Raw genomic sequence first — 288,358 nt, 5'->3', positions numbered from 1 at the left:
TGCACATACCATTGCATAGTGCAGAAAATACACGAGAGTTCAGGGGCCTCGCTTTAACAAAGTTAACCATTTTCACTGTAGTGTCCAAGACGTCTTTCAAACGTCTTTGGCAGCAAGAGCCTATTGGTGGATGCTGCAGTGTACCCAAGTGGCTTCGGGAGCAACTGCTTGCATACGCGCTACCACTCCACTATGTCTCCCTGTCATGGCTTTTGCGACAACAGTACAGATACCAACATGAGCAGCAGCTACGTTTGGCTACATAAAGACTGTTAGTGGAATGTGATTGTATGTTAATTATTTGACTAGGCTATCTGTATTTGACATTGTGTTGTTATTTCGCTGAACACTAGATGGTTTCATTTTAATTTTGGCAGTGAAACGAGGCTACTCAGGCAATGACAGGGTAGCCTAGTGGTTAGAGCATTGGGCTAGTAACCAAAAGGTTGAAAGTTCAAATACCCGAGCTGACAAGGTACAAATCTGTCATTCTACCCCTGAACAGGCAGTTAACCCACTGTTCCTAGGCCGTCATTGAAAGTAAGAATTTGTTCTTAACTGACTTGACTAGTTAAATAAAGGTAAAAAAGAAAAAAAACTCACCCAAATATATAGCCGCGTTGGAAAATATAAATGGACTGTTTGAAAATGTGAAGAATTTTATATTTTACATTTCTTTTAAAAATGTGAATCAGGGTCTCCCGGGTGGCGCAGTGGTCAAGGGCGCTGTACTGCAGTGCCAGCTGTGCCACCAGAGACCCTGGGTTCACGCCGAGGTTCTGTCGTGATCGGGAGGTCCATGCGCGCTGTGTTAAGAAGCAGTGCGGCTTGGTTGGGTTGTGTATCGGAGGACGCATGACCTTCATCCTGCGTCTCTCCCGTACAGGAGTTGTAGCGATGAGACAAGATAGTAGCTACTAAACAATTGGATACCATGAAATTGGGGTAAAAAAAAAAATTAAAATGTGAATCATACATTTATTTGACGTACCCCCAATGGCAATGGCATATCTGCCCTGGAGGAATTAGGCTTAAGTGTCTTCCTCAAGGGCACATCGACTGTATTTTTCACCGTTTCTGCTCAGCATTCGAACAAGCAACTTTTCGGTTACTAGAATAACTTTTCTTTCATTTTATTTCAGCAAAAGAAATGATGTGGCACTAACTCTCCCATGGATTGATGTTTCAAAATGATCTCAATGAAGAGTTTGGGGTTTGACGAACCACGTGCTACATACATGGACAGTTACAAGCCTAGCTCGAGCAGTAAGCAGTGTGTGCACAATTAATATCTACATTCATAACATGGATGAAGCTCGAGCTGGAATGATAAGCTAACTGAAGCAGCTATTGAAATAGAGAAAGCCTGAGTACATCTGGATAGATTCCTTTAATACCCCTCGGGACAATGTTCTAATACCCCTGGAACGTTGCAGCAGATAGAAATGCCATGAATAGAGCTAACACAATTCCTTATTCTACATGTCAGAGAGGCATGTTTGTTCTACATATTCCTGTCTGAATGTTCCACAAAGTTCTGCCTTCCTGAACATACCCACTACTTAATTTAAGCCTGCCCTGAATTCATTATATCACAGTCGGCCCAGCACGATGCTTGCCTTGGCCTGAGGAAACCTATACATTTGTCTGGATTGGTGGACATCTGCCATGTTTGAGTCACAGGCCAATGAGCTGTTATAGTAGATGATAAAACCACAGAAACCATCATTTACAACTATACAATACAGATATCTAAACGTGGCATCGTAAATGCTAGATTTCAATATTTGCCACAACCAAAAAATAAGACAAGTAGAGTAGAGCTTGGATACAGAATAACAGAATTGTGAATGTACTTGAAAGGAGCATTTCATTCAGCTTAACTAGTGTCACCAATTGAGAAAAAACACCCTTCCAGCATACTGTGATGTGTGTGTGTGTGTGTGTGTGTGTGTGTGTGTGTGTGTGTGTGTGTGTGTGTGTGTGTGTGTGTGTGTGTGTGTGTGTGTGTGTGTGTGTGTGTATGTGTGTGTGTGTGTGTGTGTGTGTGTGTGTGTGTGTGTGTGTGTGTGTGTGTGTGTGTGTGTTACAACTATGATATGTGGTTGTCTCATCCAGCTATCTTAATGCACTAATGATTCCACTAATTGTAAGTCGCTCTGGATACGAGTGTCTGTTAAATTACTCAAATGTAAATAACTAGGTACTTTTTTTTGTATCTTACAGTACCTTCGGAAAGTATTCAGACCCCGTGATTTTTCCACATTTTGTTACGTTAAAGCCATCTTCTAAAAGGTATTCTATTGTTTTTTCCCCTCATCAATCTACACACAATACCCAATAATGACAAAGCAAAAACTGTTTTCTAGATATTTTTGCAAATGTATTAAAATAAAAAACGGAAATATCACTTTTACATACTGTAAGTATTCAGACCCTTTACTCAATACTTTGTTGAAGCACCTTTGGCAGAGATTACAGCCTCAGTCTTCTTGATGACAGATTACAGTCTTCTTGAGTATGACGCTAAAAGCTTATTTGGGAAGTTTCTCTCATTTGTCTCTGCAGATCCTCTCAAGCTCTGTCAGGTTGGATGGGGAGTGTCACTGCACAGCTATTTTCAGGTCTCTCCAGAGATGTTCGATCAGGTTCAAATCCGGGCTCTGGCTGGGCCACTCAAAGACATTCAGAGACTTGTCCCGAAGCCACTCCCGCGTTGTCTTGGCGTACTTAAGGTTTTTGTCATGTTGTTAGGTGAACCTTCATCCCAGTCTGAGGTCCTAAGTGCTCTGGAGCAGGTTTTCATCAAGGATCTCTCTGTACTTTGCTCTGTTCATCTTTGCCTCGATCCTGACTAGTCTCCCAGTCCATGCCACTGAAAAACATCTCCACAGCATGATGCTGCCACCACCATGCCACCACCATGCTTCACAATAGGGATGGTGCCAGGTTTCCTCCAGATGTGATGCTTGGAATTCAGGCCAAAGAGCCTGAATGCCAACACACCGCACTAACATAGTAGACTTATACTTTTTAAAATGGGTCTGGCTAAAGGCCTACTGCAGAAATATTCTATGCAGCAAAGCGGTATGACATTGTTCTATTTTAGTTGTTTACTTAAACAGTTCTTTAAAAACATATAGTTTCGCCATACAAAAGCTGCTGCTCACGAAGTACTGTCAGCAGAAATAGGCATGCCCCAAGCAGCCTTGTAAAACAAGTACTTAAAATAATTTCCCACAACAATAAAACATTTCTGAGTTGGCTCGTAGCCATCCCACCAGAATTCTGCCTGTGGTTACTGAGCTAGAGAAGCAGGAACAAGGACATTGTAGAAGAAAAACAATAAAATACATATTTATAGGCTGATTTCTACCCCCATAAAATGTTTAAATGACAGCATGTTACAATGAACAAATATTAAAACAGATTTAATTCCTTTTATAGCACTCTTTCTGACTCAAAGTGTACAGTATATGAGACAGTTGAAATGCTTGAATGACTCTCTACAGTAATGAAGTAATGAAGACAAAGGCAGATGACTGTGGTCAAGACTCAATCCATCCATTATAAATCTTTATCTCCAAGCAGTCTCCTTTCACTACACAATGTAACCTACAAACTGCGTATACAGTATGTTCAATAATATGAATGGAACATACAGTTGAAGTCTGAAGTTTACGTACACCTCAGCCAAATACATTTAAACTCAGTTTTTCACAATTCCTGACATTTAATCCAAGTAAAAATTCCCTGTCTTAGTTCAGTTAGGATCACCAATTTATTTTAAGAATGTGAAATGTCAGAATAATAGTAGAGAGAATGATTTATTTCAGCTTTTATTTCTTTCATCACATTCCCAGTGGGTCAGACGTTTACATACACTCAATTAGAATTTGGTAGCATTGCCTTTAAATTGTTTAATTTGGGTCGAACGTTTTCCACAAGCTTCCCACAATAAATTGGGTGAATTTTGGCCGATTCCTCCTGACAGAGCTGGTGTAACTAAGTCAGGTTTGTAGGCCTCCTTGCTCACACACGCTTTATCAGTTCTGCCCACACCTTTTCTATAGGATTGAGGTCAGGGCTTTGTGATGGACACTCCAATACCTTGACTTTGTTGTCCTTAATCCATTTTGCCACAACTTTGGAAGTGTGCTTGGGGTCATTGTCCATTTGGAAGACCCATTTGCGACCAAGCTTTAACATCCTGACTGATGTCTTGAGATGTTGCTTCAATATATCCACATAATTGTCCTCCTCATGATCCCATCTATTTTGTGAAGTGCATCAGTCCCTCCTGCAGCAAAGCACCCCAACAACATGATGCTGCCACCCCCGTGCTTCACGGTTGGGATGGTGTTCTTCGGCTTGCAAGCCTCCCCCTTTTTCCTCCAAACATAACCATGGTCATTATGGCCAAACAGTTATATTTTTGTTTCATCAGACCAGAGGACATTTCTCCAAACAGTACGTTCTTTGTCCCCATGTGCAATTGCAAACCGTAGTCTGGCTTTTTAATGGCGGTTGTGGAGCAGTGGCTTCTTCCTTGCTGATTGGCCTTTCAGGTTATGTCGATATAGGACTAGTTTTACTGTGGATATAGATACCTTTGTACCCGTTTCCTCCAGCATCTTCACAAGGTCCTTTGCTGCTGTTCTGGGATTGATTTGCACTTTTCGCACCAAAGTACGTTCATCTCTAGGAGACAGAACGTGTCTCCTTCCTGAGCGGTATGACGGCTGTGTGGTCCAATGGTGTTTATACTTGGGTACTATTGTTTGTACAGATGAACGTGGTACCTTCAGGCATTTGGAAATTGCTCCCAAGGATGAACCAGAATTTTGTGGAGGTCTACAATTATTTTTCTGAAGTATTGGCTGATTTCTTTTGATTTTCCCATGATGTCAAGCAAAGAGGCACTGAGTTGGAAGGTAGGCCTTGAAATATATCCACAGGTACACCTCCAATTGACTCAAATTATGTAATTTGTCCTATAAGAAGCTTCTAAAGCCATGACATAATTTTCTGGAATTTCCCAAGCTGTTTAAAGGCACAGTCAACTTAGTGTATGTAAACTTCTGACCCACTGGAATTGTGATACAGGGAATTAGAAGTGAAATAATCTGTCTGTAAAAAATTGTTGGAAAAATTACTTGTGTCATGCACAAAGTAGATCCTAACCGACTTGCCAAAACTATGGTTTGTTAACAAGAAATTTGTGGAGTGGTTGAAAAACAAGTTTTAATAATGACTCCAATCTAAGTGTATGTAAACTTCCGATTTCAACTGTAAATTGGCTGAATTGATGCCTATCCTCTGAAGGGGAAAAGTCAATTGAGCATCTATTTCTCTAATGGCAGTTGTGTTAATTAAACACAAGATACACAAACAGAACTTAACCCATGAGATGAACCTACAGCCTCAGATGCCCTTGACGAGGAAAACTAACTGACATGTCACGGTTTAATACTGAACACCTAAAATGTGTTAATCTTTCATTTCCCCCCATTTGAACATTTGGATTACTGGGGTAGCCTAACTTGATCTGTCTTGCCTTGGACCCTGCGTTTGTTATTGTGACCAGGGGCAGGTGTAAGGGTCTATGCTGCGTCTAGAACAGGGCAGGACTGGGACTTTGTCCTGTGCAGCCAGGAGGAAATCTCTGCTTCCTCCAGGAGCCGATCAAACACTCTCCCCCAGCTCCTCCCTGTCCATTTCCCTCTGAGTTCTCCTCTGTCTCTGTTCCTGTCTGTCCCAGCCCTGTGGCCCTGCACTCCTGAAACGTTCCACAGATGTCTGCCACTCCACCTCCCTGAGTTGGCGTGCCCACTGCCTACTTTTCTTTCCACAATGCAGCGGTGCTGAGTTTACAACTACATACAAGGACATGTTGCTGGCTGGACCTGAACAATGAGCAGAAAACATCCTGTAACACACATGTGCGCGGGCGCGGGCACACACACACACACACACACACACACACACACACACACACACACACACACACACACACACACACACACACACACACACACACACACACACACACACACATACACACACACACACACACACACACACACACCAGCAGCATCTGTTTGACTGTCTCTCGTCTTTCATCGGCAGGGGCCTGAATAAAGTACACACACACACAGACACACACACAATGGCACACAAGGTCAGTTAGCCTCTGGACCCCAAAATACCCTCGCTCATTAAAGACCTTAAGGCCTCCCCTGTCGGCCATACCCCTTAGGAGACAGCCGGAACTTTATCTCCTGCAGGATATTGTTGACAAAGACAAGTCAAACTTTCAGACAGAAAGCAAACCGTTCAGAGCACACTGCCACTGCATAGGGAAGGAAAAACACAGATCTAAGTCATTAAACAAACATTCAGACAGAAAGCAAACCGTTCAGAGCACACTGCCGCTGCATAGGGAAGGAAAAACACAGATCTAAGTCATTAAACAAACATTCAGACTATTTCTGACTTTCACTCTTCACCTTTGTTCATATTGTTTAGGGTGTCCTCCAGGGAATCCAAATACCACCAGCTTAGCACTTCAGGCCCTCAACTGTTCAAGTCAAGCATCGAAGCTAGTAGTGTAGTTGTGAGCAGGACTGGCTACAATACTTGAGGGTTCAAATGTTAACCTATTCCCTACCTCCATCCCAGTTGATTAGATGGTAAAATGGCACCACTAACTCTGAACTGTTTACACGGTTACTTTTGGTAACCAAATTGTATTAGTCATATGTACGGATACGCATGGTATACAAGTATAATTCAGGAAGGCACAATTATAGTCCAATATTTACGTGTATTGGGGAAGGGGCAGTGTATAAACTGAGCAGTATAATAAGAGTCTGGTAGCAGCAGTTGTGATGTGTGTAACATGAATGTATCTGTGTGTGTGTATATCTGTGTGTGTGTATACCCCCCGATGGTAAGGAAGGCTGGGGTGTGTGTGGGGTCCTTGATGATACTGTGTGCCTTCCTTCTGTTTCGAGTAGATGTCCTGGACGGGTGGGAGCACGGTCCCAGTTATGTACTGGATGGGTGGGAGCACGGTCCCAGTGATGTACTGGACGGGTGGGAGCACGGTCCCAGTGATGTACTGGACGGGTGGGAGCACGGTCCCAGTGATGTACTGGACGGGTGGGAGCACGGTCCCAGTGATGTACTGGACGGGTGGGAGCACGGTCCCAGTGATGTACTGGACTGTCTTCACCGACCGCTGGTGGGCCTTACGGTCGTGGATGGAGCAATTCCTGTACCAAGACAAGTTTCACTGCACTTTACATAATTTGGAAGTGAATGTGATTTGACAATTATCATTATTGTAAAAAACATCTATTTAGCTACACTTACCAAATATCAACCATTATGATGGAACTCAGGCTCCTCAGGATATTGTAGAGAGAGGATCCCTCTGAGTCCTAATGAAAGAAGCGGGTGATCCAGTGATCCGTTACATGAGATGTTTTTTAAACACTGTGTGAACTGACCCCTGAAGCAGGGTCACTGCATGATGCCCTGATGTCCAGCGAGCATGGCTCCACACTGCTCCACCCTCTCTTCTCCTGTGAGCTGGGCAGTTGGATCCATCCACACAATAAGACAATTCATCTCCCTAATGAAGTTATGGGTAAAGCTGTGGGGGGGGGGGGGGGGCAGCCCTGGCCCCTGTCTCAGCTGTGCTGGGTCTCCTTTGTCCAGGCCTTAAATGAAGAAGGGGCTGAGGTTGGGGGTTTGGGTAGGGACAATGAATGGGGGATGGGGGTCCAGTCTGTGAGGCCAATGATGTCATCTTACTCTCCGCCAGCTAGGCTTTTTGTTGTGCTCTGGGAAAATGTTGCACACTGCGGAGAGCAGAGCACACTGGTGGACATCAGTTGATTGGAATGGAACAATCCCATATGAAATGCTGCTGCCGAAGGGGAGGTGGCGTCTGTTCTCTGCTCCAAGACAGTGAAGGGAGAGAGATGGGAAGTGAGAGTAGAAGTGGAGGAAAGAGAGAGGGAGAGAGAGACCAAAAAAATAATACTTGACACATTGGAAATAATTAACAAAATATCAGATAAAAATAGAATGCTATTTGGCCCAAAACAGAGAGTATACAGTGCCAGAATACCTGAGCACTGTGACTGACCCAAAATGAAGGAAAGCTTTAACTATGTACAGACTCAGTGAGCATAGCCTTGCTATTGAGAAAGGTGTCCGTAGGCAGACCTGGCTCTCAAGAGAAGACAGGCTATGTGCACACTGCCAAATGTATGACCATATTAGAGACACATATTTCCCTGAGATTGCACAGACCCACAAAGAATTAGAAAACAAATCCAATTTTGATAAACTCCCATATCTATGGGGTGGGAAAATGAAAGTGGCAGATATTGTTCTCTCTGGACTCTGCACTATCCTCAGTTAGCTTTTACCTGACATGGTAATATGACATGAATGGATTCACAATGTCAAGGACATTTCTAAAACCTCATGCTTATTGGACTCATTCCAGACATGGAGATCGTCCATCTCAAAAGACTAGAAATCTACAAGGATATTCTAAAGTAGATCTTAATGGAGTCCGCCTGGTTCTCTCTGAAGCAGTGATGCTGTCCAGCTCCTCCCAGCTGAGAAGAGGTGGGCCGGGTCAGGGCCGTACCAGGGGGCTCTAACCCTGCCAATCTCCCCCGCATGTTGAGAGACATCTGGACAGCATATGGGTCTCAACACCACCCTCCATGCTTTAACTCAACAGCCTTTACAATCACCTGTGAAAACACTGTGTGTGCCAGCTACTTACTTCACACTACAGTTACTTCACCCACTTAGTCTTATCAGAGTGAAGGCATCGCCATGCCTGTGGACCAGGATTATACAGGCAAGCTGTTGGATGGTTTCAATGAACCTCTTTACTAAAGCCCTGTTTCTAAGTAACTTGCTGTTACATTGACGTATTGTCATGCTGCGTTGTGGAAAACTCAATCCAAAGGTTAGTCAGAGACTCATTTAGAATTAGAATAGTGAATCTACACATAATCAGCTGCAAGGTAGATCCCTCTCTGATCGCAGTCAGGGAAGGAGCACGAAGAATAAACGGTTACATGTCCCTTATATAGTGGGAGGTAACAATACAATCATATTGTTACACAACAGTTATTTTATACAAGCATCAGTTCCAGAACACAATGGCCTTGTGTTAGAGTGCAGACACACCAGGAGTCTATCACATGCATAACGTCACAGTTCAACACAGAACAGAGCATACAGCTCACCCCAATTCTGCCACAACAATACTAAAGAAATGTAGCTTTACACCACCTACAGTGATTTACGGGAAGCTCTGGTCTAAATAGATTCAACAATGGTTTTCAATCTCAACTCTGATATTCCTTTCTCTTTGTACTGTAAACCAATTTGCTCTGTCTGTGCAAGAAGTGTTCATCTTAATGACAATTTCAAAATGTGTTTATATCCACCACATCATCACTAGCTGTTGGAAACTGTTGGTTTGATATCTGATATTCTTGACAGCCAGGTATTTACAGGTGTTTCATTTCATCTGTAGTATGTTTTATCTACCCTATCAACATTTATGCTTGATGTCCTGTGTAAACTGAAAGAACCATGACCTCCCAATGTTAGTGGAGCTTAATCCATGATTAAGAATGTTCTCTGCCCTCAGTACACATTTCCCCCTATCTGAAATCTGAGGAATGCTTTTTAAAACATTTGCAGAGCTTCAAAAATAAAATGAGACGAAAGAATTCAGCCAAGACGAAGAATGTAATGTATACAGTATAACGGACTCGAAAAACAAAATGGTGGGAGACAAAAATGCAAGAATACCATTGTATTTTGATGGCTTCTCATGGTGTATTTCATTACACAGGACAACCAGAACTTCCCAGGTTTCAAGTACAGAACAAACAGACAGACAGGCCTTCCCTATGATTCTTACGCATCCTATTCCCAGTATAATGCAATTTCTCTCAGCCTGCCTGTCTGCCTGTCGGACTGAACCTGCTGGTGGGGCTCGTCGGCGGTTTGTTTTCTCTTGGTCTCAGGTTTTTCCTCCTGGTTTCATAACAGTTTGAAGTTTTTCCCGTCAAGGGGTCAAGGAGGTAGTCCTAGTGCAGGGTCATAATTGGAAGCAGACCCAAAGAGCCCCAGCCCCAGCCAACGTGCCTCACCGGTGATGTCAGCGTTGGCTCTGCCGTGGAAAGAGGATGGAGGGATGAAGGGGAGGATAGAGGGGCGTGGCGGCGGGGGAAACGTGCGCTGGAATGTCTGAAAGGCTGCAGCAGGTCTCTAGTAGGCCACAGCCACAGCAGACGTAGCAGCACAACCTCCCCTCAGAGAGCTGTGGAAACGACAGCAAAAGGGGCAAACACAAACACACACACACACTGACACACACACAAACACTATCACGTCAGATACCTACAGAGAGAAAATTTTAAAAACGTCCCTCGTTCAGAACTCATAAAGAGGAACTGCAGATGTGTATCAAAGGTAATTACAGTGCAAGTCAATATTATGATTATACTGCTGCTCACAAGGTCATTGGGTCAGGCCTGCCTCATTCTCATGATGAAATATCCTCTCTTCCTGCTGATTCAGTTAAATAGAGGATGATTATAACAGGCCCTCTATTCATTTATGTTATATGTCAATGTGACAGCTAATTATCCATCGTTCTATTTATCTCATCAAAGCCAAGTCAGTTGTGTTTAGCCTTTGTGGAAACCCTTTGAGCACTAAGTAATAACAAGGCTGCCTTTTGTGTTGTGTTTTGTTTTTGAGGTCTCTACGATTTAAAATGTAAATGCTCCTCATTAAGCGCTTTGCTCCATCCTGGTAAAACACAAACTGCTCTGTACCACCCAGTGCTGTCATGACCCATTTCACTGCATGCAGGACATTTGCATGAAAGGACTGTGGAACTCGATGCCAAAATAAACATCAATTATAGCTGTCATCCACCACCAAAACAGCTGCAGCTTTGAACACCCCAGAGCAGCGGGCTTCAAACGCAGGCCGCCTTTAAAGGACTATTTCACATATACCAAAGGCCTGGCTGAAATTAGACCAGCATAGGTTAGAGCGAAAATCCCCCCTGCAAATGAACTCAGACACCATGGAAAATTCAACAAACTCCAACTGCAAATCCTTCCTTATAGCGACAGATCACCTTGTTTGTGATACGACAACTTGTACATTTCTTAAGAAACACAATTAACAAAGAAGGACCTATGGCTAGCTAATGGTGTTTTAGTGTAAATAACTGATGTGCTAACTGGTCTAGATTTCACACGTCAATGCAACTAGGAGCAGAAACTTCCCTCAGAGCAAATGAAAGGAAATATGTATTTTCTCTCTCAAGTTTTATCCCCCTAGAGAATTGAACCACTGGTCAAAAGTGTTTTTGGGGTCTGATAGTAATCCATTATGGCTTCTTTCCTTTCCTAATTTGCTCAAGCAGTGCCCAAACAGTGTTCCCATCTGCCCTGTCTCGTTACTGCTGCAGCCAGTTCAGAATTAGGCTGATACACTGTTCATATTTCACATTATGCATAAAGAAGGTGACCGAGGAGGGAATGGAATAAGTACAGGAGAGTTGTGTTTCTACAAGGACGTCATGAGAGAGAGCAGACAGAAAGAGGGAGGGAAGGAGAAAGTGTCTTAGACTGTTATCCGGTATCTGATATATCAAAAATGTCCGCCTATGGTTCAGTCCAATTAATTACAAAGGATCAATTATGAAGATGAGCTGTAAATGTGTTCGCACAAAATAACACAGTCTATGGCTTATTGCATATGTCAACTGAGCTCAAAGTATCTTCTGTTCAAGGGTGCTCAGGATGTGATGCATCAACAGAAGAGTAAAACATCAGGGCCCTGAACTGACCACCATATCAGCTCTCTGAGAGCAGGCAGCATACCTCTCTCAGTCTGGTCCTTCCTTTCACACATTAACACACACACACCATGAGTGGTGTTGAGTACATTCATATTCAAAAGACCAAAATAAACATTGGTTTTGTCGCTGTATTTCATTTGGAAAAGTAAAGCAGACTGGGCCCTGGAGTCTTTCTCCAAACACTGGAAGGTAAACACATTTCTTGCCTCGCTAGACACAAGGGAGATCGCCAACTAAATTATCAAATGAACACTGTCAGTAGAAAGTGGAAGAAGAAGGGGGTGAAATACTCCAGACGTTCTGCTTTGAAGCTGGTGTTCTTTGGGAGGGATCTTCTCTGCAAATGTTAATCTACCCTCCATATTGCAGATTAGCTTCCCCTCTCTTCAAAATTTGACTGTTCTCAGATGGTCAAGGTAATTCTGGCCCACTTAGGCAGCTTTAATCCAAAACCTCTTTTCACAGATCCTCCACACAAGAGTTCAAACTGATTTTATCATTGCCGACCACAGCCCTCCCTCTCACTAAGATTCAGACTAGAAGCTAAGCTCTTCCAAGCTGCCAAAGCTGCTGACAGCCAGCAGAGTTAAAAGCACTTTCTAATACTGACGATCAGTGTGGATGACGAGCCGCTAATGGGTTGCACTCACACCTTTCTCTCTCTCTCTCTCTCTCTCTCTCTCTCTCTCTCTCTCTCTCTCTCTCCCTCTCTCTAGGACCGGAGGAGTACTTTATTTCCTTTCAAGAAAATTATGAAGTTTGCAAATTATCTTGTTTGTTCTTGTATTCCTTTGGCTTTCTCAGGATGACAGCCACTTTTATGTGTTTTACCTTTCTCACTGCTCTGCTCTGAGCTGCAGGAGGATCGGGCTGAGACTCACAACAACAGTGCTTTTCAGTAGCTCTGTAGCCAATGACTAACGCAACTATTGGACAGCAACAAAGCAACGCAGAGTAGTCACTCTAATGGAGCGATGGCATAGGGAGGGATGGTGATTAAAGAACTGGATAACAAGACTAAACCACAATATAGAGAGTAAAGACTAGGCTGTCTATGCATCTCAAAAACAATCTCAACCCCACCACTTCTCTTTTCAGAAACCTGCTCCCTGTCATCGTGCTTCACTTAAAAATGTGCTACCAACACTGTCGACTTAATTCAGGAAATTGTTCCCACCCTGCCTCAGTTAACTTAAAGCCCTCTCAACTGATTGAAAACCTAACCGGAGAAACCTGTTCTGTTCTCACTCAGTCCATTTCACCTTGGTTACCTGTGACAACTTAGTCTGGTAAGGTTGTCCAGTTTATTTTCTCTATATTCAACTCCTGACTAAATAAACAATAGCAAAGTAAGTTATCCAAAAGGGATCTATCGTACTGGGAAAGTGTTGCTTTAATGAAGCCATTTGTCATCATCTAAATAACCCACACACCACAGCCTAAGTGCTGTTAGTTAATTGATTCATTCAACAGCTGTTGCACGGACAATTCTGTAGACTTCAAATTCTTTGGGCCCCCAGTTTGGCAGCTTATTTGACAAGAAAGAGCCCAGTAAGGCAGCAGGGTCAGTTCCCACAGTGTTGCCTTGCCTCTACCCTGGACCACGTCTGTCTATCCCTGAGAGAGGAATGTTCCCAGCTCCTCACTGAAGGAAGCGCTATGCTTTCAACTGCTTACAACTTCCACACAAATATGAAAGAAATCTGCAAAGAATTCATGATTGTCCTCTGGGTCACATTTGCACATTTATGGCTAATGAAACAATTTTCAACCGTGCTTTTCGCTTGGTCTTTGGAGTGCAGCCCTAATGGTAATTAATTGATTCCTAACACAACTGTATGGCAATTAAAACATTTCTGGGGAGAATTGAATGAACGAGGCAGCCAACATGTTCTGCATTTATAGCATAACCTTCATTTGAACAGATTGCTGAATTTGTGATGTCTCACCATAGAGATTTCTCATTAGCAGAAAATGTGTCGAGTTGTTATTAATTATGGCACATTTTCGGCCCTAATTTCCCTCATTCACCTGAATAACAAAAATGAAGACAAAAGACAGGCCACTTTATTTCACTTAAGTTGTTAATGGTAAAACTCCTTAGACATTTGTTTGGAGTGTAAATAAGTGTCCATTCAACATCGTTCTCTTTCCTTAGTTTTGGGAAGAAAAAAAATATTTTTTAACGTTAATGCTAATGTCTAGCTTAATTGGTATTAGAAACATTGCTCTGGCATGCTGAGGGGCTCTAAGATTAGCCAGAAGAGAAAGAACAAGATAAAGCCTTCAAAAGGCCCATTTCTGAGGAATTATGGTTTCCTTTGAACATCGTCCAAGTTTTAAATACATTAAAAGCCTGTTGGCATACATGTAAATTAAGCAGTACCAAAGCGTGCCAAAGAATTCATGGTGAATCAGGACCAAGGGTGCCGAGGACAAATGCAGGAGGAGAGCGGGCAGGAATCCTCTCTTTCTGTCCCTTTATACCCCGTCTGCTCTATCCCTTTCTCTACCTCTCTCTCCCTCTCCCACTCCATCCCTTCATCCATGGGCCAAGTGGCTTAGCATATGAAAAGAAGAACGGTTTTGTCTGGAGTTCCCTGGGCAGCAGAGAGAGCCGGCCCATCGTCCTGTTCGGTCTGTCCAAGCCCAGTGATGGAGCATAGCACCACACAAAGCCCAGTTTAGCACCACTGAGGGACCTGTGAGGTATACCCCTGATTGCTGAGGTCAGTGGTCCAAGCACAGAGGGACAGACCTGGTTATGCCAGTGGCATGTTGTCAATGTAAATTCAGCCAAAAAATAAACATCCCTTTTTCTTTACTCAAAGATAATTCATAAAAATCCAAATAACTTCACAGATCTTCATTGTAAAAGGTTTAAACACTGTTTCCCATGCTTGTTCAATGAACCATAAACAATTAATGAATATGCACATGTGGAACGGTCGTTAAGACACTAACAGCTTACAGACGGTAGGCAATTAAGGTCACAGTTTTGAAAACTTAGGACACTAAAGAGGCCTGTCTACTGACTCTGAAAAACACCAAAAGAAGATGCCCAGGGTCCCTGCTCATCGGCGCAAACATGCCTTAGGCATGCTGCAAGGAGGCATGAGTACTGCAGATGTGGCCAGGGCAATAAATTGCAATATCCATACTGTGAGACGCCTAAGAGAGCGCTACAGGGAGACAGGACGGACAGCTGATCGTCCTCACAGTGGCAGACCACGTGAAACAACGCCTGCACAGGATCAGTACATCCGAACATCACACCTGTGGGACAGGTATAGGATGGCAACAACAACTGCCCGAGTTACACCAGGAACGCACAATCCCTCCATCAGTGCTCAGACTGTCCACAATAGGCTGAGAGAGGCTGGACTGAGAGCACCAGACATCACCGGCAACAACGTCGCCTATGGGCACAAACCCACCGTCGCTGGACCAGACAGGACTGGCAAAAAGTGCTCTTCACTGACGAGTCACGGTTTTGTCTCACCAGGGTGATGGTCGGATTCGCGTTTATCGTCGAAGGAATGAGCGTTACATCGAGGACTGTACTCTGGAGCGGTATCGATTTGGAGGTGGAGGGTCCGTCATGGTCTGGGGCGGTGTGTCACAGCATCATCAGACTGTGATTGTTGTCTTTTCAGGCAAATTCAACGCTGTGCGTTACAGGGAAGACATCCTCCTCCCTCATATGGTACCCTTCCTGCAGGCTCATCCTGACATGACCCTCCAGCATGACAACGCTGTGCGTTACAGGGAAGACATCCTCCTCCCTCATGTGGTACCCTTCCTGCAGGCTCATCCTGACATGACCCTCCTGCATGACAACGCTGTGCGTTACAGGGAAGACATCCTCCTCCCTCATATGGTACCCTTCCTGCAGGCTCATCCTTACATGACCCTCCAGCATGACAACGCTGTGCGTTACAGGGAAGACATCCTCCTCCCTCATATGGTACCCTTCCTGCAGGCTCATCCTGACATGACCCTCCAGCATGACAACGCTGTGCGTTACAGGGAAGACATCCTCCTCCCTCATATGGTACCCTTCCTGCAGGCTCATCCTTACATGACCCTCCAGCGTGACAATGCCACCAGCCATACTGCTTGTTCTGTGCATGATTTCCTTTAAGACAGGAATGTCAGTGTTCTGCCATGGCCAGAGAAGAGCCCGGATCTCAATCCCATTGTCTGGGACCTGTTGGTTCAGAGGGTGAGGGCTAGGGCCATTCCCCCCAGAAATGTTCGGGGGTAACATCTCACAGCAAGAACCGGCAAATCTGGTGCAGTCCATGAGGAGGAGATGCACAGCAGTACTTAATGCAGCTAGTGGCCACACCAGATACTGACTGTTACTTTTGATTTTGACCCCCCCTTGTTCAGGGACACATTATTCAATTTCTGTTAGTCAGTCACATGTCTGTGGAACTTGTTCAGTTTATGTCTCAGTTGTTGAATCTTGTTATGTTCATACAAATATTTACACGCTGAAAATAAATGCAGTTGACAGTGAGAGGACGTTTCTTTTTTGCTGAGTTTAGTAGTAGCCTATGTAGGGGACAACATGTTATGCTTATTCTCACCACAGTTACTTCAATTATGAATTTCTGGGCATTCAGCCATTGGAAAACAGGATACATCTACTAAATGCAACACATTTACAGTAGGCCTATCATTAAAACAGCACATACTAGAGAGGAATGCGTGAATACCCCTGAATTACCTGCATGGCTTTGGTCCAGTTGAGTGTGATCAACAGAGATGCGTACTGTAGCAGCTCTCATGCCTGGAGGAACACACTACATACACACACACACACCAGCTGTTGGGTATAATCCAGAGACCCATATCTCCACATTCACACACAGGGCCATTCAAAACCTAAACTGAGGCTTTGTGGTGCTCCTGGATCCCGGTGTGAACATGCAGAGGAAAGACATCCATCAGTGTTGAACAGACCTGGGTTCAAATACAACTCAAAAGTATTTCAAATATGTTGTTATCTGGGCTTCACTGAGCTTCCCTGGCTCAATGGAACCAATAGAACAGTCGCAAGAAAGAAAACCCTGAACATCTTTCACTCCAGGCAGTATAGGTCAAAACCTACAAGTTTTTGAAATATTTCAAATAGTATTTGAACCCAGGTCTGGTGTCCTAGTATGTATTCCAATACTCTTCAGATTAAGCTGTGAGTGCTGATGTCATGGGGCGTGATATTGAGTTACCCTATCAGGGTGTGTACTCAAGAGCCAAAAATCCCTGTGGTATTCAGGGTACTCAGAACTTTGGTGGCTTTAACACTTAGGCCACCACAATACCACCTCCATGCTAATTTCGGCAAGATAATAGCAAACAGGCAAGTACAGTTGAAGTCAGAAGTTTACATACACCTTAGCCAAATACATTTAAACTCAGTTTTTCACAATTCCTGACATTTAATCCCAGTAAAAATTCCCTGTCTTAGGTCAGTTAGGATCACCACCTTATTTTAAGAATGTGAAATGTCAGAATAATGGTAGAGAGAGTGATTTATTTCAGCTTTTATTTCTTTCATCATATTCCCAGTGGGTTTACATACACTCCCAGAAGTTTACATTCACTCAATTAGTATTTGGTAGCATTGCCTTTCATTTTTTTTAAATTGGGTCAAACGTTTTGGGTAGCCTTCCACAAGCTTCCCACAATAATTTGGGTGAATTTTGGCCCATTCCTCCTGACAGAGCTGGTGTAACTGAGTCAGGTTTGTAGGCCTCCTTGCTCGCACACAAATGTTCTATAGGATTGAGGTCAGGGCTTTGTGATGGCCACTCTAATACCTTGACTTTGTTGTCCTTAAGCCATTTTGCCACAACTTTGGAAGTATGCTTGGGGTCTTTGTCCATTTGGAAGACACATTTGTGACCAAGCTTTACCTTCCTGACTGATGTCTTGAGATGTTGCTTCAATATATCCACATAATTTTAAATCCTCATGATGCCATCTATTTTGTGAAGTGCACCAGTCCCTCCTGCAGCAAAGCACCCCAACAACATAATGCTGCCACCCCCGTGCTTCAAGGTTGGGATGGTGTTCTTCGGCTTGCAAGCATCCCCCTTTTTCCTCCAATCATAACGATGGTCATTATGGCCAAACAGTTCTGTTTTTATTTCATCAGACCAGAGGACATTTCTCCAAAAAGTATGATCTTTGTCCCCATGTGCAGTTGCAAACCGTAGTCTGGCTTTTTTATGGTGGTTTTTGAGCAATGGCTTCTTCCTTGCTGAGCGACCTTTCAGGTTATGTCGATATAGGACTCGTTTTACTGTGGATTTAGATACTTTTGTACCTGTTCCCTCCAGCATCTTCACATGGTCCTTTGCTGTTGTTCTGGGATTGATTTGCACTTTTCGCACCAAAGAACGTTCGTCTCCTTCCTGAGAGGTATGACGGCTGTGTGGTCCCATGGTGTTTATACTTGCATACTATTGTTTGTACAGATGAACGTAGTACCTTCAGGCGTTTGGAAATCGCTCCCAAGGATGAATCAGACGTGTGGAGGTCTACAATTGTTTTTCTGAGGTCTTGGCTGATTTCTTTTGATTTTCCCATGATGTCAAGTAAAGAGGCACTGAGTTTCAAGGTAGGCCTTGAAATACATCCACAGATACACCTCCAATTGACTCAAATTATGTCAATTAGCCTATCAGAAGCTTCTAAAGCCATGACCACTTTTTCTGGAATTTTCCAGGCTGTTTAAAGGCACAGTCAACTTAGTGTATGTAAACTTCTGACCCACTGGAATTGTGATACAGTGAATTAGAAGTGAAATAATCTGTCTGTAAAAAATGGTTGGAAATATTACTTGTGTCATGCACGAAGTAGATGTCCTAACAGACTTTCCAAAACTATAGTTTGTTAACAAGTCATTTGTGGAGTTGAAAAATGAGTTTTAATGACTCCAACCTAAGTGTATGTAAACTTCCGACTTCAACTGTACATGAGTGGGGAGAAAGAAAGCATTCCCTAAGTGATTGGGTTGTTAGCTGAATTGTGTTGACTAATATTTTCCTCAGTAGGTGATTGGTTAACTTAATAGTCCATTAGTTACAGAAGTGTTGTGAATGGTTAAGTAGAGTGAGTTAGTCAAACATTATCTTCCCCTCTCACTTCCCAATGTCAAAGTTGTCGCAGGGAGATAAACTTATAAGTGACTTCTTCCTTCATTTAAAAAGACGAGGTCATGGCTAATAGTTGAATATGCTGATGACAGAGAGATTGAACGTCCACATTTATGTTCTCCACTGTGCTTGATCAAATGATCTATTTTCCGTCCGTCTCTAGACGAATAGTGACTTGAAAGCTCCAGAATCTTCAAGAGGCTGAAGGACTTCATTTAAAGTTAAGAAGATTTAGATCAAAAGGTTGGAGAAAAAACATTGAAACCCTCTGAAAAAACGTGGCCCTCACCAGTTTTAAGCTGTGCAAGTTCACAGCCATAGCAGGACACAGTCCATTCCTTCACAGCTTCAGGGAGATGAAAGGGGAGATTGTCCGCTGGCTGAGGACGCCAGGGCTCCTTTTGATTCCAGGCTAAGGCGCTGCGACGTCTAAAGAATGCCTGGCAAAGATTGTTTTCTGAAAAACCTCAGAGATGCTTTTTGAAGTCCCCCACCATTAGAAGCGAAGCGAGCCGAGAGAATTTGTACAATGTTAATTACTTTAGCTTGCTGTGATTCAGAGCTCAGAGCTGGGACCTCCATTGTGTTCGCTGAGCTGTTTGAGACGAGGCGAAAGGGGGATGATGACAGAGAAGCCTCGCTTTGTTGGAACACTTGATCAACAAGCGCCCTAAAAACTGTAAACACCACAATCCTCTCCTCCATGTGTATCTGAATGTGATAAGAGTGTATCCCACTCTACCAACTGGTGAGAGACAATAGAGGACCGACTGAGCCTCTCCTGGCATCCCTTGTGCGTCCCTCACCAAATTCTCATTTTGGTTACCGTCATAGCAACTCAGGAGCCGCATAGAAGAGAAAGTGTTCCTCTATTCTTGTGGTAAAGTGAGGTCACCTGTAAATTAGCCTACAGACAGTATTATAGAATATGTAGCAGTTGGATTATAGAACTCAGTCTGCAGATGATGGATATTGCTAAAGGTTCCCAAGAGACCTTTAATGATTAAGTTAGCCAGCTGTACAAACTGATGTCATGTGAAATGTGAGAGCCATATTAATGATCTGCAAGAAAAGGTAGTGCATGTGTACAGAGGGACATTTTGTAAAGAGGGACTGTAGCCTGCATTTGAGAGAACATTTTGCAAAGACTGGCTCTGGGAGAAATCTCACACTTCTAAAATTCCAAAGCTTTAGATCAGTTTGACACAGTATCTGTTTGAAATTAATCTGTCAAATAACTTTTCCACAAAAAAATGAAACCATGAGCTTCTATTGTACAGTCTTTCTGATGTGTGTTTCCATGGTGATTAGAGGGTCTCTTTTAAACTTGTGTGAACTAACTTCTTAGACATTTCCAAATAAACAATAACAGGAAACAACATTTTAATCACATGCTTGTGTTCATGACTACACATCAGAAAAGCCTGTAATTGTGATTGTTGCGGTTTATTTCAGCCGTACTTCAAATGCAGATCACTTTAATTGACAGTGTTTCATCTTCAAACTACCCTTGACAATCAGCCGATTCAAGAGTATAATAATGACATAAACAACACATTTGAAAGGCCTGTGCTGTGATTCTGTAGAATGTCTCAAACTCCATTATCAGAGAGTACACAGCTTCCCTGTGATCAGAGCACCCCCAGACTCAGGCCGTCTGCTGAGAAGGCAGGGGGTAAGATTATAGCAACGTGGCCTTTGAGCTTCCGGGCCGGCACTCTCCAACACAACATACACTTTTTCACAGAGCTAATTAACCAGGCAATCACTTAGAGACGTCTTTCGCCAGGTTGGCTTTGTAGTTGTGTGGAATTACAAACTCCGTCCCTAAGGAGACCGAGACCGGTTTCACAATAGATCTGTTCAGAGTTCAAAGTCGTGATGTTGTTAACTATAAACTGGATCAATCCCCAGATGCCTTCTGTTCCCAAAACAAAACAGGCACCAAATCTGGGAGGAACCAAGAATTATAGGAGACAGTGTCAGTGTTGAAGGAATGAGGAAGTTAGGCTACAGTGTGTTGTTCTGCATAGTCATCTGTCACCCCTTTTCCTCCCCGGAAAGGTTGTGTTGAAACGTTGGCGTGAATCTTGAAAGTCACGGAAGGGGTTGGGAGTGTCCTGTGGTGTTTTAACATGAGGAAGTTACTCCTCGACAGCACTGCTGTCTATCCTTACTCAGGATCCAACACTGCATGGGAACAGCAGTTAATGGCACTGGTGAACTACCTCCTCTCCTGGGCTCACTCTCTGCACTGGGTGTCACCCAATCCATGGACATACAGTACCTCTTCAAGCAGACACTGTGCTATCCTTTTACTATAATATAAAATGATGCTGCAGATTGCTGCATTTGACATCTCTCTCCCCTCTTTAATCTGTGAAATATGGTGTTACACAATCCCATTTGAAGTTGGCTCTATCACTGTGCGAGCTTGGAGTTCCTTCCTGGAACATGTTGACAGAAGAGGTACAGTGTTGATGGCCTTCCTATTCACCTCCACCACCCCTGGGCTCAACTCAGTCAGTAGAGACTGCAGCGTTGCATGTCGTATTACAGCACCCGGCAGCACCTGGCAGCACCCGGCAGTTTAGAGCCACACGCTTGTGCTAAGAGAGCTGAAACAGATCTGGGACTTAATCAAGGTGATGGCTGAGAAAAGGGACATCTGGAAGCATTCTGACAGGCTACCAATGTGGCAGAATGCATGGGGGGAGCTGATTACTGAAGCACTTTACTCAGGAACAGTGGCTGAACTCTATGGGGAGGAAGTTGTCACAGTCCTGCATGCACCACCAGGGCTGGGGAGTAACAGATTACATGTAAGGGGTTATTTAAAAAACTAACTGTAAATTGTTACGGTACTAGAAAAAAATATTGTAATCAGATTACAGATACTTTTGAAAAACTAGATGATTACTAGTAAGTTTGTTTATGTGTAACTCTGTGTGCTGTTTTTGTCGCACTGCTTTGCTTTATCTTGGCCAGGTCACAGTTGTAAATGAGAACTTGTTCTCAACTGGCCCACCTGGTTAAACCAAGGTGAAATTAGGATTACTTTTGAATTCAGAAAGGATGTTTGCGTAAAACATATTTGACACTTCTCTGTTTTCTCCATGACATTCAAATCAGCATTGAAAAAAGGCGGAAGTTTAAGTTTGTTCCAGCTGAGCGAGTCTGACCACAGGTCAGAGACCACTATGATGGACAGATCATGGGAAAAGAGCAGGAATAGGGTTTTGTAGGCTACAGTCCAAGCTATGTCTTCCAATGGTGCGACTGTTGTTGGCATCCAAAGATTATCCAACTTGAATAAACGCTTAGAGGTAAGATGACAGCAGTTGTGTAGTCTACGGAGATACGGACATCACTTGTTATTGATATCTACATGGTGCATTGATGTGAATCACACTGCTGCTCTCTCATTTAGCTATTTGTGCTTTATGGATTGTGGTTGTTGTGGATGGCTGTTTACAAATCTATATGTGTATTTGAACCCAATAACAGTTGAATTCAAGAAGTTTAAGCTGCATATCAATCATTGTTTTTGAAACCAGTGGACAGCCAGTGAAAAATGTGCTCTTGCAACAGCTGCATAGTGCAGATCCCAGCCTATGGAATAAAAGTGGGGCTTTCATTGCTCAATCTAATTCATGCTGATAAAAAATCCATAGGCCTAATGTACACATGCTCAAACTTTCGCTATTTTGATAGACTTAAAGGGGCAATCTGTAGTTGCTACATTTTGGACTTATAAATTGTATATATTAATATAAAGATATAATTTAATCATATTATTATATGTAGTAGAAAGCGATGGGTTAGAAGAAGCCTACATAACCAACACATAAAGTCAAATTTAACATCCATGTACGGCCAGCTATGTAAACTTTAACATTGATTTATCCTACAATAGATAATAGTAATAATAATAATAATAGTACATGGCCCCGTCCATCGTCCCTTTGATGCGGTGAAGTTGTCCTGTCCCCTTAGCAGAAAAACACCCCCAAAGCATAATGTTTCCACCTCCATGTTTAACGGTAGGGATGGTGTTGTTGGGGTCATAGGCAGCATTCCTCCTCCTCCAAACACGGTGAGTTGAGTTGATGCCAAAGAGCTCCATGTTGGTCTCATCTGACCACAACACTTTCACCCAGTTGTCCTCTGAATCATTCAGATGTTCATTGGCAAACTTCAGACGGACATGTATATGTGCTTTCTTGAGCAGGGGGACCTTGCGGGCGCTGCAGGATTTCAGTCCTTCATGGCGTAATGTGTTACCAATTGTTTTCTAGGTGACTATGGTCCCAGCTGCCTTGAGTTCATTGACAAGATCCTCTCGTGTAGTTCTGGGCTGATTCCTCACCGTTCTCATGATCATTGCAACTCCACCAGGTGAGATCTTGCATGGAGCCCCAGAACGAGGGAGATTGACAGTTCTTTTGTGTTTCTTCCATTTGCGAATAATCGCACCAACTGTTGTCACCTTCTCACCAAGCTGCTTTGCGATGGTCTTGTAGCCCATTCCAACCTTGTGTAGGTCTACAATCTTGTCCCTGACATCCTTGGAGAGCTCTTGGTCTTGGCCATGGTGGAGAGTTTGGAATCTGATTCATTGATTGCTTCTGTGGACAGGTGTCTTTTGTTTCAAATATTTTTTATTGAACACACACAAGAATGGTGTATAGGTATACAAGACAGGTATACAATTCTTATCTAAACATAAAAGAGCATTCAGGAACAACAAGACCCAGAGTTCAGGGTGCAAAACAAATAATACAAAACAAATAATACAAAACAAGGACACGTAGAAAGACAGGGGGTAGATGTAAACCCCCCCCCCTACTGCTACCGTCATGCTTCACCGTAGGGATGGTGCCAGGTTTCCTCCAGACGTGACGCTTGGCATTCGGGCCAAAGAGTTTCATCTTGGTTTCATCAGACCAGGGAATCTTGTTTCTCATGGTTTGAGAGTCTTTAGGTGCCTTTTGGCAAACTCCAAGCAGGCTGTCATGTGCTTTTTTATTGAGGAGTGGCCACTCTACCATGAAGGCCTGATTGGTGGAATGCTGCAGAGATGGTTGTCCTTCTGGAAGGTTCTCCCATCTCCACAGAGAAACTCTAGAGCTCTGTCAGAGGGACCATCGGGTTCTTTGTCACCTCCCTGACCAAGGCCCTTCTCCCCTGATTGCTCAGTTTGGCCGGGCGGCCAGCTCTTGGAAGAGTCTTGGTGGTTCCAAACTTCTTCCGTTTTAGAATGATGGAGGCTACTGTGTTCTTAGGGAACTTCAATGCTACAGAAAATGTTTAGTACCCTTCCCCAGATCTGTGCCTCTACACAATCCTGTCTCGGAGCTCTAAGGACAATTCCTTCGACCTCGTGGCTTGGTTTTTGCTCTGTCAACTGTGGGAGCTTATATAGACAGGTGTGTGCCTTTCCAAATAATGTCCAATCAATAGAATTTACTGCAGGTGGACTCCAATCGAGTTGTAGAAACATCTCAAGGATGATCATTGGAAACAGGATGCACCTGAGCTCGATTTCGAGTCTCATAGCAAAGGGTCTGAATACTTATGTAAATAAGGTATGTCGCTTTGTCATTATGGGGTATTGTGTGTAAATTGATGAGGAAAAACACTAATTTAATACATTTTAAAATAAGGCTGTAACCTAACAAAATGTGGAAAAAGTCAAGCGGTCTCAATACTTTCTGAAAGCATTGTATGTACATATCTACCTCAATGACCTCGTAACCCTGCACATCCTGACTCGGTACTGGTACTCCATGTATATAGCCAAGTTATTGTTACTCATTGTGTATTTATTCCTCGTGTTATTATTTTTCTATTATTTCTCTACATTGTTGGAATGGCCCGTAAGTAAGCATTTCACTGTTAGTCTACACCTGTTGTTTAAGAAGCATGTGTCAAATAAAATGGTATTTGATTTGTTCTCCAATCTCATGAAACATTAGATAAAAAGGATCAGTATGGTTATCCTGGCAAAGGGAGGGTTCTGGAGTATTGAAAACAGGGGATCCAATATTTATTACTTCTTAAACAAAATCTCTTTCTCTGAGCAATTGCATTAGTATAAAATAAAAAATTGCATATAATATAGCTCAGTATGTTTATTATTTATTTTATACAATATTTTTTGCTAATCTTTACAAGGGTTCTAATAATTCCGGACCCCACTGTATATTTGATCCCAGAGGATATATGTGGCCTTTTGTCGGGAACTCTGGGTGCAGTATGTAAGAGCTGGGACTTAAGGTGATCGCTGAGAAAATGCATGGGGGAGCTGATTATTGATTACTGAATCACTTTACTGAGGAACTGCATGGGGAGGAAGTTTTCCCAGTCCATTGCCCAAGCACCACATTCTTCTGTTTTACACTCTTATAAAAAGGTTTCTTAAAGGGTTCTTCAGCTGTCCCCATAGGTGAACCCTTTTTGGTCCCAGGTAGAACCATTTTGGGTTCCATGTAGGGGTTTTACATGGAAACCAAAAGGGTTTTACCTGGAACCAAAAGGGTTCTTCAAAAGGTTCTCCTATGGGAACAGCCAAAGAACCCATTAAGGTTCTAGATACCACCATCTTTGTTAAGAGTGTATGGTAGAGAGGATGGTAGAGAAGGATGGGCCAAGGTTATGAAATTAAGAACAATGGATTTATCGTATACAATGACGGTGGTGGTAGTGTGTTAAAGTCTACAGTATTTGTGATAACTTGTGTTTTTATCTGCCTATTTGCACAGGACATTGGCCAGCTCTGTCACATGGTGCATACATGGAGTGCTAAGGCGCACTGCCACAACATGAATAGGTACAGTAGAAAGAGCAGAAATATATTAAGCAAATTATTTAAACATTTGTTTGGTCCATGTCCCCCCCTCCCAAATAAAGTCCATCAAATCAATCAAACCAGAGACCTCCAGGGACCATCCTACTGGGAGTTGACTGAGGGCAGATGAGATGAGTTCTCCTCAACCTACCCACCCACCCAACCAGACACGCTCCAGCAGCCCTGCTCTTGTCTGTTGTTTTTACAGGAGAGACAGGGCTGCTATGACTCATTGTTGTCTGTTCAGGGTGACTACCCTGCAGTTTTAAAGTGCTTGCTTGGCTGGTTGATGGGTAGTTCAACCGCTCTCTCTCCCTCTGTGCTTGGCCTAGCTGTTGTTCTGCCCACTACATGCTTTTAGGATATGTGTAATGGGTTACAAGAATTACTCACCCCCTCCATGGTCTCCTGCTGCCTGTCCTGCTCCTCGCCATGTCAGAACTGGAACTGTCATGACTGCACAGCCAGGCACGACTCCCACATCATCATTAAATTAGCAGATGACACAACAACGAGACAGCCTATAAGGAGGAGGTCAAAGACCTGGCCGTGTGGTGCCAGGACAACAACTTCTCCCTCAACGTGATCAAGAAAAAGGAGATGATTGTGGACTACAGGAAAAAGAGGACCAAGCACGCCCCCATTCTCATCGACGGGGCTGTAGTGGAGCAGGTTGAGAGCTTCAAATTCCTTGATGTCCACATCACCAACAAACTAACATGGTCCAAGCACACCAAGACAGTCGTGAAGCGGGCACGACAAAACCTATTCCCCCTATTCCCCCTCTATTTGTCATGGGTCCTCAGATCCTCAAAAGGTTCTACAGCTGCACCATCGAGAGTACAAGGCACTACAGAGGGTAGTGCGAACGGCCCAGTACATCACTGGGGCCAAGCTTCCTGCCATCCAGGACCTCTATACCTGGCAGTGTCAGAGGAAGGCCCTAAAAATGGTCAAGCTATAAGACTCCTGAACATCTAGTCAAATGGCTACCCAGACTATTTGCATTGCCTCCACCCCTCTCCACACCACTGCCACTCTCTGTTGTCATCTAGTTATAGTCACTTTAATAACTCTACCTACATGTACATACTACCTCAAACTAACTGGTGCCCCCGCACACGGTTAGCTGGTGCCCCCGCCCCCTGTATATATTGACATTTTTTACTGCTGCTCTTTAATTACTTGTTACTTTCAAACTATTAGGCTACACCTTTCAAACCCAGATGTTTTTTCTCCAAATTTAGCATCCCACCAAACTTTTGCCGGCCTTTCTTTATATATGAAAATATATTTTCGGCGACAAAGCCTCTACCTTTATTTCCGCCAAACAGCCTAGTCAAGATTGCACTAAAGTTCTGCCTACGGCTTAGTATGTAATGTTGCCGTAATGCTGGCATTGGCACGCACTACGCTCTTAAACTCTTGAGAGTTGCTAGGCAGCTCCTGTTACTACTATCCACCTGGCAGTTCTAAACTTTGCGAGACATGTCACTTCACCCATCTCTTCGCATAGCCCACCACAGGCACTGTTTTCTGAACCACAACTGGATGGAGCCATAAAGAATTACTGTGGGAATAAATATCACTGAATGATGAAAATATTGGAATAAAGTAGGCTGATGCAATTGAAGTCATCAAATTGTTGCTTACTGAAACTCCCAAAGTCATCCAATTGTAATAATTGGCCTACATGTGTGGCAGGTAACCTATCGATTAAGAGCGTTGGGCTAGTAACCGAAATATCAATGGTTCGAATCCCCGAGCCGGCAAGGTGGAAGAATCTGCTGTTCTGCCCTTGAGCAAGGCAGTTAACCCCCAACAACAACTGCTCCCCGGCGCTGATGACATGGATGTTGATTAAGGCAGCCACCCGCACCTCTCTGATTCATTCAATGCAACTGACTAAGTATTTCCCTTCCAATCCCTTCCCCATTTAAAGCAATAACCTACCCGTGTGTGGTCAACTGTTTCGTGCTGCTTTGAGACAACAGTGGGCTCTGGATAAATCAATCAATATCTGATTTTTTTTTTCTGTGAATCTTTTTTTGGATATTGGTTGGGCTAAGTAGCGGAGCGTAGGTAAAATCACTGGGGAAGCCAAGTCAGAAGAAAAGCCATATTACAACCTATGTGATAGTTGCGTAGTTTGCCTCATATGCCTTGACACTGTGATATATAGGCCTAAGGTTGAGCCAATAAGAAGCACAGTGGCAGAATAAATTCAAACACAACTTTGTTTCATCACAAAACCAGAGCGCAACATCTGCCCAGTGGAGTCCACAAAGCATATTGCATGCAACAAACAGTTATATAACATACAGCATGGTCAGTCAAGTTAATGTTTCCATTATTTTTTACTACTAAACTACTATTGCTTTAGAATACAGAAGAGTTACAGCAAATCACAAAGAAAACAGGAGCTGGATCCAATATTCCAGCACCATTTCAATTTCAACATCATCAAATCACCTATGCATAGTCTTACACAGTAACAAATAAAAGATTCCAAAACAAATTAGTTCAATCAATATAAGATAAATACCATGCTGTCACTGTCCATGGTACTGATTTCTGTCTGTCTGTCTGTCTGTCTGTCTGTCTGTCTGTCTGTCTGTCTGTCTGTCTGTCTGTCTGCCTGCGTCTGTGCGTGCGTGCGTGTGCGTGCGTGCGTGCGTGCGTGCGTGCGTGCGTGCGTGCGTGCGTGCGTGCGTGCGTGCGTGTGCGTGTGTGCGCGTGTGTGCGCGTGCGTAGAAAAACATGTTGACTCAACCTACTAGAAGAGAAACGCCAATGCCATCCTCTCCTTTATGTTGCCGAAACAGTCTGACTGTCACATACAGTATACGCTTTTCGTTTATTTTGTCCTACACAACCTGCCTAAAATGCTTGCTCACTAGCCTAAATTCCTTTCATGGGCAACGATTAGCCAGCTAGTTAACATTAGCCTACTTCATCTAGCTACATATTGAACATCCATCCTCTCAGGCCTGAGGCACAATGTATGAATTCATGGTTGGATCAGAATCACTGTTGTAATCAAATCAAATTTTATTTGTCACATACACATGGTTAGCAGATGTTAATGCGAGTGTAGCGAAATGCTTGTGCTTCTAGTTCCGACAATGCAGTAATAACCAACGAGTAATCTAACCTAACAATTCCACAACTACTACCTTATAAACACAAGTGTAAAGGGATAAAGAATATGTACATGAAGATATATGAGTGATGGTACAGAACGGCATAGGCAAGATGCAGTAGATGGTATAGAGTACAGTATACACATATGAGATGAGTAATGTAGGGTATATTAACATAAAGTGGCATAGTTTAAAGTGGCATAGTGATACATGTATTACATAAAGATGGCAAGATGCAGTAGATGATATAGAGTACAGTATATACATATACATATGAGATGAGAAATGTAGGGTATGTAAACATTATATTAAGTGGCATTGTTTAAAGTGGCTAGTGATACATTTTTACATCAATTTCCATCCATTTCCATTATTAAAGTGGCTGGAGTTGAGTCAGTATGTTGGCAGCAGCCACTCAATGTTAGTGGTGGCTGTTTAACAGTCTGATGGCCTTGAGATAGAAGCTGTTTTTCAGTCTCTCGGTCCCTGCTTTCATGCACCTGTACTGACCTCGCCTTCTGGATGATAGCGGGGTGAACAGGCAGTGGCTCGGGTGGTTGCTGTCCTTGACGATCTTTATGGCCTTCCTGTGACATCGGGTGGTGTAGGTGTCCTGGAGAGCAGGTAGTTTGCCCCCGGTGATGCGTTGTGCAGACCTCACTACCCTCTGGACAGCCTTACGGTTGTGGGCGGAGCAGTTGCCGTACCAGGCGGTGATACAGCCCGACAGGATGCTCTCGATTGTGCATCTGTAGAAGTTTGTGAGTGCTTTTGGTGACAAGCCGAATTTCTTCAGCCTCCTGAGGTTGAAGAGGCGCTGCTGCGCCTTCTTCACAACTCTGTCTGTGTGGGTGGACCAATTCAGTTTGTCCGTGATGTGTACGCCGAGGAACTTAAAACTTACTACCATCTCCACTACTGTCCCGTCGATGTGGATAGGGGGGTGCTCCCTCTGTGGTTTCCTGAAGTCCACAATCATCTCCTTTGTTTTGTTGACGTTGAGTGTGAGGTTATTTTCCTGACAACAAACTCCGAGGGCCCTCACCTCCTCTCTGTAGGCCAGTACGGATAATTAAGTAAAACCATATGTCTGAATCCATATCTCCGTCCATGGCTAATTTAGGAAAGGAACCATTTTAGTTAGCTAGCTAGCCACCAGAGGAAAACTACACAACGAGATGCAACAATTCAAATTTTCTTCAGTCAATGACATTTGGCTTGATTTGATGTGATTGGTCTGAAGCCAAATCCAAACTGGCTTCCCTTTACACTTTTTTTGGTGCACCAGGACCATTCACAGTTGAGCTCACTCAGTTTAGCTCAACGCTGATTGGCTATTATTGTATAATTTTTTATCAAGGTAGGCCAAATGCTCACTGGCTTCCATTGCATTCAACGCTACGTGCAGCAACAATATCATTGTCTTTTTGACCAGACAGCATCAGATAGATGGACTACGCATACAGAGACAGAGGGGTGCTGTTTCTCTCGCTCAGATACTTTCTCTGGTGAGATACATTCATCCTCTTGTGAAATGAAGGAAAATTATGAACACAGAGAGACAAAAGACCAATGCATTTATGTTTGTTTCATTTATTGTTGGTAAATGTTTAGGGGAAGTCTGGCTTCGGTTGGCAGCCATGAATACACGTCACTGGTTAGGCTGCAATTACACTGTGGAAATGTTAGCTAAATTGAGGTGAGTGCTTCTCATGATCATCTAGTCTAGTTGGCTCATTTAAAAGCACTGACCAGAACATATTGCCCGCATGTTACGTAGTTGGTTAAATTAGGGTTCAATAAAAAAGTAAAAATAAATAGCTTAACAAGTGGATTAGCCTAATTTGCTCTTCACTCAATGTGATTTTGTTTAGCAGTGTTATTCAAACTTTTTCAGCCAGGACCACATTTTTTCGGACAGAATTTCTGGGGACCCCATTGTTTTCCCATGGATGTCTTGTGACCTGACCCCACCCTAAATCTAATTACATTCGTCTCATCAAAATAAAAAAAATTAACCAATAAATACATTTACTCAATAAAAATCTTTCAAACTATCTTTCTCAAAAACTTTTGTATATTGTTCCATACAATAATCCCTCCCTCCCACTGCAGTTCCCTTGCGCTAGGGTCACGACCCTGACTTTGATTACCACTGCCCTAAAGTATGTCTGTAAATTTATTTAGCCTTTATTTAACTAGGCGAGTCAGTTAAGAACACATTTGTATTTACAGTGATGGCCTACCCCAGCCAAACCCTAACCTGGACGACGCTGGGCCAATTGTGTGCCACCCTATGAGACTCCAAATCACGGCCGGGTGGTTATACAGCCTGGAATCAAACCAGGGTCTGTAAAGACGTCTCAAGCACTGCGATGCGGTGTAACTGCATTGTAATATAAAAGCAGTAAATGCAGTTACATAGGCATAATAGCATTTTTTTTTTAAAGTTGTGCCAATACATATACTCATGTGCTTTATAATTATATATTTACACAAGGAGGCTAGACTTCCCTTTTCAAGGAGTTATACAACAAAGTCCATTCTAGGTATTGTAACTTTGTATAATGAATCAAATGTCTACAAGCACTCATCCCTATGGGAACTGTTAATGACACATGGCCCCTCATTCCTCGTATGCACATTGCTGTTCTCTCTGTCTTCTCACATATTGAACACATCTGGAGAGCAGAGCGCTGCCAAGGCCAAACGGAATGAACAACAATTAGTCTTCTACGCATTGATGTCATTGTTTGAAGCCAGAGACAAAAAACAAAACCCCCTCAACCAAAAAAAGTGAACAAAGGACAAAAGATAAAATAAAGCAGATTTAGGTCCTTTTGCTATATTGATACAATCATTTATCATGTAGATAGGTGCTCAGGAATGTTTCCTTCTTTCAAGCTATTTTGTCGTGTCCAATGTTCTTACTATGATTATCTCGATAGCAAAGGGTTGACATTGATGATTGTGCAAATGTGCACTGTAGCCTCATCCACAGACAGACAGGTCTGCACGGCAAAACATTCCCCCTTTGTACTGCCGCCCGCATGCATGTATTCCCAGAGTGTCCCAAAGACTAAACCTGTGGCTATAAAGGATATTCCCAACAAATGCTTTACGATGTGTTGGGGGACACTATAAATGGTTTAGCCCTCTTTTGCATCAGTAAACTGATTTAAGCCATAGCAGGTGCCCCAGAGCACAGAGAGCACTGCCGAGTCACTGCACAAAGAGCGCTGCTGTCTCTGTCTGGGCTTTGTAGACAGGATATCCACAGATGTGGAGCCAGACCAGATGGCATGTACATCTGAGACAGAGCAGACCGCGGAGACACTGGAGACAGAGGGATAAAGAGACACAGAGATGGATGAGGGGACAAGGAGACAGAGAGAGTAGTGGGGGAAAGAGAGGGCCAGAGCTCAGGCCCAGACACATGTGTGAGCAGAGCGTTCCGAGTAGGCAGCCATGTGAGGGTGACATTTAACCAGCCCCTGACTCTCTCGCTCCCCATTGACTCACTCTGCATAGCCTGCAACATTCCTGCAGGCTATTGGGGACAATGGCTGCTTTCTCCTTTAGCCGGCATCAAAAGAACAGATGAATGTAGCCACACGATCGAGGGGCCCTCAAAAGTATAAAATACAAATGTAATATCTGAATTATGTCCCTGTGGTGTGCTCCAGCCCTGGACGTTATTCTCTAGTCTATACAGTACAAGCTGGCCTTGTTTTACCCGCCAAACAGACCCCTAATAATTTCAGTGGCATAATTTGTCTACAGAGAATGCAAGATAAGAGAAAAATAACATATTCATAAAATCAAAACGTTTTTTTCCCTTTGTACTGCAAGTGATGTCTTTTAGATCTGAACCGAGAACCCCTTGCAGTTGCACAACAATAGCACAAAGGGAATATCAGATGAAAGCATTAGCGATGTAAATAACTATTCTGCTGGTGAGAGCGAGAGAGCGAGCGAGAGAGAGAGCGAGAGAGAGAGCGAGAGAGAGCGAGCGAGAGAGAGAGAGAGAGCGAGAGAGCGAGAGAGAGAGCGAGAGAGAGCGAGAGAGAGCGAGAGAGAGAGAGAGAGAGAGAGAGAGAGAGAGAGAGAGAGAGAGAGAGAGAGAGAGAGAGAGAGAGAGAGAGAGAGAGAGAGAGAGAGAGAGAGAGAAGTCCAATTAAAGGTCCAACGCAGTCTGTGAGAGACAGCCAGACAGAGCCCATTGCCAAAATATAACCATCAGGTGAGGGACAAACAGCTCTAATCTGTCTGTAAGTAAATGGATATACTTGTCAGGACGGGATGGCAGGACAGGCACACACACGCACACACACAGACGGACAGGCAGGCATTCGGACAGGTCATCCCAAATAGACTCAGTAGGGAGAGGTGTACACAGCTGGCATTGGCAGATCTGAAGATGATGATGACAAGGCCGACAGACGCAGAGAGATAGAGACCCCTGACTCTATATGATAGGTAGGACGACTGTCCTCTCTTATATTTACCTAAGCTCTGCAAGTCATTCTGGGTGACAGTGTAGGGCTAAATAAAGATATAATATCAAGATGATACCATGAAGACATGAGAAAGAAGGGCAGACAGCCAGGATGAGATAAAGATCTGGCGCTGAGAGGAAAGACTCCAGTACTCTACACTCTGTTTGGGGTTTGGGGAACTCCTAATGTCACTTCCTATCTCGGTGTCCACTTTAAACAGAGTTCTGTTGAAAGGAAGATCCATTAAACATGGACTTTCATTCCAATTTCTCTTCAAAAGAGGGTAAAGGAGCTCATTATGTAGGTTCTGCTCTTCCTTGACTATTAGATTGGCTAAGAAAGAGAAGTTAGTAATGCCTGCTTATCTCACAACCTTATGAGCACAGGATTAAAAGATCAAAGGCCGGACTTGGTTTAATTTGATAGAAAATGTAAGCCCTTTATATACGCTTTTTAGACCAATGCTTTTTATCTACTTTCAATACTTGGATCAAAATAACCAAAACTTCATTTTCATTTCCATTGAATGTCCAATATGAAATTTACGTCCACACCGCTCTCTCATATATCCAGAGTGAGGAGCGAGGCAAGGCAGCAAGTGGCTACTGATGTATTTCAAAGAAGGAACCTTAAAGACCTTTAAGTCGGTTCACTGTTAATTTCACGCACTTCAAGATACATTTTAGGAAACATAGAACATAGAAACATGAGTTTAAAAGGGAAACTGGGTTGAAAGTGAAGCTGAACCATGCTATGCCATGGTTGGACTAGTCACTTGCGGTTGGCTATCCAAATTGTGAGTTAATTAAAAGATCCAGTAAGCACTCAATTACACACTTGATGGGGGACTGACACAAACACAATGACTTTCAAAGTGCTGGGAGATGGGAACTTTTTGTTCTCAGGGGCTGCGGGCCACTCTAACGAGGATGGATGTGCGTTCCTGGCACTCACTTCACAGAGCAAATCCAGCTTTGCAGTCTGTCTGACGGCCTCATGCTCATTATTCCACCAGGGGAATATGCTCCAGCTCCACAACAACAAAAAGGGGACACTGACTTTTGTGGCAGACAGTGAGTCTCTGTCTCTCACTGAGGCCAACTAGGGGTGACTACAGAGAGTTTTCAAACCAATGACACTACAGTGTAGTCTACCACTCAGCCTCAAACTTAATTTCCAGGAAGAAGACCTGGCTGGAACCGACGGCAAACAGCATTGCCATCTAAACAATGTGCTGCTACAACTTTGATGTAGTCATCTTTTAATCTGTTACAACGGCCGCTTGCCAAGGCTTGAACCTCCTCTGAAAATGGCCTGTTTGATGACTTCTGTAGAGCTTCGCTGGTGACATCAACAAGCCCTCATCCTTCAAAAGCCAGCAGCACAGACATTATGAAACACAGGGCCCAGTGAAATAAATAAGCCAACCCTGGGAGGTTGTTGGATGCTGGTCAATCCTAGGTTTATGTAACTAACTTTGAAAGTTAAAAGGATATCCTGCTTGTTAACACTACAGGCACTTCCTGCCATACTCAAAATAGCAGGCGTGAAAGACTCCCTGAAGATGGCCAATATTCAAGTAGGCAGGCTATTGAAATCAATGCCCAGAGGAGCTGTTCAGTTTGAACAACCAAGACAACTACTACAACAGGCTATGTCTATAATGAAACCTACTTCAGAGACAATACTTGAGTTTTGTTCGTATTATTTTTCTATGAAACCTAGTGTTGGTCTGAGTCTCTTGAATTGAGGTAGACTAGCATCAGCACCATCAGCTACAAGCATCAGCAGAACCCCTGTTGTCAGCTGTAGGGGATGCTGGTGCCACTCACTAGTATGTGACCCTCAGAATCATTTAGTGCTGATGTGACAGCTGTGCTGTTCTTAAGGTGAGTCATGCTGAGGCATTCAGGGCTGGATGTCACTCTGATTCCCTCTGCCATTTCCCCACGAAATAGCACATTTGAGCTGTAGGCTACAGTATGTACAATGCTATAAGCAACTGATTGGAAGGGCCTGAGAAAAGCTGTGTGTTAGCAGATGTAGGATCTTAATTGTATCACTATTTTGTTGCTGAGAATTTTCCTGCACAGCAGGAAATGCATACTTGTAGTGTATTTGAGTTTTAAAAAGGCTTCTAAAGATTGTCATTTCCACTTTGACATTTCAGACTTAAGGTGCCCTAATGAAAAATGTATCAGCCCCTACAAAAATGTCCATTAATTATAATCCACCTAATAATTCACATTTCCTGTTGCTGCAGGGTAATTTTCCTGCTGTAGCAAAATGGCTCAAATTAAGATCCTACATCTGTATGTTGAAGACGGGGCTTAAATGAAAAGCTCTCAGGGGCGTCCTCAGCTATGACGTTGTCAACGGCAACAACACACAGTGCAATACCCTGAAGAATGGATGACCTGACTGGTTATTTAAAGGATTTTCCTTTTAACGGTTTTGACGCTGGGCCACTGCACATCATTAATGGTTGAAAGGCTAGTGATTTGCACTTCACAGAGAGAGGGGTTATATGCAGACAGTACAGTCTCAGGCTCTTCACACAGTCAGACATCCCAGGCCTCCAGATCCTTGTGGCGTGTTGTGGTGTGTAGGGGGTCAGGCTCGTCTCTCTTTCTCCTTTCTCCTTAGGTAACGTCAACTCTGGCCCATCGAGATAAGAGGCCTGCTCTTAATTACCCAGGCTTTCAATCTCTCTCTCCAGCCGCCCTCCCTCTCACATCTGGCTTCAGCTCTCTGAGGATGGACAGGCCAATAAAAGCATGGGGGCACAAAGTAATGGAATAGGGGGCGTTGGCAGAGAGAGAGGGGGAGAGAAGCATGGCAGCAGTACACCTTGATCATATCAAAGCAGACATTCTCCAATGTTATTCCTGAAGCAGTATAAAAAGATCAATCGATCATTCTTACCATCTTCCTCAATACCCAATTTACAGTAACTCCTTTTCCATTAATCCCTTTCTCCTTCATGTGTGAGATAAGACTCATGTTTAAATCTGGCAGCGATCCTTAGACCAAAAAATCCTGTGAGATGGACAGACCTACCGATACAAGCTGTGAATTCTGTGGGCTCCCTGTGTTGATGCCTGCTCTGTTTGCCTTGGTGTAAGTATTGAGTAGGTCTTGGTGTAAGTGAGTATTGGTGTGAGTGAGTTGGAGGAGCACAGAACAGGAGATGGTCGGGGCTGTGGATCATTACAGCTCGTTAGTGTCCCTGCTGCCTGCCCAGAGGCCTGGCGTGGGGCCTCTGTTCTGCTCAGAGAACCTCTGCTGAGTTGGAGGGAGTGCGGAGAGGAAGGATGAGGGGAGGGATGGGGGGATGATGGGGGGAAGGGGTCCACGCCACTTACAGCAGCAGCCCCAGAGACATATCCAACAGATTTGTAGCTCAGCTCTCATTTCATCTGTGTCACCCCCACAGCCACTACACAGTTTAGCAGGGAAATGGCTGCTAAAATATACATCTGTCTTCATGTCAGCACATACCAAGCTCTCCTCAAATCCAATGCGTGCATACGCCCGCAGGTTTTGAACGATCAATTCAAAATTGAAAACATCAGTTGGTGGTGATGGGGCTTTTGATGTGAGCTTCATAACGAGCTCTGTAGTTCATGCTGCCTGGTGGAGAGGTGGATGGACAGAGGGATTGTTTACTCTCAGAGAATGAAAACAGTTGAAAATCGTCTGATGAGACGATTATGTTTGAACAACTACCACAAAAGGACTTCAACAAAATGTGCCGTTCAGCAACTTCAGCGCACTACTTCAGTACTTTTTTTCCTCATACTATAAAGAATTTCCACTGGAATCAAAGAAGAAACATGACGTGCATGCATGCATACAGTATCTACTGTTGGCATGGTCGCGTTCAAAAGATAAGTTTGCCATCAGTCTAGAACCTTATATGAGTTAAAAACTTGGAAAAACTCCACAGGTAACTGCAGGTAACTGCATTGTTATGTAAAGTTTAAAAAAGCAACCTTTTTACCCCTTTTCGTGATATTCAATTGGTAGTTACAGTCTTGTCCCATCGCTGCAAGTCCTGTGTGGACTTGGGAGAGGCGAAGGTCGAGAGCCATGCGCCCTTCGAAACATGACCCTGCCAAGCAGCACTGCTTCTTGACACACTGCTTGCTTAACCCGGAAGCCAACATTATCGGAGGGAACACCGTACAGCTGGCAACCGAGGTCAGCGTGTATGTGCCCGGCCGCCACAAGGAGTCGCTAGAGCGCAATGGGACAAGTGCATCCTAGCCGGCCAAACCCTCCCTTAACCAGGATGACGCTTAGCCAATTATGCGCCACCTCAGGGGTCTCCCGGTCGCAGCCGGCTGCAACACAGCCCGGGACTGAACCCAGATCTGTAGTGACGCCTCTAGCACCGCAATGCAGTGACTTAGACCGCTGCGCCACTCGGGGGGCAACTGCTGGTATTGTTAAGATAAGCAGATTATCTATAAATGCACATAGTTTATAGCCCTTTGAACCATGTTCTTATCCTTAAATCTTTAACAGTGTGCACTCTTCTGCCTCTTGTTTTGGAGTCATGAACCCTCATTGAATAGGAGGGGGCTACATGGGGCAGAGTGACTCTAGCTAGAAGTGTCATGTGCATGGTAGCGTGTGCACAATGGGGCCAACTGATGGGATTAGCATGTGAGAGCCCCATTCCCCCAAATGCACACATTCAACACGCAGCCCCCTGCAGCTATGCTGTTTTACACAGCACGACCCCTCACCTCTGGCAACTTAGCCCCTAAAACTGCCATTTTACAGAGAGGCGGTCGGTAGGGTGCACGTCTAGCCCCCAGTGTACCAGTGGATGCTCCTCAGTGGAGGAAGTGGAGGACCACCTCCTCAATGAATTTCATAAAAATGTAAATAGTGAAACAGTAAAAAAGCTATCATTTTTAGATAAAACTATACAAAATATATTCATGTCACCAAATAATTGATTAAAACACATTGTTTTGCAATAAAGGTCTACAGTAGCCTCAGCAGCACTCTGTAGGTTAGCACCATGGTGTAGACAGAGGACAGCTAGCATCTGTCCTACTCTGGGTACATTGACTTCAATACAAAACCTGGGAGGCTCTTGGTTCTTACCCCGTTCCAGAGACTTACACAGTAATTATGACAATTTCCAGAGTACGTCCTCCAACCTATCAGAGCTCTTGCAACATGAACTGACATGTTGTCCACCCAATCAAAGGATCAGATAATTAATATAGTACTGAAAGCAGAAGCTACAGCTTTCTAGCACTGCAGTGCATAAAATGTGGTGAGGAGTTGACTCAAAAAGAAAGACAATAGTTGAACCGTTTTGAACAAATTAATTTCTTCCAAAATTAAGGAGAAGCAAGAGAGAGTGAGAGAAACACAGTCGTGAAAAAGTAAGTACACCCCCTGGAAAGTTTTTTTAAACATATTTGTACAGATGGACATGTAATCTTCACTTCAACACAATTGACAGATAAAGGTAACCTAATTTAACAAATGACACTGAAAGATTATACTTTGCAATCATTTATTCATCAAAAGTCAACAGAAATGTAATTCCATAATGCGAAAAAATAAGTACACCCCTAGCTTCAATAGCTTGTGTTGCCCCCTTTGTCTGAAATTGAAACTGTCTATCAGTCTCTTACATTTACTGGGAGGAATTTTTGCCCACTCTTCTTTACAGTACTGCTTCAACTGTGTCATGTTTGAGGCTGTCTTGCATGCACGGCCCGCTTCAAGTCCCCCGACAGCATTTCGAAAGGATTGAGATCTGGGCTTTGACTCGGTCATTTCATAACCCTCCATTTCTTCTTTTTGAGACATTCTGTTGTAAATTTGCTTTTATGTTTTGGATCATTGTCCTGTTGCAAGATCCATGTTCGGTTCAGCTTCAGCTTTTTGACAAATGGCCTCACATTCTCCTCAAGAATTCTCTGGTACCATATAGAATTCATGGTTGACTCGATAATGGCAAGTTGGCCAGGCCCTGAGGCAGCAAAGCAGCCCCAAACCATATTGCCACCGCCTCCATGCTTTACGGTTGGTATGAGGTTCTTCTGTTCAAAGGCAGTGTTAAGTTTTCGCCAAACATGGCTTCTGGCATTGCGGCCAACCAACTCCACCTTTGACTCATCTGTCCAGGGCACATTGTTCCAGTAGTTTTGGTCTTTACCTAGGTGTTGTCTGACAAACGTCAGTTGTGTATTGATATTATTTTCTGAGAGCAGAGGCTTCTTCCATCCTGACCTCCCATATGTAGGCCAAGTTTGTGCACTCTTTCTGACAGTTGACTCATGCACTTCAACATTTATTGTGGCAAGAGAGTTGAATTTGGTGGGACGATCTGTCCTAGGTAGATTGCCAGTGGTCTGGAATCTTCTCCATTTGTAGATGAGCCGTCGGACAGTGGAATGATGTACTTTGAATTGCTTGGAAATGGATTGGTAACCCCTCCCAAACTCATGGGCATCAATAATCTTACTTCTGGGGGCCTTGAAGGTCTTTTGATCTTGATGTGTTACCACACACCCATAGGGTTAAGACCAAACCATTTCAAGTTTCTAATCTATGGAAGGCTTGACCCTCCTAAGTTTCTCACGTATGATTTTCTAATCATTTGCACCTGTTTTGGTGCACCTGATTCTAATTGTAGCCATTTTATGTGATGGTTAAGGTACGGGTGTACTAACTTTTTCCGCATAAGGAAAATAGATTTTTGTTTATTTTAATTGCATAACGTTTTCAAAGTAAACATTTTTGTGTGTGTGATTTGTTAATTGGGTTACCTTTATCAATGAATGTGTTGGGAATTTAGCTCAAATATCCATGTGTCCAAATATGTCAAAAAGAAATCAAAAGAATCGAGAGGGTGAACTTTTTCACATGACCGTATATATTTGGTTGGATTTTTTAAAACTTTCACTTTCACTTAGTTAGCTTCAGAACAGATTCTTATTCACAATTACGGCCTAGCAGTCATGATATGAAGGTTTAGCTTGGAAAGGTTTTTTCGCCTGGTCACAGACAGCTGATTTGTCCACAAGTGAAGGGAAAAGATGAGAGGAGGAGAGCGCGTAGATACAGTAGTTGTGAGAAGGAATTATATATACAAGGAGCAAAGTGATCATGCTGTTTTTATATGGCTGCTATGAGTATTCATTCTGCTGATTCTGTTGAAGAACGTTTCTTAACCTTTGTGCTGTCTTAAGTCAAACTATGTTTAACAGCAGAGAAAACCCCATAAATTATATTTTTTCAACTTGAAATTTGATGACTTTTCCTAGAGTGACTCCAACATTAGAAAAACTGAAACATCGCCTTTGTTCATATTTCCATGAAAGCTGTACACATCCAGGGTACAAAGACTGTCTTAGGTTATTTTTTGACCCAGCAGTTCGAAAATAATTTACACAGCACAAAAATCACAAAGACACACACACACACAACACAATGAGAAATGTAGATTATGTGTGCTACTGATTGTACTCAGACAAAACTAATACTTTCTTGTGCATGTGCAGCATCTCCCCTCCACGACCCCACACATGACTCAAGTTCACAGACAAAATTAACAACATTTGAAAGCATTGTTTACTACTGGGGAATGCAGTCAGAGGCCATAACTGTGCTGCAGATGACAGTCTCTCTTTGCTGAAGCCATGAGGACACGTTTCAGTGCCCAACAGGTCGTACATCAGATTTTTTCAGATATCCAGGAGGAACAAGAGAACAATAATTTAGAAGAGCGGGTATCTGAAGAAGAAGATGGGGAAGAATACAATCCAGAGCAGGATGCATCATCTTCAGATGACTAACAAATCCCCCAAGCTGAACGAGAGACATTTTTGTCAAACAACAGCTAAATAACATGGTCCTTGTCAACATATGACAACCAGGGCAGGACGGCAGCACAAAATGTCATAAAGATGACCCCAGGGCCCACAAGGCATGCAGTTGCCCATGCCCAGGACATCGCCTTAACATTCTACATGTTAATCACACCAGCCATTGAACAAATCATCCTGGAGAGTTTCCGTGAATATGGAGACAACTGGAAAAGGATGGATGAGATTGACCTGCATGCCTACATAGGGCTGCTAATCTTAGCGGGTGTGTATAGGTCCTGAGGCGAGGCTACATGTAGTCTCTGGGATGTAGAGAGTGGAAGAGCAATTGTCCGTGCCACGATGCCACTGAAAGTCTTTCACACTTTCTCAAGAATGCTACGATTTGATAAACGTGAGTCAAGACCTGCAAGATGTGTGAGAGACAAACTGGCAGCCATAAGAGAGGTCTGGGAGAAGTGGGTGTAGCATCTGCCATACCTCTACAACCCTGGGCCTGAAGTAACAGTGGATGAGCAACTGGTTCCATTCAGAGGTAAATAATGTACATTTTATTATAATTGAGATTTTATTATGTATTGCTGTAATATCATTGATTTATGTGACTGTTTTCTGTGACACTGATACTAATTACTGATAGTAATCTCTTTTGTCAAAAGGTCGCTGTCCTTTCCGGCAGTATATGCTCGGCAAGCCAGCAAAGTATGGCATCAAGATATGTGTGGCCTGTGACGCACAATCCAGCTACACTTGGAAGATGCAAGTCTACACAGGGAAGCCGACCAGAGGAGGCCCGGAGAAGAACCAGGGGATGCGGGTTGTGGTTGATGTGACAGATGGGCTGAGGGGGCACAATGTCACATGTGACAATTTCTTCACCTCTTATGAACTCAGCCAGCAGCTCCTGAAGAGGAAGTCATCATGGTTGGCACAGTTAGAAAGAACAAGCCTGAGTTCCCCCCTGCACTCGCAACAATGGAGAGAGAGGCCTTCTCATCAAAGTGCGCCTTCACCCCCACCACCATTCAAGTTTCGTACCTCCAAAAGAGGAACAAGAATGTGGTCCTCCTGAGCACACAGCACAACACGGCTGATATCAGTGATCGTGAGGACAGGAAGCCATCATCCTGGACTACAACCACAACAAAGGAGGTGTGGACAACCTGGACAAGGTTATTGGAACTTACAGACATTTACATTTACATTTAAGTCATTTAGCAGACGCTCTTATCCAGAGCGACTTACAAATTGGTGCGTTCACCTTAAGACATCCAGTGGAACAGCCACTTTACAATAGTGCATCTAAATCTTTTAAGGAGGGGGGTGAGAAGGATTACTTTATCCTATCCTAGGTATTCCTGAAAGAGGTGGGGTTTCAGGTGTCTCCGGAAGGTGGTGATTGACTCCGCTGTCCTGGCGTCGTGAGGGAGTTTGTTCCACCATTGGGGGGCCAGAGCAGTGAACAGTTTTGACTGGGCTGCGCGGGAACTGTACTTCCTCAGTGGTAGGGAGGCGAGCAGGCCAGAGGTGGATGAACGCAGTGCCCTTGTTTGGGTGTAGGGCCTGATCAGAGCCTGGAGGTACTGAGGTGCCGTTCCCCTCACAGCTCCGTAGGCAAGCACCATGGTCTTGTAGCGGATGCGAGCTTCAACTGGAAGCCAGTGGAGAGAGCGGAGGAGCGGGGTTACAGCTGCAGGAGGATGACTGCCCACTGGCCCATAGTCATCTTCCATAACATTATTGATGTGTCCTCATACAATGCCTTTGTGATATGGAACAAGATCAACCCTACCTGGATGCCTAGTATGCGGAACAAGAGGAGGGTGTTCCTGGAGCAGCTGGGAAAGGCACTTGTAACCCCACACATTCAAAGAAGGGAGAGCCTCCCCTGCACAGCAGGTGAATGGAATATGAATGACAGTCATCCAATATGCTGTAAAAGAAATAAGGCCATGCTCATAAAAAATTAAAAAATATCCTCTCTCATCTTAAACGGCACCGACCGCCACTGCTGCCTACAGTTAGCTACCATGTGGGTGGCTGCAAAATGGAGAAAAGGAGTAGAAACAGAGAGGGTGACCAAAACAGAGTGTTGTATAAAATAAAATTATATTTGTCACATACACCGTTTACATCAGGTATAAAATGTGCAGTGAAATGCTTGTGCACCAACTCCCTCAACATTGCAGTTGTCACGTTCTGACCTTTATTTCCTTTGTTTTGTATTTATTTAGTATGGTCAGGGCGTGAGTTGGGTGGGCAGTCTATGTTTGTTTTTCTATGATTTGGGTATTTCTATGTTTCGGCCTAGTATGGTTCTCAATCAGAGGCAGGTGTCATTAGTTGTCTCTGATTGAGAATCATACTTAGGTAGCCTGGGTTGCACTGTTTGTTTGTGGGTGATTGTCTATGTTGATGGCTTGTTTCAGCGCAGCTCACATTAGCGTCACGGTTGTTATTTTGTTTACTGTTTTGTATAGTGTTTCAGTGTTCAGTTCTTTCTTTAATTAAACATTCAACATGAACACATATCATGCTGCATATTGGTCCTCCGATCCTTCTCGCCTCTCCTCTTCAGATGAAGAGGAGGACGACCGTGACAGCAGTACAATAATCAATATCTGTGGCAGCCCACCCATTGGGGCGTTAGAAGCGACGCCCCACTTGTTTATTTATTTTACATTTTAAATTTTACCTTTATTTAACTAGGCAAGTCAGTTAGACCAAATTCTTATTTTCAATGACGGCCTTAGGAACAGTGGGTTAACTGCCTTGTGATTGGTAAAGGTGTGTTAAATATCTACATTTTCCTCAAATCTACATTTTCCTCAAAAATATACTGTTCAAAATAAGCTGTTCAGTTACTTACTACTCTGCCCCTCAGTGACTGCCAGCAGCAGAAGCTCCACTCCCATGAGCACAAAGGCATGCGAACATTGTTTGGATTGTTTTGCCAGCTATTTGATATGAGGGAGCACTGCTAGCACACTAGCTCTCATGGCGGATCTGGTAGGACAAAAAAGCATGACGGTGGCTTATTGTTTTCCCCCATGTTGTTTATCAGGTTCTACTGTAGCTAGGTGACAGGGTGACATGTTGTTTATCAGGTTCTACTGTAGCTAGGTGACAGGGCGACATGTTGTTTATCAGGTTCTACTGTAGCTAGGTGACAGGGCGACATGTTGTTTATCAGGTTCTACTGTAGCTAGGTGACAGGGCGACATGTTGTTTATCAGGTTCTACTGTAGCTAGGTGACAGGGCGACATGTTGTTTATCAGGTTCTACTGTAGCTAGGTGACAGGGCGACATGTTGTTTATCAGGTTCTACTGTAGCTAGGTGACAGGGCGACATGTTGTTTATCAGGTTCTACTGTAGCTAGGTGACAGGGCGACATGTTGTTTATCAGGTTCCACTGTAGCTAGGTGACAGGGCGACATGTTGTTTATCAGGTTCTACTGTAGCTAGGTGACAGGGCGACATGTTGTTTATCAGGTTCTACTGTAGCTAGGTGACAGGGCGACATGTTGTTTATCAGGTTCTACTGTAGCTAGGTGACAGGGCGACATGTTGTTTATCAGGTTCCACTGTAGCTAGGTGACAGGGCGACATGTTGTTTATCAGGTTCTACTGTAGCTAGGTGACAGGGCGACATGTTGTGAGGACTAAAACAGCGTAAAACCTGGTGTATCACAGAGCATGATCAAATGAATTAGCCAGATACAGTAATTTTGAGAAACAGTGAGAAATTGTTTGGTCGATTTTTTTTTGTTAAAGTTATCTACCTTTGATAAGCAGCTAGCTACTGTAGCCATAGCTAGCTGGTAGCTTGCTAGCTATTTATATCCCATGCCAATTTCAAGTCTTTCAAGACTAATGTCTGTCTGACTCAAAATGCAAAGTTAACTGGCTAGCACATCATGCTTTTTGACATTATGTTAGCTAGCTATCCCCAGTTAGATAATGTGTTTTCACTTATTGCATCTGCATGCTTGTTGCGTTCTCACTGGTGCACCCATTCAATTTTGACCTGGCTGCTCGTTCTAAATAGTATAATATAATCTGTTCAAAACAGTGGAAGCATGTGCAGCAGTGGTCATTAGTAAAATTTGTGTATTTATGCTTTTTTTCACATGCACAGATCGCATATACACACTAACATTCAAAAGTTTGGGGTCACTTAGAATTGTCCTTTTTTCTTAAGAAAAGCACATTTTTCATCCATTAAAATAGCATCAAATTGATCAGGAATACAGTGTAGACATTGTTAATGTTGTAAATGAATATTAAATCTGGAAACAGCTGATTTGTTATGGAATATCTACATAGGCGTACAGAGGCCCACTATCAGCAACCATCAGTCCTGTGTTCCAATGGCACGTTGTGTTTGCTAATCCAAGTTTATCATTTTAAAAGGTTAATTGATCATTAGAAAACCCTTTTGCAATTATTTTAGCACAGCTGAAACTGTTTTCCTGATTAAAGAAGCAATAAAACTGTCCTTCTTTAGACTAGTTGAGTATCTGGAGCATCAGCATTTGTGGGTTTGATTACAGGCTCAAAATGGCCAGAAACAAAGAACTTTCTTCTGAAACTCGTCAGTCAACAAGGACATTTCTAAGCAACCCCAAACTCCAAACGGTAGTGTATATTCTCAAAGACACTTCCGGTAGTTCGAAAACCTGGCATCATATTTCTGTCATGCTGCTTTGTTGACAACTCCAACCACCTTGCGCCCTGTGTATTCAGCCAACCAGCGGTCGCAACTGATCAATATCAATAATAAGAGTCAAAGCAAATAAAGTAAAAATAACACTAAAATTAACAAGACTGCAATGTTGGCTAGGAACAGGGAAACCATGTCTGTCAGAGCCATCTTTTCATCAATGTTTAGCAAAACATTTATAGGCCTACTGTGCAATGCTATTTGGAGGAATGTACCTGGCTGTACATATGGAAGTGGGGAAACAAAGACAGTCTACAAACATGATATACCAGAGGCCTGGAAAACATCAGTCAATACACAACCAGACAGATGTTTGGGCAACATTATACTGTAAACCCACCATCTGACAATCAAGCAATGAAATTACAGTTGAAAACAAGCTCATAAGCTTTCACTGTTGCACTCTCTCTCTAACCCCAAACCCACTCAACTGTTGCAATCTCTCTCTAACCCCAAACCCACTCAACTGTTGCACTCTCTCTCTAACCCCAAACCCACTCAACTGTTGCACTCTCTCTCTAACCCCAAACCCACTCAACTGTTGCAATCTCTCTAACCCCAAACCCACTCAACTGTTGCACTCTCTCTCTAACCCCAAACCCACTCAACTGTTGCACTCTCTCTCTAACCCCAAACCCACTCAACTGTTGCACTCTCTCTCTAACCCCAAACCCACTCAACTGTTGCACTCTCTCTCTAACCCCAAACCCACTCAACTGTTGCACTCTCTCTCTAACCCCAAACCCACTCAACTGTTGCACTCTCTCTCTAACCCCAAACCCACTCAACCCCCCCATTGTGAACACCCTATTTCTAGTCATCCACCAACCCTCTTTTCCCTCTTTACACTGTGATGCAGCACACGTCGCCTAGCTCTCTCCCTCTTCCAGGACGCTGGTGGAGAGGAGAGGGCGTGGGCCTCCGGAGCCCAGCGTTGTGCTGCGTCTCCCCCCAGCAGACTCTCTGCCTCTCTGTGGGCCTACCCTGGGGCAGAGGGAAGATTAAAACAAACAGGAGTTTAATCAGTAGGGCCCCCGCTCTCTCCTCCACTCAGCCGCCAACAGAAGAAACCCCTCTCCAGGAAGGCTGCCTCAAATCAAAGCTTCCTGCTCGCCACTCGCTGCTTTGCCGATCCGTATCACAACAACAAAACCAGCAGAAACAATTATTTATTCCTTTTGATGTGGGTTTTTGAAGTTACCCCATCTCCCCTCCTCCCTACCCTTACCGAGTCTGCTCCCCTCCTCCCCTCCTCCCTCTCTTTACCCTCCTCCTCTCTGCTCTCTCTCTCCTGTTTTTTGACTCCGAGGAAACAAGGTCACACAGAAAGCTTCTCAAGAGAAAGGAGGAGGCTTATGCTTCTTTTTAAAGAGGTAGAAAGTCAGGAATTATCATCCACCCACACATCTCTTCATGGAAAGAGCAGCTTTCTTGTTCGATCCAGTTCAATTAGAGAAAACATGTTTCTGTGCAATGCTCTTCCTTGTAATGGGGTATGAAGCAGGCTGATGGACTGCTTTATTCAGGCTGTCGTCTGCACACATCCTGCAGAGAAAGACTAGAGACAGTCAGACAGATGCTGCTGGGGTGCGTGTGTGTTTTTGGGGGGAGGGGGGGGGGGGGGTTGATATGCTTCTATGGATGTGCATGCCTGGGGGTGTAATTGTGTAAAAGTGTGCAGGAAAAGAGGGACCCAGTTATGGCTCAAAGCTTCAACCCAACCAACAGTAACGCCACCTGATAGTGATGACATTAATAAACAAACAAAAGATAGAAGAAAAAGGAATTGCAAACAATTGACCCTTTTATTACATAGTTGTACATAGTATGACAAAAAGTGATGTGAAAAAAATTTATACAGTTACATATCACAATATTAGTAGATACACACTGAGTGTACAAAACATTAAGAACACATTCCTAATTTTGAGTTGCACCCCGGGCATGGACACCACAAGATGTCGAAAGCGTTCCACAGGAATGCTGGCCCATGTTGACTCCAGTTGCGTCAAGTTGGCTGGATGTCCTTTTGGTGATGGACCATTCTTGATACACACAGGAAACTGTTTAGTGTGAAAAACCCAGCAGCGTTGCAGTTCCTGATACACCTACTACCATAACCCATTCAAATGCATTTAAATATTTTATCTTGCCCATTCACACTCTGAATGGCGCACACACAGTCCACGCCTCAATTATCTCAAGGCTTCATTTTATGTTTTACCTGTCTCCTCCCCTTCATTTACTCTGATTGAAGTTGATTTAACAAGTGACACAAGGGATCATAGCTTTCACCTGGATTTATCTGGTCAATCTATGTCATAATGTTTTGTCCACTCAGTGTATATATTGTTTTACAGTTGAGGTTAGAAGTTTATATACACCTTAGCCAAATACATTTAAACTCAGGTTTTCACAATGAAATTTAATCCTAGTAAAAATTCCCCGTCTTAGGTCAGTTAGGATCACCACTTTGTTTTAAGAATGTGAAATGTCAGAATAATAGTAGAGAGAATGATTTATTTCAGCTTTTATTTCTTTCATCACATTTGGACAGAAGTTTACATGCACTCAATTAGTATTTGATAGCATTGCCTTTAAATTGTTTAACTTGGGTCAAATATTCCAGGTAGCCTTCCACAAGCTTCCCACAATAAGTTCGGTGAATTTTGGCCCATTCCTCCTGACAGAGCTGGTGTAACTGAGTCAGGTTTGTAGACCTCCTTCCTCGCACACACTTTTTCTCAAATTTTCTATAGGATTGAGGTCAGGGCTTTGTGATGGCCACTCTAATACCTTGACTTTGTTGTCCTTAATCCATTTTCCACAACTTTGGAAGTATGCTTGGGGTCATTGTCCATTTTGAAGACACATTTGCGACCAAGCTTTAACTTCCTGACTGATGTCCTGAGATGTTGCTTCAATATATCCATATAATTTTCCATCCTCATGATGCCATCTATTTCGTGAAGTGCACCAGTCCCTCCTGCATTCAAAGCACCCCCATAGCATGATGCTGCCACCCCCGTGCTTCCCTCCGTTGCAATGGTGTTCTTCGGCTTGCAAGCATCCCCCTTTTTCCTCCAAACATAACGATGGTCATTATGGCCAAACAGTTCTATTCTATTCTTAATCCCAAAAGTACGATCTTTGTCCCCATGTGCAGTGGCAAACCGTAGTCTGGCTTTTTTTGTTTCAAATATTTTTTATTAAACACACAAGAATGGTGTATAGGTATACAAGACAGGTATACAATTCTTATCTAAACGTAAAAGAGCATTCAGGAACAACAAGACCCAGAACCCTGGGTGCAAAACAAATAATACAAAACACGACATACAAAACAAGGACACGTAGAAAGAAAGAGGGAAGATGTCCCCCTATCCCCCACTTATTCCCCCCCCCCTCCAACTGCTCGGGTGGCAGGGCCAGCACATGCTGCCCAAAGGTAGATTAAAATATTACAATTGAGAGTGCGTTAATAAGTACAAATTCACAGCGCCGACTCGTCCAAGTAGGAGAGGAAAGGCTGCCAGATTTGATCAAATGTTGATAATTTATTGTTCAGAATATATCTAATTCTTTCTAAGTGTACAGTGTTTGCCAATTCACTGAGCCATAATTTGGTAGAGGGCGCTTCCCTCCTTTTCCAAAACAACAAAATTAGTTTTTTTGCCGAAATGAGACCGTACGAGATTAGTTGTTTTTGGGGGTTGGTTAATCCGTTTAGGGACTCAGATACTCCCAGGATTATCAGAAGCGGGTCTGGATCTATTGAAGTCTCCAAAACTTCAGAGAGGATCCCAAAAATTCCACACCAATAACCATGCAAGCTAGAGCATAGGGCAAAGCAGTGGAGTAGTGTACCCTGCGCAGCCTGACATTTATCACATGTAGGGGATGTATCAGGAAATATCCTATGCAGTTTAGTTTTGGAATAGTGTAATCTGTGTAATACATTGAATTGTATGAGACAATGTCTGGAATTAATGGAGCATGTGTGGATATACTCCAAGCTCTCTTCCCAGTCTGCCACAGAAATGTCAGTCCCTAGTTCTTCCTCCCATTTTGCCTTGATGGCATCTGTAGAAGGTGTGCTAACAGATTGAAAAGCATCATAGACGCGATATCAATTTATCTGAGGTGGGGCATATTTTTATGCATCCGTCAAACATGGAAGGTTTAGCATTCCCAAATGTCGGGAGGTGTTTTCTAACGTAGTCTCTCATTTGTAGGTATCTGAAAAAATTACTTCTGGGAAGATTATAAGTTTCCCTCAGCAACTCAAAGGAAGCAAAGGTCCCTTCTATGTATAAATCCCCTATGGTACTTATCCCCAGCTCTCCCCATCGCTCAAAGGTGTTATCAAGGTTAGAAGGGGCAAAGGAGGGATTCCTGGCGACAGGGAGCATGAATGACATTGGTCTAAGCTCAAAGTGGACTTTAATTTGCTTCCAGATTCGGACTGTGCTATTTATAATAGGATTGTTACAATAAAGTGACATCTCCAGATTGGCAGGCGACAAAATCACAGCGCCAATAGAGAAGGGGTGACACTCCTCACGCTCCATAGTAAGCCAGCTGGATGCCGGAAGTGCGTCATCCAGCAGAAACGTAACAACGCGGAGGTTAGCGGCCCAGTAATAAAATATACAATTTGGGAGAGACAATCCTCCTTCCATCTTGGATTTACAGAGGTGTTTTTTACCTATCCTGTGTGTTTTATAATCCCAGATGAAGGAATTGATAATTGAGTCCAGTTGTTTATGAAAGGATTTAGGTATGAATACTGGGATGTTCTGATATAGGTAGAGCAGTTGTGGGAGGAAGACCATTTTAATGGCATTAATTCTTCCGAGCAGAGAAATTGGGAGAGTTCTCCAAAATAGTATGTTTGCTTTGAGTTTTTGTATCAGAGAGGGGAAATTCTCTTTAAATAGTAAGGAGTATTGTTTGGTAACTACAATTCCTAGGTAGGTAAATTTTTCTGAAGATAACTTAAATGGGAGAGGTTCTAGCCAGGAGGTGTTTTGCGACCGTGTGGGCATTAATTCACTCTTGTTCCAATTTATTCTGTATCCCGAGAAGGTACCAAACAAATTGATCACATCAAGAATAGCTGGGATACTAGCCTGGGGTTCTGTTACATAGAGGAGGATGTCATCTGCATATAGGGAAATCTTATTTAGAGTATCTTTAGTATTATAGCCGTGTATTGCTGCATGAGATCTAATCGTCTGAGCGAGGGGTTCGATAATTAGGGCGAAGAGCATAGGCGACAGCGCACAACCCTGCCTTGTCCCCCTGTTAAGGTTAAATCGGGGCGACAATGATTGGTTAGTGAGTATTCTGGCACAGGGGTTCCTATATAAAAGCTGGATCCAATTTATGAACTCATCTCCAATATTAAATTTCTGTAGGACCTTAAATAGATAGGGCCACTCAACTTGGTCAAAGGCCTTTTTGGCGTCAAGAGATATGACGGCAAGGTCCACATTGGGTAACCTCTGAGAATACATAATATTGAAGAGGCGCCTGAGATTGAAGAATGAGATTCTGTTCGGGATAAAGCCGATCTGATCCGAATGGACCAATTTGCCAATTAAAGTGCTAAGCCTGTTAGCCAGAGTTTTTGCTAAAATCTTTTGGTCTGTATTAAGGAGAGATATTGGTCTGTATGACCCTACCTCTTCTGGATCTTTACCCTTCTTATGTATAACTGTAATGAACGCTTCGTCCAAAGTAGAAGGGAGAGCTCCATCCTCATTGGCCTGAACCAACATTTTGTGCAGGTAGGGAGAGAGCATGTTGCTGAACGTTTTATAGAATTCACCAGGGTATCCATCTGGGCCCGGGGTCTTGCCACTCTTTAGAGAAGAAGTTGTCTGGCGATAATTTGTGTGGTTTGTCACCAAACTCAAAATATTTTTGCTTGGCATAGAGAAAAGATTTAGCCATTTTAGCTGAGAGAATCTGATTACATTCAAATTTTAAAGAGGTCATTTTTTTATGTTTCTCCATAGATGGGTGGCTAGCATTCTCCCTCTCCAGTAAGTGAATTTGTCCCTCCAGTTCTTCCAGTTTTCCTCTGTTTCGCCTACTCCTGGCAGCCTGAAAGGAGATGATACAGCCTCTCAGATAAGCCTTCAGTGTATCAAAGAAAAATGTAATTTGGTCTTTAAGATATTCACAGAATGTTGGTTCTGTGAGGAGCTGAGGATTCAACCTCCAGACCCTCTCATTTGGTACAATGTCACCCAATCTCAGGGAGAAGGTGAGTGGACTGTGGTCCGAGATTATAATATCATGATACCTCACATTACAGGTATAGGGGAGTAGTCTAGCATCCAACAAAAAGTAGTCAATTTGAGTATAAACATTGTGAACATGAGAGTAAACGGAGTATTCCCTACCCGTAGGGTTAGCGATCCTCCATATATCAAATAAGTTTCAATTTTTTATGTAGGTATTCAAGAATTTGCTTGAATAGGAGGTAGGGGTTCGCCGGGTAGAGGATCTATCCAAATACTGGTCTAGCACACAGTTAAGGTCCCCTCCAATGACCAGGTTAGTATGGGAGATATCTGGAATCAGGGCAAGGACTCTTTTGAAAAAAGAGGGGTTATCAATGTTTGGCCCATAGATATTTAGTAGAGTTACTGAGGTAGAGTGGATTTCTCCTATTACGATCACATACCGACCCTCTTTATCCGCAAGGGTGGTTTTATGTAGAAAGGGAATTCCTTTCCGTACCAGAATCGCTGTGCCTCTCGTTTTGGCAGAGAAGTTAGAGTGATACACTTGCCCCACCCACCTACACTTAAGTCTGCTATGAGAGTTATTCTTCAGATGGGTTTCTTGCAAAAATATAATATCAGACGAGAGTGCTTTCAGGTGGGCTAGGACCTTGCCCCTCTTAATTGGTTCGTTTAAACCCTTGACATTCCAGGAAGTGAATGTAAGCCCCGCCCTCCTCTCGTTTGTAGTTCCTATGGTGGCCTGCATACCATGTAACTTGATAAAAAGTTAAGAAATCGCACCAAACCATCACGATCAGCATATGTAGCACCTACACCCGAGCAGTATCCAACCCACCCCTCCCACCCTGCAAGCACCTTTACTTCCCACCCTGTTCCCTAATTTCCCCAACACTTACCCCCCCCCCATCAACCCACATTTAACAGGCATGTACAAACAGGAGAGAAAAAAAAGGAAAAATAAAAATAATAAACACATTGTCTGGCCGATGACAAAAAAGCACGGCGCGACCTCGAACAATAGGTAAAACAAAAATAAAATCCCAACTATACGTTCACCTCTCACTATCCTAGAACTTCTACTAACATATGAACTGAGGAGGCTCCCGCGAATTAAGTGTTCAGTTAGCATCTAATAAACCTAAATAAGTTGCAACTTAAACATATTGCGCATTTAAGTGTCATCCTGGGTCAATCCCAGAGATAAGCAAGATATAGCCTCAAGATTATATTGCTAAGCACTGCCGGTCAAAAAATAAACTATCCGCAACTGACAAAGTCAGCCGTACCTTTACATACTGTGGGTCAGGAGATCGGAACAAGGATTTGTTAAATTAAACGTTCCCCCCATTTAATTTTTTTTTTTTAATAAAAAATAAATACAAATATATACATATATATACATACACACACACACACACATATATACACACATACATATATATATATACATATATATACACATACATACACACATACACATATACATCAAATCAAATTTATTTATATAGCCCTTCGTACATCAGCTGATATCTCAAAGTGCTGTACAGAAACCCAGCCTAAAACCCCAAACAGCAAGCAATGCAGGTGTAAAAGCACCATCGGGCGCATACATACATACACACATCCATACACATATATATACATACATATATATATATGCATACACACATACATACACATATATACATACACACATACATACACACACACATACACATACATACATACATATGTATGTATACATACCCACACAAAAAAATCATATATACAAATATATATTTAAAGAACATGTATATACATCCATATACACATATACACATACAAACATTCATACCCCAGAATAACAATCTACACTGATTTAAAATATACACATACATACTACTAAAATGTTAAGAGAAAATAGTAATAAAGTACAAATAGTATTTATATGTACGCACACCTACACAGACATAAGCACTACAGAGGGCTGGTGGGACTCTAGTCGGGAGGGAGGCCCAAGGCCAGACAAAGGCAGAACGGCACAAAACATCAACTTGCTAACCAGGTGTCTGCCCCCTCCCAACCATCACCCCCAGTCCCCTGCAAGCAATAAATAAATGGTATGGTAGTAAGAATAATGTAAGGATTGTAAAATACATAACGAAACAAAACAAAAGTGGGGGAATATAAGTATATCCGTCTGAAGGTGTCAGTGATCAAACCTGGAAGTAAAAAATATCTAGAGGTATTAAATGGCTCTGCTGCCTCATCAAAAGGTTTAGCAACAACCTCTTCAAAACAGATGGTAATCATGTTTTTATCATTTTGCTAAGTTGTGATACACTAAATATAATTTATCTTTAGTTAGGCACTACACATCGCTGATTATAATCACAGCCGTATATATCCCCCCAAGCAGACACATCGAACGAACTTTATTTAACTCTTTTGCAAACTGAAACCATTTATCCGGAGGCTGCAATCAGGGATTTTAACAAACTAATCTGAGCACAGGATGAAAGTGAATTTAACGTTAAATGAGAGCTCTGACCGCCATCCATTGGTCTGCTCAGCGTCTTACATGTTCGGTAGCCGTTGTTGAGCCCGTATAATACGGTTTCACCCAATATGGTATAGTATGGATTCGAGTCCATGAGCAGACCCTAACACGCAATAACAAGGCACTCTAACCTGTACGAGGGATTGGTGTATATCCCCGGATAAACTTCTCTGCGTCCAAAACCGAGGAGAGCCAAATCTTCTCACCGGAAGGCGGGGTAATTCTTAGTCTTGCAGGGAAGAGCAAGGCTGGGCGAAGATGGAGTTTGTAGAGTTTGGTCATGACATCTCTATAGTCGGCGCGATGCTTTGCCACATCGGGCGCATAATCCTCATATACACGGAATGGATGCCCTTTATGTGACAGGTTGCCCCTCATTCGAGCTTCACGCAGGATATCATGACAATATCGTGAGGTCCCTGGCAATTCCCAGCCCTTATGACAAATGTGCACAGAGGGAGAGTTTGTATACGTATTGGCTTTAACAATGGATCTGTCACCCAGGTGTAAAAGAAAGCTGTTTTTCCAAGAGGATAAAAAGTTCTTAGATTTGCCTTTGCCAAAGTCTTCCCAGTTGAGTATACCACAACATCTGCTAGAGGTATTAAATGGCTCTGCTGCCTCATCAAAAGGTTTAGCAACAACCTCTTCAAAAAACAGATGGTAATCATGTTTTTATCATTTGCTGAAAGTTGTGATACACTAAATATAATTTGTCTTTAGTTAGGCACTACACAATTCAAACCTTAACAACTGTTTATCAAATTATTTTTTTTATGTCAGATTTTATTATGCCAGGAAGAAACATCATTCAATATTCTTACATTTAGACTGATATCCATATGGCAAATATTTTCATGGTGTCACACCCTGACCATAGAGAGCTATTGTTTCTCTCTGGTGTAGTAGGTCAGGGCGTGACTAGGGGGTGATCTAGTATATTTATGTCTATGTTGTGTTCTAGTTTATTTTTCTATGTCGGTGTTTTGTATGAATCCCAATTAGAAGCAGCTGGTAATCGTTGTCTCTAATTGGGGATCATATTTAAAGTAGTTATTTTTCCCACCTGTGTTTGTAGGTTCTTGTTTATGTGTAGATGCCTGTGAGCACGCAATTGTCGTCACGTTTTGTTAATTCTTTATTGTTTTTGTGCGGTTCAGTTAATAAACATGTGGAAACCATATCACGCTGCACCTTGGTCCGATAATTCTTACGACGAACGTGACACATGGTTGGGTGGATCGGTTTCATATTTAAACCACTTTTAATGAGTTGAGAGATTAGATTCAAATCAATTCTGATCTAAAACTGAGGGGAAACGGCCAAGATCTGCACGTTGACTGGCTCTGTGTTGCAGAACTGTACGTCTCTCTATTGAACGGGCCGCCATTCCTCAGAATTAATTCATAATTTTAGGTCCAATATCTATTTTCTTTTGTCAAATTATTAATTTCAAGAGATTTGGGCAGACTTGCCCTGTCTCAGGACACCAAAAACCAATCGCTACATATCTCTGAACGTATGCTCTCCAGTGGCGCCCAGCTCAGAGCCTGCCCAGTACATGGAGTGATGACAGGCCCACTTTATCTTTGACAGGAACCGGACCGGCTGTGGCCTGCTGGCCTCTCTCAACTGAGTTCCCGGAGCATGTTCATGCAACACTGCTGTTTGTCCAGTGAGCACTGAGTGCTAGTGCGCAGACATAGTAATCCCAGTAAGAACAATTGCAGGAACCTCGAAATGGCGTATGCGAACGTGAATAGATTACGTTGAAAACAACGGTCGGCCGTCTTGGACGCAGTCTCTAGTTCTTTCATACCCAGGGTGAAAGTAAGACGGTACAGTCGGGTATGGCGTCCTGGCAAAATAAATAGTGGGGGTATGCCGTACCGGTAAAACATGAGCCTATCGCAATAATTAAAACAAACTGTCAAGAAAACTGTAGGCAATTAGATCACTTGTTATCATTATTGCAAGTCAGAGGCATGTCAAATGTGCAAATAGATTTAGAAAACGGGTGGTATAATCTACGCTCCAAAATGCGATGTGGTTTCACAAGAACACTGACATTTTGCCAAGGCAGAGATGAGTGGCCAAAATGCTGACAGCAGTGGATGCATAAATTCTGGCTTAATGACTATCGCCAAATGTCATTACACTTGTTGGTGTTTTGTGTAACAGAAGTCTCTTTCCATTCACCACTCTTTGGAGGCTGGTAATAGGTTGTGAGTGGATGAACATGGGCAGGTAGCCTTGTAAAGGAGCCCTTAGAAGTGATTGTTTGACAATCAGATGAAAACATCATTACTGGTTTTGTTTATGCCACAATAAAAGGTAGTACACTTTAAAAGTTAAATGACAAATTACGACTAGGCCCACAGAGATCATATTGAATTAATAGGGATTCTACACTGTATTCTATGATTAGGCTGATAAAAAAAATGGTCCATGCTTGCACATTTAGGAGCTCCCATACCGCAAATAAATGAATTCTACTTTCACCCCTATTAATATAGCTCAATATTATAAATACCTAACAGCCATAGTGAGGATAGAGACTCATTGGAAACATGTACAGTGTGGATGTGAACCTGCACCCATGTGCCTTTTTTTCTGAATGGATGCTTGCTGGAGAGTGGGCTATTCATGAGTTAATGTAAGGATACAGTGTCTCGTAAAAACAAATTGCATTGCCGAAGTCAATTTTTATATATTTTTTTACATTTGCTTCGATTCAATTTATTTGACTTCTGTGTCAAAATTATTCTCACAGTAGGAGAAAGAAAGCTTTTGACATGTTATAAAATATTTTAGGTCTCATATTTTAAATATAGCATCAGTTTTATAACAGTGTAGTAACATGGAACCCACAAAACTGTAAACATTCTAACTGTAAAAACTGGCATTTAAATAATGTTGCTGAAGAGCGATATTGAGCTTGTTATTCTGTTTTATAAGCCTTTTTAATTTGCCTTTCAGTCTGCCCATTTCAAATTGGTCTTTAATTAAACTCTAGCTAATTACACACCTCTTGAATCTTTCAAAGGAAAGTATGTAGGGAGGGCCTGGGCCTGTATGTGTTGTTGCTGAAAGTGAAACACCAGCTGACACCCAGACATTTTCAGCTTCTACTTTCTTAACTCAGAGCCAGCTACTACAAGTGTGCCTCCCAAATGCCCCTCCCCGCCCTCAGAACAGCCTCAATTCATCGGGCATGGATGGACTATACAAGGCGTCAAAAGCGTTCCACAGGGATGCTGGCCCATGTTGACTCCAATGCTTCCCAGAGTTCTATCAAGTTGGCTGGATGTCCTTTGGGTGGTGGACCATTCTTGATACACACAGAAATTGTTGAGTGTGAAAAACCCAACATCATTGCAGTTCTTGGCACACCGGTGTGCCTGACCTGGCACCTACTACCATACCCTGTTCAAAGGTACTTAAATCTTTTGTCTTGCCCATTCCCACTCAATTGTCTCAAGATTTACAATTTATTATTTAACCTGTCTCCTCCCCTTCATCTAAACTATTTGAAGTGGATTTAACAAGTGATATCAACATGGGATCATAGCTTTCACCTGAATTCATCTGGTCAGTCTCATGGAAAGAGCAGGTGTTCTAAATGTTATGTACACTCAGTGTATAGTGCACTACTTTTGACCAGAGTCCTGGGCCCTTAGGGCTCTGGTCAAAAGTAGTGCACTATAGAGGGAACTGGTTGCCATTTGAGACACAGCCTCAAAAATATAGATGGAAAACAGATTTGTGAATATGGGATGAACTCTGGTCTTCACTTTATGACATTTTACATGTGTAGTTTATATAGTAATCAAATTCCCAAAGTGGTACTAGTGTGGTACAGTAGGACTCCACTGTCAATTTCAGGTGATACTATGTTAAAACGTAATTATATCTAAACCCACAAGGAAGACACTGTTGCCATTACTGTATCTTCATAATAATATATATGTAAGGGGTGTGAACTGGTGGCAGGGAAGTCAGACGCGGGAGAGAAATAACTGTGTTTCCAACGGCGCAGTTTATTAACAAAACCCACCGGGAAACAGAATAATAAAATAAATGGGTACATAAACCAACGCACACCAGGACAGACGTGCACAAGCATTTACAATAAACAATCACCCACAAGGACATGAGAGGAAACAGAGGGTTAAATACACAACATGTAATTGAACATGGTGTGATGGAAGACAAGACAAAACCAAAGGAAAATGAAAAGAGGATCAGCGATGGCTAGAAGGTCGGTGACTTCGACCGCCGAACGAACAAGGAGAGGGACCAACTTCGGCGGAAGTCGTGACATATTGTCACATTTCTTCACCTTTATTTAACCAGGTAGGCCAGTTGAAAACAACTTCTCATTTACAACTGCGACCTGGCCAAGATAAAGCAAAGCAGTGCGACACAAACAACAACACAGAGTTACACATGGAATAAACAAGCATACAGTCAATAATACAATAGAGAAAGTCTATATACAGTGTGTGCAAATATAGTAAGATTAGGGAGGTAAGGCAATAAATAGGCCATAGTGGCTAAATAATTACAATTTAGCAATTAGACACTGGAGTGATAGATGTGCAGAAGATTAATGTGCAAGTAGAGATACTGGGGTGCAAAGGAGCAAAAAATAAATAACAATATGGGGATGAGGTAGTTGGGTGGGCTATTTACAGATGGGCTGTGTACAGGTGCAATGATCGGTAAGCTGCTCTGACAGCTGATGCTTAAAGTTAGTGAGGGAGATATAAGACTCCAGCTTCAGTGATTTTTGCAATTCGTTCCTGTCATTGGCACCAGAGAACTGGAAGGAAAGGTTGCCAAATGAGGAGTTGGCTTTGGTGATGACCTGTGAAATATACCTGCTAGAGTGCATGCTACGGGTGGGTGCTGCTATGGTGACCATTGAGCTGAGATAAGGCGGGGCATTACCTAGCAAAGACTTATAGTTGACCTGGAGACAGTGGGTTTGGCGACGAATATGAAGCGAAGGCCAGCCAACGAGAGCCTACAGGTCGCAGTGGTGGGTAGTATATGGGGCTTTGGTGACTAAATGGATGGCACTGTGATAGACTGCATCCAATTAGCTGAGTAGAGTGTTGGAGGCTATGTTGTAAATGACATCGCTGAAGTCAAGGTTCGGTAGGATGGTCAGTTTTACGAGGGTATGTTTGGCAGAATTGGTGAAGTATGCTTTGTTGCGAAATAGGAAGCTGATTCTATATTTAATTTTGGATTGGAGATGCTTAATGTGAGTCTGGAAGGAGAGTTTACATTCTAACCAGACACCTAGGTATTTGTAGTTGTCCATATATTCTAAGTCAGAACCGTCCAGAGTAGTGATGCTGGACGGGCAGGCAGGTGAAGGGCAGCGATCGGTTGAAGAGCATGCATTTAGTTTTACTTGCATTTAAGAGCAGTTGGAGGCCACGGAAGGAGTGTTTGAAGTTCGTCTGGAGATTTGTTAACATAGTGTCCAAAGAAGGGCCAGAATATAAACAGGGGACGGTGGCTGAGGACCAACCACAGATGGTGGATGACTGCTTTAAACATTAAAGCATCCCAATGGGCACAGACGTCAGTTCAACATATAGTTTTGATTTACATTTGGTTGAGTTGTCAACTAATGTGTATTCAACGTAGGCATACAGAGGCCCATTATCAGCAACCATCACTCCTGTGTTCCAATGGCTGACCTTCTAGGCAGAGTTGCAAAGAAAAAGCCATATCTCAGACTGGCCAGTAAAAATAAAAGATTTAGATGGGCAAAATAACACAGACACTGGATAGAGGAACTGCATCCCGGAGTCGCCTCTTCACTGTTGACGTTGAGACTGGTGTTTTGCGGGTACTATTTAATGAAGCTGCCAGTTGAGGACTTGTGATGCGTCTGTTTCTCAAACTAGACACTCTAATCTACTTGTCCTCTTGCTCAGTTATGCACTGGGGCCTCCCACTCCTCTTTCTATTCTGGTTAGGGCCAGTTTGTGCTGTTCTGTGAAGGGAGTAGTACACAGTGTTGTACCAGATCTAAAGTTTCTTGGCAATTTCTCGCATAGAATAGCCTTCATTTCTCAGAACAAGAATAGACTGACGAGTTTCAGAAGAAAGTTATTTGTTTTTGGCCATTTTGAGACTGTAATCAAACCAACAAATGCTGATGCTCCAGATACTCAACTAGTCTAAAGAAGGCTAGTTTTATTGCTTCTTTAATTAGAACAACAGTTTTCAGCTGTGCTAATATAATTGCAAAAGGGTTTTCTAATGATCAATTAGCCTTTAAAAATTATAAACTTGAATTAGCTAACACTAAGTGCCATTGGAACACAGGAGTGATGGTTGTGAAATTGGGCCTCTGTAAACCTATGTAGATATTCCTTAACAAATCTGGTGTTTCCAGCTACAATAGTAATTTACAACATTAACAATATCTGCACTGTATGTCTGATCAATTTGATGTTATTTTAATGGACTACAAATGTTATTTTCTTTCAAAAACAAGGACATTTTTATGTGGCCCCAAACTTTTGAACGGTATTGTATATATTCTTATTACATTCCTTTACTTAGATTTGTGTGTATTAGGGAATTGTTAGATTACATGTTAGATATTGCTGCACTGTCGGAACTAGAAGCACAAGCATTTCGCCACACTGCTGACCATGTGTATGTGACCAATAACATTTGATTTGATTTGATGCTTTGCCTTTTTGATGGTTCGTCTGAGGGCATAGCAGGATTTCTTAATGCAAGAATTATGTACTGTATGTGACTGATGTTAAACTGAGAAAGTGAAAGGATGGATCCAGTGCTGCCAAGAGTAGTAATCTCTATCATGCGGGAAGTTGTACTGTATGAAGTACTGCTCGACTTTTGACACTCGTTAGGCCAAATAGCCCCCAAAATCCTTTAAATACATTGGGTTGCAAGGGTTTATGGTTTGGAACCAGCTCCATCTTCCATTATTCATCTTAAGGTGTACATTATACTGAAGCCTATCTGCACTACCGCCCTGAATAAGTGTGGTTCTTAACCCATGGAAGGATGGGGAATGAAACCTGAAAAATATATGTTTTGAAAGCTGGAACCATTAAGAGCTTTGACAGGCTGGCACAGCCCAGTTGCTTGTCAAGGTGATAGGGAAATCTGCACTGTAGGCCTACCATAGGAGTGGAGAATAGCTGCCCAGACAAATGGTAGCTAAGCTAAAAAATCCCCAGGCTCTGGAGCAGAGTGGGAGGCTGCAGACAATGACGGATCCATCCATGCGAATCTAGCCCCGCTGAGCAGCTCCAGCTTCATAGGCTAGCTGTTACCCCCAGTCTAGAGCTGGTCTCCTGGGACAGAGCTGTCTACTACATCCCCCATCACACCACGTCAAACATGTGGAACATTAGGGATCAAAAATAGTTTCAGAGAGAGGTGGAGAGGATCCTTGTTCCTGTATAAACCAATGAGATATACAGTGTAGCTAGTCTCACACGAAGACTATTAGCGCCAATGTGTATCTATAGCAATGCCTAAATGAATGCACCATCCATACAATTGCTATAATTATCAAATGTTCTCCAAGAATTTCGTCCCCTTCCAAATTAGGAGGAAGGTAGTCTTGCTTGTAAGACTCATGTAAGACTCGCTCCACAGCGGCTGTGGGGAAAGACTAGGGGAAGATAAAGTAGGTCTACATTTGACATTGTTCCCTTATAAATCATAATATCATGGTACAACCGGTGAGAAGGAAACTAAATTATACTACGCTGCGCCTTTGATATTGCTGGTATCATCAGGCACCAATGTGTCCCTGGAATAAGACATAAACCTGTAGTGAACTGGGAAGTCACTTTAAAGTCAGATGTAATTAGTCCAAATGAAGTGAGGGATCCACACAGTCGTCAGCAGGTGGCATATGAATACAACATGGAGGTGACAAAGACCTGAATTGCTGTCTGATTAGTACTGTGGTTGACAGCAGGCATCAGGCTTGACTGGCACATCAAAAGAAACTGCAACACTTGTAAGTAACCTGTGATATTCATCATGCTTCCTTCCACCACTGAGTTTACCCCATACCCCTACCTTGTGTCCATTTTTTCGACTGAATCAAGTCATTATTTGTTGTTCGCTGTGTTCATGTTTTTTGGGGGTGTAAAATAACTGACTTGATCATTTATCTGCAGATTCTTAAAAGAAAAAGAAAAGCGTGAAAGAAGAAGACTATCTTACCTCTCTACCTGATGTTCTTTTTGTGTGTGAGGCTTAGTCGGCCCTGGCTGCCTGCGCCTAGCGATCCCAACAATCCCTTTATCTGCCTTTCATTACGGTCTCACTCGCCCTCTTAGCAGAGCGGGTGTCTGGGAGAGACAGTCACTTTCTCCCAGCCTGTGATGTTCCTGCAGATTACAGAGGCGCTTTGAAGCCGCTGCACTCCTCGATGCCGGGGCCTCAGACAGACCCATGCCATCTGCCAGATTGACGCCGAAGCAGCAGAATGGGGCAGAGACGCCCTCTGTTGATCTAGGCCTCTTTTGTCTTTCATGTGTCACATTCGGATGTCGCACCAAAGCCACACCTATGCAATCTGAATCTGCAGCGGGGACCGCCTGCCCGAGAGACCAGCACACAAACACATAGACCAGATGTACGGACGGGATGGGGAGTAATGGGCCTCTGTAATTACTCTTACCTGTGGGCATCTGTCTAGAAATGAGACAATTACTGCGGTCTTCCCCACATGGTATTCTCCCTCCCTCTCTGCCAAGGCCTTGGAAATCACATTACCGTGGGCTATTTATCCCTTACCGGCAGATTGAATTTTATAACACCGTAAGAGCATTAGAGGACAGCATGCAGGCTCCTTTTCTAACAGTCCCGGTCAATACTGCAGAAAGGTATAGATGTTACTACCCTTAGGGCAGTTAGTATAGCAGATGGAAAGATACTGTTAAAGTTGTTGCCCTGGGGCAGTTTAATTGTTCACTCTGATAAAATAGGCCTTACAGCTTGTTTTGTTACAATTTGGGATGAGTCCATACCGCCTCTCATTATTGGGTGTCAAATTGGGAGTCACAACCTTTGATTGGAATGTCAGGTTACCACCCAAGTTGGAAGTTCTTTCCCCATAAAATGTGGAACATCAATGAGTGCACAGACAGTGTTACCCCCTCATACAGTACCAATCAGTGGGTCTGGATGGTGAACTCTCATTGTGTTTGCAGACTCAGAGACCATTTCCTAATGGCTGCTACACAGTTTATATGAACTATTCATACAGCTTAGGATCTGAAAGAGGACCATCACCAGGCTGTGAACACTGGTCCCCTGTATTCTCCCCACCCCAGGACCACTGTCTTCAGAGGCTTATGGAGAAAAAAGGCCAAGAGCGACATAAATCACTGGTTGCCCCCCCCCCTTCTTGAACGCACACACACACACCTCCTCCCCCTCCTTCTCTTTGTCATACAACACGCAGACACTGTCAACCCCCAACCAGACTCCCCCACAGTCACACATCAGAGAACTCTCCACTCAAACAAAAAATAACTTCCACATCCATTGAAATGGAGCTTTCAAAAACAGAATAATACATTAAAGCACCTTAAAGCACAAGACATTAAACTATAAAAACATGAAGTAAAGCCCAATAAAATATACATTACAGTAATTGGATCAGAGAAGACTAGGTCTGACGATGGGAAGCGGGAGGTGCTAATGACAACACATCAAATGACCTCATGCAGCACTTCAAACGTGGCTCTGCATTGATTCTCCTCTATCTGTAGCAGCACGAGGTACCCTGGCTGTTGAAACTAGTTTTACAATATGTTTGAGCAAATAATCAGGAAATGAATACAGTACAGACTACAGTAGATGATGATTTCATCACCATAGTGATGTACAGTGCTTCGCTCCAAGTTGGAACTTCTAACACAGAGCCAGGTCATATCCAGTGGCTCATGACTGTATTAGAGATATTGGGACATCTGCCATGGTGAACGTTGGGAGTAATACAGTCTTATAACAATCTAACAGAAAATAAAAGCTACACACAGACATCGTGAAGACCATAGATAGGAGGAGAGTTAAACGTCATTCTGTGATTGAGTGAGTGATGGAGTCTCAAAGCAGCCATCACAGTGACAGATTGGCAGCAGTCAGGACAGACAGGCAGGAGAGAAAGAATGATTGGCCTCGAATCTTTGATGTTTATATCTCTTTTATCTGATTGCTGGTTATACATCTTCAAACCCTGTTCGTTGTTGACAAGACATGGTGACCCTAAACCATCATCTCTGTCACATCTGAATAGGATTCAGCTTGCTTCCCTTTGAGTTTAAAGAAGAAAACGTTAATCTGCTTCGCAGTGTTTATCTCTGTCAGGGAACAACTGATGTGGCATTCATTCTGTGTACACGACCAATAACATTTTCTTTGATTTGATTACATGGTTTCAAGTCATTTAGAAATAATTATTATGTGCTGGAGATCCTGGATGATAGTGCATTGCAAAAGCTTATAGAGAATAACATAATATGACCATTTTCAATGGACAATAGCAGAAAACTGGGTTGTCCAAGGTCATAAAAAAGCACTACCAATGTCTGTACAAAAATGTTACAACACGGTTCTCTGGTATTCTAAAACTGTAGAAACTGGATTGTTCCACTGGTTTAAATTTCAAATGATGATAGTATTTTGGCCCTACAATGGCATATAAGCACTGTGCATATCTCGAGTGCTGATTGGTTGGTCAAACCCAAACCATGTGCAAGACAGATAAACCATTTCAAACCCTTTTTTGTGTCCCCTTGTTTGTGTTTTTGTTGTGAATGTATGGAGACCAAACATGTTCATTCCATACAGGCCACAGAGTGGGAAGCGGTTTCCCATGGTTCCATTAGGATGCTGCATGCTTTCATGTGGAAAAGACTCTCTGGGTCCCCTCAGCCCCTCTGTTGTGACAGGGGATAATGAATTTCACAACATCTGCCATTTGTTAGCCCTGTTCGGTATAACCGATCTCCTTTTAATCCCGAGACGTCCATGGACTTCCAAAGCGTGTGCAGAGCCACAGATGAAATGAAACAGATGGATCCCATGGCCTCTCTGGACTGGGAGTAGGAGTACAGAGTACAGACAGGCAAGCAGGCAGAGGATGGGGCTGGGAATAAGGGCTGGGGCTTGGAGTAGGGGTACAGAGTACAGACAGGCAAGCAGGCAGAGGATGGGGCTGGGAATAAGAGCTGGGGCTGGGAGTAGGGGTACAGAGTACAGACAGGCAAGCAGGCAGAGGATGGGGCTGGGAATAAGGGCTGGGGCTGGGAGTAGGGGTACAGAGTACAGACAGGCAAGCAGGCAGAGGATGGGGCTGGGAATAAGGGTACAGAGTACAGACAGGCAAGCAGGCAGAGGATGGGGCTGGGAATAAGAGCTGGGGCTGGGAGTAGGGGTACAGAGTACAGACAGGCAAGCAGGCAGAGGATGGGGCTGGGAATAAGAGCTGGGGCTGGGAGTAGGGGTACAGAGTACAGACAGGCAAGCAGGCAGAGGATGGGGCTGGGAATAAGAGCTGGGGCTGGGAGTAGGGGTACAGAGTACAGACAGGCAAGCAGGCAGAGGATGGGGCTGGGAATAAGAGCTGGGGCTGGGAGTAGGGGTACAGAGTACAGACAGGCAAGCAGGCAGAGGATGGGGCTGGGGCTGGGAGTAGGAGTACAGAGTACAGACAGGCAAGCAGGCAGAGGATGGGGCTGGGAATAAGAGCTGGGGCTGGGAGTAGGGGTACAGACAGGCAAACAGGCAGAGGATGGGGCTGGGAATAAGAGCTGGGGCTGGGAGTAGGGGTACAGACAGGCAAACAGGCAGAGGAGGGGACTGGGGCTGGAGTAGGGTACAGAGTACCGACAGGCAAACAGGCAGAGGATGAGGCTGGGAATAAGGGCTGGGGCTGGGAGTAGGAGTACAGAGTACCGACAGGCAAGCAGGCAGAGGAGGGGGCTGGGAATAAGAGCTGGGGCTGGGAGTAGGGGTACAGAGTACAGACAGGCAGAGGAGGGGGCTGGGAATAAGGGCTGGGGCTGGGAGTAGGGGTACAGAGTACAGACAGGCAAACAGGCAGAGGAGGGGGCTGGGAATAAGGGCTGGGGCTTGGAGTGGGAGTACAGAGTACAGACAGGCAAACAGGCAGAGGAGGGGGCTGGGAATAAGGGCTGGGGCTGGGAGTAGGGGTACAGAGTACAGACAGGCAAACAGGCAGAGGATGGGGCTGGGAATAAGAGCTGGGGCTGGGAGTAGGGGTACAGAGTACAGACAGGCAAACAGGCAGAGGAGGGGCTGGGAATAAGGGCTGGGGCTGGGAGTAGGGGTACAGACAGGCAAACAGGCAGAGGATGGGGCTGGGAATAAGAGCTGGGGCTGGGAGTAGGGGTACAGACAGGCAAACAGGCAGAGGAGGGGCTGGGGCTGGAGTAGGGGTACAGAGTACCGACAGGCAAACAGGCAGAGGATGAGGCTGGGAATAAGGGCTGGGGCTGGGAGTAGGAGTACAGAGTACCGACAGGCAAGCAGGCAGAGGAGGGGGCTGGGAATAAGAGCTGGGGCTGGGAGTAGGGGTACAGAGTACAGACAGGCAGAGGAGGGGGCTGGGAATAAGGGCTGGGGCTGGGAGTAGGGGTACAGAGTACAGACAGGCAAACAGGCAGAGGAGGGGGCTGGGAATAAGGGCTGGGGCTTGGAGTGGGAGTACAGAGTACAGACAGGCAAACAGGCAGAGGAGGGGGCTGGGAATAAGGGCTGGGGCTGGGAGTAGGGGTACAGAGTACAGACAGGCAAACAGGCAGAGGAGGGGCTGGGAATAAGGGCTGGGGCTGGGAGTAGGGGTACAGAGTACCAACAGGCAAGCAGGCAGAGGATGGGGCTGGGAATAAGAGCTGGGGCTGGGAGTAGGGGTACAGAGTACAGACAGGCAAGCAGGCAGAGGATGGGGCTGGGAATAAGGGCTGGGGCTGGGAGTAGGGGTACAGAGTACAGACAGGCAAGCAGGCAGAGGATGGGGCTGGGAATAAGGGCTGGGGCTGGGAGTAGGGGTACAGAGTACAGACAGACAAGCAGGCAGAGGATGGGGCTGGGAATAAGGGCTGGGGCTGGGAGTAGGAGTACAGAGTACCGACAGGCAAGCAGGCAGAGGAGGGGGCTGGGAATAAGAGCTGGGGCTGGGAGTAGGGGTACAGAGTACAGACAGGCAAACAGGCAGAGGATGGGGCTGGGAATAAGAGCTGGGGCTGGGAGTAGGAGTACAGAGTACAGACAGGCAAGCAGGCAGAGGATGGGGCTGGGAATAAGAGCTGGGGCTAAGAGTAGGGGTACAGACAGGCAAACAGGGTGAGGATGGGGCTGGGAATAAGAGCTGGGGCTGGGAGTAGGGGTACAGACAGGCAAACAGGCAGAGGAGGGGGCTGGGGCTGGAGTAGGGGTACAGAGTACCGACAGGCAAACAGGCAGAGGATGAGGCTGGGAATAAGGGCTGGGGCTGGGAGTAGGAGTACAGAGTACCGACAGGCAAGCAGGCAGAGGAGGGGCTGGGAATAAGAGCTGGGGCTGGGAGTAGGGGTACAGAGTACAGACAGGCAGAGGAGGGGCTGGGAATAAGGGCTGGGGCTGGGAGTAGGGGTACAGAGTACAGACAGGCAAACAGGCAGAGGAGGGGCTGGGAATAAGGGCTGGGGCTTGGAGTGGGAGTACAGAGTACAGACAGGCAAACAGGCAGAGGAGGGGGCTGGGAATAAGGGCTGGGGCTGGGAGTAGGGGTACAGAGTACAGACAGGCAAACAGGCAGAGGATGGGGCTGGGAATAAGAGCTGGGGCTGGGAGTAGGGGTACAGAGTACAGACAGGCAAACAGGCAGAGGAGGGGGCTGGGAATAAGGGCTGGGGCTGGGAGTAGGGGTACAGACAGGCAAACAGGCAGAGGATGGGGCTGGGAATAAGAGCTGGGGCTGGGAGTAGGGGTACAGACAGGCAAACAGGCAGAGGAGGGGCTGGGGCTGGAGTAGGGGTACAGAGTACCGACAGGCAAACAGGCAGAGGATGAGGCTGGGAATAAGGGCTGGGGCTGGGAGTAGGAGTACAGAGTACCGACAGGCAAGCAGGCAGAGGAGGGCTGGGAATAAGAGCTGGGGCTGGGAGTAGGGGTACAGAGTACAGACAGGCAGAGGAGGGGCTGGGAATAAGGGCTGGGGCTGGGAGTAGGGGTACAGAGTACAGACAGGCAAACAGGCAGAGGAGGGGCTGGGAATAAGGGCTGGGGCTTGGAGTGGGAGTACAGAGTACAGACAGGCAAACAGGCAGAGGAGGGGGCTGGGAATAAGGGCTGGGGCTGGGAGTAGGGGTACAGAGTACAGACAGGCAAACAGGCAGAGGAGGGGGCTGGGAATAAGGGCTGGGGCTGGGAGTAGGGGTACAGAGTACCAACAGGCAAGCAGGCAGAGGATGGGGCTGGGAATAAGAGCTGGGGCTGGGAGTAGGGGTACAGAGTACAGACAGGCAAGCAGGCAGAGGATGGGGCTGGGAATAAGGGCTGGGGCTGGGAGTAGGGGTACAGAGTACAGACAGGCAAGCAGGCAGAGGATGGGGCTGGGAATAAGGGCTGGGTCTGGGAGTAGGGGTACAGAGTACAGACAGACAAGCAGGCAGAGGATGGGGCTGGGAATAAGGGCTGGGGCTGGGAGTAGGAGTACAGAGTACCGACAGGCAAGCAGGCAGAGGAGGGGGCTGGGAATAAGAGCTGGGGCTGGGAGTAGGGGTACAGAGTACAGACAGGCAAACAGGCAGAGGATGGGGCTGGGAATAAGAGCTGGGGCTGGGAGTAGGAGTACAGAGTACAGACAGGCAAGCAGGCAGAGGATGGGGCTGGGAATAAGAGCTGGGGCTAAGAGTAGGGGTACAGACAGGCAAACAGGGTGAGGATGGGGCTGGGAATAAGAGCTGGGGCTGGGAGTAGGGGTACAGACAGGCAAACAGGCAGAGGAGGGGCTGGGGCTGGAGTAGGGGTACAGAGTACAGACAGGCAAGCAGGCAGAGGATGGGGCTGGGAATAAGAGCTGGGGCTGGGAGTAGGGGTACAGAGTACCGACAGGCAAGCAGGCAGAGGAGGGGCTGGGAATAAGGGCTGGGGCTGGGAGTAGGGGTACAGAGTACCGAAAGGCAAGCAGGCAGAGGATGAGGCTGGGAATAAGGGCTGGGGCTGGGAGTAGGAGTACAGAGTACCGACAGGCAAGCAGGCAGAGGAGGGGGCTGGGAATAAGAGCTGGGGCTGGGAGTAGGGGTACAGAGTACAGACAGGCAGAGGAGGGGGCTGGGAATAAGGGCTGGGGCTGGGAGTAGGGGTACAGAGTACAGACAGGCAAACAGGCAGAGGAGGGGCTGGGAATAAGGGCTGGGGCTTGGAGTAGGAGTACAGAGTACAGACAGGCAAACAGGCAGAGGAGGGGGCTGGGAATAAGGGCTGGGGCTGGGAGTAGGGGTACAGAGTACAGACAGGCAAACAGGCAGAGGATGGGGCTGGGAATAAGGGCTGGGGCTGGGAGTAGGGGTACAGAGTACAGACAGGCAAACAGGCAGATGATGGGGCTGGGAATAAGGGCTGGGGCTGGGAGTAGGGGTACAGAGTACAGACAGGCAAACAGGCAGAGGATGGGGCTGGGAATAAGGGCTGGGGCTGGGAGTAGGGGTACAGAGTACCGACAGGCAAGCAGGCAGAGGATGGGGCTGGGAATAAGGGCTGGGGCTGGGAGTAGGGGTACAGAGTACCGACAGGCAAGCAGGCAGAGGATGAGGCTGGGAATAAGGGCTGGGGCTGGGAGTAGGAGTACAGAGTACCGACAGGCAAGCAGGCAGAGGAGGGGGCTGGGAATAAGAGCTGGGGCTGGGAGTAGGGGTACAGAGTACAGACAGGCAGAGGAGGGGGCTGGGAATAAGGGCTGGGGCTGGGAGTAGGGGTACAGAGTACAGACAGGCAAACAGGCAGAGGAGGGGGCTGGGAATAAGGGCTGGGGCTGGGAGTAGGGGTACAGAGTACAGACAGGCAAACAGGCAGAGGAGGGGGCTGGGAATAAGGGCTGGGGCTTGGAGTAGGGGTACAGAGTACAGACAGGCAAACAGGCAGATGATGGGGCTGGGAATAAGGGCTGGGGCTGGGAGTAGGGGTACAGAGTACAGACAGGCAAGCAGGCAGAGGATGGGGCTGGGAATAAGGGCTGGGTCTGGGAGTAGGGGTACAGAGTACAGACAGACAAGCAGGCAGAGGATGGGGCTGGGAATAAGGGCTGGGGCTGGGAGTAGGAGTACAGAGTACCGACAGGCAAGCAGGCAGAGGAGGGGGCTGGGAATAAGAGCTGGGGCTGGGAGTAGGGGTACAGAGTACAGACAGGCAAACAGGCAGAGGATGGGGCTGGGAATAAGAGCTGGGGCTGGGAGTAGGAGTACAGAGTACAGACAGGCAAGCAGGCAGAGGATGGGGCTGGGAATAAGAGCTGGGGCTAAGAGTAGGGGTACAGACAGGCAAACAGGGTGAGGATGGGGCTGGGAATAAGAGCTGGGGCTGGGAGTAGGGGTACAGACAGGCAAACAGGCAGAGGAGGGGCTGGGGCTGGAGTAGGGGTACAGAGTACAGACAGGCAAGCAGGCAGAGGATGGGGCTGGGAATAAGAGCTGGGGCTGGGAGTAGGGGTACAGAGTACCGACAGGCAAGCAGGCAGAGGAGGGGCTGGGAATAAGGGCTGGGGCTGGGAGTAGGGGTACAGAGTACCGAAAGGCAAGCAGGCAGAGGATGAGGCTGGGAATAAGGGCTGGGGCTGGGAGTAGGAGTACAGAGTACCGACAGGCAAGCAGGCAGAGGAGGGGGCTGGGAATAAGAGCTGGGGCTGGGAGTAGGGGTACAGAGTACAGACAGGCAGAGGAGGGGGCTGGGAATAAGGGCTGGGGCTGGGAGTAGGGGTACAGAGTACAGACAGGCAAACAGGCAGAGGAGGGGGGTGGGAATAAGGGCTGGGGCTTGGAGTAGGAGTACAGAGTACAGACAGGCAAACAGGCAGAGGAGGGGGCTGGGAATAAGGGCTGGGGCTGGGAGTAGGGGTACAGAGTACAGACAGGCAAACAGGCAGAGGATGGGGCTGGGAATAAGGGCTGGGGCTGGGAGTAGGGGTACAGAGTACAGACAGGCAAACAGGCAGATGATGGGGCTGGGAATAAGGGCTGGGGCTGGGAGTAGGGGTACAGAGTACAGACAGGCAAACAGGCAGAGGATGGGGCTGGGAATAAGGGCTGGGGCTGGGAGTAGGGGTACAGAGTACCGACAGGCAAGCAGGCAGAGGATGGGGCTGGGAATAAGGGCTGGGGCTGGGAGTAGGGGTACAGAGTACCGACAGGCAAGCAGGCAGAGGATGAGGCTGGGAATAAGGGCTGGGGCTGGGAGTAGGAGTACAGAGTACCGACAGGCAAGCAGGCAGAGGAGGGGCTGGGAATAAGAGCTGGGGCTGGGAGTAGGGGTACAGAGTACAGACAGGCAGAGGAGGGGGCTGGGAATAAGGGCTGGGGCTGGGAGTAGGGGTACAGAGTACAGACAGGCAAACAGGCAGAGGAGGGGGCTGGGAATAAGGGCTGGGGCTTGGAGTAGGAGTACAGAGTACAGACAGGCAAACAGGCAGAGGAGGGGGCTGGGAATAAGGGCTGGGGCTGGGAGTAGGGGTACAGAGTACAGACAGGCAAACAGGCAGAGGATGGGGCTGGGAATAAGGGCTGGGGCTGGGAGTAGGGGTACAGAGTACAGACAGGCAAACAGGCAGAAGATGGGGCTGGGAATAAGGGCTGGGGCTGGGAGTAGGGGTACAGAGTACAGACAGGCAAACAGGCAGAGGATGGGGCTGGGAATAAGGGCTGGGGCTGGGAGTAGGGGTACAGAGTACCGACAGGCAAGCAGGCAGAGGATGGGGCTGGGAATAAGGGCTGGGGCTGGGAGTAGGGGTACAGAGTACCGACAGGCAAGCAGGCAGAGGATGGGGCTGGGAATAAGAGCTGGGGCTGGGAGTAGGGGTACAGAGTACCGACAGGCAAGCAGGCAGAGGATGGGGCTGGGAATAAGGGCTGGGGCTGGGAGTAGGGGTACAGAGTACCAACAGGCAAGCAGGCAGAGGATGAGGCTGGGAATAAGGGCTGGGGCTGGGAGTAGGAGTACAGAGTACCGACAGGCAAACAGGCAGAGGATGGGGCTGGGAATAAGGGCTGGGGCTGGGAGTAGGGGTACAGAGTACAGACAGGCAAGCAGGCAGAGGATGGGGCTGGGAATAAGGGTACAGAGTACAGACAGGCAAGCAGGCAGAGGATGGGGCTGGGAATAAGAGCTGGGGCTGGGAGTAGGGGTACAGAGTACAGACAGGCAAGCAGGCAGAGGATGGGGCTGGGAATAAGAGCTGGGGCTGGGAGTAGGGGTACAGAGTACAGACAGGCAAGCAGGCAGAGGATGGGGCTGGGAATAAGAGCTGGGGCTGGGAGTAGGGGTACAGAGTACAGACAGGCAAGCAGGCAGAGGATGGGGCTGGGAATAAGAGCTGGGGCTGGGAGTAGGGGTACAGAGTACAGACAGGCAAGCAGGCAGAGGATGGGGCTGGGGCTGGGAGTAGGAGTACAGAGTACAGACAGGCAAGCAGGCAGAGGATGGGGCTGGGAATAAGAGCTGGGGCTGGGAGTAGGGGTACAGACAGGCAAACAGGCAGAGGATGGGGCTGGGAATAAGAGCTGGGGCTGGGAGTAGGGGTACAGACAGGCAAACAGGCAGAGGAGGGGCTGGGGCTGGAGTAGGGGTACAGAGTACCGACAGGCAAACAGGCAGAGGATGAGGCTGGGAATAAGGGCTGGGGCTGGGAGTAGGAGTACAGAGTACCGACAGGCAAGCAGGCAGAGGAGGGGGCTGGGAATAAGAGCTGGGGCTGGGAGTAGGGGTACAGAGTACCGACAGGCAAGCAGGCAGAGGAGGGGGCTGGGAATAAGAGCTGGGGCTGGGAGTAGGGGTACAGAGTACAGACAGGCAGAGGAGGGGGCTGGGAATAAGGGCTGGGGCTGGGAGTAGGGGTACAGAGTACAGACAGGCAAACAGGCAGAGGGGGGCTGGGAATAAGAGCTGGGGCTGGGAGTAGGGGTACAGAGTACAGACAGGCAGAGGAGGGGCTGGGAATAAGGGCTGGGGCTGGGAGTAGGGGTACAGAGTACAGACAGGCAAACAGGCAGAGGAGGGGCTGGGAATAAGGGCTGGGGCTTGGAGTAGGAGTACAGAGTACAGACAGGCAAACAGGCAGAGGAGGGGGCTGGGAATAAGGGCTGGGGCTGGGAGTAGGGGTACAGAGTACAGACAGGCAAACAGGCAGAGGATGGGGCTGGGAATAAGGGCTGGGGCTGGGAGTAGGGGTACAGAGTACAGACAGGCAAACAGGCAGAAGATGGGGCTGGGAATAAGGGCTGGGGCTGGGAGTAGGGGTACAGAGTACAGACAGGCAAACAGGCAGAGGATGGGGCTGGGAATAAGGGCTGGGGCTGGGAGTAGGGGTACAGAGTACCGACAGGCAAGCAGGCAGAGGATGGGGCTGGGAATAAGGGCTGGGGCTGGGAGTAGGGGTACAGAGTACCGACAGGCAAGCAGGCAGAGGATGGGGCTGGGAATAAGAGCTGGGGCTGGGAGTAGGGGTACAGAGTACCGACAGGCAAGCAGGCAGAGGATGGGGCTGGGAATAAGGGCTGGGGCTGGGAGTAGGGGTACAGAGTACCAACAGGCAAGCAGGCAGAGGATGAGGCTGGGAATAAGGGCTGGGGCTGGGAGTAGGAGTACAGAGTACCGACAGGCAAACAGGCAGAGGATGGGGCTGGGAATAAGGGCTGGGGCTGGGAGTAGGGTACAGAGTACAGACAGGCAAGCAGGCAGAGGATGGGGCTGGGAATAAGGGTACAGAGTACAGACAGGCAAGCAGGCAGAGGATGGGGCTGGGAATAAGAGCTGGGGCTGGGAGTAGGGGTACAGAGTACAGACAGGCAAGCAGGCAGAGGATGGGGCTGGGAATAAGAGCTGGGGCTGGGAGTAGGGGTACAGAGTACAGACAGGCAAGCAGGCAGAGGATGGGGCTGGGAATAAGAGCTGGGGCTGGGAGTAGGGGTACAGAGTACAGACAGGCAAGCAGGCAGAGGATGGGGCTGGGAATAAGAGCTGGGGCTGGGAGTAGGGGTACAGAGTACAGACAGGCAAGCAGGCAGAGGATGGGGCTGGGGCTGGGAGTAGGAGTACAGAGTACAGACAGGCAAGCAGGCAGAGGATGGGGCTGGGAATAAGAGCTGGGGCTGGGAGTAGGGGTACAGACAGGCAAACAGGCAGAGGATGGGGCTGGGAATAAGAGCTGGGGCTGGGAGTAGGGGTACAGACAGGCAAACAGGCAGAGGAGGGGGCTGGGGCTGGAGTAGGGGTACAGAGTACCGACAGGCAAACAGGCAGAGGATGAGGCTGGGAATAAGGGCTGGGGCTGGGAGTAGGAGTACAGAGTACCGACAGGCAAGCAGGCAGAGGAGGGGGCTGGGAATAAGAGCTGGGGCTGGGAGTAGGGGTACAGAGTACAGACAGGCAGAGGAGGGGGCTGGGAATAAGGGCTGGGGCTGGGAGTAGGGGTACAGAGTACAGACAGGCAAACAGGCAGAGGAGGGGCTGGGAATAAGGGCTGGGGCTTGGAGTGGGAGTACAGAGTACAGACAGGCAAACAGGCAGAGGAGGGGGCTGGGAATAAGGGCTGGGGCTGGGAGTAGGGGTACAGAGTACAGACAGGCAAACAGGCAGAGGATGGGGCTGGGAATAAGAGCTGGGGCTGGGAGTAGGGGTACAGAGTACAGACAGGCAAACAGGCAGAGGAGGGGGCTGGGAATAAGGGCTGGGGCTGGGAGTAGGGGTACAGACAGGCAAACAGGCAGAGGATGGGGCTGGGAATAAGAGCTGGGGCTGGGAGTAGGGGTACAGACAGGCAAACAGGCAGAGGAGGGGGCTGGGGCTGGAGTAGGGGTACAGAGTACCGACAGGCAAACAGGCAGAGGATGAGGCTGGGAATAAGGGCTGGGGCTGGGAGTAGGAGTACAGAGTACCGACAGGCAAGCAGGCAGAGGAGGGGCTGGGAATAAGAGCTGGGGCTGGGAGTAGGAGTACAGAGTACAGACAGGCAAGCAGGCAGAGGATGGGGCTGGGAATAAGAGCTGGGGCTAAGAGTAGGGGTACAGACAGGCAAACAGGGTGAGGATGGGGCTGGGAATAAGAGCTGGGGCTGGGAGTAGGGGTACAGACAGGCAAACAGGCAGAGGAGGGGGCTGGGGCTGGAGTAGGGGTACAGAGTACAGACAGGCAAGCAGGCAGAGGATGGGGCTGGGAATAAGAGCTGGGGCTGGGAGTAGGGGTACAGAGTACCGACAGGCAAGCAGGCAGAGGAGGGGCTGGGAATAAGGGCTGGGGCTGGGAGTAGGGGTACAGAGTACCGAAAGGCAAGCAGGCAGAGGATGAGGCTGGGAATAAGGGCTGGGGCTGGGAGTAGGAGTACAGAGTACCGACAGGCAAGCAGGCAGAGGAGGGGGCTGGGAATAAGAGCTGGGGCTGGGAGTAGGGGTACAGAGTACAGACAGGCAGAGGAGGGGGCTGGGAATAAGGGCTGGGGCTGGGAGTAGGGGTACAGAGTACAGACAGGCAAACAGGCAGAGGAGGGGCTGGGAATAAGGGCTGGGGCTTGGAGTAGGAGTACAGAGTACAGACAGGCAAACAGGCAGAGGAGGGGCTGGGAATAAGGGCTGGGGCTTGGAGTAGGAGTACAGAGTACAGACAGGCAAACAGGCAGAGGAGGGGCTGGGAATAAGGGCTGGGGCTGGGAGTAGGGGTACAGAGTACAGACAGGCAAACAGGCAGAGGATGGGGCTGGGAATAAGGGCTGGGGCTGGGAGTAGGGGTACAGAGTACAGACAGGCAAACAGGCAGATGATGGGGCTGGGAATAAGGGCTGGGGCTGGGAGTAGGGGTACAGAGTACAGACAGGCAAACAGGCAGAGGATGGGGCTGGGAATAAGGGCTGGGGCTGGGAGTAGGGGTACAGAGTACCGACAGGCAAGCAGGCAGAGGATGGGGCTGGGAATAAGGGCTGGGGCTGGGAGTAGGGGTACAGAGTACCGACAGGCAAGCAGGCAGAGGATGAGGCTGGGAATAAGGGCTGGGGCTGGGAGTAGGAGTACAGAGTACCGACAGGCAAGCAGGCAGAGGAGGGGGCTGGGAATAAGAGCTGGGGCTGGGAGTAGGGGTACAGAGTACAGACAGGCAGAGGAGGGGGCTGGGAATAAGGGCTGGGGCTGGGAGTAGGGGTACAGAGTACAGACAGGCAAACAGGCAGAGGGGGGGCTGGGAATAAGGGCTGGGGCTTGGAGTAGGAGTACAGAGTACAGACAGGCAAACAGGCAGAGGAGGGGGCTGGGAATAAGGGCTGGGGCTGGGAGTAGGGGTACAGAGTACAGACAGGCAAACAGGCAGAGGATGGGGCTGGGAATAAGGGCTGGGGCTGGGAGTAGGGGTACAGAGTACAGACAGGCAAACAGGCAGATGATGGGGCTGGGAATAAGGGCTGGGGCTGGGAGTAGGGGTACAGAGTACAGACAGGCAAACAGGCAGAGGATGGGGCTGGGAATAAGGGCTGGGGCTGGGAGTAGGGGTACAGAGTACCGACAGGCAAGCAGGCAGAGGATGGGGCTGGGAATAAGGGCTGGGGCTGGGAGTAGGGGTACAGAGTACCGACAGGCAAGCAGGCAGAGGATGGGGCTGGGAATAAGAGCTGGGGCTGGGAGTAGGGGTACAGAGTACCGACAGGCAAGCAGGCAGAGGATGGGGCTGGGAATAAGGGCTGGGGCTGGGAGTAGGGGTACAGAGTACCAACAGGCAAGCAGGCAGAGGATGAGGCTGGGAATAAGGGCTGGGGCTGGGAGTAGGAGTACAGAGTACCGACAGGCAAACAGGCAGAGGAGGGGGCTGGGAATAAGGGCTGGGGAGTAGGGGTACAGGTTGGGACACACGCTATACAACTTTCTATTGAGTTACAGTACATCCCTTCAAATGCACTGAAAGTGTCGGACCTCTGTCATATGTCTATAGGTATTCAGTGTAATGGTAGTGTTTTTCAGCCATAATGTTAGCTTATTCAAGCTCTTTCCTCAAGAAAAGTGAAGATTTGACATGTCAGTGTTGAATGGTTTGAGCCTTATCTCAGTTTCAAGGGACTGGACAGTGATTCTCTCTCCCCAAGTCTTGTGAGGGATAGAGAGTGACAACACAGGCAGATAATAGTCAAGACTATTGATAAAGAAGCTGCGACACTGCTCCTCCCTTAGGCTTCTGTATCAGAACTCACCAGACAGTGACAGTATTAAGCCTGAGCTGAACCAGAGTGATGGGTTTTTAAATCAACTGACATGATTTACCTCACTGCTTAAAATGATTATCCTTAAGGCCAAAAGAAAAATTGTATTTGCTTGCGTGGGCCAGGCAGTGATAACGCTAAACTGCACAGCTGTACAGATAGAATACAACTAAAATCCTCAATGATCAACTTGAAATGTAAAAATATGATCACTTCACAAAAATGTAAAGTTGATATTCAGATAAATTATAATTCGTTGAGGATTATTTTGCCTAGCCATTGATGAAAAATTATACATTCATCAGAGCCTCAGAATCTCCTTTCCATCTGAAAGGAAGGTATGGTCGCAATGGCCGATTCTGTTTCTTTTCGTTTCCACCAATTCTGAATATGAGCAACTGGATTCTCGGCCCCCATCCTCTGCCTCTTCATAAAACCTGGAATGTGCTTCAAAGAATGCACACTATCTTCCCTCCATGAATAAAATATCTGTCATTCATCAGCCTGTAAAATATGTGGCGATTTAACAGAGCATAACAGCTCTGAAGGGGATAGAGGAGGCAGAGCAGAAGCCTGTGCAGTGTCCTAATAATAAGCCATGTACAAGAGTTAGCTTAGGCTATCTCTCCCTTTGGACAGTTCACAGTTTACTGGTCTTGGGCCCAGGCCAGGGAAAGTAAAACTACTATTTGTGATCCATAATGACAATAGGAGTTATTACATGATAGAGAAACAATCCAGTGTTTCAAGGCAGGTTCACGTTAGAGTATTATCATCTATCTGTTGTAGAGTGTGGGCATCCACACTAAGACAGTCCGACAGAGGACTACAGGCAGACTGGACTGGTGGAAATGTAAAGTAAACTATGTAGTGAATGGCCTTGGGGAGGCTGCCTCAGGGAAATCTAAACATACAGTAAAAATGTGTCCTGGATCGGTTGGCCTTTCGTGCTGGTCAAAGTGAAAAGTCACAGAGAAGGGGAATGGAAAGTGGGACAGGCAACCGCCATGAGGAAGTTAGTGGGTCAAAGTTACTGTCTCTGGACCTAATTTATTTCTATACATTTTCTCAGAGTAAATGAACTTATTCACTCCCTATCGTGTCTCCAAAGTGAGGCTCCATAAACAAATAGGTGAGAAACAGTGGTCTAGCTGTCTATCCTAGTTGGCTCCAGAGAGGGCACGGAGGGAAAGCCTGTTACTCACACATCAGAGGCTGCATTCACCCTCCGTTCCTCTCTGTTTGGGTACCCCCTCGGCACTGTCTGTTTTAACCAGTCTGCCTGACTATTCGGGCCAGGGGCATCTGATAACCTTGGGCTGCTTCACCTTCTAAAGCAAGTGCCCATTTATTACTATACACAATTACTCAGTAGGAGGATGTGATGACGTCAGAGGGAGATAGGACAATCACATCATTATGTACTATAGGCCTATACTGCTTTTGAATCTGCTGTCCAGTTTAAAAAATCTAGGAAAACCTTGAGACTAATACTGTGTTAATCACGCCCCCTACAGGTGACTAAAGTTGATACATTCTTATGTCCTTTAAAAAATATATATTTAACCTTTATTTAACTAGGCAAGTCAGTTCACAACAAATTCTTATTCACAATAACGGCCTACCGGCCGACCCGGACGAGACTGGGCCAATTGTGCACCGCCCTTCGGAAGATCCAATCACGGCCGGATGTGATACAGCCTGGGACCAATTCTGACACAATAAAAAACGTTTTTTTATTTTTATTAACTACAGTAAAAACATACAACATGGACACTGGACATGTTATGTAGGTCTGGCTTATGTACAAATAAACATTGCACATGGTTATAAAATAATGTGATTTTAACTCCAGCCGACACGCGGCGCTGCACGAAACAAGCACTCAATCGATTGCTATCCCTTCCAGGAGAGAAAACAAAGAACTTGGTTGTCAGCTAGCGTAAAGATTCAAACCAAATAAATAATGGGCAAGAAGCATAAAAAGCACAAGTCTGAAAAATATGAAGGTAAGAAACATTTAGATATCCAATGCGCTGGTATTGGTTGAATTCCTTGGGCCACTAAAAGGCTTGCGCTTCGGTTAGCTAACGCATAATCACCCATTTGAATTCACTGCAAGTTAGCTAGCTAACTTATCCAGCTAGCTTAGCCATATGTACCGAGCTCATTAACAGATGTTAAAATTAATAGATATCTAATTCGATTATTGCTGATAGCCTTATCATGTATCCTATATGCATTGAACCAAAGATTGAACTTTGAAATGGCTAGCAAGTTATTTACATATTTTACTCATTTACATATTTTAGCCGGTGGAGAGGTAACGTTAGCCAACTCGCCATGTTGGTGATCTGTTTGCAACATAGCTAGTTATGTTGGCTAACTAGTTGGCTACCTCACAGTTGAGCTAGCCGGCTAGCGAACTGTCAGTAGCAACTTGCGTTGGTTACAATCAAATATTTGGGAATATACACTGCTCAAAAAAGGGAACACTAAAATAACACATCCTAGATCTGAATGAATGAAATATTCTTATTAAATACTTTTTTCTTGACATAGTTGAATGTGCTGACAACAAAATCACACAAATTAAATGGAAATCAAATGTATCAACCCATGGAGGTCTGGATTTGGAGTCACACTCAATTAAAGTGGAAAACCACACTACAGGCTGATCCAACTTTGATGTAATGCCCTTAAAACAAGTCAAAATGAGGCTCAGTAGTGTGTGTGGCCTCCACGTGCCTGTATGACCTCCCTATAACGCCTGGGCATGCTCCTGATGAGGTGGCGGATGGTCTCCTGAAGGATCTCCTCCCAGACCTGGACTAAAGCATCCACCAACTCCTGGACAGTCTGTGGTGCAACGTGGTGTTGGTGGATGGAGCGAGACATGATGTCCCAGATGTGCTCAATTGGATTCAGGTCTGGGGAACGGGCGGGCCAGTCCATAGCATCAACGCCTTCCTCTTGCAGGAACTGCTGACACACTCCAGCAACATGAGGTCTAGCATTGTCTTGCATTAGGAGGAACCCAGGGCCAACCGCACCAGCACATGGTCTCACAAGGGGTCTGAGGATCTCATCTCGGTACCTAATGGCAGTCAGGCTACCTCTGGCGAGCACATGGAGGGCTGTGCGGCCCCCCAAAGAAATGCCACCCCACACCATGACTGACCCACCGCCAAACCGGTCATGCTGGAGGATGTTGCAGGCAGCAGAACGTTCTCCACGGCATCTCCAGACTCTGTCACATGTGCTCAGTGTGAACCTATTTTCATCTGTGAAGGGCGCCAGTGGCGAATTGGCCAATCTTGGTGTTCTCTGGCAAATGCCAAACGTCCTGCACGGTGTTGGGCTGTAAGCACAACCCTAACCTGTGGACGTCGGGCCCTCATACCATCCTCATGGAGTCTAATTGACCGTTTGAGCAGACACATGCACATTTGTGGCCTGCTGGAGGTCATTTTGCAGGGCTCCTTGCACAAAGGCGGAGGTAGCGGTCCTGCTGCTGGGTTGTTGCCCTCCTACGGCCTCCTCCACGTCTCCTGATGTACTGGCCTGTCTCCTGGTAGCGCCTCCATGCTCTGAACACTACGTTGACAGACACAGCAAACCTTCTTGCCACAGCTCGCATTGATGTTCCATCCTGGATGAGCTGCACTACCTGAGCCACTTGTGTGGGTTGTAGACTCCGTCTCATGCTACCACTAGAGTGAAAGCACCCCCAGCATTCAAAAGTGATCAAAACATCAGCCAGGAAGCATAGGAACTGAGAAGTGGTCTGTGGTCACCACCTGCAGAACCACTCCTTTATTGGGGGTGTCTTGCTAATTGCCTATAATTTCCACATGTTGTCTATTCCATTTGCACAACAGCATGTGAAATTTATTGTCAATCAGTGTTGCTTCCTAAGTGGACAGTTTGATTTCACAGAAGTGTGATTGACTTGGAGTTACATTGTGTTGTTTTAAGTGTTCCCTTTATTTTTTTGAGCAGTGTACTTAAAGCTAACCCAATGTGTCCCATCTACAGAGTACGGGGAGAGACCACTTAAATTGGTTCTGAAGGTTGCTGGAAATGAGGTGACGACTGGAAGCTCGAGCTTTGAAAACACATTTGACGAACATCCAGATTTAGAGAAACACAAGGACAAGAAAAAGAAGAAGAAAAAGGATAAGGAAAGGAACGATACCATGTCACCAGTTGATAAAAAGAAAAAGGTGAGTTTGGGAATCCATATTTTCATTACAGCCCCTGTTTACCTTTGTACTGTTTTTTTGAGGGAAATATCTAGGGGAAACCATGGCATGGGTGGTGCTAGCTGACTAAGCTCCACCTACAGTGCCTTGCAAAAGTATTCATCCCCCTTGGTTTTTTTCCTATTTTGTTGCATTACAACCTGTAATTTTAAATGGATTTATTTGGATTGCATGTAATGGACATACACAAAATAGTCCAAATTGGTGAAGTGAAATGAAAAAAAAAAAAATGAAAAAAAAAAATGGAAAAGTGGGATGTGCATATGTATTCACCCCCTTTGCTATGAAGCCCCTGAATAAGATCTGGTGCAACCAATTACCTTCAGAAGTCACATAATTAGTTAATTGCACACAGGTGGACTTGCTAAGTGTCACATGATCTCTGTAGTGTGTGTGTGTTCTGAAAGGGCCCAGAGTCTGCAACGCCACTAAGCAAGGGGCACCATAAAGACCAAGGAGCTCTCCAAACAGGTCAGGGACAAAGTTGTGGCGAAGGACAGATCAGGGTTGGGTAAAAAAAATCAGAAATATTGAACATCCCACAGAGCACCATTAAATCCATTATTAAGAAATTGAAAGAATGTCACCACAACAAACCTGCCAAGAGAGGGCCGCCCACCAACTCACGGTCCAGGCAAGGAGGGCATTAATCAGAGAGGCAACAAAGAGACCAAAAATCACCCTGAAGGAGCTGCAAAGCTCCACAGCGGAGATTGTAGTATCTGTCCATAGGACCACTTTAAGCTGTACACTCCACAGAGCTGGGCTTTACGGAAGAGTGGCCAGAAAAAAAGCCATTGCCTAAAGAAAAAAATAAGCTAACACATTGGTGTTCACCAAAGGGGATGTGGGAGACTCTCCAAACATATGGAAGCAGGTACTGTGGTCAGATGAGACTAAAATGTAGCTTTTTGGCCATCAAGGAAAACGCTGTGTCTGGCGCAAACCCAACACCTCTCATCACCCTGAGAACACCATCCCCCACAGTGAAGCATGGTGGTGGCATCATCATGCTATGTGGATGTTTTTCATCGGCGGGGTCTGGGAAACTGGTCAGAATTGAAGGAATGATGGATGGCGCTAAATACAGGGAAATTTGAGGGAAACCTGTTTGTCTTCCAGAGATTTCCAGGGACTAAGGTTCACCTCCCAGTAGGACAATGACCCTAACATACTGCTAAAGTAACACTCAAGTGGTTTAAGGGAAACCTTTAAATGTCTTGGAATGGCCTAGACAAAGCCCAGACCTCAATCCAATTGAGAATCTGTGGTATGACTTAGATTGCTGTACACCAGTGGAACCCATCCAACTTGAAGGAGCTGGAGCAGTTTTGCCTTGAATGGGCAGAAATCCCAGTGGCTAGATGTGCCAAGCTTATAGAGACATACCCCAAAAGAAAATAGTATTCACCCCTTGGCATTTTTACTTTCGCAAGCCACTATGTTTGATGAACTCCACCAACTGAGTGGAGCAGAGACCATCTTTTAGGGGAATTCAGCTCTGACCACATGGATTTGCCCAAGAGCCCAATACTTAAACTTAAGTTGCTTTTGATTTTCGGGAATTCAAATAGGGGTTTATTTGGCCCATAGACTGACGGACAGGTGATGTTTCAAAAATTAAAATTAAGTGTCAACAAACATGCTTATGGTGCATTTAGATGACAAAGAAGAAGAAGGGACAGGACGCTGATACAGACTGGGATGATAGGGAGGCGAGCAGGACCCCTATCCGTTCAGATCTGGCGTCCTCTTTGAATAAAGTGGAAGGTAAGTTACTTGCCAGTTTCTACAATGACTGCAACTTTTCCATAATCCTTTCTTTGCCTTTCATTTCTATTGATATATGAAGTAATTTTAACCATTATTTATCTTTCTTCCTCTCGCTCCCTCACTCTCTCGTGTGCTTTTTCCCTCTCTCATTCTCAGAGAAAGAACTGACCCCACTGCAGGAAGCATTGAGTCAGCTCATCAGACAGCTCCAAAGGTGAAGCTTGTTACTAAGAAATTTACAATGAATTGATTAGTCTGTTTCCTCTGGTCTATAAAAAAATATCCGGTTTTCGGGTTTTAACCGGGTGACCTGACTCTGTGGTCAAAGATCCCATGGCAATTATCATAGACTGCATCACCCAAACTCTTAAGGCACTGCATCTCAGTGCTAGAGGCGTCACTACAGACCCTGGTTTAATTCCAGGCTGTATCACAACTGGCCGTGATTAGGAGTCCCATAGGGCGGCTCACAATTGGCCCAGTGTTGTCCGGGTTTGGCCGTCATTGTAAATAAGAACTTGTTCTTAACCGACTTGCCTAGTTAAATAAAACATTTTTAAAAACCTGGTGTCCTAGCTAAATTCCCAATCTGGCCCTCACACCTAATAAACCCTAGCTTCCAATTGGCTCGTTCAACCCCCCTTCGTAACTATTCCCCAGGTTGTTGCTGTGAATGAGAATGTGTTCAGTCAACTTACCTGGTAAAATAAATGTTGCAATTGAGGCCTAACAAAGCAATAACTGACTTTCTCCTGTAGGAAAGACCCAAGTGCGTTTTTCTCGTTCCCTGTGACTGACCTTATCGCTCCTGGCTACTCCACGATCATCAAGCGGCCCATGGACTTTGGCGCAATGAAGGAGAAAGTCAAGAATGAGTATTACCAGTCACTAGAGGAGCTCAAGGTACACCTGTCAGCTGCTCTACCTTCTTGACAAATAACTTTCAGAATAGCTTTATTTTGTCGTCTCATTCTAAAGCAGTGGGTTGATTGACAATCAAGCCTGAGGTGTTGCTTTAAATAGAAACCCAACGTTAAACATATGCAGAGTCCAGTGACTGACTGCAGTGTGTCTCCATTGATACAGGTGGACTTCAGAATCATGTGTGAGAATGCCATGATCTACAACAAGCCAGAGACCATTTACCACAAAGCTGCCAGGAAGCTGCTCCACTCTGGCATGAAGATCCTCCGCCCGGTAAGGAGAGTGCGCCTACAGAAGGAAATTTGACACATACATCACACATGCATATGGGATTTTGTCCTGGATTGGGCTTCATCTGTGTCTAGGAAACTGGCCCTATATGTGTGCCTGAGTGAAATAATCGCTAGTTGCCACATATGAACAGCAGAGGGTGCCATATCCATACCCCTGAATGTTTAGATATGAATCTTCACCACAAAGTTTATTTTGTTTTATAATTGGAGCTCTAATCACAACACCCCTTGGTTGGAACAACAAGGGATTGTGGCGTAAATTGCGGTGAAACAAAGTCAACTCTCTCGCTGTCCCACAGGAGAGGCTTGAGAGCCTGAGGCAGAGTATTGAGTTCATGGCTGACCTAGAGAACCCAGCCAACCGGTCAAGTAAGACTGGAGAGGTGGGGAACTCAAGCATGGACCAGTGTAAAGACGGCCCCGGCCCCACAGATCCTAGCGAGACTACCCAGTCTGCACCAAACACTCCCAGGTACCGTGTAACTTTACCCTGCACATGAACACTGACAATGCTTTTAGGTATTAATTGCTTAGTTAACATGGATTTCGATCTCGGACACAATTTACATAACCCCTATCTGTAGTCTATATATTAGTTTAAGGTGCTTGTTCATAGCTTAGACTGTGAGAAGCTGTTCCCGGCCATTTGCCAGACACAGATCCCAACCAGGAAGCAAGCAAGCAGTATTACACACTAATGTTATTAAGTCATGGATAGTGTCCAAGTTCTGTGGGCTTGTTCTCCCAAGTGTTTGGTGGATCAGTTCTTTCCACAGACTGGCTGGAGGATGAGCGATAATGAAAGGAATGCCTCTGAGCGTGTCAGGTCTTGTGTTCAGTCAGCACTATGCAGCACGTTTCACACCAATCACTCTCTGAAACCTACGAGTTGTTGTCCTTGTAAACCCCACTGAGGTGTAATGAATAGAAAAGGGCTTCTTACTTTTAGGTGTTTTTTTTAAACTGCATTGTTGGTTAAGGGCTTGTAAGTAAGCATTTCACTGTAAGGTACCTGTTGTATTTGGCGCATGCAACAAATAATATTTGATTTGAATGCTTTCGCAAATAAGACTACAGCATGAGGACTTAAGATTTGATGTGAAGTTTGATTGAAAGTATACTGGCAGCATATTCATTGGGAACATGTACTGTAGCTATAGCATGAAATGTATTCTCTATTAGATTTAGATGTTATGACTGTTTCAAAATGTATTGTAATCACTAATGGCTGCCAGCAAAGGAGATTCATATTTTCTGCTGATCCTTTTTTTGGTATTGAACAATGATACCCTATGAATCAGTTAAGTTGAAAGTCTCCTACTCCTCTATAATCTGTTCTCCAATACTTCCAGGAAAGACAACGACTCCAAAGACGAAGTGTCCAAGGTCGTCAGTCAGGCAGAGAAGGAGCTTGAGGAGATCCGCAAGCTCATTGACGATTCAGGAGGCAAACTGTCCAACAGAGGGCTGGAGAGTGAGGTGAGAGCTACAGGCTATGGAATTGGCTTAAACTGTTTAGGCCAACCAAGCTCTCTTACCCCATCTACTATATAGGAAATGTATGGTCCAATTTAGTGAACGTATTCATTATGTTCACTAATGTAATAATACAACTATTGTTTTATTTGGTTATGTAGCTGGACTTTGAGAGGAGAAAGTCTGATGGTTCCACCACACTGGCAATCCTGAACCCAGTCGACCTTGTGGCTGGAGGTAGGTCCAGTCATAGTCACGCCCGCAATTAGCTCGTTGCGCTATATCCATATTCTATTTGTGCAACATGGGAAAACAGGAATCCATGATTGATTCCAACTTAACTATATCAAGTGTAATAAAATCAGATTTTAATTGTAAATGAGCCTCTCTTTCTCAATCTACTCTTATCTCTATAGATGTGGGCTACTGCCCTGTGAAGCTGGGCATGATGTCCAACCGGCTGCAGAGTGGCATCAACACCCTGCAGGGCTTTAAGGAGGACAAGAGGAACATGGTCACACCAGGTAAGCTGAAGGGGCCTTAGTGACAAGGTTTAATAATCAAAAGGCATTTCTTATATCGTCTCCCAAGAGGGGCTGAATAACCTCTTCATCTGAACCCAGAGCTTGTATAGAAGCGCATGTATAAAGCCAATGTTCAACCAACATACCAGTCTTAATGTATCCATTCATGGACAACATTGTTTTTCCCCTAAGGTCATGTAGCCATGTCAGATTGTGATTCTATAAAAATCTGTTTTTCATAGTCCTATAAATGTATCTCTGTGAGAGGCTGAGCTCTCAGCCTGTGGTCCTGTATCTCCATCAGTGTTTACGAGCTGTAATGTAACCCAACCTCAACTCTCACAGTATCGTACATGAACTATGGTCCGTACACCTCCTACGCGCCCGCCTACGACTCGAGCTTCGCCAACATCGGGAAAGAGGACTCTGACCTGATCTACTCCTTCTATGGAGAGGAAGCCAGCCTCCAGGGATCTGAGAGGTATGCATGTTGCTCCTCATCCTCCCCCCACATTACGGTGTAATATTATGGTCCGGATCTGACATTTACAATAACAAGAGCCTACTTTACAGTAAATAATTCCAAACAAACAAAGCTTTGAGCATTCCAGCATGCTCATAACAGTCCAGATGCCCCTGTATTTCATTGGGTTTGTATATGAGTAGGCATTTTATGGTTCTGTTGGCGTGGATGATATTCACTAATGTTGGAGGCTAAAACCACATGGTAAACCTGATATGACCCTACTGCTGCTTCTGAGAGGAGACCAAATGTAACTACCATACACACACACTGATGTAATGTGTTTGTCTTTGTGTCTGCAGCCTCTCGGAGTTCATGTCCAAATCGGAGGAGCACATGTACAAACTGGCAGACAACCTCCTGGACGCGTTGACTAACGGGGAGCACTCCAAAACCCTGAGAGAGGTAGAACCATTAAGCATGTATCTGCATGGGAATTATATGGCTACAGTTATTTTAACATTTCTTTGGACAATACTAACTTGATGTGTTCTTGCCTGTCAGACCCGTCCAGATGAGCAAGGGCCAACAGAAACCGCTGAGACTGGAGACAAGGACATGGAGGTAAGTCTCAGATACACTAAACCTGGACAACCTCAGCAGATAAAGGAGAGACGCCACACCCTAGGTCTCAACTACACCCTCCTGAAGTGAACCCCAGCTATCCTGCTCTACCCCCACACAACCCAACTCCTTGACATATTGCCCGCTTAACCCGGAAGCCAGCCTCACCAATGTGTCGGAGGAAACACTGTGCACCTGGTGACCGTGTCAGAGTGCATTGCGCCCGGCCTGCCATAGGAGTTGCTGATGGGACAAGGACATCCCTGCCGGCCTAACCCGGACGACGCTGGGCCAATTGTGCACCACCCCATGGGTCTCCCGGTCGCGGCAGAACCTGGATTCGAATCAGGATCTCTAGTGGCACAGTTAGCAACAGCGATGCAGTGCCTTAGACCACTGCGCCACTCGGGAGGCCCAGTGTTAAATCATATTAAAAGCTTCTGCACATGCCATAGCTGTTCTGTTCCAGCTGTGTCAACATGGCAAGCTCATTAGCTAGCTGCCATGATCCAACACATGGAAAGAACATTTCCCCTTCAAAACACCGCCTCTCTCCACCAGCCCCTGACACCAGGTCTGTTCACACACTGTCAGGGATGTGGAAATGTCTGTTTTATTTCTGCGCCTCCTTCGTTGGGTGGCTGAATGGCTCCTCAGTCACAGCAGCGTAGAGGCTGGAGGAAAGGAAAGCATCAGGTGTCTCAAGCACACAGCAGCTCTCTGTACCTGGCTGTTTACTGTGCTTGGCCAGTGTCCAGTTTATCCTCATTCCCTGGTTGGGTGTTGCTGCTGCTCTTTATTTTATTGGAAAGGGCTTGGCAGAGGTATCGACTGGAGCTACCAGAAAAGAGCTTTCAGGAATGCAATTTTAAAGATTCACTGACTGCAGCACTGGGTGACTTGGAATCCAAACAAAAATGCGTTTTACTAACCTTCATCCTTCTGTTTTTCCCACAGGTGGTTGATCCGGAGGCCAGCAAGCAGACTGAAAGCAGATTAGCCTCCCTGGGCTCTGTGGTCGGCTTGGACCTCCAGACTCCACCGGACCTCTTCTCTGAGGGTAAAGATCAGCTCTAACTGAGCAAACCGACAGCATGCCAGTTAATTCTCTAAAACTACTGAGAGCCCAAGCGTTACATTTTAAATCCCCTAGGCTTAAACCTTTCCTCAAGGTAATTGAGGCGTTTCTGACTCCTGCAGCCTCCCTGGGCTGTTGTAGGCCCTATGCAGTCCCAGTTGAATGTAGTCTATGAAGATAAGAGGGCGGATTCAAGAAAGAGAACACATTGTAGATGATCCTGCACAGGTCAATGCAAGCTTCCTTAGGATATTTAAGTGTGTGTATATGTCTCTGTGCATCAGAGGCCCAACACTTCCAGCAGAAGTTGGATGAGACTACAAAGCTCCTCCACGAGCTGCAGGAAGCGCAGAGGGAACGCTTGAGTGTCAAGCAGCCCCCCAACATCATCTGCCTGCTAGCCCCAACCACCAAGGAGCTGCAACTGGGTAACGCTTCCTTTTTTTTCTTTTTAAAGGAGAATGGAATTCCACTGTATTTTATGGGGGGGGGGGGCTCTGATTCAAAGGGTTGAGGAAGACATTTCATTGTTGTGCAGCTGACTAGATATCACCTTTCCCCTGTAAAAAAAAATAGTGCAACCAGAAACGACTAAACATGAATTTCTGTCAGAGCTATTTCCTTTTGACTATGTTAATTCCAGTGGAAGAAATTCCTGGGCCATCCATTTTTCAGCTACACCACTAGCAGTGATCTTTATTTGGACTCCACCTTTGGCTTGAAGTTGGACTCTAATATAATTTCCCATTTGTCTCCCTGTAGCGGAGAAGGTGACTGGTAACCTGGCCCAACTGACCAGTCAGGTGGCTCCAGGAGATGTGAGCAGTGTGTACGGGATCAGGAGGGCCATGGGCATCGCTATACCCCTAGAGGCAGATGAACCACTCATAGACCTCACCACAGGTAGGCTTAAACCACCCGGCATCTGTTTCCCTGGTTATTTAGGTCATGGGTAGTAAACATTCTAACCATATACTGGTTGATTTTGTGAAGATGTTCAGTGAAGTAGTAAGCCTACTTGCAAAACTGACTTACCTTCTTAATTGCCCCTGAGGTGGTAAAGTTGTATTGAATTGGTGTTAAGGTGTATAAAATGTTATGGCTACATATGAATTGAAATTTCAAAGCTATTCCCGTTATCTTGATTCCAGTGGATGCTGAGCCGATGGATACCGTGCCTGAAGTTCAGCAGATTCCAGTCATCGCAGTATAATGGAATTTCACAGCAACCATCCTCCTGAGAACATCCCATCTCTGTTGTAGTGTTCAAAAAGGTTCTTTGTTTGCATTTCTTTTAAACCTTTTTATATAGAAAGCCATTTGGCACCTTATCCATTCTGATATTCCATGTCTTCGTAAATCAAGTTGGGATTCAGCCTTTAAAAATATCAACTTGCGAAACAATTTATCGCTACTGTACAAAATGCAAACTCCCATTTAGTCCTCAGACAAGATGAAAGCAACACGACAGACGTTGAGTAAGGCCACAGGACAAGTCAGTGTTCCATATCTTAAACATCTGCCTTGGACCTTTTATGTATCAAATAATTTATGGGTAACAGTTAAGTATGTTACTGTGATTGTTTAATTAAACAATGCTCAAACCGCTTCTTTGCTAGGACTGTCAGTGGTGTGATTGGGGAGTGGAGAGCTGAAAACAAGCTGTTATTGGCCGAGAGGTTTGGAACTCTTATCGGTCTTTACTAATTTACTGCCTGGCCAAAACTCCATCCCACCAAACAGGCTGAGATTTCAGGTGGTCTTTTCTAAAGTGGCGCTTATACTAAAAGGACATTGTCATAGGTTAGAATGAAACTGTGTGTTTAGGTACACAAAAGACACCAAATAGAATATTAGTTTGACCAGCGATTCACAGACACTGCAGTTTGTTGGCTAGTCAATGCAATCTATACCTTTACAACTAATATGGCTGAAGCATACTGCACAGCACTGAGTTAGGCTCTGAAGATCATTTTGTTTCAGTGAAATTAAGCTTTTCATTAGTCACCAGAATGTTTTACTGTGCATATAGCACTTTGTCATTTATTTTTGAAAGACATCATACCATATAAACTGTCCATCGGTCTCAGCTGTTTCAGTAGGCAGGATATTTGGCTTCGATATTTACATTTAGTCCCATGGTACTACAAACCAAACAGAAAAATAAATTATTAGAGGGTGACTGTTCACTAAACAAACTGTTAAAGGTAGACTCAGCGATATGACGTAGATGCCCAAAGTAAACAGCATAGTGGGTCAATTTCCACAACTGCGCGTTAAAGCGCAAGTTTAAACTTCTCCGCTGTTTTGGTTCTGTTGCTACCACGCTGTAACAGCGTGAAGGGAACCCGTGCACAAGTCTTGCAGCTCATGACAATGTAATTTTGCTTAGTCTACCTTTAAGGTCTAGAAAACCATGGCAGCGAGTATGTACTGTACACTGTCACTCCACATGCAGCAGCACTCACTCCATTGTTTTAGTCACCATTTGCTTGATAAACAGCTCAGTTTTGAGCAGACTGAAGATGTTTTTGGTGCATCTCATGATTCCAGCGAGGTTCTAGGAGTATTAGGTGATAGAATTCAGTATGACGACGACCAGTGCTTGACGTAACCTCCATGTCAGTCTAATTGAATGCATACATTAGAACTGGATCGCAATTTTTTTTTTTTATATAAATCAGCAGCACTAAGCATTTATTTCCAATGAAGAATCTCCCAAAGGGATTCCTGGAAACACGAATAATCCAAAATATAACCTCTAGGACCACGTCTTCAAGTCTTGATCTAGTCCGGTCAGGATCATCGCTGACTGAAGCACTGGGATGGATTATATTTGTGTGCTCCGGTAGGTTTAGTCTAAGCATGTTAACTTATGTGCGTTCATGTAATTAGTCTGTGCTGAATGCTAGACTGTGTCCTGTAACCGACCCAGCACACGTATGCGCTACCAGACCCAGAGTCCACACACAGTAGTGTGCTCACCGTAGACCTCAGCTCAGGCCAATTCCCTGCTGCTTGCTCATGTCTGTGCACACAAAGAAGGTTGTCAGCTCGCCTTTTCCCTTGACGTTGATGAGGCCTCGGCACTCGCAGGAGTAGCCCAGCTTCTGGAGCACGTCCGACGTCTCCTCTGTGACCTGGAGCAGAAACAGACGAAGCAAGGAACAAGACAAACATTACTATGCTGAATGCATGCAGCCATGGTTTTTGTGTGGTTATAGTTCATCTCTCCAGCCAGACTAGCAAGGACAATACTGTATGACTGACAAGACTGGGTTGTTGTACTGAACCTGAATCTTGCCCAGCTCTCCAGTGCTCTCCATCCTACTGGCCACGTTGACGGTGTTGCCCCAGATGTCATACTGAGGTTTTCTGGCTCCAATCACCCCAGCAATAACAGGCCCATGGTTAATGCCTGTGAAAAGCAGGCAGACAGTGACACAGGGCACACATAACGAGATACCTGCTGGGAATAAACCAGTCACATACTGTAGAGTAGTCTACTAGAATGTGATGACCAAGACACTGACTATCAGCTAGACTGACCTAATTGTATGCCTGAGAAGAGCATGATGACACAGAAAACTGGAAATAAAATACAAATGACATGCTCAATTCAGTGATATACACTAACAGGGTCAAACAAGTGCCATCAGTATGTCTGGCTGAGTCAACCACAGGGAGCCAAAGCCATTTTACAATTCTGTTGTAGTCATTTAGCAGACACTTTTATCCAGAGCAACTTACATGAGCAATTGGGGTATCGCAAGGGCACCACGACAGAATTTTCACTTAGTCAGCTCGGTAAGTCGAACCAGCAACCTTTTGGTTACTGGCCCAACTCTTAACCGCTAGGCTACCTGCCACCACTGCCAGTTGTTCATGTTGGACTCTGCGTTTTAATAAAAAATGTCTTCCAGGGAGAATTATGTGGACTTCATTTGTTATTTAGATTTTTCTTGGGACACATGAATAAGTCCTTTCAATTTTATTTTCTTGTAATTCATGCCAGCTTTCTGTATTTGTATTAAAACCTTAATGTGTGCTTTTATCTCTCAAGTATTATAAAGGTTTTCCTAAAGCCTGGGGGATCTGCTCAGAATAAGCTGTCAGAACAGTCTCAACAGTACACAGGGAGACCAGCGGAATCATGGAGTCAATGTTAGCTATTGTGGGGACAGAAAGAATGTCCTACGTGGTTAGATAGACTGGGTATCACAGGGCCAGGAGTGTTTTGTTCTATAACTAGAGCTCACAATTTCTCCTGACCAGGTCAGGTGCAGGTGTTCAGGAAAAACTCTTAGCACTAGAATGAAACCCAAATAAAGATGGATGGAACTGAACGCATTGCAGACGTAATGGGTAGTTAATGAATATAGTTCATGTGCCCAAGCTTTACTCACCCACACGCAGTCTAAAACTGTTGAAGGAGTGTCTGTTGATGCCATCCAGCTTGCCAATGAGGGCAATGGCAAACTCTACCATGTTCCCCATCTGTGCCTGCTGCCTATCTCGGTCCTGAAACAACACAGTTCATCATGAAGTCCACACACAGGACACTACTACTTACAGTTAAAGTCGGAAGTTTACATACACTTAGGTTGGAATCATTAAAACTTGTTTTTCAACCACTCCACAAATTTCTTGTTAACAAACTATAGTTTTGGCAAGTCGGTTAGGACAAGCAATTTTCATAACAATTGTTTACGGACAGATTATAACACTTATAATTCACTGTATCACAATTCCAGTGGGTCAGAAATGTACATACACTAAGTTGACTGTGCCTTTAAACAGCTTAGAAAATTCCAGAAAATTATGTCATGGCTTAAGAAGCTTCTGATAGGCTAAGTGACATAATTTGAGTCAATTGGAGGTGCACCTGTGGATGTATTTCAAGGCCTACCTTCAAACTCAGTGCCTCTTGGTGACATGGGAAAATCAAAAGAAATCAGCCAAGACCTCAGAAAAAAAATTGTAAACCTCCACAAGTATGGTTCATGCTTGGGAGCAATTTCCAAACACCTGAAAGTACCATGTTCATCTGTACAAACAACAGTACGCAGGTATAAACACCATGGGACCACGCAGCCGTCATACCGCTCAGGAAGGAGATGCGTTCTGTCTCCTAGACATGAACGTACTTTGGTACGAAAAGTGCAAATCAATCCCAGAACAGCGAAGGACCTTGTGAAGATGCTGGGGGAAACAGGTACAAAAGTATCTATATCAACAGTAAAACGAGTTCTATATTGACATAACCTGAAAGGCCGCTCAGCAAGGAAGAAGCCACTGCTCCAAAACCACCATAAAAATGCCAGACTACGGTTTGCAACTGCACATGGGGACAAAGATCGTACTTTTTGGGAAAATGGTCTGATGAAACAAAAATATAACTGTTTGGCCATAATGACCATCGTTATGATTGGAGGAAAAAGGGGGAGGCTTGCAAGCAGAAGAACACCATCCCAACTGTGAAGCATGGGGGTGGCAGCATCATGTTGTGGGGGTGCTTTGCTGCAGGAGGGACTGGTGCACTTCACAAAATGGATGGCATCATGAGGATGGAAAATTATGTGGATATATTGAAGCAACATCTCAAGACATCAGTCAGGAAGTTAAAGCTTGGTCGCAAATGTGTCTTCAAAATGGACAATGACCCCAAGAATTACTCCAAAGTTGTGGAAAATGGCTTAAGGACAACAAAGTCAAGGTTTTGGAGTGGCCATCACAAAGCCCTCAATCCTATAGACATTTGTGGGCAGAACTGAAAAAGCGTGTGCGAGCAAAGAGGCCTACAAACCTGACTCAGTTACACCAGCTCTGTCTGGAGGGATAGGCCAAAATTCACCCAACTTATTGTGGGAAGCTTGTGGAAGGCTACCCAAGTCAAATTTATTTATATAGCCCTTCGTACATCAGCTGATATCTCAAAGTGCTGTACAGAAACCCAGCCTAAAACCCCAAACAGCAAGCAATGCAGGTATAGAAGCACGGTGGCTAGGAAAAACTCCCTAGAAAGGCCAAAACCTAGGAAGACACCTAGAGAGGAACCAGGCTATGAGGGGTGGCCAGTCCTCTTCTGGCTGTGCCGGGTAGAGATTATAACAGAACATGGCCAAGATGTTCAAATGTTCATAAATGACCAGCATGGTCAAATAATAATAATCACAGGCAGAACAGTTGAAACTGGAGCAGCAGCACGGCCAGGTGGACTGGGGACAGCAAGGAGTCATCATGCCAGGTAGTCAGGGAATTTTTACTAAGATTAAATGTCAGGAATAGTGAAAAACTGTGTTTAAATGTATTTGGCTAAGGTGTATGTAAACTTCTGACTTCAAATGTACATACACAACTTCATTCTATACTGTGTCATTAACCAGGTTTTATGGTAAAGTTCTATAGTATAGAAAATCAAAAGGTATGCACAGTTGCATGCTATGTAACCCCCCTCCCAGCCATAGGACCTGGGTCAAATAGTTAGTAGCTACCTGGTTATTCTCCTGCCCAGGGGTGCCACTCAGCCCTGCGGCTGCCATATAAGTGCTTCCGATGGTCTTGATCTTCTCAACTCCACTGAACTTGGGCTTGGACAGCAGCTGTGTGTGGGTAAACAAGTGGATGTGTGAGCCAGGGTTAGCTGTGTACTTATTTCTATTACTGGGACATGTGCAATTTTTGTTTGTTGATGGCTGCCAGCAGTTCTCTGACCTCATCAAAGTCTGCTATGATCTCATTGAGGAGCCTCAGACACTCCAGGCCTTCCTTGTTGATGTCACACTCCGTGTAGAACTCTTTGAAGTCCGGTACCGAGGCGAACATCACACACACACAGTCATACGACTTGTAGTACAGGTCCTGAGGAGGAAGGAGGTGTACAACTTAAGAGGCAATGCCATGTAGTAACACGAAGCAGAAGAACATAGACATACCTTCACAACAGAGATACAGGGAAGTTTCAGGTTCACACAAGAAATATTAGGAGACATTAGAGCACAGAGCCACATCTTTAAGAAAAAGCCAATTCAGAATGCTGAGAGAGACAGACACCACAACAGTTCCTTCAGTGCCAGACGTTCCTAACTGTTTTCACTGTGTTGACGTCTGGCAAGGAAATGGCCAGTGATTAGGCTGTACAAGAGGAGCCAATGTTAAACAGGGCCTCTAAAACCCATTCTCTGGTAGAGAGGGAGGCCATCGAAGTCCCATGCTTCTGCTCCTAGATGTCAAATCTCTGAGGAAAACTTCAAAGCATATTTATTCTTGTTTTTTTCCCTCATGCTTTTTGTTGTGTTGTTTGTTTGATTTGACAATGTGTCATCAATTGGGATTACTATTGCTAGGTATATGCAGTGTTCAAGCTAAGCTGATGAACACTAATCTTTAACTGAAGCAGCTTCAGTAGACTACTTCTCAGGCTGTAACCTACATGTCAAACACAAATAGCTGTTCTGTTGTGTTTGTGCTTCCAGAAAAACATGTCAAGAGTAAATAGTTCAACCAGATTTATACAAAGGCTGAATTATTTTCTCCGTCACTGACTTAAAGACCTTAGTCAAAGTGTGTCAGAGTGTCCGTGGTGATTTAGAGGTAACACGCTGGTCATAACACTTTGACTGGGCTGTGGAGGGCCGGAGTGAGGGTGACATCAGTGGAGGGGATGTCCATGGCCTTCAGCGGTAAATGTAGGCCAAGCACTGAATTTCTGCAAGTTTGTCATATCTTATGAAGTAAGACAAAAAATATATTACAGAGTATTGTCAAACTTGTTCAGAATAAATATTGTTAAATTATTTTAACTTTTATTAAGTGACCCTGCTTATCAGTGGTGTGTCTAGTGTGTTTATGTCTGTATCATGTGGACTATTTGAGAGTGGCTGAGGGTAGGGGTAGCAGAAGTTGAGGACGTTGATGTGGACTATTTGAGAGTGACTGAGTAGGGGCAGTAGGAGTTGAGGACAATGATGTGGAATATTTGAGAGTGACTGAGTAGGGGCAGTAGGAGTTGAGGACAATGATGTGGAATATTTGAGAGTGACTGAGTAGGGGCAGTAGGAGTTGAGGACAATGATGTGGAATATTTGAGAGTGACTGAGTAGGGGCAGTAGGAGTTGAGGACAATGATGTGGACTATTTGAGAGTGACTGAGTAGGGGTAGCAGGAGTTGAGGACGTTGATGTGGACTATTTGAGAGTGACTGTGAGTAGGGGCAGCAGGAGTTGAAGACGTTGATGTGGACTATTTGAGAGTGACTGAGTAGGGGCAGTAGGAGTTGAGGACAATGATGTGGAATATTTGAGAGTGACTGAGTAGGGGCAGTAGGAGTTGAGGACAATGATGTGGAATATTTGAGAGTGACTGAGTAGGGGCAGTAGGAGTTGAGGACAATGATGTGGAATATTTGAGAGTGACTGAGTAGGGGCAGTAGGAGTTGAGGACAATGATGAGGACTATTTGAGAGTGACTGAGTAGGGGTAGCAGGAGTTGAGGACGTTGATGTGGACTATTTGAGAGTGACTGTGAGTAGGGGCAGCACGAGTTGAGGACATTGAATGTGGACTATTTGAGAGTGACTGAGTAGGGGTAGCAGGAGTTGAGGACGTTGATGTGGACTATTTGAGAGTGACTGAGTAGGGGCAGTAGGAGTTGAGGACAATGATGTGGAATATTTGAGAGTGACTGAGTAGGGGCAGTAGGAGTTGAGGACAATGATGTGGAATATTTGAGAGTGACTGAGTAGGGGCAGTAGGAGTTGAGGACAATGATGTGGAATATTTGAGAGTGACTGAGTAGGGGCAGTAGGAGTTGAGGACAATGATGTGGAATATTTGAGAGTGACTGAGTAGGGGCAGTAGGAGTTGAGGACAATGATGTGGACTATTTGAGAGTGACTGAGTAGGGGTAGCAGGAGTTGAGGACGTTGATGTGGACTATTTGAGAGTGACTGTGAGTAGGGGCAGCAGGAGTTGAGGACATTGAATGTGGACTATTTGAGAGTGACTGAGTAGGGGTAGCAGGAGTTGAGGACGTTGATGTGGACTATTTGAGAGTGACTGTGAGTAGGGGTAGCAGGAGTTGAGGACGTTGATGTGGACTATTTGAGAGTGACTGTGAGTAGGGGCAGTAGGAGTTGAGGACAATGATGTGGACTATTTGAGAGTGGCTGTGAGTAGGGGCAGTAGGAGTTGAGGATGTTGCTGTAAGAATGCAGTGGCTCTGTCTCTACCATGCTGACACATATGACATCACAAATCACAATTCCGATGAAGGGGCTGATTCATGGAGCTGTGGGTTGGTAGGTGGGGTGAGACAGGCACTGATATACGGTACAATGATCCATAGAAGTGGGACTGTCCTTACCCTGGGGGTTCCATCCCTTAACCACACTACTGGAAATCATAATAAACCATTTACAGGTAAATCCAAACAATTCCACGACTAAGTGTTTCCCACTAAGCTTTAGTGGGTGCAGGCCAGTGGAGATGGGACCCCAGTGCAGATAGGAGGAGGAGGAGGGAAGGATGAGTTGGACTACCAGTCATCCATCCTGGACTCCTACCTTGTACTTCTCAGTAAGTAAAGTGTTTGTGAGGAATCCCACCTCGTTCTTTTTATTCTCCCCAACAAACAGCGCAGCCACATGGGCCGGCAGCACGTTCTCCAGGAGCAGGCGGTTCAGGTTCTCCCTGGTCTCGATCTCATCCTGCTCCGTACGGTTCTTGTTCTTCAGAAGGAAGTCCTGGCGGAAGCATGACTCATTCTACGGGACAGAAGTGATGTGGTCATTTAGTAGTAAAAGGAAAGAGGTAGTGGAAGAGGGGGGTAGGGCAAGAGGGGGGTAGGGAAGAGAGGGGGGTAGTTGAAAAGAGGGGTGTAGAGGAAAAGAGGGGTAGGGGAAGAGAGGGGTCAAGACAATGAGAGGAGAATAGAGGCCAACAAAGAAGAGGAACATGTCCTGACCTGTTGTGAGATGATGAGCATGGTGACCAGGAACAAGGTGATGTATATACAGCTCATCACCTCAGGGTGTTTGACCAGCCCCAACGCTCTCAGGATGGTCCCAGAGTCCTCAGTTCTGGAACATAGAGCTCAGGGGTTAGAGGTAATCTAAAGTAAAGCTCAGTATAAACCAGGTAGGATATAGTACCCGGTGTTTGATGCACAGTACAGAACAGTGTTGGGGTCAATTCAGTAAGTGGATTGAAATTCAAATAATGAATTGAAACGAACTTCATAGAAAACAAATCAGAAATGACTTAATAATATATAAATGTTACTGAATCACTTCTTGAATTGAAAACTGAATCTACCCTAGGCCTGGTACACAACACATGATATAGTACCTGTTTTCATTGAGTTGGTTGTAAAGCATTTGTCCATAGCAGCTGAAGAGACCAGCCTTGGCGCTGAGGATGATGATGTAGTAGGCTGTGGAGGCCAGGGTGAGGAAGACCACTTTAAGCTCAAAGCTCACCCTCAGGAACACTCCACAAGCTATGAGAGCCAGGATACAGCTGAACACAGAGTACTGAGAGAAAGATGGGGAGAGAGAGACCGAGAGAGAGAGCGAGAGATAATGGAGTGAGGAGACCATGAAAATCATCAATGGAAAGTGCCAGTTCTTCATTTCAATGTTTATTATTTCTCATTTATTATATTTATTTGAAATGGCAGAGTATATATTTGCAAACAATAAAAACACTGAAATGGAAAGTATAATTTCATAACTGTGTGTTGCAAGCGTGCCATGCTCTATCAACTGAGCTACAGAAGACCTGTTAGTGAGGGATATTGTAGGCATCACTCACTGGCAGGTAGTACAGGGTGTCTGGATGTTGCTCACTGGAGTTGTCAGATGGAATCAGATCAGGGTTACCATTGATATCACACGGTGACTTCGTCTGGATGAAGCACTAGAGGGAACAAGAAGATTTCATTGACAGTCAACCGCTAAGTGGGTCTGACTCCGAAAACAAAAAGGCTGTGAAGCATGTGTTATTGGCATGTCTGTTGATGACTTGATGTTCTTCTTACAATAAGAAGCTAATGCTCTTGTTGCTATAAAAAGTTTATGTAATTGCATGTACACGTGATGGCATTCTGTTCTATGTTTAATCAGTGAGATAGTGAGTTGTTTTTTATTTTTTATTTTATTTCACCTTTATTTAACCAGGTAGGCTAGTTGAGAACAACTGCAACCTGACCAAGATAAACGCAAAGTATTGTGACACAGACAACAACAGAGTTACACATGGAGTAAACAATAAACAAGCCAATAACACAATAAACAAGTCAATGACACAGTATTAAAAAGAAAGTCTATATACAGTGTGTGCAAAAGGCATGAGGAGGTAGGCAATAAATAGGCCATAGGAGCTAATAGTTACAATTTAGCAGATTAATACTGGAGTGATAAATGAGCAGATGATGATGTGCAAGTAGAGATACTGGTGTTTAAAAGAGCAGAAAAGTAAATAGAATAAAAACAGTATGGGGATGAGGTAGGTAGATTGGGTGGGCTATTTACAGATGGACTATGTACAGCTGCAGCGATCGGTTAGCTGCTCAGATAGCTGATGTTTAAAGTTGGTGAGGGAAATAAAAGTCTCCAACTTCAGCGATTTTGCAATTCGTTCCAGTCACTGGCAGCAGAGAACTGGAAGGAAAGGCGGCCAAATGAGGTGTTGGCTTTGGGGATGATCAGTAGATAAACCTGCTGAAACGTGTGCTACGGGTGGGTGTTGTTATCGTGACCAGTGAACTGAGATAAGACGGAGCTTTACCTAGCATAGACTTATAGATGACCTGGAGACAGTGGGTCTGGCGGCGAAAATGTAGCGAGGGCCAGCCGACTAGAGCATACAGGTCATACAGGTGGTGGGTGGTATAAGGTGATTTGGTAACAAAACGGATGGCACTGTGATAGCCTGCATCCAGTTTGCTGAGTAGAGTGTTGGAATCTATTATGTAGACGACATCGCCGAAGTCGAGGATCGGTAGGATTGTCAGTCTTACTAGGGTAAGTTTGGCGGTGTGAGTGAAGGAGGCTTTGTTGCGAAATAGAAAGCCGATTCTAGATTTGATTTTTGATTGGAGATGTTTAATATGAGTCTGGAAGGAGAGTTTACAGTCTAACCAGACACCTAGGTATTTATAGTTGTCCACATATTCTAGGTCGGAACCGTCCAGGGTGGTGATGCTAGTCGGGCGGGCGGGTGAGGGCAGCGAACGGTTGAAAAGCATGCATTTGGTTTTACTAGCGTTTAAGAGCAGTTGGAGGTCACGGAAGGAGTGTTGTATGGAATTGAAGCTCGTTTGGAGGTTAGTTAGCACAGTGTCCAAGGAAGGGCCAGAAGTATACAGAATGGTGTCGCCTGTGTAGAGGTGGATCAGGGAATCACCCGTAGCAAGAGCGACATCCTTGATATATACAGAGAAAATAGTCGGCCCGAGAATTGAACCCTGTGGTACCCCATAGAGACTGCCAGAGGTCCAGACAACATAACCTCCAACTTGACACACTGAACTCTGTCTGCAAAGTAGTTGGTGAACCAGGCGAGGCAGTCATTAGAAAAACCAAGGCGTTGGTTGCGTTAACATACCAGGTTGAAGACTGCTAGGATGATGATGACCGCAGTAGTGATAGTGACCAGAGGGAGGCGCACACACGGCCTCTTGACCACTGCCTCGGACACAGCAGGCAGCCACTGGCAGGACGACAACTTCTCCGGAAACAAGCGCTGAGGGGTGGGAGGAGCGAGGCATCCAGCCATGGGAGAGGAGGAGTGGATAGGAGGGGGAGAGGGGAAGGGATGAGTGTGTATATGGGGGGTGAAATGCATGGAAGAGACAATGTGTGACTTACTAACACAGCAGCACTGAATGTTCAGTCTATTTTCAGAAAGACAGGATAATACACTGAGTGTACAGAACATTAGGAACACCTGCTCTTTCCATGAAATAGACTGACCAAGTGAAAGCTATGATCCCTTATTGATGTCTCCTGTTAAATCCACTTTAAATTAGTGTAGATGAAGGGGAGGAGACCAGTTAAAGAAGGATTTTTAAGCCTTGAGACAATTGAGATATGGATTGTTTATGTGTCATTCCGAGGCTGAACGGTCAAGACAAATGATAAGTGCCTTTGAATGGGGTATGATAGTAGGAAGGTGTTCCTAATGTTTTGTACACTCTGTGTATCTCTGACTACTGAATGTAATAACTACACTGCCTGTCTGTCTGCACCATGGCGTTGAGATGGTATGCACCAGCTGTCAATGGCCACATAAAGTCAATGTACAACTTCACAGGAAAAGACCCGGGGATAGATGGAATTGCTTATGCATCCTAGCCAGAAAGCGAGTTTCCACTGTCACAGTAAGAAATACACACAGTACACACACAGTACCCCACCCCCACACACAGTCAACTAAGCCTTGCCCTGTCCAGAAATAGGGCTTGTTGTGACCTAAGCCTAAAACTCCCACTGACCTGCAGGTGACCTGCGAAACAGATGCCCAGGGTCAACAGGAGGACACAGGCCAGCACTCCAAACGACATTCCCAACATTTTGGAACTGAGGGATGAAGAAGGGAAAGATCCAACACTGAATCCCAAAAGTTCAAATAATGGTTGTTATGCCATTATTGTTTCCATGGTTTAAGAGGAACAACTATTTTTACTACCGGTTGAGAAATATGTTTCTTATAGCCACAAGGGAAAATCACTCACTCTTTTGTCACAAACATCTGAACCACAAAGATGCAGAAGAAGATGAAGGTGGCACAGCCGATGTAGTGCTTGAACATGGGCAGATCAATGGCTCGGTACTGTGGGGAGGAAAGAAGAAGATGAAGGTGGCACAGCCGATGTAGTGCTTGAACATGGGCAGATCAATGGCTCGGTACTGTGGGGAGGAAAGAAGAAGATGAAGGTGGCACAGCCGATGTAGTGCTTGAACATGGGCAGATCAATAGCTCGGTACTGTGGGGAGGACAGAAGAAGTCATGTTTGAACCTCTCACAAATACTAAGTACACAGTTTTTACAGTATGTATAGTGCATTCGGAAAGTATTCAGACCCCTTGACTTTTCCCACTTTTTGTTACGTTACAGCCTTATTCTAAAATTGATTTTTAAAAAGCATTTCCTTATCAATCGACACACAATACCCCATAATGACAAAGCAAAAACAGGTTTTTAGAAATGTTTGCAAGTTGATTAAAAACAAAATAAAAATATTGCATTTACATAAGTATTCAGACCCTTTACTCAGTACTTTGTTGAAGCACCATTGGCAGCGATTACAGATTTGAGTCTTCTTGGGTATGACGCTAAAAGCTTGGCACACCTGTATTGTGGGAGTTTCTCCCATTCTTCTCTGCAGATCCTCTCAAGCACTGTCAGGTTGGATGGGGAGTGTCTCTGCACAGCTATTTTCAGGTCTCTCCAGAGATGTTTGATCGGGTTCAAGTCCATGCTCTGGCTGGGCCACTCAAGGACATTCAGAGACTTGTCCCGAAGCCACTCCTACATTGTATTGGCTGTGTGCTTAGGGTTGTTCATCTTTCCCTTGATCCTGACTAGTCTCACAGTCCTTGCAGCTGAAAAACATCCATACAGCACGATGCTGCCACCACCATGCTTCACCGTAGGGATGGTGCCAGGTTTCCTCCAGACGTGACGCTTGGCATTCAGGTCAAAGAGTTCAATCTTGGTTTCATCAGACCAGAGAATCTTGTTTCTCATTTGCTAAAATTTCTAAAAACCTGTTTTTGCTTTGTCATTATGGAGTATTGTTTGTAGATTGATGAGGGGAACAAATGATTTAATCAATTTAAAATAAGGCTGTAACGTAACAAAATGTGGAAACAAGGAAAGGGGTCTGAATACTTTCTGAAAGCACTAAGAACAGGTGCGGTCTGTGTAGGCTAATCAGAAATATCAAGAGATTGAACCAAAGAAATAGATTCCGATATAACATTTAGCATGTTGTAAGGGTTAGGAACTAAAATGTCATGTATGAATGTTTTTCTTTATACTGTATCTTACATAAAGACATTGCCATTCTACAGATGTACATGTTGTATATTAGGACAGTATAAGGCTCCTTTCCACAGTGTATAGAGACCATAGAGTCTGTCAATTGATAGTTGCATGTAGTTATTCCAGAGACAACTGATATGTCTTAATATTGTATCTATAAGGTTCTAGAGATTTTCATTGTGGAGATGTAACTACTACAGTGTATACTAGGACAGCAATGCTCCTCTCAACAGTGTCTAGACAGCTCTGAGACAAACACTCACCTGTTTCTCCAGCTCTTTCTTAGGGAACCACACAGCCAGACTGCTAATCTCCTCAGACTTCACCCACTGTCTGGAGGTCACATGCGGAGAGAGTGTGAGGAAAAGTGTGTGAAAGAGTGAGTGGGTGTGTGTGAGTGAGTGAGTGCAAGCTCTCTATTTTTACAACTCAATATCTAAAATACATTTTCTGATGACTGACTCATCTTTGTCAATATTATTCCCAATTGGCTAAATAATACTTTTCTCAGGGGATATGTTGGTGGCTAGGAAGATTAGATAACATTAGACCCTTCATTCTGAGATTAGGTTTAAACTTGTATTCCTACCTAGTGACTATTCTCTGAATGTCTTGACTATTTAGTGACTATAGAGACTCACTTGCTGCTGAGCTCATCGATGGTGGTGGTCATCTCATTGTGCAGCTCCTCATCAAACTTGCTCTTCTGGGACTTGTTCCTGTAAAACACTCAGACATTAAGGAAGAGGTAGACTAGCAGACACACAGAGCCCAACAGACAGACGCAGACCGACCGACACGCAGGCAGACCGGCACGCAGGCAGACCGACAGACCGACCGACACGCAGGCAGACCGGCACGCAGGCAGACCGACAGACCGACCGACACGCAGGCAGACCGGCATGCAGGCAGACCGACCGACACGCAGGCAGACCGACACGCAGGCAGGCAGACCGACACGCAGGCAGGCAGAACGACAGACCGACCGACACACAGACCCGACCGACACGCAGACCCGACCGACACGCAGACCGACCGACAAGCAGACCAACCGACAGACACGCAGACCGACCGACACGCAGACCCGACCGACACGCAGAGACAGACTGACCAACACGCAGACCCGACCGACACGAAGGCTGACAAGCAGACCGACTGACATGCAGACCGAACGACACGCAGACCAACCGGCAGACCGTCAAGCAGACCGACACGCAGACACGCAGACCGACACGCAGACCGACCGACACGCTGACTGACCGACCGACAGACACTCAGACAGATCGACCGACCGACCGACACGCAGACCGGCCGACACGCAGAGACAGACCGACACGCAGACAGACTGACATGCAGACAGACCGACCGACACACAGACCGGCACGCAGACCAACCGGCACGCAGACCGACCGACACGCAGACCGGCACGCAGACAGACCGACCGACCGACACACAGACCGACCGACACGCAGACCGACCGACACGCAAACCGACCGACAAGCAAACCGACCGACCGACACGCAGACCGACCGACCAACCGACAGACACGCAGACCGACCGACAGACAGACACGCAGACCGACCGACAGACAGACACACAGACACGCAGACACACAGACAGACACGCAGACAGACCGAACGACACGCAGACAGACCGAACGACACGCAGACAGACCGAACGACACGCAGTTAGACCGAACGACACGCAGACAGACCGGCCCGACACATAGACAGACCGACCGACCGACACACACACAGACCGACCGACAAGCAGCCCGACCGACAGACCGACACGCAGACCGACCGACCAACCGACAGACACGCAGACCGACAGACAGACACGCAGACCGACCGACAGACAGACACACAGACACGCAGACACACAGACAGACACGCAGACAGACCGAACGACACGCAGACAGACCGAACGACACGCAGACAGACCGAACGACACGCAGACAGACCGAACGACACGCAGACAGACCGGCCCGACACATAGACAGACAGACCAACGCGCAGACAGACCGACCGGCAGACCGACCGACCGACAGACACGCAGACCGACCGACCGACAGACACGCAGACAGACTGACCGACAAGCAGACAGACCGACCGACAAGCAGACCGACAAGCAGACCGACAAGCAGACCGACCGACCGACACGCAGACCAACCGACAGACACGCAGACAGACAGACAGACACGCAGACAGACCGACAGACACGCAGACAGACCGACCGCCACGCAGACGGACCGACCGACCGCCACGCAGACGGACAGACCGACCGCCACGCAGACGGACCGATCGACCGCCACGCAGACGGACAGACCGACTGACAGGCAGGCAGACAGACAGACACGCAGACAGACAGACCGACTGGCACGCAGACAGACAGACACGCAGACAGACTGACACGCAGACAGACTGACACGCAGACAGACAGACAGAAGACAGATGGATGCTGGTAAACCAGCCAAGATCATGCAGGTTATTCAGTCCCAGTGTGCTGTGCAGGGAGGCAACTGGTTTAGGCCATTCTCAGCATTAGTGGAAACAGAGAGAAGGGGGGTGGGTGTGTGTCATTCATTCTATAATATGTGTGTGTGCAGGATGTTGTGTGTTAGTTGAACTTGGGTGACTGAACAGGAGTCTCCCAGCAGTACCCCTGCTCTGTGCCCCCTGCCCCACCAGGAAGGAAACATACACACAGACACACAAAGACAGACACACACACAGACAGAGAGGCACACACACAGTATTTATAACAGCACATAACTCCAGGAGGAAAACAAAAAGACACTTTAAACACTTAGTAGAGAGTGGTTACTATGCCCTGCTTGCTTTGTAAAGGTGTGGGAATCCCTGTGATGCCCTGTTACACAGAAGAGGGAGGCTGCTCTAGGCAGTATGGGGGGGGGGGGGGGGTGTTAACCCAGAAAGAAGGGTTGGAGGTTAATGGTGCTGTGAAACATCAAGATTCTCCTCCTCTACTCAGAAGGGAGCAGTTGCGTTGTGAGCCATGCTGGCTCCACTCACTTATAGGTGCTGAGCGGAGGGGCGGGTGAGGAGAAGGGCTCCTCTACAGACTCATCAAAGCTGTCAGGGACCAACAGTGAGAGATAGATACATTCAAGATGGTGACATTGTTGTCCCTGTATGGGACTGTTGTGTGTTGTATGTGAGGATTCATGTGTACTAAAACAACAAATGTCTGTCTCTGTAGAATGGATCAAATATTAATAAAGCTTGTATTGTAACTGAATAAAGAAACTATTTTGTTTTTATTAAACATTACATGAAGAGGGACTGTTCCTGACCAAATGAAAGAACATAGGAAGGGCCACCGACCACATCGGAAGGAACACAGCCGGTTCCTCTTAACCTCTTAAGTGTCCATTCACAGTATCGGTGTCCACTAGAACCACAGCTGAGACAAAAGGTCTTTCGGGGCAATTTTCTTATTTCCCTGTCCTGTCTACTGCACTCACGTGGTTCAGCTTTTGTCAGTAAGGAGGAAAAAGAGACAACTTCTAAGCCCTTTGCGACCAAACTTGATGACCTTGTAAAAAGTAAATGTGTTTGTGTTTTTATATACAATACGTGTAACATCCACAAGTGGACTTACAAATCGCTTAACATTTACTGTACAGTGACTGATCTGTTGTTTGCATTTGGTAATTCAAAAAAAATAACTGGCTTCCTAAATACACCTCCACAACCATAAACACCCACTTTATCAACAGACTGATGCATAGCAGGAGTACCAATCCAGTAAGGAGAGTCTGACGTCACCACTCTGACATGATGCCAGTTCAGGGCTCTTGTTAACATATAAACAAATGAACTCATCCTCTCCGTGTTCTCAGACTTGGCCTTCCTTACCTCTCAGTGATCTTCGAGTGAGTTGTGCGCAGAGGGATGTCCTAGATTTTTTTTTAAAACAACTGTTTGTTAGACACATCGTGCGTAAAACAGCAAGAAGTAAAGCAGCATTTAAATATGCCATCAACAGTCACAACAGTCTTCCACAGGAAATAGTGATGTTTGTAGCAATACATTTCAAACTGTTATGCTTGATTTGATGTGTAAAGTGGACTATTTCTGTTAGAGGAAGTATGTCTGGTAATCTTTTAATCAGTTATAATGCAGTGGCCCCCAGCCGTCACTCACCTTGCAGCGTGATTTTCCATTGACCATGGTGTCTGTGGTGTACCCCTCTCTGCTCTGAAGGTGGGCGAAGGGTTTTACGGCGCCCCAGGACTCCAGGTAACGGGTCATTCTCACTGACGCCCGCATCTTCAGCCCGTCATTCACACGCGGCTTGGGCATGCTGTGGCTGTTCAGAGCCTGGTTCTTAGACTGATGACACACACACGTTAACGAGGAGTACAGTCTCACATATACAGATAAGGCCCTTGTCAGGGATTCTGGAGGTAATACATTAAATGAAGTAGCTCACCCGAGGATCGATGACAAGGTATGTCTGTATGTTGAGCTCCTTCAGGTAGGCGTCTCTTAGCCCACCGTTCCCCTCCTCCACCTCATAGGCCTTGTTCAGGTGCTTCAGGGTGGCCTCAGTGATGTGGACACGCCTGATCAAGACAAAGATGGGGGTTACTATTAGTAAAATGGACTTACTAGAACTAGGTTACCACTAGTAACTTAATAATGAATGCGACCATTAGGATTAAAGATTTACCATACATGGTTAACTCAACTACTAACATACCCAGGTAAGCCTCCAGACTCCATATAATTGGCCAGGGTGACGTCATGTGACCAAACGTCAAACTGCCACTTGCGGAGGCCAATCACACCGCAGAGCACGTTGCCGGAGTGCACGCCCACTCTCATGTTGATGTCCACACCTGTGGCCTCGCGCACTCGTCTGAGGGGCAGGATCAGAAAATGTCATGTGTGTCATATGTGTGTGTGTGGGTTCATTTTGGTTTCCCTGGGATTCCTTCTTATTGCTTTGACATCAGAGCCAGCTGAACAAATCAACTATTTCCTTCTTGTCATAACATGCGCACACATGCATACTGACGCCACACATGCATACTGACGCCACACATACTCACCACATACGCTGCTGCTACGGTCTATTATCTATACTGTTGCCTAGTCACTTTACCCCTCCCTATATATACAGTACATAACTACCTCGATTACCTCGTACCCCTGCACATCGCCTCAGTGCTGGTACTTCCCGCACTTCATACTGGCCCTCGCTTCATACTCGTCGCCAAACCCACTGGCTCCATGTCATCTACAAGACCCTGCTAGGTAAAGTCCCCCCTTATCTCAGCTCGCTGTTCACCATAGCATCTCCCACCTGTAGCACACGCTCCAGCAGGTATATCTCTCTAGTCACCCCCAAAACCAATTCTTTCTTTGGCCGCCTCTCCTTCCAGTTCTCTGCTGCCAATGACTGGAACGAACTACAAAAATCTCTGAAACTGGAAACACTTATCTCCCTCACTAGCTTTAAGCACCAACTGTCAGAGCAGCTCACAGATTACTGCACCTGTACATAGCCCACCTATAATTTAGCCCAAACAACTACCTCTTTCCCAACTGTCTTTAATTAATTAATTTATTTTGCTCCTTTGCACCCCATTATTTTTATTTCTACTTTGCACATTCTTCCATTGCAAAACGACCATTCCAGTGTTTTACTTGCTATATTGTATTTACTTTGCCACCATGGCCTTTTTTGCCTTTACCTCCCTTCTCACCTCATTTGCTCACATTGTATATAGACTTGTTAAAACTGTATTATTGACTGTATGTTTGTTTTACTCCATGTGTAACTCTGTGTCGTTGTATCTGTCGAACTGCTTTGCTTTATCTTGGCCAGGTCGCAATTGTAAATGAGAACTTGTTCTCAACTTGCCTACCTGGTTAAATAAAGGTGAAATAAAAAATGTAAAAAATATATATATAGCCATGTTATTACCTCATACCCTGCACATCGACTCAGTACTGGTACTTCCCATATATAGCCATGTTATTACCTCGTACCCCTGCACATCGCCTCAGTACTGGTACTTCCCGTATATAGCCATGTTATTACCTCGTTCCCCTGCACATCGACTCAGTACTGGTACTTCCTGTATATAGCCATGTTATTACCTCGTATCCTGCACATCGACTCAGTACTGGTACTTCCCGTATATAGCCATGTTATTACCTCGTTCCCCTGCACATCGCCTCAGTACTGGTACTTCCTGTATATAGCCATGTTATTACCTCGTTCCCCTGCACATCGCCTCAGTACTGGTATTTCCCGTATATAGCCATGTTATTACATCGTACCCCTGCACATCGACTCAGTACTGGTACTTCCTGTATATAGCCATGTTATTACCTCGTACCCTGCACATCGACTCAGTACTGGTACTTCCCGTATATAGCCATGTTATCACCTCGTACCCCTGCACATCGCCTCAGTACTGGTACTTCCTGTATATAGCCATGTTATTACCTCGTACCCTGCACATCGCCTCAGTACTGGTACTTCCCGTATATAGCCATGTTATTACCTCGTTCCCCTGCACATCGACTCAGTACTGGTACTTCCCGTATATAGCCATGTTATTACCTCGTTTCCTGCACATCGACTCCGTACTGGTACTTCCCGTATATAGTCATGTTATTACCTCGTACCCTGCACATCGACTCAGTACTGGTACTTCCCGTATATAGCCATGTTATTACATCGTACCCCTGCACATCGACTCAGTACTGGTACTTCCTGTATATAGCCATGTTATTACCTCGTACACCTGCACATCGACTCAGTACTGGTACTTCCCGTATATAGCCATGTTATCACCTCGTACCCCTGCACATCGCCTCAGTACTGGTACTTCCTGTATATAGCCATGTTATTTTTATTTGTTATTGTTACTGACTGTGTATTTATTCCTTGTGTCACTTTCTATTTTGTATTTCATTTATCTTTAACTCTGCATTGTTGGAAAAGGAACCTTAGGTAAGCATTTCACTGTTAGTCTACACCTGTTGTTGTTTACGAAGCGTGTAACAAATTAAATGTGATTTGATTGTCCAACAGGGCCATGATAAAGCCTTCCTTTGACAGACCCTCCAGTCCTCCACAACACCTGATTATAGAACTAACTCACTCTCATAACCATCATTGACCCAGACAACTCATGTTAACACATACTACTTAGGCCAGAAGGTCCCCCTTGCGTTATACAATAACACTACCCTCCCTACCCGACTTTAACACATTTGATTTACTATACGCTATTTATCTCACAATCTAATGAGAATACATGTTGCTAAAGACCTGGAACTAACCAGAAGGATCACATGTTTTAGTAATTGTCTTCCCCCCAGAAGGCCTCCTCTGAACTCACTTGATGGCCTCACACATGTCCAGACCCATCTTCACACAGTTCTTGGCATGCATGGGCAGGGAGACAGGCAGGCCAGACACACAGTAGTAGCAGTCTCCCAAAATCTTGATTCTCATGCACTCGTTCTCCTGAAGAATAAAATAGAAAAATACCACAGACCATGAAGACCATCCAAGAAGCAGACATGTCAACTGGATTTGGCATGAACACAAACAAGGTTTCAGAAGTTCTCCTGAAGAACCAAACACACAACACATCCATACGTGTCCAGCCCAAGAACTACATGTACTTGTTTTTAACTATCTGAGGTTATTTGTATCATGAAATGCACTCTATAAAATAAATATATTATTAGAATTATTATGATGAAGCAAGCACTGATTAATGCCACATAACAAGTGGATTATGCATTACTCCACTGTCATGTTATCATAATAAGCGTAAAAGTGTAGCTAAATATGAAATACAAGGTGAAAAGTCAGTGTTAATTTAATTAAAGGTGCAAATCTTACAAATTATTAACTCACCTTTGCAATCTGGTCAAACTTCCCAAACAGCTCATTGAGCATGATGACCAGCTCCTTCGGAGAGCAGTCGCTGGCCAATCGGGTGAAGCCCACAATGTCAGCATACAGAATACTGCAAAAAGAGAAAAACCAAGGGTGTGTTCATTAAGACACACGGTTTCCAAAGAAAACAAGAAGTATTCATTATTGGACAAGTTTAGATGGTCCTTCCCTGTTGCACATAGTTTCCAAGCATTTTCTTGCGTTTCATGCTTACTGATCACGACCGACTCAGGACATATGGGGTCAAGACATCAGTGTCATAATGAAACCTGTTGTCTGCATGGATACGGCCGGGTTGGCCGCTACACTGATTAATCCCTCTGATGTTGTTGTATCACTAAACAAGGGTGTCATTGTCAGACAACGGTTGACTCCTGGGGTGTTGAAATTGGAGTGGGGATAACTGATTACAGCTGGAGGTCCTATCCTGGGTGAACAGTAATCCTATGGGGCTAGAGAGGAGGTGAAGACTGAGTTGAAGGGAGATCGTGCTAAGGGGTTTGGCTCAAAGACAAACTACAGCAGTGTTTTTCCTATATTCATTTAGCAGCACCGTTGCCTCCACTCCAAAATATATGATTAAAACACACAGTACCAGTCAAAAGTTTGTATACACCTGCTCAGTCCAAGGTTTCTTTATTTTTACTATTTTCTACATTGTAGAATAAGAGTGAAGACATCAAAACTATAAAATAACACATATGGAATCATGTAGTAACCAAAAGTTTTAAATTGCAGAGAACTAGCTTTAAAACTGTAAAATGTTCTCTCCGTCCATGGCAAAATGTGTAGAACAGCCACTAAAATGTGTAGAACAGCCACTAAAATGTTTGCCATTGGCCACGTCCAGTAACACGCCCCCCCACCACCACAATGCTAACTTTGCCACAGCTGCTGACAAAAAAATAATGGGGGAAGCACTGCACTGTACACTGATTGGAAGTGCTATAAGCGTATTTTTAACCCTATCCTCCACACAGAGCACCTGACCCAGGCCACCACACATTCAGCCGCCACAGCCTAATCACTGGCTCATTACCAGGGCTCAGAGGGCTAACTGCTGCCAAGGTCAGTCCTCATTAAAGTAGCTAACATTAGCCTGTTGCTTGCCAAGCAGCCCAGACCAGAGAACAATGGCCGCCCAGTAACTCTGACTGACAACAACCAGGTGTTTTCTTGGAAAGAACATGTCTAATGACAAGCATGTCTTGTGTCATTACAAGGATCAAATGTGGAAGTGGTTGGGCTATAATTCACAGTAACACCAAAGGGCTTAAATGAGAATTCATCACTAGCCGAGCCACAGCAGCACATGATACAGTCTGATCTTCACAAGGCCTTCTCAGATCAGACAGTTTTAATGTTCCTCCTTTTCTATCAAATCATATTAATTATGGGTCTAAACTTATCATCAAATCAACCAGGTAGTTACAAATGTCAGTTTGTTAGGCTACTGAGAAGATCGAAGAGTGTTACCGTGTTGACCTTAATTTGGACAACAAATGGGCTCCCTCTCTATCCAGGAAGGTAGAAGGTACAGTACAGTCTGTAAGCAATTACAGAGTCTAAAACTTAGGGAATCTATTGAGCCATCTGCCAAGGTTCACTGGATAGGCTACAAAGCCAATGTCTCTCCGCACTTTCTAAATGAATGCCCATAAAACAAAAGGCCTCATTTGGGTCAATGCTCAGCTAACACTGTCATGCTAAATTCCATGAGAACTGACTGGGCATTGTGAGTGTAAATAGACTGCCCAGAGCAGTGATGGGCAACTCCAGTCCTCGGGGTCAGAGGATGTTAGGGGAAATTAAATGAATACATTTAGAGAACACAAACTAACTATTCAAAGCACACATGCAACATATGTGTCACGTCCTGAACATAGAGAGCCCTTGTTTCTCGATGGTGGAGTAGGTCAGGGCGTGACTAGGAGCTAGTCTAGTTTAATATTTCTATGTGGGGTCTAGTTTAATTTTTCTATGTTGGTGATTTGTATGATTCCCAATTAGAGGCAGCTGGTAGTCATTGTCTCTAATTGGGAATCTTATTTAAGTAGTTGTTTTTCCCACCTGTGTTTGTGGGATATTATTTTGTGTTTTGTGCATGTGCACCACGTAGTCACGTTTCGTTGTTTCTTTATTGTTTTGTTGTGCGGTTCACTTACTTCAATAAATAAGATGTGGAACCCAGATCACGCTGCACGTTGGTCCGAGTATGCTTCCAACGAAGATCGTGACAATATGATTTAACCCAGTGTTCAGACTATTGTTTCCATCTTTGCGGGCCGGCACCGGGTCTCACTGGGCCATGAATCCGGCGGACCTGCTCTCACTTGGGGCCAAAGCCAGGCCACTGGTACTTTTCAGCTGGCATTTACATAACAATGGCTAACTGTGAACTTTAACACCTTCTCACAAAGCAACTGATTCTGCTCTTCTCAAGTCCCTAGCTATGGAAACACAATTTCAAAACCAAATCAAATCGTATTTGTCACATGCACCGAATAAACAGGTGTAGACCTTACAGTAAAATGCGTACTTACAAGCCCTTAACCAACCATGCAGATTTAAGAAAAAAAATCAAAGTAAGAGATAAGAATAACAAATAATTAAAGAGCAGCAGTAAATAACAATAACGGGACTATATACAGAGTCAAAGTACGGGGGCACCGGTGTCCAGGTAATATGTACATGTAGGTAGAGTTATTAAAGTGACTATGCAGAGATAATAGAAAATAGCAGCAGCGTAGAAGGGGGGAGGGGCAATGCAAAAATTCTGGGTAGCCATTTGATTAGCTGTTCAGGAGTCTTATCGCTTGGGTGTAGAAGCTGTTTAGAAGCCTATTGGATCTAGACTTGGCGCTCCGGTACCATTTGCAGTGCGGTAGCAGAGAGAACACCCTATGACTAGGGTGGCTGGAGTCTGACAATTTTTAGGGCCTTCCTCTGACACCACCTGGTATAGAGTTCTTGGATGGAAGAATGCTTGGCCCCGGTGATGTACTAGGCCGTTCCAGAAGCAGAAAAAGAGCCAAAATGTAAAAGCTAAAGCCAAAAGCGGAGTTTCGTTCAAGAGGACATTTGGGTTGGGTAAATATTTTCCATGTGTGTTATTTGGTAGACTGAAAACCGTGCTTAGTTTGACAGGCAATGAGTGACAGGCAAAGGATGGGATTCTACTGTGTTTCTTAGTAATTTTCTTAGAATATAACAGGTTATTTCAACATGCTGTATGCTTCTCAGTCATATTCTTAGTCCTTGACAGGCTATTGTTGTACTGTACCTGACGTTCTCGTGTCTCTTGACGTAGAGACTGTGGAAGTTGTTGTCTTTGACGAGTCGTTGCTGCTCTTCTTTGTCCTTGCAGTCTTGCAGACGCTCCATGATGGCCAGCTTCATCTTCATGGAGATGTAGACAGGTAGCACAGACTGCAGCAGGTTCTCCTACGCACACACACACACGTTAGCATCAACACACCACACCCACCCAACCACACACACTGTCCGATAGACGAAAGGTCATGAACCCAACCCAATCTGAGTATCAACCAGCTGTCAGAGTGTCTTGCTGATCTAGTAACTCCACTAACAAGGGCCCTATTCATTCAGATTACTGTTAAAAGCTTTATAATCATTGTGCTGCCAGTCTGGTTGTACAGCCAGTCAACAGAAAGATAGAACATTGCATTGAGAGCCTCTGGAATGGAATAGAGTCAGGTGAGATGAGAATCTAAGAAGTTAATAAGGAGATGTCTCAGGAAATCATTCTTCAATCCCCATTGACCCCATCATAATTCCTGTTCACCCGTATGATGCAATACTGAGGCACTGGACTACTATCTTTCCTCTCTCCACTGGTTTGGCTGCATCCATGGGGGGGTTGCCCCTAGGTATCAAATCCTAACTTTAACCATTAATGGAAGAAATGTAAAACTGACCTAAGACTAGTGTCACGGGGCAACTGGTTAGGCCTACATACTCTCCCAGATAGATTACCACCTGCTGGTTCAAATGACTGGAGCAGGTTTTCCAGTAAACCGTAAAGCATGGAAAATCATTCTGCACAAAGTGGCCTTGATTTGGTTCAGTCAGCTCAGCTCTGTGCTGTAATTGATCTGGCAGATTCTATCTGACTGGGTCTAGAGAACAATGCTCTGTGGGAGGGAGAGAGGGAGGGAATACTGTTCACCTCAGTGTTGAGACCCATTTCAAACCCTCCCTTCCCTCTTCTCTTTATTTATGGTGCCTGTGCTCTTTGGCTAACCCCTGTGGCACTGCTCCTTTTTTCGGGCTCAATACAACAGAGTAGAACAGAGCCGGTTCAAATGTTAACGATTATATCATTCCATTCTGTCCTGCTAGGCAACAGAGCAGCCAGCAGCCTCATCTCTCTCATGGTGTGTGGTGTCACTTCCTAAGCAACTATTATTCTAAATTAAAAACAATTATGGTTAAAAATCCATTTGAAACAGACACCCGTTTTTACTAACGGAGCACACACAGACATCTACTTAAAAAAATCATTAATTAAATTTTATTTGAAGGGGATTAGATCATCGTAATGAAAAATACAAGCCAGAAAACAACAAGGCTGCTGGTCTTAAATTAAGTAAAAATTAGCCAGTGCTATTATGACAACAAATATTTTAGCCTAACACTATTAACTTTTATTAGTCTTTCATACTTCCTGTATTCAGTCGGGTGTGCCTCTGTTCAGAAAGAGACACCCCTGGGAGATCGCCCTTGCCAAGTAGATTTCTATTCTCAAGGGTCTTTCCTTAAAGGTAAATAATTAAATCAAGAAGATAGCAGAGTGTCTGATAAGATGTTCTCACCTGTTGTCTCTTTTCTATCTCCAGCTTCATGCGGATGCCCAGACATCTGAGTGTATCCTGGAAGGTCTGTCTTAGTGCTCTCTCCATCAGGACCTTATGGAAGGCCCCCACCACACTGCCACACAGAAACACCACCGCATTGGACAGCAGCTGGGGGACAGAGGGACAGACATTACAACCTAAGACATTACAACAATAAGCATTGTCTGTTTTCACAGAAATGTGTCTTACGACCTTAAAAACTCCTTACAGGACATCAAAAACAACACTATAGCACACAATCTCGTTGAAACAAACATGACACATGAGTTATTAAAACACACACACACACAAACAGATACTTCCTGTTTATAGAAAACTATTTAAAGCACAACATTGTGAGCATACATAACGTTATGCATCACCAGGAGATCACGTAACACATGTATAATTGTTACTAACAGCATAACAAATAACACACCTGATTGGCCAGAAAGGGGCTGGGATCTTGGGTGTTGAAGACAGTGAGGCGTAGAGTGAGGACCATGATGTGAGAGAGTGAGGAGATCACACTGAGCACCACAGCATAGCACATCTGGAAAGGCAGCATGGTGTACACTGTGAAGATGATGAACAGGAAGAAGGGAACCTACAGGAGAAAAGGAGAGAGAGAGAGATAGGTCAGACTGATGTGACATGAAACACTGTGTGGGGAAAGAGTCTCGGATTGGCAGCACTATCCAAAGAACAAGTGGTTTTACTGGACAACTGTCACCTCAGTGTACTGGCAAGATATGCTATAACTAGACAAATATAACTTTTTGATGCTTCTGTTCATGTGTGTATATCATATATGTACACTCAGTGGCCAGTTTACTAGGTAGGCCACCCCGTTCTCAAAAATGGTTCGCTCTTACAGTGAGTCATGTAGTTGTGGCTTGCTATATAAAGCAGGCAGACAGGCATCAAGGCATTCAGTTACTGTTCGTTTGAACATTAGAATGGGCTAAATAAGTGACCTAAGCAACAGAGAGTGGCATGATCGTCGTTGCCCCTTGGCCTGCAGAACAGCCTGAATTCATCAGGGCATGGATTCTACAAGGTATGGCATTCAAAAGTTGCTCAATTGGTATCAAGGGATCTAACGTGTGCCAGAAAAACATTCCCTATACCATTACACCACTGCCAACTGATGTGAATTTCACATCAGAATTCACATCAGTTGGCAGTGCTGTAATGGTGTATTTTGCCCATTCTAACATTCAATCAAACAGTAACTGAATGACTTGATGTCTGTCTGCCTTCTTTATATAGCAAGCCACAGCTACATGACTCACTATCTGTAGGAGCGAACCATTTTCGTGAACGGGGTGGCCTACCTACCTAATAAACTGGCCACTGAGTGTTTTGTTTGTTATCACATGGAGAAGATTGCATGCTCTGTGGGGTAGATCTTAAATCAGATAACTTCTTCAGGGAAGGAACAGAAACTGTGTGAAACATAATTCTGCAATAATGACCAGAATAAGGATTTGGCGTAAGCAGCATGAGTCCATGGCCCCATCCTGCCTGGTGTTAACAGTACAGGTTGGTGGCGGTGGTGTAATGGTGTGGCTAATGTTTTCCTGGTACACGTTAGATCCCTTGATATCAATTGCACAATGCTTGAACGCTACACCTTGTAGAATCCATGCCTGAAGAATTCAGGCTGTTCTGGAGGTAAAGGGTGGTCCGACCTGGTACTAGATGGGTGTACCTAATAAACTGTCTGGTGCGAAGATGGAGGAAAAGAGTAAGAGGACAAAGGAAGTGGGTGTCATAGAAATACAACATTATGTTAATCACATTACTTTTATATTAGAATGTATTATTATATTAGTACATTCATACTGTTTTTCTTAGAGGCAACAGAATAGGGTTCTTTGAACTCTCATGTGTCTGTTAACGCTGACAGTAGATTTACCATGGCTTGGTGATAACCTAAAGACTGCATTCCATTCCATGATTAGTGTCTGTGTGCCTGTCTGTCGGTGCCAGGGGGACCCAATCTCCAGTTTATTTATCCCATATGGCAGATGGATACTGGACTCCATCATTCTGAGGGAAGGGCTTAGTATCCTATGTTGCATTAGTATTTCTGTATAAACAAGCAGTAAATGAACTAGAGACAGATATCTGTTGAATGAGAGCACAATGTACCTTTGTATAATTTCACGTATCTGTTCTTTGTCACAAGGACTCAGGAAGACTATGAATAGTTGTAAACAAATCCTGTTTATTTGGGCTTTAACTCCACACCATTGGGTGACCATTAACACTATTACTGCAGTAATTATTCATAAAGTTTGATGGTTTTGAAGAAATCTAAAAGTCTCTCCTTTGATTAGAATAATTACCACGACATGGGCTTCAAACATTTATTTTGAAAGCCAACAGGCTTTGTCGTGCAACCTTTATTTCGAGCGAGAGTGTATACCTGGTCCCAGGGCAGGATGAGGGGTCCGCTGAAGATGAAGGTGAATCCCATGGTGAGGTGAGTGGCCCAGACCACCAGACCCAGCAGTCTCCTCCAGCGCTGGGTCAGGGTCTCTGTACACACCAACACAAACACAGCCAGGAACACACACAGGCTGCAGCTCACCACGCTGACAAATGCACAGTGCTCCTCCGCACTCTGAAACGGAGAGGGAGAACATAACGCACACTGAATCACAGTCATGGCATTTACATTATACTCTGCATTGAGATATACACACAGTCATAGACACGGACGCCATATCAATCTACACACAGCCATACAGACAGACACACAATGCTCTACTGCTCTAATGAAAAGACAAGGATTAAAAAACAGGCTATAATATACATTCTGTCTGAGGAGAGGTTTTGAAATGTTATATAGGTCAGGTACAATGATATGTCGAAACAACATTCACTCAACTTCCCTTCAACATCATTCAAGTCCCTTTATTATGCCTATGTACGGTCTAGTCATGAGAGCGGCCCATATCTAATTCAGCATCGTGGCTTATTCAGGTTTATTGCACATCTGTCTCTGCGTCATGTCCTGTTGCTAGAGGCCACAGCATCTTCCTGATTAAATTACACTGAGAGGGAAGAGGAAGGCTCAGATATAGATTTCTGGTGTGTATGTGTGTGTATGTGTGTGTGTGTGTGTATGTGTGTGTGTGTGTGTATGTGTGTGTATACACTTGCGTCAACTTGCGTGCATGCCAGTTAGCGAAAAAGCGAGCGAGTGAGAGAAAGAGAGAATGGGAGAGAGTTAGATGCCAAGGAGAGCGGGAATGACTGCATAAAGGTCCCTGAGCAGAAGGCCATCTCGGCATTGTATATTGAGCATGCTGGTTTCCATGGTAGCAGAAGTGAAGGCTTTTACTAGCACGTTTAACTACGGCTACACCCACTAAATCAACCTATAGGAGACTTGTTCATTTCCTTTTCTTATTTATTTTCAGATGGAATGAAGTAGTAAACATCTATACAATTAGAGAACAGATTACTTCTCCTCTCCTCTTGAAATCTCATCTGAAAAGCAATGACCCAGGTGGGATCTGCTCAGTCTCAGCCTGCCATAAGTTAATGTTTTCATCTGTTGGGCATTGAAATTCACATCAGGTTTTGTTAGTTATCACATGGTGAAGATGGCCTGCTCTGTGGTGTAGATCTTAAATTAGATCACTTCTTTAGGGAAGGAAACAAATCGTGCAAAACGTAATTCTGCAATAATGACCAAAGTAAACCCACAAGAACATACACTCTCTCTAGTGTCTGTTGGCGGGTTAAGTTAACTTCTGTAAAATGAGGACCACTGTAAAATCATCCTCTCCGTGCTCTCTTTGACTCTCTTACACTCCCTGTACTCCGTTAGAATCTAGAGGACTTTACTCATCTAAAAACAACAGGGCTCTCAATAGGCACTTTGTTCAATCTGAGCCTCAACTATCCTGTTTAAGTACCACTTAGAAATAAATATATGTTGGAATGCCCTCCTCTCGCTCACTGGTGGGCTCATGGTCTCTAACAGGTAGTCTATCTATCCACAGTGGAGAGGGAAGTTATACAAGTTGAACACAGTGACTATATCACACTTGTACTCACAGGCCTGTGCACTTAACAATAGGTATTAGCCTACACATGCTAACTAACCTGTCACGAAAACCTTAGTGGTGGGTTTTACGCCATCAAAAGGAACATAACATTCAACATCCCAATTAGGATCTGGCAAAGAATACTTGAATCAGTTATTGCCCTCTATGTTTGTGAGGTCTAAGGTCCACTCACAAACCAAGAATTAAGATTGCATGCATCATTTTCCAAAAACATCCTCTGTGCACAACATAAAACACCAAATAATGCATGTAGAGCAGAATTCAGACAATATCTGATCATTATCAAAATCCAGAAAAGAGATGTTAAATTCTACAACCACTTAAAAATAAGTGATTCCCAAACCTTCCATAAGAAAGCAATCATCTACAGAGAGATTAACCTAGAGAACAGTCTCCTCAGCAAGCTGGTCCTGGCATTCTGTTCACAAACACAAACAGACCCCAGGACAGCAACACAATTAGACCCAACCAAATCATGAGAAAACAAAAAGACAATTACTTGACACATTACAAAGAACTAGCCAAAAAACTAAGCATACTGGACTGCTATTTGGCCCTAAACAGAGACTACAGTGGCAGAATACCTGAACACTGTGACTGACCCAAAAGTAAGGAAAACAGCATAGCCTTGCTATTGAGAGAGGCCGCCGTAGGCATAGCCCTCTCTCTCGCTCTCTCTCTCTCTCTGCCCACAAAATGTGGAAACTGAGCTGCATGTCCTTACCTCCTGCCAAATGTATGACCATACTAGACACATATTTCCTTCAGATTACACAGACCCACAAAGAATTTGAAAACAAATCCAATTTTGATAAACTCCCATATCTATCACGTGAATACCACAGTGTGCCAAAACAGCAGCAATATTTGTAACCTGTTTCCACAAGAAAAGGACAGTCAGTGAAGAAAACACCATTGTCAATACAAACTACACTGAACAAAACTATGAACGTAAGGTGTTGGTCCCTTTTTTCATGAGCTGAAATAAAAGATCCCAGAAATGTTCCAGGTGCACAAAAAGCGTATTTCTCAAATTTTGTGCACAAATATGTTAATATCCCTGTTAGTGAGCATTTCTCCTTTGTCGAGATAATCCATCCACCTGACAGGTGTGGCATATCAAGAAGATGATTAAACAGCATGATGATCACACAGGTGCACCTTGTGCTGGGGACAATAAAAGGTCTCTAAAATGTGGAGTTTTGTCACAACACTGCAGATGTCTCAAGATGAGGGAGCGTGCAATTGACATGCTGACTGCACGAATGTCCACCAGAGCTGTTGCCACTGAATTGAATGTTAACTTTTCTACCATAAGCCGCCTCTGTCGTTTTAGAGAATTTGGCAGTACTTCCAACTGGCCTCACAACCGGAGACCACGTGTAACACTCCAGCCCAAGACCTCCACATCCAGCTTCTTCACCTGCGGGATCATCTGAGACCAGCCACCTGGACAGCTGATAAAACTGTGGGTTTGCACAACTGAAGAATATCTGCAAACTGTCAGGAACAGTCTCAGGAAAGCTCATCAGCATGCTCGTCGTCCTCACCAGGATCTTGACCTGACTGCATCGCAACCGATTTCAGTGTGCAAATGCTCACCTTTGATGGCCGCTGACACGCTGGAGAAGTGTGCTCTTCATGGATGAATCCCAGTTTCAACTGTACCGGTCAGATGGCAGACAGCATTGTGTGGGGGAGCGGTTTGCTGATGTCAACATTGTGAACAGAGTACCCCATGATGACGGTACGGTGGGGTTATGGTATAGGCAGGTATAAGCTACGGACAACAAACCCAATTGCATTTTTTCGAGATACTGTGACGAGATCCTGAGGCCCATCATCGTGCCATTCATCTGCTGCCATCACCTCATGTTTCAGCATGATAATCACAGCCCCATGTTGCAAGGATCTGTATTCAAAGCTGAAAATGTCCCCGTTCTTCCATGGCCTGCATACTCACAAGACATGTCATCCATTGAGCATGTTTTGGTTTCTCTGGATCGACATGTACGACAGCATGTTCCTGTTCCCGCCAATATCCATTAACTTTGCACAGCCATTGAAGGAGTGGGAAAACATTCCAAAAGCCACAATCAACAGCCTGATCAGCTCTCATGCAGCGCGAGATGTGCCGCATTGCATGAGGCTAATGGTGACTGGTTTTCTGATCCACATCCCTACTTTTAAGGTATCAGTGACCAACAGATGCATATCTGTATTCACAGTCATGTGAAATCCATAGATTAGGGCCTAATTCATTTATTTCAATTGACTGATTTCCTTATATGAACTGTAACTTTCAACAAAAATGTCCCCCTCCTACCCCCTTCCTCCTCCTCCCTTCCCCATGGGCTAGGTCAATCTTCTGTGCGCAGCTCTGCAGCCCATCCCGTGCCCCCTGCCCTCGTTCCTTGAACCTTATGCGCCCACCGCTGTTTCAGTGGATACAGCTGGAGAACTGCAAGGCAATCCCATTGTGCGCCACTCGGGAGCCGTGACCAATATATATAGTCCTGCTAATAACAGGATTAATAATATATCTGTGAGAATATCCAAAGTGACATTTATATAATTCTAAATTAATAATACTAATCGTTTGATTTGTTTAAAAAATAACAATATTTTGGAGATTTAATTTTCAAATAACAAAATGTGTGAGAAAAAAGCCATTCTTGAACTTTGTTACTAATTTGTAAATAAAGCCAGTTTGTTATTTTGAATTCATTATTTCTGTTTTTAGAGGGAGAGAAATCAAAAACCTACAGTCATCTCATGGGTCTCCCAGTCAAGGCTGGCACAGGTATCGAAACAGCATCTGTAGCAACACACCTTTCACAGCTATGCAGTGTCTTAGACCACTGCACAACTCAAGCATTGTACCACATGACCAGTTGGGAGTGGGCTACAGTACTACAGTAAGAGCAAAATAATCACCATTTTTTTGTTTGTTTAAACTTTAGTGTAACAATAGTTTTAGTAAGTTATACTGATCGTGCACAATTATCAGTTTCTATTTAGGTTTATGCCGCCCATTCATTGTCAGTTAGACACAGTAGGACCCAAAAGCATAATCAGTGCTCTAACTCCTCCTTGAGCTGGTCTGGAGCAATGAAGTGGTGATGCAGGGTACCGTACTAAACCATAAATTACCTCTAAATCCCGCAGCATAATCGCAAAACGTTTAGTGGAGCAATCACTGTATGTAGATATTCCATTAAAATCAGCCGTTTCCAGCTACAATAGTCCTTTACAACATTAACAATGTCTACACTGTATTTCTGATCAATTTGATGTTATTTTAAAACTTTTCTTTCAAAAACAAGGAAATGAACCCAAACTTTTGAACGGTAGTGTAAGTGCTGCTTTACGTTTTATGCATCAGAGTGATTACCTACTGCTCTACACAGTGGTGTACATGTAACCTAAAATGTCTACTAAAACTCTAGACTAGTGACATTTACCTGCTACACAAATACAGTGATTACCTGCTTCTTAAACTCTGAAGTCTACACCAATAACATCATCTCTCGTGTATTGCTACGCCTTGACTGTTGTTTCGAGGAGACAAACAACGACCTCTAATATCTAGACACAATTATTCAATGTACTACAGAAAAATAACATACTTCGCCCTGCACCTGGTGAGTTTGTGTGTCTGTGGAATCCAGTCAGTTCTGAACAAATTCTTATTTACAATGACGGCCTTGTTCAGGTGCCGAACGACAGATTTTTACTTTGTCAGCTCAGGGATTCGATCCAGCAACCTTTCGGTTACTGGCCCAACGCTCTAACCACTAGGCTATCTGCCACCACACAATGGTGTCTTTAATGTGCTAATCTCCATCCATTATCGGTCAACTCATCCAGAGAGGACATCACACCCCCACAGGGGATATTACTAAGTCATTCAAAAAAGCTGGGCTCTGATGTGTAGCATACTGTCACTTCATACATGGGTAGGTGCACACACACTTCTAGGTCTCGGTAGATGACGTCACTTACACAACGGCCGCTAGCTAGCGATTCCACACACACACATGAACGAACAAACTCACCAAGTGCAGGGCGAAGAAGAGGATGATGAGGACTCCGCAGGACAGCATGGAGAGGCCTAGTAGCAGCACCAGAGGCTGGTACTGGCTGATACAGGAGAACTTCCTGTACAGGGCCTCATGTTTCAGCTCCTGGTCATTTAACAGGTACTTCCCTTTAGCCGGCATGGTGGTGGTGGTGACCTGTTCACTACTAAAACCCTGATAAAAGGTTACGGGCTGCTGGTTTTAACATAGAAGCATTTTTGTCAGCTTCCACTGTCCTCTAAGAGTTGCTGAATTTCCTCTCCACCACTCCTCACACAGGTATGGTAGGCAGGGAATAACGTTGAAAACACCACCCCACAGTGTAGGGCAGGGTAGGAGCCGTCTTCTGCTGTGACTGAGACAGACGTGTGTGTGTGTGTGTCTACAGATCCAGGTGGGCAGGTTTGCTGAGGCTTTCTAGCTCATACTACTCAAGTGCAGTTGTCGATGTTATCCCTCATGGGCATTTTTAATATGTTCCTCTCTTCTTTCACTCACAGGTTTTGAACTTTCTCTCACTCTTTTCTTTCGCTCTCTCTTTCTCCCTCTTATCTCCCTTTCTGCATTGGCAGTTAGACCCAGTTCATCCTTGCCAGCTACTGTGGTCCATTCTTCAGTGGGGTTGAGTAATGATCCCAGCGCTGAGAGAAGAGACCGGGGGAGGAGGAGAGTCTAAGGAAAGAGGAGAGGAGGAGAAAGAGGGTGGAGCCTGGGAGGGCGGAGAAGGAAAGAGGGGTCGTCAAGGATTCAGGATTCTGTCCCATCAGTGCTGAGCGGGTAGAGAGAGGGGCCCAATGTAGCTCCACCCACTGGAGCTGTCACAGTCAGAGGCCTGGGGATTAGACAACAGAGAGAGACTGGGTGAGCTTACTGGAACCACTTATCAAGACAGAAGTAGAATGAAATAGCAATCCACAACACTTGAGGGGCATGGCTCTTCAAAGCACTTTCTCTTGTTGACATGTCAGAAAATGTTGATGCACACTCACTAAGTGTGTTATGTTTCAATAAACAGATTACATTTTGATCTGGCAGTGAGAATTTAAAAAACAACAGTTTAGCGATATGATTTCAAACTACATTACTGTCTGCCAAACTGTACACAGTTAGAGTACAGTACAGTGAGTCCCTTCATATGACAAAGACAGACTGTCGTTTAGCCAAGGGTGTACATTTTCACAAGTGAGTGAATCTTCAAGCCTCATTCAACCAAAGCCCTGCAGTTGTTCCCACGATCAAGAAAGCCTGGTTTGTCTGTATTCAGTCCCAGTCCTCAGTCTCTGTCCTGGTTTGGCCACAGCTCCATAGAGAACTGCCATGATGACACCTAGACCTTCTAATGAATAAGCTCTCCATGGAGCACTTTACTCGAGAATACAGCGTCAAGGGAAGAACTCTTGCATCATGAAACAACACACGGGTCTCGACTTAATTTACTTATATCTTGTTCATTTTACTCTGACAAAACACATTCAGCATTGTGGAGTTTAAACGCTAGCCAAGAGTCTCAGTCTATGTCTGCCAAGAATTTTACCTTAGCAATCCATTATTCACAAGAGTTTAAGGAGATTGTCATTCATCGCTTTAATACGCAACACATTTAAAAGATGGACAAAAAGAACTGGTCCACTTTGAAAGAAGCATATTTTAAATCTCCGGCACTGGGGTATGTCCAAACCGTTCTTCTTTACGTGAAACTGCAGTCTTGCTAATGATTAAGGACATCAATGCAGCCCCTTAGAAGTTACATTAAATATCAATAAATCAAGGTGTATTAAGCTGTAGGAAAATAAAACAGGTCTATGTTTTGTTAGGATCTATTGGCTGGGCAGAGTATGTACTTTGCTCCACTCTTAATGAGCACAGACCAGAGGCCACTAAAGCCAGTCAGTATATGAGGAGTCTGAGTCCCCTTAGTCGGTCTGCCCTCGCTGGCTCCCTGTCATGCAGGAAGTTTGCTCAGTGAATCAGAGGCTACGTGGTATTTACAAAAAGGCTGAATGAAAAATACATTTGGGAGGCTCTCGTCTCAAGCACGCAGTAGGACGTACTAGGCATCCTTATCTGGTTGGTTTAAAGAGGGCCCAGCGGCTGGTCTTTGTCTCACCTGGTAATAAAATCACAGAACACAACAGCACAGCTACAATATGGGCGTGACCGTAAACCATTGGGCTCAGAGACTGATAATGATATCACTTCTCATTTTGTAGAAGAGATTACATTCTTGGCTTCATAAATAGGCTGGTGTGTTTGGGAGGCGCTAGATGTTGCTGGGTTGAAACTATATGAAATTAAGCTTGCATAAAGTTAGTTAATATAAACCTCATCTCAGCAGTTGCTAATAGTCTTGACTCCTGGACCTGTCCTAACAGTATGAAGCATTGTTGCCTGTTTGTCTTTTAGCATGGCAACTGCAACAGTTGCCATGTGCCATAAAATAGCAAAGGCTGATGAGGTTATGTACCTAAAGGCCAGAGAGGGAGAAACACCTGTTGGGCTGTGTGAATGGATATCCCAGCCAGCCAACCACTCAGGATGCTCCAGTCATAGTGACAACCTGCTCTGTCACAACAGGCCGTGTGTTGATGGAGGTCCGGTCAGCAATTTACAGCCTTGCTGTTTAACTGTTCCTTTTATTACTTTAACACTATTACTGCCAAACTACTAACAACCCTTTACCCAGCCCCTATCCTGTACTTACCCAGGCTATCCTGCAGTCTGACTAACAGACAGAGTTAGGGAGTTAAAGCAGAGGATGAGGTAAAGCACATACTGGTAAGGGATCCGTCTTCTCTATTAGAAAACAGCTGGGGCCTTGAGGTCAGGGCCCCTCAGATATATGATATACACACTGTTCATATGAAGGAAATTACTCCTTCAAAAAGAACACCTAAACAAAACACTATCATTTCTCTGATTTAGCTCCTTCAGACATTCAACCCACAGGCTAGATGTCTGCTCATGCATGCAACCAGAGTAAACAGTAGGGAGGGTGAATGGGAGGATAACCAGGCCCCAATGGCAGACAATAAAGGACCAAAGGTCCCATTTTGTCATGACTACTCATCTCCTGGATAATGCAGCACAGTAGGTTGGTGTGATCACCCTTAAACAGGGAGACTTAGAGAGTAAGTTATGAGTCAAATCAAATGTATTTATATAGCCCTTCTTACATCAGCTGATATCTCAAAGTGCTGTACAGAAACCCAGCCTAAAACCCCAAACAGCAAGCAATGCAGGTGTAGAAGCACAGTGGCTAGGAAAAACTCCCCTAGAAAGGCCAAAACCTAGGAAGAAACCTAGAGAGGAACCAGGCTATGAGGGGTGGCCAGTCCTCTTCTGGCTGTGCCGGGTGGAGATTATAACAGAACATGGCCAAGATGTTCAAATGTTCATAAATTATCAGCATGGTCAAATAATAATAATCACAGTAGTTGGCGAGGGTGCAGCAAGTCAGCACCTCAGGAGTAAATGTCAGTTGGCTTTTCATAGCCGATCATTAAGAGTATCTCTACCGCTCCTGCTGTCTCTAGAGAGTTGAAAACAGCAGGTCTGGGACAGGTAGCACATCCGGTGAACAGGTCAGGGTTCCATAGTCCACAGTGAGAGATCCAGAGGCAGAGATAGACAATGAGCCACAACTGTGAGGGAAGTCCAAATAGACCATTAAGGGTGGTACTGTTAGAGAATGGTTCTGGGACAAAGGGACGGTGAAACAGCACTGAGACAGTATATCTCAGAGAGCAGTCAGGGGAGACTTATCTAGAAGGCTCCAGGGAACTTCTGCTTATCAATGAATGAAACACAGGATGATGGTTCTCCTTCCCTGGGGCGGCAGGGTAGCCTAGTGGTTAGAGCGTTGGACTAGTAACCGAAAGGTTGCAAGTTCATATCCCCGAGCTGACAAGGTACAAATCTGTCGTTCTGCCCCTGAACAGGCAGTTAACCCACTGTTCCTTGAAAATAAGAATGTTCTTAATTTAACTGACTTGCCTAGTTAAATAAAGGTAAAAGAAATAAAAAATCTGCGCATCTTCCTGTTCACTTAAGCCAGGCAGCTCAGGGGGTGGTGATAAAACAGTTTCTATGCTTTTTCTTGCTTTTCAGTGACGTTGTAGCTTACTTTGTCTTACTCTGTGTGTTGGTTAAACTGGGATCACTTTCATTGTCTGACATACTGTCTGTGTGCATTCCAATGTTAGGAGGTCAGGACAGTGAGGAAATAATGAAGACATTTGGAGAGCAGCCTCGTACTGGGGCAGATGGCCCAGTTCCCCACGATGTTAACGATCAGTGAATAGGTTGGACAGTCGGACAGTAGGATACTAGTACTGATCATTCCAGGATGTTTTGTTCAGAGGCAGCCATTTAACACCGCCATAGAGCGCTTGTTTGTGAGACAACGGCTTGATATTACAGCTCCCAGCCCAACAACTGCTTTATGTTCCAATTCTAAAGTTGTCATGGCAAAGGACAGATGCAGCGGATCTCTGTCTGTCTCCGCCGCTGAGTGGAGTCGTGGGGAGCAGTGCTGGAATAGCGGCCTGGCTTGAATAGGCTGGAGTCTCTCAAGAACAGGATGAATAGCAGTAACTGCACTACATTGTCGGGGAGGCCTTTCTCTGAAAGAGCTGAGGCAAATCGAGGCATTCTCACAGAGGTCTTGCAAACTGGTGTCATTTGACTCCTGGAGCAGCACAAAACCACAGACGTCATCACCACCCAGAGTCCAGCCACCGAGATTGGGAACGCACATGGTTGCTGTCGAAAACTGGCAACGTGCATATATGCAAACTATATTTGAGCTGGTGGGATTGTGGTGCAGAAGACCACCTTTCATACTACATTTTTATGTGGCAGAGTAAGCCAGAGCTGGGCAATTCCATTATTTTTCACTTTTAAATGTACACTACCGTTCAAAGGTTTGGGGTAACTTAGAAAGGTTTTTTAAAAGAAAAGCAACATTTTTGTCCATTAAAATAGCATCAAATTGATCAGAAATACAGTGTAGACATTGTTAATGTTGTAAATGACTATTGTAGCTGGAAACAGCAGATTTCTTATGGAATATCTACATAGGTGTACCTAGTAGAGGTCGACCGATTAATCGGAATGGCCGATTAATTAGGGCCGATTTCAAGTTTTCATAACAATCGGAAATCGGTATTTTTTGGCGGCGATTTGCCGATTTAAAATAAATAAATAATAATTATACCTTTATTTAACTAGGCAAGTCAGTTAAGAACACATTGTTATTTTTAATGACTGCCTAGGAACGGTGGGTTAACTGCCTTGTTCAGGGGCAGAACGACAGATTTTCACCTTGTCAGCTCAGGGGATCCAATCTTGCAACATTACAGTTAACTAGTCCAACGCAATAATGACCTGCCTCTCTCTCGTTGCACTCCACAAGAAGACTGCCTGTTACGCGAATGTAGTAAGCCAAGGTAAATTGCTAGTTAGCATTAAACTTATCTTATAAAAAACAATCAATCATAATCACTAGTTAACTACACATGGTTGATGATATTACTAGATATTATCTAGCATATAATCTGACTGAGCATACAAGCATACAATTATCTAACTGAGCGGTGGTAGGCAGAAGCAGGCGCGTAAACATTCATTCAAACAGCACTTTCGTGCGTTTTGCCAGCAGCTCTTTGTTGTGCGTCTAGCATTGCGCTGTTTAGGACTTCAAGCTGATCAACTCCCGAGATGAGGCTGGTGTAACCGAAGTGAAATGGCTAGCTAGTTAGCGCGCTAATAGCGGTTCAAACGTCACTCGCTCTGAGCTTTCTAGTAGTTGTTCCCCTTGCTCTGCATGGGTAATGCTGCTTTGATGTTGGCTGTTGTCGTTGTGTTGCTGGTTCGAGCCCAGGGAGGAGCGAGGAGAGGGACGGAAGCCATACTGTTACACTGGCAATACTAAAGTGCCTATAAGAACATCAAATAGTTAAAGGTTAATGAAATACAAATGGTATAGAGGGAAATAGTCCTATAATTCCCATAATAACTACAACCTAAAACTTCTTACCTGGGAATATTGAAGACTCATGTTAAAAAGGAATCACCAGCTTTCATATGTTCTCATGTTCTGAGCAAGGAACTGAAACGTTAGCTTTCTTACAAAGCACATATTGCACTTTTACTTTCTTCTCCAACACTTTGTTTTTGCATTATTTAAACCAAATTGAACATGTTTCATTATTTACTTGAGGCTAAATTTATTTTATTGATGTATTATATTAAGTTAAAATAAGTGTTCATTCAGTATTGTTGTAAATTGTCATTATTACAAATAAATAAAAATCGGCATCGGCTTTTTTGGTCCTCCAATAAAATCGGTATCGGCGTTGAAAAATCATAATCGGTCGACCTCTAGTACAGAGGCCCATTATCAGCAACCATCACTCCTGTCTTCCAATGGCACGTTGTGTTAACTAATCTAAGTTTATAATTTTAAAAGGCTAATTGATCATTAGAACACACTTTTGCAATTATATTAGCACAGCTGAAAACTGTTATTCTGATTAAAAACTTCTTCAGGCTAGGGTCTATTTTTCTCCACTTCCTGTCTGACTGATGTGCCAAAAGTAAACTGCCTGTTACTCAGTTTGTAGAAATGTTAAAGTCATGTATGAGACTATAACACAATTGATATGGTAGGAGAAAAACCAACCGGAATATTTTGTTTTTTTGAGAGCCCTTCTCTTCCAACGAAACATATAGGGTCATATCCAAATCCAGCTCCCAGATTGCAATTCCAATGGCTTCCACTAGATGTCTCCAGTCTTTGTTTCAGGAAGAATTTTGAGTTTTAGTACTGGGAGTCAGAGTTGGAAATCAGTCTGTGCGTGCGCAACGAAGAGGACGCACAACTGCTAATTTTGCTTTTCTATTATACATACTTCTTTCCGTATGAAATTTAGTTTTATTACATTTTAGGATACCGGAGGATTAAATAGTAATATATTTTGACTTGTTTTAACAAAGTTTTGCGGTAGCTTTTTGGATTCCTTTCTCTGCATGTTGAATGAGTGGATTACTCAAATCGATGGCGCCAACTAAACAGACTTTTGGGGATATAAAGAAGGATTTTATCTAACAAAACGACCATGCATATTTTAGCTGGGACCCAAATCAGAGGAACATTTTCAAAAAGTGAATATTTAAAATCGGCATTTGTGATTTTATGAAGCTTGTGCTGGTTGAAAAAATATTTTTATGTGGGGCGCCGTCCTCAAACAATCGCATGGCATGCTTTCGCTGTAAAGCCTATTGTAAATCGGACAATGCAGTTAGATGAACAAGACTTTAAACTTTTAACTGATATAAGACACTTGTATGTACCTAAATGTGTAATATCCATAATTTGTATGATTATTTATTTGAATTGCATGCCCTCCAATTTCCCCCCAGAAGTTGGGCTTCTAGCTGCAACACTTAATGGCTGCAACACTTAACAAAGAGCTGCAGTTAGTTTCAGAATGGGTAGCAAGGAATATGTTAATCCTAAATATTTCCAAAACTAAAAGCACTGTATTTGGGGCAAATCATTCACTAAACCCTAAACCGCAACTACATCTCGTAATGAATAATGTGGAAGTTGAGCAAGTTGAGGTGACTAAACTGCTTGGAATAGCTGTGGATCAAAACATATTGATACAACAGTAGCTAAGATGGGGAGAAGTCTGTCCATAATAAAGTGCTGCTCTGCCTTCTTAACAACACTATCAACAAGGCAGGTCCTACAGGCCCTGGTTTTGTCACAACTGGACTACTGTTCAGTAGTGTGGTCAGGTGCCACAAAGACGGACTTGGGAAAATTGCAGTTGGCTAAGAACAGGACAGCACAGCTGGCCCTTAAAAGTACACGGAGAGCTAACATTAATTACAGGCATGTCAATCTCTCATGGCTCAAAGTGGAAGATAGATTGACTTCATCATTACTTGTTTTTGTAAAAGGTGTTGAGAAGCTGAAGGTACCGAGCTGTCTGTTTAAAATACTAGCACACAGCTCAGACACCCATGCATACCCCACAAGACATGCCACCAGAGGTCTCTTCACAGTCCAAGTCCAGAACAGACTATGGGAGGCGCACAGTACTACATAGATCCATGACTACATGGAACTCTATTCCACATCAGGTAACTGATGCAAATAGGTAAAAATACACCTTATGGAACAGCGGTGACTATGAAGTAACACAAACACACAATGCACACACATACACAGATTTTGCGTTGTAGATTTTGTAGTAGCGGAGTATGGGCCTGAGGGCACACACTTAGTGTGTTGTGAATTCTGTAATAAAAGTCTAAAAATTGTATAACTGCCTTGGCAGCAGCTAATGGGGATCCATAATAAATACAAATACCCATCTACCAAAAGGTTCCCTTCTTTGAAAGGCATTGGAAAACCTCTCTGGTCTTTGTGGTTGAATCTGTGTTTGAAATTCATTGATCGAATGAGGGACCTATAATTGTATGCTTGGGGTACTGAGATGAGGTAGTATTTCAAAAATTATGTTAAACACTATTATTGCACACTGAATGAGTCCATGCAACTTATTATGTGAATTGTTCAGCACATTTTTACTTCTTAACTTATTTAGGCTTACCATAACAAATGGTTGAACACTTAAGAGTCAAAACATTTCAGCTTTACATTTTTTATTCATTTGTTAAAATGTCTGAAAAAGATAATATCCCATAATGTCAGTGGATGTGTAGCCTAGTGACACAAAATCTCACTGTAATCCATTTTACATTCAGATTAACACAACAAAATGTGGAATAAGTCAAGGGGTGTAAATACTTTCTGAAGGCACTGTATATCAAGCAAATAAGTGCATTTCACTCAGGGCGCTGCATTCAGTCTCTTAACCAGGCTAACGGAGTCAACCAACTCACCACACAACAGGACCCTGTCTGCACTTCCTCATAGCTGACATATATGTACAGTAATGCACTGTCGTCAAATTAGATCTGCCTCCCATCTCCCCCTCCCCCCTCAACCCCAGTAGCATCATCCAGTGGTATTGGATTAGCTTTGTGCAGCAGGCAGAGCTGTCGAAAGATAATGACATTTACAGGATGTTATCGCAGGCTGTTTTCAGCTCTTTACTTTATCATAGCTTGTTTATGATAAACACAGGAAGTGTAGGCGAGAGCGAAAGCGTGGGTCGGAAGCCGGGCCCTTGTCACATACAAGTGTTTCACATTCACTTCCACAAATGCTGTGTCACATAACACAAGTGGAGCCATCCATTTTGTTACATGACACACACACACACACACACACACACACACACACACACAATGAATGGTCCCTGGACAGTGATATTCATAGAAATTTCATAATTAAAAGCCAATATCTAGGTTGAATCAATCAGACTGGGTAATGTTCTGTTCTCTCAAGATGTAGCTAATTATGGTCATGATGAGAACCACTGCTTGCACATTCAATATCATAAGTGTTCCTTCCTTCCCATTCTGAATAATCAATAGCTCCCTGTGCATGCGAGTAAAGCATTTTTCTAAAATGGAGACACAAAGAAAACACTGGAGGAGGAAAGAAAATGAAAAGGAAAGAAAGAAGAGAGCATTGTTTCCAGTCAGTGCAGCCAACCACATCCCTATTTCTGGTTTCATAACCCCTCTGTTAGCAGAGCCAGGCCAGGCTGAGGCGAGCTGGCTAAGTGCCCCAGCCCAGGACCTCCCAACCCACAGCAGCCTGCTAGGGTCTGGCTCTGGACCCCTCTCACGGCCCTCCCTGGCCCTGCCTCCACCACCACGGCACTGATCATGGAGCCATAATGACTACTCAGTACGCTAGCCAATGAACTACTGACACCGACTCATAGAAATCTCAGCAAGTACATCATAGAAATAGTATGATCTACACACTCAAAACCCTTAAATAATCCCAAGAGTGCAGTGCAGTGCAGTACAATACAGTAGATTATACAACAGGTAGGTCTAATCCTAGATGCTGATTGGTTAAAAATCACATTCCAGCCAGGGTCTATTCCACAAAATACCACTGGCTAAATAAATGATGCTGAAATGCCTATTTACTCTGTTCCATCTGACTGTGCAATCCAGTGTCTCATCAACCCAGCCAAGCAATTTATATATACAACATATACACTGTAAAAAAGCATCTAGACATTATCTTCCATTTCTTTTAGACTAGCATTGGGGTTTCAACAGTGGAGAATAGTAATAACCTTGGTCTGTCTCTCTGACATTCGCAACATTGTTTCAACATTGAAATTCGATCTCCAGCTGTCCTATGGTAATGAACATGTCCGGAGTCGGGACAAGACAGACAGGCAGCTTTTCTCAGCCATTCGAAATCATGAATCAGCATAATAATTTGTATGGGTATTTACAAAGAAATGTCAATAGAAAAACACAAAATGCAGTTAGTTTGCTGTCATTCCAGCTTCAGTCTGAAGTGATTGTGTTAGCTAGCTCTTCTGAACAGTGGCCTGGCGAGAGAGGGGAAATGTTCTATGTCAGCCCGACGAGCCGGCTGAGGCATGACGTGGGATAGGAGCCGAACGAGCCAACCGAGGCAAGGAAACCTGTCGAACCAGCTAAGGTGTGGAAGCCCCATGAGCCAGCCGAGACACTTCCAATGAGCACAGATGCGCGTAATGGTGGTGACAGGTGTGCGTAATGAAGGGCACCCTCAGGCGCCAGAGAGGGGAAACAGGAGCAGGCGTGACAGGCTGCACTGTTTGACGTGAATGTGTTAGCCAAAGCTGACTAGCTAGCAAGCAAGGGATAAGAACCTTGCCAGCCATCATGGTAATGGAACATTTAGAACAAACGACAAGAACAAAAATACTTAACTGGGTTGTGTCTCTGGCAACCGAACCGATAGAACGAACAAGCATAGTATAAATAAATCAAATTAATAAATTCATCAAAATAACGTTAATTAAAACATGTTAATAATGATTTGATTAGGTTGGTAACCCGTTGTATAAAAGTGATAATGCCCTCGAAGCCGGTGTTTGGAGGATATATTGGCATGGTGTGCAACAAAACCCATGCCAATATATCCTCCAAACACCGGCTTCGAGGGCATTATCACTTAAGTAGATTTGAAGTCTAAACAGTGTTGACCTCTCCTACTGAGATGTTGTAGGGAGAAAGGGGGGGAGACACCAGCTAGGCTTAATGAGGGTCATTTTCCATAGTGCCATACAGTTAAGGGTGTTGACATGGCCTTATGGCCCATGTTTTGAACACTAAGCTGTCATGACCTGGTTGTTGTAAATTATCCAATGACTCAAATGAGTCAGTCAGTTAGTGAACCAGTCACAACTCAACTCTCTTTTCCAGTGAACATTTAATATCCTATTTCCTCGGAGTCTAAATGATTGATGCCAAATACTGACAGTACATGAACAATCCTGACAATATACAGTGGCTTGCGAAAGTATTCACCCCCCTTGGCATTTTTCCTATTTTGTTGCCTTACAACCTGGAATTAAAATACATTTTTGGGGGGTGTTGTATCATTTAACTTACACACCATGCCTACCACTTTGAAGATCCAAAATATTTTCTCTTGTGAAACAAACAAGAGCCCGCATAACTATTCACCCCCCCCCCCCCCCCCCCCCAGGGTCATTGTCCTGCTGGAAGGTGAACTTCAGTCTCAAATCTCTGGAAGACTGAAACAGGTTTCCCTCGAATTTCCCTGTATTTAGAGCCATCCATCATTCCTTCAATTCTGACCAGTTTCCCAGTCCCTGCCGATGAAAAACATGGGATGGTGTTCTCGGGGTGATGAGAGGTGTTGGGTTTGCACCAGAAATAGCGTTTTCCTTGATGGCCAAAAAGCAACATTTTTGTCTCATCTGACCAGAGTACCTTCTTCCATATGTTTGGGGAGTCTCCAACATGCCCTTTGGTGAACACCAAACGTGTTTGCTTTTTTTTTCTTTAAGCAATGGCTTTTTTTCTGGCCACTCTTCTGTGAAACCCAGCTCTGTGGAATGTACGGCTTAAAGTGGTCCTATGGACAGATACTACCATCTCCACTGTAGAGCTTTGCAGCTCCTTCAGGGTTATCTTCGGTCTCTTTGTTGCCTCTCTGATTAATGCCCTCCTTGCCTGGTCCGTGAGTTTTGGTGGGCAGCCCTCTCTTGGCAGGTTTGTTGTGGTGCCATATTCTTTCCATTCTTTTATGATGGATTTAATGTGGCTCCGTGGGATGTTCAAAGTTTCTGATATTTTTTTTATAACCCAACCCTGATCTGTACTTCTCCACAAATTTGTCCCTGACCTGTTTGGAGAGCTCCTTGGTCTTCATGGTGCCGCTTGCTCTGTGGTGTTGCAGACTCTGGGGCCTTCAGAACAGGTGTGTATATATATGCTGAGATCATGTGACAGATCATGTGACACTTAAATAAACTAAAAGAGTTGACTTCTGAAGGTAATTGGTTGCACCAGATCTTATTTAGGGGCTTCATAGCAAAGGCAGTGAATACACATGCACGCACCACTTGTTTAAAAAAAAATCTTAAAAAAAAAAAAATCATTTGGACTATTTTGTGTATGTCCATTACATTAAATCCAAATTAAATTAAATGACAGGTTGTAATGCAACAAAATAGGAAAAACGCCAAGGGGGATGAATACTTTTGCAAGGCACTGTACCATTTTGTAATACAGTGTTGAATGACATATATGTCAGTATGTCAGTGAACCAGTCACAACTGAGCGTCCAGAGAGCAGAGCTGTATTTATTTCCTCCGAATTAAAATGATCTAACTATGAGTACATGAATGAATATACCGACATCAATATTATGCATACAGTATGTGCTTTCTACTGTATAGACTGTTTTTACACAGCTGCAAACTGGGCAGACATGCCTTTCCATAAGCATATAGGAGTCCACTGCATACTATAGCAGCAGCACCGTGCACTTATCATGGGCATTTGGCTGATATTGTTCATTATGATAAATAACCTATAGGGTCCTACTAGAGAAATGTGAGGTTTAGTGCATCCGGCGCCAACAGAAATGGCCGCTTCGCATTCTCAGGAAACTATGCAGTATTATGTTTTTTAATGTATTATTTCTTACATTGTTAACCCAGGAAATCTTAAGTTTCATCACATACAGCCGGGAGGAACTATTTTATATAAGAGCAACGTCAACTTACCAACATTACGACGAGGAATACGACTTTCCCGAAGCGGATCCACTGTTTGGACCACCACCCAGGACAATGGATCGGATCCCAGCCGGCGACCCAAAACAACGGCGCCGCTGGAGGGGCAGAAGAAGTGGTCTTCTGGTCAGGCTCTGTAGACAGGCACATCGAGCACCGCTCCCGAGTTTACTACTCGCCAACGTCCAGTCTCTTGAGAACAAGGTAGACGAAATCCGAGCAAGGGTTGCCTTCCAGAGAGACATCAGAGACTGTAATGTTCTTTGTTTCACGGAAACATGGCTCACCCGAGACACGCTATCGGAGTCTGTACAGCCACCTGGTTTCTTCACGCATCGCGCCGACAGAAACAAACATCTCTCTGGTAATAAGAAGGGCGGGTGAGTATGCCTTATGATTAACTAGACGTGGTGTGATCATAACAACATACAGGAACTCAAGTCCTTTTGCTCACCTGACCTAGAATTTCTTACAATCAAATGTCGACCGCATTACCTGCCAAGAGAATTCACTTCGACTATAAATCACAGCCGTATATATCCCCCCCAAGCAGATACATCGATGGCCCTGAATGAACTTCATTGGACTCTATGTAAACTGAAAACCACATATCCTGAGGCTGCATTCATTGTAGCTGGGGATTTTTACAAGGCTAATCTGAAAACAAGACTCCCTAAATTTTATCAGCATATCGAAAGCACTACCCGGACAGAAAAAAATCCTGGACCATCGTTACTCTAACTTCCGCAACGCATACAAAGCCCTGCCCCGCCCTCCCTTCGGAAAATCTGACGACGACTCCATTTTGTTGCTCCCAGCCTATAGAGAGAAACTAAAACAGGAAACGCCCATGCTCAGGTCTATTCAACACTGTTCCGACTAATCTGATTCCATGCTTCAAGATTGCTTCGATCACGTGGACTGGGACATGTTCCGCATAGCGTCGGACAACAACATTGATGAATACGCTGATTCGGTGAGCAAGTTTATTAGCAAGTGCATCGGTGATGTTGTACCCACAGCAACTATTAAAACCTTCCCCAACCAGAAACAGTGGATTGATGGCAGCATTCGTGCAAAACTGAAAGCGCGATCCACTGCTTTTAATCAGGGCAAGGCGACCGGTAACATGACCGAAAACAAACAGTGTAGCTATTCCCTCCGCAAGGCAATCAAACAAGCTAAGCGTCAGTATAGAGACAAAGTAGAGTCGCAATTCAACGGCTCAGACACGAGAGGTATGTGGCAGGGTCTACAGTCAATCACGGACAACAAAAAGAAAACCAGCCCCAACTTCTTTGCTCACTTTGAAGTTAATACAGTGCCAATGAAACGGCCCGCTACCAAAAACCTGCAAGCTCTGCTTCACCGCAGCCAACGTGAGTAAAGCATTTAAACGTGTTAACCCTCGCAAGACTGCCGGCCCAGACGGTGAGGGTGAAGTCAGTACAGGTGCATCCAAAGCTGGGACCGAGAGATTCTATCTCCAGGCCATCAGACCTGTTAAACAGCCATCACTAACATAGAGTGGCTGCTGCCAACATACAGACTCAAATCTCTGGCCACTTTAATGAATGTAATAAATGGATTTAATAAAAGGTATCACTAGTCACTTTAAATAATGCCACTTTAATAAGGTCTATATATCCTACATTACTCATTTCATATGTACAGTTGAAGTCGGAAGTTTACATACACCTTAGGCAAATATATTTAAACTCAGTTTTTCACAATTCCTGACATTTAATCCTAGTAAAAATTCCCTGTCTTAGGTCAGTTAGGATCAGCACTTTATTTTAAGAATGTGAAATGTCAGAATAATAGTAGAGAGAATTATTTATTTCAGCTTTTATTTCTTTCATCACATTCCCAGTGGGTCAGAAGTTTACATATACTAATTTAGTGTTTGGTAGCATTGCATTTAAATTGTTTAACTTGGGTCAAAAAGCTTTCCTTGGGCCACAAGCTTTCCACAATAAGTTGGGTGCATTTTGGCCCATTCCTCCTGACAGAGATGGTGTAACTGAGTCAGGTTTGTAGGCCTCCTTGCTCGCACCCACTTTTTCATTTCTTTCCACACATTTTCTATGGGCTTGAGGTCAGGGCTTTGGGATGGCCACTCCAATACCTTGACTTTGTTGTCCGTAAGCCATTTTGCCACAACTTTGGAAGTATGCTTGGGGTCATTGGCCATTGGGAAGACCCATTTGTGACCAAGATTTAACTTTCTGATTGATGTCTTGAGATGTTACTTCAATATATACACATCATTTTCCTACCTCATGATGCCATCTATTTTGTGAAGTGCACCAGTTCCTCCTGCAGCAAAACACCCCCACAACATGATGCTGCCACCCCCAGTGCTTCACGGTTGGTATGGTGTTCTTCGGCTTGCAAGCCTCCCCCTTTTTCCTCCAAACATAATGATGGTCATTATGGCCAAACAGTTATATTTTTGTTTCATCAGACCACAGGACATTTCTCCAAAAAGTATGATCTTTGTCCCCACGTGCAGTTGCAAACCATAGTCTGGCTTTTTTATGGCGGTTTTGGAGCAGTGGCTTCTTCCTTGTTGAGCGGCCTTTCAGGTTATGTCGATATAGGACTCTTTTTACTGTGGATATAGATACTTTTGTACCTGTTTCCTCCAGCATCTTCACAAGGTCCTCTGCTGCTGTTCTGGGATTGATTTGCACTTTTCGCACCAAAGTATGTTCATCTCAAACTATAGTTTGTTAACAAGAGATTTGTGGAGGGGTTGAAAAACAAGTTAATGACTCCAACCTAAGTATGTAAACTTCGTGCCTATGTCACACGGCCATCCATCATCCATATATTTATATGTACATATTCTTATTCATCCCTTTACATTTGTGTGTATAAGGTTGTCGTTGTGAATTTGTTAGATTACTTGTTAGATATTACTGCACTGTCGGAACTAGAAGCACAAGCATTTCGCTACACTCACATTAACATCTGCTGACCAATAAAATTTGATTTGGTCAGTCTTTACTGATTTTGATATTGGTGAGGGTCAATGGATGCTTTGTGTTAACTGTGTGTGGGTGTGTTACCAAGTGTTGCAATAGTAATCAAGGGCTCTTCAATTATTGCGTAACAAACCCTTTGTTAATGTGATAAAGAAATCACATCTGTGAAAGAATGCTGGCCTTAATTTGATATTGATTACAAACAGTCTCACCACCCTGCTCTACAAACACTATATCTAGGAGTGAGGTTATATAAAGAAATATAAATGGCCGCGGGAAGATGTGACATTTCTCCCAGCGCTGCTGACTGCTCTTTAAGTTCACTCTTACAGAAATAATGAAGTCTCAGAGATTCTTTTTTTTAAATACATGTTTTATTTAATTCTGATTTGTTGGGGTGCTGAGGCTACTTCCCACAGCTATGGCTGTTTTATTTCCGGCTGTGGGTTTTAGTAGAGCTGGGCAATATGGACAAAAATCCATATCCAGATAATTCAGTAAATTTATCATAACGGTAATATATTAGTATTTATATTAGTAGTTATTGCAACATTAGAAGTAGTAGAAATTTCATCTATCAATTGTCCCATTAACAGTCACTCATGTTAGGAAACTTATTTAATTTGAAATCACATCAAATTTTATTTGTCACATACACAAGGTTAGCAGATGTTAATGCAAGTGTAGCGAAATGCTTGTGCTTCTAGTTCCGACCATTCAGTAAGATCTAACAATTTCACAACAAATACCTAATACACACAAGTGTAAAGGAATTAATAAGAATATGTACATTAAAATATATATGGAGGAGCGATGGCCGAACGGCATAGGCAAGGTGCAGTAGATGGTATAGAGTACAGTATATACATTTGAGATGATTAGTGTAGGGTATGTAAACCATTATATAAAGTGGTATAGTTTAAAGTGACTAGTGATACATTTATTACATCCTATGTTTTTATTATTAAAAAGAGGCCAGAGATTGAGTCAGTATGTTGGCAGCAGCCACTCAATGTTAGTGATGATAGCAGGGTGAACAGGCAGTGGCTCGGGTGGTTGTTGTCCTTGATCTTTTTGGCCTTCCTGTGACATCGGGTGGTGTAGGTGTCCTGGAGGGCAGGTAGTTTGCCCCCGGTGATGCGTTGTGCAGACCTCACTACCCTCTGGAGAGCCTTGCGGTTGTGGGCGAGTCGTTGCTGTATCAGGCGGTGAGACAGCCCGACAGGATGCTCTCGATTGTGCATCTATAAAGGTTTGTGAGTGTTTTTGGTGACAAGCCAAATTTCTTCAGCCTCCTGAGGTTGAAGAGGAGCTGTTGCGCCTTCTTCACCACGCTGTCTGTGTGGGTGGACCATTTCAGTTTGTCTGTGATGTGTATGCCGAGATACTTAAAACTTTTCACCTTCTCCACTACTGTCCGGTCGATGTGGATAGGGGGGTGCTCCCTCTGCTGTTTCCTGAAGTCCACGATCATCTCCTTTGTTTTGTTGAAGTTGAGTGTGAGGTTATTTTCCTGACACCACACTCCGAGGGCCCTCACCTCCTCCCTGTAGGCCGTCTCATCGTTGTTGGTAATCAAGTCTACCACTGTAGTGTCGTCTGCAAACTTCATGATTGAGTTGGAGGCGTGCATGGCCACGCAGTCATGGGTGAACAGGGAGTACAGGAGAGGGCTGAGAAAGCACCCTTGTTGAGATCAGCAGGGTGGAGATGTTGTTTCCTACCCTCACCACCTGGGGGCGGCCCCTAAGAAAGTCCAGGACCCAGTTGCACAGGACGGGGTCGAGACCCAGGGTCTCAAGCTTAATGACAAGTTTGGTACTATGGTGTTAAATGCTGAGATGAAGTCAATGAACAGCATTCTTTATAGGTATTCCTCTTGTCCAGATGGGATAGGGCAGTGTGATGGCATTGCGCCATCTCTGGACCTATTGGGGCAATAAGGAAATTGGTGAGGGTTAGAGTATCAGGTAGGGTGGAGGTGATATAATCCTTGACTAGAGTCTCTCAAAGAACTTCATGATGACAGAAGTGAAAGCTACGGGGCGATAATGTAATGCTCCGGGTGTCGTGGGTGTGGAGTCAAATGCAGGAGACAGAGTTCAATGCTGTGCGTCTTTTACTAGCACCAACGCAACACAGGGTGCTCACAAAAGTAATGTTCCCAAACACAGGGGAAAAAGTACAATGGAAAAAATCACGACTAAGCACGTACCTCTTACAACAGAGCCGAAGGTTTACAATGAAATAATCCCGCACAACAACCAGGCTGTCTAATAAAGACAAACTAATTAAACATGAACAGGTGCTACCACTAAACATACAAGGAGGGGGAGGAAAAACAATCAGTGGCAGCTAATAGGCCGGTGATGACGACCGCCGAGCGCCACCCGCCCGGGAAGGGGAAACACCCTCGGTCGGACTCGTGACAGTACCCCCCCTCTGACGCGCGGCTCCCGCAGCGCGCCGACACCGGCCTAGAGGTCGCCCCGGAGGACGAGGTGCAGGGCGATCCGGATGGAGGCGATGGAAATCCCTCAACATGGATGGGTCCAAGATGTCCCTCACCGGTACCCAGCACCTCTCCTCCGGACCGTACCCCTCCCAGTCCACGAGGTACTGCAGGCCCCTCACCCGGCGTCTTGAGTCCAGAATGGCCCGGATCGTGTACGCTGGGGTCCCCTCGATGTCCAGAGGGGGGGGAGGGACCTCCGGTACCTCACTGTCCTGCAGGGGACCAGATACCACCGGCCTGAGGAGAGACACATGAAACGAGGGGTTAATACGATAATAGGAAGGGAGTTGTAATCGATAACACACCTCGTTTATTCTCCTCAGGACTTTAAAGGGCCCTACACACTGCGGACCCAGCTTCCGGCAGGGCAAGCGGAGAAGTAGGTTTCGGGTCGAGAGCCAGACCCTGTCCCCCGGTACAAACACGGGGGCCTCACTGCGGTGGCGGTCAGCACTCCTCTTCTGCCGTCCACTCGCTTGTCGTAGAGATTCCTGGACGGCCCTCCAGGTCTCCTTGGAGCGCTGTACCCATTCCTCCACCGCAGGAGCCTCGGTCTGGCTCGGATGCCATGGTGCCAGGACCGGCTGGTACCCCAACACACACTGAAAAGGGGACACGTTAGTAGAGGAGTGGCGTAGTGAGTTCTGAGCCATTTCAGCCCAAGGAATGTATCGTGCCCACTCCCTGGCCGATCCTGGCAATACGACCGCAGAAACCTACCCACCTCCTGGTTCATTCTCTCCACCTGCCCATTACTCTCGGGTGATAACCGGAGGTCAGGCTGACAGAGACCCCAAGCGTTCCATGAACGCTCTCCATACCCGAGACGTGAATTGGGGGCCCCGATCAGAAACGATGTCCTCCGGCACCCCGTAGTGCCGAAAGACATGGGTAAATAATGCCTCCGCAGTCTGCAGGGCTGTAGGGATACCGGGCAACGGGAGGAGACGGCAGGACTTAGAAAACCGATCCACAATCACTAGAACCGCGGTGTTCCCTGAGACAGCGGGAGATCGGTCAGGAAATCTATGGACAGATGTGACCATGGCCGCTGTGGAACGGGGAGGGGTTGTAGCTTCCCTCTAGGAAGGTGCCTAGGAGCCTTACTCTGAGCGCACACTGAGCAAGAGGAGACATAACCCTTAACGTCCTTAACCAACGTAGGCCACCAATACCTCCCCTGAAGGCTCCCCACTGTCCTCGTCACCCCAGGGTGACCCGAGGAGGGTAGGACATGAGCCCACCGAATCAGTTTGTCCCGAACACCAAGCGGCACGTACCTTCGCCCCGCTGGACACTGAGGAGGCGCGGGTTCAGCCCGTAACGCCCGCTCGATGTCCGAGTCCACCTCCCATACCACTGGGGCTACCAGCTTTGAGGCGGGAAGGATGGGAGTAGGTTCGGTGGACCCATCCTCGGTGTCATAAAGGCGGGACAGTGCGTCAGCCTTCACGTTCTGGGAGCCCGGTCTATAAGACAAAGTAAACCGGAACCGGGTGAAGAATATGGCCCACCTTGCCTGACGTGGGTTAAGTCTCCTAGCTGCCCGAATATACTCCAGATTCTGGTGGTCGGTCACATTTACATTTACATTTAAGTCATTTAGCAGACGCTCTTATCCAGAGCGACTTACAAATTGGTGCGTTCACCTTAAGACATCCAGTGGAACAGCCACTTTACAATAGTGCATCTAAATCTTTCAAGGGGGTGAGAAGGATTACTTTATCCTATCCTAGGTATTCCTGAAAGAGGTGGGGTTTCAGGTGTCTCCGGAAGGTGGTGATTGACTCCGCTGTCCTGGCGTCGTGAGGGAGTTTGTTCCACCATTGGGGGGCCAGAGCAGCGAACAGTTTTGACTGGGCTGCGCGGGAACTGTACTTCCTCAGTGGTAGGGAGGCGAGCAGGCCAGAGGTGGATGAACGCAGTGCCCTTGTTTGGGTGTAGGGCCTGATCAGAGCCTGGAGGTACTGAGGTGCCGTTCCCCTCACAGCTCCGTAGGCAAGCACCATGGTCTTGTAGCGGATGCAAGCTTCAACTGGAAGCCAGTGGAGAGAGCGGAGGAGCGGGGTGACGTGAGAGAACTTGGGAAGGTTGAACACCAGACGGGCTGCGGCGTTCTGGATGAGTTGTAGGGGTTTAATGGCACAGGCAGGGAGCCCAGCCAACAGCGAGTTGCAGTAATCCAGACGGGAGATGACAAGTGCCTGGATTAGGACCTGCGCTGCTTCCTGTGTGAGGCAGGGTCGTACTCTGCGGATGTTGTAGAGCATGAACCTACAAGAACGGGCCACCGCCTTGATGTTAGTTGAGAACGACAGGGTGTTGTCCAGGATCACGCCAAGGTTCTTAGCGCTCTGGGAGGAGGACACAATGGAGTTGTCAACCGTGATGGCGAGATCATGGAACGGGCAGTCCTTCCCGGGAGGAAGAGCAGCTCCGTCTTGCCGAGGTTCAGCTTGAGGTGGTGATCGGTCATCCACACTGATATGTCTGCCAGACATGCAGAGATGCGATTCGCCACCTGGTCATCAGAAGGGGGAAAGGAGAAGATTAATTGTGTGTCGTCTGCATAGCAATGATAGGAGAGACCATGTGAGGTTATGACAGAGCCGAGTGACTTGGTGTATAGCGAGAATAGGAGAGGGCCTAGAACAGAGCCCTGGGGACGCCAGTGGTGAGAGCGCGTGGTGAGGAGACAGATTCTCGCCACGCCACCTGGTAGGAGCGACCTGTCAGGTAGGACGCAATCCAAGCGTGGGCCGCGCCGGAGATGCCCAACTCGGAGAGGGTGGAGAGGAGGATCTGATGGTTCACAGTATCGAAGGCAGCCGATAGGTCTAGAAGGATGAGAGCAGAGGAGAGAGAGTTAGCTTTAGCAGTGCGGAGCGCCTCCGTGATACAGAGAAGAGCAGTCTCAGTTGAATGACTAGTCTTGAAACCTGACTGATTTGGATCAAGAAGGTCATTCTGAGAGAGATAGCGGGAGAGCTGGCCAAGGACGGCACGTTCAAGAGTTTTGGAGAGAAAAGAAAGAAGGGATACTGGTCTGTAGTTGTTGACATCGGAGGGATCGAGTGTAGGTTTTTTCAGAAGGGGTGCAACTCTCGCTCTCTTGAAGACAGAAGGGACGTAGCCAGCGGTCAGGGATGAGTTGATGAGCGAGGTGAGGTAAGGGAGAAGGTCTCCGGAAATGGTCTGGAGAAGAGAGGAGGGAATAGGGTCAAGCGGGCAGGTTGTTGGGCGGCCGGCCGTCACAAGACGCGAGATTTCATCTGGAGAGAGAGGGGAGAAAGAGGTCAGAGCACAGGGTAGGGCAGTGTGAGCAGAACCAGCGGTGTCGTTTGACTTAGCAAACGAGGATCGGATGTCGTCGACCTTCTTTTCAAAATGGTTGACGAAGTCATCTGCAGAGAGGGAGGAGGGGGGGGGAGGGGGAGGAGGATTCAGGAGGGAGGAGAAGGTGGCAAAGAGCTTCCTAGGGTTAGAGGCAGATGCTTGGACTTTAGAGTGGTAGAAAGTGGCTTTAGCAGCAGAGACAGAAGATGACGGTCCAGATGAGAAAAGGGTGCTTAGCCCCCTCAAGCCAGTGTCTCCACACCTTCAGAGCTCTAACCACCGCTAGCAACTCCCGGTCCCCCACATCATAGTTACGCTCCGCTGGGCTGAGCTTCCTTGAGAAGAAAGCGCAGGGGCGGAGTTTTGGTGGCGTACCCGAGCGCTGTGATAGCACGGCACCCACCCCAGCCTCGGACGCGTCCACCTCCACTATGAATGCTAGAGAGGGGTCCGGATGCGCCAACACGGGCGCATCAGTGAACAGCGCCTTCAACTTGTTGAATGCTCTGTCCGCCTCTGCTGACCACTGCAACCGCACCGGGCCCCCCTTCAGCAGTGAGGTAATGGGAGCCGCTATCTGGCCAAAACCCCGGATAAACCTCCGGTAGTAGTTGGCAAAACCCAAAACCGCTGCACCTCCTTTACCGTGGTTGAGTCGGCCAATTACGCACGGCCCTAATGCGGTCACCCTCCATCACCACCCCGAGGTGGAAATGCGATATCCCAGAAAAGAGACGGCTCGTTTAGAGAACACGCATTTCTCAGCCTTGACGTATAGGTCATGCTCCAGCAGTCTACCAAGCACCTTGCGCACCAGAGACACATGCGCGGTGTGAGTGGCCGAGTAGATCAGAATGTCATCGATATAAACAACCACTCCCTGCCCGCACAGGTCCCTGAGAATCTCGTCTACAAAGGATTGGAAAACGGCTGGAGCATTCTTTAACCCATACGGCATGACGAGGTACTCATAGTGGCCGGATGTAGTACTAAATGCGGTTTTCCACTCATCTCCCTTCCGAATACGCACCAGACTATACGCGCTCCTGAGATCCAGTTTTGTGAAGAACTGCGCTCCGTGGAACGATTCCACCGCCGTAGCGATGAGAGGTAGAGGGTAACTATACCCCACTGTGATGGCGTTTAGACCTCTATAATCGATACACGGACGCAAACCTCCCTCCTTTTTCCTCACAAAAAAGAAACTCGAGGAGACGGGTGAAATGGAGGGCCGAATGTACCCCTGTCCCAGCGACTCCGTGACATATGTCTCCATTGCCAACGTCTCCTCCTGGGACAACAGGTACACGTGACTCTTGGGAAGCGCAGCGTCCACCTGGAGATCTATCGTACAATCCCTTCCCGGTCGATAAGGTGGTAATTTAGTCGCTTTCACTTTACTGAAAGCGATTGCCAAATCGGCATACTCGGGGGGAATGCACACCGTGGAACCCTGGTCTGGACTCTCCACCGACGTGGCACTGATGGAAACTCCCAAACACCTTCCAGAACACTCCTCTGACCACCCCTGGAGAACCCCCTGTCTCCACAAAATTTTAGGATTGTGCCGGGCCAGCCAGGGAGTCCCCAGTACCACTGGAAACGCAGGCGAATCAATAATAAAAAAACTGATACGCTCCCTATGATTCCCCTGCGTCACCATGTCCAGTGGGACCGTGGTCTCCCCAACCATCCCTGACCCTAATGGCCGGCTATCTAGGGAGTGCACGGGGAAAGGAGAATCTATCGGCACCAGCGGAACCCCTAACTTAAGGGCGAGTCGGCGATCCATAAAGTTCCCAGCTGCGCCTGAATCGACTAGCGCCCTATGCTGGGAAGAGGGAAAAAAGTGAAGGAAAGAGATTAAGACAAACATATGGCCAACAAGGGGTTCTGGGTGAGTTTGATGCTGACTCACCTGGGGTGACCGAGAAGCGTTCCGCCTGCCATCTCTACTCCCAGACGGACCCCCCCAGCACCGATCAGACGTGTGCCCTCTCCGACCACAGTTGGTGCAGGGAAGGCCACCTCCTCCGGTATCCCTCGGCATAGCCCCTCCCAACTCCATGGGAATGGAACGCACAGAACCCTCTCTGAACGCCCGCGGGCAGCCAGCAGATTATCCAGTCGAATGGACATGTCGATCAGCTGATCCAGTGACAGAGTGGTGTCCCGACACGCTAACTCCCGGCGGACGTCCTCTCGGAGACTACACCTGTAGTGGTCCATAAGGGCCCTGTCGTTCCACCCAGATCCGGCTGCCAAGGTCCGGAACTCCAGCGCGTAATCCTGGGCGCTCCTCTTCTCCTGCCTGAGATGAAATAGTCGTTCTCCCACCGCTCGGCCGTCTAGAGGGTGATCAAACACGGCACGGAAGCGGCAGGAAAACTCTGTGTAGTGCTCCCCGCTGAGTCTGGGCCATTCCAGACTGCGTTCGCCCACTCCAGAGCACGACCCGTGAGGCAGGAGATGAGGACACTCACCCTCTCTGCTCCTGAGGGAGTGGGTCTGATGGTGGCCAGGTATAGCTCCAGCTGAAGCAGAAACCCCTGGCAACCCGCCGCCGCTCCATCATAAGCCCTCGGTAGCGTCAGACGGAGGGTGCTGGAGTCGGGAGATGGGGAGTCCGGAACCGTGGGTGCCGAAGGTGGAGAGAGGAGACCACTCCTCTCCCATCTGTCCATTCTCTCCATCACTTGATCCATCGCGGATCCGATCCGATGGAGGACGGTGGTGTGGTGGAGAACCCGTTCCTCCATCGATGGGAGAGGGTTGGCTGCTGCTCCTGCTGACTCCATAAATCAGTGGGTGCGGGATTCTGTAATGCTCCGGGTGTCGTGGGTGTGGAGTCAAATGCAGGAGACAGAGTTCAATGCTGTGCGTCTTTTACTAGCACCAACGCAACACAGGGTGCTCACAAAAGTAATGTTCCCAAACACAGGGGAAAAAGTACAATGGAAAAAATCACGACTAAGCACGTACCTCTTACAACAGAGCCGAAGGTTTACAATGAAATAATCCCGCACAACAACCAGGCTGTCTAATAAAGACAAACTAATTAAACATGAACAGGTGCTACCACTAAACATACAAGGAGGGGGAGGAAAAACAATCAGTGGCAGCTAATAGGCCGGTGATGACGACCGCCGAGCGCCACCCGCCCGGGAAGGGGAAACACCCTCGGTCGGACTCGTGACAGATAGTCATTTAGTTCACTTACCTTTGCTTTCTTAGGTACAGGAACAATGGTGGCCATCTTGAAGCATGTGTGCACAGTAGACTGGGATAGATATTGATTGAATATGTCTGTAAACACACCAGCCAGCTGGTCTGCACATGCTCTGAGGACGCGACTAGAGATGCCGTCTGGGCCGGCAGCCTTGCGAGGGTTAACACATTTAAATGTTTTACTCACGTTGGCCACGGTGAAGGAGAGCCCACAGGCTATGGTAGCTGGCTGTGTCAGTGGCACTGTATTATCCTTAAAGAGAGCAACGAAGTTGTTTAATTTGTCTGGGAGCAAGACGTCGATGTCCGTGACGGGGCTGGTTTTCTATTTGTAATCCGTGATTGACTGTAGACCCTGCCACATACGTCTCGTGTTTGAGCCGTTGAATTGCGACTCTACTTTGTCTCTATACTGAAGCTTTGCTTGTTTGATTGCCTTGCGGGGGAATAGCTACACTGTTTGTATTCAGTAATGTTTCCTGTCGCCTTGCCATGATTAAAAGCAGTGGTTCGCACTTTCAGTTTTGTGCGAATGCTGCCATCAATCTAATGTTCAGATGCAACAGTTCATTACTGTAGCACTAGACTAAAGCTTTTAGATCAGAGGATTAAAATTCCCCCTGTGAGTCTGTGCACAGACTGACTTCATCCATCCCACCATACTATTTAATTCCTAGTACTAGTGTACAAGGCTCATCATTTAATCTGGTTCCACACACAGTTCATCTTCTCATTGCCCCGCCAACCCACAGTCTCTCCACAGGCGGTCCTGAGGTTTAGTCTCTAATAGAGACGGCATGTGGATTAGGCCTACTAGCCTGGTTAAAAGACTGAACGCCGCTCATAGAGATCCTATTAAATTACTATAGTGTTCCAATTCCTAAAGTCTATGACGCCGCTACACTCAGGCGCTGTAGTTTTCAGTCTGGTTTAGCCAGGCTAGTGGATTACAGCTTCACCACAAATCAAAAAATGTAATCCTCCAGTAATTCCTCCAGAGCAGCAGCAGCTGAGGGTCTTAGGGCTCTGGGTCAGGCAGACGCTGCCTGCGGGTAGGTCTGATGGCCACATCTGTCCTCATTCTGGGGCTTTACATATACAGACAGTTCACATCAGTTAAATGGTGCCTTGTCGTGAGGAGAGATGGGCTTATTGTACAAGTGTCTTTCAGTGCTTGAAAAGCACTAGGAATAAAACATGTTTTATCACCAGGCAGAGCTGGGTTCAAATAAATATGCATTTGAGTATTTGTATTTGAAATACTTATTTTTGGTGTATTTTAGTATTTTCAAATACTTACTTTGAAATGTTTTTGGAAGTAATTGAAATATCCTAAATAAACTGCAAAAAAAGAAACGGCCCTTTTTCAGGACCCTGTCTTTCAAAGATAGTTGGATTTTTACAAATGAATTAACAGATCTTCATTGTAAAGGGTTTAAACAATGTTTCCCGTGCTTGTTCAATGAACTATAAACAATTAATAAACATTCACCTGTGGAACTGTCGTTTAGACACTAACAGCTTACAGATGGTAGGCAATTAAGGTCACAGTTTTGAAAACCTAGGACACTAAAGAGGCCTTTCTACTGACTCTGAAAAATACCAAAAGAAAGATGCCCAGGGTCCCTACTCATCTGTGTGAACATGCCTTAGGCATGCTGCAAGGAGGCATGAGGACTGCAGATGTGGCCAGAGCAAGAAATTGCAATGCCCGTACTGTGAGACGCCTAAGACAGCGCTACAGGGAGACAAGACGGACAGCTGATCGTCCTCACAGTGGCAGACCACGTGTAACAACATCTGCACAGGATCGGTACATCACACCTTCGGGACAGGTACAGGATGGCAACAACAACTGCCCGAGTTACACTAGGAACGCACAATCTCTCCATCAGGACTCAGACTGTCCGCAATAGGCTGAGAGAGGCTGGACTGAGGCCTTGTAGGCCTGTTGTAAGGCAGGTCCTCACCAGACATCACCGGCAACAACGTCGCCTATGGGCACAAACCCACCGTCGCTGGAACAGACAGGACTGGCAAAAAGTGCTCTTCACTGATGAGTCACGGTTTTGTCTCACCAGGGGTGATGGTCAGATTCGCGTTTAATGTCGATGGAATGAGCGTTACACGGACGCCTGTACTCTGGAGCGGGATCGATTTGGAGGTGGAGGGTCCGTCATGGTCTGGGGCGGTTTTTCACAGCATCATCGGACTGAGCTTGTTGTCATTGCAGGCAATCTCAACGCTGTGCGTTTACAGGGAAGACATCCTCCTCCCTCATATGGTACCCTTCCTGCAGGCTCATCCTGACATGACCCTCCAGCATAACAATACCATCAGCCATACTGCTCGTTCTGTGCGTGATTTCCTGCAAGGCAGGAATGTCAGTGTTCTGCCATGGCCAGAGAAGAGCCCGGCTCGCAATCCCATTGAGCATGTCTGGGACCTGTTGGATCAGAGGGTGAGGGCTAGGGTCATTCCCCCCCAGAAATGTCCGGGAACTTGCAGGTGTCTTGGTGGAAGAGTGGGGTAACATCTCACAGCAAGAACTGGCAAATCTGGTGCAGTCCATGAGGAGGAGATGCACAGTAGTACTTAATGCAGCTGGTGGCCACACCAGATACTGACTGTTACTTTTTACCCCCCACCCCTCCCCCTTGTTCAGAGACACATTATTCCATATATGTTAGTCATATGTCTGTGGAACTTGTTCAGTTTATGTCTCAGTTGTTGAATCTTATGTTCATACAAATATTTACAAATATTTACACGTTAAGTTTGCTGAAAATAAACCCAGTTGACAGTGAGAGGGCGTTACTTTTTTTGCTGAGTTTAGTATTTGAACCAATGATGTGTAGAAATCCAGGACTGTGGATAATATGTAATGGCCAATGAGAGGCTTTGAGGCCTCCGGCCATCATATTGGCACTCCCCAGAGGGAGCAGTCCTCCATAGGAATTAATGGAATTCTAAAGCAATTCAATAAATTACATATTTTTAAAGAATTTCTTTGTTGTAGTGGGGTCAATAACATTAGTACCCCTAAAAAAATATTTTAAGGAATATGTCGTTTTTGTTATTGTCATGTTCATGGCACTTAATATAATTGTAAAGTATTTATTAAGGTGTCTGTAGACATTAATAAATGCATTTCTATAGCTTCCCCCCCAAAAAAATTAACAATGGAGGAGTACCAAAATGGCTGCATGGTTTCTTCAAAACAGCACCCCCCTGTAAGTCATCTAGGGTTAATACATATAATTCATTTGAACCCAGGTCTGTTAAAGGGACAGGGGGTTAGGGGTCACAGGAAAGCACAGCAGCACCTAAAATACGTAGGATTGAGCAAAGATTGTGATTTCTGACTTGTAACCTCAGCAGCAGTCGAGGCAGTGACACTGGTGACTTATTACAGAAAGGAGACAGACAGTAATGTCATTCAGGCACGGTGGCCTTTAAGTTGATCTCATAGGGGGTAAAATTTGTCCTCTTTAAGATGTTGAAACCACTTAGAGATGTTGAAGATGTAGAAACCACTTAGAGGTGAACAAGTCTTGAAAATGGTGGTGCAGACTGCCTGTTTGCACAAATAGAGGAGTCTATGCGGTGTTGTAAATCAGAACACTATCGGAACATTCTGAGCATACCGTGAAGGCCTGAGGCAGTGCTTAGAAGCTTTACTTCCAGTTGATGCCAAACATGTCAGTGCATTGATGTGTGTGTGTTTGAAAGGAGTGCGTGTAAATGGCAGCTTATGTGTGTATGCAGCATGGGAGACTTTAAAAACTTAGTGACGTGGGTGTGTAGTGGGGATGTGACAGCAGGGAGTGATCGTCGGTCACCCCCGTCTGCCATAGAGCCAGAACACTCAAAGCTAGCAGCAGCTGCTTGGCTCAACTCCAGTCCTCCAGACTCAGCCATTGAGTACCAGACCAGAGAGTCTACTCCAACACACACCCTCCAGACAGGGCCACAGAGAGCAGGGCCACAGAGAGCAGGGCCACAGAGAGCAGGGCCACAGAGCAACAGTTAAGCCTCACCCAGTTATTGTTATCCCCTGCTGATGACAATAGCTCCAAAAGATGACGTTGGAGAGGGCAACTCTGTATGCACCTTGAGTGTAGCAGAGAGTACACACTGTTAAGCTCTCAATTACAGCTGTGCTGCGGAGAACAACCAACCAGACAGCAGGAGTGACGCAGGAGCAGCTCAGGGACCACAGGGAGCTCTCATTACACTCAATGCCTCCTCTGAGGACCACTGGAGTGGATGTGGATGGAGCCGGGAGAAGACTAATGCCTAATGCATCCCCCTTTCCTCCCCATCCCCAATGTGCACGAGTCCTGTCATCATTGTTGATTAGGGCACAGCCTCTGTCTGTATCTGTGTCCTTCGTTGAGGCCTGCCCAGTGAATTATCACTAAACATCCTGATCCTAGGATGGAGTTTCGTATCTACACTAATATATCCAGATTTCCTCTCAGGTCTTGAGCCTTATACTACTTTATGTCTCCTGTCGCCACAGAGACTTGCACAGCTCTCAACGCACCCCTGGTCTGTGCCACCGGGCAACCCATATGTGCAGAGCTAGGGTTACAGTTTTTTTTTAAAGCTTCTCCTGTATTCACCAAGGAATGTGACCAAAAAGGACTCAGTCTAACAACCACACAGTCAGGAATGTCTGAAGCAACCAGCACCCTTCCTGGTGGAGAGTTTCCTACTGTGGTAGAGAGTTGAGCTAAAGGAGAGGCTACTCTCTATAGCTGGATGTGTCTGGTGTACTAGGGACTGTGGTGGGGCTGGAGAATCGAGATGACAGCCTACTCCTCCGCCTCAACACGAGTCATTGCCACATGCCCTTACTCAGTGTTTCTCAGCCAAAACCATACAAGTGTGAAGTGTACACTCCAAGTGTTACTTCTAGTAGTGTACCATATCAACATGGTAATGACTCATTTCAGTGGTATGATCTTGACTGGGTGCTGTTAAATCCCTTGAGGCTAGGACACCAATGAAACATCTTTCCAGGAAATAGGCAACAGTATATCAATGAGCAACCGAGCTGACTTTAAAAGCAGCTAAGTCTCAGAGGATGGAAGATCGTTCAGCCTGAACGCCACAGGAATTTCCTCCTTTCACTGGATTCCACAGCTGCATTGTCCAGAACCTTCACTGGTTCACTTACCGGCTGGTGTTAGAAAAAAACAAAAACACACATGCTCACTTACTCTTTCACTACACAGATGTGTCTAATTAAAAACAGGACACTGACTTGAAAACGGCACACAAGGAGCCATTATTCTATGCCAGGAGTACACAACTCTTACCCTACGAGGTCCGGAGCCTGCTGGTTTTCTATTCTTTCTGATAATTAATTGCATGCACCTGGTGTCCCAGTGCCTGATTAGAAGGGAAGAATGGGGGGGGGGGGAGCAGTGGAACAAGCTTCGAAGTCCAGATTTTAATTTGAGGGTTCCCTGCCATTTAGCAGTTTCTCCTTTTTAGAAAGAAGGTATTATCCTTCTCATGGCATTAATTTACACACCAGAGCAGAAGCATACATTACTCTCGATACAGTTGTTATAGTCCTCTTTCCTAATTGTATCACCTCTCACAAGAATGGCTTGTTTGGAATGAAAACCATGCCTACAGTAGGAGTGATGTCATGGAAAGATTCTGAGCTATGCTGGTACTGTATGAGTCGTAATAACATGTGCGCACCCCCGTCTCTCAACCACCTGTGGATTACCCGGCAGTGGTTCTGACAGCCTTTAAATGCCTCTAATATAAGAACATAGAAAACCAGACAACAGCAAAGGCAACCAAGGTAGAGCAAACTTAATTTCCCCTTTCTCGGTCTCTCATTCCCACTCTTTTTCCTCACACACACGGAACAGATTAACCCCACTTATTCTTGCATTCAGAAGCAAACAACAGAGACATGGTTAAGTGTATTACAGAGTGGAAATGTCAATAAAGCCACTAATTCACATGCATAAATCAGCTAACAATGGGACAATTGGATCTCCAAATGAATCCTGATGACTTTTTCACACTGCATCCAAGCATGTGGGTCTACTTTCGCATCAAAATAGTCTTTCCAAGGCAAACCTTAGTCAACACTTTAGTCAACCACACACAGTCTCATTTCCTTGGCAACCGTGATTCATTTCCCTGACAACAGGGCAAGGACATCTTCAAGAAGGGAAGCGTCAACAGTCAGTTTGTCTTTGACAAATTGTCATTGAAAGCAATGATTAATGTCATTACCGGAGCACAAAATATATAAATTCATCTGTTTTCTGGATAACTCTGTTAGAAGCAGGCTATGGTTTTGTATCCAACAAGGACCATAGGAGCTGATCGTGGACTACAGGAAAAGGCGGGCCAAACAGCCCCCCATTAACATCGACGGGGCTGTAGTGGAGCTGGTCGAGAGTTTCAAGTTCCTTGGTGTCCACATCACCAACGAACTATCATGGTCCAAACACACCAAGACAGTCGTGAATAGGGCACAGCAAAACCTTTTCCCTCTTAGGAGACTGAAAAGATTTGGCATGGGTCCCCAGATCCTAAAAAGGTTCTATAGCTGCACCATCGAGAGCATCCTGACCGGTTGCATCACCTCACGCCTGGTATGACAACTGCTCGGCATCTGACCGTAAGGCGTTACAGAGGGTAGTACAAACGGTCTAGTACATCACTGGGGCCAAGCTACCTGCCATCCAAGACCTATATAATAGGCGGTGTCAGAGGAAATTTACATTGACACCCACCCCCCGAACACTGCTGTACTCGCTGTTTGTTTGTTACCTATGCATAGGCACTTCGCCCCCACCAACATGTACAGATTACCTCAACTAGCCTGTACCCCTGCACACTGACTCTGTACCGGTGCCCCCTGTATATAGCCTCGTTATTATTATTGTGTTACTTTTTATTTTAGCCTACTTGGTAAATATTTTCTTCTTCTTGAACTGCACTGTTGGTTAAGGGCTTGTAAGTAAGCATTTCACGGTAGTCTACACTTGTATTCGGCGCATGTGACAAATAAAAGTTTGATTTGATGTCATTTTCAGTTCAGTCCACCAAGGTCAACTATGTTGCAATAGGCTTAGAACTCCAGAGGGTTACAATAAGCTTGGGACTCCAGGTCAAGGAACCTAGATCACTCATACCTTGAAAAGGGGATCGACCATAGGCCAGGGGATTCAAAATAGCAAGGGCATTTTTATAGCTAAAGGTTGTGCTTTGTCAGCTGGAACAAGGTTTCCCCAAATTCAGTCCTGGGGCCCCCCAGGTGCACGTTTTGGTTTTTGCCCTAGCACTACACAGCTGATTCAAATAACCAACTCATCATCATGTTTTGATTATTTGAATCATCTATGTAGTGCTAGAGCAAAAAACAGAAAGTGCACCCAGGGTGGGCCCCAGGACCGAGTTTGGGAATCCCTGAGCTGGAAGACAGAACATACTTAGTTGGCTTGATGAGTAATGTATTACATGAAGATGTTCCAATTCACCTCTGACCTCATCTGAAATCAATGCTCTTCTCGTCTCTCCACTGTCAGGTAGAGGCCAGTGCATCACATACAATTGATGACAGTCCTGGTCCTTGTGTGACTGACAGCATGATAAAAGGATGATATGTGGGGTGGCGGCCACATCTAGAGGATCCAGTTGCTCGCAGGGCAAAACACAAAAGCATCCAGTCGCTCACTGTGGTGTGGTCTTCTCAAAACAATAGACCAGCCAAAGTCCATCCAATCCCTGCATCCCTTCCTGCCTCCTCCAGTTTAGGGTCACTGTGTTCCTCACTATTCAGCCAAACAGGTCCTCAACAACCTCTCTTCAAACAGAGACCCAATCATGAAAAATCAGTCACTAACTAACCAAGCACAATGAATGTCTGTTGAACACGTTTCCAGTCTGCAACCGTCCCTCCAGCTACTGCAAACCTCTGTGGCATGCAAGAAATACCCATCCGAGAGAGAGCATACAGTACATCCGAACAATAAGAACAAATCATACATTACAGTCCAGGTCCACGACACAACCTGTAAGACATAACATTGCATCATTAGAATCACCTTGTAATAATGAGAGTTAGCATCTTTTACATTAGCAATGCATTGTACTTCCATTTTAGCAAAGTATTCAGATAAACACTCACCAAACCAAGGACCGCACCCTCTAACCCTCTGTTCCAATAGGACAGTAATGGCGATGAAGTCACTCCACTTATTCATACTTATTTGTTCCAACTCAAAATACCAACTCTGACTAATCCCCAAATGGCATCGTCTTTGATCAAAAGGACACCCAGCTAAAATACTGTCGCTAGGTGAGCTGTGAAAAGCTTGGCATCGTCAAATGGCACTTATCCAGTTAGGGTGCTGTCATAGGTATAACACAATGTCCTTGAGCCGCAAGCATAAAGAACGCAAAAAAATAACGGGATCGAAAAAGAGAATAACACCCACACACAGAGACACACACCCACAATCATACGCTAGGCAGAAGCACGCACACAGTGACTCAGACTACTTACACACATGCATTGAGTTGTCATCTCTAGAGCATATGTAGAAGTATTTGTAGCCAATTGCACACGGACTGTGGAATTTAATCCATCCCAACATTTAGGGAGTGTGAGTTCACGTTGGAATGTTTTATTGCCCAGCCCCATGATGGTGGATTCTGATGAGTGGTTTCACAAGGGCTACCAGTGGTTTCCTGGAAATGAAACAATTAACCGGACAATAACGTGAAGAGCACTTTCTCCACTGATGGGATGGAGTACTCTAAGCACCACATCACTAGAACACCCATCCTTTTCAAACGGGAGAAACAAATGAGCCCTTGCAACAAAGACCCATTTATGTTAGTTTACAAAAATGATGATACGGTCATATATGTATCCTTTTTGGAATGTGTATACCACATCAAGTATCATTATTGAAAGATTGTGTCGTCACACTTCTCTTTCAATTATGCATGCAAGTTTTTACATTTCATACCTCCTTGCCATACTTCTTATAACGATTCATCAAGTCTATCAATTTTTTTTCCGAAAAGCACATATGGTTTTTAGTCTATAGGATTCAAATAGGCCTATACGCCCCCAAGGCAGTTTCACTGAGTGGGAGTGTCCTCTGCTCTTCAAAAGAGACTGCCAGGTGCTCAGAACTGCAGCCTGAGACAGAGGGGCTCAGGGTAGTGCTAGCTGGATGAAATCTGTATGTAACAGCTGCTATACTGCATATTTCAATGCTACACACTTTGACATGCAAACATCTTGGCGCAAAAACAAGCATTTCGCTGCATCTGCAAATCTGTGTACGCGACAAATAAACTTTGATTTGATCTTTTTGTAAAACATTTAAATCTAAAGCCTATTGGAAAAGAAAAACTGGCACATGCAAACTAATCTGGTCACGACTTGTTTGAAAGTGTTGAAAAGAAAGCACATCCTCCGACTGTGGGTCTGCTTTAGGGGAATTTAACTCATTTACAGTTCCGTCGGAAAGTATTCAGACTCCTTGAATTTTTCCACATTTTGTTATGTTACAGTCTTATTCTAAAATGTATTAAATTGTCGTCCCCCCCTCATCAGTCTACACACAATAACCCCATAATGACAAAGCAAAAACGGGTTTAGACATTTTTGCTAAAAAAATGAAATATGACATTTACATAAGTATTCCGTCCCAGCAGTACGTCATCAGATACGTCATCAGATACGTCATCAGGGTGCACAACAGAACATTGTATGGACTACACTCGGTGTGTTGTTTATATTACTTTTGTTCTCTCCATTAAATCGATTTTAATCAGAACTAAAGTTTCATTGCTAAGGATTCCACGATGCGGTTAGCCTTTACAGTTGGGACTGCAAGATTGTGTTCCATTTTTTTGCGTGGATTCTGTGAGTGCTAGCTGGCTGTACTACATACACCTGTCATCGTTGTGGAAAAGACTCATTATCTTTTCGTAAAACAACTGGTTGCAGTAAAGAGGATACCAAGGAGATCCGGAGGGAAATCGACTAGTATCAACAGTTTTACGCTATGGAGGAACAACATACTCCATCATGGAAAGATCCGACTACCTCACAAAATGACTTTAACCCGACAAAAAAAAAGAAAAACAGATTAATCTACAGACACGGACGATTTACTTACTGTTGAAGTAGAGGCTAGTGCTCTGGCTGAAATCCATGCAACACTGGAAAAGTTGTGTGAGGAGGTAGCAGGGCTGAGGGGGAGTTTGGAGTTCAGCCAGACGCTCCAAGGAGAAAACAAGCACTCACAGCCAAGATAAAAATCCACGATTCCAACATGGATTGTCTACTCAGGGAAAACAGGATGATGAAGGAGTTGCTACTAGACAAAGTCGTAGCATGCGTGAAAATCATTTTTTTCTGGGATTCCTGAGGACGCATCCAATAATCCAGAGGGGGCGATCAGATAATTCTTGCTATCCGCCTTGAAACTTCTTATAGAGTCTGTAAACAAGGTGGCTTTCCACCGAGTACACAGACTTGGAGCGAAAGACCAAGGGTCCCTGACCGATCATTGCAAAATTTGAACACTACCAACAAAAGGAGCTAATCAAAAGCAGAGGAAGGGAGCTTAAAGGGACCAAATTCGGTCTCAATGACCAATTTCCAAGGGAGATAAACGAACGTCGTAAAAGACTGTATCCGGAACAAAGGTAACAAAGGGAGAAGGGTAAGTGTGCCTTTCTCAATGTGGACAAACTCTTTATAGATGGACAGCGATTCTGAGACAGAATGCAATCGGATCATCATCTAATTGGCATTCACATAACTCTTATAGTTTTTCCACGTGGACGGGGATATAAGTGTCCTCTGGTCTGATGAAACAAAAGTAGAACTGTTTGGCCATAATGTCCATCATTATGTTTGAAGGAAAAATGGGGAGGCTTGCAAGCCGAAGAATACCATCCCAAACGTGAAGCACGGGGGTGGCAGCAGCATGTTGTGGGGGTGTTTTGCTGCAGGAGGGACTGGTGCACGTCACAAAATAGATGGCATCATGAGGATGGAAAATGATGTGGATATATTGAAGCAACATTTCAAGGCATCAGTCAGGAAGTTAAAGTTTGGTCGCATATGGGTCTTCTAATGGACAATGACCCCAAGCATACTTCCAAAGTTATGGCGAAATGGCTTAAGGACAACAAAGTCAAGTTATTGGAGTGGCCATCACAAAGCCCTGATCTCAATCCTATAGAAAAATTGTGAAAAAGTGTGTGCGAGGAAGGAGGCCTACAAACCTGACTCAGTTACACCAGCTCTGTCAGGAGGAATGGGCCAAAATGCACCCAATTTATTGTGGGAAGCTTGTGGAAGGCTACCCACAATTTTTGACCCAAGTTAACCTCTTCAACCTATGGGGGCGCTATGTCATTATTGGATAAAAAAACGTGCCCGTTTTAAGCGCAATATTTTGTCACAAAAAGATGCTCGACTATGCATATAATTGGCAGCTTTGGAAAGAAAACACTCTGACGTTTTCAAAACTGCAAAGATATTATCTGTGAGTGCCACAGAACTCATGCTACAGGCGAAACCAAGATGAAACCTCAAACAGGAAATGAGCAGAATTTTTGAGGCTCTGTTTCCCATCGTCTCCTTATATGGCTGTGAATGTGCCATGAATGAACCTGAGCTCTCTGCCGTTCGTCCAAGATGTCTGCAGCATTGTGACGTATTTGTAGGCATATCATTGGAAGATTGACCATAAGAGACTACATTTACCAGGGGTCCGCCCGGTGTCCTGTGTCAAAATTATTGCATAATCTCTAGGTCCATGTGCGTTCCATTTATTCAGAAGAGAAAGTCAACTGCCACGATGGATTTATCATCGATAGATATGTCTAAAACACCTTGAGGATTGATTCTAAACATCGGTTTGCCATGTTTCTGTCGATATTATGGAGTTAATTTGGAAAAAAGTTCGCGTTTTAATGACTTAATTTTCGTTTTATTTCTTACCCAAACGTGATGGAGAAAACGGAGCGGTTTGTCAACACAAATAATCTTTTTGTAAAAACTGAACATTTGCTATCTAACTGATAGTCTCCTCATTGAAAACATCTGAAGTTCTTCAAAGGTAAATTATTTTATTTGAATGCTTTTCTGGTTTTTGTGAAAATGTTGCATGCTGAATGCCAGGCATAATCCTATGCTAGGCTATCAATACTGTTACACAAATGCTTGTTTAGCTATGGTTCAAAAGCATATTTTGAAAATCTGAGATGACAGTGTTGTTAACAAAAGGCTAAGCTTGAGAGCAAATAGATTTATTTCATTTCATTTGCGATTTTCATGAATAGTTAACGTTGCGTTATGCTAATGAGCTTGCGGATAGATTTACACAATCCTGGATACAGGTTTCTTTTGTAGCTAAACGTGACGCATAAAACGGAGCGATTTGTCCTAAACAAATAATCTTTTTGTAAAAACTGAACATTTGCTATCTAACTGAGAGTCTCATTGAAAACATCTGAAGTTCTTCAAAGGTAAATGATTTTATTTGAATGTTTCTGGTTTTTGTGAAAATGTTGCTTGCTGAATGTCAGGCATAATACTATGCTAGGCTATCAATAGTGTTACACATATGCTTGTTTTGCAATGGTTGAGAAGCATATTTTTGAAAATCTGAGATAACAGTGTTGTTAACAAAAGGCTAAGCTTGAGAGCAAATAGATTTATTTCATTTCATTTGCGATTTTCATGAATAGTTAACGTTGCGTTATGCTAATGAGCTTGCGGATAGATTTACACAATCCTGGATACAGGTTTCTTTCGTAGCTAAATGTGACGCAGAAAACGGAGCGATTTGTCCTAAACAAATTATCTTTTTGTAAAAACTGAACATTTGCTATCTAACTGAGAGTCTCCTCATTGAAAACATCTGAAGTTCTTCAAAGGTAAATTATTTTATTTGAATGTTTTTCTGGTTTTTGTGAAAATGTTGCCTGCTGAATGCTAATGCTAAATGATACGCTAGCTATCAATAGTGTTACACAAATGCTTGTTTTGCAATGGTTGAGAAGCATATTTTGAAAATCTGAGATGACAGTGTTGTTAACAAAAATCTAAGCTTGAGAGCTAGCATATTGATTTAATTTCATTTGCGATTTTCATGAATAGTTAACGTTGCGTTATGGTAATGAGCTTGAGGCTGTATTCACGATCCCGGATCCGGGATGGCTCGTCGCAACAGGTTAAACAATTTAAAGGCAATGCTACCAAATACTAATTGAGTGTATGTAAACTTCTGACCCACTGGGAATGTTATGAAAGAAATAAAAACTGAAAGAAATCAATCATTCTTTGCTATTATTCTGACATTTCACAATCTTAAAATAAAGTGATGATCCTAACTGACCTAAGACAGGGAATTTTTACTCTGATTAAATGTCAGGAATTGTGAAAAACTGAGTTTAAATGTATTTGGCTAAGGTGTATTTAAACTTCCGACTTCAACTGTACATGTAATAGTGCCAGACATGGACCCAAACATATACAGTTGGCATTGCTGTTATCATTTTAGTTGTCCTAGAAGTCCTTTGTTCTAAATGTATTTATTTTTTTAATAACAGTTTTTGCATTGTTATTTTGTGTTTTTTTGTTCTCTTTAGTCAGGTTGGATGGGAAGCATGCTGCACAACTATTTACAAGTCTCTCCAGTGATCTTGTTCAAGTCTGGGCTCTGGCTGGGCCACTCAAGGACATTCAGAGACTTGTCCTGAAGCCACTCCTGCGTTGTCTTGGCTGTGTGCTTAGGGTCATTGCCCTGTTGGAAGGTGAAGCTTCACCCCAGTCTGAGGTCCTGAGCACTCTGGAGCAGGCATTCATCAAGGATCTCTCTGTACTTTGCTCCGATCATCTTTCCTTCGATCCTGACTATTCTCCCAGTCCCTGCTGCTGAATAACATCCCCACAGCATGATGCTGCCACCACCATTCTTCACCGTAAGGATGGTAGGGAAGGTGCCAGATTTCCTCCAGATGTGACACTTGGCATTTGGGACAAAGAGTTCAATCTTGGCTTCATCAGATCACAGAATCTTGTTTCTCATAGTCAGAGAGTATTTAGGTGCCTTTTGGCAAACTCTAAGCGGGCTGTCATGTGCCTTTTACTGAGGAGTGGCTTCCATCTTGCCACTACCATAAAGGCCTGATTGGTGGAGTGCTGCAGAGATGGTTGTCCTTCTGGAAGGTTTTCCCATCGCCACAAAGGAACTCTAGAGCTCTGTTAAAGTGACCATCGGGTTCTTGGTCACCTCCCCGACTAAAGCCCTTCTCCCCCAATTGCTCAGTTTGGCCGGGCGGCCAGCTCTAGGAAGAGTCTTGGTGGTTCCAAACTTCTTCCGTTTAAGAATGATGGAGGCTACTGTGTTCTTAGGGAACTTCAATGCTACAGAAAATGTTTGGTACCCTTCCCCAGATCTGTGCCTCTACACAATCCTGTCTCAGAGCTCTACGGACAATTCCTTCGACCTCGTGGCTTGGTTTTTGCTCTGTCAACTGTGGGACCTTATATAGACAGGTGTGTGCCTTTCCAAATAATGTCCAATCAATAGAATTTAATGCAGATGGACTCCAATCGAGTTGTAGAAACATCTTAAGGATGATCATTGGAAACAGGATGCACCCGAGCTCGATTTCAAGTCTCATAGCAAAGGGTCTGAATACTTATGTAAATAAGGTATCTGTTTTTAATACATTTGCAAAAATGTCTAAAAACCTATTTTCACTTTGCCATTATGGGGTATTCTGTGTAGATTGCGAAGGATTTTTATTTATTTAATCAATTTTAGAATAAGGCTGTAACTTAAAATGTGGAAAAGGTCAAGGGGTTTAAATACTTTCCGAAGGCACTGTATACGAACTACAAACGCAACACGCACATGATTTCAGAGATTTTGCTGAGTTACAGTTCATAGAAGGAAATCAGTCAATTGAAAAATATTAAATTAGGTCCAAATCTATGGATTTCACATGACTGGGCAGGGGCACAGCCATTGGTGGGCATAGGCCCAGCTAATCAGAATGAGTTTTCGCACAAAAGGGAAATACACCATCGTAGACAAATTAGCATTCAATTCTCTGGAAACATCTCTGGTGGACATTCCTGCAGTCAGCATGCCAATTGCATGCTCTCTCAAAACTTGAGACATCTGTGGCATTGTGTTGCATGACAAAAATAGAGTGGCCTTTAATTGTCCCCAGCACAATGTGCACCTGTGTAATGATCACGCAGTTTAATCAGCTTCTTGATATGCCACACCGGTCAGGTGGATTATCTAGCAAAGGAGAAATGCTCACTAACAGGGATGTAAAACAAATGTTTGCACAACATGAAAAATAAGCTTTTGTGCATATGGAACATTTCTGGGATCTTTTATTTCAGCTCGTGAAACATGGGACCAGCACTTTACATGTTGCGTTTATATTTTAGTTCAGTGTACAGCCGATGGCCTTTTGAGGAAATCTAACTCGATATTATTGATAGACTATGAAAGTTGAACCATTTGTGACAGTTAAAAAGACCACATGACAAGTCTGTCCTGAGGTAAACTAATGAGTCACAGCTCCCTCAGACTTGTCCATCAGCGTGTGAGAGCACAGCAATGACATTCAGAGTGAGCCAGAGATCTTAAGGCCGGTGCCTGGCATTCCTTCATTACATAACACTCAGCAACTCCTTATATACAGACTTCTCGTATGGATCCAGGCAATTAGCCAGACCACCTGGTCACGTCTGTGTCCTAGGGTCTGTACTGAAGTCGCTTTTGTTCACATCTCAAGAGATGTTGTCAACAACTTTTTATTTGACACAGGGGAAATTAGCCTGTTTGATTTGGGTTTGGTGTGGTGGTGATTAGTGCACTCAACGATTATCCAAGTTGACTACTGGAGTCACAGCCAAAAATCATATGACAACCAAACTTAGCTACCATACCCCCGTACTGCACAACCAAGGCATATACTGGGAATAGATGAAGGAGGTCAACCCTTCCATCTAGTTTCCCATCTCTATGTTTGGGGTGGCAGGTAGCCTAGTGGTTAGAGCATTGGGCCAGTAACCGAAAAGGTTACTAGATCGAATCCCCGAGCTGACAAGGTAAACAAATCTGTTGTTCTGCCCCTGAACAAGGCACTTAACCCACTGTTCCCCTGTAGACCGTCATTGTAAATAAGAATTTGCTCTTAACTCACTTGCCTAGTTAAATAAAGGTTACATTTAAAAAAGAATCACATCCAGTGGTCTGATAATCATCATTTAAATGAGATGTGAAGACTGCCTGTCTGGCTAACAACTAATGCACATGCTGGGTAGGTAGTGGTATAGCACACAAAGCGCAGTCTGACTGCAGGTGTTCTGGGCTGTAATAAGAGTGTCATTGACTGTAGAGTAGCTGACTGAGGAATAGAGGTAGTAAGACTATAGAGTAGCAGACTAGAGGCTCAGTCTGTCCTGATGCAACAACAGCTGTGATAATGGCAGGCGGAGTCAGACAGACGGCCAACTGTCTGTAGTGTCCTGAATCCTGGCTGAGCAATGAGCTATATCCTAGTCAGTGTGCCAGCTCACAGTATGCCAGTAATGATACACATGTTTGCAATGTGGCTCAGTTGGTAGAGCATTGCGCTTGCAAAGCCAGGGTTGTGGGTTCGATTCCCACAGGGGACCAGTACAAAATAATGTATGTACTAACTACTTACTGTAAGTTCCTCTGGATAAATAAGTGTATGGTAAAATGACCAACATTTTTTCATAATATACAGTATTATTGTTAGCTGGACTAATTCGTATATAAAAAGGGCATACCTTCAAATCTAAATAAAACAAATAACACTTGATGTACATAATGATACAACTTCAACAGGTCAACAGTGACGTGTTGTGACCTACAGGTAATGTGATTGTTTCCATTAAATCAACGGCACCCCTCCCACAGAACACATTACATTAGTGCATGTCTGTGACAAAGGTCAATTGTCAAGTTGGGCCTTTTATAACAGAGGAGTTAAGAACAGCCTAAGGTTAGTATGTAGATGATCATATAGAATGGTCTCTTTTATCCTGCTTCGGAGGAACTTTGCTCGCAATAATGTCGTCCTCATGCCCATCTTTTTCAGGGGGTAAACTTCCTATGTTTACAGAACATAAAAGAGGCGGATATCCTGGGAGTGACAACAGGGGGACTTCACCCAAAAGGTCATGTCCACCTAATGCTCCTTTGACCTCAGAGCTATGTTGAAGGGAACAGGTATGGAGAACACGACTTGCCAAGCGGCACACAGCAAATAGATCAAACACGTTCTGCGTTAAAGCATTCAACAGCAATGGAAAGCTAAATGCACAAGTTATAGCCTACATCCAACCCCCTCCTAAATCATTATTTTACAACCAGACATAACATAGAGAGGAATAAATCCTCTACCAAAACAACAATACGTCTGCTACATAAATGTCATTACTTACCTAGAAACTTTGTTTTGAATGAATAAACCCATTGTTTTTAGTCCATTTTCATATCTCACTGAGAGTGCATAACATTCTGCCAGTCTGTGTTGCATGCACACAGTATGATCATGATGGATGGGTGGTTGGGGTGAGGGCTGTGGTGCAGCAGGATTAGTAGAAGGCCTTGGCTGGAGGCCCTGCAGAGTTAATGAGTCAGATTAGTCCTTATTGTGTGTTCCCAGGGATTAGCACACTGGCCACACTGAAGTTTCCTCATGTCAACCAAGAAGGGGGAGGGCAATCGAAGGAGATGGGCATATTGAGACGGAGGACAAGAGACCTTTATCAATTGTGTGTGTGTCTCGGTCTGATTGTTTGTGTAAACGGTGCTCCAGCTAGGGGGCGTTGGTAGGGGGGCACAAATTCTTCCCCAGGAGATACAGGAAGGAAGTCTTTAGCACTAGGGAGAGGTAGATATGTCTGGACCCCACCCAAAAGCGATAAGAGAGAGGATCAGGCAGGGGGCCGGCCAAATCATCATCATGCCAGTATCTGCTCTGAGGCTGAACTTTCATTATTTTATCAATTGAAACACACAAAGTAAACTCTCTGTGAAACACTGATGTACGGAAGCAGAGGGAGCACTAAAGCAAATGGAGCCTTTGAAACACTCAGGGGTTCCAGGAGGTGGAGGAGCGGCACTAGTCTTCCACACAGGAGAGCTAGTAGGGGAGAGTGTGTGTACATGTTCCACTACGCGAAGCTGGCTCTGACAGATTGTGGTGACCCCCGTTCTCAAGAGAACCTGCAAACAGACACTTTCACTTCCTGTTGTAACTGCCTGTATATCTTCACTGTCTGTACTGTCTTTACCACCAATGGAAAGATGTTGAATTCAACATGGCGCTGCATACAGCATGCTCCTCATCGTGTCTTCACCCATACTGTAGGTTCCATGACCCAGTTGAATATATTTCTTCCTCCGATCCAGTGGATTCAACGGCTAAACTGTTGAATATATTTATTCCCCTTTAAAATCAGGCCCCTAAAAGTTAAGGATTTTAGGGAAGTTAATAATTGCTGACAAATCAGAATATTTGCCTGCAATATGGTCCGGCACGCAAACAAACAGGGTCAGACAGAGGCATACAGGACAAACACCCCACGATGTAGGAAAAACAACTCAGGCAAAACAATGATTAGAGATTCAACACAAAACTCTCAATGAGGATGGAGAACCTGGTATCGTGTTCCTCAGTATAGTACTGAGGCCTGCTCTGCTCCGTCCCAACTCGTCAAACTGTGAAATCTATCAAAGTACCAGCCTTTCCATAACTACCGCAGAGCAGTAGACAACACATTACGGAGAGAACACAATAGATAATTACATCATCGATGGAAAACATTAAAACACTTCTCACTGTTTAGACTGATCTGACTGCTCTACTACGAGGACACTAAACATTGACTCACAGATCCATGAGCAGCAGGCCCCTGCCTCAATGTGTCTGTCTGTATGTATTTAGTGCTGGCAGGTGCATAAATTTCTCCACTGAGTCAAAATGACAATGGGTTAGTGATGTAATCAGCCAAATGATACACATAGCATATACAAAGCCCAATGTATGCACTGGTGACATCTATATGCAGATGGTTCTTCTTTGCTAGCGCAGGCGGAGCTGTTTGACATAAGAGACATTGAAATGGCTTCAATACCTTGGGCTTAGTAGTCTACAAGCAGTTTTATTATCCCACCGTACAACGCAATTACCGACATGTGCCTGTTCGGCAATGCTTTGGTCGGATAGTTTTGATTCGGAATGCACCGTTTGCATCTGCAAACTAATTACATTTGGTAAACAATAAGCAGCGCTGACATGTTATCTTTTTTTCCAGGTAATTCAATTGGGAAAAAACAATCATGGCTATGCATGAAGGTGGATTTAAACAGGCTTTTGCAAGTTACAGTGAACGGGTCTCATCCTTTGTCACACAGCTGGGTGTAACAGCAGGCCACTGCAGACTGTAATGCCTTCAACTTGGGTCAGAATGGGGCATTGGCACAACCCCAACAGAACCATCCTCAGTCCGGATCATTTCCCTTGTGTGGTGAATTGCATATAATATGTTCTACTGCTAGTCTGAGATACATACTCGGTCTAGAAACTTGGGTTAGGGAATGCCCTACTTACACCCCCAGTAAATTGAATATTTTTTAAGCGAGGCTCTTTTCCATAAAAATAAACCTTGCTCAATCTCATGATTACACTGCTTGGTAGCCTACTAAGAGGGAGAACCTCAGATGGTCTTTTTCATTCTTCCAACAATTTAAACATCTTAAGAGTCAAATCCATATGGGCAAATCAATGCACACCACTCACCATATGGGCTAATCAATGCACACCACTCACCATATGGGCAAATTAATGCACACCACTCACTATTTCTAATTGTAACATAATATGGTATTATTATGCGACGAAACACATTGGAGGCTTTCAGATTTCCTGTTTTTGTAGGGAATAAGGGGAAGATTCATCCTGCTTATCTCCCATGGGCAGGCCACTGAGAAGCAAAGGAAACCTGATGAGCTGAAAGGGTAAATATTAGGGGGAAAAACCCTTGAAAACCCATTCTTAAAAGAGATACTGCTGCATATCTATAAAAACAGCCTTTATTATTTCCTAATTAATGGGATCGTTTTTAGATTGACATGTCACACTACAGATCTGGTCCCCTATATTTTGATAAATATGTCTATAATAATCATTAAGGCTACCATTTGGCAAATCCAAAAATGATTTTGGGTTGAATAGATTATTAGATGTGTACTTGAGCAAATATGTTTTATAATGCGCTACAAAGCAAAAAGGTAGGTCCCCAATTAAAAAGATGACAAGGGAAAGTTGATTCAACCGTCTTCAAAAGCGATGCGATTTTACTAGTCTCTGCTCTTCAGACCACGGCTGCCCAATTCCGGTCCTGGAGGGCCGAAACACTTCTGTTGTTTGTTTCTACCTGGTAGTTAATTGCACTCACCTGGTGTCTCAGGTCTGAATGAGTCCCTGATTTGGAGGATGAAAACCAGAATGTGGGCAGCCCTGCACTAGAACGACTGGTTGCCTCCCACAATGTACTACCTCTCTATTTAGTACTTACGTAAAGCGAAGGTGTGACTGCGATATGTGGTGGGATTTGTAGGCCACATTAAAACCAACATTGTAACACGGATAGACAACATAGAAAAATGTAATTTGAAATGCGCCACCTAAATGTATGCTCAGAAAATGTGACAACTTTTTTTACACTGGGGTAGCCTACCACAAAGAGAACATTCCTCTCAGTAGTTTATTACATCGTATTATCACTTAGGCAAACCCAAATTAAGAATGCGTCTTACCTGTTTGTAGGAAACGTATACCGGTAGTCTCGAAATATAGAATGAACGTATTCTAGAGACGACTTCGTTGTGGACGAATTCTTCTCTTGTCCACTGCAGTTAAATTGTAATTCCACTGCAAGCGAAATGTTCTCTAGGTCCCCGTGCGCTCTTGAGGGCTTGCTTTTGAATGCGGAAAAGATGTCCATCAAGAAGCTACGGTGTACTCACACCCACATGAAGAGCGAACAGAAGATAGTTATATCGGTTTTTCCCCAGCTATTCCCCTCATGGATCAACTGATTGTTAGGCGCTTATGAGTTACACAATTATGTAACAACTGGGGGAATATCAATCAAATCCGTCTCACTGTGAAATACAGCTCATCGTGGTAGTGAGGGACATCTACTGCCAGTCTTACATAGCAGCATTGCACTTTGTCTTCTGTGCTGCGTGAACACTTTTCCAATAAAATAAAAATATATACTTAAACCACTGACTAGCTAAAGCAAGCAACACCTGTCAGGGAAGACATGTGCTGTGTTCATACACGCAGCCCAGTTTATTTTTTCCACTCATTGGTCTTTTGAAAAATCACATCAATATATTTTTCAATGACGATTAGATTAGTGCACACTATCAGAATTATGATGCCTGTATAAACGCAGCCCACGTGACTCCCAGATTGGTGTTGCTTGCGTGATTGTCTTTACATCTATTGGTTTAAGTACATTTGTCTGTTCCCCCAGTGGTTTTGCAAATGTTCCTACTAATGGAGGTATTACTTACCTTCTGTTACCGCTTCCTTCCTGTTAGGGGTGCAGGAATAAAGCACCAGGGAGCAGCAATATACCTTAGGACGTTCACCAGGAGTTTCAATTATTGTACTGTGGGTTTTATTGCATGGGTTTGAATAGCTGTAGAAACTACAATTTGGATGAGTCGATACAGTTTTGTTGAAGTACTTGCAGTGAGAAGATATGATTACAGATTGTGACGGCACAGATAAGTCATTCGGTCTTCCCTGACTTGTGTTTCCTAAGTGTCAAATCAAATTCACAGATATATACTGCATTTAGGTCCAAACTGTACTTTTCCACGACAATATTTTTTAACCATCTAAAAACGCCCAAAAATGTTGTCTAACATATTTGCTAAAATAGCCAGTGGATCATCTCTGTTTCACAACCCTGGTTCTCAAGTAGCCCAAACAGTAACCCTTTTTATTGTAACCCTGGACAAGCACAACTGATCATCAGGCAGGTAGCCTAGTGGTTAGAGCTTGGGCCAGTAACCGAAAGGTTGGTGGATTGAATCCCCGAGCTGACAATGTAAACATCTGCCATTCTGCCCCTGAGCAAGGCAGTTAACTCACTGTTCCCCGGGTGCCGAAGACGTGGATGTCGATTTTGGCAGGCCCCACACCTCTCTGATTCAGAAGGGTTGGGTTAAATGCATTGTTGTACAACGGACTCGGTATCCCCCATTCCCATCAAGCCCTCAATGAGTTGTCAAGGACAACAACAAACCTGTGTACTGTTGGGGATCCTCGAGGACCGAGGTTAGGAAACAGTGATTATCTAGTGCACAGACAGTGCATTAGGAAATTACTTTATCCACATTTTCTAAAGTTAGACTTACTATAAAATAGATGTTTAAAAAGAAAAGACAGAAAATACCCCATAATATCAAAGCAAAAAAAAGTTGACATTTTTGCAAATTTATTTTAAAAAACAAATACCTTATTTAAATAATTATTCAGACCCTTCGCTATGAGACTCAAAATTGAGCTCAGGTGCATCCTGTTTCCATTGATCACCCTTCATGTTTCTACAACTTGGGAGTCCACCTGACATAAATTCAAATGATTGGAAAGGCACACCTGTCTATATAACGGTTGACAGTGGAAGTCAGAGCGAAAACCAAGCCATGAGGTCGAAGGAATTGTCCGTCAAGCTCCAAGACAGGATTGTGTCCAGGCACAGATCTGGGAAAGGTTACAAAAACATTTTTGCAGCATTGAATGTCCCCAAGAACACAGTGGTCTCCATTATATGGAAGAAGTCTCTTCCAAGAGCTGGCCGTCCAACCAAACAGAGCAATCGGGGGAGAAGGGCCTTGGTCAGGGAGGTGACCAAGAACCCAAGTCTCTCTGACAGAGCTCCAGAGTTCCTGTGTGGAGATGGGAAAACCTTCCACAAGGACAACCATCTCCGCAGCACTCCACCAAATCAGGCCTTCATGGTAGTGGCCAGACGGAAGCCACTCAGTAAAAGGCACATGGCAATCTCCAAGCGGGCTGTCAAAAGGCACCTAAAGTACTCTGACCATGAGAAACAAGATTCTCGGGTCTGATGAAACCAAGATTGAACTCTTTGGCCTGAATACCAAGCGTCACGTCTGGAGGAAACCTGGCACCATCCCTACGGTGAAGCATGGGGGTGGCAGCATCATGTTGTTGGGATGTTTTTCAGCGGCAGGGACTGGGATACTACTCAGGATCGAGGGAAAGATGAACAGAGCAAAGAACAAAGATCCTTGATGAAAACCTGCTCCAGAACGCTCAGAACCTTCGACTGGGGCGAAGGTTCCTTCCAACAGGACAAAGTCCCTAAGCACAAAGCCAAAACAACGTAGAAGTGGCTTCGGGACAAGTCTCAATGTCCTTAAGTGGCCCAGCCAGAGCCCAGACTTGAACCTGATCAAAAAAAACTCAGCACAGACCTGAAAATAGCTGTGCAAGACTCTCCCCATCCAACTTGACAGAGCTTGAGAGGATCTGCAGAGAATATGGGAGAAATTACCCAAATACAGGTGTGCTAAGGTTGTAGCGTCATACCCAAGCAGACTCGAGGCTGTAAATCGCAGCCAAAGGTGCATCAACAAAGTACTGAGTAAAGGGTCTGATTACTTATGTAAATGTCATTTCAGTTTTTGCTTTGTCATTATGGGGTATTGTGTGTAGATTGGGGGGGGGGGGCAATTTAATTAATTTTAGAATCAGGCTGTAATGTAACAATGTGGATAAAGTCAAGGGGTCTGAATACATTGACTATGATGCTGAAGAAAAGGTCTAAATGCAGTATGAAGGTGCCAGCTGTGAAGAGTCAAGTAATGCCACCATCTACAGGTTAGTTGTGGAACTGCAATCAGATGTTGACATACCGGACATTTCAGCGCGAGGTTGTTGACACATTAACAAAAGAGGTGTTTGTTTGCATTATATTCTGACCAAAAACTCAGCTCCCTTTTAAAGTAGACCAGCCACATATTAAAACAAAATGCCACAAAACAGCAACATTGGTACTGTACCTGACCAATTATACTTCCCCAATATCCCACTATCCAAATATAAGATACAAGAATATGGTGTCTCGTTAATACGTATAACATGTATAGCACTATATATTCATATCATTAATAGAAAAATACATGAACAAATACACATTTTCATGATGGGTAAATTACCAAAGGGAAAATATTACCTCCCACACCAATGGATCTTAGACATATTTCAAGTGGAGAATCTTTCTAAAATCATGATGTCCTCTAACTGTAATTCTATGAGTCTGGGAGAACTTCTAAAAACCGTCACTGTTGTTGTATAGAGCTGTGTGTATGAATGAGTGATTTGTCCCCAGCCAGCCAGTAATCTATAAGGCTGTGTGTGCACGTTACCTGACTAAGGCATACTGCTAACACTGTTAGTGCATCCCAAATGGCACCCTATTCCCTATTTAGTGAAAGTAGTGTACTAATTCGGGAAGGGGGTATAATTTGGAAAGAAGCCTGTCAACACATTGAGAGAGCAGCCAAGTAGAAATAGAATGCTGATGATTTATGTTGGCAATGAAACCCAAACCTGTCACTACTCAGATTAGCAGGCAAATGTGCACATATATATTTGCCTTGAATCCGTAGTATCCTGTAAAAAGTCAAACCATTCTTGTGATAATTTTTTCTCAAAAGATTTCTGCATGTTTGTCTTTTTTTGTACAAATCTTTGTATAATCTGATTACAACCAAAAAATAACCGCCCATCAAAAAAAACAAAATTATTGTCTCCATTTACAGATTGCATTTTGGGATTTAGTCTTTCAATCTGTGTACTCCCCCCCCCCCCCCCTCCCCCCTTCTTTCTTCAATATAACATTTTGTAAATTTTTGTTATTTGTGTATTTTATTCTTTTTTTTTTTTTTTTACTTTTCTTGCTGAAGTTCGTTCGCCAGCCAAGTTCCAGGTATTGCTTGTCAAAATCTACATTACTTTCCAGACACTTATTCCTCCAAAACACCAGATGGCGCTATGGTAAAAGGCAAGATTTGTAGGTACTGGATGTGGTGTGTACCTCCACTGTAGAACAGGTTAATGTCAAGGAAGAAAATGAGTATTTCTTTCAAGAACTAAGCCCCAGCATTTCCTATTTCTTTTTTTGGGATATTTTTCAGCTATAAAAAGATGCGTGTCGCTTGAGAGAAGGAAGATCCTTAATACTACTCCTCAGTCAGTGTGGAGTCTGGCAGCAGAAGTGGGACAGTCAGTCTGTCAGTCTGTTGCAGAGCAGACCAAGACAGCCCTATCTGCAGAGGTCCTGGGCCTCTGAGTGCTGCTGAGGTTTCCTCTTCTTGCTGTTGCCCTGGTAGTGTGGCTTGCTGCTCGGGTGGCTCTTGATGTTGGATGAGGACGAGTTCTGCTGGACGTGGTGGGTGTTTTTACTGGACGAGCGGAACAACCTGGCCTGGGAAACAAGACAGACACACACCTAGTTAGATCAGTAGATAGATCACTGGTAGGCCTGTGTGTACCATTGAAATGTTACATTTAAATGGTTATCTACAGTGCCTTGCGAAAGTATTCGGCCCCCTTGAACTTTGCGACCTTTTGCCACATTTCAGGCTTCAAACATAAAGATATAAAACTATTTTTTTGTGAAGAATCAACAACAAGTGGGACACAATCATGAAGTGGAACAACATTTATTGGATATTTCAAACTTTTTTAACAATTCAAAAACTGAAAAATTGGGCGTGCAAAATTATTCAGCCCCTTTACTTTCAGTGCAGCAAACTCTCTCCAGAAGTTCAGTGAGGATCTCTGAATGATCCAATGTTGACCTAAATGACTAATGATGATAAATACAATCCACCTGTGTGTAATCAAGTCTCCGTATAAATGCACCTGCACTGTGATAGTCTCAGAGGTCCGTTAAAAGCGCAGAGAGCATCATGAAGAACAAGGAACACACCAGGCAGGTCCGAGATACTGTTGTGAAGAAGTTTAAAGCCGGATTTGGATACAAAAAGATTTCCCAAGCTTTAAACATCCCAAGGAGCACTGTGCAAGCGATATTGAAATGGAAGGAGTATCAGACCACTGCAAATCTACCAAGACCTGGCCGTCCCTCTAAACTTTCAGCTCATACAAGGAGAAGACTGATCAGAGATGCAGCCAAGAGGCCCATGATCACTCTGGATGAACTGCAGAGATCTACAGCTGAGGTGGGACACTCTGTCCATAGGACAACAATCAGTCGTATATTGCACAAATCTGGCCTTTATGGAAGAGTGGCAAGAAGAAAGCCATTTCTTAAAGATATCCATAAGTGTTGTTTAAAGTTTGCCACAAGCCACCTGGGAGACACACCAAACATGTGGAAGAAGGTGCTCTGGTCAGATGAAACCAAAATTGAACTTTTTGGCAACAATGCAAAACGTTATGTTTGGCGTGAAAGCAACACAGCTCATCACCCTGAACGCACCATCCCCACTGTCAAACATGGTGGTGGCAGCATCATGGTTTGGGCCTGCTTTTCTTCAGCAGGGACAGGGAAGATGGTTCAAATTGATGGGAAGATGGATGGAGCCAAATACAGGACCATTCTGGAAGAAAACCTGATGGAGTCTGCAAAAGACCTGAGACTGGGACGGAGATTTGTCTTCCAACAAGACAATGATCCAAAACATAAAGCAAAATCTACAATGGAATGGTTCAAAAATAAACATATCCAGGTGTTAGAATGGCCAAGTCAAAGTCCAGACTTTAATCCAATCGAAAATCTGTGGAAAGAACTGAAAACTGCTGTTCACAAATGCTCTCCATCCAACCTCACTGAGCTCGAGCTGTTTTGCAAGGAGGAATGGGAAAAAATGTCAGTCTCTCGATGTGCAAAACTGATAGAGACATACCCCAAGCGACTTACAGCTGTAATCGCAGCAAAAGGTGGCGCTACAAAGTATTAACTTAAGGGGGCTGAATAATTTTGCACGGCCAATTTTTCAGTTTTTGATTTGTTAAAAAAGTTTGAAATATCCAATAAATGTCGTTCCACTTCATGATTGTGTCCCGCTTGTTGTTGATTCTTCACAAAAAAATACAGTTTTATATCTTTATGTTTGAAGCCTGAAATGTGGCAAAAGGTCGCAAAGTTCAAGGGGGCCGAATACTTTCGCAAGGCACTGTATGTACCGACAGTGTGTTGTAACGCTCAGGTCAGAAAAGTTCAAGGCATTTGTAGGTACAGTAACAGAGTTTTTCAGTGGTTGACTTAGGCTTCGTCAAGCTGACCCTACCTTGCCCCCCTTGTTGTCAGTAGGAGTGCTGGTGGTGTGCCTCTGTGTTCTGTGATTGGTCACGCCACCTGAGGATTCTCTGTGGGCGCTGGAGCCCCGCCCAGGCAGTTGCTTCACTGTCTTACAGGGCGTCCCGTCAGAATCCTGGGGACAACCAATCACGACTCAGTAAATCAGGTCAGCAAGCAATGGGTGCATCACATTAAACGTCGTGTTAAGAGTTGATTTCCTCAGGTTTTGTGGTTTTAGTGTGCACACGGTTTATTTGAGTGTAACAAAACTCACAACGTCGCTGGAACTGGATACCGTGGAGGATGAGGATGACGCTAATGAGGAGTTGGAGGAGGTCTTGCTGTGAGATGCAGTCACCTCCTCCGTCAGGTTGTTGTTGCACTCGTCCAGCTGCTGAGGCTTCACCAACAGTGTGACATCATTTCCTACGGCAACAGCACATGAACGAACAGTGGTAAGACAATGTGTTTTAGATCGACTAAATAGCAGTCGGACTTCACTGATCTACAAATCACCTTGGATCCCAAACTACTTAAAACATAATAAAGATGACCAATTTTGCACCTTGTCTTACTGAAACTGATCCCCTCAAACACACTATCAACTCGATAGATCTGAGACAGTGTCAAGACTCACAGTAGTACTGTGAAAACATACCATTCAGGGCAGGTTCATTCTGAGACTGTGGTCCCCAGAGCTTGGTGATCCAGTCCCTGTATTCAACTACTTCCTGGGTCACCCGGATTATTCTGCCAAGTATACTGGAGGAAAGAAAATAGGACATGTCAGATTAGAAGAACTTGTTTGCATTAGTTCAAAGAGAGTATTTAATAAATAACAAGATTTTTTCAAGATAGCAGCCAAGGAATGTGAGAGCTGTCGTTGGTTAAAGCGAGCCCTAGCTCTCCATCTCCTCACCTCTCAGACTCGTTGTTTGGGTAGTACTTGGCGATGGGCGATACGGCGTGGTTGAGCACTATGTAGGCATAGTCAAAGGCCTGCTTCACCTGCAACACACCGTATGAGCTGCGGCCAACGTCGTTATCTGCAGGAGGCAAGAGGCATGCTTAGATCATCTATTTGGGAAGAGTGACAGATTTCAGACATTGTCTGATATTGAGCTGACTTTTTAGCCTTTGTATGGGCACCTGGGACCGCCGTCTTATTCATGCCCGTTAAAGTGTGTGATTCTTAGGTTTAGTGTTATCAGTAGTTGACGGATGTTACGGATCTTGAGCGTCAGTGCTAAAATGAGGTATCACCTGTGCAAGTGCACCCATGCTGAATGGAAGGCCATGTTACCTGGTGCTAGGGGGTCCTCAATGAAGAGCATGGAGGGCCTGTAGAGGTCAGTGCTCTTCTGAACCTCGTCTTTGGCCACATAGCTGCCGCCATCTTTGATCCGGATGCCCGTCTTCAGGTAGTTGAAGTGGCGCCCATAGAGCTCAAAGAACTCTATAAGGAGAACGCCCACATTGGCATTAGGGCTGCAGGCATCTTCTCTGTAGTGAAGCTGAAATACAAGGGCAGAGGATAAGAGGTCAATTGCATAGAAGAACAAGCCAAATCATCTTAGTTCACTGAATGAGAAAGACTTAAAATGTGTCAAAAGTCTGTTATAGACAGTAAATTAGTAATGCTAGATGCAATCTATCCTGCACTGTGTGTGTGGGCTACTTGAGAGAATAGCAGAAGAGCAGAAGTCTCTCACCTGCAGGAAGCTGACAGCCATAAGGAAAAGGCTGTAGGAGCCGATCCCTCCAGTGAAAACCTCATTCAGATCCCTCTGGAGCAGGAACTGCTTCAGCACCAGAACCAACTTCGGAAGCACTGGGTATTTCTTATGGATAAAAGAAACACGTGGTTATGGTTAAACCTGTGGTTAAGGTTATAGTGCCCTCTAGAGGGGAATGTCTCAGACTAGGACATTGGGTATGGCTGGATTGAGGGACTGAGGAGAAGTTAAGTGTATTAGCTACCAACACCTCCGTCAGAACCCAAAGAACCTGACAAATATACAACAATCTATGCATGCTAACTGTCAAGCCTGTTTCATCAGCTAGGTCTTACCAGACTGCATTAGGTAAAAGCAATCTACCCTGAATAAGAGATGCCTGCTTCACTTACCTTTTTGTAGTCTTTGATGAGAAGGGCAGCTTTAACTCCGTTCTTCACATTGAAGCTGATGTCCACCTTCACCTCTGTGCGGAAGTCTGTCAGCTTGATGATGGGTACCTGGAACAATGGAACATCGTGATGAGGATGGATTTACACATACACAGTCACTGGAGGCAATGACACACTGCACAGTTAGTATGCATGCACAACATGCAGATGACTCAACACTATACACATCAGCTACCACAGCAACTGAAATGACTGCAACACTTAACAAAGAGCTGCAGTTAGTTTCATAATGGGTGGTAATGAATAAGTTAGTCCTAAATATTTCCAGAACTAAAAGCATTGTATTTGGGACAAATCATTCATTAAACCCTATACCTGTAATGAATAATATGGTAATAAGCAACTTGCTTGGAGTAACCCTTGATTGTAAACTGTCATGGTCAAAACATATTGACACAGCAGTAGCTAGGATGGGGAGAAGTCTGTCCATAAAGCGATGCTCTGCCTTCTATCAACAAGGCAGGTCATACAGCTCCTAGTTTGGTCACACCTGGACTACTGTTCAGTCGTGTGGTCAGGTACTAGAAAGAGGGACTTAGGAAAATTGCAATTGGCTCAGAACAGGGCAGGACGGCTGGCCCTTGGAGGTACACAGAGAGCTTATATTAATAATATGCATGTCAATCACTCCTTGCTCAAAGTGGAGGAGAGATAGACTTCATCACTACTTGTATTTGGTGATAAGTATTGACATATTGAATGGACCGAGCAGTCTGTCTAAACTACTGGCACACAGCTCGGACACCCATGCATGCCCCACAAGACATGCCACAAGAGGTCTCCTTACAGTCCCCAAGTCCAGAACAGACTATGGGAGGCACACAGTACTACATAGAGTCATAACTACACGGTACTCTATTCTACATCAAGTAACTTATGCAAGCAGTAAAATTACACTTTAAAAAAGCATAAAAATACACCTTATGGAACAGTGGGGACTGAAGCAACACAAACAAAAGGCACAGACACATGCATACAAACACACAATAACATAACACTATACACACACTTACACAAGGATTTTGTGTTGTAGATATGTGGTAGAGTAGGGGCCTGAGGGCACACACTTAATGTTGTGAAATCTGTTGTAAATGTATTGTAATGTTAAAAAAAAAAAAGTATAACTGCCTTAATTTTGCATGGACTCCAGAAAGAGTAGCTGCTGCCATAATAAATACAAATACAAACATACCGTGGCCTTGTCCAGCACTTTGATGGAGTTCTCGTCAGTCACGTTTTTCTTCCGCAGGGCCTCTTCCAGGGTCCAAAGGGGCAGGTTTTCCCAGTTCCCAAACACCACCAGATCGATGTCACTAGGAAGTGGAGTAAGTAGTAGAGGTCAGAGCAACATCACATTCGGATCTGAAGAGAGGACTCTCCAGTTCACTTTCACACACAGCTTATTGTCACTAATCCAGAGTCCCCAGTTACAGTGTGTGTGTGTGTGTGTGTGTGTGTGTGTGTGTGTGTGTGTGACGTCAGAGCGGAGAGCAGTCTGGCTTGTCAAGAAACCAGGTTAAAAAGGCTTTGGATCAGCAGCGCTAAAATGACCACAGCCTTAATCCCAAAAAACAAAGGCAAATAATTACACAATGGCCAGCCACATCACTCTTTCACCATATAACCACACAAAGGGGTGAATTCTGAACACAGTTAAATGTGCGTAAATGTAAAAGTATCCCCTTTTTATGCACTTCTCTCAATACGTATGTATTCGGACCTTGAACTTAAAAGAAAACTCCACCCAAAAACGATATTTTGGTATTTGTTTCATTAGTCCATTGCGATTATAGTCTCAAAATGTTTAGCATGTCAGCAATCAAGTTTAAGATGTATAACTTTAAAAATACAGCCTTATATGATGCAAAATGTGTCATATTGACATTACGCAACTGAATAAGGCAAGTCTGAATACCAAATACTGATTAGTGTGTAGGAATGGCCTAAGAGCTTACCCACTTGGAACAGATGTCAGTTAAACATCTGGTTTGGATTTACATGTGGTTGAGTTGTCACCTAGCATAAATTAAATAAGTGAAATGAACAAAAACAATCACCTGTCATTGGATTTAGGTTAAAAAATTAATTCCTTTACGTTGATTGCTTTTTCAAAATCAAATTAAATGTTTTTGTTGAAGTTACGTGGAAACAATGTTGATTAAACCCGTTTTTGCCCAGTGGGTAGTTTTTGTAGTTTAACCCCATCAGTCCCGAGAACCCAGCAAATATCTGCTTTTCATTTATCCGCATGTCCAGCCCTTATACAATGCCTTTCGAAAGGCTATGAGACTTGGAATTGAATTCAGGTGGATCCTGTTTCCATTGATCATATTTGAGATGTTTCTACAACTTGGAGTCCACCTGTGGTAAATTCTATTGATTGGACATGATTTGGAAAGGCACACCTGTCTATATAAGGTCCCACAGTTGACAGTGCATGTCACAGCAAAAACCAAACAACGAGGTTGAATGAATAGTATGTAGAGCTCCGAGACAGGATTGTGTCTAGGCACAGATCTGGGGAAGGGTACCAAAACATTTCTGCATCATTGAAGGTCCCCAAGAACACAGCGGCCTCCATCATTCTTAAACGGAAGAAGTTTGGAACCACCAAGACTCTTCCTAGAGCTGGCCGCCCGGCCAAACTGAGCAATCGGGGGAGAAGGGCCTTAGTCGGGGAGGTGACCAAGAACCTGATGGTCACTAACAGAGCTCCAGAGTTCCTCTGTGGAGATGGGAGAACCTTCCAGAAGGACAACCATCTTTGCAGCACTCCACCAGTCAGGCCTTTATGAAAGGCGCTTGGATTTTGCCATAAGGTCTGAGAGTCTTTTGGTGCCAAGAGAAACAAGATTCTCTGGTCTGATGAAACTAAGATTAAACTCTTTGGCCTGAATGCCAAGCGTCACGTCTGAAGGAAACATGGTACCCTCCCTACAGTGAAGCATGGTGGTGGCAGCATCATGTGGGGATGTTTTTCAGTGGCAGGGAATGGGAGACTAGTCAGGATCGAGGCAAAGATGAACAGAGCGAATTACATAGAGATCATTGATGAAAACCTGCTCCAGAGCGCTCACCTCAGACAGGTGCAAAGGTTCACCTTCCAACAGGACCACGACCCTAAGCACACAGCCAAGACAATGCAGGAGAGAGTGGCATCGGGTCTCTGAACGTCCTTGAGTGGCCCAGCCAGAGCCCGGGCTTGAACCCGATTGAACATCTCTGGAGAGACCTGAAAATAGCTGTGCGGCAACGCTTCCCATCCAATCTGACAGAGCTTGAGAGGATCTGCAGAGAAGAATGGGAGAACTCCCCAAATACAGGTGTGCCAAGCTTGTAGCGTCATACCCAAGAAGACTCAAGATTGTAATCGTTGCCAAAGGTGATTCAACAAAGTACTGCGTAAAGGGTCTGAATACTTATGTAAATGCCATAGCAGTTTTTTTTTGTGCAAAAATGTAAAAAACCTGTTTCTGCCTTGTAATTATGGGATAGTGTGTGTCGATTGAGGAAAAAAAACAATTGAATCAATTTTTGAATAAGGCTGCGACCTAACAAAATGTGGAAAAAGTCAAGTGGTCTCAATACTTTCCCGAAGGCACTGTATTTAGCCTCACAACTAAGTGTTTTATTGTGAGGATAAAACAATGACAAAACAGTTGCATCTGAGTTTTTTTTTTTTTTTTAAAGTCTGCCAAAGTAAAAACCTGATTTTTAAAAATGATATGAATGCAGTAAGTATAGAAATAGTTTTTTCACTGGGAAATGAATATCTAACTAGTCGGTGACAACTGTGTGGAGTTTGTGACCGCAACTGAGTTGATTACAGTATTATAGAAACTATGTCCTGGGGTTTCCCATGATCTTCTAATGCAGAAGAACCCCTTACCTTCTAACGACACTTATGAGCATCAGAGAAAAAAATAGATGGCTTTTAATAGTTTGTAGCTCAAACTGTAACTCAAGACATTTTGGTAGAACAGACCAAATCAAATGGTTCAACCCAGAAGTCCGTAGCTCAAACAAACACTGTTTAAAAGTGGTTAGAAGTCCAAAACACACCAGCGATAAGGTGGGACTCATTGGGTTAAGGGTCAGTTTACACTTACTAATGGTGCCCGGGTCAGCTGCTTGTTCACCCGCCTGCTAATAACCCATCCACAACCGCCCAAGTATATGTGAAAAAGTGAATCTGAGGCCTGCAACTGGCCCTAACCCAGATATTTTAAGGTGTTGTTTTCTCTTTATTCAACCCGCCATCCACCCACCCTTCATCCACACAATATTTAAACCCGACCGCCCCGCGGTTATATCCGCAGGGTCTGCAGGTTATGAGTCAACACACATATCACCAACACACTATAAGAGAGATTATGATAGGAAGGCCATTTGGTACTCCATTACCTGAATCAAACAGCTTACCTGGTTGGCAGATAGAGGCCCGTGCTGAAACTCCCAAACACTTGAACCTGTAACAAAGTCAAATGTGTTATTCATTGATTTCACTTATCAATCAGATAAGCCGAGCTATACACTATCTTTGAACTGATAAAATGGCAGGTAACTTGTTAGAAAATAAAGACAAATTATTTGTTTAGACTTCTGTCATGTGACAACAGTCTGATACTTGGAGACAGGTGTCAACTAAAGCAATACAAATATAATATTTATGCTAAGTGGGGAGAGAGTCTAACATGCATCACCTTTTTCACCTTTTATGCAAGTCAGTGCATTGACAACCAGTCATTATCTGACAACCATGCACTGTTCTTGGGGGCAAAAAATGGGATCTGAACAAACCATTACTACTGTAGTTATGAGAAAAAGGATAAAATGCTTTAAACCCCAAAGGTTTGGACAAAAAATAAATTAAATAAGCATTTTATTTAATGCGTCCAGATTCCAGACAAATATCCCGCTTTATCTGAGCTTTGTGGGCATTAACCAATGTCACGTCACATAACAGTATTTCACATTGGTTCTGAGGGCTCAAAAATAGCCTTTGCTGAAGCCTTAAACCAGCCATTATTCCCTCCTGGGCTGAGCTCCTGCCTGAACCGACCAAGGGGGTTAAAGCCTGGGCTCCAATCTGCTTACTAGAGGCAGGGCATGTGATTGTGATGTGGGTGGAAATGAGAGGGGTGATGGATTGCCACTGTGTCCAAAAGGTCAACTTAACAAATGGCTTGGCTCTCTACTGTATAAAGAGCTAGTGGTCATCACTTAAATTATCGAGAGACGGAGTGCAGTTAGAGAGGGAGAGAAAGACATGGTGGCCGCCTCCTAGATTAATTATTCAGCTATCTGGTGGGTTCACAGTAGTTCAGTTCACCCAGTCACAGACAGGTCTCGTATTGAGTGTGTGTAAGAGGTCAGGGGATTGCTGGGAGTCTTAGTCCTGTTCTTGTTGTGGACAGGATATAAACTGTTCTCCTGCCTCAGTGGATAGAGTAAGAGGTAGGAGCAGTACCAGGAACAGCAGTGGACTTTTCTGTTTAGCTCAGGGATATGCAACTGTTTTACATTTTTTGAGATCAATTCCTGTGATACTACACCATTTGCCGTGGGACAGAGAAAAATGTGCAGTTTCACAGCGACTTCCCTGTAAATTCTACATATTTTGCCATAGGGTGAAGAAACGAAATGTCTTTATATGACGTCTGAGTAAGAGGGACTAACTAAATCCATAGGGGCCCCCCGGTTGGTAAATCAACCATGATTAATACAAGATAGCTGGCCACTAGACATTTTAGCTGACATGGGCTAATCGAGTTACTGTCAGTGACTGACATAAGAGAACTACTGATGTACAAGCTCACTTAAAAATTGCACCTTGTGTATTCTACTATTCCAACTCAACAGTAAATTGAGACCCAGACGAAGTTCATAAACAAAAAAGTGATCCGCGGGCCTACAAAACGGCAGTTGTCCATCCCTGGTACAGCTTGTAAAGCTGAGAGCAGACGCACAGCTCTAACAGCAGGCTCCAAGTCAGCAGGAATAAGGACACCTGGAGCCCTGTAGATTACAGGCCAAAATATAACACAGCATGGAGATAAGAGCGGACCGACCAGGCACTTTCACAAATGGTTGCTGGTCACACGCCCCACCATATACGGCCTGTCTTTCATCGTCATTACAGCTCAGCCTATAGGGAGAGAAAATAACTCTCCTACAGAGTCACGACTCCTTTCAGACAGCTTTAGAGCCAGCCAGAGAAAGACTAGAAAGATGTAAAGACAGCAATTCTACATAGAGCAGCAAGTTCTCATGCTGTCTCTAGCAATGAAGGGAATGTGTATGAGGGAACAGGAGATTGTGAGAATCTCAAGCAGCTTGCTGTGTGGGTGAGACCTGTCTGTGTAGCTAGAAACCACTTCCATTCCAAACCTTTGCTCTGCCTGTCACTTCTAGTAGTTGGTGTTGGCTTTTATGAAAGCATGAACTCTACATGGTTGCAATATTTATTTGAACGACGACCCATATTAGCCTGGCCCCGGATCTTTTCAACTATGTTAAAGTTTCAACAACCAGAGGAGTTCGCTGTACACCAATAATGGTCAAACAGATCTGAGACCTGGCTAGACCTGTATGGGCTTAGGACTGGAACTGTAGCGATGCGAGTGATCTCTTACGTCAGCAGTGGGCCACAGGTCTTTGATGACCCTCTCGATCCTGTCCACCACCTCCATCCTCATCCTCTCCTCCTCTTCCCGAGGAGACATGTGCTTGTAGAAGTCATTGATCTCCTCATGGAGCCTGCAGAACACAGAATGAAAACAGCATGATCAGGGTTAGGGAGGGAGACAAAGACTGAGCGAGAAAAAGAATAGCATGGTCATGGGGATAGTAGGATAGAGTCTGAAACAGATCAAAATACACTGACAAAGATTGAAGGCAGAATATATTGATTGAAGGCAGAATATATTGGAAGAGAAAAATCTAAATAACAAGTCTACAATACAATTGATGGGGTCTACAATACATATTTTATTATGCCAGTCAATGCAATTTGTTAACAACTTTCGCAGGTAGCTCACTGAACAGCCACCAGAGACAATTACCCCGCCCTACCATGTAATGGAAATGGTGAAAATCGAAATGACACTTCCTCAAACACACTAGGCGTTCGTGAGGAGTTAATTGCAAAGCATCATTATTACATTAACTGGCTTCTTTCCTGGAGACGTTATGTTAAAGGCTAACTGCAAACACCTGTGTGCCAACAAACTGTAATCAAGTAGCATCTACTGAAGACTGGAAGAAATGCATTAACTACAGGATTATGACAGACAGGCTGAAGTGTGTGAGAAAAGATCAAAGCAACAATAATGCAATGCATCTACACCTTTGGTACAAATCATAGGGCATATTCCCACTGTTAGGGGTATGGAACCCAAAGCAATTAGCATAAATGTAATGTCCCTTGCCTGATTAAATAGTTTGGGAAGACAATGCTGATAAGTACAAGTGTTGCTGTCCTGAAATTAAAAATGAGTGCTTAAATCAACAAATCGACTTTACTAAATGATCAACAGGGCTGCTTCCCTTCACCCGATAAGTCAGTCAGGTAAACTTGGTGGGTATGAATCCCATGGCTCGTTTAGGGAGACCAGGGACTGTGCCAACTGTCAGATACATTACACAATGGCACAGAGACAAGACCGTGACTGGGTCAGTAATTGACTGACTGGGGTTATTTCTGCCTGCAATTCACCCTGCTGTCTGTCTATTATTAAAGCTGCAGATTGACCAACACACCTACCCACAGGGCCTAGACCAGAGCCTATATCAATAACACTAAAGACTGGGTCACACAAACATTCACACGTGGTACTTATTGCCGCCCACACACACACACGGTGCGGCCTAAGCCAGCTGCCACCTCAAACTTTGACCCAACCAACACACGTCCTTGTTGTTCCAAACTCTACTGATTAGCTCTTGTATGTTCTGGCCAGTGCTTAGTGTGGGGGCAGGAAGCGGAGCAAAAACAGAATGGAGAGGAATCAAGCCAGTCAAAGGGGATTGGAGCAGACAACACGTGGACACGAGGTTTAACACTCAGTGACCAACCAACACTAAGGCCGTAGGGAAACTCAATCATCGGAGAATAAAATACTTATTCCCTTTGCTAATCTTACAAAGGAAACTAACAGCTTGAGTTGAATAGCAAGCTGCACATCCAGCATTATGATTGTGAGTAGAGCAGAGGCAGCAGTCCTGTTGTGTGAGCAGCTGTAATGTGAGTGAACACCACATACTGGAGGGGGTGTACTAGAGGCCAGGACACATGAGGGCTGGGCTGGGGCTGTCGGGGACTGGCAGTGGAGCAGGTCACACTGCCCTGGCTGCCCCTTTACTGGGTCTGTTCACACACAATCCCAGTCACCCACAGGGCCATGTAAACACAACACAGCACCCAGCCAATGACAGGCCTGCAGCACAGCTTCCTTTGGCAGGAAAATCAAAGAGACTGGGAAAGAAATGGTAGCTACTTCTGAGCTTGTGTACCCGAGAGGGCTCAGCTGTGAGAAACACTAATAGTTACTGTAGAGGATTCAGCCTGCTTGTCATTTGGGTAGCGCTCTGTGGAGCGCTGCGTTTTAGATAACAGTTTTCCCTGGCGCTTACAGTAGTCTGTGTTTCACCTAATCCTCATCGACACCCAGACAAACATTCCTGGTGTAGCAGCCAGGAGTCCTATTGAAGGGCCCTGACCCGGTTAGACCCCAGCCGACAGCAGCCCCAATCACCAGCCTGTTGGCCCAATCTACACAGCAGTCCAGCCAGACAGACAGTCATGCCAGTTCAATGCCATCTGTCCCTGGATAGAAGTACTCCTCCCTGATGTGATGATACCAGGCTTTTCCAGCTACATCACTGCAGGTGTTCATCCTCAAACAATGATCCCTTTATATTCACACAGAGGGGTGTATCACACAGCTTGTAATATAAACAATAGGCTGCTAAACTAATCTAACTTCTACACCTTTCCTCACCCAAGCATCAGCCTCTCCCGTTTTAAGTAGGCCAAGCTAACTCCTCAGGGCAGGCCCGGTAATCGTGTGTGAAGACACCCACCATGAGGTTCCCTGTCCTGAGGTACCATGAGCTGTTTTTCTGGACGGGCCAGGGCCTAACATTACAGTGTATTCTGAGGTGACTGAAGCGGAGCACTATGCAGGGGATTCCTTCCTTTTCTTTCTATTTGTCTCTTCATTTCTGGTGTTGGTCAGACTGACATGGGAACAGGAGTTAAGTTCCTTCAACACTTATCACACACAGGCAGCAACAGGCCCACAGATACGCTCTGCAGAGGCAACCTGGCTGACAGCATTCATCACGCCCTGCCAGTCACTGCAACAAAGACTGCACCGTGAACACACCTAGAGTCAACATAGCAAGGTATGACTAGTGAGAACTAGTGATGGGGGGTCGATACAAAACCGTCTAAATTAATGACAGATTTAATTCTGACTATTTTGAGGAAGTGTATACTGGCTAGTGTCTCAACCTGGCCAAACAGCACTATTGCAGTTTGCTTTTTCTTTTAAAGAGAAGATGTAAGCACATTCGTTCGGTTTGCCGCCAGCTGAACTGAAGCATGCTGATGCCTTAAGTCACTCCACCGACAGCCACCAGTAACAATAGAGGGGAGGGGGCCGTCCTCAGACATACAGCACAGGAGGGAAGCAGTCTGGCACTGGGCCAGGAGATACAGCCATAAAAAATCCATTCATATTGAATTCACATATAGCCATTATCTTGGGACACGTTCAATTCAACTGACTGACACACACGTCACATATTGATATGATGCGAACGCACACACACTCGTCCATACATACACTCCCACAGAAAGTCCACAGTCAAACTTTTGTCACACGTACCACACAATGACTGATACACTGTCATCAGGGGAGATCAAACAAATCTCCCAACAATTTGGAGTCAATGGCAATAGAAATGTAGTGTGTGTGCCTGCCAGTCTCTCCTAGCAAATGTAGTTGTCTCACACTGCCAGCCTCCTACACAGTGCTTATAACAAGCAAAAAACTGTGCAAGAGTCAGTTTCATTTCAGAGAGTCAGCCCAAGTATAGGCTCTCTATTCCAGCTCAGACCAGTGGTGCTGCTAAGTTTCATTTCAGAGCAGCAGTGTCTGACTGGCTGTCCGTGTGAGAGAGAATGGGTTTCGTTTCAGGGTTAAGCCACATCGCCTCGTCACCCAGGGAACCGGCTTAGACCAGGAGGAGCAGCCCAGTGCCTTTGGAGCATGTGACAAGCAAAGAGCAGGACTAGGCAAACACATTTGGGAGCCCTGGGTTTGGAGGAGTGTCTTAGCAACTGAAACAGGCTATATCTTTTCCAAGATATAGATACTGTAGTGTACAACTGAGCAGCAAGTGCCAGTAGGTTTCTGAGGCAGCAGAGTAGGTGTGGTGGAGGAAATATGTCTTCATATGAAAGAGGGGGAGAAGCATAACATCAGGGTCTCATCTGAAAGTGTACGGCTGCAGTGGCAGACTGGTACTGCTTATTGACCACCTGCTCAGATGGACTAACAGTATAAAGTTGTGTGAGAGTCAGAGGGCAGGGCATGTGTCTCAGTTCAGACACAGGCAGTAAAAGACAGAGGGAAATCAAACTGGCTGCCAAAGTACCTTTGAGAAAGAAGAGGGTTCGCTGGCAGATGGCTTTTCGAATGTGCAAGGCCAGCCCCCTGGTTTAGAACGGCCTCCACCGAACAGCATTAGAGCAACCAGCTATAAATACTGCAGAAGGACCAGGGACAGAAATAACAGGGTACTGTACCATGCCCATGTTTCATAGCGCTGCCAGAAACAGTGAGAGACATGTCATCCAGCAGGCATTCTCTTCACGTGAACCTGCAAAAACTTTCCTCACTCACTGCTTATTAGGCAGTCCCTCGGTTGGCAGTGCCACATGTGTAAATATGCCTCTCACACAAAAACATGAGTAGCCTATGAGTGACAGGGCCTGCAATACGATAGTCACACACACACACACAGGAAAGGATGTCAACCCAAACCACACAATGAACATAAGGTGGCCAATTCATTAGGCTTTCATCAATGCCTGACTTTTCCTCCAGCACCACTACAGTGGCTCAGACTGGCTACCACAACCAGAGGATTTGGGTTAAAGACAAGCTAGGGCTACGAGGACCCCAGTTGTCCCTGATCATTAGTGACCTGCTTGACCTCAGTGGATTTATCCGGCACACACTAGCTGCGGTTGAAACCATGTGTTTAGTGCTGCAAAAAAAGCTCCCGGCTCCACAGGCTCCAAAACATCTGGCGTGCTGGAACTCCAGCCATAAACACTAGACTACACTTATATTACACCATCCTCTTCAATTAAAGCCCTAAGGCTCGATCCACCATAACATCTAGGCCTATATTCAGAAGTACAGAGACCCATGGACAGACACAGACATCAAAAGAACAATCTGATCTTTATTAATTGGGCTGCTAGATCTTGGGCTACCCCAAATACAATCTGCAGACACAATGCTAACAGATTTGAGCCATTAGCACTAATCTAAACATTAGCAACAAGAGTCTTGTCTACTCAAACTTGTGTGTTTGGTATAAACGTACTGCATGTCATGTACTCTACTCTGATCTCCATGACAATTTCCACTCCATCTCTGAGCTCACAGGCTTGACGCCAATCACTGCATGACCCTAGTTTGCCTATCAACCAAGTCATCATGGCTCCTCCCACTGAGGCCTTTTAAAAAAGAGCCAGGATGCAACATGTGAGTGGCAACCTATCAGACAAGCATAGAGATCTGTGGTATACAGGTTGCATATTGAATTCATCAAGACTGGAGTAGAGAAGAGAGCACAAGGTGTGCTTTTCATCATTAGTCATATGGCATGAAGTGACGCCTGTACCTTGGTAGGTTTCTCTTAATCTGCCTGATTGAAAGGCATTTATACAGGCTTATGAAAATGCAATTGTTTAAATACTGACCGTGAAAAGAGATTTCAAACATCCAATACTTTAACAATTACCATAATTTGAACAGAAACGGCCAACAAAAAAACACAGCAGTCTCCAATCATTTAAACTTATTGTCAAACAGTACAACATTCACAAAATAAATATGATTGTCTTTCAGTATTGAATTTGTCTGGGCTGTACCAAAACAACTTGCTACCCCTATGCTGTTCAGACTACATTAACTCAACGGCTTTCAAATCGGCCAGATGGGGAGAACATATCAATCAAAAAGCATTCCTCTTTAAGCACATGGGATGGCTGAGATAGAGTGAGGGATCCCCACACATGCTGGTAGAGGGAAGGGTATATTACCCACAGTCCAAAGGACAGGCAGCATGTATAGCTCTCTGCAAGTCCTCACCTCACCACCTGGCTGTATGTCGGGGGGGGGGCAAATGCCCTTTCTCAATTAGATTTGCAAGACATGTCAAAGACAAAATTATAAGTAGTATGTCATTTTAAAATGTTTGCATGCTTTTCTCCTTCAAGAAAACAATAGCCGATTCAAAGGGGGTGTGGCAGATTTCAACTCTTCCATGAAGGACTCAGGTAGGATACACTTGTGTTTGTTTCCTCACCTAAAGGAGGCTATCGAGGAGGACCATCTTCCATTTGCCTACTAACGAAATGACAAACTCAACGACGCTTACCGGTTTCGGGTCACGGAGGTGAAAATATGGAGGGCGGACATTTGCCCAAACGAGAAAACTCCATTGATATCTCTAACAGCCAGCACAGTATAGACCGAGCCATAGCTCTATGAGTGGTGCTGTGTTGGAGTAACAAGAGGTGATATCTGGAAGCTGGAGCTGTGGGACTTAGATCACAAATCTCAGAGATGGTTCTAAAAACAATAATGTGCCGATTCTGGTAGTCACCGAGCAATTAGCAGCACATTTAGATGGCCCATGGGGTCAACATTGTACAAAACTAATCTGGCACTGTGTGACCCCTGAACTCAACACGGCCAGGGTTGTGTTCAATAGCACACAAGTAGGGCACACTGTAGCAAAAGGTAATGAAACAAACATTTCTTATTGGACAAGTTCAGACAGTCTCTCACTGTTTCACTCCATTTTGGGAAGTTTTCTGCCTAGTGAACACAACCCAGGTTTTTCCACAGCTAGTTGTGTGTGACAGCACAGTGCAGCCATACAAATACTATTTTAGGCGGTCCACTCCACTCACACACCAATAACATTTATGGGTCTTTCACAACAGCTTTTGTTTCAGTGAATCAGAGGTGGCAGAAAGCCATTGCTGCTCCAGAGCTCATTGGATGGAGGGCTCTGTGACATCAGAGAAAGAGCTCAGGTTTCTCTCCTGGAGGGGCGGGTTTGTTTTGGGAGAGCGAAGCCAGGACATGCTCAGCGTGTGCTGCATGTAAACACAGCACCCCTTATACAGAGCGGCTGGACCTTCTGGGCTCAATCATGCAGTCCACGCATTCACACACCTCCACCCCTATCCACCCTATCCACGCCCTCGCAACCAACAACAGTGCCTTACTCATCCAAGGAAAATTGTTCATCTTCCCCCACCCTTTTCTTTCCGCTCCCCATCAAATTGTATATGCCACAGTGGTCACAGTCACACTAATGCAAAATCAACCCCTTGACTAATGCAAGCCTGAATAGGCGATCCCTCAGGTATCACAAGCACAGGAAAATGCACCTTGATGTGAATCACTTTCAAATTTTGCCCTCCCCAGTCAGGGACTTGGGGAAGAAAGCTAATGAAACATTTCCACAACCAGAGATTACAGGCCTGAAAAACACTTTCTGAAAGCGACACTATCAATTGACAGATATTTAGGCATTACATGTATATATTGTGAAATATATGTTCATTATGCAACTCAGTAACTAAGCATTGTGAGCAGAATAAGAACCAGGAGTGTGGGAGAGAGCCTGGTTGTGACTGTGATCCAGGCTGTATAGTACAGGTTGGTGTATTAGAGTAATCACTAAGGAATGTCCTTATGCAAACAGTGTACTTTATATTACTATAAATGAGGATCAGCTTAGCTAAGACTTTGCTCTGGGCTCTTGCATGTTACTAGCCTACGCTTGTCGGGCACGTAGAAGAGGGGGGAAAAACGCCTCCACACCTCAACCTTTAAAACAATACCCCACCCACCTCAGGACTTTTCTCTAGTTTAAACTAGTAAGAACTGCCTTTCTGAAATAGCTGTCTCATTACATTTCTGTCACACTAAGATTATATAAACTAATTGGTCAATATGTTTTTTCAAGACAGACCTGGTCCTTTATACCTGGACGAATAAACAGAGGGGGGAATCAGGCAAAACAACAGTGATAAGATAAGGAAGGCATTTGGATGGTTGTAAAGCACATTTCATTTCAGCATCACATGTCTGGGGAAATACCCTCTGTCATTAGAGAAAATGGTTACAGTAACCTAACCTCTTAACGGCTTTGTAGCAACCTGACATATTGATCATAATCAGTAAGCTAGTATAGCCAACCTATATTAAAGACAGTGTGGCGCAGAGGTCTAAGGCACTGCATCTCAGTGCTAGAGGCGTCACTACAGACCCTGGTTCGATTCTAGGCTGAATCACAACTGGCCATGATTCGGAGTCCCATAGGGCGGTGCACAATTGGCACAGTGTCCTCCAGGTTAGGGTTTGACCGGGGTAGGCCATCATTGTAAATAAGAATTTGTTCTTAACTGACTCACCTAGTGAAATATGGGTTACATAAAAATACTATACTAAGAGACTCTACTAAGAGGTCTGGACATTTACGGCTGGGAGGGTATACTTGCCCTGTAGCTACACGGCCACAAGCCCCACTGACTGTCCCTGATAACTACATTTGTGTCAAAAGTGGGACAACCTCTCAACCTGTCAACTCTTTACTTACGGAACACTTCAAGAGAAGGGAAGGGAAATAGTTCAGCCTCCTCATGTTGTATACTACGGTTTTTGGCCTAGATTGCTGAACCTTTAGGACACATGTTGTGCATTTGCATCTGCCCAGTCGCTCCTCCCCTTTAAAGGGGGGCAGAACTCACTGATGTCACCTCGCTTTTCCACAGTCACTAAGAAATAGATACCATTTCCGAATTGCAACTTGGGGTTGTGGTTTGATGTGGGCCTGTTATGTTTGCTATATGTACTCTGACAGTTATCATTGTTGGTTCCTATTCACTCACAGTAGCTAAGATATCCCCAAACAGCCACCCTATTATGACTTTGGCTAAAGGAATAAATTGTGTTTGTGATGCCAAAGTTAGCTCTGAGGATGTGTGATTTGGAAGAAAAAAAACACGTTGTTTAATAAAGAACAAGTATTGTTCCTTCAACATAACATTGGCTACAATGTAGTAGTGTTGTCTCACATAAAGAAGTCAGAGGCGATGCATGCTAATGGATGGATCTGCATGCTAATGGTTGGATCTGCATGCTGATGGTTGGATCTGCATGCTAATGGATGGATCTGCTGTCTAAAGAATTTGATGGGTTTTTTCAATCTCGCAAATCTCCAATTTTGGAAAATACTGACTATGACACTGACTATGACCAAAAGTATCCTATTTACATCTTTTAGTACATTTTGGAATTAGAATAGATGCTTCTGACTATTATATCCACCAGAGAAGTAAGATTTTCGGTTTTAATTGCTGCAAATAGGCAACAGTGAAACAGACGAAAAATACCGGCATTAGTTAGGTAGGCTTAGCCTGAGTCAGTCAGTCATATGTCAACTATCAAGAAAAGGGTTCTGCATTGACTTGACAATGGTTACTGCTCAGTACTCGTGCTTTTAGCTAAATGTCATTCGGATTAGATTTTTTTTGCTTAGCTCGTCAGCGTAGTGACCACATGCAGATGTTGGCAACCACGAGGTAGCTAGCTACCAAGGTCATAAAACAAATTGCTGGATGTAGCTAACTAACTAGCTAGTTAACGTTGACTGTCCCATTACTTTCGACTGACCGTAGCTGGTTAGGAACGTCCCCCAACATAACAGATAATGACGTGTGACGGTCAAATCGGCACGCCTAAATATGGCTATGATGTCTAACCATATGACTATGTGCGCTCACTTCACCAGCCAAGTTAGCTGGCTGGCTAGTTGTCTAACCAACTAACGTTAGTGTGGCAGAGATATATAACCTTAGCTAGATAACGCGTGATTTATGATTAACTTGTAACGTTATATGAGCAACGAGCTAGTTTTGATGAGTGTCCTTTTGTTTCTTACCCCAAGATTCCTTCAGCGTAGTTCTTGACTTTCCATGGTGTTCCCGTGTAAACACAGCCTCCGGTCTCGAGGCTACTGTTGAATCCATAAGTGCTAGCCTTGTTGTCTCTTTTCCTTTTGTTGGGGTGTCCTGAGACCCCAGAGCCCACTTGCCCCCCTCCGCTGCCCCTCCCCAACGATGAACGGTTGTTGTGGTTGTTATTAGCTTCCAACGGAATAAAGTCTCGTTGTTCGACTACATCTCGGTCATTCGTTGAGTTGGACATTCCCTTGTTCCTGGGTTCGCTGTTAGTGACAGTTCCGTTCTTGCTCGAGATTACGTTACCCAATGTCCCGTTGATGTTCGATTTCTGACTGAGGCTTGACGTGCTTGACAAACTACCCGTGTTACAGTTGTTATTGAAGTACAGATTCCCCAGACCTTGTGTTGTTTCCCAAATCTGAATCCACAGGCTGTTGGCTGGTCCACGTTGTTCTGGCTGAAACCAAGCGATTCTTGGATCCATCAAACGACAGTGCAGGCACACTGCCCCAGAGCAAGGCTCAGTTCGTGTAGCTAAAGCTAGCCAGCTAGCTAACCTCACTCGTAAGCTTTACAGCGGACTAACGTTAGATATGAAGGTTACTTCAAATTGCTATAACATATCTTAAATCTGCTATCCATGAATTAAAACGACTATTATTATTAGACAGTAGGCGTCGTGTTTAATAAAAGAATGTTGTCAAAGTTTGGATTCAAGAATTAAGGAAACATGCAGCCATTGCCTATCGAAGCGATTTCTGACCCTTTCCTTCTGATTGTGGGTCCTCAATGGCGGACACTGCGCAGCCGCAGATTCGCGCAGAGTGAAATGGTGATTCGAAAAGGGCGGAGAAAGTGTCGTTCTTACGCAAGAGCAGAACATGTTACCTGTTGCGTAACAATGGGCGACAGATTAATTATTTTCACATGAGAACATGAGGTACACACACTGAAATAAATCGGTGGGAAGGTTGTAATACAATTTTAAAAATGCCAAGATAGCCCGAACTTAAATGGTTACTTCATGTCATGACAGGATATTCTATCCATCAGGCTGATAAATTACATTTCCATTATTTCAAAGTATGAAAGCAGCATATCAAAGTGGAGGATATATACCAACAGCTGTGCCTTCTCCCTTCAATGAAACCACCATTGCTGAACTATTTTCTAAATCCAAAACCACAACTTGCTCCCTTGACCCTATGACCACTGCCTTAGTTAAGGCATGTCTCCATGTTCTGCCTCCTGGTGGTCAAGATTGTAAATGCATGCATTTGAGAAACAGACGCATCACAAGTCCTCAACTGGCAGCTTCATTAATAATCAGGACAACAGTTTTCAGCTGTGCTAACATAATTGCAAAAGGGTTTTCTAATGATCAATTAGCCTTTTAAAATGATAAACTTGAATTAGCTAACACTAAGTGCCATTGCCATGGTTGCTGATAATGGTCCTCTGTACTCCTATGTAGATATCCCATTAAAAACCAGCCGTTTCCAGAAACAAAAGTAATTTACAACATTAAGTGTCTACGCTGTATATCAAATCAATTTTATGTTACTTTAATGGACAAAAATGTCACTTTTCTTTCAAAACAAGGACATTTCTTAGTGACCCCAAACTTTTGAACGGTAGTGTACATCCACACAAATCCCAACTCCACTCTGCCACCCCACTCTGTCATTGCCTGTGTCCGTGAACTGAAAACTTGGATGAGCAATACATTTTTTCTACTAAACGATGACAAAACAGAGATCATGGGCCCAATATCCCTCATCAATAAACTGGGTCAACTCAACATGAAAAACTACAGCTGCACCATCCACTCCAACTCTACAGTCAGGAACCTTGGTGTTATATTTGACCCCACATCCGAAACATCACCAAGTCAGCCTTCTTCCACCTCAAAAACATCTCACAACTCAGACCTTCTCTCACTGATCCCAATGCTGAAAACCTCATTCATGCCTTTGTTTTATCAAGCCTGGACTACTGCAACACCATTCTCTAGTCTCCCCGCCAAAACACTGGACAGACTTCAACATAAAAAAAAATTCAGCTGCACAAGTCCTCATACACACACACCAGACCTTGGGACCACATCACCCCCATACTCAAACTCCACCAGCTGCCAGATCAATAAGCACACACTGGACTGGCACCCACATAACTTACTGACCTACTGCACCCCTACCTGTTCACTGCGTTCCTCGGACACTGGCCTGCTCACAATCCCTCACACCAGGCTCCGCTCCATTGAAGATGAGGATTTTAGCAGTGCAGGTCCCCAACTCTGGAACTCTCTCCACTCCATGTCAGAAATTCACAATGCATACACATATTCAAGTCCACACTATACAGACCTCTTCACAGGCTTACCCGTAGTCACTGTTGTTTTAGCTCACTTCCTTGATTGGTCTGTCATGTTCAGTGTTCTCCATGGCTAGTCAGTCATCATGTTTAGTGTTCTCCATGGCTAGTCAGTCATCATGTTCAGTGTTCTCCATGGCTAGTCTGTCATGTTCAGTGTTCTCCATGGCTAGTCAGTCATCATGTTCAGTGTTCTCCATGGTTAATCTGTCATGTTTAGTGTTCTCCATGGCTAGTCAGTAATCATGTTCAGTGTTCTCCATGGCTAGTCAGTCATCATGTTCAGTGTTCTCCATGGTTAATCTGTCATGTTTAGTGTTCTCCATGGCTAGTCAGTCGTCATGTTCAGTGTTCTCCATGGCTAGTCAGTCATCATGTTCAGTGTTCTCCATGGTTAATCTGTTATCATGTTCAGTGTTCTCCATGGCTAGTCAGTCATCATGTTCAGTGTTCTCCATGGCTAGTCAGTCATCATGTTCAGTGTTCTCCATGGCTAGTCTGTCATGTTTAGTGTTAATCATGGCTAGTCTGTCATGTTCAGTGTTCTCCATGGCTAGTCAGTCATCATGTTCAGTGTTCTCCATGGTTAATCTGTCATGTTTAGTGTTCTCCATGGCTAGTCTGTCATGTTTAGTGTTCTCCATGGTTAATCTGTTATCATGTTTAGTGTTCTCCATGGCTAGTCTGTCATGTTTAGTGTTCTCCATGGCTAGTCTGTCATGTTTAGTGTTCTCCATGGCTAGTCAGTCATCATGTTCAGTCAGTGTTCTCCATGGCTAGTCTGTCATGTTTAGTGTTCTCCATGGCTAGTCAGTCATCATGTTCAGTGTTCTCCATGGCTAGTCTGTCATGTTTAGTGTTAATCATGGTTAGTCTGTCATGTTCAGTGTTCTCCATGGCTAGTCAGTCATCATGTTCAGTGTTCTCCATGGTTAATCTGTCATGTTTAGTGTTCTCCATGGCTAGTCAGTCATCATGTTCAGTGTTCTCCATGGCTAGTCAGTCATCATGTTCAGTGTTCTCCATGGCTAGTCTGTCATGTTTAGTGTTCTCCATGGCTAGTTAGTCATCATGTTCAGTGTTCTCCATGGTTAATCTGTTATCATGTTCAGTGTTCTCCATGGCTAGTCAGTCATCATGTTCAGTGTTCTCCATGGCTAGTCTGTCATGTTTAGTGTTCTCCATGGCTAGTCTGTCATGTTCAGTGTTCTCCATTGTTAATCTGTTATCATGTTCAGTGTTCTCCATGGTTAATCTGTCATGTTCAGTGTTCTCCATGGCTAGTCAGTCATCATGTTCAGTGTTCTCCATGGCTAGTCTGTCATGTTTAGTGTTCTCCATGGCTAGTCAGTCATCATGTTCAGTGTTCTCCATGGCTAGTCTGTCATGTTCAGTGTTCTCCATGGTTAATCTGTCATGTTTAGTGTTCTCCATGGCTAGTCAGTTATCATGTTCAGTGTTCTCCATGGCTAGTCTGTCATGTTCAGTGTTCTCCATGGTTAATCTGTCATGTTTAGTGTTCTCCATGGCTAGTCAGTCATCTGTTCAGTGTTCTCCATGGCTAGTCTGTCATGTTTAGTGTTCTCCATGGCTAGTCAGTCATCATGTTCAGTGTTCTCCATGGCTAGTCTGTCATGTTCAGTGTTCTCCATGGTTAATCTGTCATGTTTAGTGTTCTCCATGGCTAGTCAGTCATCATGTTCAGTGTTCTCCATGGCTAGTCAGTCATCATGTTCAGTGTTCTCCATGGCTAGTCTGTCATGTTTAGTGTTCTCCATGGCTAGTTAGTCATCATGTTCAGTGTTCTCCATGGTTAATCTGTTATCATGTTCAGTGTTCTCCATGGCTAGTCAGTCATCATGTTCAGTGTTCTCCATGGCTAGTCAGTCATCATGTTCAGTGTTCTCCATGGCTAGTCTGTCATGTTCAGTGTTCTCCATGGTTAATCTGTCATGTTTAGTGTTCTCCATGGCTAGTCAGTCATCATGTTCAGTGTTCTCCATGGCTAGTCAGTCATCATGTTCAGTGTTCTCCATGGCTAGTCTGTCATGTTTAGTGTTCTCCATGGCTAGTTAGTCATCATGTTCAGTGTTCTCCATGGTTAATCTGTTATCATGTTCAGTGTTCTCCATGGCTAGTCAGTCATCATGTTCAGTGTTCTCCATGGCTAGTCAGTCATCATGTTCAGTGTTCTCCATGGCTAGTCTGTCATGTTTAGTGTTCTCCATGGCTAGTCTGTCATGTTCAGTGTTCTCCATTGTTAATCTGTTATCATGTTCAGTGTTCTCCATGGTTAATCTGTCATGTTCAGTGTTCTCCATGGCTAGTCAGTCATCATGTTCAGTGTTCTCCATGGCTAGTCTGTCATGTTTAGTGTTCTCCATGGCTAGTCAGTCATCATGTTCAGTGTTCTCCATGGCTAGTCTGTCATGTTCAGTGTTCTCCATGGTTAATCTGTCATGTTTAGTGTTCTCCATGGCTGGTCAGTTATCATGTTCAGTGTTCTCCATGGCTAGTCTGTCATGTTCAGTGTTCTCCATGGTTAATCTGTCATGTTTAGTGTTCTCCATGGCTAGTCAGTCATGATGTTCAGTGTTCTCCATGGCTAGTCTGTCATGTTCAGTGTTCTCCATGGTTAATCTGTCATGTTTAGTGTTCTCCATGGTTAATCTGTCATGTTTAGTGTTCTCCATGGCTAGTCAGTCATGTTCAGTGTTCTCCATGGCTAGTCAGTCATCATGTTCAGTGTTCTCCATGGCTAGTCTGTCATGTTTAGTGTTCTCCATGGCTAGTCAGTCATCATGTTCAGTGTTCTCCATGGCTAGTCTGTCATGTTCAGTGTTCTCCATGGTTAATCTGTCATGTTTAGTGTTCTCCATGGCTAGTCAGTCATGTTCAGTGTTCTCCATGGCTAGTCAGTCATCATGTTCAGTGTTCTCCATGGCTAGTCTGTCATGTTTAGTGTTCTCCATGGCTAGTCAGTCATCATGTTCAGTGTTCTCCATGGCTAGTCTGTCATGTTCAGTGTTCTCCATGGTTAATCTGTCATGTTTAGTGTTCTCCATGGTTAATCTGTTATCATGTTTAGTGTTCTCCATGGCTAGTCTGTCATGTTTAGTGTTCTCCATGGCTAGTCTGTCATGTTTAGTGTTCTCCATGGCTAGTCAGTCATCATGTTCAGTGTTCTCCATGGCTAGTCTGTCATGTTTAGTGTTCTCCATGGCTAGTCAGTCATCATGTTCAGTGTTCTCCATGGCTAGTCAGTCATCATGTTCAGTGTTCTCCATGGCTAGTCAGTCATCATGTTCAGTGTTCTCCATGGCTAGTCTGTCATGTTTAGTGTTAATCATGGTTAGTCTGTCATGTTCAGTGTTCTCCATGGCTAGTCAGTCATCATGTTCAGTGTTCTCCATGGTTAATCTGTCATGTTTAGTGTTCTCCATGGCTAGTCAGTCATCATGTTCAGTGTTCTCCATGGCTAGTCAGTCATCATGTTCAGTGTTCTCCATGGCTAGTCTGTCATGTTTAGTGTTCTCCATGGCTAGTTAGTCATCATGTTCAGTGTTCTCCATGGTTAATCTGTTATCATGTTCAGTGTTCTCCATGGCTAGTCAGTCATCATGTTCAGTGTTCCATGTGCTTCTGTCATGTTTAGTGTTCTCCATGGCTAGTCTGTCATGTTCAGTGTTCTCCATTGTTAATCTGTTATCATGTTCAGTGTTCTCCATGGTTAATCTGTCATGTTCAGTGTTCTCCATGGCTAGTCAGTCATCATGTTCAGTGTTCTCATCATGGCTAGTCTGTCATGTTTAGTGTTCTCCATGGCTAGTCAGTCATCATGTTCAGTGTTCTCCATGGCTAGTCTGTCATGTTCAGTGTTCTCCATGGTTAATCTGTCATGTTTAGTGTTCTCCATGGCTAGTCAGTTATCATGTTCAGTGTTCTCCATGGCTAGTCTGTCATGTTCAGTGTTCTCCATGGTTAATCTGTCATGTTTAGTGTTCTCCATGGCTAGTCAGTCATCTGTTCAGTGTTCTCCATGGCTAGTCTGTCATGTTTAGTGTTCTCCATGGCTAGTCAGTCATCATGTTCAGTGTTCTCCATGGCTAGTCTGTCATGTTCAGTGTTCTCCATGGTTAATATGTCATGTTTAGTGTTCTCCATGGCTAGTCAGTCATCATGTTCAGTGTTCTCCATGGCTAGTCAGTCATCATGTTCAGTGTTCTCCATGGCTAGTCTGTCATGTTTAGTGTTCTCCATGGCTAGTTAGTCATCATGTTCAGTGTTCTCCATGGTTAATCTGTTATTTGTTCAGTGTTCTCCATGGCTAGTCAGTCATCATGTTCAGTGTTCTCCATGGCTAGTCAGTCATCATGTTCAGTGTTCTCCATGGCTAGTCTGTCATGTTCAGTGTTCTCCATGGTTAATCTGTTATCATGTTCAGTGTTCTCCATGGCTAGTCAGTCATCATGTTCAGTGTTCTCCATGGCTAGTCAGTCATCATGTTCAGTGTTCTCCATGGCTAGTCTGTCATGTTTAGTGTTCTCCATGGCTAGTTAGTCATCATGTTCAGTGTTCTCCATGGTTAATCTGTTATCATGTTCAGTGTTCTCCATGGCTAGTCAGTCATCATGTTCAGTGTTCTCCATGGCTAGTCAGTCATCATGTTCAGTGTTCTCCATGGCTAGTCTGTCATGTTTAGTGTTCTCCATGGCTAGTCTGTCATGTTCAGTGTTCTCCATTGTTAATCTGTTATCATGTTCAGTGTTCTCCATGGTTAATCTGTCATGTTCAGTGTTCTCCATGGCTAGTCAGTCATCATGTTCAGTGTTCCCCATGGCTAGTCTGTCATGTTTAGTGTTCTCCATGGCTAGTCAGTCATCATGTTCAGTGTTCTCCATGGCTAGTCTGTCATGTTCAGTGTTCTCCATGGTTAATCTGTCATGTTTAGTGTTCTCCATGGCTAGTCAGTCATCATGTTTAGTGTTCTCCATGGCTAGTCAGTCATCATGTTCAGTGTTCTCCATGGCTAGTCTGTCATGTTCAGTGTTCTCCATGGTTAATCTGTCATGTTTAGTGTTCTCCATGGTTAATCTGTTATCATGTTTAGTGTTCTCCATGGCTAGTCTGTCATGTTTAGTGTTCTCCATGGCTAGTCAGTCATGTTCAGTGTTCTCCATGGCTAGTCAGTCATCATGTTCAGTGTTCTCCATGGCTAGTCTGTCATGTTCAGTGTTCTCCATGGTTAATCTGTCATGTTTAGTGTTCTCCATGGCTAGTCAGTCATGATGTTCAGTGTTCTCCATGGCTAGTCTGTCATGTTCAGTGTTCTCCATGGTTAATCTGTCATGTTTAGTGTTCTCCATGGTTAATCTGTCATGTTTAGTGTTCTCCATGGCTAGTCAGTCATGTTCAGTGTTCTCCATGGCTAGTCAGTCATCATGTTCAGTGTTCTCCATGGCTAGTCTGTCATGTTTAGTGTTCTCCATGGCTAGTCAGTCATCATGTTCAGTGTTCTCCATGGCTAGTCTGTCATGTTCAGTGTTCTCCATGGTTAATCTGTCATGTTTAGTGTTCTCCATGGCTAGTCAGTCATGTTCAGTGTTCTCCATGGCTAGTCAGTCATCATGTTCAGTGTTCTCCATGGCTAGTCTGTCATGTTTAGTGTTCTCCATGGCTAGTCAGTCATCATGTTCAGTGTTCTCCATGGCTAGTCTGTCATGTTCAGTGTTCTCCATGGTTAATCTGTCATGTTTAGTGTTCTCCATGGTTAATCTGTTATCATGTTTAGTGTTCTCCATGGCTAGTCTGTCATGTTTAGTGTTCTCCATGGCTAGTCTGTCATGTTTAGTGTTCTCCATGGCTAGTCAGTCATCATGTTCAGTGTTCTCCATGGCTAGTCTGTCATGTTTAGTGTTCTCCATGGCTAGTCAGTCATCATGTTCAGTGTTCTCCATGGCTAGTCAGTCATCATGTTCAGTGTTCTCCATGGCTAGTCAGTCATCATGTTCAGTGTTCTCCATGGCTAGTCTGTCATGTTTAGTGTTAATCATGGTTAGTCTGTCATGTTCAGTGTTCTCCATGGCTAGTCAGTCATCATGTTCAGTGTTCTCCATGGTTAATCTGTCATGTTTAGTGTTCTCCATGGCTAGTCAGTCATCATGTTCAGTGTTCTCCATGGCTAGTCAGTCATCATGTTCAGTGTTCTCCATGGCTAGTCTGTCATGTTTAGTGTTCTCCATGGCTAGTTAGTCATCATGTTCAGTGTTCTCCATGGTTAATCTGTTATCATGTTCAGTGTTCTCCATGGCTAGTCAGTCATCATGTTCAGTGTTCTCCATGGCTAGTCTGTCATGTTTAGTGTTCTCCATGGCTAGTCTGTCATGTTCAGTGTTCTCCATTGTTAATCTGTTATCATGTTCAGTGTTCTCCATGGTTAATCTGTCATGTTCAGTGTTCTCCATGGCTAGTCAGTCATCATGTTCAGTGTTCTCCATGGCTAGTCTGTCATGTTTAGTGTTCTCCATGGCTAGTCAGTCATCATGTTCAGTGTTCTCCATGGCTAGTCTGTCATGTTCAGTGTTCTCCATGGTTAATCTGTCATGTTTAGTGTTCTCCATGGCTAGTCAGTTATCATGTTCAGTGTTCTCCATGGCTAGTCTGTCATGTTCAGTGTTCTCCATGGTTAATCTGTCATGTTTAGTGTTCTCCATGGCTAGTCAGTCATCTGTTCAGTGTTCTCCATGGCTAGTCTGTCATGTTTAGTGTTCTCCATGGCTAGTCAGTCATCATGTTCAGTGTTCTCCATGGCTAGTCTGTCATGTTCAGTGTTCTCCATGGTTAATATGTCATGTTTAGTGTTCTCCATGGCTAGTCAGTCATCATGTTCAGTGTTCTCCATGGCTAGTCAGTCATCATGTTCAGTGTTCTCCATGGCTAGTCTGTCATGTTTAGTGTTCTCCATGGCTAGTTAGTCATCATGTTCAGTGTTCTCCATGGTTAATCTGTTATTATGTTCAGTGTTCTCCATGGCTAGTCAGTCATCATGTTCAGTGTTCTCCATGGCTAGTCAGTCATCATGTTCAGTGTTCTCCATGGCTAGTCTGTCATGTTCAGTGTTCTCCATGGTTAATCTGTTATCATGTTCAGTGTTCTCCATGGCTAGTCAGTCATCATGTTCAGTGTTCTCCATGGCTAGTCAGTCATCATGTTCAGTGTTCTCCATGGCTAGTCTGTCATGTTTAGTGTTCTCCATGGCTAGTTAGTCATCATGTTCAGTGTTCTCCATGGTTAATCTGTTATCATGTTCAGTGTTCTCCATGGCTAGTCAGTCATCATGTTCAGTGTTCTCCATGGCTAGTCAGTCATCATGTTCAGTGTTCTCCATGGCTAGTCTGTCATGTTTAGTGTTCTCCATGGCTAGTCTGTCATGTTCAGTGTTCTCCATTGTTAATCTGTTATCATGTTCAGTGTTCTCCATGGTTAATCTGTCATGTTCAGTGTTCTCCATGGCTAGTCAGTCATCATGTTCAGTGTTCCCCATGGCTAGTCTGTCATGTTTAGTGTTCTCCATGGCTAGTCAGTCATCATGTTCAGTGTTCTCCATGGCTAGTCTGTCATGTTCAGTGTTCTCCATGGTTAATCTGTCATGTTTAGTGTTCTCCATGGCTAGTCAGTCATCATGTTTAGTGTTCTCCATGGCTAGTCAGTCATCATGTTCAGTGTTCTCCATGGCTAGTCTGTCATGTTCAGTGTTCTCCATGGTTAATCTGTCATGTTTAGTGTTCTCCATGGTTAATCTGTTATCATGTTTAGTGTTCTCCATGGCTAGTCTGTCATGTTTAGTGTTCTCCATGGCTAGTCAGTCATGTTCAGTGTTCTCCATGGCTAGTCAGTCATCATGTTCAGTGTTCTCCATGGCTAGTCTGTCATGTTTAGTGTTCTCCATGGCTAGTCAGTCATCATGTTCAGTGTTCTCCATGGTTAATCTGTTATCATGTTTAGTGTTCTCCATGGTTAATCTGTCATGTTTAGTGTTCTCCATGGCTAGTCAGTCATCATGTTCAGTGTTCTCCATGGCTAGTCTGTCATGTTCAGTGTTCTCCATGGTTAATCTGTTATCATGTTCAGTGTTCTCCATGGTTAATCTGTCATGTTCAGTGTTCTCCATGGCTATTCAGTCATCATGTTCAGTGTTCTCCATGGCTAGTCTGTCATGTTTAGTGTTCTCCATGGCTAGTCAGTCATCATGTTCAGTGTTCTCCATGGCTAGTCTGTCATGTTCAGTGTTCTCCATGGTTAATCTTTTATCATGTTTAGTGTTCTTCATGGTTAATCTGTTATCATGTTTAGTGTTCTCCATGGTTAATCTGTCATGTTTAGTGTTCTCCATGGTTAATCTGTTATCACGTTTAGTGTTCTCCATGGTTAATCTGTCATGTTTAGTGTTCTCCATGGTTAATCTGTTATCATGTTTAGTGTTCTCCATGGCTAGTCAGTCATCATGTTCAGTGTTCTCCATTGCTAGTCTGTCATGTTCAGTGTTCTCCATGGTTAATCTGTCATGTTTAGTGTTCTCCATGGCTAGTCAGGCATCATGTTCAGTGTTCTCCATGGCTAGTCTGTCATGTTCAGTGTTCTCCATGGTTAATCTGTCATGTTCAGTGTTCTCCATGGCTAGTCAGTCATCATGTTCAGTGTTCTCCATGGCTAGTCTGTCATGTTTAGTGTTCTCCATGGCTAGTCAGTCATCATGTTCAGTGTTCTCCATGGCTAGTCTGTCATGTTCAGTGTTCTCCATGGTTAATCTGTTATCATGTTCAGTGTTCTCCATGGTTAATCTGTCATGTTCAGTGTTCTCCATGGCTAGTCAGTCATCATGTTCAGTGTTCTCCATGGCTAGTCTGTCATGTTCAGTGTTCTCCATGGTTAATCTGTCATGTTTAGTGTTCTCCATGGCTAGTCAGTCATCATGTTCAGTGTTCTCCATGGCTAGTCAGTCATCATGTTCAGTGTTCTCCATGGCTAGTCTGTCATGTTTAGTGTTCTCCATGGCTAGTTAGTCATCATGTTCAGTGTTCTCCATGGTTAATCTGTTATCATGTTCAGTGTTCTCCATGGCTAGTCAGTCATCATGTTCAGTGTTCTCCATGGCTAGTCAGTCATCATGTTCAGTGTTCTCCATGGCTAGTCTGTCATGTTTAGTGTTCTCCATGGCTAGTCTGTCATGTTCAGTGTTCTCCATTGTTAATCTGTTATCATGTTCAGTGTTCTCCATGGTTAATCTGTCATGTTCAGTGTTCTCCATGGCTAGTCAGTCATCATGTTCAGTGTTCTCCATGGCTAGTCTGTCATGTTTAGTGTTCTCCATGGCTAGTCAGTCATCATGTTCAGTGTTCTCCATGGCTAGTCTGTCATGTTCAGTGTTCTCCATGGTTAATCTGTCATGTTTAGTGTTCTCCATGGCTGGTCAGTTATCATGTTCAGTGTTCTCCATGGCTAGTCTGTCATGTTCAGTGTTCTCCATGGTTAATCTGTCATGTTTAGTGTTCTCCATGGCTAGTCAGTCATGATGTTCAGTGTTCTCCATGGCTAGTCTGTCATGTTCAGTGTTCTCCATGGTTAATCTGTCATGTTTAGTGTTCTCCATGGTTAATCTGTCATGTTTAGTGTTCTCCATGGCTAGTCAGTCATGTTCAGTGTTCTCCATGGCTAGTCAGTCATCATGTTCAGTGTTCTCCATGGCTAGTCTGTCATGTTTAGTGTTCTCCATGGCTAGTCAGTCATCATGTTCAGTGTTCTCCATGGCTAGTCTGTCATGTTCAGTGTTCTCCATGGTTAATCTGTCATGTTTAGTGTTCTCCATGGCTAGTCAGTCATGTTCAGTGTTCTCCATGGCTAGTCAGTCATCATGTTCAGTGTTCTCCATGGCTAGTCTGTCATGTTTAGTGTTCTCCATGGCTAGTCAGTCATCATGTTCAGTGTTCTCCATGGCTAGTCTGTCATGTTCAGTGTTCTCCATGGTTAATCTGTCATGTTTAGTGTTCTCCATGGTTAATCTGTTATCATGTTTAGTGTTCTCCATGGCTAGTCTGTCATGTTTAGTGTTCTCCATGGCTAGTCTGTCATGTTTAGTGTTCTCCATGGCTAGTCAGTCATCATGTTCAGTGTTCTCCATGGCTAGTCTGTCATGTTTAGTGTTCTCCATGGCTAGTCAGTCATCATGTTCAGTGTTCTCCATGGCTAGTCAGTCATCATGTTCAGTGTTCTCCATGGCTAGTCAGTCATCATGTTCAGTGTTCTCCATGGCTAGTCTGTCATGTTTAGTGTTAATCATGGTTAGTCTGTCATGTTCAGTGTTCTCCATGGCTAGTCAGTCATCATGTTCAGTGTTCTCCATGGTTAATCTGTCATGTTTAGTGTTCTCCATGGCTAGTCAGTCATCATGTTCAGTGTTCTCCATGGCTAGTCAGTCATCATGTTCAGTGTTCTCCATGGCTAGTCTGTCATGTTTAGTGTTCTCCATGGCTAGTTAGTCTGTCATGTTTAGTGTTCTCCATGGCTAGTCAGTCATCATGTTCAGTGTTCTCCATGGCTAGTCAGTCATCATGTTCAGTGTTCTCCATGGCTAGTCTGTCATGTTCAGTGTTCTCCATGGTTAGTCATCATGTTCAGTGTTCTCCATGGTTAATCTGTTATCATGTTCAGTGTTCTCCATGGCTAGTCTCATCATGTTCAGTGTTCTCCATGGCTAGTCTGTCATGTTTAGTGTTCTCCATGGCTAGTCAGTCATCTGTTCAGTGTTCTCCATGGCTAGTCTGTCATGTTTAGTGTTCTCCATGGCTAGTCAGTCATCATGTTCAGTGTTCTCCATGGCTAGTCTGTCATGTTCAGTGTTCTCCATGTTAATATGTCATGTTTAGTGTTCTCCATGGCTAGTCAGTCATCATGTTCAGTGTTCTCCATGGCTAGTCAGTCATCATGTTCAGTGTTCTCCATGGCTAGTCTGTCATGTTCAGTGTTCTCCATGGCTAGTCTCATCATGTTCAGTGTTCTCCATGGTTAATCTGTTCATGTTCAGTGTTCTCCATGGCTAGTCAGTTCATCATGTTCAGTGTTCTCCATGGCTAGTCTCATCATGTTCAGTGTTCTCCATGGTTAGTCTGTCATGTTCAGTGTTCTCCATGGTTATCTGTTCATCATGTTCAGTGTTCTCCATGGGTCTGTCATGTTCAGTGTCATGGTTAATCATGTTTCAGTGTTCTCCATGGCTAGTCAGTCATCATGTTCAGTGTTCTCCATGGCTAGTCTGTCATGTTTAGTGTTCTCCATGGCTAGTTAGTCATCATGTTCAGTGTTCTCCATGGTTAATCTGTTATCATGTTCAGTGTTCTCCATGGCTAGTCAGTCATCATGTTCAGTGTTCTCCATGGCTAGTCAGTCATCATGTTCAGTGTTCTCCATGGCTAGTCTGTCATGTTTAGTGTTCTCCATGGCTAGTCTGTCATGTTCAGTGTTCTCCATTGTTAATCTGTTATCATGTTCAGTGTTCTCCATGGTTAATCTGTCATGTTCAGTGTTCTCCATGGCTAGTCAGTCATCATGTTCAGTGTTCTCCATGGCTAGTCTGTCATGTTTAGTGTTCTCCATGGCTAGTCAGTCATCATGTTCAGTGTTCTCCATGGCTAGTCTGTCATGTTCAGTGTTCTCCATGGTTAATCTGTCATGTTTAGTGTTCTCCATGGCTAGTCAGTCATCATGTTCAGTGTTCTCCATGGCTAGTCTGTCATGTTCAGTGTTCTCCATGGCTAGTCTGTCATGTTCAGTGTTCTCCATGGTTAATCTGTCATGTTTAGTGTTCTCCATGGTTAATCTGTTATCATGTTTAGTGTTCTCCATGGCTAGTCTGTCATGTTTAGTGTTCTCCATGGCTAGTCAGTCATGTTCAGTGTTCTCCATGGCTAGTCAGTCATCATGTTCAGTGTTCTCCATGGCTAGTCTGTCATGTTTAGTGTTCTCCATGGCTAGTCAGTCATCATGTTCAGTGTTCTCCATGGTTAATCTGTTATCATGTTCAGTGTTCTCCATGGTTAATCTGTCATGTTTAGTGTTCTCCATGGCTAGTCAGTCATCATGTTCAGTGTTCTCCATGGCTAATCTGTCATGTTCAGTGTTCTCCATGGTTAATCTGTTATCATGTTCAGTGTTCTCCATGGTTAATCTGTCATGTTCAGTGTTCTCCATGGCTATTCAGTCATCATGTTCAGTGTTCTCCATGGCTAGTCTGTCATGTTCAGTGTTCTCCATGGCTAGTCAGTCATCATGTTCAGTGTTCTCCATGGCTAGTCTGTCATGTTCAGTGTTCTCCATGGTTAATCTTTTATCATGTTTATGGTGTTCTTCATGGTTAATCTGTTATCATGTTTAGTGTTCTCCATGGTTAATCTGTCATGTTTAGTGTTCTCCATGGTTAATCTGTCATCACGTTTAGTGTTCTCCATGGTTAATCTGTCATGTTCAGTGTTCTCCATGGTTAATCTGTTATCATGTTTAGTGTTCTCCATGGCTAGTCAGTCATCATGTTCAGTGTTCTCCATGGCTAGTCTGTCATGTTCAGTGTTCTCCATGGTTAATCTGTCATGTTTAGTGTTCTCCATGGCTAGTCAGGCATCATGTTCAGTGTTCTCCATGGCTAGTCTCATCATGTTCAGTGTTCTCCATGGCTAGTCTGTCATGTTCAGTGTTCTCCATGGCTAGTCAGTCATCATGTTCAGTGTTCTCCATGGCTAGTCTGTCATGTTCAGTGTTCTCCATGGCTAGTCAGTCATCATGTTCAGTGTTCTCCATGGCTAGTCTGTCATGTTCAGTGTTCTCCATGGTTAATTAGTCATCATGTTCAGTGTTCTCCATGGTTAATCTGTTATCATGTTCAGTGTTCTCCATGGCTAGTCAGTCATCATGTTCAGTGTTCTCCATGGCTAGTCTGTCATGTTTAGTGTTCTCCATGGCTAGTCAGTCATCATGTTCAGTGTTCTCCATGGCTAGTCTGTCATGTTCAGTGTTCTCCATGGTTAATCTGTTATCATGTTCAGTGTTCTCCATGGCTAGTCAGTCATCATGTTCAGTGTTCTCCATGGCTAGTCTGTCATGTTCAGTGTTCTCCATGGTTAATCTGTCATGTTTAGTGTTCTCCATGGCTAGTCAGTCATCATGTTCAGTGTTCTCCATGGCTAGTCTGTCATGTTCAGTGTTCTCCATGTTTAATCTGTCATGTTTAGTGTTCTCCATGGCTAGTCAGTCATCATGTTTAGTGTTCTCCATGGCTAGTCAGTCATCATGTTCAGTGTTCTCCATGGCTAGTCTGTCATGTTCAGTGTTCTCCATGGTTAATCTGTCATGTTTAGTGTTCTCCATGGTTAATCTGTTATCATGTTTAGTGTTCTCCATGGCTAGTCTGTCATGTTTAGTGTTCTCCATGGCTAGTCAGTCATGTTCAGTGTTCTCCATGGCTAGTCAGTCATCATGTTCAGTGTTCTCCATGGCTAGTCTGTCATGTTTAGTGTTCTCCATGGCTAGTCAGTCATCATGTTCAGTGTTCTCCATGGTTAATCTGTTATCATGTTTAGTGTTCTCCATGGTTAATCTGTCATGTTTAGTGTTCTCCATGGCTAGTCAGTCATCATGTTCAGTGTTCTCCATGGCTAGTCTGTCATGTTCAGTGTTCTCCATGGTTAATCTGTTATCATGTTCAGTGTTCTCCATGGTTAATCTGTCATGTTCAGTGTTCTCCATGGCTATTCAGTCATCATGTTCAGTGTTCTCCATGGCTAGTCTGTCATGTTTAGTGTTCTCCATGGCTAGTCAGTCATCATGTTCAGTGTTCTCCATGGCTAGTCTGTCATGTTCAGTGTTCTCCATGGTTAATCTTTTATCATGTTTAGTGTTCTTCATGGTTAATCTGTTATCATGTTTAGTGTTCTCCATGGTTAATCTGTCATGTTTAGTGTTCTCCATGGTTAATCTGTTATCACGTTTAGTGTTCTCCATGGTTAATCTGTCATGTTTAGTGTTCTCCATGGTTAATCTGTTATCATGTTTAGTGTTCTCCATGGCTAGTCAGTCATCATGTTCAGTGTTCTCCATTGCTAGTCTGTCATGTTCAGTGTTCTCCATGGTTAATCTGTCATGTTTAGTGTTCTCCATGGCTAGTCAGGCATCATGTTCAGTGTTCTCCATGGCTAGTCTGTCATGTTCAGTGTTCTCCATGGTTAATCTGTCATGTTCAGTGTTCTCCATGGCTAGTCAGTCATCATGTTCAGTGTTCTCCATGGCTAGTCTGTCATGTTTAGTGTTCTCCATGGCTAGTCAGTCATCATGTTCAGTGTTCTCCATGGCTAGTCTGTCATGTTCAGTGTTCTCCATGGTTAATCTGTTATCATGTTCAGTGTTCTCCATGGTTAATCTGTCATGTTCAGTGTTCTCCATGGCTAGTCAGTCATCATGTTCAGTGTTCTCCATGGCTAGTCTGTCATGTTTAGTGTTCTCCATGGCTAGTCAGTCATCATGTTCAGTGTTCTCCATGGCTAGTCTGTCATGTTCAGTGTTCTCCATGGTTAATCTGTCATGTTTAGTTTTCTCCATGGCTAGTCAGTCATCATGTTCAGTGTACTCCATGGCTAGTCTGTCATGTTCAGTGTTCTCCATGGTTAATCTGTCATGTTTAGTGTTCTCCATGGCTAGTCAGTCATCATGTTCAGTGTTCTCCATGGCTAGTCTGTCATGTTCAGTGTTCTCCATGTTTAATCTGTCATGTTTAGTGTTCTCCATGGCTAGTCAGTCATCATGTTTAGTGTTCTCCATGGCTAGTCAGTCATCATGTTCAGTGTTCTCCATGGCTAGTCTGTCATGTTCAGTGTTTTCCATGGTTAATCTGTTATCATGTGCAGTGTTCTCCATGGTTAATCTGTCATGTTCAGTGTTCTCCATGGCTAGTCAGTCATCATGTTCAGTGTTCCCCATGGCTAGTCTGTCATGTTTAGTGTTCTCCATGGCTAGTCAGTCATCATGTTCAGTGTTCTCCATGGCTAGTCTGTCATGTTCAGTGTTCTCCATGTTTAATCTGTCATGTTTAGTGTTCTCCATGGTTAATCTGTTATCATGTTTAGTGTTCTCCATGGCTAGTCTGTCATGTTTAGTGTTCTCCATGGCTAGTCAGTCATGTTCAGTGTTCTCCATGGCTAGTCAGTCATGTTCAGTGTTCTCCATGGCTAGTCTGTCATGTTTAGTGTTCTCCATGGCTAGTCAGTCATCATGTTCAGTGTTCTCCATGGTTAATCTGTCATGTTCAGTGTTCTCCATGGCTAGTCAGTCATCATGTTCAGTGTTCTCCATGGCTAGTCTGTCATGTTTAGTGTTCTCCATGGCTAGTCAGTCATCATGTTCAGTGTTCTCCATGGCTAGTCTGTCATGTTCAGTGTTCTCCATGGTTAATCTGTCATGTTTAGTGTTCTCCATGTTAATTCATGTGTTCTCCATGGTTAATCTGTTATCATGTTTAGTGTTCTCCATGGCTAGTCTGTCATGTTTAGTGTTCTCCATTGCTAGTCAGTCATGTTCAGTGTTCTCCATGGCTAGTAGTCATGTTCTGTTCTCCATCAGTCTGTCATGTTCAGTGTTCTCCATGGTTAATCTGTCATGTTTAGTGTTCTCCATGGTTAATCTGTTATCATGTTTAGTGTTCTCCATGGCTAGTCAGTCATCATGTTCAGTGTTCTCCATGGCTAGTCTGTCATGTTCAGTGTTCTCCATGTTTAATCTGTCATGTTTAGTGTTCTCCATGGTTAATCTGTTATCATGTTCAGTGTTCTCCATGGCTAGTCTGTCATGTTTAGTGTTCTCCATGGCTAGTCAGTCATGTTCAGTGTTCTCCATGGCTAGTCAGTCATGTTCAGTGTTCTCCATGGCTAGTCTGTCATGTTTAGTGTTCTCCATGGCTAGTCAGTCATCATGTTCAGTGTTCTCCATGGTTAGTCTGTCATGTTCAGTGTTCTCCATGGTTAATCTGTTATCATGTTCAGTGTTCTCCATGGCTAGTCTGTCATGTTTAGTGTTCTCCATGGCTAGTCAGTCATCATGTTCAGTGTTCTCCATGGCTAGTCTGTCATGTTCAGTGTTCTCCATGGTTAATCTGTCATGTTTAGTGTTCTCCATGGCTAGTCAGTCATCATGTTTAGTGTTCTCCATGGCTAGTCAGTCATCATGTTCAGTGTTCTCCATGGCTAGTCTGTCATGTTCAGTGTTCTCCATGGTTAATCTGTCATGTTTAGTGTTCTCCATGGTTAATCTGTTATCATGTTTAGTGTTCTCCATGGCTAGTCTGTCATGTTTAGTGTTCTCCATGGCTAGTCAGTCATGTTCAGTGTTCTCCATGGCTAGTCAGTCATCATGTTCAGTGTTCTCCATGGCTAGTCTGTCATGTTTAGTGTTCTCCATGGCTAGTCAGTCATCATGTTCAGTGTTCTCCATGGTTAATCTGTTATCATGTTTAGTGTTCTCCATGGTTAATCTATCATGTTTAGTGTTCTCCATGGCTAGTCAGTCATCATGTTCAGTGTTCTCCATGGCTAGTCTGTCATGTTCAGTGTTCTCCATGGTTAATCTGTTATCATGTTCAGTGTTCTCCATGGTTAATCTGTCATGTTCAGTGTTCTCCATGGCTATTCAGTCATCATGTTCAGTGTTCTCCATGGCTAGTCTGTCATGTTTAGTGTTCTCCATGGCTAGTCAGTCATCATGTTCAGTGTTCTCCATGGCTAGTCTGTCATGTTCAGTGTTCTCCATGGTTAATCTTTTATCATGTTTAGTGTTCTTCATGGTTAATCTGTTATCATGTTTAGTGTTTCATGGTTAATCATGGTTAATCTGTCATGTTTAGTGTTCTCCATGGCTAGTCAGTCATGTTCAGTGTTGCTAGTCTGTCATGTTCAGTGTTCTCCATGGCTAGTCTGTCATGTTTAGTGTTCTCCATGGCTAGCTAGTCATCATGTTCAGTGTTCTTCTCTGTCATGTTCATGGTTAATCTGTTATCATGTTCAGTGTTCTCCATGGTTAATCTGTCATGTTCAGTGTTCTCCATGGCTAGTCAGTCATGTTCAGTGTTCTCCATGGCTAGTCTGTCATGTTTAGTGTTCTCCATGGCTAGTCAGTCATCATGTTCAGTGTTCTCCATGGTTAATCTGTCATGTTCAGTGTTCTCCATGGCTAGTCAGTCATCATGTTCAGTGTTCTCCATGGCTAGTCTGTCATGTTTAGTGTTCTCCATGGCTAGTCAGTCATCATGTTCAGTGTTCTCCATGGCTAGTCTGTCATGTTCAGTGTTCTCCATGGTTAATCTGTCATGTTTAGTGTTCTCCATGGTTAATCTGTCATGTTTAGTGTTCTCCATGGTTAATCTGTTATCATGTTTAGTGTTCTCCATGGCTAGTCTGTCATGTTTAGTGTTCTCCATTGCTAGTCAGTCATGTTCAGTGTTCTCCATTGCTAGTCAGTCATGTTCAGTGTTCTCCATGGCTAGTCTGTCATGTTCAGTGTTCTCCATGGTTAATCTGTCATGTTTAGTGTTCTCCATGGTTAATCTGTTATCATGTTTAGTGTTCTCCATGGCTAGTCAGTCATCATGTTCAGTGTTCTCCATGGCTAGTCTGTCATGTTCAGTGTTCTCCATGTTTAATCTGTCATGTTTAGTGTTCTCCATGGTTAATCTGTTATCATGTTTAGTGTTCTCCATGGCTAGTCTGTCATGTTTAGTGTTCTCCATGGCTAGTCAGTCATGTTCAGTGTTCTCCATGGCTAGTCAGTCATGTTCAGTGTTCTCCATGGCTAGTCTGTCATGTTTAGTGTTCTCCATGGCTAGTCAGTCATCATGTTCAGTGTTCTCCATGGTTAATCTGTCATGTTCAGTGTTCTCCATGGTTAATCTGTTATCATGTTCAGTGTTCCCCATGGCTAGTCTGTCATGTTTAGTGTTCTCCATGGCTAGTCAGTCATCATGTTCAGTGTTCTCCATGGCTAGTCTGTCATGTTCAGTGTTCTCCATGGTTAATCTGTCATGTTTAGTGTTCTCCATGGCTAGTCAGTCATCATGTTTAGTGTTCTCCATGGCTAGTCAGTCATCATGTTCAGTGTTCTCCATGGCTAGTCTGTCATGTTCAGTGTTCTCCATGGTTAATCTGTCATGTTTAGTGTTCTCCATGGTTAATCTGTTATCATGTTTAGTGTTCTCCATGGCTAGTCTGTCATGTTTAGTGTTCTCCATGGCTAGTCAGTCATGTTCAGTGTTCTCCATGGCTAGTCAGTCATCATGTTCAGTGTTCTCCATGGCTAGTCTGTCATGTTTAGTGTTCTCCATGGCTAGTCAGTCATCATGTTCAGTGTTCTCCATGGTTAATCTGTTATCATGTTTAGTGTTCTCCATGGTTAATCTATCATGTTTAGTGTTCTCCATGGCTAGTCAGTCATCATGTTCAGTGTTCTCCATGGCTAGTCTGTCATGTTCAGTGTTCTCCATGGTTAATCTGTTATCATGTTCAGTGTTCTCCATGGTTAATCTGTCATGTTCAGTGTTCTCCATGGCTATTCAGTCATCATGTTCAGTGTTCTCCATGGCTAGTCTGTCATGTTTAGTGTTCTCCATGGCTAGTCAGTCATCATGTTCAGTGTTCTCCATGGCTAGTCTGTCATGTTCAGTGTTCTCCATGGTTAATCTTTTATCATGTTTAGTGTTCTTCATGGTTAATCTGTTATCATGTTTAGTGTTCTCCATGGTTAATCTGTCATGTTTAGTGTTCTCCATGGTTAATCTGTTATCACGTTTAGTGTTCTCCATGGTTAATCTGTCATGTTTAGTGTTCTCCATGGTTAATCTGTTATCATGTTTAGTGTTCTCCATGGCTAGTCAGTCATCATGTTCAGTGTTCTCCATTGCTAGTCTGTCATGTTCAGTGTTCTCCATGGTTAATCTGTCATGTTTAGTGTTCTCCATGGCTAGTCAGGCATCATGTTCAGTGTTCTCCATGGCTAGTCTGTCATGTTCAGTGTTCTCCATGGCTAGTCAGTCATCATGTTCAGTGTTCTCCATGGTTAATCTGTCATGTTCAGTGTTCTCCATGGCTAGTCAGTCATCATGTTCAGTGTTCTCCATGGCTAGTCTGTCATGTTTAGTGTTCTCCATGGCTAGTCAGTCATCATGTTCAGTGTTCTCCATGGCTAGTCTGTCATGTTCAGTGTTCTCCATGGTTAATCTGTTATCATGTTCAGTGTTCTCCATGGTTAATCTGTCATGTTCAGTGTTCTCCATGGCTAGTCAGTCATCATGTTCAGTGTTCTCCATGGCTAGTCTGTCATGTTTAGTGTTCTCCATGGCTAGTCAGTCATCATGTTCAGTGTTCTCCATGGCTAGTCTGTCATGTTCAGTGTTCTCCATGGTTAATCTGTCATGTTTAGTTTTCTCCATGGCTAGTCAGTCATCATGTTCAGTGTACTCCATGGCTAGTCTGTCATGTTCAGTGTTCTCCATGGTTAATCTGTCATGTTTAGTGTTCTCCATGGCTAGTCAGTCATCATGTTCAGTGTTCTCCATGGCTAGTCTGTCATGTTCAGTGTTCTCCATGTTTAATCTGTCATGTTTAGTGTTCTCCATGGCTAGTCAGTCATCATGTTTAGTGTTCTCCATGGCTAGTCAGTCATCATGTTCAGTGTTCTCCATGGCTAGTCTGTCATGTTTAGTGTTCTCCATGGCTAGTCAGTCATGTTCAGTGTTCTCCATGGCTAGTCAGTCATGTTCAGTGTTCTCCATGGCTAGTCTGTCATGTTTAGTGTTCTCCATGGCTAGTCAGTCATCATGTTCAGTGTTCTCCATGGTTAATCTGTCATGTTCAGTGTTCTCCATGGCTAGTCAGTCATCATGTTCAGTGTTCTCCATGGCTAGTCTGTCATGTTTAGTGTTCTCCATGGCTAGTCAGTCATCATGTTCAGTGTTCTCCATGGCTAGTCTGTCATGTTCAGTGTTCTCCATGGTTAATCTGTCATGTTTAGTGTTCTCCATGGTTAATCTGTTATCATGTTTAGTGTTCTCCATGGCTAGTCTGTCATGTTTAGTGTTCTCCATTGCTAGTCAGTCATGTTCAGTGTTCTCCATTGCTAGTCAGTCATGTTCAGTGTTCTCCATGGCTAGTCTGTCATGTTCAGTGTTCTCCATGGTTAATCTGTCATGTTTAGTGTTCTCCATGGTTAATCTGTTATCATGTTTAGTGTTCTCCATGGCTAGTCAGTCATCATGTTCAGTGTTCTCCATGGCTAGTCTGTCATGTTCAGTGTTCTCCATGGCTAGTCTGTCATGTTCAGTGTTCTCCATGGCTAGTCTGTCATGTTTAGTGTTCTCCATGGTTAATCTGTCACGTTTAGTGTTCTCCATGGTTAATCTGTCATCATGTTTAGTGTTCTCCATGGTTAGTCTGTCATCACGTTGAGTGTTCTCCATGGTTAGTCTGTCCTTATGTTTCGTGTAACGGTACTTTTACATTATTTGTGATTTTGTTGCTTTTTATCCTGCTGATTCTATTGTATATAAAGTGACTTTGCGTGTCATGAAAAGCACATAAAATAAAATGTATTATATCCTCCCCAGTATCAGAAAAAGGTAATCAATGTACTTTTAGCAACCCAAATCATGTTAAATAAATCACCTTGTAAATGTTCTGCTTTATTCATGACATCTCACATGATCAGTAGACACTGGGGGGGTGAACAGATGGCCTTGTCATACAATGGCAAATGCCTGCAGGCAGTAGAGCCATAGCAAACAAAGGTCAGCAAACACTCGGCCTGTCCATCTCATTTTCCATGACAGCACAACATGACAGAGTCATTAAATGGGGTCAGATAGCAGATTCTTGGGTGAGAAGCACATGAATACTACAACTGGTCAATCCTAACATGGAGGGCTACAGTATGAGTGTGTGCCGTGAGAGTTGGTTGATAAAGATGTGTAAAATAAACCATAAAATGTTCTGTCAATATCTTTAAAATACAGCACATTGAAATGTACTTTTATACATAAAGTAAAACAATGCGTCACTATTTACTGCAACAGTAATTCAAAATAGCGCACGTTTATTTTTATTTTTTTACACATAATTATGTAAACACTCACCTACCAAGGAAAATAGTCAAGCATTTCAGTCAGAACATTAAAACAAAAAAAGATACCCAACATGAAAATCGGTTATAGATGTTAAAGGGATAGTTCACTCAAAAACAATGATTTTGGAATGAACTGTCCCTTTAATGAGGGTCTATTAGGGAATTCCCCTCAACCCCATTCCCTCTGTTCTGTCCCAAGGCTCTATGGGCATCTCTGGGTCCATTGTACTGTAAATTATGAGTAATTTCATCTTATGTCAGCCAGTCAGTTGGTGTCGTAGTGTCAGGCCGCTGTCATTTTTTTTACCACAGCCTCCAGGTAGCCAATAAACCTTCTTAGGTTGACTTTGATGTTGTCCAGCACACACAGCTGCTCAGGGCTGTACTTTCCCTTCCCCTCTTTACGAATCTGTAGACAGAGGACATATAATAGAGGACAGGAAACAGCAATTAAACAGATGACAACAGTGATTTGCATAAAGAATGCATACAAACTGTTCCTAGTGATGGGCTGCAGCTCTATTACCTTAGCCTTGAAGACAGGTTGAAGTGCCTTCAGAGCAGACAGTAAGTTGATGTTTTCAGCTGCTCTCTCTGCCTCGTCTCCATCCGCAAAAACATCAAACAGAGCATCCAGGGCCTCTCCACAAACCACAAGGTTGGCATCCTTTGTAGCAACTTTGAGTAAGGCATTGCCAATCATCTATAAAAAATATATTGCAGTGTTTTTACATCATGGTCACAAAGCCAAGATGGGTTAATAAAACATTTTAAAAAAGAAAGAAAAGAGGAACAAAAATAGTTCATTCAGAAGAAATCATAATCTAAAATACATTTCATACGAATCAAAAACTAGGGATGAAAATAATAATTTACCTGCAGAGTTTCAGCTGTCCTCTTCTCTTTAGCCAGTGTGCTTCCTGTGATGCCTAGGATGGCCAGAGCGTTCACTCTCACACTGACCACGTCACAGCAGGTCGCCGCCTCGCTCAGGCTCATCAGCTGCTGGGGGGTCATACACTGGCAACACACACAGACATAAACAATGAGTCATCCAAGAGACATGTTGGGATAGTGCTATGGTATTGTATAAACTAACAGATAGGTGACAGTAAGGCTTGGTAAAATGTACTTCAGAGGGAAACTCTCCTCTGCTTGAGTCAGCTGTCTTACCTGTGGGATTTTCATATAGGCTATGATCTGTAAGAGGGATCGCATGGCACTGGTAACTGCCTCAAGGAATTCCTCCTCCTTAGGGATCTCTGAGTAAGCAAATTAACCAAAAATAAATTATGAAAGAGAGAATTACTCTCCTTTTTGTTAAGGTCATTGTTGTAAAAGAGAATCAACCTATCTAGGAAATGTAGGATTTAATACAAATAATGAAGATGGTACGACATGTAGATCTAACCTGGAGCACTGAAGACCAGCGTGGACAGGTGTTGTGCGACAGCCTGAAGAGCTGCTGCTCCCCCTAGGGACTCAGCGTCCATAGTAGACAGCATGTTGTGAAGGCACGTCAGGGCCCTGTACTGCACCCGATGCATCCTGGGGGGGAAATTGATTTTAGTCAACTCCTAAAGGCAGGTAGCGATGTGGTAAACTAAGTGTACACCCAGTAATGCCATTATATTATATTTTTGACTTTACCTCCCTTATCTCACCTCATTTGCTCACATTGTATATAGACTTATTTTTCTATTGTATGTTTGTGTAACTGTGTTGTTGTATGTGTTGAACTGCTTTGCTTTATCTTGGCCAGGTCGCAATTGTAAATGAGAACTTGTTCTCAACTTGCCTACCTGGTTAAATAAAGGTGAAATAAAATAAAAAATTAAGCCAGAAAAATAGAGTACCTCAATCAAATTAGTGTACACTAATGCATATCGGTTCAGGGTTACTAGGATCATGACAAACCTCTCAAATTATCTTGTGATCTACTATATCACAGAATATCTAGTGTCTCATTCATTAAGGGCAAAGAAAATGACACCATGCTTGACAGATAATTACTTTTTCATCAACATTTTCCAGGTGGGATTATGACGACATATGTCCATCGCCTCGCTGCTGGGGAACTGGGTCTTCTTGAGAACCTTGAACATATAGAGACATGGATGGTTATCACCTTCATACAGTGTAGTGGCTATAACAGAGACAGTAGGAACACACAGTCTAGTACCATGACATTACTTATTTTATATTTTGCATGTGAAAACAGAGGGAACATCAAAAAAGACAAACATGAGATGTGAAGTGAAACAATTATGCTAGGTGAGGAAAGAAATCCCCCACACCTTCTCTGGGATGTTGTGGTTGATCAGGGCCCCGTGGACCTCAGCAGACAGACACAGTGGGGACAGGAGGCTGGTGTTCCCTTCAGAGAGGCCGTCAGGACACATCTCACTCTCGTCGCTGCTCGACGCCTCCTCCCACTCATCGTCTGACGGGTCTACAACAAAAAAAAAAACACACCATGAGCCACAATAGCCGACGTACACCTCAAAAGCAACAAAAGCTCATTTTAAATCCTAAATATGCATTTGAGCATCAGACAACAGTAAAAATGCTGTCCTCTTATCTTTGAACATGCACCAGACAGCTGTGTCAAACTAATGAGAACAAAGCTCCCCAGGTCAGTACTGCTCTGCTGCCCAAACACTCCTGCCCACAGCACTCACCATCAGAGCAGCACATGTTGACGATGATCTCCAAGGACGTCTGCTGGGCTGTCAGCAAGGCCGTCGCCTCCCTCAGCTCCTCCTTGCCCCTCTGGAGAAAGAAAAGCAGACTATTGACACTGTAGCAGGGACACAGCCACCTCTTACGTCCCTGAGTAAACCCTGCTGTGTGTCCCTCTCTTCCTGTCTGGTGAACAAAACAGTATCTCCCTGAGGAGAGGGCCACTACAGATCTGAATACCAACTGCAATACTCTGTGCTACTTTATCAATATTCAGCTGTTTCACAGCATTCAACAGTGAGGAGTCAGGTACGTACACTGAATATTAAAAACTGAAAATGCAATACTCTTTACTCAACCCTGTCACTTTGGATCTCTATAACCATAACTCAAAAACAAACCCATCAAACCCTTTTGAGGGAAAAAGGACAGGACTTACAGGCAGGAGGTCAGAGAAGTCTTTATCTATCTTGGTTGCCTTTCTATTTGTCCTCGGTCCAACCCCCTCCTCCTCATCCATCTCCTCTACAGCCATATTCCCTGCAGCTGCCTGGTGGTCCTCCATGTCCCCTGCCTCGGAGGCAGTGGCACTGCGGGCCACCTCAGCCTGGCGGAGCTGGGGTATCAGCGTGCCAGCATCCAGCTCCAAGCACTGGGACAGGGTGGCCATCAGGGCGTTGAGGGTCTGGGCCTGGCGGGCCGTGGGCAGGCTGCTCTTCAGGTTCCACACTGACCCTGTCAATGGACGGAGCACAAAGCACACAATGAGCACTGGAATCAGACTAGTTATTTTGTTAGGCTATTAACAAACCTCTTCCAAACTAGAGGTTGACCGATTAATCGGAATGGCCGATTAATTAGGGCCGATATCAAGTTTTCATAACAATCGCTAATCGGCATTTTTGGATAGCGATTATGGCCGATTACATTGCACTCCACGAGGAGACTGCGTGGCAGGCTGACTACCGGTTATGCGAGTGCAGCAAGGAGCCAAGGTAAGGTGCTAGCTAGCATTAAAAAAAACAATCTTAACATAATCACTAGTTAACTACACGTGGTTGATGATATTACTAGTTATTCTAGCTTGTCCTGTGGTGCATATAATCGATGCAGTGCCTGTTAATTTATCATTGAACCAAATCCTACTTCGCCAAACGGGTAATTTAACATTCGTGAAAAAAAGCACGGTCATTGCACCAATGTGTATCTAACCATAAACATCAATGCCTTTGTTAAAATCAATACACAAGTATATATTTTTAAACATGCATATTTAGTTAATATTGCCTGCTAACATGAATTTATTTTAACTAGGGAAATTGTGTCACTTCTCTTGCGTTCTGTGCAAGCAGAGTCAGGAGATATGCAGCAGTTTGGCCTGCCTGGCTCATTGCGAACTGTGTGAAGACCATTTCTTCTTAACAAAGACCGTAATTAATTTGCCAGTATTATACATAATTATGACATAACATTGAAGGTTGTGCAATGTAACAGCAATATTTAGACTTAGGGATGCCACCAGTTAGATAAAATACGGAATGGTTCCGTATTTCACTGAAAGAATAAATGTTTTGTTTTCGAAATGATAAGTTTCCAGATTTTACCATATTAATGACCTAAAGCTTGTATTTCTGTGTGTAATTATATTATAATTAGGTCTATGATTTGATATTTGATAGAGCAGTCAGACTGAGCGGTGGTAGGCAGCAGCAGGCTCGTAAGCATTCATGCAAACAGCACTTTCGTGCATTTGCCAGCAGCTCTTCGCTGTGCTTCAAGCATTGCACTGTTTATGACTTCAAGCCTATCAACTCCCGAGATTAGGCTGGTAATACAAAGTACCTATTAGAACATCCAATAGTCAAAGGTATATGAAATACAAATGGTATAGAGAGAAATAGTCCTATAATAACGACAACCTAAAACATCTTACCTGGGAATATTGAAGACTCATGTTAAAAGGAACCACCAGCTTTTATATGTTCTGAGCAAGGAACTTAAACGTTAGCTTTTTTACATGGCACATATTGCACTTTTACTTTCTTCTCCAACACTTTGTTTTTGCATTATTTAAACCAAATTGAACATGTTTCATTATTTATTTGAGACTAAATTTATTTTATTGATATTTTATTGTATTATATTAAATTAAAATAAGTGTTTATTCAGTATTGTTGTAATTGTCATTATTACAAATACATAAATATAATAAAAATATAATTTTATAAAATAAAAACGTTTTTATTCTAAAATCGGCTGATTAATCGGTATCAGTCTTTTTTGGGGGTCTTCCAATAATCGGTATCGGCGTTGAAAAATAATCGGTCGACCTCTATTCCAAACCCTGACTGACTTTAGTCAGAGAATAAATGCAGAGTGAATGACAGGTTGACATTGTGAGGTAAAATAAATCTGTAAATAATGTGACAACAAATATGTTGTAGCCATACCTGCAGCCAGTGTCCTGAGCAGTGTGTGAGCCATGTCCGCCTGTGAGGATAGCAGCACTCTCTCTAGAGTCCCTAATACAGCATTGTTCATACTACACAGCAACTCTGCATTGTCCTCAGTCACTGTGTGCAAACAGTGGGCTAAAGACAGAGGGAGCAGGGACTTACTACAAAATACATAATCAAGTCAAATATTTAAATGGTGAAAATGCTCATTAAAGTTGTGTGAAAATTGGTTTGATGAGACTAACCTGCAGACAAAGCCAGCTTGATGTTGTGAGTGTGTCGCTCCAGACACTGTAGGATAACATCCAGAATGCCTGCTTTGTTGAACATAGAGAGTGCCTGGCTACTGCTCTCACTGACAGACAGGGTGATGATACAACAGGAGAGTATGGTGTGAGAGAATCATAGAAACATTGGCAAGCTAACAGAATTGAATTGAGTTTTGGGTTATGGGAAGGCTTCTCGATGCATGTCCAGATCACAAGGTGGAACTATGAAAGTAGGTTGACCGACCAGCTGACATTTGTGTGACCACTACTGTGACATTTACTGCTTTTTTCTTACCAGAGATTCCACAGCAAGTTAACTGCTTCATTGGCTACATCTTCCACTGTGTTTTTCTGCCCTTTTAACGAGAGGGCATCATTGGTCTCAAACCCAGCACAGCACTGTGGAGAAACAGTACTGGGGTTCAGACACTATGAAAACACCAGACCTGGGTTCAAATACATGTGTACTTTTTTCAGTGAGTATTTTCAAATACACAGCCCAGAACAAGTACCTTTATTTGAGTATTTTCAAATACTTATTTCAAATACTGTTTCCAAGTGCATTTCCAAATACATTAAAATATTCAAATACGTGTCTTTTCAAATAAAATATAGGCCTAGCCATCTTAATACTTACTTTGAATGTATGTAAAAGTAATGGAGATATTTGAAGTAGTATTTGAACCCAGGTCTGGAAAACATACAGCCCTATAAAATAGCTATGCATTGATGCAACTAACCATCAAGGAATAGAGGTACGTAGGTGCTTCACTTTTCACACATGCACACCATGAAATATGTTGTTCAAAAATTTTTTAAATTGAAAAAACAACAACCTTTGCGCCACACCCATAAATACATCAACTTTAAGGTGTCAATCATGGGAATGATTAATGAGGCACGGCCTCACCTCTCGAAGCAGAGCAGTCAGAGGAGTCATGACGTCCTGTTTCACCATGTCCTCACACACCTCATGACCCCCACAGGCACTCAGGTTCCTGATGTGAGAAGAACACATCACTCAGTCGTTGAACGATAATTATCACATCAGTGCTAACAGTTAATTAAGGTTGTGGTATTTCAAGAGGACTCTCTGTGTCTGTTTAGCAAGCCAAAGCATCCTTCACTAATCAACTTCTGTCGTACAGCACATAATGGCTTCAACAACCATCTACATTCACATCTAACATTTAGCACACTCTCTGGACAATCTAGCAATATCTGATAGGCTTGATTCTCAGTCCAGACTCCACACCATCCCTCTCACATCTCAAAGAGGTTCTGTTAAGTGGCTAGTACTGTGTAGAGAACCTCCCTGTGGGAGGCTGAGGGCTCACCTGAGTGCCCCTGTGGCAGTCTCCCTGACGGCCAGGCTGCGGTCCAGCATTAGGGGCCCGAGACGTCTCACCGCATCCCGCTGGAGGAAGCCTGGGATGGTCTGGCTCTGTTGCACGAGGCGTGATATGCTGGCACAGGCAAACTCACGCATGTCTGCACTGGGACTCTGCAACTAAACACATACAGTATAAACAGGGGTTATTTGGATATTCACTTTTTCATACCATCTGTGTTCTTTTACCTTCCAGTTGTATATGTGGGAAACACTGTTAAGTGACGCTGAACTAGATTTTTACAACATACTGAACAAAAATATCAAATGCAACAAGTTTACTGAGTTACAGTTCATATAAGAAAATCAGTCAACTGAAATAAATTCATTAGGCCCGGCCTAATCTATGGATTTCACATGACTGGGCAGGGGAGCAACCATGGGTTGGCCTGGGAAAATGAGTTTTTCTCCACAAAAGGGCTTTATTAGAGACAGAAATACTCCTCAGTTTCATCTGCTGTCCGAGTGGCTGGTCTCAGACGATCCCGCAGGTTTAGAAGCCGGATGTGGAGGTCCTGGGCTGGTGTGGTTTCAGGTCGTCTGCGGTTGAGGCTGGTTTGATGTTCAGCCAAATTCTCTAAAAACGATGTTGGAGGCGGCTTACGGTAGAGAAATTAACATTCAATGCTCTGGCAACAGATCTGGTGGACATTCCTGCAGTCAGCATGCCACTTGCAGGCTTCCTCAAAACTTGATATATCTGTGGCATTGTGCTGTGACAAAACTGCACATTTTAGAGTGGCCTTTTATTGTCCCCAGCACAAGGTGCACCTGTTTAATGATCATGCTGTTTAATCTTCTTGATATGCCACACCTGTGGATGGATTATCAGTTATTTTGGCAAAGGAGAAATGCTCACTAACATGGGTTTAAACAATTTGTGCACACAATTTGAGAAATACACTTTTTGTGCATATGCAAAACTTCTGGGATCTTTTGTATCAGCTCATGAAACATGGGACCAACACTTTACATGTTGTGTTTATATTTTTGTTCAGTAGAGTTCTGTGAAATATTAATGCATTTTTTTTTTTTTGGGGGGGTACATTTGAGCATGATTATAAAAATGTAATAACACGTGTTTGCCTGTTGTTTTTTTGCATTTGCGGGAAGGTCCTTAGGAAGACATTTCATTTGTCCTATGGTAACATTGACATGCTTATGAAAAGCAGCAAGCTTTTCTAAAATAGAGTGCAACATCCATTAGAACGAAATAAAAGTACTGTGGTCAGATCTTGGTGCTCTTACTTTCTCCAGTAACTCCCCAGCTGGAGAGTCGACTCCATCACAGACTTCATCGTGGTCCTCTTCCACTTCCTTTACAGCAGTTACAGACAGTCCCTCTGCGTTGAACTGTGGACGTCTAAATTTGTTAGTCTTACTTTTACCCATAGTTTATTTAGATCAATATAGCTTCTCACTTAATCTATCATGTAGTAGGCTGTCACACTCTCACGTTTCGCATCACTTTAAGCCATGTGGAACATCGGTGTAGATTCGTCGGGGTGCCGTAAAACGGTCCTTTACTCTCGCAATGCAGAAGGGGTGTCGTATTTATGTCGCAAAGACGAGACCAGGGCAACGTTTTTCCGCTTCATAGATTAATAATTCTCCTCCCTTCTTTGAAATAACTATCGGTTTAACATGGCTGGAAAACCACAAACGAATTTTCAGTGAATAGTGTTAACAATGCTTAAACGTGTGAATACAATAAAAACTGTAAAGACCAAATTACACATTGAGATTTACTTTCAAACAAGTTGTATAGACATTCACAATCTGGAGCAAAAGCATAGCCGTCTACAGGTTGCAACCATATACTACAGTAAATCACAGGAAACATCTTCACACAAGTATTTATTAGGTATATAACAATTAGTTTAAAAATAGAAAGATCTCTAAAACAAAATGCATGTCATCATTAGAAATGAACATCTGAACTCATGGCGAATGAGTTATGTCAAAGGGTGTGTGAGCCCAGAAGCAGCTTTAAGGGCGACCGTAACACTGACTGAGATGCTGTTAAAAAGGCAGTTGATGTCCTCTCCCCTCACAATCCTTCATTAATACATAATGGAGCACATCAACATAAACACCCCTCAGTATTTCCCCAATCTCCTTCCTTCTTACGTTGTTTCAGATGCTCCAAACAGGATTCTGGTCCTTGTGTCAGTCTGTCGTTTAGTGGCAATCAACATAGTCATTAAGAACATTTTATTTCCCACCCCCCCAAGAGTTTGTGGTTATTGGATGTGTGGCCGTGGTTTGAGAATTAGTTTCCCCGTCTGTAAAAGGGACAAACACATCAAAGTCAATACAATGCATAGATGTACAGGCAATCATTCAAAATCATACTTTTAAACAATGTAAGGGATGGCCAAAAATGTGACAGCTGGATTGAATTGATTATGAATTAAGTTAGCCTCAAAGAAGATGACTTACATCATCGCAGGACATGTTGTATTCAGCTAAAACTGTCCGACAGCGTGCTGCAATACTTGAAGAGAGTGAGTTAACGGAGAATTGTCCTATTACTGAAGTAAACCTCCATTTTTTATTTTTTAAATGGAACGTTATAGAAGGGTCCAGACACTTTTCTTGTGATTTGGCTTGTTTTTGAGAAAAACTAACCACAATAGCGATTTCGCATTGCTTGTTGTGCAGTATCAGGGCAGACATGAACAAAATATATATTTTTAAACATCCTTTTGGAAACAAACACTCTCAGTATAGCGATGTATAGGATCATTAAGGCCACCAGGTCCATAGCTGTCATTTACCATCCAAACAGTATCACTACTTCCTTAATTGATTATTTTCAGTACAATGATGTAGGTCTTTAGATGTTGTACACATGAAATTGTGGCATTTCAAACTTTATCTTCAACGTTACAATCCATTTTAGTCAAGTAGCGCCGTTTCCCCCACGCAGCTGTGCAGGCCGAGAGAGTACACGGACATAGCCCGCACAGCATTTTACTTGTAGAAGAAACATCTTGAGTTGCACAAAATGTAATATAACGTTGCGGTTCAAGTTAGGAATGACACAATTGCATGTGTACAATATCTAAAGACCTGCATCAATATACTGAAAATTCTGGAAGTAGGAAGTATATGTCATAAGGTGAAAGCACCAATTTGTAAGTCGCTCTGGATAAGAGCGTCTGCTAAATGACTTAAATGTAAATGTAAGTAGTGACAATGTTTGGATTGTAAATGACAGCTTTGGACCTGGTGGCCTTCTTCATAGTCCCACTGAGTAAATTAAGTGTGGAACTTTAAACAAGAGGAAGGATACATTGATGGTGCAACGACTCGTTTGTGTATTCCAGCAAAGAACAGAGCGATCAAAGTAATGCAGCTGATGGTGAAGAACGGATGGTTCCACAACGATGAGAAGAAAGACACCTGAGAAAGACAGCCAGAGGTACAGAGAGATTAGACAGGCAAACACACGCAACCAAACTAAAATCACAAACACACTGATCTGTGTGAAAGGTATCCTACTTTGTCACATACACAATCAAGCTGACATCACAAACACACTGACCTTCTGTGTGTCAGGGTCTATCAACCAGTTCCAGGCTCCAGTCGCCGTACAAACTGAGACCACTATTAGAATCACTGAAACAAATGTGAGATATTGATGTATATCCCCTGAAAACAAGTGGCAGAATAATGTAGGCCTGAATCCTTTACAATCAAATTCAAAATACTCAGGCTGGGAGGCCATTTACTCTTGAAATGTTAATGATTATGGTTTGACAGTAGCAATATAGTCATTGATTATGGTTAGACAGAGTTAGAACTACAAATACTTACTTCGCCACCTCCCGGTTGCAGGTTGCAAACAGGAGACGTATTCTGTCAATCTTCTCTCAAAAGCTTTCAGGTCTGCAAAAACAAGCAGTTTTTGATGTTCTTGATCAAAACCACACAGAAGGAACATAAAATATGCTTTTTTTGTGCTGTGCTTGATTGGTTTGGAACCGATGGGAGTAATCTAAAAGTAAATAAACGACTGAATTATGTTTAGTTTGGACTGGCAAAACAAGCCTATAGTTAACGACCTTCTGAGATATCCAGGTTATGAATAGAATCAATCAAATGGTCTAAAGTGTGCGTATACGTTTGCATTGGTTAACAGTTCTGGTGAGCATGCAGCGGTGGTCTTCTGGGGCTAACAACTACCGGTATGCTAACTATTTACAGCATAGCTAGCTAGCCTGCTAATTAGTGTAGCTAACAAGCCTTTGTGTGGATTTTTTTTTGTACAAGTTAATGTCGAACCCCCGAGTAGGGAAATCAGCAAAAATGTAATTAGCTTGAGTTTGGTATTTTGACGAATTTACCCATTAATGTCCTTTAAGAGAAAAGGTTAGCCTAGCTAGCTAGCTAGGTCACCGCGGCTGGCTAATCAAGCTAACAAGCGACTCAAGTGAATTGCAAAGGCACGTTTGTCACCGTGCGTTTTACTTCAAAGTGAAACTTCACTTATAATAACATGCATCATGATTTGTGAGAAAAAAAATGGAATTTGCTTGCCATGTTGACTACCTTCGGCCTGTTCCAAGGAATTCATTGCTCTTCTCTCCGGCTGGTGGACGCGCTAGCTAGTTCTCCTGGGCAATTGGGAACAGGCGAAACCCCTAACGTGGATTGGACGATTTCGGAAAATGTACGGTGATTGGTTTAAACAAGTACTGTTACAGCGCAACCCCTAGCACCTACTTTTTTTTATTTTTATATATATATATATATTAATATCAAATCAATACATAAAGCGCATGAGGGAACACAAGCATACATAGATTACAAACAATAGACAATCGAGCTAGGGGGTACACTATCACATTACAATTACACAAGGACCTTAAGGGACATGCATATACTTTCAATTCTAACAGCTTTTTTGTTAGTAGAGCATTTAACCATCTTAAAATACAGTTCAATTTCTTTTTGTAGGGTACGAAAATGTGGTTTTCTGTTTGTAAATTTACATTTGTGTATATGAAATTTGGCCAAAAGAATAATGAAATTAATTACATAAAAATGATTCCGCTTATTTCTATTGTATGTAAAGAATCCAAACAGTACATCTCTCCACAATAGTGTAAAATCTTCATAAATGTGTTCAATTATAAACCTACTGATGTCTTGTCAAAGTTTTCTTTACATTCATACAATGCCAAAAAAGATGCACAACTGTTTCTGGGTGGTCATTACAAAAGGAGCAATTTGTGTTGATGTTTTCCTTAAACTTCTTCATATAGTGGTTGGCAGGATAATATTTATGAATAATTTTAAAGGAAACTTCCTTAATTTTGTTAACAAGTAGGTATGTGTGTGGCAACATCCAAACTTTTTTCCAACAGATATTATCAATAAATCCATTCCAATAAGGCATGACATAAGGTATAGATACAACATCCTGCTGAAACAAGGATCGTATCGCTCTGTTGTTGAATGGACCAAAAGAGAAACAAATCTTTCCTACTGATGAGTCAACAGGGTCCCCCTAGCACCTACTCATCCACTCTTCAGATATGATCTAAACGTAGGTCGCAGAGACCAAATAACCATTGAATATATATTTGTTTAAAAGAATGTTTATTGAGTGTTCAAAGACCGCACAATCAGCTCTGGTGAAATACATGTTTAATATTGAGAGAAAATACAAAATGTGTTTTGTATATCTCACTGATCTCGTTGTGAAGAATCTTTGGTCAATGTAGCAGCACCTAGATTTGCCAAGGCTACATTACAATTACATCACATTAAATATAACATGTTACAGGCAATCAAGTTCTTAAATAGTGTAGCCAGCTTTGTTGTTTATGGGAACCAGCTTGTTTGCCAACAACACATTAAACATTTCCTTCAGCACTTTATCCACATCATCATCAGATATGTCTTTCATATCCAAAACATCAAAACCATCCTGGTTGTTGTAGGTGACCTCACTGAAGGTCCAGCCAATTAGAGCTCTGAATCCTGTAGCCGTCTGCAGTGAGCAGATGGACTTGTTGGTGAATAGAGAATTTGGATCTGTCTGAAGGCAGTGGGAAGTCTCTAGGAAATGATCAAACCCACGGGGAACCAGGGTGAAGCCGTAGATCTTCTTGGTTGGGCTCTTGTCTACCAGAGGCGAGTTGGTAAAGGCCTCATTGAGAACCAGAGGCTTTCGACCAGTCTTCTCCAAGGTCCACAGGTCTCCATCTTGTATGAGACGGAAGACACCAGGGGATTGTGGCTGGTCCTTCCCGGAGACGAGCTCAAGAGGGTGCCATATTTGGGAGGATACCCCAAAGCTCACGTCTGCAATGTAAGCAGTCCCATCAATGACCACCTTGTTGATGAGGTGAGAGTCTGTTGGCCCGAACTGGTTTATGGTGTTGTTGTAGACTCTTGAACCCAGTGTTACTGGATTATAACCCATCTCTTTTAGTACCCAAGCAAAGAGGAGGTTATTCTCACAACACCAACCCCCCCGATTGCTCCTCACAATCTTATTGAAAATCAACTCATGGTCCATAGTGATCTTCTCACCACAGTGAATGCTGAGGTTTTCAAATGGTATTGACATCACATGGTGTTTGTGGACCTGGTTCAGTGTTTCAAGGTCTGGTTTAGAAAATGGGCCGTAGAACCCGATCCTCTTGAAGTACTCTTCCAGATTCATTTTGTCCTAAGAGTTAACAAAACAAAGACACTGCATGAGGATCTGCTTTTGCAGAATTTACGACTACATATACAGAAACTGACATCCGCTAATGTCTCATTCACAATTTGTTTTTCACATAGAGTAAGTTCCTCTTTGCAATTGAAACACCATCATATAGGCATTATCCTTGAATTGAAAGATACAATATTAAATAATAGACAAAAACTTGTGATACACAAGGATACTACATGGAGGCACGGGCAGCTATATTTCATTTCCATTTGATGATTACTTACTTTCAAAGGCAGTGAAAAAGTAGCTTCTCAAAGTATTGCTTGCTGTTCAGAGTTATTCAGGGCAAGTAGGGCAAAGCAGTTGAGCATTAAAAGAGATAAGAATGGCTCTTGCATGACAAAAAAACAGAGCACCCTAGACTTTGCTCATGTACTGGAAAGCAAAACTAAAGTTCACGAGTGAGCCTTGCATAAGGGACCTCACTTGTAAAACACTGGAGCCTTGTGATGTGTATGGGAAGTGTTGTACATTTCAGAAATAATTAATTTTTTATTTCACCTCTATTTAACCAGGTAGGCCAGTTGAGAACAAGTTCTCCTTTACAACTGCGACCTGGCCAAGATAAAGCAAAGCAGTGCGACACAAACAACAACACAGAGTTACACATGGAATAAACAAACATACAGTCAATAACACATTAGAAAAGTCTACATACAGTGTGTGCAAATTAATTAAGATTAGGGAGGTAAGGCAATAAATAGGCCATAGTAGCGAAATAATTACAATTGAGCAATTAAACACTGGAGTGATAGATGTGCAGAAGATGAATGTGCAAGTAGAGATACTGGGGTACAAAGGATAAGAAAAAAAATATATAACAATATGGGGATGTGGTATTTGGGTGGGCTATTTACAGATGGGCTATTTACAGGTGCAATGATCTGTAAAGCTGCTCTGACAGCTGATGCTTAAAGTTAGTGAGGGCGATATGAGTCTCCAGCTTCAGTGAATTTTGCAATTCGTTCAAGTCATTGACAGCAGAGAACTGGAAGGAAAGGTGGCCAAAGTAGGAGTTGGCTTTGGGAGTGACCAGTGAAATTTACCTGCTGGACACGTGCTACGGGTGGGTGCTGCTATGGTGACCAGGGAGCTGAGATAAGGCGGGCTATACCAAGTAAAGACTTATAGATGACCCGGAGCCATTGGGTTTGGCGACGAATATAAAGCGAGGGCCAGCCAACGAGAGCATGCAGGTCGTGGTGGTGGGTAGTATATGGGGCTTTGGTGGAAGAACAGATTGGCACTGTGATAGACTGCATCCAATTTTCATTGTGAATAAGAATTTGTTCTTAACTGACTTGCCTAGTTAAATAAAGGTCAAATAAAAAATAAAAATAAACATTCTCTACCCTGTCAATAAAGAGGAGGAGTTACCTACTACGTCAAAAGTGTAAAGTAGGAAGTTCGCGTAGCCCATCCACTGACAAGTCTTTTTTTAAATAAATTTTAAAATAATTTTTATTAACAACAAATCAATACATAAAGCACATGAGGGAACACAAGCATACATAGACATCCACTGACAAGTCATGAAACCGCTCGCAGTTCCCTTCATGAATTTCACTATCTCCGCCCAAGGAAGTTGTTTGTAAAATAGGAACAGCCTGTCACACCGATTAATTCATTCAAGCACTGATGCTGGACAAACGATAAGGTTGCTAAGTTAAAACGTCAAGGTAAAATCCTGTTTTCAATTGAAATTAAAGTGTTTGCTGTTCAATAGCTTAGATAACAGCCTGTATACTAGTAGAATATGGCAGCGACCTGATTGATACAGTACAGGTTTACACAACTGTCATTGTCGTACTCTTATGTAGCTAAACTAGTTTACATCAAATGTTGCGTTCATGACCCAAATGTAGCCAAACGTCAACGTAGCATTATTAGTAATAGGCCACAATCTTACAAGTATGGCTACAGTAGACGTGATGAGGTTGCAGGTTGTTGGTTGTTATACATTTCGGCACGTGTCTCTTTTACAAATTCAATACTTTAATTCATGTTCTCGCTGATGGTACTGTGTGGTGTTATTTCAAGTATATTGAACTTCAAGTTTACTTTTCAGAGAAATGGTGAAGGCGCGAATGTTTTTGATATCAGGTGGCAGTGGATACTTTGGTTTCCGGTAAGCCCATCAAAATATAAATATGCCACCGCCTGTACATAGTCTTCATCTTATCAGTACAGAAGAGAATTTGTACATTACCAAGTGAATGTAAAAATAATTCGGTAACGGTAGTCCTAAACCCCACTAGGGGGAGTTATCATACCAGTTATTCTAATGCTGTTATTCACTGTAGTCTATTTATTCTGTGTTACATACCAAAGTGGCAGAACCTTATCACCCCATCAATTGAATCCCTGCTTACAACAAATTGTTGTGACTTACTAATGGTAGCGTCATAAGCATTGCTTAACTTGGGCAGGAGCTCACCGGAGCTGAGTACCAGCACCTCAAATGTTCTACTGCTTAAGCTCCTGTTCCTCTTATAGAATATTTGCTAAAAAAGTATTGTGGAGCTCCTGCACCTAAATATAAACAGTATTGGCACCCAAAATGAGTACCTGCACCTATTTCAGTGCAAATCAAGCACTGTACATAAGAAGGCTAATGACTTTCCTATTTCATTTTTTTAGTGTTGAACTGAACATTCCTAGAATATCCCTCACTACATGTGTAAGGCTTCCCTATATCCAATATTCCAGATTAGCATTTGCACACCAGTATTTCTACTTGCACATCTTCATCTGCACATCTCACTCCAGTGTTAATTTGCTAAATTGTAATTACTTTGCTACTATGGCCTATTTATTGCCTTACCTCCTCATGCCATTTGCACACACTGTATATAGACTTTATTTTTTTCTATTGTGTTATTGACTGTATGCTTGTTTATTCCATGTGTATCTCTGTGTTGTTGTTTGTGTCACACTGCTTTGCTCTATTTTGGCCAGGTCGCAGTTGTAAATGAGAACTTGTTCTCAACTAGCCTACCTGGTTAAATAAAGGTGAAATAAAACAATTAAAAACAGGATCACTTCATTTCACTTCTTCATTTCTTACAGCCTTTCCTGCTCACTACATAAAAAGGAAGATGAAGTCATTCTGTTTGATATGAGCCCACCCAGCCTAGAGGTTCCAGAGGGCATTGTGTTCCTAAAGGGAGAGATTTGTGAATATGCTCAGGTGGAGAATGGCGGTCACTGGCATGGACTGTGTTTTCCACAGCTCCTACGGCATGTCTGTCAGGGACCAGCTGAACAGGAAGCTGATTGAAGAGGTGAATGTCCAGGGCACAGAGCATGTCCTCAGGGCCTGTGTAGAGGCTGGAGTCTCCAGGCTCGTCTACACCAGCACCTTCAACTTAGTGTTCGGAGGCCAAGACATTGAGGGTGGTGATGAAAGCCTCCCCTACCTACCTCTCAATCTCCACCCTGACCACTACTCCAGAACCAAGTCGGTAGCTGAGATGGCCGTGATGAAAGCCAGTGGTACAGAGCTGAAGGACGGGACAGGTGTGTTGAGGGCCTGTGCTCTGCGTCCAGCCGGTATATACGGGCCTGGTGAGCAGAGGCACCTGCCCAGGATCGTTGGGTACATAGAGAAGGGGATATTCAGGTTTGTGTATGGAGATCCAAGACGTTTAGTGGAGTTTGTCCATGTAGACAACCTGGTGTCTGCACACAAACTGGCTGCAGAGGCTCTGATGTCAGAGCACCAGCACCGCTCTGCTGGACAGGCATACTTCATCTCAGACGGAAGACCTGTCAACAACTTTGAGTTCTTCAGACCTCTGGTAGAGGGTTTGAGTTACTCTTTCCCGAAATTACGTCTAGCCCTCTCTCTCATTTACTTTGTTGCATTCCTCACTGAGATGATTCACCATCTCTTCGGCCCGATCTATAACTTCCAGCCTCTGCTCACACGCACAGAGGTGTATAAGACTGTCGTGACGCATGATGAATCCCAAGGCCAAGCTGGGTTATGAGCCCTAGGAGTATAACCTGGAGGAGGTTGTGCAGTGGTTCAAGAGTAAACCTAGGGGTTCACTTCTCCAGCGACTGATGCTAGATGTTCTTCTATTAGTAGCTCTGGCCCTTTCATACCTCCCAGTGGTTGGCAGCTAATCAGCAGGCAGTAATAAAGTGATACATCTCAATGGCACATTTTAAATGTTGAAACTTGTTCTATACTAGTGGTGATGGATTGTTTGGTTCTCCTTTTATTAATTACAATGTACAGTTTGTAATAAAATAAATAAATAAATATTATTAACCAGAATTAGACCTGTTCAAAATAAAGACCACATTCCCTTAATAAATGTCCATGAATGTGTTTTGTGTAAATTCCAACAATAGATGTACCTAGTTAGATATAGTATAGCTAACTTTAGTCTTATATTGACAATTGTTGGACACAATGCATTTTGTTTTTGGCAGGGTTTTTAAAGCCAGAATGGAATGTTTGTTTTAATTTGTGCCTGTCCATGGAAGTACCTGACCATAGTCCACTAGTCAAATGCAGTATTTACATAAGGATTCTCTAAACTTGATTATGTATAAGAGACATCTCTTGGTGCAGATGTCTGTTGGTACAAACAACATTTGGTCCCACTTTAAATTAAGTACAACTTATAAAGGTTTTTTAAAGCATACATAAAGACTTCATAAGCACTACATAAATGCTTCAAAAATCATCTATAAGCATATGTCATAAAGGGTGATATAATTCCCACTGTAGGGTGAATTATGTTTATACACCATTTAAATTTAAGATTTATTTAACTAGGCAGGTCAGTTAAGAACAAATTATTATTGACAATGACTGCCTATCAAGGAACAATGGGTTAACTGTTTTGTTCAGGGGCAGAACGATTTTTACCTTGTCTGCTCCGGGATTTGATCCAGAAACCTTTCAGTTACTGGCTCAACTCTCTAACCGCCCTGATGACATACGCTTATAGATGATTTGTGACGCATTTATGTAGTGCTTATGAAGCCTTTATGTATGCTATATAAAACCCTTTATAAGTTGTACTTCATTTAAAGTGGGACCCGACATTTACTTTGGTTTTGTTTTTACATCTCAATTGAAGATGGTAATAAGAAATATGACGAACAATGTATTGTAATGTTTAACAGATAAGATTGGATGTTTATTTTATACTGTGTAACTTGGAAATGTTTTATGATGTCAATGTGTGATATATTTTATCAGGCCTGCTGCTGAATTCCTAACCTTTCTGGTTGTTTTGTGACTAAATCCTAATGGGGATCAATAATTTGGTGGTATTTATAATAACATTTTCTATAAGGGATATTTTTATTTTATTTTAGTTGGATAATGTTCTCATATTATAGAATAAAATTACATGACTGACCAGCCTGTGATTTGTGTTTCTAATGAGTTGCACAAAGTAATAAGCTAACTTCATTATACATTTTATACAGTCTTAGCTTAATCATCAATTATTATATAAACTTTTTTGTATCTTATAAAACATCAATGTTTTTGAGACAATGCAATATTTTTCGGTCAAGAATTAAAATCATAGATGCGAGTCATGCGACAAGTGAGAGCTGCATAATCTTGGTGGCAAAAGCCCTATCAACAGATAGACAGAAGAGAAGCCTTCCCTGCATTCGGCATCTAAAATGTAATACATTGTGTTCAGCATCCTCTAGAAACAATCCATTCTAAATTCAGTGAAGCAGTCCCGAAACCGAAAAGGCCAAATGAAATTGGGCCAGGTGAGACTAGTCCTTTGTGCAGTTTTTTTTAAAGGCTGAGATGAATACAGCCGTACTCTCTAGGGACTACTCTTTTTCAAACGCAGGCACCCCCTTGCTGAGTTGGTCGCAATCATTGTTTCGCTCCAGCATTAACCACATTCCAGAGAGGCGGAGTGCACCCCGTCCACTTCCTCGCATTCCTTCTCCACAAACAAGTCCCTTGCGCTAAATTGTGTTTAAAACGTGTTTTGGCGCACTCTGTGTCTTTTAATATGTAAGATGTGGCTGTTAGTGGTGTATTGCAATATTTTCTCAACCTCAAATTTACATTTGAGACTCTTTTGGAAAACTGGAGAAAAACTGACAAGGGAAAATTCCTCCGCGCAGCGCGCCATTGACTGTAAAGACCTTTCAACTTAACAAAAACTGAAGTTGACAAACGTATCCTGTTGAAACTTTGTTGTAAGGGTTTATATTTTCGAAGAAAAAGATCATGCACTGCTCCGAGATTTCCAAGCACACTGGCCGTTCAGCAAACAGGCGACGATGCCTGGATTGAGCCTGCGTTTTGTTATGATTTCCAAGTGAAATGCAATTACTGCTATCTCTCACTCGGTAGTCGGTTTGTGGACTAGTGCGCTTTTTCTCTGAACTTGTTCGTCGCCTCCGGAGCAAACCATGGATCACTATGAGGAAGATTTGGGACTCCGGGCGAGTAAATTAATGGAGGACCTTTCCTTATATGAAGCATACAAGGATGGAATGTACAGTTCAAGGAGAGACATGGTTATCAACCCCGATTTGGATTTTTCGTCTCCACCGATACCCGAGCAGAAAAGTAAGGCAACGAATGGCAGCTCTGCGCCTCACCAACAGATACACAGCGTTGAGAATTACATGTCTGGGAATAAAGTGTACACGGCGGCTCCCGTGCGCCCGGTGAATGGCAACAGAGCCGTTCCTGTGGATTATTGCACCCCTCAAAGAGACACAGTGTATCCTAATGAAGATAGCTATTGCACCAAATCCGAAATTGCTTTGCCGTGTTATAGCGGCGCGTCCGAGCGGCACAGGAGGTACTCATTGGAGGTGCAGGGGCATAGGTACAGCACTGGTAGCGCGTACGATGGAGTGGTTTTGAACAAGCCAGTACCCTCACCTGGCAACAGATGCAACAGTATTTGTATTACCACCAACCACGACGGCAGATACAATGCAACCAGCCCGCGGTCCAGTTTCGTATCCTCCCTCTCCTCCCAGGAGCAAAGCAAACATGCAAGCCCGAGGTCGAGCATCAGTAGCCCGCGCACGAGTCTGTTGGTACCCGGGCAAGACAAGTACACTAGTCCCAGGTCCAGTCTGGTACACTGTGAAGGGAGCAGTGCCCTCAGCCCCCGGTCTAGCTATGCAAGTACAGCCAGCGACACAAGTAAACATTCCAGCCCAAGGGCCAGTCTGAACAGCTATGACTGCTGCAGTAAGCCCAGCAGTAACCGCACCAGCGGCATCAGTATGGGCTACGACCAAAGGCACATCAGCCCCAGGTCCAGCACAGCGAGCCAGTATTCTTGTACCACTAGTCCACGCTCTAGCTATTCAGATTCGCGTTACATGCCTGTGGGGAACCATGATCTAGAGGGTGCAGTTTTGCATGGCATGCCGGTGGCCAGTCCCCGGTCAAGCATCTGCAGCCAGGACGGGTGCGCAAGACCCGGGACAATAGCTAACTGCGTCGTTAGTCCCCGGTCCAGTATCTCCAGTCACAGTTCCAGAAGTTCCCGGAGCTCCAGGGGATCTATGAGCACCTACCCAGATCTCCAACTGCCTTCACCCAGGTCCTCAATGCTGGGGACTGGTTTGCAGGAGGACATACTAACACAAGATTGTGGCGATACCAACGGTGTTCATAGTCGTATCCATCTCCAAGCGCTCTCTGGGATGCCAGAGGCCCTGCCACAGCATGCACCACAACAGTCAACCCAGGCAGGGATGAACACAGAGGTGACCGCTGGATCACCATCTTCTTCTTATGGGCTCCATACGAAAACTCCAGCCTCAGGGCAGAGGTTTAAACTACCTTACCAGGTGACCCCATGCCGGGAAAGTGGCCCAAGCCAAGCAGAAAGGAGTCTGGAAGCACTCACCTTGGAGCTGGAGAAGGAGTTAGAAATGCACATGAAAAAAGAATACTTTGGTAAGTGTAACTCCTCCTATGAACACTGTTGATTATAAGGAACAGTATGAGAGTGCAATGAAGTGAGAATAAAGCTTTAAAGTAGAAAAACAAAAAATGAAATGAAACAATATTTTGATTGATCTTGGCATATCTTTTTTTAGACTACTTGTAAACTTATGACAGCTCCCTAAACATGTCTCAATAAGAGGTCAGAATTAGGCTATTCTTACACAAAGTCAAATTAATTAGTCAGGTAAAAATGTAAAAGGGCCAGACTACATCCTCCACATTCCATGTGTTTGGTGGTCTGATAATAACCCTCATGGTTATGAACTTGAACTCTGGTGCCCTGTGGTCCATACATGTGTGAAAGATAAGTCAATTGATGGGCTTCACTGGGTTACTTCATCTTCAGCTGGGTCACTAACCTCATTATAGCTGAGCACATGTTCATTGGCACAACACAGGTCAGGCCATGGAGATTTGGAAACATTTTCAATCATAACACCTCTCATTTTATTGCTAGACAAAAACATCTCATCACCTGTTCTAGTTGATTTACCTAATAAATATGTTCCCTGTGATAATGTGTTTACACTGGGGATAATTTGAGTTTATTTGAAGCATGGGTTTTACTGAGAGTAGTGCAAAAACTAACATACATTTTTCAAGTTTAAGAATATTACCTTCACATTACATTTTGTGTTGTCATAATATTTTGTGTGTTTGGTATCGTCGGAGGCTGAGGCGGCGTAAGGCTAACTGGAGCATTAACTGAGTGATTAGGCCCATTTTGTCCATGGAGCCAGCTGACCACTGATTGGTCAAACAGTGTTGTGGCCTGGCCACAGCAGCCCTGCCACTGATCAGTCAGAACTGGCTGGTGACGCCTGAGGTAGCCCTTTGCCTCAAGTCCTTGGGTGTTTTGTGAGGTGAGGTGGGGGGTGGGGGGATGTTGTCCCGAGAGTTACTGGGGATCCTTTTCATTATAAAATCACAGTCTTGATCATCATCTCCATACCTTGCACAGCAAGTGTAATAACAATAGTGTAAGAACATAGTAATAACAGCCTAACTACATTACATATTGACATAACTGAGGGATTTTCGTATGTGTAACAAGTCAGGTGTTATTAATTGTTGTTACTCATGTTACTACAAAGCAGCTATTTTGTAGTGCTAAGTAAATCCATTGTTTACAATTCCAGTGTAGTTGTGGAGCTTGTACATTTTGTCTATTAATCGTTATGCTGTAGTTAAAAGGGGGCATTGAACACGACTTCAGCCTAGCTTCACTGAGCTTTGTTGTCATCTCATCTAGTGGCTGGTTGCAACCTTAACAACTAACATGTATTCTATAATGCCAACAACGACTCCCTCTGTGGCAGATAAGAGTGGCTTTTGCAGGAAAATACACATTTCTGTTTTGGCAGAGCTAACGTTTACACAGTGCTGAGTAGGACTGAATGGAACCTTCTGTTCTGTCCCAGGGAGCGGAGTAGATACCCTTCAGTGATTCAGTGGTCTTGCTGCTTGTTGAAAACGCCCAGCCATACGGCCAATGCAGCGGGCATTCTCTGAAAGACTTCTCTCTCTGCCATTTCTCTCTGTGTTTTCCTCAAGATGCATTTTTTTCTCCATGAGTGCTCTGAGCTGTAACTTTTTTGCAACATATTCCCTCCCTGAGACTTGAAATCATTGTTTTTGAAGGGGTAAACTCTCTCCTCCCACAGGAAAAGAAGGGAGAATCTATTCACCTATTGAATGTGCTGATGGACAAATGGCTGCGGGTCTGAGAACAGAACAGTGGTTTGATTTTGTTTTCCTCCAGTGCGCTAGCTGGCTCAGAGTGACGCTGAGACGGCTGTTCATTTTTCACAGAGGAGCAGGTGAGAGCTGTAGAATGTAGCAGACAGAAGCCCCTCACAGTACGCTGGGCAGAGAGAGAGAGAGAGAGACACACACACACACACACACGCACACACACACACAGCTCTGTTTCCGTGGCGACAGTGGAGAAATTGATCGCCCGGGCTTTGAGGTCTGTGCTGTCACACTGCGTTGCTCTGCTCTGTGCTCTGCCTCGCTGCAAGCCCCTGTGTGGCCTCTGTTTGTTGTGGTGGCGAAGGAGCTGTGAATCAACAGCTGGCCCGGGACAGACCAGCATTGAGGCTTCCAGAGCAGAGCGGCCCCGCCCCCAGCTCGCCCCCCGCCCAGACCCCCCCCCCCACCCGCGAAGCCCTTCATTAACCAGACAGTGGGGAGTCGGGCAGCACCAGACACTTGGCACACGATCTTGGCTCGCAGGCCAGACATGGCGGTCGGGGGTCAAGTCTGATCACCTGCTCAGAATAATAATGACGGTATAGTAATGCTACATGGTTGACTCAGAAAGGATTTGGTCAACTTTTACTGTGTTGGTGGTGGTGTCCGTCACCCCAACTCTCAACTCTCGCTGCAGCCGCTCTGGAGGGCAGTCTGAGCTACAATGTATGGCTTAGAGCTAAATGGAGCATATACAGTTGCTCTTTTGACAAATAAACTTATGAATACACAAAACACATAGGCAGCCAAATGTTTTAGGGTCATTGGTAACTCTTGTGTCAGTTGATACATGAACATAGCTCACATTAAGGATACATGTTCATGATGCATTAGCTTAATCACAAATTCACTCTCATTAGTGAAGTATGAGTATTTTAGCTCCCTAACATGAATATGGGAAGTGTTTAGAGTGCTGCCATTACCCTTCCAACAATAGACCATGAGTAGAGAGAACAAACACACTGCCCCTGGCCTGCCTGAACAACAACAGAACACAGCATAATCACTTAAATATTGGGAGAGATTTTCAGACAGCGTTTCTGCCTCATTTCCAGTTTTATGCCGTTTCTCAAAATCTAGGTTTTGGACAAACATTGCAGGCAGCTGTACATCAACATAATGATTTCAAGTACACAAACAAATTGAATGTTACTATTTCTTATTAGTTCCATTCTTGCTTATGTAGCCTAATAGTGTATTTCATATGTCCCCAACAGTGGTGTACTGCTATTCTTTTAGGTGAGGGAGCGCAAAAAAAACATGTAAATTACATTATTTACTCAATCAAAGTTTGTACCCACAGATGTAGCCAATTTAATGGCCTATCATTATAGAATATGCATAAAATGCATTCTCCAATTGCAACATCTGCCTTTGCCTAACCATATTGTGCAAAAGAAAATGTTCTATTTTTAATACCCTCAAACACAAAGTTAGGCATAGGCTACCTCATTTCAAATAGGCCATCATCTCTGTCCATCGTGAATTATTATTCTTCACATTTTACAGCTGAAACGTCCGAACTGCATCTCCATGCCAATCATTTGTTTGATCTCAATCAGTTTCATGGGAATATGGTATTAGAGCTTCTTGAATTAGCCTACTGTTTTATGAGCCAATTAGAGTAGATTGTGGTAACAAACTATTATCCTACTGTTTTATGAGCCAATTAGTGTGACAATACAGAGGCAGATGCAAGATGCAAGCAACGATGGTTTAATGAATACAGTTCACAGCAGCAACAGGACAGACAGACTGTACTCAGACGGAATCCGACCCAGGGACTAGGGCGCATCTTCCTATGATAGCGTGCTGAGAAATCCAGGGGAGTGTGTCCGGAAGGGTAGGAAGGAGCACAGCAGATAATCCACACAAGGGCGGCGAGAGATGAGCACGGACACACGACACAACCTCAGGGAAGAAACAACGATCTGACAACAAGAAACACTGTTAAGAAACATATAAAGGGAAGATAAGTGATTCCAGCTGGCGCAGACAATCAGGCCGAGATTGGGAACCACGCCCACACAAACACGGGAGAGAGGGAGAGAGAGAGAGAAAGAGAAAGAGAAAAGGAGGCAGTGGATTCATGAACCGTGACAATACCCCCCCCCCTAGGAACGCCTCTTGGCGTTCCCAGGCGAATTTACCTGTCGATTGAAATCATCGATAAGGGAGTGATCCAGAATGTCCCTAGCAGGTACCCAACTTCTCTCCTCCGGGCCGTAACCCTCCCAGTCCAACAGGTACTGGAATCCGCGTCCCCTCCTTCTAGAGTCCAAAATACGATTGACAGAAAAGGTGGGTTCCCCATCAACAAGTCGTGGCGGCGGGGGAACCGGGACCGGCGGGTTAATGCGTGCCTGAAACACAGGTTTTATTTTAGACACATGAAAGGTAGGATGAATTCTCCTATACGCCGGAGGAAGCTTGAGCCGGACCGCCACCGGACTAATGATCCTGGTGACTTTGAACGGGCCGATAAATTTGGGGGCAAGCTTGTTCGAAACGGATCGGAGTGGAATGTTCTTAGTAGAAAGCCACACTCTTTGGCCAACGACGTATACCGGAGGCTTCAACCGGTGGCGATCGGCCTTAGCCTTGGTGCGCGCCCCCACCCGGAGAAGAGTCTCACGGGCTCTGCTCCATGCGTGACGGCACCTCTGGAGGAAAGCGTGAGCGGAGGGAACAGTGACCTCGGACTCCGTACTGGGAAAGATAGGTGGCTGGTAACCTAAACTACACTCAAACGGAGAGAGACCCGTGGCTGCCACTGGCAACGAATTGTGAGCGTACTCAACCATAGAGTTGTTGACTCCAGGAAGAGGGATTCTTAGAAACCAAACATCGCAACACTCTCTCCAAATCTTGGTTGGCCCTCTCCGTTTGACCGTTGCTCTGGTGATGAAACCCTGAAGACAGGCTGACACTCGCTCCCAGTAACCTACAAAACTCTTGCCAAAACTTGGACACAAATTGGGGCCCCCTGTCAGAAACTACGTCCATCGGCAGGCCATGTAAGCGAAAGACGTGATCCACGACAGTTACCGCTGTCTCCTTGGCAGATGGTAATTTAGGCAAGGGAATAAAATGAGCCGCCTTCGAGAACCGGTCCACTACGGTCAAAACAACCGTCTTGCCCTGGGAGGCGGGAGGCGGTAACAAAATCTAGCGCGATGTGGGACCAGGGTCTCGAAGGGACCGACAGCGGTTGGAGTAACCCATCTGGGGGTCGATTAGAAGTCTTCCCAGTGGCACAAACCGAGCAAGCCAAGACAAAACTGTGAATGTCACGAGCCATCAGTGGCCACCAAAAGCGTTGATTAACCAAAAAGCTAGTGCGGCTGACTCCTGGATGACACGCTACGTAGGAGCAATGCCCCCACCGAATAACATCGGACCGACACCCCTCCGGCACAAACAACCGATTAGGCGGGCAAGCGGGCGGAGGCGTTACCCCTTCTAAGGCCGTTTTGACCCTCGATTCAACCTCCCATGTGAGTGTGGAGACCACTAGGGTCCCGGGTAGGATGCACTCGGGAGTGGATGGGCGTTCGGAATGGTCAAAAATGCGAGAAAGGGAATCGGGTTTGACATTCTTGGAACCCGGGCGATACGAGAGAGAGAAGTCAAAACGTCAGAAAAAGAGTGCCCACCGCGCCTGCCTGGAGTTGAGTCGCTTGGCGGTTCTGATATATTCCAAATTTTTGTGATCGGTCCAAACTATAAAAGGTACCCCCGAACCCTCTAACCAATGGCGCCACTCCTCCAGTGCTAACTTCACTGCCAACAACTCTCTGTTGCCAATGTCGTAGTTGCGTTCCGCAGGTGATAACCGATGGGAAAGGAACGCGCAAGGGTGCATCTTGTCGTCAGAAGAGGAACGTTGGGAAAGTACCGCACCTACCCCCACCTCTGAAGCGTCCACCTCCACCACGAACTGACGCGAGGGATCGGGAGCTATGAGGATGGGAGCCGAAACAAAGCGGCTCTTGAGTTTGGCGAATGCAGCCTCGGCTGTATCGGACCACCTGAACGTCACTCTGGGGGAGGTTAAGGCGGTAAGAGGAGCGACTATCTGGCTAAAGTTGCGAACGAAACGCCGGTAGAAATTGGCGAATCCCAGAAACCTCTGTAGGGCCTTACGGGAATCTGGGCTTGGCCAATCCACCACAGCCTTAACCTTGTCAGGATCCATGCGAATACCTTCAGTCGAGACGATGTAACCTAGGAATGGAACGGATTGTGCATGAAAAATGCATTTCTCCGCCTTGACAAAAGTCCATTCTCCAACAACCTCTGAAGCACTCGTCTGACGTGCTGAACGTGTTCCTGGAGAGAAGAAGAAAAAATCAGTATGTCATCCAGGTAAACATATATGAACTGATCAATCATATCTCTCAGCACGTCATTGACGAGTGCCTGGAAAACCGCTGGGTAGTTGGATAGCCCAAAAGGCATGACCAAATATTCGAAGTGCCCTCTGGGGGTGTTAAACGCGGTCTTCCATTCGTCCCCCCCCCCTTATGCGAACCAAATGATATGCATTACGTAAATCCAACTTAGTGAACACGGATGCTCCCTGTACCCTTTCAAAGGCTGAGGACATCAACGGTAAGGGATAGGTATTCTTCACTGTGATGTTATTCAACCCACGGTAATCAATGCAAGGACGCAGAGATCCGTCCTTCTTCCCCACAAAGAAGAACCCCGCCCCTGCTGGAGAAGAGGAAGGACGAATGAATCCAGATGCCAGAGAATCAGAGATGTATCTCTCCATAGCCTCCCTCTCAGGAACAGAGAGTGAATATAACTTGCCTTTAGGCGGAGACTCACCTGGCAATAATTCTATTGCACAGTCATAGGGACGATGCGGAGGAAGAGAAGCAGCACGGGACTTACTGAACACCTCCTTCAGGTCGAGGTATTCAACGGGCACGTTAGACAAATCCACTGCCTCCTCTAGAAACACAGAATCAGACACAGACGAACAAGCAGACACTAAACAGGACTCAAGACACTTGTTACTCCACATGGATATAGAGTTATGACCCCAGTCAACTCTGGGGTTGTGTTGGGTGAGCCAAGGGTGGCCGAGAACTAATGGTGCAAGGGGTGAGTCCATGAGTAGAAATGATAGTGTCTCAGTGTGATTGCCAGAAGTGATGAGTGTGATAGGTTCAGTGGTGTGAGAAATGTTGGGGAGTTCTTGACCATTGAGAGCGTTGACGGATATCTTGTGCGTGAGTGAGGTGATAGGAATCTGGAGTTTGTGAGCGAGCTTGAAGTCCATGAAATTACCCTCTGCTCCTGAGTCCAGTAAGGCTTGGGTGTCGTGCGTGTGGGTGGCCCATCTTAGTCTTACCGGGAGGAGAGTAGATGATGAGGTCTTCTCTGTGGTGACACCACCCGATAGTAGCCTCATGCTTACTACCGGGCCTAATCTTTTACCGGGCAGGAGTGGATAAAGTGGCCCGCTCTACCACAGTAGAGACAGAGTCCTTGGGATCTCCGCCTCTCCCTCTCTTCCCGGGAGAGACGAGCTCTCCCCAGCTGCATGGGTTCGTGAGCGGAGGCTGAACTGGCCGTGTTCCCGCCGCTGGCATGCCAGCCCTCCGTGTCGTTATACGGTCTGTTAGGGCATGCTCGGCGGCCAACACGACTCAGACGAGCGTCGACCCTCAAGGCTAGTTCCACTAGTCCATTTAAACTCCTCGGAAGGTCCAGAACATAAATCTCCTTCTGGATCCGGTCCTCCAGCCCAGGCAGGAACATGTCCCACTGCGCCTCCTCGTTCCACTGACACTCTGCGGCCAGAGTGCGGAATTGGATGGAGTATTCCGATACTGAACGGTCTCCTTGGCGAAGGTCAGCGAGTAGTCTGGCCGCCTCCCTACCCGCCACGGCCCGATCGAAGACCCTTCTCATCTCCTCGGAGTGTGTCTGGAAAGAGGTGCAGCATGGGTCCTGGTTCGCCCACACCGCCGTTCCCCAAAGAGCCGCTTTGCCTGATAGCAGTGTGAGTACGAATGCTACCTTAGACTGTTCACGGTTGAAGGTCCGTGGCTGCAACGAGAAATGCATGGAACATCTCGTAAGAAAAGCTCTGCAATAGTCAGGATCACCTGAATAACCCTCTGGTGTCGGTAGCCGTGGCTCTAGCTGGGAATCCGGCTCTGGCGGGGCGGGTTGAACTGCCGGTGTAGGTGGCGCAGCGAGACCCCTCAGATGTTGTAATTGTTGGGTCAGCTGGGATACCTGCGTCGCAAGGGCTTGTACTGCCCGACCTGTGCTGGAGATGTTCTCCTCTTGTTGATCCATTCTCGTGATACTGTGGGAAATGAATTCGGTCAGACTCGTTGAACTCGCTGCATCCATGGTCTGGTCAGATCGTTCTGTGACAATACAGAGGCGGATGCAAGATGCAAGCAACGATGGTTTAATGAATACAGTTCACAGCAGCAACAGGACAGACAGACTGTACTCAGACGGAATCCGACCCAGGGACTAGGGCGCATCTTCCTATGATAGCGTGCTGAGAAATCCAGGGGAGTGTGTCCGGAAGGGTAGGAAGGAGCACAGCAGATAATCCACACAAGGGCGGCGAGAGATGAGCACGGACACACGACACAACCTCAGGGAAGAAACAACGATCTGACAACAAGAAACACTGGTTACAGAACATATAAAGGGAAGATAAGTGATTCCAGCTGGCGCAGACAATCAGGCCGAGATTGGGAACCACGCCCACACAAACACGGGAGAGAGAGAGAGAGAGAAAGAGAAAAGGAGGCAGTGGATTCATGAACCGTGACAATTAGAGTAGATTGTGGTAACAAACTATTAGCCTACTGTTTTATGAGCCAATTAGAGTAGATTGTGTTAACAAACTATTAGCCTACTGTTTTATGAGCGAATTAGAGTAGATTGTGGTAACAAACTATTAGCCTTGTATTTTGTTTCAATCAAAGGGTACATCCTGCCTAGCGGCGCGCACTGTTGAGTTGGCGCATGTGGATTGTTTTTTACTTGTGTGAAGTGATAGTGTTCTATTTGTAACAATAGTAATAAGTGATGACTATTCGGTGTAGGCTACAGATCTCGATGAGATTTCATTTTAAGCAATTGGAGTGCTCTTCGTAGTGTTGAAAGGAAAACGCCAGGAGCACACAATGATCTTAAAGTAGTTAAACCAACTTGTGGTGCTGAAGGATAGCTCCTCCGTTTGGCCAGTTCAGGAACAATACTACGTGGTGTAGCTATTTGGTTATTGCCTAATGTAAAAACAAATACTTAGCTTAATATCATTGCACTGCTTGCGAGGAGAGCTTTATTGCGAGTAGGCATTTCATTGTATTGTGTAGCTTACATGCTCTATTATAAATGAACGTTGATTTGATTTGCTTGAACACAATACAATATACCCTATTACAGAATAAAAGAAAACAGAGAGGTGAACTATCAATTCATGTAATTTATTTGCATAGATTGAACATATTCATATCAATTGACCAAGTAGTGAACATAAATCATTACTATGTAGAATTTTTAAAACCACCATAAAATCAAGCTTTTAGTGTGATGTATTCATGCACCACAATAAACTATAACCTAAATGCATTATTACCTCAAACTTGGCCCAATTCACAGTTCCAATTGCCCATCCTAACATACCAAGCTAGAACGAGCCCTGCGTCTCAACTAATAGCCAATGTAGGCTAAGTATCCCAAGCAGGGCTACCACAACTTCCAGAGAAGGTCAGGCTCTCAGGCTTTGCGGTGGCCACTCTGGTTTGGGTGTCCTTGGCAGAACGATGTTGCTCTAACCAAGTGGTCACATTTCGTTCTGGGTTCCACTGCGCAGAGGGGGTCCGTGGACTTTTATGAACATCAAGGCAGACACACACAGGGAAATGTTGTTTTTCAACGTTTTCATTGGCCATTGTGGTCCATCTTCCGACGGGCTTCCACAGTGCACACACACAGCTTATAGTTCTTCATCATTCTCACCACCAGAGAGAAGAAAGGGAACAAACCACCACTTACCTACCTCTAGGCTGCTATACATATTTATTTGGTTTGTCATTCTATCGTTTTTCATAGAATTTTAGTGGTAATTAAATATAATTTATTTCAAATTTATCAGAATTAATTTTCCAGAAATAGTTACACCAGCTGCGTGTATTTTCAAATTGAAAAAAGTGAGGGAGCGCCACTCCTTCATGCTCCGGCAGCACTACACCCCTGGTCCCCAAAGGTGTGGAACTCTCTGAGTTATGGGCAGCATCACTGAGTGTGCTACTGACGATGAAGGGCAATGTTCTTTCTTCTCCAGATGTGTCCAGTGGTGTTGTCCTGTCCTGATCACACTGGACATAATGATTTCAATTAAGAACAAATTATACTTTTCGTGCTTAGTCCCTTTCCCTCTCTAACCCTCTCCCTCCCTAGTGCTTAGTTGTAGCATGTTCCCTATTCTGTTCAGTTTTTCCTGTCAAGCTTTCCTTCCTCACGGCAAGGCTTCCACCTTAGGAGATTAAATGGACATGTACTTGGCGGTCTGCACATGGACATGTACCTGGAGGTGTGCACATGGACATGTACCTGGAGGTGTGCACATGGACATGTACCTGGAGGTGTGCACATGGACATGTACCTGGAGGTGTGCACATGGACATGTACCTGGAGGTCTGCACATGGACATGTACCTGGAGGTCTGCACATGGACATGTACCTGGCGGTGTGCACATGGACATGTACCTGGAGGTCTGCACATGGACATGTACCTGGCGGTGTGCACATGGACATGTACCTGGAGGTGTGCACATGGACATGTACCTGGAGGTCTGCACATGGACATGTACCTGGCGGTGTGCACATGGACATGTACCTGGAGGTGTGCACATGGACATGTACCTGGAGGTGTGCACATGGACATGTACCTGGAGGTCTGCACATGGACATGTACCTGGAGGTGTGCACATGGACATGTAACTGGAGGTGTGCACATGGACATATACCTGGAGGTGTGCACATGGACATGTACCTGGAGGTGTGCACATGGACATGTACCTGGAGGTGTGCACATGGACATATACCTGGAGGTGTGCACATGGACATATACCTGGAGGTCTGCACATGGACATGTACCTGGCGGTGTGCACATGGACATGTACCTGGAGGTCTGCACATGGACATGTACCTGGCGGTGTGCACATGGACATGTACCTGGAGGTGTGCACATGGACATGTACCTGGAGGTCTGCACATGGACATGTACCTGGCGGTGTGCACATGGACATGTACCTGGCGGTGTGCACATGGACATGTACCTGGAGGTGTGCACATGGACATGTACCTGGAGGTGTGCACATGGACATGTACCTGGAGGTGTGCACATGGACATGTACCTGGAGGTGTGCACATGGACATGTACCTGGAGGTGTGCACATGGACATATACCTGGAGGTGTGCACATGGACATATACCTGGAGGTGTGCACATGGACATGTACCTGGAGGTGTGCACATGGACATGTACCTGGAGGTGTGCACATGGACATGTACCTGGAGGTGTGCACATGGACATATACCTGGAGGTGTGCACATGGACATATACCTGGAGGTGTGCACATGGACATATACCTGGAGGTGTGCACATGGATATATACCTGGAGGTGTGCACATGGACATATACCTGGAGGTGTGCACATGGACATGTACTTGGCGGTCTGCACATGGACATATACCTGGAGGTGTGGACATGTACCTGGCGGTGTGCACATGGACATATACCTGGAGGTGTGCACATGGACATGTACCTGGCTGTGTGCACATTGACATGTACCTGGAGGTGTGCACATGGACATATACCTGGAGGTGTGCACATGGACATATACCTGGAGGTGTGCACATGGACATATAGCTGGAGGTGTGCACATGGACATGTACTTGGCGGTGTGCACATGGACATGTACCTGGAGGTGTGCACATGGACATATACCTGGAGGTGTGCACATGGACATGTACTTGGCGGTCTGCACATGGACATATACCTGGAGGTGTGGACATGTACCTGGCAGTGTGCACATGGACATATACCTGGAGGTGTGCACATGGACATGTACCTGGCTGTGTGCACATTGACATGTATCTGGCGGTGTGCACATGGACATGTACCTGGCGGTGTGCTCATGGACATGTACCTGGAGGTCTGCACATGGACATGTACCTGGCGGTGTGCACATGGACATGTACCTGGAGGTGTGCACATGGACATATACCTGGAGGTGTGCACATGGACATGTACCTGGCTGTGTGCACATGGACATGTATCTGGCGGTGTGTACATGGACATGTACCTGGTGGTGTGCACATGGACATGTACCTGGAGGTGTGCACATGGACATGTACCTGGCTGTGTGCACATTGACATGTATCTGGCGGTGTGCACATGGACATGTACCTGGCGGTGTGCACATGGACATGTACCTGGCGGTGTGCACATGGACATGTACCTGGCGGTCTGCACATGGACATGTACTTGGCGGTGTGAACATGGACATGTACCTGGAGGTGTGCACATGGACATATACCTGGAGGTGTGCACATGGACATGTACCTGGAGGTGTGCACATGGACATATACCTGGAGGTGTGCACATGGACATGTACTTGGCGGTGTGCACATGGACATGTACCTGGAGGTGTGCACATGGACATATACCTGGAGGTGTGCACATGGACATGTACTTGGCGGTCTGCACATGGACATATACCTGGAGGTGTGGACATGTACCTGGCGGTGTGCACATGGACATATACCTGGAGGTGTGCACATGGACATGTACCTGGCGGTTTGCACATGGACATGTACCTGGAGGTCTGCACATGGACATGTACCTGGCGGTGTGCACATGGACATGTACCTGGAGGTCTGCACATGGACATGTACCTGGCGGTCTGCACATGGACATGTACCTGGCTGTGTGCACATGGACATATACCTGGCTGTGTGCACATTGACATGTATCTGGCGGTGTGCACATGGACATGTACCTGGCGGTGTGCACATGGACATGTACCTGGAGGTGTGCACATGGACATGTACCTGGATGTGTGCATATGGACATGTACCTGGCTGTGTGCACATTGACATGTATCTGGCGGTGTGCACATGGACATGTACCTGGCGGTGTGCACATGGACATGTACCTGGAGGTCTGCACATGGACATGTACCTGGAGGTCTGCACATGGACATGTACCTGGCGGTGTGCACATGGATATGTATCTGGCGGTCTGCACATGGACATGTACCTGGAGGTGTGCACATGGACATGTACCTGGAGGTCTGCACATGGACATGTACCTGGAGGTCTGCACATGAACATGTACCTGGCGGTCTGCACATGGACATGTACCTGGAGGTCTGCACATGGACATGTACCTGGCGGTCTGCACATGGACATGTACCTGGAGGTCTGCACATGGACATGTACCTGGAGGTCTGCACATGGACATGTACCTGGAGGTCTGCACATGGACATGTACCTGGCGGTGTGCACATGGACATGTACCTGGAGGTCTGCACATGGACATGTACCTGGAGGTCTGCACATGGACATGTACCTGGAGGTCTGCACATGGACATGTACCTGGAGGTCTGCACATGGACATGTACCTGGCGGTGTGCACATGGACATGTACCTGGCGGTCTGCACATGGACATGTACCTGGAGGTCTGCACATGGACATGTACCTGGAGGTCTGCACATGGACATGTACCTGGAGGTCTGCACATGGACATGTACCTGGAGGTCTGCACATGGACATGTACCTGGTGATGTGCACATGGACATGTACCTGGCGGTGTGCACATGGACATGTACCTGGAGGTCTGCACATGGACCTGTACCTGGAGGTCTGCACATGGACATGTACCTGGAGGTCTGCACATGGACCTGTACCTGGAGGTCTGCACATGGACATGTACCTGGAGGTCTGCACATGGACATGTACCTGGAGGTCTGCACATGGACATGTACCTGGAGGTCTGCACATGGACATGTACCTGGAGGTCTGCACATGGACATGTACCTGGAGGTCTGCACATGGACATGTACCTGGCGGTGTGCACATGGATATGTATCTGGAGGTCTGCACATGGACATGTACCTGGAGGTCTGCACATGGACATGTACCTGGCGGTGTGCACATGGATATGTATCTGGAGGTCTGCACATGGACATGTACCTGGAGGTCTGCACATGGACATGTACCTGGAGGTCTGCACATGGACATGTACCTGGAGGTCTGCACATGGACATGTACCTGGAGGTCTGCACATGGACCTGTACCTGGAGGTCTGCACATGGACATGTACCTGGAGGTCTGCACATGGACATGTACCTGGAGGTCTGCACATGGACATGTACCTGGCGATGTGCACATGGACATGTACCTGGCGGTGTGCACATGGACATGTACCTGGAGGTCTGCACATGGACCTGTACCTGGAGGTCTGCACATGGACATGTACCTGGAGGTCTGCACATGGACCTGTACCTGGAGGTCTGCACATGGACATGTACCTGGAGGTCTGCACATGGACATGTACCTGGAGGTCTGCACATGGACCTGTACCTGGAGGTCTGCACATGGACATGTACCTGGAGGTCTGCACATGGACATGTACCTGGAGGTGTGCACATGGACATGTACCTGGAGGTGTGCACATGGACATGTACCTGGAGGTCTGCACATGGACATGTACCTGGCGGTGTGCACATGGACATGTACCTGGCGGTGTGCACATATCAGCTCAACAAAGCCTATAAGAATGTTGCTCTATCCTACCTCATTGTCAGCATATTTCCCTGCAAACATCTCAGCACCGCTATCTGTCTCGTAGTCAGATACCGTAGTAGACAGAGGAGGCTTCAGGCAAGTGCATGAGTCTGGAATGCAGCAGAATGTGACTGAGATAGCTGGAGGAGACCTTGGTCTGGAGAATGCACAATAAACTGTGTGTGGGGGTGTTGTGATAATGACCTGCTTAGCAGAGATATCGTCAAGTGGTGGGAGTCCACATTCCCTCCAAAAATCAACCACCCTGGAGTGCAGACTCCCCCCTACCTTCCCCACCTCACTATAACACATTTCAGCTCTACTCCCTGGGAGCACTTGGGCCTTGCACTCAAAGTTCAGACACTCCAAGATCAGAGACCACAGATAGCCTTTGCCTTGTAAACCTTGTGAAGACTTGTCACTGCTAGCTTCACATTTCTCCAGCCTGTATCTCCTAGGAACAGCCATCTTTTCAAAGCGGAGCAGAAGAGGTGCAAGTGTGGTACAGATGGTATAATAGAGGTGCCATTACATTTTCAGGACCTGCCATTATCAGTGCAGATTCATGTGTTTAAATTGTATGGCAGCCAACAGTTTGTCCACACTGTTCATGGAATTGTTCGATGCCAATGCCCCAATTATGGAAAAAAACAAAAACATGTTCAGAAATATTCCTGGAAGTTCTGGAACAGTTGGGGAGTATTTAACGACCATTAGCAGTGAGATTGGCAGACCAGGAACATTAGCAGACCAGACCAGACTAGAGTAGTATGCTGGGCTTGGAGTTTGGAGGTAGTACAGATCGACCAGCAGCCTTGGCGTAATCAAGAGAGTCTAACTGCTGTCAGCTGAAGCAAGGCAGATTATAATCAATTACCAAATTTACACATAAATAGGCTATATATGTTTTATTGTCACATACACATAGTAGTACGGTTAAGATCCTTGCTGAAGGCTACTGGCCCAATGCTCTAACCGCTAGGCTACCTGCAGCCCTACATGCACACCAATATCCCTGTTTTTGAGATTACGCATATAAACATCATATCAGTTTACAATAACCCAAATAAGCTCCTATCCTGGTTTTAAGAAACCCAGATAAGATGCCTGGGATATGCTGATCTTAGACGGGATACTGTGGCATGTTTACATCTTATCCCATTTACTGTTGTTAAACGGTCTGCGCAGACTCAGTTTCACATAGTATCAACTTTGAAGTTCAGATGGGAAAAGTAATAGTTGGAATAGTAACTGAAGTCTGGACTCTGACTGTAGGCCTCACATGTAGGCTATTATAACATTAACTCATGCATAATTCATTGTTTCTTGCAGTAAAATGATAGACCAAATGTTTATTTTTGTCTTGGGAATAGGAGTGGAGAAATATGATTTCTTTCATCTTGAGAAAATGCGAATCCGCGCTTTGGGACCTGTTTGCAGCCTAAACGTGCATTTGTTTTCTGCGACATACAAAGCTGACAGTATTTCACTTTCAGTCATAAAATATGCTTCCAAGGCAAACTGAATTACTGACAGAAACATGTCCTTAAAAAACCTCTTTGGGCTAGGAGTCCCGCTAGCATCCCGAAACCGGAGGGCACGCAATTCAAATAAATAATTATTAAAATGATGGATATTAAACATTTATGTACATACAAGTGTCTTATATCGGTTGAAAGATTAAGTTCTTGTTAATCTAACTGCACTGTCCGATTTACAGTAGGCTTTACATCGAAAGCATGCCATGCGATTGTTTGAGGACGGCGCCCCACATCAAAATATTTTATTTTCTTGCCAATGGCTATTCTAGATATTTATTTTGGCCTAGCTGTTGTGATTAAGATGATTCATAGTTTGGCTCTTTAACCTTATCAGAGAGAATAGCCATAATTTTTCTTCTTATCTTTTCTGAGTGCAGGAACAGTGTCATGGGTTTAATTTGGAATAGGAAATACCAATATTTGACTTTGGTCCAGCTGGGTGACTCTTGTTGACAGGAAACATGTGGGCCTAACCTTTGGATAGCCTTAGGGTATCATAGTCCTTCATTTAAAAAAAAAACGTCGTACAGAGTGCGAATTACAGAGGATGAATGAGACATGAGCTCCTCTAAAGGCAACAGAAGTTCACCTTTGGGAGGGTCATTAAATATTTATAATTTGACGAGATGCGCGCCAACGGCAAGACGCATGAATCTCACAGGAGAAAGCATCCAAGCGAGCAAAACAGCACCTGTCATACTCTTTTTGGCCAGACAGCATCAGATACATATGATACACATACTGAGACAGAGGGCCGCAGTTTCGATCACTCGGATGCTTTCTCCGGTGAGATAGATTCAACTACTTGCGAATTGAACAATTATGAAACCTTATCGAAGCATTATTTCATATGCTTTTTTTATTGTTCACATTTTTGGGGAAGTATGGCTTCCATTGGCATCCATGAATACACACACACCACTGTAGTAGGCCTAATGACAATCGCTGAATGTCATTATGGTGTTTTTAACAGATGTCTCTTCCAGAGGTCGACCGATTAATCGGAATGGCTGATTAATTAGGGCCGATTTCGAGTTTTCACAACAATCGGAAATCTGTATTTTTGGGCGCCGATTTCCGATTAATTTTTCATTTAAAAAAAAATATATATATATATTTTTAATGCCTTTTATTTAACTAGGCAAGTCAGTTAAGAACACATTCTTATTTTCAATGACTGCCTAGGAACTGTGGGTTAACTGCCTTGTTCAGGGGCAGAACGACAGATTTTCACCTTGTCAGCTCAGGGGTTCCAATCTTGCAACCGCACAGTTAACTTGTCCAACGCTCTAACCATTGCACTCCTCGAGTAGCCTGCCTGTTACGCGAATGTAGTAGAAACCAAGGTAAATTGCTAGCTAGTATTAAACTTATCTTGTAAAACACAATCAATCATAATCACTAGTTATAACTACTGATCCAGTTTAGCAGGCAATATTAACCAGGTGAAATTGTCATTTCTCGTTTTGTTTTCGAAATTATAGTTTCCGGATTCGATCATATTAATGACCAAAGGCTCGTATTTCTGTGTGTTATTATGTTATAATTAAGTCTGATTTGATAGAGCAGTCTGACTGAGCAGCAGCAGGCCCGTAATCATTCATTCAAACAGCACTTTCGTGTGTTTTGCCAGCAGCTCTTCGCAAGCACAGCGCTGTTTATGACTTCAAGCCTATCAGCCTAATGGCTGGTGTAACCAATGTGAAATGGCTAGCTAGTTAGCTGGGTGTGCGCTAATACTGTTTCAAACGTCACTCACTTTTAGATTTGGAGTAGTTATTCCCCTTGTGCTGCAAGGGCCGCGGCTTTTGTGGAGCGATGGGTAACGATGCTTTGAGTGTGGCTGTTGTCTATGTGTTCCTGGTTCAAGCCCAGTTAGGGGCAAGGAGGGGGACGGAAGCTATACTGTTACACTGGCAATTCTATAGTGCCTATAAGATCATCCAATAAAAGGTTTATGAAATACAAATGGTATGGAGAGAAATAGTCCTATAAATACTATATTAACTACAACCTAAAACCTCTTACCTTGGAATATTGATGTCTCATGTTAAAATGAACCACCAACTTTCATATGTTCTCATGTTCTGAGCAAGGAACTTAAACGTTAGCTTTCTTACAAAGCACATATTGCACTTTTACTTCTCCAACACTTTGTTTTTGCATTATTTAAACCAAATTGAACACGTTTCATTATTTATTTAAGGCTAAATTGATTTTATTGATGTTTTATATTAAGTTAAAATAAGTGTTAATTCAGTATTGTTGTAATTGTCATTATTAGAAATTTAAAAAATAAAACATCGGCCGATTAATCTGTATCGGCTTTTTTGGCCCTCCAATAATTGGTACCGGTGTTGAAAAATCATAATCGGTCGACCTCTAGTCTCTTCCCTTTCATGAAATGACACGTGCACAGTGCACTGTTTGGATGCTGGAATTATTTTAGAGTGGACGAACGTACACAGCCACAGTTAGTCTACTTTTTGAAGTGATTTGTTTGAGAATCAGATTTAAACATCATTACTGGGTGTGTTCATGCCCCATTAAAATGTAATGCATTTTTGTCTTCACTATTAGGCCCATTAAAAAAAATTGCATGCACGAGGCTCCCACGAATGTCACGGTACAATTCGCACTCTGATGTCATAGATGTAAAAAGCAGGGATGGGGTCAATTTGGAATTTGGAGAATTTAATTCAATTCAAACAATGAATTTGAATTGAATTTGAATTGGCCACACCCCACAGGAAGCAGATTTTGAATAGAATTTGAATTGAAGGAAGTAGAAGTGAATTCAAAGCCATTCATAGCAATTCAACAGAGAAGTGAAACATGAAAGTCTCATTTAATTGGGGTGTGGCTAATTAAAAAAAAAGCAATTCGCAACTCAATACAGAATTGACCCCAACACAGGTAGCCCTTTAGACTCGTACCCGTATACGGGTTGAAAATGGCAGACTTGGACACTGATAAACACCTAAATTGGAACGCAGTGGCTGTACTGTACTTGACGTCAGAGCTCAGGGTCTCTTCCATTAGGCTCTGTATGGGTTTTGACTGACAACCATTTTGAACTTGAGCACCTCGCGTGACAAGAAGTTGCCTCGATCCCTCCCACTAATTGGGCAACTTTTACAAATGTATTGATGTCTAATACCCTGACTACACAGTTCGCGTCGCGTGCGCAAGCATTGCAAAATAAATGTAGGAATATATGTTATTCAATTATTTCACCCACACTGCTCGTGTGTGCCAATGAGCGTCTGCGTTGCCAAGAGCTAAAATAGAAGTCATTCCTATTTCTGACGCAGATCGCACTGCAAGTCCTGCCTCTCCCATCTCCTCATTGGTTTATAGAAGCAGGTACCCACATGCCATCTCCTCATTGGTTATACCTACTTGGGTGATTGAAAGACTAACTGTTTTGCCAGTTGTCGTGGTATTACTATGAAAGTGTAGATGCCAATCACCATATAAGTTCAAAGATGAAAAAGCCTGGGAGGAGAGATGACTAGAAACGATTTGGTTGACCGTTTTATGTGTGGATTAATTGTCGGAGTAGAGGAACTTGTGCATTTCAGGTAAAATAACAACTCAATGTTTATATCCCAGGACAAAATAGCTAGCAACAGCAAGCTAGCTAAATAGGACAAATTAGCTAGAAAGTGCAAGCTAACTAGCTAAATTGCCATACATGTTTAATGCTTTTTGGCCTGTCCACAAATTAATCTAATTGGTTCAGAGTTTATTTAGATATTTTAATCTACGTGTCGTGATCGCGTTTGGTGTAGGGGGACAAAATAAATGTATGCACGATGGCGCATGCGCGCAGCCGGTTTGGGTTCCGTGTAAGTGAGGGAAATGCTGTATATTACGAGAAACCTATTTCTTTTGGAAAATGAAATGTTGAGGATTATAATAAATTCCGCTTTGATGTCATACAAGCAAGCCAAGCAAATGTGAGTCCAAATGTGCACTTCACATTTACATATAATAAAACTCAGGGGTGCAACTTTGGTTTTAGAAGTGGGGTAGACATCCCTTAAAAAATATACCAGTCAAAAGTTTTGACACACCACATTTACATTTACATTTAAGTCATTTAGCAGACGCTCTTATCCAGAGCGACTTACAAATTGGTGCATTCACCTTATGACATCCAGTGGAACAGTAGTGCATCTAAATCTTTTAAGGGGGGTGAGAGGGATTACTTCATCCTATCCTAGGTATTCCTTAAAGAGGTGGGGTTTCAGGTGTCTCCGGAAGGTGGTGATTGACTCCGCTGTCCTGGCGTCGTGAGGGAGTTTGTTCCACCATTGGGGGGCCAGAGCAGCGAACAGTTTTGACTGGGCTGAGCGGGAACTGTACTTCCTCAGTGGTAGGGAGGCGAGCAGGCCAGAGGTGGATGAACGCAGTGCCCTTGTTTGGGTGTAGGGCCTGATCAGAGCCTGGAGGTACTGAGGTGCCGTTCCCCTCACAGCTCCGTAGGCAAGCACCATGGTCTTGTAGCGGATGCGAGCTTCAACTGGAAGCCAGTGGAGAGAGCGGAGGAGCGGGGTGACGTGAGAGAACTTGGGAAGGTTGAACACCAGACGGGCTGCGGCGTTCTGGATGAGTTGTAGGGGTTTAATGGCACAGGCAGGGAGCCCAGCCAACAGCGAGTTGCAGTAATCCAGACGGGAGATGACAAGTGCCTGGATTAGGACCTGCGCCGCTTCCTGTGTGAGGCAGGGTCGTACTCTGCGGATGTTGTAGAGCATGAACCTACAGGAACGGGCCACCGCCTTGATGTTAGTTGAGAACGACAGGGTGTTGTCCAGGATCACGCCAAGGTTCTTAGCGCTCTGGGAGGAGGACACAATGGAGTTGTCAACCGTGATGGCGAGATCATGGAACGGGCAGTCCTTCCCCGGGAGGAAGAGCAGCTCCGTCTTGCCGAGGTTCAGCTTGAGGTGGTGATCCGTCATCCACACTGATATGTCTGCCAGACATGCAGAGATGCGATTCGCCACCTGGTCATCAGAAGGGGAAAGGAGAAGATTAATTGTGTGTCGTCTGCATAGCAATGATAGGAGAGACCATGTGAGGTTATGACAGAGCCAAGTGACTTGGTGTATAGCGAGAATAGGAGAGGGCCTAGAACAGAGCCCTGGGGACACCAGTGGTGAGAGCACGTGGTGTGGAGACGGATTCTCGCCACGCCACCTGGTAGGAGCGACCTGTCAGGTAGGACGCAATCCAAGCGTGGGCCGCGCCGGAGATGCCCAACTCGGAGAGGGTGGAGAGGAGGATCTGATGGTTCAAAGTATCGAAGGCAGCCGATAGGTCTAGAAGGATGAGAGCAGAGGAGAGAGAGTTAGCTTTAGCAGTGCGGAGCGCCTCCGTGATACAGAGAAGAGCAGTCTCAGTTGAATGACTAGTCTTGAAACCTGACTGATTTGGATCAAGAAGGTCATTCTGAGAGAGATAGCGGGAGAGCTGGCCAAGGGACGGCACGTTCAAGAGTTTTGGAGAGAAAAGAAAGAAGGGATACTGGTCTGTAGTTGTTGACATCGGAGGGATCGAGTGTAGGTTTTTCAGAAGGGGTGCAACTCTCGCTCTCTTGAAGACGGAAGGGACGTAGCCAGCGGTCAGGGATGAGTTGATGAGCGAGGTGAGGTAAGGGAGAAGGTCTCCGGAAATGGTCTGGAGAAGAGAGGAGGGGATAGGGTCAAGAGGGCAGGTTGTTGGGCGGCCGGCCGTCACAAGACGCGAGATTTCATCTGGAGAGAGAGGGAGAAAGAGGTCAGAGCACAGGGTAGGGCAGTGTGAGCAGAACCAGCGGTGTCGTTTGACTTAGCAAACGAGGATCGGATGTCGTCGACCTTCTTTTCAAAATGGTTGACGAAGTCATCTGCAGAGAGGGAGGAGGGGGGAGGAGGATTCAGGAGGGAGGAGAAGGTTGCAAAGAGCTTCCTAGGGTTAGAGGCAGATGCTTGGAATTTAGAGTGGTAGAAAGTGGCTTTAGCAGCAGAGAGAGAAGAGGAAAATGTAGAGAGGAGGGAGTGAAAGGATGTCAGGTCCGCAGGGAGGCGAGTTTTCCTCCATTTCCGCTCGGCTGCCCGGAGCCCTGCACCAGACAACTACTACTTTGAAGAATCTCAAATATAAATATATTTTGATTTTTTAACACTTTTTTGGTTACTACATGATTCCATATGTGTTATTTTATAGTTTTGATGTCTTCAGTATTATTCTACAATGTATAAAAAATAAAAAATAAAGAAAACCCTTGAATGAGTAGGTGTGTCCAAACTTTGGACTAGTACTGTATATGAACATGACTGGGCATTCTAACATCTCTGTATCCATTCATCATCATCAATAGTGTCTCCCAGGTCTTCCTCACATTTTTGTTTTACATGTTTTGTGTCATCGGGAAAAGCCTCTATCAACTCTTGATACAGTTTGGAAATCAACTTTGGAGGTTTGTCAGACTGCCTTAAAATAGCATCTGGCTTGTCCAGTGTTTACTGAACAGAGAGAATAAAGTGTTGTATCTGCAAAAATTCACCTCACCTCTGTCCCAGACTGATCTTCCCTGGCTGCCTGACCCTGCTGAGACCCCTTTCACCATTCACGTAATGTCACAATCCTCCTAAAATGAGGCATGAGAAATAATTACTTTGGTGTACATTTATTCATTATATTATCCAAGAATAGAATCAATGGTTCAATAATTGAAATTACCATTATTCCCAGATCCCAGACTGTAGCTTTAAGCTGCTGTCCTGTAGCTACTGTAGGTCTACCCATCAATTCAAGATGAAACTTTGTCATTCACAGGCGGGAGCAGGTGTTCAGACAGACGACTTTGGGATGAAAATATTTTTGTTGTCCCACAGATTATTTTGATATGGTCCTTAAAACTTAAATATGTAAATAAATATTGATAATCAAAAAATGTAATCATTGAAAAGGATTACTCATTCATTTGTCTCTGCCTGCAAATCGTCCTCCTAAAAGGTAGGCGATATACAACAGGACTATGCAAAATGTAGCAAGTGTGACTGTCATCATTCTTGCTGCTTCCAGTTCAGTAGCCATACCAGCGAGATCAGGTGCCTGTGTGGTCTCAATTAAATAGAGTAGGCCTATGTATACATGGGCGGAGAAGTTATCTTTGCAAGGAAATGTACTTCCTAAATAGGTCTATGATTAGGCTATAGTTTGCTACATTGCCTAGAATAGGGCTACATATTTATCACCCATATTTCTCAGTCTGATATAGGCTATAGGGCACAAAATTGCTGGGACCATGCCTGGCAAGTGATCTGTGTCACATACGCCTAAAATAACATTGCGGGACTGCGGTTGGGATTGGAACCAGTTCTTGCTGTAGCGGGTTGGAGCCGGACAGAAAGCCAGCGGGTGCGAGCAGAAGCGAGATGATAAAGATCGGTCCCACGCAGGCCTCTACTGTGCACCATGACAGTGAAGCCTGTAACTTTAGAGCTGTTTATTACTGTGTCAGTGTGAAAAATGGAGAATTAGCTTGAGAAACTGACAGATTACGTTACATTGATAACTGACTAATAGAATTCACATTGCACTGAAAAGACGTGTCAGAATATCAATCTTCAATTGCTTGGCCGATGGTTTCATTGTTTGATTGAGGTATAGTTTGATTGAGGCAAAAATAATAGCAAATGTAATTACATTTTTGGCCAGCGCTCTCTGACGGTACATAAACTGCCAAGCTTGCCAAGTTCATTTTCAACATCACAAAACAAAGGCTACAAAACATTTCTATACATACAACTGCTGTTAAATAGTAATAATAGCCACCTCATATCACTATCTGACAGATAACTAGAGGCTAGAGCAGACCTGGCTGTAGTAGCTACTCACTAGAATAGCTTTTTCATTCACCTCAGTCGAGAGGGGATGAAACATTAGCTAACGTCGCACAGTTGCCTCGTTTTATATCACATTCCAATAATAAAACTGGGGGGGGAATTAAAATTTTAGAATGGGGGGGACAAGTTCCACCTGTCCCCAGTGAAAGTTACACCCCTGATAAAACTAATGTAATTTACACTGTCAACAGTGTGATGTTTGGATTCAGTCTTGTCAGCTGGCATGTCCTCATCTTTAGTCTAATAATTTTCCCATAATCTCCTAAATGTTCCATTTTAATTGCTACCATGGTTGCGCATATGCTTTCCATATTTGTTCTGTAAGAAACATTTACATTTAGCCTTATCCATATAGGCCATTTATGAGTCTAAGGGGTTAAGACCTGTCAAAGAGACATCCTGCATCTATAGCAGTATAAGTCTAGCACATATTTTAAATTGGCCTGGCTCTAGAAAGTATCATTGCCTTGAAATACTGTCAGAATCAATTGTTAGAGAGAGGACTAGATGATGACACTCTTTCTTCATTACTGTCATCATGGGAGGAAGTTGGGGGGGAGGGATCAGTCCCCTGTAGGGATGTTGTGTCCTGTAGGCGTTGTGACCCTGGACTCACCCTACCCAGGCTTTGACCCTGCACTCGTTGTTGAATGTGACCACTGCGGAGGCCATCTTGTGCGTGAGAGGAAAGCAGGGGAATCATTAGTCCAATGCTATGTCCAAATAGTTGTCACCGGCTGGGTGCCTTCCTTATCTCCTTCCTTAGTAAGGGTTTACTATTAACCTAAAAATAACCACATAGATGAAAGTTTGTAGTCCACACCTGTGGGTAATTCACCTTTTTTCCCACTAAATTGTCTAGTGTTTCCAGGTCAGTGGTCGTCCGTTGGGACATAGCCCACTAACTTTTGCTGAGTCACTTTGTTATTGTGCCACATTAAGAGAATGCTTCCTGCCAACCCCTAACACCTCTGGTTAATCTATTTTTAATTTAGATACAACATAGATCAATGAACCTCACAGAGACACATTAGTTTGGTCCAAGTACTGTATATACACCCTTTATAGATCATTGATGAAACATGGAAGTTACTAGCTAAAGCAGTTACAATGACGTGTACTTTACTGCTGTATGAAAGTAGGATTCATGATGAATATGTTGATCATAATGGTTGGCAGGTAGCCTAGCGGTTAAGAATGTTGGGCCAGTAACCGAAAAGTTGCTGGTTCGAATCCCCGTGCCGACTAGATGAAACATCTGTCAATGTGTCCTTGAGCAAGGCACTTAACCCTAATTTTTCCTGTAACACGGAACCCAAACCGGCAGCGCACGTGCGCTATCGTGCATAAATGTATTTTGTCCCCCCACACCAAACGCAATCACGACACGCAGTTTAAAATATCAAAACAAACTCTGAACCAATTATATTAATTTGGGGACAGGTCGAAAAGCATTAAACATTTATGTCAATTGAGCTAGTTAGCTTGCACTTGCTAGCTAATTTGTCCTATTTGGCTAGCTTGAGGTTGCTAGATAATTTGTCCTGGGATATAAACATTGAGTTGTTATTTTACCTGAAATGCACAAGGTCATCTACTCCGGCAATTAATCCACACATAAAACGGTCAACCGAATCGTTACTAGTCATCTCTCTTCCTTCCAGGCATGTTCTTCTCTTGACTTTATATTGCGATTGGCAACTTTCATAAATTAGGTGCATTACCGCCACTGACCTCGTTCGTCTTTGTCACCCACGTGGGTATAACCAATGCGGAGATGGCACGTGTGTACCTGCTTCTATAAACCAATGAGGAGATGGGAGAGGCAGAACTTTCAGCATGATCTGCGTTAGAAATAGAACCAATTTCTATTTTAGCCCTTGGCAACGCAGACGCTCGTTGGCATGCGCGAGCAGTTTGGATGCAATAATTGAATAACATAGATTTCTAAATGTATTTTGCAATGCTCGCGCACGCGATGCAAGGGGTGTGGTCATCCTGTAAGTCGCTCTGCCTAATGACTACAATGTCAATGTAAAATAATGATGATTATGTCTAGATGTTAACCTGTGTCTCTTCCCTCGTCCAGGTATCTGTATCAAGTGTGGGAAAGGTGTGTATGGAGCCAGCCAAGCCTGTCAGGCCATGGGGAATCTGTACCATACCAACTGCTTCACCTGTTACTCCTGTGGTAGGTGTATATATCCCTCTGTCCTCTACTCCTACTCAGCAGCTGCATCATTGGCTGGCATCACATATGTCCTGTATTTTCATTTCTTAGCACAACATTGATGTTGGTTGCCAGAGTGTCTTTGGGAGTTATCAGCAGAATGCTCTATTCTCTATTTGACAGGAACACAGATTATATATTGGAACTGTAGAGACGGGTTGTAGAGACGGATGATTAATCTGCAGTCAACCTGAAAAAATGTGTTTATGCATGTTGTCTGTATGTGTGTATACGTGCGTGTGCTTGCGCGCGTGTATATTTGTGTGTGTAGTGCTGCCCTGTCACCTGACTCCAATTGTCCTCTCTTGTTTCAAGTGGAGACGAGGGTGAAGTCAGAGAGAGTTTGGAGCAAGGTTGCTTTCATTCATGCGCTGATGTACATGGATGCTGATCCCTTGGCTTTGGAAGAAATGCATATAATTGACATGTAATTGAATACATATACTTTCAGGTGTATTGTGTGGTTGAAGAATGAGGGGCAGTGTCTCTAATCCCGAGGTTTCTCTACAGATTCCTTTTGACCTGCTTTGAAAAGTGTACTTGATTCAGACCAGAGAGGTATACTGTAGTCTGTTTATATTGGTCAGACATTATTGTCCATCTATAATGGTTTAAACAGTACAGAAAAAGAGAATCTATACTTCTCTGTTATTCAGAATGAAATACATTTGGTGAAATCTATCCAGAAGTGAAGCAAGTCTTCCCCTTCTTATTCTAGTGGTCTCTGTATATAGATGATAACAGGCCCATCTTGACTCTTGCGATGGTTTATTCCTAACGTAAACTCTGTGATGTATTAATGGTTCTCTTATGAATGGGAATGTTTGCTTTTTAGAGTGTTTTCAACCCCTCTGAGAAGTTTAGTTTTAAAGTGCCTGTAGATCTCTAAACACACCTAATGATGTATCAACTTATTTGTTGACAAACTGTTTTTGTTTTACTTTTTGACTAAAATGCCACAAACGTTATTCTGTAAGAGTCAGGAGCTCCATAGCAGAGAGAGTTCAGTTCTCTGAGACATTGCTGGCTGGTAGCCTTGGGCTTTGTTTAACCATGCATAATTGAGCCCTCCTCTTGGCTTGCTCCTATGGTTGCACCCTTTTTTCATGAAATGGCCAGGAATGCAAACTACCCCCCTCCACTTCAGCCGGCCTTCCCATGAGGACCTCAATCAAACAGTCACAAAGTGTACCAGGCCTGCTTATCAGAGGGGGTCGGCCTGGCATGGGCTCTGAGCAAACAACACACACATAAACACGCGCACACACACACACAGAAAAATGTGTACGCGAGTAATTATACGCTCACACATCACGCACGCACACAAACAAACACCCCCCACCCGCCCAAACATACCCACACACACTCCTCATTATTTACTAGTCTCAACTATACAGTCATAAGACATACCTCTGTGACCAGTCTCCTGTTTATTTCCTGTACTGGTGTTGATGCCCAGCTCCTGACTGGATCACCACCCACTTCCTCCTCCCACATACCTTTTGTCTGCTAGCTTACATGTATCCATGCCTATAACGGGGCACGCTAGTGATTAACTAGTTACATCTGTGTTACTGTAACACATCCTGCTAGTGCCTCTCACACCAACCAGGAGAAAACAGCCAAGGGCCTTGTATTTCTGAAACCCGTTTATGATGCATTGTGGTTTCCTCAGTCACTCACCATCTGCACCTGGCTGGCTGGCTGGCTGGCACAGGGCACACATCTCAATGTTCTGCTGTCTGCTATGGGGATCTGTCTGGGGTATGGTAGATGGCTGCACTAAGTAGAGTTAGCCTGGCTACTCCCCATATAAATAGAATCTAGTCATTCTATTACTATGCTACTCCCTCATCTGAGTGTAAATTGTGGGATCTGGCCAAGGTTTTAAATGATGTACAACAGCTTGGTAGTGTGACCCGTGCTGCCTTTGGCGATGGTTTGACTACTTGATCATGACTTTCGCTGTGATTTAGTTGTGGGGTAGTTTCTGAGAGAGACTGAGTGGGTCATGGTTTTATCCTAGCTCTTAATGATATTAGAGAGACTGGGAGATTCCATAGCTTCTGGGTTTTCTATTTGAGAGATGTGCTTGTGGCTCTGTTGGTGTCTTAACTTGGCTGTTCACTTTAAAGAGAGACTTACTTAAAAACAATTTGGAAACAGCAGCAGGCCAGCACATGCTTACGTTGCCGGGATCGAAACATTCCTGTCTGAAGTCCCGAGCAATCTGAGTGAGTCACTACCTCCTCCTTCTTTTACTTACCACAGTAGTGGGCAGGCCCTCCCTCCGCCTCTCCCTCTCTGCCTCCTCCCCCTCAGATCCCCGCTGCCTGCCTGCAGGTGATAAAGGCCCACTTGTTCTGAGAGGAGAGAGGAGAGGAGAGGGAGGGATAGAAACTGAGAGGGTGCAACATGCTTGATGTTTCCCTCCTACAGGAAGAATATGGGGATACTGAACATTTAAAATCTGGTAATCTAGGGCATTATTCAGATTATTTACATAAGAAGATATTCATTCAGTATTTATTGTGATCTCATGTCTTGGCTTAGCAACTATAGTAAAAAAAAAAAAGTTGCCTATGGCCAACAGCCAGGTCATTAAAAGTCAACATAGTAGCATAGGGATTTTATAAATGACACAGGTAAAATGACATGTCCAGATGCCGGGCTGGTTGGCACCAGGAGTGGCAGTCAGCAGTGCTACAGTACCGCCACCAGGCATCCATGACTGGTCCACAATCTACCACACTGACCACATGATCACAAGACTTTGATTGCTGGAGTATGACTCACTAAGGATTTTATTTTTCCTCAGAGAATGATTTTATTTGACCAGTTCACTGCAGTTTGTTGTAGTTCTCTAAAATTATTTCTGATGGGTTAAATATCTAGCTGAGAGAATCGCTCCAATTATTTCAAGATGCACGGCCCTTTATGTGCATGTCTGTGAAACGCAGCACTGAGTCATGGGAAACCAATGTTGGTTTCAAGTACAAGTACAGTATCTTGAGTGTAAAATCCCAATCAGGGAGCCATTTGGTCCTGAACTCCATGGAAAATGCCACATGTCCCACCGTGCTCAGGGGCTGTGAGCTGAGGAGAAGAGGAGAGGAGCCCTGAGCCCCAGCCCACTGCAGCCAGCCCAGCACTTTCCTCTCCTGTGACAAAGGCTAGAGGGAGGCAGGGAGCCCTCCCCCTCTCTATGAGGGAACGAGGGAGGGAGGGTGGTGGAGGGGGGTTGAATGGGACCAACTAGTGACCTCAGGCAGAAAGAATGTGCCCGTTTGCTCAGGCGGCCCGCTCCCTTAGCAGAGCACCACAGTCAGCGAGCGCCGAGGGCTTTGTGTTTCACCTTCCAGATGCACTCGCCAGAGCAAAGGTCACCAGACAGACACACAGCAACATGCCCCAGCTCTGGCTCACTGCTGGGTTGTTGATTTGAATGTAATGGTTTTTATAAGTTTAGTCACTATGAATTAAAAGAGCTCCTACTCTGTAGTCAACAGGAAATATGTTTTTCTCTCTCGTCCAGCCTCCAACTCTAAATGCTAATAGTTCCTCGCTTTCAGGCTTAAGTCTCACCTATTGCGTGAACAGCATTCTTCGGCTGCTATAGCCATTTATGTGGGTGTTAGTGTATTGCTATCTCCCAGCAATGTGACACTGTGTGTGAAATACAGTGATTGCATTCATTTGGGTGTAAAAAGGGGGACATGTCTTTCCCAAGCCGGGACACGCATAAAATCAATGGCAGTTCAGGACGGCAATTAAATCTGACTAATCCTGCAGATTTATGAGCTCCATGCGCCCTGTCTGCCAGGCTGAAGTCACTGCGCTGCCAGAAAGAGAAGAGACTGCTGCTGCCATTTAGTGCATTTGAATGGGCATGCATTAAGAGCAGCATCGCAGGGGGCACAAAGGCCAGGGCCAGTGGGAGTGAGCAGTGAGGAGATCTTTCCTTTTATCCTGTGGAATTTACTGCTACTGGGCTCATGGAGCCCCAAAATGGTGACTTTGGGGAGGGACTGACTGTTAGTATGATCTTGCCTATACCAGACATGGGGAAATCCTTTGCTCAGGCTCCTATATTTGGGCTGTGGTGGTGAGTGTGTGTGAGCTGTACACAATGGCAGGGGTGGGGGTGAGGAGGAGGGGAGTTTGTAAAGCAGTTTGGGCCTGGTCTGGATGGTGGGGCTGTATTGATTGTTTGCTGGTTCTAAGTAGAAGGAGTCCCATGGTGATCAATGGATGACCAGAGTATTGAAACAGTAGTGTGGACCTCAAACGAGTAAACCTACATTATGCTACTATCATCTGCTTTAGTCACTGGTGTTTCCTGTTGACATCTGTTATCGTTGTGGCTTTAATGGAACAGAGAGGAGTCAGGGGAGTAGGAGGCAAAAAGTCAACTCCCATTACTGTTTATTCTCAACAATACAGTTTTGTAAAATGTATTTAAAATATCATCAGGAGAACCCCTGGAGCATTTCAGCATTGCTCAAAAGGCTGGAAACACTATTTCCTTGATGTATTAACTTTCTTATAGCCTACGGGTTGGGTAAAATCACATAGCAACATTTTTACAGTCTTCACTTTGACAGGGTCTGATACAGGAACACTTCTATACCCCAGCTCACACACTTCTCTTCTTCAGGGAGGAGGCTGAGAGGGAAAGCTTTCTACAACGTCAACGGCAAGGTCTACTGTGAAGAGGACTTCCTGGTGAGTTACAACATCTGTTGTCCCTGCATGCCTCCTTATGCACATGCATTTATGTTTATGTTCTGTTCATTATGCAGATGTTCAGAGGTTGAGTTCTCCATGTCCTTCATACACACTCACCCCTCGATGACAGACTTGGGAGAGGAGCGGTTGCACATTCAAAACCCTCCAGAGAAAACAGACTTTCACTGCTACAATTAAAGTTAAGCACCACCCCTCCAATTCCCACTAATTTCCCCCAAATTTCCCCAAGGAGCACAATTACCCCACTGCTCTCATCCCATTACTCCCCAGCACTTAGAATTATAGAGGGAGGCGGAGTGGCTGTGGGCAGCTGCAGGCCTCAGACGGCCTCCTGTATGATGTATCCATCTGCCCAGGTTGGACACAATGGGAAACAGACACAAGTTATTAGTATGTATTGATCTCTTATAGACGTCCGTCAATCTATGATCAATGGGACCCAGGTGTTTTATAGCAGTTGTTTTTGTCTTCCAAAAATATACAGACCTTATTACTACTGAATTAGGTTGTTCGGTTGCCATTTACTTACTTAATGTAAATTAATCACTCCATTACACATAGACATTGCCCATTGGCCCCTAAAACAGACTTTCAATTGGTTCAGAGGATGAGTGCTAAGACTGGTATTGGGTTTCCTCATACTATAGATGTAAAGAATAGATCCTAAAGGGATCAGATGGTGGGTGTGATAAAGTCCCTAGCTTCCTCAGAGTATTGACCACCAGCTCTGCCCCGTCATCGGGGCAGATGGTCTGTCTTGGTGGATTAAAGTGGAAATCTGGAGTCACCCTCCCCATGCACCCCTCACCACCGCATCTCCACCTGCTGCCCCTGTCCCACCATTACCCTCCCCCTCCTCTCATCAGGCCATGACCTCAGGGTCATGCGCTTTGCAGATGGTCACTATTGGACAAACATAACGATGGTAATGCATGTATAACTCACATTTAAATCCCTCATTGACTTCAGTGTGATATCTTATGTTCAAGTTACACATGTCTTACCTGGAGTTCGGGTACATCTCCTTGTGTTTGTGTGACTGTGGTGCAGACTTTTGGAGACCACCAATAGTAGAGAGCTGAGGACTGGATGTGTGCTGTACTCCTTCTGTTAGTAGAGTGCTCTGATGGGTTTGGTTTAGGACAGGTATCGTTACAGCAATGCCACTGGTCTCTTATATACATCTCAACCAAGAGAGGAGACAAAGGAAAAAGGACCAACTCCTTTCACATCAATATAAAGAGACCAGCAGCACCCCCTATAGATGGTGTCATTTAGGCTGTACTCTGGGTCCCTACATTTACATTTTGGTCATAGTGTTAGGGGTTCTCAAACCAGGGTTGGGGTCAATCCCAATTGAATTTGAAATTCCAATTAAATTCTTGAAATCATTTAAGAAGTGGAGAATTTACATTGAAAACAATTCAAATTAAATTGGAATTGACTTGGAATTAGACTATTTGGACTGTTTGAATTGAAATGGAATTGAATATTTGTGGAATTGTTCAGGAAAATATTGAATTGGGAATTTAACTTAACATTGGAATTGACTTAACATTGGAATTGAGAGGAATTGAATTATCTCTGAATTCAAAAGACTGACATACAATTAAATCTGAATTAAATGGAATTTACAGAGAGAAGGAAATTAGAATTGAGTTTGTGGAATTAACCCCAACCCTCTCTCAAACACATAAAGGTGTCAAATTTAGCCATCCTCTCTTTTGTAATGCTGCACTCCCAAGTCTCAACCATACACAGTTAACATTCACCATGTAACAGTTTCCATTGCTACATGTTAGAATATTAACAAACCCAGTGATAAGTCTCTTTTTTAATCTCCCACAGTACTCTGGCTTTCAGCAGACCGCAGAGAAGTGCTTTGTATGTGGTCACCTCATCATGGAAATGGTAAGAAATAACCTAATACTGTAGGAGGGCCTGCTAGATAGTGATAGGAGACAATCAGCAGAACAGTATGCCTGTCCCTCTCTGGGATCTCTCTTTGGCAGTACTGTATCTCTGCTCGACATGTGGCATCATACCTCCTAGTTTAGTTTTGTTTCTGTATCTGAATGCCAACGGGCTGGTGTGATTGACTCCTACTGAGGCCTCAATCTCTAGCCTTACTGTTATCTGTGTGTGTGTGTGTGTGTGTGTGTGTGTGTGTGTGTGTGTGTGTGTGTGTGTGTGTGTGTGTGTGTGTGTGTGTGTGTGGTAGATCCTGCAGGCACTAGGCAAGTCCTACCACCCTGGCTGCTTCCGCTGTGTGGTCTGCACAGAGGGTCTGGACGGAGTACCTTTCACTGTGGACGTGGAGAACAACATCTACTGTGTTAAAGACTACCACACGTAAGGACATGTACTCTTTAAATCCTGGTTTGTGCTGAAACTGATATAAATTATGCAGCATGTACCAAGACTTAACTTCTACTCTGTTTCCCCCACAGGGTCTTTGCCCCTAAATGTGCCTCATGCAACCAGCCAATCCTCCCTGCTCAGGTAATGATAAGCCAATGACTGCCTGTATCCTCTTAGCTCCTGTCACTAGTTGTCAGAGTCATATATAATATATACTGTCGAGGGTTGGGCCAATGCGGTTTCTGTCTGAACGTTCCGAGATTGCCATTTTCTCCTCCATAGCCGTTGATAATTGACGCTTCCAAGCTGTGCTGTTTATTTCTGATAGTTTTCCAAACCTATGAAGATATCCAGTGAAGGCAGATGAGCAATTAGTTGACACCGCAACACAGTACCTACATGGATACACTTTATCCCCAATGCTAATCAATAAAAATGTCTGTTCAATTCGCTGCTCTGTTTTGCTTGTTTACAGTGGGTCATTTCATAGGGAATTGTCAGAGGCGCTCTCATATTGTTACAACTCCTACATTTTGAGAATAAAGGCACTAATGTGGCATCCGTTCTAAAAACCCATGGCGTCCGTTCTGACCCAACTCTCTTAATATCCAGCTCTGGTTGTTGGTGCCAGTGGAGACGGGAGGGTTTGACTGACTGTGTGTGTTTCCTGACAGGGCTCTGAGGAGACCATCCGGGTGGTGTCCATGGACAAGGACTACCATGTGGAGTGCTATCACTGTGAGGTGAGACAATGTCATTACCACCCTGTTTGTGTTTCTTGTCTTATTTATGTGTTGAACGTAAACAGCATATTGGCTATGATCATTAATCCATTTTAGTGTAAATGCTACGGCAGTGTGGGTGTATGTTTCTGTGAGTATGTGCATTACACACACAAACTGATCCTGAGTGTGGGGCAACCCAATGTGGTGACTCATTGTCCAGGCACATTCCAGAGTTGACCCGTGGGAGAGGAGAGGGTAGGGCTGATAGCGCTGGACTCAGCTGGACATCAGACCAGGGGTCGTTGTTTGACTACCCTGGAATCTCAGCACTCTGAGAGACCGCTCAGACCACTTACTCACTCAGACACATGTACAGGAAATCATCCCACGTGACCTACAAACCTCAGTGTAATCAAAGTCATTAGTGAAGTCAGCCAAATGGAATTCCTAACAGTGCATTCATTAACACAGCAGTTTAATGATAGCTGTGTCAAGTGTGAGCCATTGTAACCAGGGCTCAAATAAAGTGTGATTGTAAGTGTGTGTGAGTTTGATCAAGAATTCCATGTTTAATGGCAAAAGCTGGTTGACTCATTTCATTATCACACATTCCAGGGAATAGCTCGTATCCTGTCTAGGTGAGTGATAAAGGTATTATGTATACAATAGGTAATCATTCAGCAGCCTCTGTGGGGTTGATAGTCATTACAGGGGTCTAAAGTCCAGGTCGGCAGGGGATGGAAAATTCATCACATATTTAAAAAATGGTTAAGAGCCCCGTATGTCATTTAAAAAAAAAGAATTAACCAGGCAAGTCAGTTAAGAACAAATTCTTATTTACAATGGTGGCCTCGAAACAGTGGGTCAACTGCCTTGTTCAGGGGCAGGACGACAGATTTTTACCTTGTCAGCTCGGGGATTAGATCTAGCAACCTTTCGGTTACTGGCCCAACGCTCTAACTTCATACCCAAACTCCGCCTCTTCGTAAACTTGACAGGAATACCCATCAGCGGCCTCTCATATCAGTCGAGAGGTATAAAAGGTACAGTAAATATTTGAAATATGGATAGTTTTGATATCCAGCACCTGCTCAAAGGCATTGGATGGGTGTAGGGCTGGGCAATATGGCCAAAATCTCATATCCCGATATAGGTCATTTCATATCCCGATAACGATACACATCATGATATAGCACATTTTCTGTAATAAATAAATAGCTTATATTAAATGACCACATGTAAAGGCCTATTTCTTATTACATTTTGAATTATACTCAACAAATAAAAGGTACATTTACATTTACATTTAAGTCATTTAGCAGACGCTCTTATCCAGAGCGACTTACAAATTGGTGCATTCACCTTATGACCTCCAGTGGAACAGTAGTGCATCTAAATCTTTTCAGGGGGGGGGGTGAGAGGGATTACTTCATCCTATCCTAGGTATTCCTTAAAGAGGTGGGGTTTCAGGTGTCTCCGGAAGGTGGTGATTGACTCCGCTGTCCTGGCGTCGTGAGGGAGTTTGTTCCACCATTGGGGGGCCAGAGCAGCGAACAGTTTTGACTGGGCTGAGCGGGAACTGTACTTCCTCAGTGGTAGGGAGGCGAGCAGGCCAGAGGTGGATGAACGCAGTGCCCTTGTTTGGGTGTAGGGCCTGATCAGAGCCTGGAGGTACTGAGGTGCCGTTCCCCTCACAGCTCCGTAGGCAAGCACCATGGTCTTGTAGCGGATGCGAGCTTCAACTGGAAGCCAGTGGAGGGAGCGGAGGAGCGGGGTGACGTGAGAGAACTTGGGAAGGTTGAACACCAGACGGGCTGCGGCGTTCTGGATGAGTTGTAGGGGTTTAATGGCACAGGCAGGGAGCCCAGCCAACAGCGAGTTGCAGTAATCCAGACGGGAGATGACAAGTGCCTGGATTAGGACCTGCGCCGCTTCCTGTGTGAGGCAGGGTCGTACTCTGCGGATGTTGTAGAGCATGAACCTACAGGAACGGGCCACCGCCTTGATGTTAGTTGAGAACGACAGGGTGTTGTCCAGGATCACGCCAAGGTACCCACTCATGTTTGATTATTTCTCCTTTTATTTAGAACCTTTGTGCAAATTTTCAACTAAAATATGAATGTATAAAATCTTAAAAGGTCAATAGAATACACTTCAACTATAGTTGCAAACAAAATAAAAATAGAATAAAATATATATATATATTGGGGGGGATTGCCTGTTTTGCATGTTATTTTGGCATTAATACATGTTACATATCAATTTGTATTTGGTACCTTGGGTCGAGTGTTAGCACATGAAACCCCTGTTTCTGGACCGTGTAAATTGGGGCCATGTCTTTGCAGATGTAAGTTGTAACGGCAGCTGTTATCTCTTCCATCTTCCTGATGCTTTGCCATATGCAGAGCCGTGGGCAAAAGCCTCTTGCAACGTCTGAGTCGGGGTTTGTTTTGAGCACTCGACTGTACTTGTTTGGGTCTCATCTGTAGACTCTCTCCGTATTGTTTCACATGATTCTTGCGTAGGTGGTAAAAGAGGTTAGTGGTGTTTGAGCCTGTTGTCAGAACTCCGGCCTGCGGCATATTTTTGCAGAGGACGGTTTTCTGGTCTGTGTCAAACTTTTCATACCCAAACCACGTCCACGTGACCGTAGTATCCCCTCTTTTAGGTACGAGCTCCGTGTCTCTGTGCTCTGTGTCACGTTCACTCTCCTCCATGTTTGTTTGTGTTACAAATTTCCGTGTGGAAGAACGCAAAGTGTTGTCCAATTGACAAAAGATATTACACGATATATATCGTCATATCGCCCAACCCTAGATGGGTGTATATAATATTTTCCTTCACAAATGTCCAGCTACAGCAGTTCACTGAGTCTATCTCTCTCCCTCTGTGTTGTAGGACTGTGGCCTCCAGCTAAATGACGAGGAGGGTCACCGCTGTTACCCCCTGGATTGCCACCTGCTCTGTCACGGCTGCCACATCCGCAGGCTAAAGGTCCCGGTGCCCACCCACCCGCCCCCAGCTACCCACTACACGTCACTGAGCTGTGAGAGGAACCAACCCCAACCCACCGCTGATCCGCCTCCCAGGTGACCTGAGACAACATAGCAGAAAGAAGAAGGAATCCCCCACCCACGGAATCCCGGGAACTTCGGAACAGACAGACCCTGGGAGACTTCGCTCTCTACTTGCCGGCCGTGCCCTGGGGAGAGGAGATAGATACAGGGCCATGGACAAGTCACAAGACCGGGCTGGGAGAGAGTCCACGTCTCTCTCTCCCTTTCTCTCGCTCTCTCTCTCTCTCTTTCTCTCTCTCTCTCTCTCTCTCTCTCTCTTTCTCTCTCTCTCTCTCTCTCTCTCTCTCACATCAGTTTTTTTCTCCCTCCTTTCGGTCTGTGAACAGTGAAGCAGGCTGAGGCCCCAGCCCACCCAGATACCCTGGCTGACGTCAGCACAATGACCCCTGCACATTCATCACAGTGGGGACTGGCCTGGATGGAGGGAGGGGGCCACTCTCTCTCTGTCCCTGTCTCCATCGCTCTCTTTTTTACTGCCTTTCTGTTTTCTTCATTCCTTCGAGCTGAAGCCCAATGCCATGATGCATTTACTGCTCCTCTGTCAGAGAGAGAGCTGGACAGCGTCTCTGCCAGGAGGCTGGGAGGCCATGAAGCAGGCCGCTACATAACATTCCAGCACTGTCTGGCAGGGTTAGAGGGTTGGACATGCTGTGCCTTCAGAGTGGCCTTCCACTGAGAAACCTTACCGCATGGTGACAGTGACAATGGCACAATCCAGCTAGCTACGGCTCCTTTTGGCTATGCAAGGGTACCGAGTCTACCAGCAACAACCGAGCTCCTTCATGTGACTCTGTGACACACGCTCCTGTACCATCCCTTCATGTGACTCTGTGACACACCCTCCTGTACCATCCCTTCATGTGACTCTGTGACACACCCTCCTGTACCATCCCTTCATGTGACTCTGTGACACAGTCTCCTGTACCATCCCTTCATGTGACTCTGTGACACAGTCTCCTGTACCATCCCTTCATGTGACTCTGTGACACAGTCTCCTGTACCATCCCTTCATGTGACTCTGTGACACACCCTCCTGTACCATCCCTTCATGTGACTCTGTGACACAGTCTCCTGTACCATCCCTTCATGTGACTCTGTGACACACCCTCCTGTACCATCCCTTCATGTGACTCTGTGACACAGTCTCCTGTACCATCCCTTCATGTGACTCTGTGACACACCCTGCTGTACCATCCCTTCATGTGACTCTGTGACACACCCTCCTGTACCATCCCTTCATGTGACTCTGTGACACAGTCTCCTGTACCATCCCTTCATGTGACTCTGTGACACAGTCTCCTGTACCATCCCTTCATGTGACTCTGTGACACAGTCTCCTGTACCATCCCTTCATGTGACTCTGTGACACACCCTCCTGTACCATCCCTTCATGTGACTCTGTGACACAGTCTCCTGTACCATCCCTTCATGTGACTCTGTGACACACCCTGCTGTACCATCCCTTCATGTGACTCTGTGACACAGTCTCCTGTACCATCCCTTCATGTGACTCTGTGACACACCCTCCTGTACCATCCCTTCATGTGACTCTGTGACACAGTCTCCTGTACCATCCCTTCATGTGACTCTGTGACACACCCTCCTGTACCATCCCTTCATGTGACTCTGACACACCCTCCTGTACCATCCCTTCATGTGACTCTGTGACACAGTCACCTGTACCATCCCTTCATGTGACTCTGTGACACACCCTCCTGTACCATCCCTTCATGTGACTCTGTGACAGTCTCCTGTACCATCCCTTCATGTGACTCTGTGACACAGTCTTCTGTACTATCCCTTCATGTGACTCTGTGACACAGTCTCCTGTACCATCCCTTCATGTGACTCTGTGACACACCCTCCTGTACCATCCCTTCATGTGACTCTGTGACACAGTCTCCTGTACCATCCCTTCATGTGACTCTGTGACACAGTCTCCTGTACCATCCCTTCATGTGACTCTGTGACACAGTCTCCTGTACCATCCCTTCATGTGACTATGTGACACAGTCTCCTGTACCATCCCTTCATGTGACTCTGTGACACACCCTCCTGTACCATCCCTTCATGTGACTCTGTGACACAGTCTCCTGTACCATCCCTTCATGTGACTCTGTGACACAGTCTCCTGTACCATCCCTTCATGTGACTCTGTGACACACCCTCCTGTACCATCCCTTCATGTGACTCTGTGACACACCCTCCTGTACCATCCCTTCATGTGACTCTGTGACAGTCTCCTGTACCATCCCTTCATGTGACTCTGTGACACAGTCTCCTGTACCATCCCTTCATGTGACTCTGTGACACACCCTCCTGTACCAGCCCTTCATGTGACTCTGTGACACAGTCTCCTGTACCATCCCTTCATGTGACTCTGTGACACAGTCTCCGGTACCATCCCTTCATGTGACTCTGTGACACAGTCTCCTGTACCATCCCTTCATGTGACTCTGTGACACACCCTCCTGTACCAGCCCTTCATGTGACTCTGTGACACAGTCTCCTGTACCATCCCTTCATGTGACTCTGTGACACAGTCTCCTGTACCATCCCTTCATGTGACTCTGTGACACAGTCTCCTGTACCATCCCTTCATGTGACTCTGTGACACACCCTCCTGTACCATCCCTTCATGTGAATCTGTGACACACCCTCCTGTACCATCCCTTCATGTGACTCTGTGACACAGTCTCCTGTACCATCCCTTCATGAGACTCTGTGACACAGTCTCCTGTACCATCCCTTCATGTGACTCTGTGACACAGTCTCCTGTACCATCCCTTCATGTGACTCATTGACACAGTCTCCTGTACCATCCCTTCATGTGCCTCTGTGACACAGTCTCCTGTACCATCCCTTCATGTGACTCTGTGACACAGTCTCCTGTACCATCCCTTCATGTGACTCTGTGACACACCCTCCTGTACCATCCCTTCATGTGACTCTGTGACACAGTCTCCTGTACCATCCCTTCATGTGACTCTGTGACACAGTCTCCTGTACCATCCCTTCATGTGACTCTGTGACACAGTCTCCTGTACCATCCCTTCATGTGACTCTGTGACACAGTCTCCTGTACCATCCCTTCATGTGACTGTGTGACACAGTCTCCTGTACCATCCCTTCATGTGACTCTGTGACACACCCTCCTGTACCATCCCTTCATGTGACTCTGTGACACACCCTCCTGTACCATCCCTTCATGTGACTCTGTGACACACCCTCCTGTACCATCCCTTCATGTGACTCTGTGACACACCCTCCTGTACCATCCCTTCATGTGACTCTGTGACACAGTCTCCTGTACCATCCCTTCATGTGACTCTGTGACACAGTCTCCTGTACCATCCCTTCATGTGACTCTGTGACACAGTCTCCTGTACCATCCCTTCATGTGACTCTGTGACACAGTCTCCTGTACCATCCCTTCATGTGACTGCGCCAGTGCTACTTGGCATAGCGGATGTTTGTGGCACCAAATGCTCTGTCAGTAGCCACAGCGCTAGCCTGGGCTGGCACTCATTCCACTTAGCAGTCTTAGAAGACGTGACCTCGAGAGATTCATAAGCAGTGTCTCAACGATTATATAACAAGATAAAAAGTTAGAAGCACGTAGATTGTCTTTTATACATGCCTATATATTTTGCAGACATTTTCCACATAAGATTCTAGAAGTGTAGTGTATTTTCTTGCTGGGTTTAATATTATCAAATGGAATCGGAGGCCAAACGAGCTGTCGCCGTCTTAACGGTCCTCTGAAGGGTATTGGTCTGTTGTTTAATTTCTCCTCAAGGACACATGTCCTAGAGGACTCTGTGTTGTCGTTGGTCATGCGATCCAGACCTGTTAACATGTACAGTTCCACACACTGGTTATTTGACCCATATGGTAGCACTGAGTAAGTGAGTGTCTGACCATCGAGAGTCCCCACATATCCTCCTCATGCATACGTTACTGTGTCATACCTACTGGTTGATCTGATTGTCTGGTTGGTTGTGGGAGTTGCTGGTCCAACCCATGTCTCTGGGGAATCCATCCCCCGTGTTTTCCCTCGCTGGTTGCGCCGTTGTGTGCATCTGTGTGTGTGTGTGTGTGTGTTGTGTGTGTGTGTGTGTGTGTGCATCTGTGTGTGTGTGTGTGTGTGCATCTGTGTGTGTGTGTGTGTTAGTCTGTTGGTCTATAGACACTGAGTGTACTAAACATTAAGAACTGCTCTTTCCATGGCATAGACTGACCAGGAATCCAGGTGATGTCACTTGTTAAATCCACTTCAATCGGTGTAGTTGAAGACAGGTTCAACCTGATTTTTAAGCCTTGAGACAATTGAGACATGTATTGTGTTGTGTGCCATTCAGAGGGTGAATGGACAAGACAAAATATTGAAGTGCCTTTGAACGGGTTATGGTGTAGGTGTCAGGCGCACCGGTTTGTGTCAAAGACTGTAACGGTGCTGGGTTTTTCCCGTGTCTATCAAGAATGGTCCACCAGCCAAAGGACATCCAGCCAACTTGACACAACTGTGGGAAGCATTGGAGTCGACATGGACCGGCATCCCTCCGGAACACTTTGGACACCTTGTAGAGTCCATGTCCGATGAATTGAGGCTGTTCTGAGTGCAAACGTGGTGTAACTCAATATTAGGAAGGTGTTCTTAAGGTTTGGTATACTCAGTGTGTACAGAAGTGTGTGTGTGTGTGTGTGTGTGCGTGTGCGTGTGCGTGCGTGCGTGCGTGTGTGTGTGTGTGTGCACCAGTGGCAGTGCCATGGTGCATGTACCTTGTTGAGTGAGCAGGACAACGGCCATCCAGCTCCACAAAACGACCCATGCTCTCTCAATCTCTCTCCAACAGAAAGGATGGGTTAAGGCTCTGACTCAGGCCTACCCAGTACCTGCTCACAGTAGCCTAGTCAGAGGAACTGTCCTCTCATACTACTGAATCTAACAGACAAGGAGGCTGACGTAGAGATTACGGAGAGGAGTGGCCGACACAGGCATCATGTGCTTTCTGATGTATCCCTCCATGAGATTCTTTGGAATGTAATTATTAGTGTATGTTTGGAAAAGTGTTGTTTCATTTTTGCTCTGCTCCCAGTTGTACATTTACAGAAGTGAAAAGGCTAGTATCTCTGGAGTACATGTTTTTTGCTGGGAAATTCCCTTTGATGGTAGATAAACTGAATCTCAGCATAGTATGATGAGACTCCTAGTCAAGGAATGTGTAATATACTTGAAGAATGAGGCAATTGCATTTTCTGAACTGTAGTTTGAATAGTACAATAAGACCCACTCATCAATCTCAAATCATTTTTCATTAAAGCAGAAAATGTTTAAACTTGACAAGAGTTGATCCCCTTTAACGATGTCTTAATACACCTCTTTTAAAAAATACTACTTCAGTTCCATTTCTATTGCATAGCACACAGCTAGTTTCCCCAGACCTGTACATAAAGAGGCTAGTTTTCATTTCATCCTCTGTCATAAATCACTCTGAAAGTGAAGACTTCTCTCTCTCCTATCAGTAGTTTTCAATAAGCACATATGACACCTCTGTCACATCACTTTTGTATCGCTTTTGTATAAGTGTTTGATTACCTAGATGGTTCATAAAAAAGGAAACTAGATTTATTTATCTAAACATGAAAAAGTCTAAAGTTATTTAATGTATTAAAAATCGGGACGTATCATTTAACTGTAGATTATATCATCTGCTTTTTAAATAAAGTGGTTTTGTAGCTAACTTAAACCAAATGATGATGTCTTTTTTTGTTGTATGTGAAGTCATATGATCATTTCTATCCAAATGATGGCACTTTGTTGAACTACAACACAAATACCTTGTTACCATACTATTACCATGTTATTACCATACTATTACCATGTTATTACCATACTATTACCATGTTATTACCATACTATTACCATGTTATTACCATTTATTGCATGCTGTAATGTAGTGCTGCCATTGGACATAAATCAACAACGAAATGTGGTAAACTTGGGAATGATATGGGAATGATTTAGCCTGAACTTGATAGTGATATGGACAACTGGCTTTCCCATGGCCTTGCCTTGTCTCCCTGTGGAGAAGATGGATGCTTACAAAGATGAAAAATCCCAGCTCTGGATGAAAGTCCCATGCTGTTGTTCATGCCTTCCAGTTACCTCTGTGTACTCAGATGTTTGTTCAAGAAAGATATCATCGTCAGATCAGAGCTACTGTAATTGTGGTGTGTAATTACATCCCCGCACGCAAGTCTCCAGCAAGTTGTGTGATGGAGTATCCCTCAGAGAGCAGAGCAGAGAGCAGCCCCCACCGTGGTATGTACAGTATGATAGCTCTGGTCCTGACAGTCATCACTGATAGGGTAGTCTCTGAGGTGTTGTTGGCTCTGGAAGTAAACAGTCCATCTGCACTTTACTGGAATCAGAGGCCATGTATCAAGCATCTCAGACTGCGATTGCTGATATAATTTTCCCTTTTGCCCATTGTGATCTATAAGGCAAAACTGATCCTAAATCAGCACTCCTATTCTGAGACGCTTGATACTTACAGCCCCAGACCCTCACTACTGGGCTTCTTATGGTTACTAAGTTTTAGTTATGATTAGTCAATTCACTCAACAGGTTCTGAATCCCAAAACGAGGTAGAAGCATCTAACACACACAGACAATCTGCTCCGGGTCTGTTTCTGCACATTTACCCTTTGTTTTCTGTTTATAATCAGGTTTAAATAACACTACAGGGATTATAAACTGAATGAAATTAGCAAACTGTCTAGATGAACAAGAAGATGGCACCCCCGCGGTTTCCTATTGTACAAGTGAGAGGATTTAAGACAGATTCTTAAATTAACGTCCTGTTGGACTACATTTGTGCCAATTGGAGCATAAAGTAGGATGGTTACTGGAATGCTCCTCTTAAATTAATCCCCCAACTCTATAATACCTCACAATAACCACAAGCCTGGAGGAGCCACCTCAAGTACACTACAAATACCACACAGTCACACATTGGGCCTATGGAGATTTGGTTTGCAAAGAAGTGGTGGTTGATATATTTTTCTTTGTGACAGTCTCTGAGGTTGTTAAGTGTGTGTCATCCCACTTGACAATTTATCATTGATATTTTGGCATCACATTAGGTCAGAAATAATCACATAATCAGATACTTTAAAATAAAAATAAATGTATTCACTATTTGCTGTGATTGCAGCATGAGATTCTCTGAGATGATTTGTATTCCTTCATTTGGGTCATGTCATGCTCATGATTAGATGTTTATAGAGAAGTAATATTACTTTTATATATGTAAAGAACTTTTCATTATAGATGAAAAATCTCAAAGTGCATAAAATAAAATATAAATAATACAATGACTATGAGGTTAAAGTGCAGACTGTCAGCTTTAATTTAAAGGTATTGTCATCCATATCTGGTGAACCGTTTAGAAATTACAGTCCTTTTGTACATAGTCCCCCTATTTTAATGGGACCAAATGTATTGGGACAAATTCACTTATACAGTATGTGTATTGAAGAAGTCAAAAGTTTAGTATTTGGTCCCATATTCCTAGCACACATTGACTACATCAACCTTGTGACAACAAATTTGTTGGATTCATTTGCTGTTTGTTTTGGTTGTGTTTCAGATTATTTTGTGCCCAATATAAATGAATGGTAAATAATGTATTGTCGTTTTGGAGTAACTTTTACTGTAAATAAGAATATAATATGTTTCCAAACACTTCTATATTAATGTGGATGCTACCATGATTACAGATAATCGTGAATAATGATGAAATGAAAGTTACAGAGGCATAAATATCATCCTCCAAAAATGCTAACCTCCCTGTTATTGTAATGGGGGGAGGTTAGCATGTCTTGGTGGTATGATATTTGTGTGTCTTCAACTTTCTTCACTCATAATTATTCAGATTCATTCAGGACTATCTGTAATTATGGTAGCATCCGCATTAATGTAATAGTGTTTAGAAACATATTCTATTCTTATTTACAATAAAAGTGACTCCAAAATGACACAATACATTATTTACCATTCATTTCTATTGGGCACAAAATAATCTGAAACACAACCAAAGCAAACAGCAAACAAGTTTTTAGAGTCACAAACCTGATGTAGTCATTTTGTTCTAGGAATATGGTCCCCTAAAATGGGGGGACTATGTACAAAAAGTGCTGTAATTTCTAAAACGGTTCACCAGATTTTAGATTTCTATTTTATATTTTATTTTATGCACTTTGAGATTTTTCTTCTGTAATGAAAAGTGCTTTTCAAATGTAATAAAGGATTATTATTACTATCATTTCAAACCCAAAGTGCTGGAGTACAGAGTACAGAACACAGAGCACAGAGCCAAAACAAAAACGTTTCACTGTCCCAATACTTTTAGAGCTCACTGTACAGTGCATTCGGAAAGTATTCAGGCCCCTTGACTTTTTCCACATTTTGTTACTTAACAGCTTTATTCTAAAATGTATTAAATTGTTTATTTTCCTCATCTACACACAATACCCCATAATGTCAAAGCAAAAACAGTTTTTTAGAAATATTGGCAAAAAACATACAAAAACTGAAATATGACATTTACATAAGTATTCAGACCCTTTACTCAGTACTTTGTTGAAGCACCTTTGGCAGCGATTACAGCCTTGAGTCTTCTTGGGTATTACGCTATAGTTTCTCCCATTCTTCTCTGCAGCTCCTCTCAAGCTCTGTCAGGTTGTATGGGGAGCGTTTCTGCACAGCTATTTTCAGGTCTCTCCAGAGATTTTCGATCGGGTTCAGGCTCCAGCTGGGCCACCCAAGGACATTCAGAGACTTGTCCCGAAGCCACTCTTACGTTGTCTTGGCTGTGTGCTTAAGATCGTTTTCTTGTTGGAAGGTGAACATCACCTCAGTCTGAGGTCCTGAGTGCTCTGGAGCAGGTTTCCATCAAGG

The 288,358-nt window shown here is 44.5% G+C and overlaps 7 protein-coding genes and 1 pseudogene across 10 annotated transcripts; 3 read left to right on the top strand and 5 right to left on the bottom strand.

The window, feature by feature from the left end:
• Nucleotides 1-80,326: 80,326 nt before the first annotated feature.
• On the top strand, nt 80,327-91,483 carry brd7 (bromodomain containing 7). Its single transcript, XM_029639583.2, has 17 exons — nt 80,327-80,464; nt 82,494-82,681; nt 84,382-84,490; nt 84,650-84,707; nt 85,252-85,396; nt 85,580-85,690; nt 86,010-86,182; nt 87,063-87,189; nt 87,348-87,423; nt 87,603-87,710; nt 88,056-88,191; nt 88,536-88,638; nt 88,738-88,797; nt 89,755-89,857; nt 90,160-90,303; nt 90,638-90,778; nt 91,027-91,483. The coding sequence occupies exons 1-17, from the start codon at nt 80,422-80,424 to the stop codon at nt 91,086-91,088; spliced, it is 1,887 nt and encodes a 628-aa protein (XP_029495443.1). The 5' UTR covers nt 80,327-80,421; the 3' UTR covers nt 91,089-91,483.
• A 1,385-nt stretch (nt 91,484-92,868) lies between these two features.
• On the bottom strand, nt 92,869-172,385 carry LOC115112487 (adenylate cyclase type 2-like). The gene is made up of 26 exons (XM_029639584.2): nt 172,088-172,385; nt 125,881-126,736; nt 120,169-120,366; nt 118,174-118,341; nt 117,714-117,863; nt 116,162-116,322; nt 112,837-112,948; nt 112,310-112,437; nt 109,651-109,809; nt 109,381-109,513; nt 109,092-109,280; nt 108,804-108,844; nt 105,564-105,641; nt 105,186-105,255; nt 103,610-103,707; nt 103,370-103,454; nt 102,481-102,618; nt 100,687-100,791; nt 100,222-100,406; nt 99,839-99,953; nt 99,480-99,638; nt 96,590-96,736; nt 96,370-96,477; nt 94,282-94,396; nt 93,169-93,293; nt 92,869-93,015 (listed from the first exon to the last, which is right to left on the bottom strand). The coding sequence occupies exons 2-26, from the start codon at nt 126,043-126,045 to the stop codon at nt 92,869-92,871; spliced, it is 3,279 nt and encodes a 1,092-aa protein (XP_029495444.1). The 5' UTR covers nt 126,046-126,736; nt 172,088-172,385.
• A 554-nt stretch (nt 172,386-172,939) lies between these two features.
• On the bottom strand, nt 172,940-197,933 carry tent4b (terminal nucleotidyltransferase 4B). The gene is made up of 12 exons (XM_029639582.2): nt 197,102-197,933; nt 187,471-187,594; nt 185,258-185,304; nt 182,028-182,148; nt 180,776-180,883; nt 180,360-180,488; nt 179,951-180,161; nt 179,567-179,693; nt 179,306-179,409; nt 178,922-179,073; nt 178,637-178,780; nt 172,940-176,805 (listed from the first exon to the last, which is right to left on the bottom strand). Exons 1-12 carry the CDS (start codon nt 197,605-197,607, stop codon nt 176,644-176,646), a joined length of 1,935 nt encoding a protein of 644 aa, XP_029495442.1. The 5' UTR covers nt 197,608-197,933; the 3' UTR covers nt 172,940-176,643.
• A 22,300-nt stretch (nt 197,934-220,233) lies between these two features.
• Nucleotides 220,234-229,039, bottom strand: heatr3 (HEAT repeat containing 3). 3 transcript variants are annotated; one of them, XM_029639577.2, is made up of 16 exons: nt 228,948-229,039; nt 228,740-228,844; nt 227,439-227,611; nt 227,012-227,099; nt 226,397-226,500; nt 226,078-226,187; nt 225,827-225,967; nt 223,816-224,111; nt 223,376-223,466; nt 222,992-223,146; nt 222,708-222,790; nt 222,106-222,242; nt 221,868-221,956; nt 221,571-221,714; nt 221,221-221,397; nt 220,234-221,103 (listed from the first exon to the last, which is right to left on the bottom strand). In XM_029639577.2, the coding sequence occupies exons 1-16, from the start codon at nt 228,954-228,956 to the stop codon at nt 220,978-220,980; spliced, it is 2,028 nt and encodes a 675-aa protein (XP_029495437.1). In that variant the 5' UTR covers nt 228,957-229,039; the 3' UTR covers nt 220,234-220,977. The 3 variants fall into 3 exon arrangements, with proteins under 3 accessions (XP_029495437.1, XP_064868105.1, XP_029495436.1); XM_065012033.1 differs by lacking the exon at nt 228,948-229,039 and adding an exon at nt 227,933-228,305 and having other exon boundaries at nt 228,740-228,800; XM_029639576.1 differs by having other exon boundaries at nt 228,740-229,014.
• Nucleotides 229,040-229,335: 296 nt separating this feature from the next.
• On the bottom strand, nt 229,336-232,154 carry LOC115112484 (nuclear envelope phosphatase-regulatory subunit 1). Of its 2 annotated transcripts, none has more exons than XM_029639581.2 (6): nt 232,049-232,154; nt 231,314-231,385; nt 231,042-231,115; nt 230,790-230,899; nt 229,934-229,988; nt 229,336-229,776 (listed from the first exon to the last, which is right to left on the bottom strand). In XM_029639581.2, exons 1-6 carry the CDS (start codon nt 232,071-232,073, stop codon nt 229,735-229,737), a joined length of 378 nt encoding a protein of 125 aa, XP_029495441.1. In that variant the 5' UTR covers nt 232,074-232,154; the 3' UTR covers nt 229,336-229,734. The 2 variants fall into 2 exon arrangements, with proteins under 2 accessions (XP_029495441.1, XP_029495440.1); XM_029639580.2 differs by having other exon boundaries at nt 232,037-232,145.
• Nucleotides 232,155-233,084: 930 nt separating this feature from the next.
• Nucleotides 233,085-234,614, bottom strand: LOC115111137 (arylamine N-acetyltransferase, pineal gland isozyme NAT-10-like). Its single transcript, XM_029637012.2, has 2 exons — nt 234,452-234,614; nt 233,085-234,179 (listed from the first exon to the last, which is right to left on the bottom strand). Exon 2 carries the CDS (start codon nt 234,171-234,173, stop codon nt 233,301-233,303), a length of 873 nt encoding a protein of 290 aa, XP_029492872.1. The 5' UTR covers nt 234,174-234,179; nt 234,452-234,614; the 3' UTR covers nt 233,085-233,300.
• Nucleotides 234,615-235,821: 1,207 nt separating this feature from the next.
• On the top strand, nt 235,822-239,613 carry LOC115111136 (short-chain dehydrogenase/reductase family 42E member 1-like; annotated as a pseudogene).
• Nucleotides 239,614-240,385: 772 nt separating this feature from the next.
• Nucleotides 240,386-282,341, top strand: LOC115112566 (Wilms tumor protein 1-interacting protein homolog). The gene is made up of 8 exons (XM_065012032.1): nt 240,386-242,157; nt 268,341-268,442; nt 273,139-273,206; nt 275,079-275,141; nt 275,452-275,582; nt 275,681-275,732; nt 276,266-276,334; nt 279,215-282,341. The coding sequence occupies exons 1-8, from the start codon at nt 240,642-240,644 to the stop codon at nt 279,407-279,409; spliced, it is 2,196 nt and encodes a 731-aa protein (XP_064868104.1). The 5' UTR covers nt 240,386-240,641; the 3' UTR covers nt 279,410-282,341.
• Nucleotides 282,342-288,358: the final 6,017 nt, after the last annotated feature.

The sequence above is a fragment of the Oncorhynchus nerka genome, linkage group LG27 (genome assembly GCF_034236695.1).
Source record: "Oncorhynchus nerka isolate Pitt River linkage group LG27, Oner_Uvic_2.0, whole genome shotgun sequence".
Classification (NCBI taxonomy): Eukaryota; Metazoa; Chordata; class Actinopteri; order Salmoniformes; family Salmonidae; genus Oncorhynchus; species Oncorhynchus nerka.
The sequence above is the reverse complement of the archived record's forward strand: the minus strand, read 5'-3'. Positions and strand labels throughout refer to the sequence as shown.

Excerpts from the sequence above, each read along its gene's own strand:
- LOC115112487 (XM_029639584.2), bottom strand. The coding sequence starts at position 126,045 with ATGCCGGCTAAAGGGAAGTACCTGTTAAATGACCAGGAGCTGAAACAT. Across the intron at positions 108,845-109,091 it reads ATGGAAAATCACGCTGCAAG|GACATCCCTCTGCGCACAAC; the intron begins GTGAGTGACGGC and ends AAAAAAATCTAG. Across the intron at positions 93,016-93,168 it reads GAGAGCTGGGCAAGATTCAG|GTCACAGAGGAGACGTCGGA; the intron begins GTTCAGTACAAC and ends TTTCTGCTCCAG.
- LOC115112566 (XM_065012032.1), top strand. The coding sequence starts at position 240,642 with ATGGATCACTATGAGGAAGATTTGGGACTCCGGGCGAGTAAATTAATG. Across the intron at positions 275,733-276,265 it reads AGCCAATCCTCCCTGCTCAG|GGCTCTGAGGAGACCATCCG; the intron begins GTAATGATAAGC and ends GTTTCCTGACAG. Across the intron at positions 276,335-279,214 it reads TGGAGTGCTATCACTGTGAG|GACTGTGGCCTCCAGCTAAA; the intron begins GTGAGACAATGT and ends TCTGTGTTGTAG.
- heatr3 (XM_029639576.1), bottom strand. The coding sequence starts at position 228,883 with ATGGGTAAAAGTAAGACTAACAAATTTAGACGTCCACAGTTCAACGCA. Across the intron at positions 225,968-226,077 it reads CAAGCTGGCTTTGTCTGCAG|CCCACTGTTTGCACACAGTG; the intron begins GTTAGTCTCATC and ends CTCTGTCTTTAG. Across the intron at positions 221,715-221,867 it reads CCTATATGAAAATCCCACAG|TGTATGACCCCCCAGCAGCT; the intron begins GTAAGACAGCTG and ends GTGTGTTGCCAG.
- LOC115112484 (XM_029639580.2), bottom strand. The coding sequence starts at position 232,073 with ATGAATTCCTTGGAACAGGCCGAAGGTAGTCAACATG. Across the intron at positions 231,386-232,036 it reads GGCCGAAGGTAGTCAACATG|ACCTGAAAGCTTTTGAGAGA; the intron begins GCAAGCAAATTC and ends TTGTTTTTGCAG. Across the intron at positions 229,989-230,789 it reads CGAGTCGTTGCACCATCAAT|TATTGCAGCACGCTGTCGGA; the intron begins GTATCCTTCCTC and ends ACTCTCTTCAAG.
- tent4b (XM_029639582.2), bottom strand. The coding sequence starts at position 197,607 with ATGGATCCAAGAATCGCTTGGTTTCAGCCAGAACAACGTGGACCAGCC. Across the intron at positions 182,149-185,257 it reads GGCCTCTATCTGCCAACCAG|TGACATCGATCTGGTGGTGT; the intron begins GTAAGCTGTTTG and ends TCCACTTCCTAG. Across the intron at positions 176,806-178,636 it reads CTGACAACAAGGGGGGCAAG|GCCAGGTTGTTCCGCTCGTC; the intron begins GTAGGGTCAGCT and ends CTTGTTTCCCAG.
- brd7 (XM_029639583.2), top strand. The coding sequence starts at position 80,422 with ATGGGCAAGAAGCATAAAAAGCACAAGTCTGAAAAATATGAAG. Across the intron at positions 86,183-87,062 it reads TCTGCACCAAACACTCCCAG|GAAAGACAACGACTCCAAAG; the intron begins GTACCGTGTAAC and ends CAATACTTCCAG. Across the intron at positions 88,639-88,737 it reads ACTCCAAAACCCTGAGAGAG|ACCCGTCCAGATGAGCAAGG; the intron begins GTAGAACCATTA and ends CTTGCCTGTCAG.
- LOC115111137 (XM_029637012.2), bottom strand. The coding sequence starts at position 234,173 with ATGAATCTGGAAGAGTACTTCAAGAGGATCGGGTTCTACGGCCCATTT.